Source organism: Xenopus tropicalis, chromosome 5 (assembly GCF_000004195.4).
Source record: "Xenopus tropicalis strain Nigerian chromosome 5, UCB_Xtro_10.0, whole genome shotgun sequence".
Taxonomy (NCBI): domain Eukaryota; kingdom Metazoa; phylum Chordata; class Amphibia; order Anura; family Pipidae; genus Xenopus; species Xenopus tropicalis.
Genome location: NC_030681.2, coordinates 70734328 through 71022685, shown reverse-complemented (window position 1 = coordinate 71022685; position 288358 = coordinate 70734328). Strand labels below are relative to the sequence as shown.

The window sequence follows — 288358 nt, the reverse complement described above, 5'->3', positions numbered from 1 at the left end:
TTGGCACATAATACACTGACAGGGGGCTCTGTGTGCAAAAGCTGAGCTGGCAGGCGAGAAATCCTTATGCGCTATTTTCATTTTGGGTTCAGTACATACCGCAGACTTTGGTATATCTATGCATATTGGGCATCAAACTGTTCAGTAGGCCTCTGGTGTTCCTTTTTGGGGTGATTTGTCTTTATCTGATCTTTATCAAGAAATTGTGAGAGATAAATGCGGCAAATTGCAACATTTTTATGCGATTGCGGTGAGTGTACTTTTTTGTAGCTTTATCCCACATATAATGATGTAAATGTGTTGATTTTGCAGGAGCTGAAATGACAGAAATGTATGTTCACATTGGGGCCCCTACATGCCACATACACTGACAGGGGGCTCTGTGTGCAAAAGCTGAGCTGGCAGGCGAGAAAGCCTTATGCGCTATTTTCATTTTGGGTTCAGTACATACCGCAGACTTTGGTATATCTATACATATTGGGCATCAAACTGTTCAGTGGACCCCTGGTGTTCAAATTCAGGGTGTTTTATCTTGGTACCTAATGCTATGTGGGAGATAAGATGCTGCAAAGTGGAAGCTTTGAGGGGATTTTTGGAAATGTCATCAAAATTGCTAACTTTAGAAAAGCTGTGCGGCTTGGTACTTTGGAGTAGAAAGACATGGGTACCCATTTTAGATTCGGGGGAATGTGTACTTTTCAAAAATATATGACTTTCTGGGGTAAGCGTACTTTTTTGTAGCTTTATCCCACAAATAATGATGTAATGTGTTGATTTTGCAGGAGCTGAAATGACAGAAATGACAGTATATATGGGGTTATGTTCACATTCAGGCCCCTACATGCCATATATTGGGTAAACCTATACATATTGGGCATCAAACTGTTCAGTGGACCGCTGGTGTTCAAATTCAGGGTGTTTTATCTTGGTACCTAATGCTATGTGGGAGATAAGATGCTGCAAAGTGGAAGCTTTGAAGGGATTTTTGGAAATGCCATCAAAATTGCTAACTTTAGAAAAGCTGTGCGGCTTGGTACTTTGGAGTAGAAAGACATGGGTACCCATTTTAGATTCGGGGGAATGTGTACTTTCCAAAAATATATGACTTTCTGGGGGGAGCGTACTTTTTTGTAGCTTTATCTCACATATAATGATGTAAATGTGTTGATTTTGCAGGAGCTGAAATGACAGAAATGACAGTACATATGGGGTTATGTTCCCATTGGGGCCCCTACATGCCACATACTTAGGTAAACCTATACATATTGGGCATCAAACTGTTCAGTGGACCCCTGGCGTTCAAATTCAGGGTGTTTTATCTTGGTACCTAATGCTATGTGGGAGATAAGATGCTGCATAGTTGAAGCTTTGAGGGGATTTTTGGAAATGTCTTCAAAATTGCTAACTTTAGAAAAGCTGTGCGGCTTGGTACTTTGGAGTAGAAAGACATGGGTACCCATTTTAGATTGGGGGGAATGTGTACTTTCCAAAAATATATGACTTTCTGGGGTGAGCGTACTTTTTTGTAGCTTTATCCCACATATAATGATGTAAATGTGTTGATTTTGCAGGAGCTGAAATGACAGAAATGACAGTTCATATGGGGGTATGTTCACATTGGGGCCCCTACATGCCACATACTTAGGTAAACCTATAAATATTGGGCATCAAACTGTTCAGTGGACCCCTGGTGTTCAAATTCAGGGTGTTTTATCTTGGTACCTAATGCCATGTGGGAGATAAGATGCTTCAAAGTGGAAGCTTTGAGGGGATTTTTGGAAATGTCATCAAAATTGCTAACTTTAGAAAAGCTGTGCGGCTTGGTACTTTGGAGTAGAAAGACATGGGTACCCATTTTAGATTCAGGGGAATGTGTACTTTTCAAAAATATATGACTTTCTGGGGTAAGCATACTTTTTTGTAGCTTTATCCCACATATAATGATGTAAATGTGTTGATTTTGCAGAAGCTGAAATGACAGAAATGACAGTTCATATGGGGTATGTTTACATTGGGGCCCCTACATGCCACATACTTAGGTAAACCTATACATATTGGGCATCAAACTGTTGAGTGGACCCCAGGCATTCATATTTAGGGTGTTTTATTTGGTTACTTTATGACCTGTAGGAGATAAGATACTATAGACTGGAAGCTTTGAAGCGATTTTTAAAAAAAATCACAAATTTTGATAAAAAACAATAACTTTAGGAAAGCATTGCGACTTGATAGTTTGAAGTAGACAGACAGTTGTGCCTATTCTGTATTCCCCAGAATCTGTTCTTTCCAAAAATGTACAATTTTCTGGGATAAACCTTCTGTTAGTGGAATTTTGGCCTTGAAATCCAAAGTATGCAGTTTTTTTGGAGCAGTGCTTTGGGAATTTGGTAATGTACTGCTGGGAGTTTTTGACCTATACAAGTGAGAAATCTCCATAAAACTATATATATTTGGTATTGGCACGTTCAGGAGACATGGGACTTTCCAAATCAGTTGTATATTCATGCATAAAATAATTTTTGTTTCTAGTATGTGTGATTATATTATGGAAAATTTGATTTTTTTTGCATTTTTAGACATTTAGAAGCCTATATCTTGTTACAGAATTGGAATTACACAAAAATTCTACCATATTTTGAAAGCTTAGGTTGTTCTGAAAAAAACAATATATTGTTTTCCTTGGTAAACTAAAAGTCCCCCCGAGGAAACACCCCTAAAGTGAAACAGTGCAAAATGTTCAAAAACTGTCTGGCAATACAAGTTCCGCTTTGACCAAAATGGCTGGCAGTAAAAGGGTTAAAGCAATGCACGATATTCATATAAAAAAAACTGTTCTTGTAAACTATAAAAAACACTTATCAACATTAAAAATATAGTTCCATTTTTTATTTGCAGATGTTTGTCTAAACTTTTCGGCTGTGAACTGTGTCATTATCTGGGCTTGGGGTAGAAAAGATCATAGTTCACATATGGGTAAATGCTCAAGTTCATAAATATATTTCTTTCTTATCTTGAAAAGTAATCGTTACATTTAAGACAAACCCACACAGCCACACACAAAGCTGCAACATACAGGGTTGCTTATCTTTCTTATGTCTGCTTTACAGTAGGACATTTATTCCTATGCAGCCAGATATGAACATTGTCTCCTCTGTGATCTTTTGTTGTTCTAAAATCAGTCAGAAAAAGCAACAAGAACAGTATTGATTTAGCAGACTGGATAGGGATCTCTAACATCATTTGCCAACATAATTCTATGGAGGGATTTTTGGAGGATGTTGAAATATTTTGTCATGAAACAAACTGACATGGGCAGCATCAAGATGGCAGATATACCCAAACTACACCTCTTCCCCACTTTCAGCCTGCTGATGAGATAAAGAATAACATCCAGTTTGGGACTGAAAAGGCCACAACTTTTATTAAAAGATAACATCACAAATGTAAATGAATACAAACTTAACTTGTAACCAATAAATGACCAAAATTACCTTAAGGAATGCTTGCCAAAGAATAATCATCCCAGTAATCTGGCCTTCCTAACTCCTAGGGAGCAGTTGGGCAAGGGAAGCCAGAAAACCAATTGTCACTTTTTATCAAAAATCATTGGCATAAGCCCCAAGCGACAAGCATACCACACCTGCCATCAACTCGTTTTTTTTTGGAAAAGGCTCCTTAGGGTAATAAACAGGGCAATGGTGTACAGGTAGATTTTTGGGGCACCCAGAATTTTTAGTTGCTCAGTGGCCCATATAACCCCACATTGCCTCCTATGGTAATTACCTGATAGCACTCGGGCACTTGGTACTTAGAAAGGAGTTACTGTTTGTGTCCACGTCACAGTCGCACTATGGCATTCAGGCAATTACCACAGCAAGCAATAAGGGGCATAACAGTTAAATAATCCCCTTCAATTTTTTTTAACACATGCCTTAATAGCCTGGTGGCTTTTTTCTGAAGTTTTCATATTTTGTCTTTATTATCTCTGTTTCCTGTCCTACTGAAATCTCTTGCCATGGGTGCTTTGAGCCTATTGCTCCAATTCTATAATGTAAAAGCAAACTATTCAAAAATGACCTTTTTGACAGGAAGGACTACCAAAAAATACACTGTCCCATGTACAAAAAATAACTTTTCAGGACAAGAAAATAATTTTCTTTCCAAAAATCTATACTTCTTTACATAAGATTACAAATTGTAGGCTCAGACAAAACTATTTTTATGACTGAATATCTTAAAACATTGTGTTCATTCTAATTCTAATGTGTTATCTGTATCTCTAAGATAAGCACATATCAGTTGCACTGCCATTATTTCCTGAAACGTAGTTGCTAAACTATGTAGGATTGACGCTACAATAAAAGCATGATAAGGTTAAAATTTAAAAAGCTTGTTTTTCTCGTTACAAAAAATGTATATGAATACGTGAGGCTGAAGATAGGAAAACAAAGAAATGAACTGAGCTTGTACAAGATGTATCTCCTTCCCTTGCATCCATATGTGCATAATTTATCAGAACGGGGTGCAGGGGCAATTACAAATTTTTGAAGGAAAATCAGATTTACATGAGGCTTGATAAGTTTACAATGCAATAAGATATAATTGTTTTCACACGTGACAATTTTTCCCTTTTCTTGCCTACTTGTCCTTCTTTTTGAACTTTGCCAAGGGGAAGAAGAGATCACATTAATTCAAACAATTTTCCAATTAATATGCAATAAGTCCAATCATATATGAGCTGGGAAGACTTTTTTTGGCCCCACTCAGGAGTCAAGAGTGGCTGGGTCGCTCTGGGCATGAATCATTTATTCTCTTTCCAGGTGAAAACAGAACAAGAATCCAATAAATAGAAGACAGGCCCATGTGTATAAGGATGGGGCAGGGACTTCCATCCTCTTGTCCCTTTGTGACTTAGCTCTGTGCAATCCTTAATGCAACTGTAATTTTTATTTATTTGTATTCATTGTTGTACTTTGTATTTATTGACCTACTATTGTAATGACCCCTTGTGTGTTTATTAGGTATGACTACATCAAGCCCCCCCCCCCCCCCCAGTATGGCCCACCAGATCAACAAGCGTGCCGAAAGGGGGTCTTAAAAGAAAACTAAACCCCCAAACTGAATACTTAACCAACAGATAGTTTATATCATGTTAAGTGAATCTTGTTAAAGAATGTTAAAACATCACATGACCAGAAATAATGCAGCACTAACTATAACAGAAAGTTGTGTGGAAGCAAAAGACAAAGCTCCATCCATTAATTGGCTGATGTGGCCCTGCATGTATGTGTGCCTTGGCTTGTTTGTGTGCACTGTGAATCCTATGATCTCAAGAGGTGGCCCTTAATTCTTAAAATTCTTAAAATTAAAAATAAATAAATAAAATTTTCTATTTAGGTTTATCTTATAGTACATACTTACTAAAAAGGTATATTTTTATAAAAATGGTTTATTTAGATGAATCAGGGTTTTGCATATGAATTTGTTTATGCAATATATTTTTATAGAGACCTACATTGTTGGGGGGTAACGTTTTCTTTTAAAGGAGCAGTTCAGTATAAAAATGAAACTAAGTAAAATAGATAGACTGCACAAAATAAAAAATGTTTTCAATTTAGTTAGGCAAAAATGTAATCTATAAAGGCTGGAGTGAGCAGATGTCTAGCTTAATGGCTAGAGCTCTACTTAATCCTTTACAGCTCTCTAAGCTGTTAGCAGTCAGTAACCAATCAGTGACTTGGTGGGGGGCATATGGGATATAACTGTTCAGTTAGTTTGCTATTGAATCTAACCTGCGTGCTTACAAACTAACTGAACAGTTTTGACCCATGTGGGCCCCCCTAAAGTCACTTACTAACTAAGAGGTTAAATGCAAGTGTGCAGCACATCCTTCGGCAAGGGAGCAGATGGGGGTGGGGGCAGGTTTTGTTTTTGCAGCAGAGCCTGTGGTCTCCAGTACGCCACTGTATCTGCATCAAACTTATGACTGTGCCTGGCTCTTTAGGTACAAGTTTGCTGGGTCAGTTGATAGAATGGGTATGGCAAAGGATGTTTGACCACAGGTGAAATTAAAGGTCATACGTGAGACTTTATGTGTTTTTTTCTGCACTTTTTAAAAATAAGGATTTCATAATAAACCCATTGAGTATCTGTTAGAAAGGCCCTTCTGTGATAAGTTTGCAGCACCTAATCCATCCCTTTGAAGAGGAATGTTATAAGGGACATACCATCAGCTTTTTAGCCTGGTGTAATAAGAATGCAGTATGACAAGACAAGAATGTGATTACAGAACATTCTAATTCTGATTTTTTGAGTCTCTGGGTTAGTATGTATTTTATTCATGCACAGATTGTGCTTCATTCTCTCTAGTGAATGTTACATCAGCAGCACCTTATTTATATATATATATATATATATATATATATATAGACAGATATAAGAAACTGATGCAAGCTTAGTAATTAACTTGCTGAATCTATCATTAGGGATTAAGGGAGAGAAAGTTACTGCAATATATTTGCTTCAGTTGGAATGGAGCACTTTCCATTCGGAAAAAATGCTCTTGCACTCCTGGAAATGTATCACAAAAACACTCTTTTTATTAATTGGTTATTAATTAAGCACCACCAGACCAAACCCATCTTGGGAACGAATGTATTAACTCTAATTAGACCTCATTTTCAGATGGTATCAAAAATTCACATATCCAGATAATCTGCAAAATAAAGTGCAATACATAGTAAAAAATATAAATATCATAAAACATAAAAATTTAAAGTAATTACACAGTGTTAAAAGATTAATTATAAAAAGATAAAAATACACTTCTTAAAGTTACCTAGAAAAGACTGGCAAGTATTTAGAGAAATGGAATCTGATCACTGCTAGATGGAAAACATGGGCATTATCTTGTATCTAAAAATGTGGCCAGGAACAATATTGTGGGGGGACATGGTATCAAGGATTCTATTCCAAAACATCTCCTTCTGTAACAACATATGGTCCCAATCACCGCCTCTATTGGGTCAATTCCCATAAATGTACAAGTTGGTAACCTATGTCCCCTTATCAAAAAATGCTTGGGTAGGGATAAATCAGTTTTACCAGTTTCAAAGGCCTTTTTAATTGAAGATCTATTATTTTCCATCCGCACACGTAAAGTATTTTGAGTTTTGCCCACATACGTTAGACCACATGGGTAAGCTGAAATATAAAAATCACATGGGTAGCTAAAAATGCAGAGTAGCACAGCTGTGTACCTCACCCACATCTTCTTACTGACTGAAGACTCTTCAGGTCTCACAACCGACACCTAACCTGCTTGCGCATGCACTGTTATATCGGATTTCCTGCTACCTCCAACTGCGCATGCGTAAGAAGGTTCGTATTGGCGGAGAGACCCAAAGTGTCTTCAGTCAGTAAGAGGATGTGGGCACGGTACACTGCGGCTACCTCTGCATTTTTAGCTAGCAGTTGGCAAAAGGGACAGAGTGTATACTTAAAAATTATGCGATAAGGGAGAGGTGAGGGGGGTCTGGGCAATGATAGTAAAGGGTGCTTTTGGCACCCGGGGTATAGTTCTCCTTTAAAAGATTTAGCTGATACCATGTATCTACGTGTAGTGCAGCCTGCACATTTATAACAGCCCTTGGCATTAAAATATCTCTCAAATTAGCTCCCTGTTTCTATCCCCACATAGGCTTCTAACTTTAGATCACTTTGTAAAACAAGCCAATGATACTGAAAGTCTGATGTATGTCTGGATGTTATACTAAACCTATTGTGTTGATCAGGAACATACTTCCGGCTTTGTTTAAATTCTTGTTTAATGTGTTTCCAAGCTCCACCTAATGTTCCAGTTAATGCTGAATGCTGGTAACCCCTCTGTTTAAACCCATCAAAGGTCTTCTGTAACTAAACCTCACAAATGTCCTTATCCAAATTATTGCGCATTGTGTGTTTTTTTATAACTAGGAGGGGGGAAACTGGTAGAATATAAAAGTGTATTCCTATTGATGGATTTCCTATATAGTTTGAACCCCAAAACATTACTTTTTTTTTAAAAGAATCTCAACATCCAAAAACTGGATATGTTGTATATTATAAGAAATTGTAAACTTAACTGGGTTATCCAAACCATTAAGATCATTCACCATATTCAACAACCTTGCTTCCTTACCCCTCCAAATAATAAACACATCATCAATAGAGCAAAGGTATAAAAAGAGTCCTTATATTTGGGGATAATGTTGTGTTGTTCATAAAGGGCCATATAGCAGTTTGCATAAGAAGTAGCCATTGATGTGCCCTCTCTTTGTTAATAAAATTGTTTTTCGAAAATAATTACATTTCAATGTTCCAATAATTGGCACAAAATGTCAATGGATAGACCTGTGTATACACAGAAATGTGTAATGCCCATTGCTCAATGCCTTCTTAAAGAGGTATTAAAGTATATAGACTTCATTTCAATGAAACTTGAATTCATTCATAAGAGCTTTGTTTGTTTCTGGGTTTGGTAGATACCAGGAGAAAACTACTTGCCAGAATGGACAATTCTGATTGCAAAGTTTGGAGGAGAAGGAATTGGCAAACCATGTTTTGCATGAAATAAACATCCCTGTTGTGTCAGTATTTTTGCAAATTTGGAGTTACTTTTGAGGATGCCGATCCCTCACTAAATACTGAGCACCAGGTGAAATATTAGTGGAAGGGCCAGGGTGTGTTGTGAGTTATAGTTCCTCAATATTAGTGCCCCAAGATATGTAGAGGCTATTATTAGCAGCAAATTGGGGTTCAAGTTCCTATTAATGGTTTTGGTTTAGGAATGGAATGCTAGACAGGCAGGCGTTGGGATATTTTCAGCTAAATTGTGAATATAATACCAAAAATACTATTGTTCACATTAAAAAGCCATGATGTTGGATTACATGGCTCACCAAGGTTTGGAAACTTAAAGACTGGTTGGGGGCATGAAGAAAATCTTAATCCTGCCCTGCAGTGAGAAGGTAAGCACAGACTTCATGATGACAGCAGGCGGATTGGTAACATGCCCATATGACTAATTTTTAAAGTACACACTAAAAGTACACACTAAAAGACATGCAAAACTTATTTTCTACTGAACCTTTTTAATAATATTCTCTTTTACACTAAAAATCATTATCGTTCTGAAAGTGAAGCAAATTCCTTTCATCTTAGTCAATTATATTTAGCAATGTTTTTAATCATGTCATATTTTCACTTAATGAGATAAGACTTTGTATCCAATTTCACAACTGGCTTTGCAAAGAGAAATGCCTTTTGGAAGGTCTATAAATCCTGGTTACAGAGACTGTCCAAGAGTATAGGGGTGATGACCAGCTATCTCTGTCAAGCAATAATTTTCGAAATACTGGCATACTTCTCTAAAATAAATGTATGCTCGAGAAGAATTGCCTCATTTTTGTAGAAAACAATTATATTTTAAAGCTGAGGCTCTCCTGAATATTTTGTTTTCAAAATACTCATGCTTAAAAAATAAGTAGGAAGTTACAATGTACGTATTACATCTGATTACATCTTTCCTTTTTTAAAAATCAAAAGACATGGTTTTAATTACTAATCACAATTTCTGTTCTGTTAGAGGGTATTATTAAGTACTTTGGATGTCAGTAAATACTGCCCTTTTACATCTATTACTTTGAGCCACCATTTTGTGATGTGCTCCCTCAGAGATCACCTGACAGGAAATAATGGAGCTCTAACTGTAATGGGAAGAAATGTGCGAGCAAATGACAGAACTCTGTCCATTAATTGGCTGATGTGGCTTGGCATGTATGTGTGCCTTGGCTTGTTTGTGTGCACCATGATCGTATGATCCCAGGAGGCGGTCCTTAATTCTTAAAATGGCAATTTTCTATTTAGGAGTACCCAATAGCACATACTACTAAAAAAGTATATTTTTGTGAAAATGGTTTATTTAGATGAAGCAGGGTTTTACATATGAGCTTGTTTATTTAATATATTTTAATAGAAACCTACATTGTTTAGGGGTATAGTTTTTCCTTTGAAGGGCTTCTTCACCTTTAAATTAACTTTTAATATGATGTAGACATTGACATTTTGAGACAATTTGCTTTTTTATTTTTTATTTTATTATGACTTTTCAGTTTTTTTGTTCAGCAGTTATCTGACTGCTAGAGCCTTATTTACCACAGCAGCCGGGCAGTTGTTTGAATGAGAGATGGGAATATGAATAGGAAAGTATCTGCATAGAAAGATAAGTAATAAAAAGCAACAACAGCAATAAAATTGTAGCCTCACGGTTTTTGGCTGCTGGGTCACTGACTCCCATTTGAAAGCTGCCAAGAGGCAGAATAGGATAGCAAATAATTTAGAAACTATAAAAAATAAATAATGAAAATCAGTATCAAAGTCGCTATGAATAAGCCATTCTACATTTTTTAAGTAAAAAAGCTATACTACCCTGCACCAATAACTGCCCTATCCTGCAAACCACTTAGTATTTTAAATGCTTTAATAGAAAATACCTGCTAAAACTTGGCATCCTGTCAATTGAACTGCGGTGATACGGCAAAGGAAGGAGCAGCAACCACTATTCGATGATCGATTGATCAAGCCTAGCCTTCTTTCTGTATAGGAAGGAGTCAGGCTAGGCTCGGTCAATCGATCGTCGCATAGTGGATGCTGCTCCTTCCTTTGCCGTATCGCCGTAGTTCAATTGACAGGAAGCCAAGTTTTAGCAGGTATTTTCTATTAAAGCATTTAAAATACTAAGTGGTTTGCAGAATAGGGCAGTTATTGGTGCAGGGTAGAATAGCTTTTTTACTTAAATTTAGTGTTACATTTCCTTTAAGAAAGAAGAACTATTGAAATACTTCTAATCTGGTGCATTTTGTAATTTCCTCTGCTCTATTCCTGGTTAGTGGTATCAACACTGAATATCTTTGTCATAAAAGGACAAATATCTTTAGCCTTTTGTTGTTCTTACAAGCTGCTCACAAAGGGTATGATCATTCTGTCTGCTTGTTCAATTTGCTGATAGTTCAATACGAATATCAACAAGATAAGTTTCTACAAATTGAATATTTCCAGCTGTTCTGTTCAGCTGCAGCAGCAGGTTCCTGTCAGTAGACAGCAGAACAAATCAGTGCACCCGCAAGCAATGGCAATGTCAGAGCGAGCATGTGGTCTCTGTACACAGTAGCAGTTGGGGCAGAAGACAGCAATTAGCGCCAATTGAATGAAGATGAACAGCCATATACATAACCTTAATAAAAATGTCAGGAGGAGTACTTTCTCACCATATGGATCTATTATGAGATTTTGCCGCAAGAGTGAAATGCCCATTTTCTCTTATACAGTACAGTATGTACTTTTCCTTTGAAGCAACTGGCCCTTAGAAGCAGTGTGCTACCGTGTTATAGATATATATGGTATGTCTGTGAAAAAATGCTTTCAATGCAGGAATACTCCCTGTGCCTTTGGTTTGTTAATGTGGATGGAGCTGGAAGAAAGTTAGTTAATCCTTTCAGACTTGGGATTTCATTGAGCAAAACTCAGCCTTCCAATTCTTATGCATGTGCACTATCAATTCCCATGCATATGTACTATGAAAGCCTTTTGCATAGACACTTTTGTTTCAAAGCCAGACCTCCACATTTAGGCACTAATTAGTGATCCAGTATAAATGTTTTATAAATTTAGTGGAATACAGGCATTCAATTAGTGTCTAGGCAGAGATTATTAGATATGAAAAATATATCCATATCTATATAGATAATGTTCTATAGATATTTGTTAAAGAAAAATGCCACCCACAAACTGATTTTACAGTTATTTATAGTGTAATTGCTACACTGAGAGCAGTTTCCCTCAGTTCTCTAACAATTCCCTTCTTTCTGATTATTTTTATGATATTTAACAAAATAATACCATTAAAGCATTGTATCAGTAGTCAGCTCTCTTCCAGACCAAACCAAATCCAACAATACCCTGCATATTTTGTGATTAACAGACCTTAAAATAAGGAGCATAACTGAAGTGTGAAAGGCATTTTTGGAACTGGCCAGAGGAGAGGTGATTTCTGATCCATTGTGGTTCGCTTATGAACAATGGGCAAATTTGCACTTTGGTAGTAGGCCATGGTAACAAGTCAATTTTTGCTATTCACTTTTCTACCAGCAGCTGGCTGAAAAGACCTATTCGCTGATTGGTTGCTATGGGTTACTTCCCAGATCCAAATTTGCCCAGTTTTCATAAATAAGTCCCATCTCTGTAGTTTCACAATAGCAAAGGACAGACTAAAACAGCTTTCAACTGCAGTTTCAATTACCAACTTTATCCACCACTGGAAACTGATATATATATATATACACACACATAAATATCCCTTTTAATATTCACATTTAAAATTAAAAATCGAAGCACTGATTCGAGTTGTTCAAAGTTCACATCTGTGTACTTTGGCATGAACAATCTTATTATTTCACAAACTGGGCCAAAGTCTAAAGAAGGGGAAACAGAGCAATTTGTCAGTTCTAATGGATTATGTCCAAAAAGAATTCACATTACAAAGGAAAGCTATATTCCACATCTGAATATGTTAACCTAAAATTATCACACTATTTAACTCAACAATGTTATCTCATAAATTTGCTGTCAGCTTATTGACATGTCATAAATGAATGCATTTATCTACTGAAATAAGCTCATTTCTATTCTCTTAACCTAAACACCTCTGTTGTACCATACAACGGGATTTTTGTTCTTTTCACTAAAACAAAATCTCTTAGAGGGATAAACCTTGATTTGTTAGCATCACTTGGTTTTGTTATTTTCTTCTATATCAAAAGTGTCGATTTTTGAGATATGACAGACATTCAACTCCTGTATCATCTTTCAAGTTTCAGTAGTTCTTTGAAAAAAGTGTTTAAGTGAGGAACATGATCAAACCCCCCCAAAAATGAAGTACTATTAACGGTTCATCCGTACAGAGTCTCCTGAGAGTTTCTTTTGCAGTGTTGTGGTTAAAAGGTTGTTTTTTCTTAACCTGTGTAAAGGGAAAAACCCTTACTGTGTTTCATTGTTAAGTAAGGGATTCTGGGACTTGAGGTCCCTTCCTATGCTTTATAGTCACAGGAGCATTAATTAGGTTGGGCATTGAGGTTGGCCTAGCTCACTTTGTTCCTTTGAAAAGTGATTGATTCTGGAACTTGAAGTTCCTTTATTTTATAGCCACAAAAGCATTCATTAGGTTTAGCATTGACATTGGGCTGGCTCAATTTGTTCCATTGTAAAGTACTGGATTCTGGACTTGACACCCCTCTGTTTTATAGCCACAAGAGCATTAATTAGGTTGGCCATTAAGTGTAGGTGGGTTGAGATCAGGGCAGGCCATTCAAGTAATTCCCCTTCCTATCTCAACAGATCTATTCTGTATGGACCTTGCTGGTCCATGGGGCCAATACATTTGAATTGTCAAGAATGTAGCCTCATGGTTTGCTTTCAATGAAACTAGAGATCTCAGTCCAACCAATGGAAAACAACTCCAGACCATTATTCCTTCACCACCAAACATTACAGTCAGCATCTGCCAAACCCAGACAATAGGGACCATTTATCAAAACTGGGCAGATTTGCCCATGGGCAGTAATCTATGGTAACCAATCAAATTATTGTATTCATTGTTATACCATATGTTGTTATCACCAATTGGTTGCTATGGGTTACTGGCCATGGCCAAATTTGCCCCATCGTATTTCCATTGCTCCAGATTCCAGATTTACCTGTGATCACCCATAAAAATCCAGTACTTTTTACAAACAATTTTTCGCTGACATTATTTCTAAAGACAGTTTAAACTCAGCAGTAAGTATTCCAACAGAGGACAAGTAATTTTAGACTTTTTTAAAAAAAAATTTAAAGACATTTTGGCTAAAAATATGTCCAGATTTATTTATTGCTTTATAATATATTTCTGGCAAATAGATGGTAAAAGCAATTTCATAATATCTATGCAGGAATATATGGGGGAATATGGTTCTAATTCTGCTTTCCCCTTGGGTTTAACAAGTAGAAAATATTGCAGAATGAGGACACACCCATCATCCATCAAGGGAAGTTTGGGGGTGCCACCACCCATGCTGTGCTTCTATTGGCCAATAGACAAATAAAAGAACTCAGTGGGTTTATCCTAAGTTCATTCATCACTTACAAAATAATACATATTAAGTTTAAAGTAATGTTTCCCACAGAAGTTGGTCCTAGCAGTTTTACACTAGAGCACTTCAGGTGACTGCAGACTGTCACTTAAAACAGAGTCTGTTTTATAAGTCTGGATCTGCATTCTAAATTGTACGTCCTGTATTTATATAAGAGTTCTGTTAAAAGTAAAATAGAACCATTATGTAGAAAAGAAATAAAGGTTGGCTTTATCAGCATCTTGTAGGCACAATCTTCCCTGCAAGTCTTCAAGTAAGACATTTTTAGTACCTTATTTATATTGCAGACATAACAAACTGGAAACCAAGAAAAAACTATTATGGGCACAAAAGAGTAATAAAAATGAGATTTGTTGAAGAATTCTCCTTAATGGCAACTGTAAAGAATTCTGATAAAAGCTAGCTTGGACCCGATTGCCTGGCAGCTTGCCATGGTTGTAATCACATCCATTTGGCTGCAGGTACTGTACAGAGTCTTCTCTTTTGTCTATATCATTCTCAGCCAAACACAAAGTGGTATATTGTATAGTGTTTGCTTGTGTAGTCTCATGTTATCTATAGAACCAGAGGTGCTTGGGACAATTAACCTCCTCCTTTTCCCCCCTTCTCTATTAAACACAATGCCCTTAAGAGATAAAATACAGCAGTGTCCTGGGATTTTCCCAGTTAAGGGAATTGTCAACACTGTTTCTGGCCTTTGTCCTCTTCCATTCCCTGCCTGGAACTGAATTATAATCAAAGCAAAATGTGCTAATCCATGGTTTAAAGTAAGATCTGCTAATTTTATTGGTCTAAATAAAACACCTCCCATTGAATACTGAGCAGGATATGAAGACATGGTAAAAGAAACTTAAATGAATATTTTATTTTCCAGAATTGGACAAGACTTACTTGAATATAAAACAGCATGGTTCTATATATATGTATAGCATTTATTATCTTTGTCACCAAAGTTATTTATTCCAGAGGTCCAAGATGTCCACAAAGACATCTTTTATAAATTGGTTAAAAGTTTTATCATTAGTCAGTGGGATAATTTAGCAATATTTTATATACCAAAAGTCTTTAGTTATGAGAGGACTACAATTTTCCCATCCTATTTCTAAAGAAGGAGTGATCAAATGATTCTTTTATAGAGATTCTTATAAAAGTTGCTGGGCCCCTAATCTGTATCAGTCCGCTTGGATTTGAACCAGTGACTTACAGATGTCTCTTATATCTCTATACTTCTAATCTATATGAGCAGAGAGCTAAGATTTTTGGTTCACTGCTTTGGTGTCTTTGATTTTTAGGTAGGCATGGTTTGGTTAGCTGTTGCCAATCTGGCCATAGGTGCTCAGAGTTAACCATCAACCTTCCTATAAAATCCCCAGCTTTCACCTTACTCACTGCCAATTATATATGGTCAAGCTTGCTTGTCCCTAGTTGCTCTGATTCCTGCTACTATTTGTCCCTCATCCTGCCCTATGTTGATTCCCTGGTTTTGACCTCAAGTTTGTCTTACAATTCTACGATTTCTACCTGGTTCTGACCCAACCAAGCCTTACTAGCTACTTCTCTGCTGTATATGTTTGGCTCTCTTACCCATCTCTGTGGGAGTCACTATATTCTTGTGTTGTAAGGTCTGGCAGCACCTGTGTAGCTGAGGGCAAGGTGTGTGGCTGTTATAGGCAGAACAGCATGCCTACACAGGAATCCAAAAACTCCCCATGGGTTTGGGTTTGCCATAGGTGACATAATTGCCAAGGTCTACTGGTAAATAATATTCTACTTTTAGAGCTACTTGCATTGAAAGGACTTACCTTACTGCCATGCCCTATATTTAAGTTACTGCTTTTCGTGTAGTGACTGAAACCTAATAAAAAATAGCTATAGGCATTGTCACACTATATATGACTATTGTTGTAGAGCAATTATGGGTCCTACATAAAAAATGAACTGCACTGGACAAACATTAATTAATTAAATGATTTCTGCCTTTATTCAGCTTTTCCTCCTTTATTAATTTTCATTGTAATATTTTCCCATTACTAGTCAAGCTCTTCATTTACCTCTAATTAACCTCAGTTATAGAGCTGTTATCAGGTGAGCCAAATGTAACATTCTGATAGGTAGATGAGTTAGAGCTTCATGTCTTCATATGAGGTGTTACACAGATGGAACAAGAAGCACAAAAGTACCAAGAGCTATTTTATTCAGATAGGCATCTGTGCTCTGAGCTTGGTGAAATATAAACATTTACTTTAGGGTTTGCAGAAAAGAGTTAAGATCTTATTCCTCAGGGTGAACTTTGGTTTGAAACAATATTCTTGTGAAGTTCCCATACTTTATGCCTCTCTTTGTCTCCTTTCTCACTGGAGTTTATAAATTCTCAATTAAAACCTTTAAGCATCCATAGCACAATAGAAAATGGTTAGACCCTAAATATAAACTGCTCATGCATTAAAAAGCATGTAACATATCTTACTTTTAATCTAGAGAAGGGTTCATGAATGAAACGTAAAATGATAGATAGAGCATTTTAATAGTGGTTAAGATCACTTTTTATTGACAACAAATGGATGTCATGTTGAATTCTTACACAAGTTTTAAACTATTTGGTCAATTTAAATTTTTTTTTTTAAGTTTTTTTTAGCTTATTGACTCATTAAAAATTATTTGAAGTTTTTTTCACATTTTTATTCAATGAATAGTTGCCATTTTCCCTGGAGTTTTAAGATCCTAAGCCTGTGAAGGAACAGAGATTTTGTATGGAGCCTATATATACAGTATATATGTGTAGAGATGTAGCGAACTGTTCGCCGGCGAACTAATTCGCGCGAACATCGGGTGTTCGCTTTCGCGTAAATTCGCAGATTTTTGCCGATGTTCGCCACTTTGGGTTCGCCGCGGTTTTTTTTGGCGCTGCGTTTTTTCGCCTTGGTTTTTCCGCCGCGTTTTATCGCCTATGCATATACATAGGAATAGCTTGCGGTTTTTTTTGGCGTTATTTTTTGGCGGTTTTTTTTGCGTTTTTTTGGCGTTTTTTTTTTGTGTTATTTTTTGGCGGTTTTTTTTTTTGGCGTTTTTTTGGCGTTTTTTTTACAAAGTATTTTTCAGATAAATTTTTGCTTGATCCCCCTCCTGCATGCCACTGTCCAGGTCGTGGCACCCTTTAAACAACTTTAAAATCAGTTTTCTGGCCAGAAATGGCTTTTCTAGGTTTTAAAGTTCGCCTTCCTATTGAAGTCTATGGGGTTCGCAAAGTTCGCGAATATTCGCGAGTTTTGGCGATTTTTGGCGATGTTCGCTACATCCCTATATATGTGTGTTGTTCCTCCAGTTGTTATTCTTTTTCTTACACTTTTTCTATATTAAATGTCTGTGCCCACACACACCCAAACTTTTGCAAATGCTTGCATTTAACTCTACAGTGGATGCTCTTGCTCTATAGAGAGCATGATAGGAAAGAAAAAGTGAGCAGTGATATAATGATATGAAAAAGAAAAAGGTGAGCAAAAAATATTTAAAAACAATACACAATAAGCATACCAAAGCAATGTTATGCCAAAAAATAGATAAATAAGAATGTATCTACAAATTGCACAGAAGAGCAGATTTCCTTACCAATGTAGGACCACAGTGTCCAGTGGTTTCTGTCTTATGGTGCCATACCAATTCCCATTAAGCTAAAGATGGAAGGTCAATACTGTACCAAGTGCAACTCCAGTTTTCCAGAATCAAATGCCTTCACATTAGCTTTGATTAGATAAACTATGTTTTGTTTTAACTACACAATATACAGTAAATAACACACGCAAACTATGATGTAAATAACATCAGTGTATGTGCAAGTTATACTTTTTTATGGGGAAATGTTGTGTGAATGATGGACCCCATTACCTATAACCATACTTATACATATTGTGCATCCTGCACACTTATAACAACCATTTCTAAATGAGGACAGTATTATAGAAGGCATTCTGTGGACATCCCAATGCTAAATGGAATTTTTGAAGTCCTAGAAAGTAATGATTAAGGCACTGTGTGGTTATAAATGACTCCTACTGTATGAAATATATGAGTTGTCAATTGCAGCTACAACATTGCAGTACAGTAATAAACACAAACTGTCACAGAGATGCACAGGACTGCAAATTAATAAATAATTAAATGCTTATGTAAAAAAATATTACAGCTGTTTCTATCCAACTCTGTTGTCCCTTAAGTATATTTGATGACCCTGGCCCAGTGGTAAAATGTATGTTAGATTTCTATTTTCTTTAATAATTCTGTGCCTATCTTTCTTAAAGGGGATCAAAACCCTCCATAAAAGTTTTTTATTCACTTCCTAGTCTAATGACCAAAAACATTGTAGTCTAATGACCAAAATCAAGGATGCAAGAGAATTCACCAATAAGAATTCTGCTGACCAGAAAATCCCATAGTTTTAATAGTACAATTTAATGATAATGTGTCTCCTCAAGACCCTGGGATACATTTCAAATCACAACAGTTATTAATTTTCCCAGTTCATTAAAACATGCACAATTTTCAGCCTCATTGAAAATTAATGGAAAATGCTAACTAAAGTTTTCTCTTAAGCAAGCAAGTGTTAAAGGAACAGTAACACCAAAAAATGAAAGCGTATAAAAGTAACTAAAATATAATGTGCTGCTGCCCTGCACTGGTAAAAGTTGTGTGTTTACTTCAGAAAGTCTACTATAATTTATATAAATAAGCTGCTATGTAGCCATGGAGGCAGCCATTCAAAGGAGAAAAGACACAGGCACATAGCAGATAACAGATAAAACACTATTGTATTCTACAGAACTTGTCTGTTATCTGCTATGTAACCTGTGCCTTTTCTCCTTTTTTCCAGCTTTAATGGCTGCCACCATGGCTACACAGCAGCTCATTATATAAATTATAGTAGTGTTACTGTAGCAAACACACCAGTTTTACCAGTGCAAGGCAACAGTGCATTATATTTTTTATTACTGTAAAGCTCTTTCATTTTTTGGTGTTACTGTTCCTTTAAAGGAAAAAAACAGGAAAAGTAATTTGATTTTTTTTTTCATGCCCATGTTTTTTTTCTTAATCTTGACTTTTAATAAATCAGCCTCCATGTGCCAGCATGGTTTTACTTGCAATAGATTTTACCAGACAAGTTGCATTTTATATGGAGGTGAGCAGAAGCCTGGGAGACACTGGGAGGGCAGAGGATATGATCCAATTGTATTTTTCTAAAGCATTTGATACCGTACCGTAATATTGGTCTTGAAAAATATTTAAACTTGGATAGAGAATCCAGGTTTTCCTGAGGATTCTGAATTGTACAAAACTATATTTTCCAGGCAGAAAGTTGACGAAGTGCTTGGGCAACAATAATATAAATGCTCATTTTACACTAAAGACTAACCTTTAGGATGTTAATATGTGCAATTTGTGAAATATATATACATGTTCTTTCTTATAGCTGTTATTGCAAACACTAGCTAACCAAGTATGGCAGTAGATTCTTATTATATAGCTTGACTGTATTTATTAGTAGGATGAACTGTATAATAACTATGGTCAAAGCTCCATGATAGCTGCTTAGAGTGACGAAAAGAAAACAGCAGTATCTCCTATATTATGACAGTGGGAAATTCATAGTAAAGGTCAGCTATGTGGTTCTTTCTTATGTAATTAAAGGAATACTGTCATGGGAAAACATGTTTTTTTTTTCAAAATGCATCAGCTAATAGAGCTTCTCCAGCAGAATCCTGCATTGAAATCTGTTTTTCAAAAACACAAACAGATTTTTTAATATTTAATATTGAAATTTCACATGGGGCTAGCCATATTCTTCATTTCCCGGGGTGCCACAGCCATGTGACCTGTGCTCTGATAGACTTCAGTCACACTTTACTGCTGAGCTGCAAATTAGAGTGATATCACCCTCTCCCAGCAGCCGATCAGCAGAACAATGGGAAGGTAGCAAGATAGCATCTCCCAGTAGATATCAGAATTGCACTCTATAGTAAGAAATCTATGTCCGGCTTGCTTTACATGGGAGTAGGAGAAACAATAGGTTACCTGAAAGCAGTTCTAATGTGTAGCACTGGCTCTTTCTGAAAGCTCAGACCCAGGCACAATGCACTGAGATGGCTGCCTACACACCAATATTACAGCTGGAAAAAAATACATTTGTTGGTTCAAGAATAAAATTTTAAATGATAGAGTGAATTATTTGCTATGTAAATATTTTTAATTTAGAAATAAAAAGTAAACTATAAAAATTATGACAGTATCCTTTTAAATAAATTATTTATAATGATTAGGCTCCCCTAACAAAAAGAAAAAAACAACATGTAGGGTAGGGAGGCGGGGCATGATGTCAAGCCGTGGGGCGTTAAGTTTAGGGGCGGGCCATGTTATCGTGAGGGTGGGGCTATCATGTGGCCAATCGCCACATCAATCATAGAGAATTTCTTCCCGGCTTTCAAAACTGGGAAAACTGAGCAGGTATTTTTGACCCGGACAGCCCTACCAAAAACCAGGCTGTCCGGGTCAAAGCCAGACAGGTGGCTTCCATACCATTATCAGTCTACTGATGAATTGTAGAACTAAAAAATTTCTGCCATATGAGCTGCTTTTTTCTTATGTAAGCAATTATACCAACACAATACCCGTAACAGCTACTACCCTGTCTGCAATACTATAGACTTTATCTCTAAATATTTATACTGTGTAATAAACACTGCTGATACCTGGCAGAACTAGTAGATGTTAAATCATTACAGGGTTCATTTTTGAAGGAGCAAATTATTGACAGCTAATACATAGCTAATTATTGAGAACTAATACATAGGTAATTTGTTGATAATGTAGTCTGTTTGTTGTTTTATTTAAAAGAAATCTGATTTGCATTTGTTTTACTAAACAGAGTAGAACAGTGAAACTGACAACACTTTGATATTACATTTGATCTCACCTCCATGGTTCTTCAGAGTAAGAGAAAATAAGGTAGTTCGACATCTTAAACTTCACTCTTTTTAAAGAACTTGTCATTATTAGAGATGTAGCGAACTGTTCGCCGGAGAACTAATTCGCACGAAAATCGGGTGTTCGCAAGTTCGCAAGTTCGCGAACTTTTAGCGAAGTTCGCAATTTTGGGTTCGCCTTAGCTGGAGCCAAATTTTGACCTCTCACCCCAGAGCCAGCAGATACATGGCAGCCAATCAGGCAGCTCTCCCTCCTGGACCACCCCCAGACCACTCCCTTCCATATATAAACCGAAGCCCAGCAGCCATTTTACATTCTGCCTGTGTGTGCTTGATGAGTTAGCATAGAGAGAGAGCTGTGCAGGGGTTTGAGGGACAGTTTAGGTAGCTTTGCTGACTAGTAATCTACTTTCTACTGCTCTGTATGTAGTTGCTGGGGACAGCTGTCCTGCTGATCTCATCTGCTGTAACCCAATACGTTACACATAGTTGTGACATTGCACTGCAATAAAATCACCTGAGCAACGTTTTTCCACCAGCAATAATATATTCCGTATCCACTACTGCGGCGTTTTGTCTTTGCGTGTGAACCGGCCGTAACCTTTATACGACTTGATTGGCATGTAGACGCCGGACGTTTTAAAGCAGTTTATTACACAAGTTTAGAAATGTAGTGTGATTTCTGCCCTTTACAGCACAAAACGCAACACTGTGTCAACAACGTATTTTTCAGAGAAATTTTTGCCCTTGATCCCCCTCCTGCATGCCACTGTCCAGGTCATGGCACCCTTTAAACAACTTTAAAATCAGTTTTCTTGCCAGAAATGGCTTTTCTAGGTTTTAAAGTTCGCCTTCTCATTGAAGTCTATGGGGTTCGCAAAGTTCGCAAAAGTTCGCACTTTTTGGCAGAAGTTCGCGAACGGGTTCGCGAACTTTTTTTGTGAGGTTCGCTACATCCCTAGTCATTATCTATAAAGCTCATTCACAGGCAGCAAGTAATTATATAGAGGGGATTACTACCAAGAGCTTATTATCTTCCTGTAAACTAACTTTGTGATAAATCGGGTTACTCATTCAGTGTGCCCTTTCTTAGATGTTATAGAAAGTATGCCAGTTTGTGCAGCCCATGAAGGTATCTAAAATGACAAGAATTTTTTTTGGATGTTGAACCTTCATGCCGTTGTTGAAATATACCTCCCAGAAGCCCTTTAGATCTGGCGGGCTGCAGTTTGGATGTCCATGCTCTTGAATATAAAAGCACAGGAAGGTTATGATATTATATTAAATGGACACATTCTTGCTTCAAATGTATGTTTGTCTTGGGAATTCATAGAAATAGAGCACAAATAGCAAAAAGTAGTAAATCAGTAGCAAAACGAATGCATTACCCTGCTTCGTAGCTATTACTTACTTTTATATTTGGTGTATGACAAATTTTTCCACATGGCTTAAGTTGTGAGTGAATTATTTACACTGGTAAGACATCAAAGGCACAATTTACAGAATCTTAATTTTATAAAATTCTCTTCCCTGAACTTTAGAGAAAGTTCAGTTCATCGTCACTAACTAATCATCTGTAACCCTGGTGTTCGACCAACCAAAACAGCAGGATATGAATAATGGACTTTATCTATGGACAATGTGTAAGATGTCTTAAAATATGACGGCAAACTTCAGTAAAATGGAACAGCAGCCTGGAGCATTTGTTGGCACACTTTACAGTTGGATTTATATTAACCGAATGCCACAAAACTGGAAACATAAGCATTTTTGAAGCATACAAATTAAAATGTAAAGGTTAGTTATTAAAGGGGCTGTCTACTTTAATATTAAATTCATTTTTACTATTAAGTAGACAGAGATAATCTAAAACAATTAGTGATTGGTCTTCAGAGTTTATATGTGTGTGTATATCTGTATGTATTTTTTTTACCTACTTTCCTTCTGTTTCTCTCCAGCCTGAAATTAGAATCTGTCTTCTTCAACCAAACAGTAGATTAATGATAAGACTGGTTTCTTTTCTTATTAATATTTTATTTTTATCATAAGACTATCTATTTGGCCCTCATTAAGTCATATTCCAGTTGCAATTTTAAACTCTACCTGGCTGATAGGGTCAGATAGAGAGAGAGGGCGTTTTTCCGTCTTTTTTTATAGCTGATGTTGTGCAGCTTCATTAATGGATAATAAGAAATCCCATATTTAAAAAGAGTAATTTTGCATCATATTCAGTACTAAAGACCTGTAAATCTGACATCTGCAATAATGAAGCTAAGTAGAAAGTTACTGTGAAATTATATAGGAATTATTTTATATTTTTAGCTCAATTGCGCAGGGCTCTTGTAGCAGTTATCAGTTGTATTTTGTTATTGCATCTGAGACAGCTGATTGAAGAATCAAGGGCTAATTGTAGTTATCATATAGAATTACAAAGGTATTATATTGGGTCGTGACTTTGCTTATTTATAACTTTGAATTCCAGCTATTTTATTATTAGCCCCTGCTGGCAGCTTTACTAATTACTACTGGAGCTAAATTTAAAATGAAATGAAAAATGTAAATTATAGTTTGAAGAGATTATGGAGTGATGGTTTTTATTCATAAGGAAAACTAAACACTGAGAATGAATACTTAACGAACACGTAGTTTACATCATATTAAGTGGCCTATTAAAGAATCGTACCAAACACATTTACATTAGTAAATACTGCCCTTTTGCATCTTCTACCTAGAGCCACTATTTAGGGATGGTTTGTGTCCCTCAGAGATCAGTAATGCAGCTCAAACTGTGGCAGTAGAAGTGTAAGAGTACAACACAGAACTCTGTCAATTAATTGGCTCATGTGACCTGACGTATGTGTGCCCTAGGTTTGTTTGTAGGCACCTTGAATCTTATGGTACCAGGGGACAACACTTAATACTTAAAATGGCAATTTTCTATTTAGGATTACCCAATGGCACATACCACTAAAAAAGTATATTTTTATGAAAATTGTTTATTTCGATGGGACAGGTTTTACGAGCTGTTTTATGCAATATATTTTTATATACACTGTTTAGGAGTAGTTTTCCTTTAATAAAGAGCATGCCATTTCTGAGGAAATATTTATTTACATTTCCAAAACATTTAGAAAAAAAAAACAAAAGAAAAAAATGAAATGTGAATTTTTTTCCAGCATTATCTTTAAAGGAATAATCTGCCCTGATATGTGTTTAGTAACTGTGAGTGATATATTGCATTATTATAAAGTACATGTTCCTTTCCTCTGGGGGCCAAGTTCAAAGAAATGGAGCTATCTTGTTGATATGCTTAATAACTTCCTTTGAGATTCCAAGCTTCAGTTAGAGCTGTCCAGACAAAGAGTTAATCATGTAATTTCACAGATTAGACCATGTAGGGGTTCTAATGAGAAATTTAAGTGTAATGGTTTTTTTGTTTTTTTTTTTGCAAGAATATTTTGAGAGGCATTATAACCTTTGGCTGACACCCAATAGCGCTATTAGTTTAACCAGGGGATGTGTAACAAAATGTTAAAGAGTCAGCATTTTTATGTCTGAGAATTGCTCATAACCTTTGAGGAAGACAATTTCAAGTACTCTGGACTTGAGACAATGAAAAAAAATATATTTTGGATCCCTGCACTCATAAAGCAACCAATGGCAGACAGTGGCACAGAAATGACCTCTGGAATCCTTAATCCTTCCAGCAAAGTGCACACTATGGTAACCATGGAAGCCATTTAAATGTCATGCTGCCCTCTGTTCTATAAACATGTATCATCCATCACTAAATATTTAGATCTAAATTGTTGGAGTTCAGTTATGTGCCAGGGATAGAGGGATTAATTCCTTCAAGGATTTCACATGATGGATTCTTTCACAGGGGTAAACATCCAAGAAGAGCTCACACTGCGGCCATAAAATATATAAAGAAAGTTTAAAGTTTAATTAAGTCAACATTATTTAAAGTAGATGTCATATTTTATAGTCAGCTCTTCAAGTTTATTTTGCATGGCTGCTTATAAACATTCTGTCTGTATTGCATACTAGGTTAAAAAACTACATGCATGAAGCTGAATGGGGATTCTTGTTGCTATGAACTCCAAAAGAAACAGTATCTTGTCTATTCCTATCTCTTTTTTTAATGAGCTGAGATATTATACAGACACAGGAAAAGAAGTGACATTGGGAAGTTTTGTGAAGAGTTTCAAAATTTTGGTTTTCTTCAAAGCAATTTGGATTCCAAGAAGCAAATACTTGCACTGTGTGGAAAGAAAGCACATTTTAACCTTTTAAATCTGGCTTGTACAGAATGTATGTTCACATAACATGAAAACATACCATATTTGAATTGTATTATTACAGTTCTATGTTTTTCAGTTAAGTGTAATATAGCACAAAATGATGTTTATACATATTAACATAATTTTACAGAAAAGGAAGATAGGAAGATAGGATACTCTATGAAAGGAGGAACCTGATCCTAAGGTACTAAAAATGTGCTATTCAGGCCCAATAAATGGCTCATGTATATTATGAATGTCTGGATAACATTATTTAAGGAGCACCAGATGGTGTTCCTTTCCTCTATGGCGCCGCATCCAAAATGGTGGAACCCATAGGTGTTACATGGGATGTGGTAACATCAGTCTTGTTTGCCGTGAAAATTAAAAATAAATAGACACCAAAGACCCAGGATGAATGCCTTAACATAAGTGTTTTTAACTTACAATTTTGACTTAAGCTTCTGGTTCCTGACTTTCTGCTTTATTTATTTGCTGCCTGCCCCAATCTTTTCAGTAAAAGATCACACAGCACCAGTGAAGACTGGTGTCATTAAAGGGGTGGTTCACCTTTAAATTAACTTTTGGTTTGTTATAGAACAGCCAGTGCTAAGCAACTTTGCAACTGGTATTCATTATTTCTTTTTTTACAGTTTTTCTAAATTATTTGTCTTTCTCTTCTGACTCTTTCCAGCTTTCAAAAAGAGGTCACTGACCCCTGCAGCCAAAAACAATTGTTCTGTTAGGCAACGATTTTAATGCTATTGTTACTTTTTATTACTCATCTTTCTACTTAGGCCATCTCCTATTCATATTCCTGACTCTCCTTCAAATCACTCCCTGGTTGCTAAGGTAAATAAGACCCTAGCATCCAGATAGCGGAAGAACTTCTAAACAAAAAGCGAAATAACTTAAAAACATTAACAAATAATAAATGAAGACCATCTGCAAATTGTTTAAGAATATCAATGTCTACATCATACTAAAAGTTAATTTAAAGGTTAACAAATCTACAGGTGTTGGGACTAGCCTTTGTCTTTCTCTTGCCATCTGCACTACTTCCTATCTATCATGCCTCTAGTAATCAGTACACCTAAGTCTAATCCTAGGCTTGCGACCAAATGTTCTTGCGAACAGGTTTAAGTGCTTGTACACGTAGGTGTTCCCCTTTGGTGGATTTCTCCTGCTACAAAACGCATTTCATTCTTTCTGCCTGTACTGACACAGGTGCAAGTGCCAAACTCTAGTGAATCACATCGGGGTAGATTTATCTGAATGGATGTTTAGTACAATTGGAAAAAATTTGGATTAAATAATTACAATAATTTCTGATGTGCGTTAATTGTATGAAAATTCGTATCGTGGTCGTACGAAAATATTGTGGTACAATCTGAAAGTTACAAAATTTTCGTATCCGAACGACGCAAAAACCTTTCTAAATTTGAACCTTCAGTGCATGATTTTGGAAGGCTCCCATAGGACTCAATGGCACTCTGCAGCTCCAACCTGGCCAAAGGAAAGTCATGATACCAAAGCTTGAATGAATAATGAAACTTTCGTAGTCGTTGTGACAAATGCAATTTGGTCACACAAATTGACGCTAAGCACAAAAAAGTTGCGTAAGTTATTGAAAATATTGTAGAAAATATGCAAAGCTCTATAAATCAGAAAAAATAAAAATTTTTGGTAATCGTATCCATTCGGACTTTGATAAATGTGCCCCATTATGTTGAAGTCCCACCTCTGTTCAGTGCTTCAATGCACCAGAGTCGGTACAGGCACATAAGAAAGAATGAATTGCATTTCGTCCTGAACTCCCCTGTGGTGGAATGCAGGAGAAATCATTGCAGGGGAACACAGTAAGAAAACCAATGTGTACAAGCCCTTATACTGAACAACTTCATTTAGCAAAGTCAACCAGTGCAGTAGTGTAGTTTAGAATTGTAGGTATACTGTGTAGAATAACAATTTATCTTTCAGTTTGATGCACTCTTCCTGTACACTTACATGCAACTCACACCAGTGAGTGCTTCACTACTGCCATGGGAGATGCTTCTTATGCTTTCCAAAAATGAATGAAGGATACATACTATGTTAAATTGTCAGTTGCTGTAAAATAATAAATAGATATCTCATACCTCCCAACATTTGAAAAATTAAAAGAGGGACAAAAAGACTTGGCGCGCGCAGCGCGGCAATTTGTTGACCATGCCCACTTCGGTGGCGACGCCCCAATTACCACACTCCATTTTTTTAATTCATTTTTTTTGCCCCAATGGCCCAATAGACAGTACCCTCCATAGACAGTGCCCCCCCATACACAGTGCCCCATTTACCCCCATAGACAATGCCCTCCATAGACAGTGCCCCCAGTAGACGCTGCTTCTTGAGACTCCTGCTCCTTATGCGGCTCCTTCTACGGCGGCGACAGGCCCTTTTATAAGGTTGCGCCCGTGCGTACGTGTGACGTCACATGTACGCACGGGCGCAACATTATAAAAGGGCCTGTCGCTGCAGTAAGAGGAGCCGAGTAAAGAAGCAGGAGCCATAGAACGAGCCGGAGCCTGAACGCTCGGCTCCAGTGAGCGCATCCCGCTGTCCTGGGTTGTTCAATGAATGTTCTGCATTTCCGTAATGCGGGACATTCATTGAACTATCCGGGACAGCGGGATGTGCTGTAAAAACCGGGACAGTTGGGGGGTATGATATCTCCTAACAAACTTTTGGGTTGTTCCGCTTTATCAGGTGTACATAGTATTTAAGTGGTGGATACTAGGATAACCTAGCTCCCATTTTATTATGAAGTTATATAGAGACTCTTATGTTATGCCACATGTGTCAAACACAAGGCCTGCGGGCTGAATACGGCCCTTCTGGCTTTTTAATGTGGCCCCCTGGTGACTGTGCCTAACTGTGCAGCACCAATTGCCTGACTGCACTGTGACTGTGTCTGACCGTACAGTATCTTAATAAAAAATTTGGCCTGTGTTAGATTTCAGCCCCCTTATGTGATTTAGTTTGTATAACACCCCTGTGTTATACAATGCCAATACAATATAATGTGTGGTGTAAGTACAATAAAACCAACAAAAACAAGCAGCAAGAATGCAAAGATTTAAACAACTGTTTATGAAACAATTAATTATGGCATTGAAACTGCACAGGATTGTAATACAAAATAATAGTTATGTGGTGTTCTGGTGGAACATAGTTACAGTCGGCCTGCTCTAGTAAGCCATATGCATTTTATTCTTTGTAAAAAACCAGTAGAGCAGAAGTCTAATTGATCACTATCACTTACTAGTCTGTGCACAACCTTGCAAGTGTTTCTGCATAGCTCTGATAATGTGTAATAAATGTTTCTAATCTCTGTAAAATGTACTGTCATTTCTTTAATAAATGAAAAGTAGTGATGCATGCTATACAGCTAAGGAGGGCTGTATATGATTTAAACTAAGCCAGTACTATACATGTAAATCAGTAACACAGACAATGTCAAGGCCATAAAGCAAAATGTTTGGCAACTAAAATCTTATGTTATTCTTTAACTTTCTCTTTCTTATGTTTCTGATCCTGTGTCAAGTTAAAAATCCTGATGCAACATTTATTCTCGTAAACGTTAACATGTGAAGGCCTGCTGGTCTGGCAGATATAGGCCAGACAGCAAGAACATGGAAGGATGTAAACAATCTTTAAACTGTTGTATGGGTGACTCCCTTACCATAGATTTATCTTATCACTGATGGGATGTGTAATGCTTGTTCCTTGTATAACTCCTCTAAAGCAGCACATTTTTCTACCTTTGTGAGGGCCAAAAAAATTAAACTGTTCATACCTTTTAGACATAAATTTAAAATGAATATATAATCAAATACAAATCATCAGTTAAAACTTTTCTAAGGTCTCCCAGTTGTAGCCTTTCCTCTACAAACCTAAAAAACATTTTTCAAACTTCCTTTACATACCTAACATAATTAGACACAATCCTCCTAATTGGTTCATCTGCCTATGAGGTAACACAGCAACATATACATGTTACATGGTGACATATACAGTACATACCTATGGATACACACACACACATATATAGATATATATAGATATACACAAATATGTATACATATATGAGACTTTTAAACCAGGATGCTTTGGATTTTTTTATTTTATTATGATAATTTGGATCGCCTACCTTAAGGGGCACATTCATCAAAGTACGAGTTTGAATCCCGAAATGGGTAAAATTCAGATTAAATACGATAATTTCTGATGATTGCAAATATCACGAAAATGCTTACGAGAAAATCGTATTAGTCACAATAATATCGTATTGGTGATCACAAAATTTTCGTATCCGAGCAATCGTAAACGATGGGGAAACCTTTCCGACTTTGATCCTTCTGTGCATGATTTTGGAAGCCTTGAGTAGGACTCAATGGCACTCTGCAGCTCCAACCTGGCTCAAGGAAAGTCACAATACCAAAGCTTGAATGAATCCGAAACTTTCGTACTCGGCGTGACAATATGATTTTGTCGCACAAATGTTGTCGCAATATACAAAAAAGTCACGGTAAGTATGAAAAAGTTGCGCAAATGTACGAAAAAGTCTCAGAAAATACACACAGTACAAACGAATATTAATTTTTTGTATTTCAGACCTGTTGTACTTTCATAAATGTGCCCCTAAGTCTACAAAAAAAACTTAAAACATTAAACCCTGTAAAATTATTTGCCTCCAATAACGATTATTTATATTTTAGGTAGGGTTAAGTACAAGGTACAGAGAAAAAAAAATATTATTTTTTCAGGTTTCAGGATAACCAATCCCATACCTGTACACATTCCTATAATAAACTACCCATGAATTGTGTAATCACTATAACCTTGGATATAATGCTTGTCCAAGAAGTCTCTTGACTATGAAGGCATCCCTTATTTAATGTACTTTATTGGTAACTCTAAATGGTGGTTATCACATTTCTCCATGCAGCAGTATTCCACTTGCAGTAGGAACTTGTTAGTATCTCTGAGCCATGATGTTGATCAGTTTGTTACAAACAAATGTTTTTCTGGGTATACTGAGAATTTCTCGATTGGCATTCAACGCACTGAAGCACATTGACTTGAGTGCCCCTATATCCCAGTTTGTCTCTTAATTGTGGCAACCTATTATTTAGTATTGATGCACCCCCTCATGTACTAGGGGACAGAAGATGACATTCTTATAATAATTTGTGCATTTCATTATGGATATTTTTACATTTTATTTCATCACAATAGAATGGACTGTCACTTTATTTCTATAAATAGTAATAAGCAAAATTTTCTGCGGCGAATTTCGGCAATTTGCAACTGACGTTTTTTTGCAATAAAGGCGCAGAAAAAAAATTTGAATTTTTTTTAAAAAAAAGTCACATGGGTAAAAAAGTCACCACACAACAAAAAAAAAAGTTGCATGTGAAATGCTGCATACATTTTTCAATGTTTTGCGAATCTTTCCATAGTTTTGTGTATTTTTTGTCGAACCGAAACGGGACAGATTCTCTGATCACTACTTATAAAGTGAAAATTTTTGTCTTTAAAAAGCTAAATACTATTGTAAATTTTTTTTTCAGTTAATGCTGAAAATGCTTTAAATTTAGATAAAAAGGATAAACCTCAGAGCAGGTATTTAAAAGGATATAGACAGTTTTTTAATCATTTTTTGCTTGGGTATAATTACACATATATACACCTGTAAAAAGGAAACGACTTACTGTATATACAGTTTGCTAGTTTGTAGCATTTTACATGTTAGTCAAGTTTACTATTTATTCCTCTTTCATCTGTAAGTTTGCCAGTCCTAATGCCCCTTCATAAAAGGCCAAACAGTAAGACTCTCTGAAAGTAGAAACATAATTATGAGTACAGCAGAGTAATTATCACTCAAGAAATTCAATGTATACTCGGCCGGTATGATGATGCTCAGATGACTTTGGCACATATTGGTATGAAAGACAAGACGATCAGTTTGTGTGAATTAGAATTTGTTATCCATGAATTAAAGACTAATGTGCCCAGTACAAAGCTGCAATAATGGGATGCAAATCAAATTCTTGTTCAACTTTAAGCTGGTATGAAAGGAGTATTTGCATTTGGCAAACTCTGAAGAATAATTAAGATTAAACCAGTACTGTTCAGTATAATGACCATTATGTTTGTTTAGGTTGGTCTCCAGAAATATTACGGACTGCAAATAAGCATTCACGCCTAATCTCTAATTAATTGGCCTTTGGGCTGGGTCCAACAAAGCATTGCTCTTGCCCAAAGTCTGCTCCACAGTTTTAAACATCAGAAACTGTTTTGATATTTCATTGCTTCCATAAACCCATAATTAATGATTGACATAAAACTAACACTTTTCTTTGTTAAAATCTAGAATATAGCAGGCAAATTATCAACAATTTATACTTACATCTACAATGAGAAATATTAGAAGCAATGCTGTTTCATGAAGGATATCGGAATGTGTCAATTTGTCTTTATAATTTTATGATGATTTCTAACATAACTTCCCCTATGAGTTTCTGATATTCACCTTTACTCCTTGCCCACACAAATCAGAGGTATATTAATTACTAGTATAAATTATATTAAAGTCTAGTAGTTTACAGTTCTTTATGCTTGTCTGGTGGGGAAGTGGTTGAACTTTTACAGTCCTCTGGTGGCCTTCATAAAGGCTAATATTAATCTTTATATATTTTTAAATATTTACAATTCCAGAGAACATTTCTGCTCTAGATTGCATGTCCTCCCTATACTGGTAATGTAAATATTAATAATAATTGTTTTATCAATCTCTTATTTTGACTTGACATAACCCAGTAACCAATGCCACACTATCTTGCTTGTGCAAATGTAATACACGCAAAACACTCATTTCCATGGTAGGTTTATTGAGAGTAACCATTTTTACAAAGCAAAAGTATCTTCCAGTATTTTGTTGCCCATCCATGATCTGGAAATCACGTAGACCATTATCTCTGTCCTTATGCTAGTTACTGCATGCTGTGACTTTAACAACCTCCCTGTACGTGATCCCAGCTAAGATACAATGAATCCTTATTGGAGGCAAAACAATCCTATTAGGTTTATTTTATGTTTAAATGATTTGTTAGTATATTTGGAGATTATGAAAAGATCTCTTATCTGAAAAAGGCATTCTGGATAACAGGTCCCATACATGTATCATTCAAGTATATTTTATTTTCTTTTTTTCAGAAAAAAAAATGTATGTTATTGAATGCTTAAATATATTACTATTTATATCCCACTATAACAAAAAAAAAACATGGGAATCATTTCTATAAACACCAATAGTTTCCCACATCTTTGTTTAGAGAATAGCCTTGGGATTTCTAAACTCCAAAAGTCTTTTTCATGCCAGAAGAATGGCTTCACTGATTAATACATAAATCTTCACTCTTCTGGATATCCATGTTACAACTCTCTAGACTTGCTGGAATTTGCAGGTGACTAATTGCAATGTAAATATTCATTTCACTCTGAGTAAAGAATATATTTTAGCAATAGGTTAAAAGCCACGCAGAAAAAATATAATTCAGAGTTTATATTGACTTAAAGAAAATTAAGCTAATGCAAAATAATGCACAATGAGATGGTGTACCCAGTGTTTATTGCATAGTGAAAACCCAACATCTTAGGGATTTACTGCTACTGCAGATGATTTGGTGAAGATGCTTGCACCTGAAACATTTTTCACTATACAATAAACACAGGAAACACTCTTCAATGTACAGTCCTGTGTTATTTTTTATTATTATCTTGGTAGCTGGACAGTAAAGAAAGGACCAATTACTTGACTACATTTGGATTGACTCTTCAAAAGTTGTGACATTTAATGGACTTATGGGCCTACCTCTATCCATACAAGTAGGAGTCATGTGTCATAATTTAAAGGAGAAATGTTTAAAAAGAGAATGAATTTATTGGGTGACCTGGGAAAATGTGTTTTTTATTAAAGGGCCCTCATCATGCATTGAGGCATAGGATATTTCCTCCCCTATGCCACCCAAAACCTACCTTTTATGTTTTGTATACGTCATTTCAGATATAACTTTTATTTATTTGCAGTATCTTAAAATGTTAAAGAAGACAGAACATACTACAAAGTGATTTCCCCCTTCCCAGTATAAAAGGCAGAGGTAGTAATCCAACTAAAGTACAGTATATATCTATTATATAAATACACTGCTCAAAAAAATAAAGGGAACACTTAAACAACACAATGTAACTCCAAGTCAATCACACTTCTGTGAAATCAAACTGTCCACTTAGGTAGCAACACTGATTGACAATCAATTTCACATGCTGTTGTGCAAATGGAATAGACAACAGGTGGAAATTATATGCAATTAGCAAGACATCCCCAATAAAGGAGTGGTTGTGCAGGTGGTGACCACAGACCACTTCAGTTCCTATGCTTTCTGGCTGATGTTTTGGTTACTTTGGAATGCTGGCGGTGCTTTCACTCTAGTGGTAGAATGAGACGGAGTTTACAACCCACACAAATGGCTCAGGTAGTGCAGCTCATCCAGGATGGCACATCAATGCGAGCTGGGCAAGAAGGTTTGCTGTGTCTGTCAGTGTAGTGTCCAGAGCATGGAGGCGCTACCAGGAGACAGGCCAAGTACATCAAGAGACGTGGAGGAGGCCATAGGAGGGCAACAACCCAGCAGCAGGACCACTACCTCCGCCTTTGTGCAAGGAGGAACAGGAGGAGCACTGCCAGAGCCCTGCAAAATGACCTCCAGCAGGCCACAAATGTGCATGTGTCTGATCAAACGGTCAGAAACAGACTCCATGAGGGTGGTATGAGGGCCCCACATCCACAGGTGGGGGTTGTGCTTACAGCCCAACACCGTGCAAGATGCTGTGGAGAACATTCTGCTGCCTGCAACATCCTCCAGCATCCTCCAGCATGACATGGTTTGGCAGTGGGTCAGTAATGGTGTGGGGTGGCATTTCTTTGGGGGGCCACACAGCCCTCCATGTGCTCGCCAGAGGTAACCTGACTGCCATTAGGTACCGAGATGAGATCATCAGACCCCTTGTGAGACTATATGCTGGTGCGGTTGGCCCTGGGTTCCTCCTAATGCAAGATAATGCTAGACCTCATGTGGCTGGAGTGCAGTTCCTGCAAGATGAAGGTGTTGTTGCTATGGACTGGCCCACCCGTTCCCCAGACCTGAATCCAATTGAGCACATCTGGGACATCATATCCCGCTCCATCCACCAACGCCACGTTGCACCACAGACTGTCCAGGAGTTGGTGGATGCTTAAGTCCAGGTCTGGGAGGAGATCCCTCAAGAGACCATCCGCCACCTCATCAGGAGCATGCCCAGGTGTTGTAGGGAGGTCATACAGGCACGTGGGGGGCACACACACTACTGAGCTTCATTTTGACTTGTTTTAAGGACATTACATCAAAGTTGGATCAGCCTGTAGTGTTTTTTTCCACTTTAGTTCTGAGACATAAAGTGGAGTCCAGACCTCCATGGGTTGATAAATTTGATTTCCATTGATAATTTTTGTGTGATTTTATTGTCAAAATTTTAAACAAATATAAGTTATTAAACAGTGCAGCAGGAAATACCTCTTTAATAATCACCTCATAGTGTAGAAACATATAGTTAGTCTGAATCAATATTTTTGGGATATATCAAATAACAGTTCTCACAAGATTCTAGCGTTCTCTCCAGAATGCTGGTAAACAACAATACATTTGCTTGCAGTTTCCAGCTGTTTGGAAATTTTAGTTACTGATGATGCAATGGAATAAATTAAGTCACATCCACAGTATCATTATTTCTGCATTTTGTCTCTTGGGGCTGGGTAAATTAAAAATACTAAAATGCCTTTTTAAGAAAAACTAGCCTTATACTCATTTGCAGAATAAAATGTACAAATGGCACCTCTATCTATCTACTGTATCTATCTATCTATCTATCTATCTATCTATCTATCTATCTATCTATCTATCTATCTATCTATCTATCTATCTATCTATCTATTCATGGATGGGCCAAGCCGACTGGGGCGCCCTAGTCATCCCAGGTTGGCCACCTTGCCCCTGCCCTCTCTCCCCCACATGTATGAACAATGCCATAGCGGGGAGGGGGGTCACAATGACAGGTGGTGGGGGCAATGACAAGGGAGCATTAACTAGGGGTAGGCAGGAGAGGTACCTGCCTGGCCATCATTGGGCCCTAAGCATGTACCTCTGCCCTGTATCTATCTATCTATCTATCTATCTATCTATCTATCTATCTATCTATCTATTTATCTATCTATCTGTCTATCTATCTGTCTTTCTTTCTAAACTAAAAGTTGTGCTTACCACCTAACATTTTCAAAATATTAAGCAGGGTTGTAATGAGGGTGTGACCACAACATTTATACAAAGACAAAAGATCCTCTGCACTCACACATATCAATATTTTAATATTAAGAAATGGTGTGCCTACAGCTTCTAAAGTGTGCCCTCCCCTTCAAACAAAACTGGACAAATGTGTCAAAGTCATTCCTGGTTTGGCCAGCCTACATTTACTTTAATTTGATTCATTAATACCTTTACTATTTCTTTAGGAATTTCCAATTGCTAAAGTTAACCTACTACTTGCTTTCTAAGGTTTAAATCTTCCAAATGATTGCCTTTTTTTTTTTTTTGGACTGAGGGTGTAGGGCAAATATAGGGCGCATTTACTTACCTTACCAAGCACAACTGCCATGATTTTTGGCATAATCTGGGATAATTGGATTGAAACAGAGTGAATCTCTTGATGCAATTGCACTACACCTAACGTAGTAGTATCTTTTTTTCCTAAATGGACTAAAATACATGTGTTGCAAATGGGGGACAGTTACACCAAATATTTTTCCAAGTCTGCCTGGTGTAATTTCTAGTATTCAGTGTGCCAGTGAGATGTGCACCTTCTATTTTTGGAGTAAGTGTGCTGCTCCTATTGACACAGGGTGCGGAGGGATCCCTGGAGCTACCTCCTGGTCAGCAGGTGACGGTAGCTCTATGGTTCCCATGCGTCAATAGGTTCAGTAGCACCTTTGGAGCGGAAGGCAGAAAGGAATGAGGGATGCTGAGTGCAACTATCGAAAGTGCTAGGAGCGCATTATGATACAACTACTTTTAATGAAAGTGATTTTATGTGCAACTGACTGTAGGGAAAAGCATATATTGCTAATTGTGCTTGCAGTTGTAAATGAGCCCTGATATTTCCCAATGTTTGATAGAGATACATTATGAGTGCAATATAAAATAGACATGAAAAAAACGTGCGATTCACTATAGTATTATTGCATGCGTTAAGTATAGAAAAGTACAGTTAATGAGCTTTTGGCAACACAAAATGGACTGTGCAGTGGGATTTATTAAAGTCTGTGTTGGCCCTAGAGTGATGCAGCCTCCAGTTTGCAGGGAAATGGTCATTTTCATAAAAGTAGTTTTACGAAAGTAATGCAGTGTAGGGCTAATATGGCGTGCGTTTTTTCGCACGCGGCGACTATTTGTGTGTGATGCGTTGATTAGCGCGTGTTCCGTCAAATACGGCACGAAAACAGTCTTCGCGACTTAAATAACGCAAGCAGCATCGCGTCTAAATTAACGCAAGTATGCTTTTAGTGAATCGTGCGTTAAGACGCGAAAAATTAGATGCAATAAAATTTTTAGTGCATGCTATAAATAGCGCTCGTTTTAGCGCACTTTAGTGAATCAACCCTAATGTCTTATACCTCCTCATCATCTCACTTTATCCTCCTGTTACCATTTGTTGCTATTTTCTGTGCTATATTTATTTCACCCTAATAAAAAGCCTTTCAGACACCTTTGTGGCTAGTATGTACTTATTTACCAGCTATGCTGCTTAAAAATCAGGTATTGTATTTGCTAGTTAGAAGTAGCCCAATAATGTTTGAATGGTTGTAATACTCAAAAGTGAAAAAGCATGCTAATGCAGTGTGTATTTGTAATATCTTTGTTTGCCACAAGATGGAGCACATCATTATTCAGCCAAACAAAACTGTTACTTTACACTCTCATAGGTCTAAACTTACTAAGAGACATTTTAACCTATGCCCACCTGAAATATTGGATTATAATAATACCATCTCTAATTCCAATGGAGTAAGCATATGAAACTCCACTTTGCTCTTTGGCCATTCACTGTTTAATCACAATGAGTCGATATGAACACTTTATTGAATAAATTTATAAACAACAAGCAACAGAAATGTGACAGTGGAGACAAAACAAGGATGTAAAGGGTTCTATGTATGGTTTGAACTGATCTCATTTCTTGTGCAAATGAGACATATGGCATATTTTACTTTGTTAATGAAATGTTTGTTTTGGTTCAGACTTTAAATGAGTATTCTACTGATTTTCTACCTGTAAGTTTTGATTTGGTTTTGGAAAACTGCACAGGTCTGACTGAATTGATCCAAGTATGGACAGCTTTATGCATATCCTCTCTTCAGCAGCTGCCAGTGATACCATTCTCAGTTCAGTACTTACACAGCAGTCCAGGTACTTCTACCCAGTCAGAGGCAGTAGATCCGATGCCAACCCACTGAATCCTTTTTACCCAGGTGAAGGGAGTAAGATTATTAGTCCAACTCTCTTCAAGTCTTGAAACTAAACAAACAAATCAAATGTGTCTGCTAAAGTTAACTGCTGTGGTTTTTATGACTCCCCACTACTGTTTCCTTTTCCATTCTGACAGAGTAGGGTTTAGGTTAGGGGTAAGGGGGGTTTCATTAGATTGTAAGCTTTATGTTTTTTCAACTGACACCATGATGCAGTGGGAATGCTTGCTGCATGGTAAGAGGCTGGTATTCCTCTGCTTAGTAGAGTTCAGTTCCTCTGGTTATGTGTCTCTGAACGCAGGGGTGCTCAGTGAGGCATTTCTTGCTTTCACTAGCAGGGCTGCACTGGTGGTCCAGTTTTGTGACAAACATTGATGCTGGTTACCGTTACTATTTAGTATTGCATTGTTTAAACCTGAATGATGTTCATTGTTTCTGTTTCACACCCAACCTAGATTCTACCCTGTGTTTTCACCTTGTGGTGAAGGGTGGGTGTCTATTAGGGTGGGTGCTACATGTAAACTATACAGTTACATAAATAGAAATGCAAAAAATAAAATGAGGCAATGTAATATCCATCACAAAGGGCTAATTACCTGCAGCAGCCACACTAGTTAATTCTAATTGCTGATTGCTTGCTAAGGATTAATATATCCAGAGCAAACTTTGTCTCTTCATAAAAAAAATGCCAGTATCTTCTAATATAAAGCTCTTCTCCTCTTCTATATGAACACCGTCATTCCTATGACATGTTCCTAGTGCAGACTGGCAGTTGCTACCATAAGATTTCCATCTTCAAAATATTTGCATTGCTTTTTACCTACTGAAGCTTTGTCATTGGCCAATTGTCCCTAGATTAAAGATCCAGAAACCGTTTTCCATGTTAACATTGTAGACAGCTGTACATTTTCCAGTGACATCTCACTTAAAATGTCTTGCTTGCTACTTGGTTGAAATTGTCAACACTCCGGCAAGCACAAACAATGCAGAAAGAGCAGATGTATTTTCTGTTTAGAATTATATAGTTTATCTCAACCACTGTCATTGTTATAAGGGAATAATAAATAAATATCCATGGTAATGTAAACTTCAAAAGGTACTTTCTGGCACAACTGTCGGATATCTCATCCAGTGTTCTGAGAAAGCTGGGATTTGACCAGTTTTTCCTATGATGTTGGCAGATTAGAGAGCCGTAAAAATGTGATTGGTCAATAAGATTGCTGGCCAGATATTGCATGCAATAACTCATGTCATTTAGACTTAATGGTCCAGAAAATTTAAGTAAACATCATAAATGTCGTTTGTTGTTAAACTTTCCACTCAAATGTTTTGTTTAACTCTTGACTAATGGACACACAGGCCTATATCCTCTTTTCTGCATTATGAGTCGCTGGACAGTGTTGACAAGATCATCACTCGTAGGCCATGGAACGATAACCATATACACTGGAGAACAGGAGGATCCTGTCTTTGCAGTGACTCACAAGCATCGGTAAACTCATTCATGGTTATGGGAATGTTTTCTTTTTGGAACATAAACGCAAGTTCTTCACATTCACACTATTAGTGAGTGCAACATTAGCAAAAATAGAGATGTTTGATGCATTATGCTTTGGATTACCTAAAATGTGTTGTTTTTATTTTGGGACCTTACATTGATTAAAGAAAGAAGCATAATAAAGTTGTATTTTATTGAAGTGCTCTGCATTTTGCAGCACTCTATCCCAGAGGGATGGGTAAACCCCCTCTTGCCCCCCCCCCCAGGGGCATTTGTATGACACACAATGAAAGTAGGGAGTAGCAGAAATGCAGGCCACAATGAAAGCCTGTCCTTGCCACTTTCCCTAAGGTCAGGGATTGTGTGTGTAGCATCCTAATGCTACAGTCTGCTTCTTGCAACTGATTGTCAATCACCACAACCCTTTAGCAGTGGAGATATAGGACCCCAAGATTCTACAATAGTTCTTCATCATATGCTCTTGACCGCTATCAGTTACCTGGACTTGGGAATGGATTTAAAACACAATTTATATACAATAGAATATTCACAATAACCACATAACAACCACACTTTCTGCTTATATTTTTTTAAAATATGTGCCTATTTTCTTAACAGTAGCCCAAACTGCATTTAGCATGTCAAGTGTCACTGACAAGATAACTTAATAAGGACAGAAGATGGTGAGCTCCTGTGGACAAATTTGACAGCACATGCTGTATGTGTTGCTATTAGTAACCTGAGCTTTGGGGCCAACTCACAAGATACTGCATATACACAATATAAAATTAATGATATGAGGTTGTTTAATAATCCATTTAGATTCATTCAGATTGACATGACATGGCAGCATAGAAACCAGTATGTTCTTCATCAGAATTGATTCATAATCAACCCTGTAGTGTAGAAGTGTAGTGTAACCTCACTTTCTGCTAATGTTTCCATAATTTTCAAAAAGATTGTTTAACAAAATTATAGATAGTAAGCTCCTATGGGCAACTTTGACAGTACAGGCCAGAAAGGGACACTGAACTTCTGGCCTGGAAAAGTAATTTCAGTATTTAAAATATAGCATTTCTAGCCATATTTTTTTAGTTCTTTCTTTAGTTCTTTAATGTGCAAGTTATATCCACAAATAATATACATTGTAATACTTATACTTTTTTAATCCTCTTATGGGTTACTAATTTTACCACATATAAAAAAAAAAAAGAAATCAGTGCTGATTTAAAATTTAGAAAAAAAAATAATTTTGCTGATTCATAAAGTCAGCCATCTACTGACATTGATTAATGCAATGCTTACTGTTTTGCTCCGGCTTTATGAATTTATGAGTAGATAGAATTCTCTACAGCCATAGGAAAAACTGGAATTCAACTTATGGCGAGAAAATACTCACATTGAGCAAAAGTGCCAGATTAATAAACTAATTTGTTAAAGGGGATGTTTATATATCATTGAGGCTAATCTTAGTGAGAAACAGCCCTGCTCTGCTTCCCTGCCCTTCGGAATGCAGCACAGTGCTGTCCGCTATTCTTTTCTGGCTGCCCAGGCGTGAAATAATTCCTGTGCATGGCTTCAGGAGGGAGAGGTGATGAATAGTAAATTCAACTGCATAGAATTGGTTATTTCAAGGAAACTGTAAAATTTCTAATGTTTAGGTATACAAGTAGTACATGCAATATTGGTTTTTGCCTTTACATCCCCTTTAAACAGTTTCCTGAGTAATTGGAACTGTGTGATTATTCCTTCTCTTACCTAGCTTTAAAGCAATAATTAGTGATTTGTGTAAATACTCTTGATCATGCCTAATGTCCTTCTATACAGACAGTCAAAACCCTATGAAATAAGCTACAATTAAATATATCTCCTTAATCTAAAGTAAACATTATATATAGTTTTTATGTGTAAATAAAGCATTTCTTGGAATATGTGTTTACATAGCTAGCCAAGCTAACTATTTTAAGTATGGTCCCCTTGGCCTAATGCTGTTTTCTTTGAGAGTCCATAACATATTAGACAAGGCCACATAAGTCAAGCCTTACTATATATAGCCGAGGCACAAAGCATATCTAGCTATATAATGACAGTACACATACACATAACACTTGTACAGCTATACAGAGTGTAAGATGCATATATATCCCTACATATGGGTTAGGATGTCTTCACTTGAATATTTTAGATCTGACAAAGTTCAGCTGCACTTATGTCTGGAGAAGCAAAGTTATATCTTACAGTGTGAATAGTCTACATACATAAGAATAGTAAGACATGTAGTACCAAATACCTCTATCCTTATAGTAAAACAAAACCCCAGTAGTGTTGTCTATAGCTCAGATATGGGATCTGTTATTTGTAAACTGTCCTGAATGGTACATGGACAGTATATTTTAAAACATTTTTCCCTTATTCTTTGTTTATTCGCATCAATCAGATGTATAACATATTTTTTTTAACTAGCCCAACATTAAATCCCTTAGAAACAATTCTATTTTTTTTTCTTTATGAGTTAATAGGGTTGAGTCACTAAAGTGCGATAAAACGAGCGCTATTTATAGCATGCGTCTTATTTTTATCTTAACGCACGATTCACTAAAAGGATATTTGCGTTAATTTAGATGTGATCCTGTTTGTGTTAATTAAGTTCCGAAGACTATTTTAGTGCGGTATTTGACGCACTAAAATGCGCACTAATTAACACAGCACGCTACTTGTCACGTGCTAATTAACGCACGTGCGCTACTTTTCGTGTGCACGCCATATTAGCCATACACACCAAAACTACTTTTTTTTAAAATGACCATTTCCCTGCAAACTGGAGGCTGCTTCACTCTAGGGCCAACACATACTTGAATAAATCCCACTGCAAAGTCCATATTGTGCTGCCAAAAGCTCATTAACTGTACTTTTCTATAATTACCGCCTGCTCCAAGTAGGTGTTCATTTTCGCACAGACTAATGCGATATTTAGCGTGTCTAAGTGTTTGTGAATCATGCGTTAGTATTACTTCTGCACGCTAATTAATGCAATGCGGTTGCGCGCTAATTAACGCACACAATATGCGACAACTACTTTAGCGAATCGCGTGTTTTTCGTGTCTATTTTAACGCAAAAAAACATGCGATAAGCGTTATCACACTTTAGTGAATCAACCCTAATGTGTTTTATGAGATTTTAGGTGTTCCGAATTTTACAAAAACCTCTCATCTGTAGATCCTTAGGTCCCATCTGCATCTTTTGGAGGCCAGGGTGCATATATCGTGCTGCCTCCCATACCTCACCTTACAAAAAGAGAAAGATTTTTTTGGTAAAGACTAAATCCAGGAAGTGCCGATCCTAAAGATCAAATGAGAGCTATGGTTGTAACTTATCATCAACATGTCACCAAGGGTGTACTGTAGGGCTGTTAGTGCAGAAGAAGAAAGAAAACCACTGTTAAAGAGACAGGGTGGAAGATCTAAATGGCACTCACTTCAGAAGATTTACGAGACAGCTAGAGGGATATGAATATTTAGACTGAAAGTGGACAGAGAGGTGGACTCCTACTTCCCCCACTGCTTTGAGCAGTCTGCATGATGTGTAAGAGAAAGGCAGACCACCATAAGAAACTGCAGACTCAGTGATAGTATCATTTTGGGAAAGCCAGGTTTCTGTTACTGCTAGAAGTTTAAAACATTTTTAGTAATACTTTGTGGAAGGGTTTCTGCTATTAGTGAACTAATTAATGCTACTTTTGTATGCTGCTCTCTCAAAGAGTAACCCGCCGCTTTGAATGAATATTTTCCCATCTATGTAAAAGACACAATCATAGCAGCAGATGTCCTCGACAGAGAGATTTTCTGTACCCTGGTGAGCAACTGGCATTGCAAACAGATTTTGGAACCAGGAAGTCAAAAAAGGTACACTCACAATTTGTTTCTTCTTGATGTACCCGGCCTTATTTAATGCAAGGAGAGAAATGTGTCTCACTGTTATTTCATGAAAAATCCATTGTTATATATGTAAAAATCTGCAACTGATTCTTGATATAAGATTTCTGCTTAATCTAATGGCGAGGGAAAGAAGAAATAACATTGCAGAAAACTTGTTAGTTTGGACAAGCCACTAACAAGCAGATCAGTGGGCTACATTTGGCTTATGCTTGATTTACAAAAGAAATCCAACAATACATTACATTTTGTGGGCACAACAGTGTTATTATTAGCTCAAAACAAATGCAAAAGTGCAAAAAATATTATGTTTTGAGCTTCTTAAAGGTATAAGACCCAGGAAAGCCAAAACATTGACCTATTTTCTATGCTTTTGGGCTAATAAAAATACTTTAGCTGCCGAATTTCTTTTTGTATGCTGTTCTGATCCAGTACCCAAAATATAATTATTATTTAATGTATATTCAAACCTCATTAGTAATAGAGTATAGAAGGGGTCACCAACCACTTGGATGTTGCTCCCAGTGGCCTCAATGTAGGTGCTTATTTTTGAATTCCTTGCTTGGAGGCAAGTTTTGGTTGCATAAAACCCAGTGTTAAGCCAGAGCCACATAGGGATTTTTATTAAATATGAAATGCTTACAATAAAGAAACAAAACATAATACAATTCTTATACTAACAAAACAAAACTAATGGTTTTGTTGAATTAACCATGAACAGTTCACTCGTGATTCCCACCACCAGCAGACTCCCTCCCCATTCCACCCATATGAGGACAGCCAACTATCAAAGTCCACCCCTTTGTCCATATTGACCGCCTCCCCTCTCCACACCATAACCAATCCCACAACACCCAGTGGATAGCCAGTTTCAAAGTCTTGTCTCTGTCCAATTTGGCTTCCCTCCACCAAACCAAAATGTCCACAGCCCACACCCACCCTGACCCCTTCCCCCACCCAAAAGAAGAAAAAGACCCCCAAACCCAAAACAAGGCATCCACAATAAAAATTAAGACAAAGGCTTGAGATCCATCGATCTCCATCAAAAATGCCTAAAAACAAACAAAAAGGCAGCATCATGTTACAAACTCAAAAACAAACAGTATCACATGGAAACTGCCTTGGTGCGAAGGCTACAGGGTAAAGCCCCTCCATAATGCAGAGGTAGAAGCGAGCTGACTCTAACGATCTAATGTACCATAGCTCTCCCATGATAGATTTGGCAATGCTCTCATGAGTCACATCTGAACCAAAAGTATAGCGACATCGCCCGTGCCATAGATGGTACCTATATACTGTAATGACCAGGTATAGCATCTCGTGGTCATGGCTGTGCTGTCTGGCCGACATATCATAGGCCAGTTCCACATAGCCCAGGGTGTCCAGGAGCGGAGCACATAGAGCTCAGGAGACATGAGAGTGCACAGTCTTTGCCAAGGGACAATTCTGCAGAAGGTGCTCCTGGGTCTCCTCCACACCACACCCCCAGGGGCAATTTTGGTTGACCCCCGACAAATACTTGACAAATTCTTGACATTGCTCCCCAACACTTTTTCCATTTCAATGTGACTCAGGGGTATAAAAGGTTGGGGATCCCTGCTATAGAATGTAGCAATAGAAACAGGGGACAAGTGCTTGCTATGTGAGCACTAAGGGGTGCACCCTTGTGCCCCTAAGTGCTCTAGGGTAATGTAGCAGAAACTTCTACTTGCCCTAGTTGCAAAGCCCCTGAGTCAAATGTTCTGCATATGTTATGGAACTGGAGAGTAGTAGTCAGCACCAAGCCTTGTGATTAGTTAGAAGTAGTGCAGGTTCCCCAATGGCCACTTTCCATCGGCACATCCAGGTACAGAAGAACAGGAACAGCACCTCTTGTCTTTGTAGATTGTATAAAACAGCAGTGTAGCATGTGTAGCTCATGTGTTGCTCATGTGTTACAATTAAGTGATCAATGTGTATCTTCAAGTGTTAGTTGAACTACAACACAATACCCTTATAAATTTAAAAAAACATGAAAATGAAATTAAAAACAAAGGCCAGGACAAGAGGAGAATAAGGGAGAAAGAGAGAAAAGATTTTTTTATCTAAAGATTGGTCTTAAGTCATATTCTTTATTCAGCCCTAAACGACTTAATGTTTCCAGTTTACGTATCCAGTAAGCCTCTCTATATAGTAATTCTTTTAATCTATTTCCTCCTCTCCTCTTTGGCTCAACTATTTCAACAACTTGAATTTTAAGCTGATTCACTCTGTGTCCGCATTCAATAAAATGGCCTGCAACAGCCTGATCTATTTTTCCTGTGTTAATTGCTGACTTATGTTCTCTTATCCGTTCGTGAACCGTTCTCGTCGTTTGCCCAACATATGCCAGCCCACACGGGCATTTGATGACATATACTGCATAGGTTGAGCAACACGAGAATCTCCCACGTAACCTGATTGTTATGGAACTGCCCTAACCTTTTGAAGATAACAACACTAAGGGGCTGATTTACTTACCCACGAACGGGTCGAATGGAGTCCGATTGCGTTTTTTTCGTAATGATCGGTACTTTGCGATTTTTTCGTATGTTTTGCGATTTTTTCGGATTCTTTACGAATTTTTCGGATCCAATACGATTTTTGCGTAAAAACGCGAGTTTTCCTATCCATTACGAAAGTTGCGTAAAAAGTTGCGCATTTTGCTTAGCGTTAAAACTTACGCGAAAAGTTGCGCATTTTTCGTAGCGTTAAGTTTTAACGCTACGAAAAATGCGCAACTTTTCGCGAAAGTTTTAACGCTACGCAAAATGCGCAACTTTTTACGCAACTTTCGTAATGGATACGAAAAACTCGCGTTTTTACGCAAAAATCGTATTGGTAACGAAAAATTCGTACGGAATCCGAAAAAATCGCAAAACATACGAAAAAGTCGCAAAATGTTTGTTTTCAAGTCGGAACTTTTCCAATTCGGGTCGGATTCGTGGGTTAGTAAATCAGCCCCTAATACTTGCCAGTAAATCTGCCACAGGTCCTTAACCCTATAACATGAGACTATCTTTTCTATGCAAAAAGCTTTCTCTACACTGGGTGGGTACATCTTCTCCAGTGCTTGCAAGATGATGTGACTCATAAGCTCACAACTGGAACAACTCTACAGATTGCTAGAAGCTGCCCAAACAAATTTGACAGAATATGGGAATCCCTGGCTAAAATCCACCTTCTCAATTACCCCTATCTTTTCCTTTTTATTTTTTTTACTATGTTTACTGCCTAACCACTGCAAATTTAAATAAAAATGTTTTTAAAAAAAATATAACACAAAAAAACCATAAGGTACCGAAAGGTTTGTGGAGGTCAAACATATCTGTTGCTACGTTCAGCTAGCCAGACCTCCAGGAGGGCTAGTTCATATTGGGTTTAGTGAAGGCCAAGAGCAGGTGGTTGGCAATTAAGAACATTTTATTAAAGCACAAGAAGGCTAAACAAGGCAGGGCAGAAAGTAGACACCGCAATACATAACGGTAAATTGACAAGCAAATAGCAATGTCCAGGGCAAGACATAACAGAGCTTATCATAATTAAGTGATATGCCATACATGGCTATTTTTAATAGGGATGCACCGAATCCAGGATTCAGTTTGGTGTTCGGCCAGGATTCGGCCTTTTTTGGCAGGGTTCGGATTTGGTCCAATCCACGGTCCTGGCCGAACTAAATCTGAATCCTATATCATGCTGCAATATAATTCTATAACTTGCTGCAATCTTTTGTTTAGCCTAATAACTTGATAAAGGATTGTATAGTGCTGTTTGAGCCATTTACACAATTGAGTATCCAATTAAATATGTACCTGTTATTAGAACTGTAAATGATTTATAGTGTTTATATACTGTTTTATGTACATTGCACAAGGAACTATCCTTTTTGATTTACTGTGTGGTGTGTTCAAATATGGAAGGGATTTATCTAGGAATGTCATTGGATTTTGCTCATATTAAGTTTTAGTTTTTCCCCTCGAGGAGCAGAGGAATCAAATGTTTCAACTTCAGCAAACGTCAAAGTCCAGTTTGGGAGTACCATCAAATTCCATATACAGGTATGGGATCCCTTATCTGGAAACCCGTTATACAGAAAGCTCTGAATTACAGAAAGCCTGTCTTCCATAGACTCCATTTTAATCAAATAATTTAGAATTTTAAAACTGATTTCCTTTTTCTCTGTAATAATAAAACAGTACCTTGTAATTGATCCCAACTAAGATATAATTAATCCTTATTGGATGCAAAACAATCCTATTGGGTTTAATTAATGTTTTATTGATTTTTTAGTAGACTTAAGGTATGGAGATCCAAATTACGGAAAGACCCCTTATCTGGAATACCTTTGGTCCCGAGCATTCTGGATAACAGGTCCTATACCTGTATCAAAATTACCAGGTATATTTCCCCTTTCATCAAAGTGTATTTCTGTATTTCCTTCTGAGGTTGTAAAATAGGTGATACAGATCAACTGAGAAGTATATATGGAATATATAGGTAAGAGAAAGAGGGCAAGAAAAGAAAGAAATTTATCACTGGATATTATTTAATTAACAAGGCACAGTAATAATACTTGATCTTTTGTTTAAAGATAAGCTGGACTTTAATGTCTGTGACAATTACATTGAATGTTTTAACAAATTAAATAAATGTTGCAGGTGTAGTGTATGCTATGTAGACAGATATTGTCTGCTTTTTGGTTTATTTTTCATAAATCTCCCGTAAAGACCCAAGATAATCAGTCAGAACAATCAAATTGTATTCCAGCCAGTTTAAAGTAATGTTATGATCAGGTGATCCCAAACCAGTATGGATGGTTGATGGACCCAGTAGACTGTCTTTATCCTGCACTGTGCGTTCAATATGTCTACTAGTTTATCAATCTGCCTTTTAAGCTCAATATTAACACATCTATAAGGGACCAATGCAATATGGCTGTGTCAAGTAATTGAATCATATTTGCTTGTTTGTGATTAGGGCCAAATAATTAGAATGCATTTTGCCTGTATAATCAACATGTATCCAAAGCCAGGTAAATTATCACATTTGTCATTTGTTGTATTTAGAAGATACCCCCTACATTCTATAAATTCAGTAAATATATGGGACATAGTTATGTGGTTATTAAGTTACAAAAGTGCCCAACAATCCCACTTGTTACACAGTGACGTTTACCATTTGATTAAAGGGGCAGTATACCGCCTTGTCCAACAAGAGTTCAATGAACTGGGTTTGTGCTGAACATACAGTACTTTTTGTCTGTTATTTAAATCATGCAAAACCAATGTTTTTTGTGGTTGAGCTAAATAAGGTAAACAGGGAAACTGAAGCTACTCCATGTTTGGTCCTTGCAAGGTAGATAGTTTGAGCCCATATGATCCCCCTATTTAATTATCCACCTCACAAGAACCATACATGGAGTAGCTTTAAATATGCACTAAATATGCAATATGCAACTGGAACTGGTAGTTTGAGAACAAACTTCATGTTAATTTGAAAAATGTGAAGTGGGACTGACAGCAGTCAAAGGGTGAAATTTGATTGGCTGTTGTTGGTTTCATTTGGGGTGACCCCATGATTATGTTATTCAAGTTGAGGGGGTGTAGCTTTAGAGCTGTAAGAGTGGCATCAGTTTGAAAATCTTCCCTGTCAAAGTCAATGGGAAAATTGGGGTGTTCAGAACGGCGCCACAAAAAGATGGGGGGCGGGATCACTTAGAAAAGCACAAGCAACCTGCTCCACTATAGGGCAAAGAAGTATGGAGAGTTTGGGTGTTGTACCCCTAAAACTGTAGGAGGAGTAGCATTTAGAAAATGGGGGGCGCTAAGAATAGTTATAAGAAAAAGCAGAAAAATAAGTCGAAGAACAGTATGTTGGTTTTTTTTAACTCAACATAATAAACATTGAGAAATTAGCTTTGATCAGTCTCAAAGTGACACAATGCTGTTGTACACTGACTTGTTGTAAACTCACCCAGTGTCAGTAAATTATTAACCACTTTATGTTATATTATTATTTATAGTATTGCGTCTATATAAGTCAGAAAAACATCCATGCTATATTTATCACCAAATCTGCTCCCCTTATTGTTACACCACTGGATAGAAATGGGATACAAAAAAGGCCTTATAACAATTTAACTGCTGCAACACAATGTTCCTCTGTACAAGGTCAAATGCTAACCATTTCACTTACAGTCTATCCTGTCTCACAGATGTTTGCAAAGCCATTATGTCAGTTGTCGGTAGATTAGCAAAAGTCCATCCACTGGCAGTTGTAGAATAGTTTGCAATCTTCATTTTGAAGCCAAAATATATATATTTAAAGGCATGTATGAATTACTTAATGCTAATGGAATGTAATGCTTGTAAATGTTTAAGTTATAAAGGGGTCAGAGTGGTAAAATGACATTTGTATGTGTGTGTGATTATAACCGATCTATATGTGTTAGTGTGTGTATAAATATGTGTGTGTGTGCGAAAAAATTAGAATTGTTTGTACATTAGTTGAGTAAGGTAAGGACTAATAAGTACATAGTTCAGTGTCAGAGGGTTATGTCCAAAAATATTAGATCAATTCAATAAATATGGAGATTTTTTTTTTACTGATGAATAAAACATGAGAGTGCCACTAAACATTAAATTAACTTATTGAAAACGTATTGAAAAGCCTATTGCAAGGGAATAGCCATGCTGTTAAGTTGTATTTCTCTTTACAATCTGTGGACAAACTTATGGGTTGCTCTTGCTAACTCTATACCTGAAATTTTTGGTGAGCCATAGTGATGAGCAACATTTTTCGGCAGGCATGGATTCACAGCGAATTTACAGGTTTCACCATTGGCGGATTATTTTGGGAAGCAGGCACAAAAATTTGCAGCTGAAAAAAACGCCACACATCAACAAAAAAGTCACATTTTCACTGTTTCTGAAATCTTTGCAAAGTTTTGCAAATTTTTGGGCGAAGCGAAAAGGGACATATTCGCCCATCACTAGTAAGCCACAGAAACTAGGTTGTCAAGCTTTGTCCTATGGTGTCACTACAGAAGAACCATAGTCTTATTAGAAATGCTGCTAATAGACATTTAAAAATAATTTTGGCCTGATCTAGACTAAAACAACAATAGCCTATAACACCCTCAATGAATTTAGGGGTCAATAGTAAGGAAAAGCTGGAGGCATTGCAACTAGTGATGAGCAAATCTGTCCAGTTTCGTTTCTTCGGACAATTCGCATAACGAAAGAAAAATTCGTAAAAAGGCAAAAATCTGTGAAACACCAATGGCGAAATGTTGAAATTTGCTGCAAATCCATGCCTGGTGAAAAAATATGCTCATCACTAATTGCAACCCTGTATTAAGGGAAAGTTACAGTTCCCAGCTCCTGGGATTATAACTTTAATATATCTGTAATAGAAGTGTATGGTATTGCACATGTAAAAGCAAAGGCAAGTGAAGATACAGTATCATTATTTTTATACTGTCTATAAATCCATCTATTGGTTGACGTACTCCATTAAAACACACTTTTGTGCCATCAGCCTAATTCTCAATTATGGTCAGCTGAAAGCTTCTGTACAACTGTGTACAACTCTAGCTGTCCTAAATACAACCCGCCACTGCAGACAGAACCACCAGCATCTCACACAGGTACTTGCTGAAAAATACCAGATACAGGGTCATTAAAATTATTTTTAGCAGACTTAAGTTATGGAGATATTACAGAAAGGTCTCTTATCCGGAAAACCTCAGGTCCCGAGCATTCTGGATAACGGGTCCCATACCTGTATTGACCCAGGCTGCAGCGGGAATCCTGTAATTGCTGCCAGCTTGAAGGTGATGGTAACTCCTGGGTCCCCCTGCGTCAATATGCACAATCATGAGTGATTTGGGACATGAGGTAGGGCAAATGCATCGGTGCTGAGTGCAACTATATGGAAGTGTCTTTGGATGCAAGTGCAGGTATAAGACCTGTAGTTGGGATCAAATACAAGGTACTGTTTTATTATTACAGAGAAAAAGGAAATACGTTGAATTATTTGATTAAAATGGAGTCTATGGGAGACAGTCATTCTGTTATTCTGAGCTTTCTGGATAGCGGTTTCTGGATAATGGATCCCATACCTGTACTTTTAATGAATGACTTCAATACACACAATAACAGTATTCATTTTTGCACCAATTAAACTGAAGTTGCGTCCCTAAATGAGCCCTCGTACCCACATTACACCAGCAGCTTATTTTAGAAACTCAAGCTCTTCCACTGACACTTCTGCACACTCTACTTTCTCCCTCTAATTACTCCCAGCAGAAAAATCATTAAATAGTGGGTGTAGGTTTTTCATAAAATATTAATGGTTACATTATATGTGTTTATCAGACTTTATGACAGTCTCAGGTATAAAAAATCTCTACCAATAAAACAGAAAACCTGAAAGAACTGAGCACATAATGGCGTTTCTGTGTGGGGTTTATACATCTCTTAGTGAACCAATAAGGCCAGGTAACAGATGCCGAGGTGATTATAAAGTAATATGATGTATATTGCCTAAGAAAAAGTTCTATAAAGCAATTTCAATGTATGAAAATGGTAACTGCTTGGAGAGACTTATAGTAGCCTGGAACCTTAGAGAACAGTAAACAAACAGAAAAGGTGATAGATGAAATGCAAAACAGCTCTAGAGACTTCAGAATATTGTATGGGCCAAAAATAATGTTGCCTGATGCACAGCCTAAAAAAAGGAAGAGCAGTGTAGAGTTTTCATGAAAAGGGAAGTAAAAGTTTATTGACAATCTTGACCACAGCATACCTCAGCATACAAAATAGTATAAGGGGGAAATTTTTCTTTTAAAATCCCAGTGCCAGAGAAAGGTTGCTTACTGTTATAGAAAACGGTGTCTAGATTATTTTATGTTGTCAAGTCTACTGGTAGGCAGTAGGTTAGATGCCAAAATAGAAGATGATTAGTTATGACATAAGAAGTAACAGTAATAATGTATCCTGACAGGGAAGTTGTGTTCTGGCTATTATGTTAGATACATTTTTGGTTAACTAACTGTATTAGAAGCATTTTTTTATTTTGCACAACCTATCTATTTAACCAAGCTGAGAACTTTCTCTTTGGCCTATGAAGATTTGATAGATAGACAAGAAGTAGAGCCAGACCACAAGGAGGGCTGTACTTAAACTAAGACCAGTATGAGCATGAGTATGAGCATGGTTGCCATCTTAGAGGTGATCAGGTAATTGTTAAGGTAGCAAAGGCAGTCTTTGGTCCTGACGAGCAGGTAATGATTAAGGGGATTTTGTGCCAGTTAAGGATTTTAGTGTTCAGGTGTAGGTTAGTGGAGAATTTATAGACTTCATTAAGACAACCAGGAGAAACTTGTGCACTGTATGTGGACACAACAGATAAAGGGAGGGAACAGTGAAAAGGAGAAGGAGCCCCCGGAACCTCCAGAATGAGTATTTAACCAACAGACAGTTTATATCATGTTGAGTGACCTATTAAAATCTCTTACCAAACTAGAATATAAATATCAGTAAATATTGCTCTTTTACATCCTTTCCCTTGATCGACCATTTAGTGATGGGCTGTGTGGTCCCTCAGAGATCATCTGACCATAATAATGCAGCTCTAACTGTAACAGGAAGTAGTGAGGGAGTAAAAGTCAAAGCAGAGTTTCTTTGAAAACCAGCAATGCAGTCTCACCATTGGCTGCTAGAATGAAGGGCGTGTTTAGTAATCTGAGTTGAGAAGAGCTGAGCATGCTCAATAGCCAACAGGCCAAGCTAATTCATAAAGGAGGGGGCTGAGTGGGTTAGAGTAGGAGAATGAATTCTAAGTGATTAAAGGGATGCTGCAGTCTTACTTTGCAGTTACAAGCACAATTTCTCCATGGGTACGCACTCCAGACACAGGTGAAGGTGGTTTAAGAAATTTGTCCTGATGCGTTTCGTGTTTTTCAATACGTAGTCATAGGTATAGGTCTAAGAAATAGCTTTATTCACATTTGTCCTGACGCGTTTCATGTTTTTCAACACATAGTCATAGGTATAGGTCATATACCTATGACTACGTGTTGAAAAACACGAAACGTGTCAGGAGAAATGTGAATAAAGCTATTTCTTAACCACTTTCACCCGTGTCTGGAGTGCGTACCCATCGAGAAATTGTGCTTGTGACTGCTGGGTCTCCCTTTGCTACGGGTCTGGGGTGCTGCACCCGGACCACTGGATCAGTGGGGTGAGTGTCCATGAAAAACTTTGATTTACATGATAATCTAATGAAGAAATAGTCGTGAAAATAATTTTCCCTGGGTGAAGGGTCCGGGGCACGGCACCCGGACCAACTTTGTGAAGGAGTGAGCAAATGCTAATTGAGACTGGCTGTTTCAAATTTTAAATTAGACTTGATGTGCTGAGTTGCTTCGAGCAAATTTTGGTGTTGTTGTATTTAATAGTCTTACTTTACATCCTAAACATTACAAGGTTGGGATGCTTGGAATAGGACTCCCTTCATATAATCGTCAGCAGTAACTTCATACTTAAAGGCTAACATAAAGATGCCAGAGAGAGAAACCTAATGGCAGCCAACAAATTCCTTACATTTCTAAAAATATAAACTTGCATATTTAATGTGTCCTTTAATAAAGAGCAAAAGAATATTTTGGGCTAAAAAATAGGCAATCAAATAAATGATTGCAGCTTCTCACTTGCAGATGTGCTTATAGGCACTGGTACAAAGATAGTCTTTAGCTATAAAGGGAATTTCTTTGTAGTTCAGGATCTTTTTGTGTGTTTAAAAGTTTAACATGTCATAGAATGTCCTGTTCCCAGCAACTTTGAAATTAACCTTCATTATTGTTATAGTTTTTTTTAAATTACTTTCTCTGTAAGTTAACAATTTTTTTTTATTATTATTATTACTATCATTGTTTCTTTCTTGTCAGGTCCCCTCCTTTTCATTTTCCAGTCTCTCATTCAAACCACTGCATAGTAAGGTTAACAAGACCCAAGCAACCAGATAGCTGCTGAACAAAAACAAAATAATTACATAGGGAGCAAATTAAAAAACAAATACAGAGTCTAATAACTGAGACTCTTCAATACAATAATTCTCCAGGGACTTCCTGGACAAGACCTTGGTAGGATTCGGTCTAGGCCCCTTATCCAGGCAAAGGATCCTGGCTTTATATCGGTCCCCGACTGCTAGAATAAGGGGCTGATTTACTAACCCACGAATCCGACCCGAATTGGAAAAGTTCCGACTTGAAAACGAACATTTTGCGACTTTTTCGTATGTTTTGCGATTTTTTCGGATTCTGTACGAATTTTTCGTTACCAATACGATTTTTGCGTAAAAACGCGAGTTTTTCGTATCCATTACGAAAGTTGCGTAAAAAGTTGCGCATTTTGCGTAGCGTTAAAACTTACGCGAAAAGTTGCGCATTTTTCGCGTAAGTTTTAACGCTACGCAAAATGCGCAACTTTTTACGCAACTTTCGTAATGGATAGGAAAACTCGCGTTTTTACGCAAAAATCGTATTGGATCCGAAAAATTCGTAAAGAATCCGAAAAAATCGCAAAACATACGAAAAAATCGCAAAGTACCGATCATTACGAAAAAAACGCAATCGGACTCCATTCGACCCGTTCGTGGGTAAGTAAATCAGCCCCTAAGAGTTAATGGTATATTATCCTCCAAAGTTGAGATATTCAAGGGAACTATAAAAGACAACAAAATGGTGTCATTAGCGGATATCCATAAACGCTGGGGCTCCCACCCGAGGGACAGGTGGAGATATAATCAATTGCATTATTTTATCCACTCCTCTAAACAGAAACAATGGGACAGGCCATTTACAGATTGAAAAGAATTACTTGACAAAAATCTTATAATAAATAAGCCTCTCTCAAAACTATACAAATTATTGATTAATACTCTGACATCATCCCCCAAATCCTTTTGCAAAGCATGGGAGAAATAGTTAAACAAAACAATACCAGATGACCTTTGGAATAGAATATTCAACCTGGTGCATAAAGCCTCTAGGGCATCCAGAACCCACAAAGCTACAAATTGTTTACAAGATGGCATTACACCCCAGCTAAACTTCATAAAATGTACCCAAACAACCCCGAGGTCTGCTGGAGGTGCAATACTGCAGAAGGTACTCACTTACAAATATGGCTTACTTTTCCAGTACTCCAACCCATCCGGCAAGAGGTAATGAATACCGTTAATTCTATTACCTTCATGTCACTCAAGCTAGAAAATCCCCCACTTATTCGGTTATATACAATACCTGAAAAAAACATTACCCTCTCTGATCCTTTAACCTTACACCTTCTACAAACGGCAAAAGCCTTAATACCCAAGAAATGGAAAACAACTCCCCCCCCTCTTACTCTGAATGGCTAGCAAATGTTGAGGAGATACGGAAAATTGAAGAGCTATCATTCATAAGAGCTCACAGTATTGGAATATATGGTCCCCTTGGGTAACACAACAAAACAAAACTGTACAAAATTGATTAGTTATACATTTATACTGGCATAAATATACTACTGAATATTGACAAATGTAAGTTTGTTATGATTCATAGCAATGACTTGTTGTGGAATCTTGCTGTTTGATACTTATAATCAAAGGATGTTATTCATGGACTACCCTTCCTCTAACCTGCCCCCTTCTCTTTTCTGTACCCCCTCCACCTTTTGGAAAATACAAAATAAATAAAGAATTGAAAAAAAAAAAAATTTGAAAAACCACAGATATAAAATATTAAAACCAATTGCAAGTTGTCTCTTGCCTTTAGGGGCCGATACATCTTTAAAATGTTGTTTTAAGGGTCCACAGATTCTCAGATGATCATGCAATTTAGTCACATATGAATTGATGAAAAATCTGTGCTTGTTTGGCTGCATTAATGTCAGTATTTCCAGCTCTGATTCTAATAAACCCCACAGTCACAATGTAACTTCACTTGGGTTTTCCTTCTTGAATACACCCCATAGTTTCTGTGTTATGTGCAAGTATGTGCCTCTTGTTTCAGATTTTATTGTGAAATGCTTAGTATTTAAATGTCACTTGCGTGAGTTGCTTTGGAAGGCATCCAAGCATGTAATCACTGTTTAAAGCCGAAATTGGAGATAAAGCCATTTGTCTACTATACTCTGTCATTAATTCATTGGCTTAAAGTCCCTGAAGATGTAATGATGGAACATTACCTAGAATATAGTGCCTGATCAACTGGGATATGAAGAGGAAATTTGAGCAAATAGTATTAAAATCCACCACATAAGCAATCGTGCTTGCCAACACCAAGAACAGGGTTGTTGTTTGTTTAAACTTGAATGTTGTCTGGGGAAAAGACATTTTGTATATATAAATATTATATTAGCTCTGTGTCAGGGATATGCAGGACTAACACATAAACAAATTGAATGAAGAAATGAGCAAGCTGTTGACCGTCAAAAGTGGATATCCACAGAGCTTCCAAAAGGACATAACATGAATATTTGCAGGTGAATGGAACAGAAAGAAGTTTATATAAAGTAACAAGTACCTCATTCTCATCCGTAACCCCACTAAACACCCATTGATTTCTGGCACAGTTAGGCCTCTCCCTAATCAGAATATGCGTGTCCACACACATTTCTAGCAAGTCCAAGAGCACTATACAAATATTAAATAAGTATGTTTCCTAAAGCTTCTATAAAGGTATTATTTGCTCAACTTGTAGTTTTAGCCTTTTTCCATTGCAAGTGTAGCTATCAGCAAATGGAGACCATGCATTCATCTGTCATATAACAATGCTATGGTTGTGACTAGTGATGAGTGAATTTTTTCGCCAGGCATGGATTTGCAGCGAATTTCCGCATTTCACCACTGGCGAATTGTTTCTCCAATCTTCTGCGAAAATTATGCACGGAAAAATTTGACGTGCAGGATTTTTTTTGTTGCGTGTCAAATTGGGTGTTGTCGCATCAAATCGGGCGCGGCCGCGTAAAAAAAAACACGGGTGACAAAAAAAAAATAGACGTGGGTGACAAAAAAGATGCGGGCAACAAAAAAAAAATGCGCGACAAATGCGTTTCGCAAATTTTTCGCAGTTTCACAAATTTTCTTACCGTTTCCCAAATTTTATGGCGAAGCAAAACAGGACAGATTCACTCATCACTAGATGTGAACTTAATAGATCTGAATTTTTTTCACTTTATATCTTACATGTGCTATTGAGTTTTTATGTTCTGTCTCTGGTACAATTTGGAATCTTTTTCTTTTGGTTACTTTTGTGGTGGTTGGTTCATCCATTGTCAATACTACTTAGTCTAAAAAGTAAAGGATACTTAGTATTATTAGAAAACAAAATGATGCCCGAAGTAGGCAATGTAAAGTTTTTGTCCTCTGATCCTTTGAACTCTGGTCCTCTGATCATTCATCTTGTATCCAGCCAGTCTTAACTTTATAGCAACTGTTATGGCAGATTGCAGATTATAAGGATTGATGGGTTCAGTCAGTCTGAGTAAATGGCATCTTAAGCAAGGTTAAAACTGCAAACTAAGCTAGTAACACCTCTAGGTGGTATGCCTTGATATAGTGTAAATGTGCTACTGACCAGCTGTGGAATAGCTTGTGTCATGTCAATTAACTGCAGCATCATGCCTAGATGTTAGGATTGTAATGTCCAGGGGCTAATTTTTCAAATGCAGGATATGGTGCATATTACAATAAATGGGTCACTTTGCACCCTGTCACATAGGTTGCATTTAAACACAACTCTTTTTGTTCCCAGAATAGAGCTGCTAATGCACTTGAAAAAAAGTATTGTCTGTAGTTATTGAGGTAGGCAGCACATGGGCAAAGCCCATACAAGCTGGGAAGCTTCATTAAGCACAAAGTGCAGGAGAACCCTATATTTAGCACCTTCCTAAGGCAGGTGTTAAATCAATGCTACCTTGCCCACAATGTGCTCTGTACATTTGACCAGATTAGTACAAAACCAGAATCAGGTACTACAGTACCAAGACCATAGCCAATTCATGGGCCCTAAAGGGTGACATTTCATAGCCCTTAGTACCATTAAACTTGCTCATGGGACATTGGCAAGACTTTTATGTTGGCGTCTAATTTCTATTTAAAGAGCATCAAAATATCCAACAGCACACAAAGGGCCTCAGATGTTAAAAAAATGGATTTCTAATTGTGGACCTGGTTGTATGTGTGTCTTGGTTGCTTTGCATTATATACTGTACATACTCAGAAATGATGATAGTTATGCTATAGTAAGGCTTGACATTGATTGGGAAATTTTCCTGGCAGTCAGAAAAATGTCAAATTCTTTTTGTATTTAATTTTTGGTCTGGCAATGCAACTCTTAGGGGGGCATTTGGTAATGCTTATTTATTTTTTTTTTTCACGATTTGTGTTTTTTTGCACTAAAACTTGAATGTTTAGTGTAAAAACATCAATAAATTTGTCATGATTTATTATGAGTAAAAACCACAAAAAACGGTCTGGGTGGTTAAACCACCAAGACTGGCCTTACCAATTAGAGTCAATGGGACAAATTCAGAAAGCAAAAAATAAATGTGCAAGATATGGCATCACTCAACTCTGATTTCTTTGCACCACTGTTTTATACTTGCCTATACCCTAAAATGAAATCATTACACAGCTTGATAAGTTCAAGTGATTTTTTTGAAGTTTTTTCGATGTTCTGCAAAGTTGCCTGCAGGAGGAAACTCTAAGGGGAAGATTTATCAATCCACAAATGCTTTTTTTTGTAATGGTCGGTATTTTTGCAACAATTTCGTCACCGTTGCGACTTTATTGTATCTTGCGCAAATGTTTCGTCGCCGTCGTGACTTTTTCGTACTTTGCGATAACATTTTGAGACAAATTCGTATTGTTGCACAGGGTACGTAAGTTTAGGATTCATTCAAGCTTCAGTATCGTGACTTCCCTTGGGCAAGGTTGGAGCTTCAGAGTGCCATTGAATCCTGTGGGAGGCTTCCAAAATCATGCTCAGAAGGATCAAAGTCGGAAAGGTTTTCCCACTGTTTACGATTGTTCAATACAAAAAAGTCGCGACGGCAACTAAAATTTGCACAAGATACGAAAAAGTCGCGACGGCGACGAAAAAGTCACATTCTTCAAAAATGATCGTATCCAATACGAATTTTTCCCATTCGGGATTCAAATTCGTGTCTTAATAAATCTACCCCTAAGTGTCTCCGGAAAGCGGAAGCCGATGCATAGACCGTTTCACCTGCGATTCCCTTTCCAGTGGAAAGGTTTTTTGGGGTGACTAATCTCCCCATGGGACATTACCCATAAGCTATCATTTAAAATAGACAATCATAAAGGATAATTTGTTGCCGTCTCCTATCCAAACCCAATCCCAACCTTGCCTTTACTTCTGTACTCTTCCTAACAGGTTACACGCCTATGATCCCACAATGTATATGTGTCTCTCTGCCTCCCTCCCTCTCTCTCCTTTTTTACCTAAGAACCTGACCGAAAAGCTGATTAAGTGATACTAGGGTATAACATGGACAAAAACCCAGTGGGGCTTAGTTAAATGATTTTGTAATATACTAATACAAGTGGTTATGTAAGGTTGTAAACCACTGTTATTTTTACAGGAAAAGGCTGCACCCCAAAAACTTTTTTTAATGCAAAATATACAGCCACAGCAAATTATACAACCACAATTAGTTTAAATATTCACACTGAAATCAGATAAAACCAGTAAAAATGTATGAAAATATAGTTACTATAGTTGCATTCGATGAGTGCAAAGGGCTGCACCTCAGGACACAAAGAATGGGCCAACATGCAAATTCAAAAAGTGCTTTACATGTTGGCCTATCTTATAGAAATGAGAGATCTCTTAAAATTCGGGCAGAGGTGTGCTCATTGCAAACATAATATAAATGTTGTATCTGCATATGATGCACTTGCCAAGTACCTCATAGCCCATTAACACCTTATCCACTTGTGTCCCAACTTAAAAAAGATAGTACTGCCACTTGGCCAATGCTTGAGATGGGTATGGAGACACTGCACAGTGCACGCAGGTAAAAGTGCTTTATAGTTATCATGTGTCCACATGCTCATGAGCTACACTCAGAGTTGTTTATCATTGCTTTGTGGGTCTATCAGCTAAAACTCCTTCTAATGTCACATTGATTTTCAACTCAGGCATGGAAAACATCTGGAAATCTATGTTCACATGGCAAAACACAACCACAGAAGCAGTAAGTTTATTTAAACACAGTGAAACTACTTCACAAGAAACCACCAGCCTTGCATGTGTTATTACTTGAGTTGAAAATAAACTAGGAAGTCTGGGAGGCTGGGATGCGAGCTCAGCAAAGCTTCTGTTAACCCGACAAGATAAGATTTCCACATTAAAAGTACAATGTTTACTTAGTTTTCTTAACAAACACATTCTCTTTTTTTCTTGTTGGCTTCAACTTGGAATACTGATGATCCCACAATGTTTAGAAAATTTCACAACGTCTACCGCTCAAATACTGAACACATAAAGGCCATTATATTTTCTTAGAAGTGATGAGATTGTTACTGCTATTTTGTTCCCTGGTGCAATTTAGCTATGCTTTCATGCCTTATAGGAAACATAGTTAAAGGAAAACTATAGCTAAAGAATACACTGTTCCCATGTGTGAGATTATTTTGTAAATAATGAAATATTTGTTTCAAAGGAATATTGTTTCGATTTGGATTATTAACAATAGTTCTTCTAACAAATGTAGGAAGACTGCTGCCTGTGATGAGCCAACAATATAATGCATTAACCTGCCTTGCAATTGGAAGAGCTATGTAAACATAGAGGACCCATGGGTAAGGGGGGGGGTTGGGTTATCAGTAAATAGATTTCCGTGGGATAGCTTATATCTTTATACTAAAATAAGTCAGTGTATTTTTGGGATGTTAAAGGACATATAATCAGCCTCTTTGAAATATTTAAATACCTGACACTCCGGTTGTTCAAAGGTTTAGCCCCTTAATCTCTTGGGATTCATTCTCCTCCTCTAACCCACTCGACCCCCAACCTCAGGAATTTACCTTGGCTATTGGCTACTGAGCATGCTCAGTTCTTCTCAGCTCCGAATACTAAACACACTCCCCAGTCTAGAAGCCAACGAAGAGATGGCATTGCTGGTTCCCACAGAAACTCTGCTTTAGTTATCTGCTCCTATTTTTTTCTCCTAACCTCAGCTCAACTTAACTATTACATTGTTTAATCAAAGCAGGACTTTTTCGTATCAAAGTAAGTTCTGCCTGTGTAAGCCTGCATTCTTGATTGCATAAACTTTACAGTTGTTTCCAGTTGTAAATGTCACTGATGTTGTTGTAAAATGGGCCCAGGGTAAAAACTGCTTTTTGGTTTAGGAAAATGTGATGGCGGATGTGATGGAACTGTGGCCACTCCCCCTACTTCAATGAGAACGATAAGGTATGCAGTGCACGCACAAGGGGGGGGGGGTTGCATCAGCTTTGATGCTTGGAAGAGCTCTCGACTGGGGTGGAGGGCCCCTGAGGCGGCAGCCTTGCTGGGTCCTGGAAACCCTACTCCAACACTGCCAGTGGACACCTCATTGTATAATAACACAGTAATGCTTCCATTTCATATCAAAGTAAAATATAGGAGTAAAGCTGGCTGTACATATAACGATTTTGCTGTGCTTAACGGCCAATTTCAGTGCAATCTGACAAAACCATCAAATTATCATAAGGATAGTGTGCACTGAACAATTGTACATCTAGTGATCTTTCAACCGACATAGGTCAGAAAATCGAGAGGAGGGCTTTGAAAATATTGATCTTTTGCAATGAAATTTATCCATTGTCCAATAGTTTGCAGGGCCAATCAGATAGTTACCACAGTTTTTCCTAGCTTCAACTTGATGATATTGCTTGAAATGGTCATTTTTGTACTTTGTATTTTTAAATGATCGTTTTTAGCATAAGCTTGGTCCCACAATAATGAAAAGACCTTTTAAAAAGAAAAAAATGACTAGATTTATGACCCAATCTGGTAACCTTAGAATAAAAAATATAAAATGTTTAAAGATGCTCATGTATGAAAATTTTGTGACTTTCGGATCGCCAATACGGTATTATCCTAACTGATACATTTTCGTTTCATATTCGTGATATTTGCGATCTTAAGAAATTATTCTATCCAATTCAATTTTATCCCATTCGGGATTCGAACTCTTGATTTCATGAATCGGCCCCTAGGATATAGTATTATTTGAAATGCTTGGGACACACAAGGTACTGTTTTATTATTACAAGAAAGGAGAAAAAGGAAATGATTTATAAACACATGAAAAAATATTTATTTGTAATATGCATAAATTATTTGTGAAACTGTTAGGCATCTTCTTCTAAGCTGCAAGAAGTGATCCAGCCTATCTGAACCTGAAGTTAGATCCCTTTTTTTTTTCTTTTTGAGGCGCAACATTTTCCCTGTTTTGCAAATCTTTTGAAAGATTCGCAAATTTTTTCGGTGAAGCGAAACAGGACAGATTCGCTCACCACTACTCACTAGCCATGAAGGATGTGGATTCAATATGTGGTTGTTAAGGCTGGTAAGGGGCAAGGTGGCAACCCTACCTATAGTATAAAATATATAATTATAGTATAATATATATAAGTCCCTCTTAAGTCTCTCTTTTTTTTATTTGTGCGTTTTTATTTGTGCATTTATTTTGCAGTTAAGACAGGCCTGAAGGCATCAGCTAATTGAACTCATTATACATTAGTCTGTTTGAATATGTGTGCGTTCAGGTTTTTGTTACCATTTTTTTTACGCACCTTCATAATGCAATAAAAGAGACATGCTCATTGAAAAAAATGCGTAGTTGCTTTAAACAAAACATATGAATGCAATATATGAGTCTTCACATGCTCAGCATGAATTTTTAGATGCGCAAAAATGCCTCTTTCTCAAAACTATGGAAAAATTTGTGAAACAGCAGAAAATTCATGAAACGCAGGTGCTGCGTGACTTTTTTGGGGAGTGTGCCTTTTTTTACACAACTGTGCCCTTTTTACTCGACCAAGCCCCTTGGACCTGGAAAATTTGCATTGCAAATTATAAAGTAAAGGCTAAAAGGAAAACTTCACCCACAGTTTTTTTTAAATTGTTTTAAAGTTATTTGTAAATGTAATTTCAATTGAAAGCATTTTTCCCCCTTTCTACACTACTACTAAAACAATAGACTGAAAGTACGTTCTACTGGGACAGACAAATCTTACATTCAGTTGCAATTACTTTATTTTAGTTTTAGCCTGTGTGATGGTAGAACCAACTGTTAAAAGCATTAGAAATGGTATCAATGCAAGCTACCAACCCCAATTATACACACAATCTGGAGTCATTTCTAAACACTGGGCAAATCCCGTGGAAACCAATCCAGATGTTTGCTTTCACTGTTCTACCTGCAGCTGTCTGAAAAAACATAATCACTGATTGGTTGCTATGGGTTACTGCCCAGGAGAACATTTGCTCAGTTACCTTACCTTACAGAGCTACATACCAGTTATTCAGTGCTTGATCCACTACTGCCTAGAAATTCATGATGCTCCTTGTTCAGAGTTGACCAGTTAACACTGGGTTAACCACAGTGTAAACTATATATTACATAATAAACAAGCTATATAGATGCAGATCAGTAGCAGATTACTTAATATCAGTAGTAGTCACAATCAAGACACTGCTTTATACTTGGTGGCACAAAGAATTGGCAACCGGCTGGTATATTACCTGTGCAAATTATTTTCATGAATTTTTCACTGAAGCGAAATGGGACAGATCCACTCATCACTACATCTTGGAAACAAAGCTTGTTCATATATGTTTTCTCTTTTTATAGCGTTATGTTTACTTAATGTAACCGATGGTAAATACAATGTTATAAGGTAGGCAGGCTAGCTGAGGCAAGATTTCCTAGAGGTCTTTGCTGTATTTTCAGCCAAAATCCTAATACAAATTAAATCAGCCTGTTAATACATTGAGTCGTAGAAAATCAGACAAAGGGTGCCCTCTGCTGATTTCAAAAGTTATAGTTATATATGGTTTCTGAAAGCATTGCATTTTCTTTTATAACTTTCATAATTTTTATAAACGTGCAATAAAGTGCAATAGACCGTAGCCCTTCCCCACCTAAAAGTATCTCCCCATACTTTCAAGCTTCCCAATTTGCTTTATATAAGTTAAGCAAACATCTGCTTACATCCTTTAGACACATCAGAAGTCTTTTATCAGGATCTTTCCATTCCAGTTCCATAATTTATTTTTTAAGAAATCGTCAGAAAAGAAGTGTCTTTTTGCGCATCTTGTTTTTCCCTATGTCTTTATTGACCATTTTAATCTGCTGTTGTCTTTTTTTAGGGAGAAATAAAAAAATCTCCCCAGAATCTAATGAACTCTTTCAAGTTGTTGGAAGGTGCCTGCTATCATTTCCCAAAGCTTTGTGACATCATTGTATTGAACAACTAAATAACACATTTTGAGTTTTTGACTTCATTTAATCCTTATCAGAGGTAGCTTTCATGCAGGACATACACATATTCTGTGGAGGCTGCTCACATGCAGCATAGAGTCTGCCTGTGTTTCTTATTCTGAATATTCTTAGAAGGAGATCTAGATAATAAACAGATAGTGGATGCATTTATAGATGCGTATAGAGTGCACTGGGTAAAAGTATAATAATAGTAAAAATTGTTTTTCTGTGTAATTTTCCGCTATAGCGGGGTCCCACAATGTAGTCAGTAATACATCCTGCACTCACAGTCAAACATAAACCACCATAGGTTGTTAACTATATATTTAAAGGGACAGTATACCCTCTTGTTTAACATAAGTGATTAAATAGGGCTTGTGACAAACATACTTTTTGCCTATTGTTTTAATCCCAAAAAATCTATGGCTTTTATTATTTGAGCTAAACTGAACAATCAGGGAAACTCAATGTTTGGCCCTTATGAGGAAAATAATTATAATGATTCCCAGTGTACAGATAAGCCTCCTGCATAATGGACTCAAGCTAACAAAACAGTCACAACAAAGGGGATTGTGGACTAGTAATCCAATTATCTACCTCGCAAGGTCCATGTTGAACAAGAGAGTATACTACTATCTTTACACCTTCTGTGGAAATATGGATCCTCCTAATTCCTGGAAGGATGCGTAAGCCAAAGTGATGTCATTCCAACCATGTCTATCATCTTCCACAGCTCTGTCAATATGTGTCAGTAGAAAAAAACAAATAAATAAGGTTGAGGAGACTGCCTCATACAGACAAAAGCAAACAAAAGGAATTCTGGGAATGAATTCCAAACTCTTAAAAAAAAATCCTTATTTATTTGTTTGTAGAACCACATGGTGACTCTACCTAAGCTGATCAGAAAACCCTACACTACACTGATGAGCCCCAAGAAGGGCGAAACCGGTCTGTAGTTGGGAATCTGATCAGCTATTGTCCTGGCTTCAGCTTCAAACCCAGTGGGTGAGCTGTAGCCTATAGGATAAACCCATGTAAATGGGATTTTTTTTAAGAGTTTGTAATTCATTCCCAGAATTCCTTTTGTTTGTCAGTAGAATAGACATCATCTAGCTCCACCTGGCATTTGCCTGGAGGGAAAGTTGCTGAGCCACAAAGAAGAAACAGATAGCACTAATCTAAAAAATACATGGAGAATATCCTACAGAATATCCTCCAGCCATTCTACTTCGCTTAGGGATACTCCCCTCAGGGTTTCACCTTTAAGTAACTCTCTAGTGGACTAGCAAGCTCCTGGGAGCCTAAATGCAGCCTAAATGGGAGGGAATGCTACACTGAAAAAGGGAACGAGAGGTTCCCGCAACGTCTGTATCCTTCTCACTGATTGCTCCAATAAACCTGAATGGAGGCAGTTTTTTTGCACCTACTGAATCGTGAGTGACTTCCTTTTTTGTATTTTGCATTCCTGGGAGCCCAGGGCAGGCTGTGCAAGTGGGGGATTGGACAGACCAAGTCAGGGGTCATGGGGGTACAAAAGGAGTGGGCAAGGGGAGGGATTGCCACTCAGCGCGGGAAGCAGGCACTTAACCCGTCAGGCGGCAGCCCCAAGAGGCCCACCCACCCTCCCTATGTTAAAATAAGGAGAAGCAATTATCTAGAGTTGGACTGGGAAAGTAAGGGGATCTCATAGGGCAAGCAGTAAGCAAGCATTACTTAGCAGTCACAGCATTGGCGGGTCCTTTGCCAGTCTGCCGGGCATGGTGTTGGACAGTACTGGAACGTTGGGGCAACCCCTAAGGTGGGTACCCACGGTGAGGTTGGATATGGTCAGTTAATTACCCAGGGGCGTGGTCCCTTGTGGATGGTTGGTGTGGATATTAATGCTATGCGTACCCACTGAGCTAGGTACAAGCGGCTAGTGGGTATTGCTGACATCTGGAAGGGCAGACTGGCAGAGGGCCTTAGAAAAAGTTATCAACTGTTATAATTGTAGGGTTCCCCAAAATTTGGGTCCCCTAGGATGGTTGCCCCAGGATAGACCCCAAGGGAGGGTAGTACTTTAGTAGTGGGACACCTTGGGTGGTTGGCAGGGTTAACAGGGAGTTAGCTTCCCTGCAGTTCAATAGTTAGGCCACAAGGTGCACACAGTATATAAGGCTGTGCAGCCATGTGCCTGCAGGTCTTTCAGCCTGGGACCCCTCTTGGAGAAGAGGTTAACAACAGGTCAGAGTTAGACAGTGAGTGATTGTTATAGACCGCTCTAGGAGTGGTAGGCAGGTTATTTAGCTGGGCAGCTTGGCCCCGACAGGAGGATTACTGGATTAAGATCCACCAGCACTCATAGCTGGAGTCAGGGTATAAAGTGCTAAGTATAGGAGATTTTCCTAATCCAGGGGTATCTAAGTGGAAGTACCGGGGTGAGGTCTGCTGAGGTGGTGTCCGCTTGGCGTGTAGTACCGGGAAGTGCCCTAGAGAGGGGCTTCTGGCGTGAAGTACCGGAGGGAACCCCTAAAGGGAATCATCTGGCGTGTAGTACTGCTAATATCCCGTGGAGAGAGGGTCTCTTAAGGAAGAGGGAGTATACCCTGACTGTCTCATTGCTCCTGTGTGTAACCTGCCTGTCTGATACATCTGTGACAATAAATAAGTTCCACTGGTTAAACATCCATCCAGTGTCCTGTCTCTGCATATCTGGAGGATCCACCTGCCTGGTAAGCAACTACCCCAGGTAGGGGGCAAGGTGCCAGGAGTGCTGGGAGTCCCCACACTGCAGTACAGTATCAAGGTCCCAGGAGGGGAGTTATAGTTTATTCTATCCCTATCTTGGGTGGAGGCACGCCAAAGTATAAAGAAATAGCTGTTCCCCAAAGTAAGCGGGGCTCAGGACTCCTGAAAGCGCCAAGTATAGTGAAAGATCAGCAGGTAGTGCCACATCTAATCATAAAGTGGGCTACATTTGGAGGCACTGCTGAGATGCCAGAAACAGCAGCAAAAGAACAGCAAGTACAGTGAAGGGCCATAACAGCATTTGGGCCTAGTGTGAATTTGGAAGCCTGACCTCCGTATGGGTTAAATTTTGGGCACCCTGAATCTGTATCCAGAGAGGAAAAATTGGCGCCAAAAGAGCAGAGGAGTAGCTCTGGGCCAATCAGATTGCAGGCTAGTGGCGCCAAACAGACCCGGGAAATTCCGTGGGAGGCCCCGTGAGGAGGAGGAGGCAGAACATTCCTGATTGTCGGTGCCGCCCCAGTGAGCAAGCAGCCTACAGAATCCCAAGGAAAGTGCGCCAAAGTGAGTGGGCGTGACTGTGGCCGGTGACATCACCGCGGCCATTTTGGGGACAGCGCAGAGCGTTGGATCCACTAATGAGAGAGGTGGAGTGTATGCTACCAGCAAAGCACATAATAGAGGAAAAGAAGATGGCCACCAGTGAGGAAAGGTCTCTTTGCCCAACACCATCTCCCGACCCAGTGGGAACTGGGGAGTCGGGGTTAATGCTGAGGGACACTGGCCGACGGTTCATGTGGTCCGGAACCTTCTACGAGAAGAGGGTGAACGGAAACATTCCCCAGATGATACCCCTGTGTGGGGGATGTGATAGTGAGGTGGTCGGGGGTATGATGCAACCCGGGGCGAGGTGCCCACAGTGCGACCGAACCTACTGGTATGGGCCGGCGGATATGGATCCCCCGGTGGAGAGAACCGAGGAGGGGGAGACCCTCTCTGAGGTCTTAGAGGAAATGTCCTTGGACGTGGACGAGCCTGACAAGGAGACTGATGACCCAGAGGGTGTCAGCGACAGTGGGGCCGGGGACCCGAGCCCCACGCAAGATGTCCCAGAGGACGCCTGCGCTCCCACTGAACCAGTTGCAGTGGTGGAAGCGGCGGCGGATGAGGAGATAGGCGCTCCCGCCATTCCCGTGCTGGCGGTGGCAGCGGCCGGGGACATGGAGGGTCTGGAAGAACCAAGGCCTCTAATCGTAAAGGAGGCCCGGGTGAGTCTCCGTAAACCCTGGCCAAAGTGGGGGGGCAAAGCAAAGTTTCACCGGTGCTATTCGGGGTCCCGCGACCTAGATTGGGAGGAGTTTATGGGTCCCCCATCCCCTGCTTTTGATGAGTCGGGACGGGAAGAAGTGTTACCCCCCAAGTCCTATCTACAGACCCTTAAAGGGGCAATGGCCAACATAGAGACCCGTCGCCATTACGGGGACAGCCCCAACCAGTCTTCTAGTGAGACCCCTCCAAGTTGGAGCGATCAAGGGGAAGGAGACGGAGAGCGTGCTCTTAGCCCGCCGATGGGGGCCCCCACAGGTTTCCTAGCCCCTCCTAAGATAAGCAAGGAGGAGGAGAAGTTTTTTTGGGTACTCCCCGGGGATGCCAACCCTGATGTATTTAAGTCGGTGTCTTGAGTACAGCGCACCATCAATTTTCGGGTGTACCGCATGTGGGGATACTATATGCCCTACGCCCCCCTCTGGGTCTTTGAGAGAGTGGAAAGCATGCTGGAGGAGTGGGTGGTGGAAGACATCAAACGTAGGGAAAAGATGCCCCCCAATATCCTCAGTCACCCTGAGAGGGCCAGGCGGATGCAGGCTTGGCAGTATATCCGTAAGACGGAGAAGGAATGGTGGTGGGGCCGCACTATCATGAAGCACGCAGTGCACAGTTGTGGTAAACGGAACCCAGGGCCCCGGTTGTTCAGCACTGAGGCATATCTGGAAGATGGCCGGATGGTGGAGAAGCCACATCCACGGTACTACACTTCCTATGAAGACGTGCAGCAACGCTTCACATACCTCGTGTAAGGAGGCTACTGTCAAGGGTGAATCCCTTTGAGTTTAAAGTTGATGGTGAGTGACAGACTGCTCAGCCATCCCTCCCAAGATGGGGAGAATCTGCAGTTGTGGGGTAAAGGCCCCGAAGTTCTGGCCCTAAAGGAGGGTAATGCAGCTGCTGGCTGGTGCTGCTCAGTTGTGTGCACATACCCACCCGTTGGTGGAAGACTCCCTGCAGGTGCTGATCGCCTGGGGAGTAGGACTCCCTCAAGGAGGAGTGGGGAGGAGGAATCCGGAGGGATTTATTTAATAAAGTTTTAAAGTCTGCCTTTGAAATACATTGTCTTGTGCTTTCTGAGTGTAAGTGTGATACTTCTTGGAGGGACAAAGACTCTTTGGGACTTATACCAAGACTTTGGGGGTTGGTGGTAAAAGGTAAAATGTGTTTACTGTTTCCTTCCCAGGTAATACAGGTTTCTGCGCAGACACCGCGAGGAACTGTGGAAGAAGTAATTTTGGTATAAGTAATATGTGGGTAAAATGTATATGGTTTGGTAAAAGGTATGTCAGCCGGGAGGTGACATTTTTCTTGTGGGGGGAGAATGTAGGGTTCCCCAAAATTTGGGTCCCCTAGGATGGTTGCCCCAGGATAGACCCCAAGGGAGGGTAGTACTTTAGTAGTGGGACACCTTGGGTGGTTGGCACTATAAGGGTTAACAGGGAGTTAGCTTCCCTGCAGTTCAATAGTTAGGCCACAAGGTGCACACAGTATATAAGGCTGTGCAGCCATGTGCCTGCAGGTCTTTCAGCCTGGGACCCCTCTTGGAGAAGAGGTTAACAACAGGTCAGAGTTAGACAGTGAGTGATTGTTATAGACCGCTCTAGGAGTGGTAGGCAGGTTATTTAGCTGGGCAGCTTGGCCCCGACAGGAGGATTACTGGATTAAGATCCACCAGCACTCATAGCTGGAGTCAGGGTATAAAGTGCTAAGTATAGGAGATTTTCCTAATCCAGGGGTATCTAAGTGGAAGTACCGGGGTGAGGTCTGCTGAGGGGGTGTCCGCTTGGCGTGTAGCACCGGGAAGTGCCCTAGAGAGGGGCTTCTGGCGTGAAGTACCGGAGGGAACCCCTAAAGGGAATCATCTGGCGTGTAGTACTGCTAATATCCCGTGGAGAGAGGGTCTCTTAAGGAAGAGGGAGTATACCCTGACTGTCTCATTGCTCCTGTGTGTAACCTGCCTGTCTGATACATCTGTGACAATAAATAAGTTCCACTGGTTAAACATCCATCCAGTGTCCTGTCTCTGCATATCTGGAGGATCCACCTGCCTGGTAAGCAACTACCCCAGGTAGGGGGCAAGGTGCCAGGAGTGCTGGGAGTCCCCACACTGCAGTACAGTATCAAGGTCTCAGGAGGGGAGTTATAGTTTATTCTATCCCTATCTTGGGTGGAGGCACGCCAAAGTATAAAGAAATAGCTGTTCCCCAAAGTAAGCGGGGCTCAGGACTCCTGAAAGCGCCAAGTATAGTGAAAGATCAGCAGGTAGTGCCACATCTAATCATAAAGTGGGCTACATAATGTTATTGTATATTAATAATTGTACTAACATATAATGTTTACTTATGATTGTTTCAAGTAATAAATCTGTGGCCATATCATCCAATCAAGGTGATGTCACACATTTTTATTTAAGGGGAAAAAGGGGTGGTTGAGAGGGAGCGAGAGATAAGCCATGCACCTGGTCATGTATAATATCATTAACAATGCACCCCAAGTCATCATGCTGGGTTGATGAGCAGAGCCTTTTTAATGTATTTTTGGTATGAAAAGGCAGTTGTAATTATGATCATAAAATCCAGTGGAGAGAAATTGACACAGGGGGTCAGGAAGAGCTAAGGGCTGATCAGCTGGAGAGCTTTTGCCAACCTGAAACAACAAATGAGGACATTCTGAATTTCATGTATGTTTTGTTTTTTTTTACTTTTTTTGGCCTGTACTTTGCACTGCTTTAAATTATTTCATACACAAAAATGAATATTAGCAAATCTAATCTCTGGCACATAAATGTGTGAATATGTATTTTGTATCATGTATAATTTATACTATTAGGTAGGGGGCTCAGATTTTTTATCTCCCGATGTTATTTTTTAGCGCTAAAAGTTGCAGGAAAAACAACTTACATTTTACTAAGCGTAAAAATGGCTAAAAATACAAATCCGACAATTCGCCATCTAAAGTTTTCCAAGATCATGTAGAAGTCAATGGCAGATGTCCCTTCCCTTCATGGAGGATGTTTTTTTGCTTCGAAACATTTGTGAGAGTTTTGTGTTTTTTTTGTGACTTTTTTACACGTGTTCTATTTCAGTTCAGACTTTTTAGTAAATTCATGGAAACAAGTTTATTCAAATTGCCCCTTAAAGTCTTATATTTACAATCGTATTTATTAGTACACATCACCATGAAGTACCAGCAGCTGATATTGTACATTCCTATAGTGCAGCTAGTTAACATGCTAACTGATATCTGGTTGACATTGCTTACTAGTCAACCAAACAAAGAGCCTCTGTCAGCAGAAAGTTTTACCAGCCAATTCTACTGCATATTAGATGTTTTAGAGCAGTGCTGTCCAACTGGCGGCCCGCGGGCTCTGTGTGGCCCCCCACCTGTCTGGCTGCTTTGATGGTTTACCTTTGTGTAAACTTTAAATGGTATCAGTACTGAGATTAACTGGCCCCCTGCACGGTTCTCAACTCAGATTCAGGCTGTAATCCCCCTGTATTGTTTAAACATGTAATCCCCCGTGTTTTTCACACCTTTTAGTTTCTGCATTGTTTACCCCCTGCAGTGTTCACACCTCAGGCTGTAATCACCCACATTGTTTACCTGTTCACACCTCAGACATTGTATGTACTGCCTGGCCTATGCTGCCTCTGTGTATATGGCACACACAGACAGCATAGAGTAGGCATAGTATGGCACATAGGCAGCATAGGGCAGGGAGGGTATGGAACACACAGGCAGCATAGGGTAGGCAGAGTATGGCACACACAGGCAGTATAGGGCAGGCAGAGTATGGCACACACAGGCAGCATAAGGCAGGCAGAGTATGGCACATACAGGCAGCTAAGGGCAGGCAGAGTATGTCACACACAGGCAGCTAAGGGCAGGCAGAGTATGACACACACAGGTAGGGCAGGCAGAGTATGGCACACAGGCAGCACAGGGCAGGCAGAGTATGGCACACATAGACAGCTAAGGGCAGACAGAGTATGGCACGCACAGGCAGCATAGAGCAGGCAGAGTATGATACACACAGGCAGCAGAGGGCAGGCAGAGTATGATACACACAGGCAGCATAGGGCAGGCAGAGTATGGCACACATAGGCAGCTAAGGGCAGGTAGAGTATGGCACACACAGGTAGGGCAGGCAGAGTATGGCACACACAGGCAGCATAGGGCAGGCAGAATATGGCACACACAGGCAGCATAGGGCAGGCAGAGTATGGCACACACAGGCAGCATAGGGCAGGCAGATTATGGCACACACAGGCAGCATAGGGCAGGCAGAGTATGGCACACACAGGCAGCATAAGGGAGGCAGTGAGAGGTGAACCTGGCAGGGGTTTGTTCTGGGAGTTTGTTAGCAGTTGGAAATAGCCATTAAATGGTCCCTAAGGTGTGTAATTATGTGCTGGGGGTTGCTGTGCTATCCACAGGGATTTAAGGGTGTGTCTTAATATGACATAATATAATTCTTTCATATAAGAATAATTGTTGATATCCCTGCAGGGAGGACCAATCATTTGGGTTTTTGCTGTGCTACCACCATTGTGATAAAAAAGGGGAGTGGTCAAAACCAGCTTCCATTAGCGGCCCTCCACCATGTATGCTATAGAAATTCCGGCACCTCGGCACCACAGAAGTTGGACAGCACTGTTTTAGAGCAAGGCCAGGATCCTTTATAGACTAAAATAAACACTGCAAACTCTATCATTACTTTACATAGCTAATGTTCTAAAAGTATGTCATTTATCATTTTAGAATTCCCTTCACTTCGTACAGTATATATATATGTATATCTTAGAACCCCCATTTAATATATGCATTATATATTGGCAGGGCCACAAAAAAGGGTGTAAATAATAATATAAAAATTAAAATCAGGGTATGTCAAATTGAGGTGTATCACTCTTTAACAAATTCATTTCATGCTGTAGTCTATTAAATTGTACAAGGCTGCTGTTCTTATTCCTAGGAACTGCACCCCTGTGCAGACAATCTACCTATTTACAGACTTTCAGGACTCTGCCAGGTTATCTGTTGTCATTTGCATGTTTACACAGATAAATGTGCATGTGCTCTAGGGGCTAAACCAAGGTGCAACACATAGTTGAGAAGGTGGTCCCCGAAAGGAAAGAGGGAAATGAGGGATATGTTAATCTGCACAGGACTGTAGTTCCTGGAAATTGACAGCCCACAGCCTCTTCTATACCCAACACAATTATGTCCTTGGGGTGGGGGTCCTAGTCACGGAAAAAGGTCCCCAGTCTGAGCTTAAAGGGTCTCTTTGAGCCCTTTTCAATTACCTAACTCAATACAGTACAGTAGAATATAGAGCAGGGTCGCTTTCACAGTCCCCTGTTGGGTAAGTGCTTACTTACCTTAGACTTTAGAAAGAGCAGTAGCCCCCCCTAGTTGTATCTTAGACAGCAATGAAACAGAGGTATTTTTGTTTTCTTTCGGTAATTATTAAGTGAATTTTGTGAATCCTTATTTTTGATAAAGATATTTGTATTGAGGGCTTCATGGTTATCAATCCCAATGCTCTGTGGGGATAGCATATTGTATGCTTGAAGACACTACAGTACCTCTGTGGGTCTTAGATACATATGGGGCATTGGGGGGGGCCTACATTTTTATTTTAGTTACTGCCAATTGATGAAGGTAGCCATAGAGGTAGGAGAGCCTTCATCCAAAGAATGTGAAAGATAGGGCAATTTCTTGTGTAATAATACCTCTGTCCATTTGGTGTATGTGTATGATGGTACAGGTGGGGCAGTATTTTTTATTACCACCCAAACCCTAGTGGCAAGGCATGATGTATGATTATCAACCATGGTAATGACACACGAGGGTTGATTCACTAAAGTGCGATAACGCAAATCACATGCTTTTTTGCATTAAAATTGACAAAAAACCTTGATTCGCTAAAGTATTATTGCATGCGTTAAGTCGCATATCGCATGTGTTAAATAGCGCGCAACCGCATGAGTTAATTTTACCGCATTGGGTTAATTCTCACGCAGAAATAATACTAACGCATGATTCACAAACACTTAGATGCGCTAAATATCGCATTAGTCTGTGTGAAAATAAACACCTACTTGGGGCAGGCGGTAATTATAGAAAAGTACAGTTCATGAGCTTTTGGCAACACAATATGGACTTTGCAGTGTGATTTATTCAAGTATGCGTTGGCCCTAGAGTGATGTAGCCTCCAGTTTGCAGGGAAATTGTCATTTTAAAAAAAAGTAGTTTTACGAACGTAATGGTGTGTATGGCTAATATGTCATGCACACGAAAAAATTAGACGCAATAAAAAATTTTTTCCTACTCTTACTGCTATTTCTAATGCATGTACAATAGGACAGTTGCACTCTACGTATAAGGACAAGCCACAGTCACAGATAAACATAGGACAAACCTTCTATTAATTGCATTTAATGAAGGTGGAAGTGGAATGAATCGATTGACATGGGGCTCCATTCATTTTAATGAACCATGGTTTCTGCTTAGCTCCTCCTACTTTTTAGGTTACAAGCAGAACTTTTGCTTGGTGTTACCTATTTATTAATTGGATACAAACCAGGAACAAACAAATGGGATGAAAATATAGAAATGAAAATACTGTAAGCACGGCAGGAAATACAAGACATGAAAAATTAACACTCAGTACTCCACAGTATACCAAGGTTTTTTTTTTTTTATTGTAATTTTTTTAATAGTTTCCTTTTAATGATTAGTCCCTTACATCTTGTGTAGGACCCTATGGGGTGAAAATGACCAACCAAATGAATGCAATCATTAAGATGACTTCATAGAAATGAAAAGAAAAATAATTTATCAGCCTGAATATTATAAGACAAGTTGATTGCCAACAAAAGAAGCTTTTGATTTACCATTTGTGCGCAAAACAGAAAATGACTTTATAAATGATGAAATCTCCAATCAATTGCTTAAATGAAGAGCTGGCCACATTAGAAAATACTGAAAATATTGACAGTTCTCTTTTTTAAAAAGCCTACAACCCATGTTGTGCACTGCTGATGCGTAAATTGTTTTGTTTTTAGCATGTTAATGTATTAATAGAGGTAGGAAAAGAAACAAGCCACATACTGGTAACACACTGAGCATTGGATGTAGCCAATTATCTCTCAGCGCACTTACTATATATGAGTTAGAGGTGCATTTAACATAAATGGCAAGAATTTCAGGTGCAGAAAATTGCCATGAGGTTTAGCCTACAATAATGCATATTAAGAGCTTTATTAACATTTGAGTTTGATTTTTTTTTTCACAATTCAAGGTTTTTTTGTGCTAAAAAAACTTGAATTCTAATTATGTCTGGTATTTATTAAGTGCAAAAAAAACGGAAAACTTGAATGTAAAAATTTGCCATCTAAAAACTTATGAGTTTCTATATAGGTCAACGGGAGTTATCCTATGCAAAGTCAAGCCATATTTGCAAACTCAAATTTTTCGAGGTTGTAAACTCAAATGCAGATATTTGAAAATTGATAAATAGGCCCATGAATATGCTGTTGGTACAGGAACATTTGAATCTGTGTTATTGCTTTTAGGTGGCTGGTGTTCTGTTCCTGTTAGTTATGTACATTCCATGTAAGATAATATGGCTGAATTAAATCTTCAACATTGCAGCCATTTTTACCTTTTTTTCGTATGTGCTTTTTCCTCCATGGGATATAAGTTGGATGAACAATTCCTTGATTACATTTATATTCTATTGTATACATTGTTATGGATATGGTTCTTGATCTTAAATATACACCAGAGAGTAACTGCCTAAAACATTAATTGTGGTGACAAACTGGTTTATAGCAGAGCTGTTCAGAGGATTTGAGAGAGATCCCCCCAGAGATCCCCCCAGTGCTTCTCCAGACCCACAAAGATTACCATCATGGTTGCAGCCACTGAGGTTCAGCAGAGAATGTATCTACTAGCATGAAACTACTGATACCTGAAGTTAACATTTTTAGATGTGCTTTTCTAAGCCTTTAAATAATAGTTATTCAAACAAAAAAAAAATCTATTTTGTTATTTTACAAATTATAACTGTTAAGGGCTCAGTTTTTCCTATTTTTGATTTTAATTTGGTCATAACTGAAGATTGCATGTAATTTGTTTCAACCAAAATTACATTATAACACACAAAAACACTGTCTCGTTTTTAAGGCACAACACATCATTATGCACATTCTGAGTGCCAAACTTATAAAAGAGACAGCATAATAATCTTTTCAGACCTCACCACCCTATTCCCCCCCCCCCAGAAAAAAAAGAAACGTTACATCCACTTTTAAAATCAGCTGCTAATAAAGTCACAGTTAATTATTATTATTTTATCATCAATAATTTACACAAAATTACAGGTCTAGACTTGATTGTCATCTTATAGTTGGAGTGCGTTCTAAATTCAGATTTTCCGGGCTAGGTAGGTTTTTGTCTGATTCACACCTCAGTGCTGAGAATGAGATCCCATGTTGAGGAATGTTGAACACCACCTCTTCATTCAGAAAGCACATGCCAATCTTTGTCAAAGTCCTGTACATATGCTCTTACTGATTACCTAGGTTTACCCTGGTTCAGAAGCCACTGGTCTTCCATTAACCAGATGCTTTATACTGCCTCCATTGTAAGACCACAAAGTATCCATGTGCAGCACTTAAGCTTTAAATCTTTGCTCGCTTGTAGCAGTCTGAATTCTTTGTTATTTCCATTTATTTGTTCCAAATATTTCTTCATTTACTTAAGACAATCCCTGTGTGTAAAAAGCCGGAGGCATTTGATCACACATTAAAAATTCAGTGTGTACTTAAAATATATATTTATATACATATAAAAAAGCCTGTCCACGTTGCAATTTGTTACAAATATTCTAGTTCCAGTGCTTGATGTAGAGCCAAAAGATCTGAATGACTTGATATCCTCCAAAAAGGCATGTTATTCTGAAAAGAGAAGGCAGATTTTAGGCACAGTGAGATAATACAATATGTATTATTATTATTATTATTATTATAGATGTACTAATAATAGTACAGGTATGGGATCTATTATTTAAACATTCATTAGCCAGAAAGCTCTGAAAGGGCACCTCACATAGAGTTCTTTTTGAGCAAATAATTTTAATTTTTAAAAAATGATTTCCCTTTTCTGTGTTATAAAAAATACCTTGTGTGTTATACTTGATCCTAACTAAGCTGAATTAATCAACATTGGTTGCAAAACAGTTTTTTAATAGTTAAAAGTTTGTAAGAAAAGGTACTACCTTTGCCCAGAAGCAGTAACCTATACCAACCAATAAAATGGTGACCAGTATCTTCTGATTGGTTGCTATAGTATAGGTCAGGGGTCGGGAACCTTTTTGGCTGAGAGAGCCATAAACACCACATATTTTAAAATGTAATTCCGTGAGAGCCATACAATATGTTTGGCCGCGGATGCTGCGGGGCAAGGTAGGGTGGGTCCCAAGGATGCCGGATGCGATGCGGAGAAGGGCGTGTCCTGCGCTCGGCGGATAGAAGACGTGTTCTAAGGCTTAGAACACGTCTTCTATCCGCCGAGCGCAGGGGCAACGTAGGGTGGGTCCCAAGGATGCCGGATGCGATGCAGAGGAGGGCGTGGCCTGTGCTCGGCAGAGAGAAGATGTGTTCTAAGGCTTAGAACACGTCTTCTATCCGCCGAGTTCAGGGGCAAGGTAGGGTGTGTGCCAAGAATGCCAGATGCGGAGGAGGGCATGGCCTGCGCTCGGTGGATAGAAGACATGTTCTAAGGCAGTGCTGTCTAACTGGCGGCCCGCGACCCCCCTCTGTGTGGCCCCCCACCTGTCTGGCTGCTTTTATGGCTTACTCTTGTGTAAGCTTTAAATGGTATCAGTACTGTGATTAACTGCCCCCCCCCTGCATGGTTCTCACCTCAGATTCAGGCTGTAATCAGGCTGTATTGTTTAAATATGTAATTCCCTGTGTTGTTCACACCTTTTAATCTCTGCATTGTTCACCCCCTACAGTGTTCACACCTCAGGCTCAGGCTGTAATCACTCATATTGTTCCCCTGTTCACACCTCAGGAGCAGTAGAAACCCACAAATAATCCCTGCACTCAACAAAAAGAACATATACTGAGGTAGTACTGCAATTAAAAAGTTTTTTAATATATAGTTATTGTGCAGACTGTAGGAGCAGTGCCAGCATTGTGTCACTGTAGGCTGCCTGTGTGTGCCATACACACAGGCATCATAGGGCAAGCAGAGTATGGCACACACAGGCAGGGTAGGGAAGGCAGAGTATGGCACACACAGGCAGGGTAGGGAAGGCAGAGTATGGCACACACAGGCCAAGTATGGCACAAACCAGCCAAGAATGGCAAACACAGTGAAAGTATGGCACATGCAGGCAGGGTAGGGAAGGCAGAGTATAGCACACACAGGCAGGGTAGGGCAGGCAGAGTATGGCACACACAGGCCAAGTATGGCACAAACCAGCCAAGTATGGCACACAGGCAGGGTAGGGAAGGCAGAGTATGGCACACACAGGCAGGGTAGGGAAGGCAGAGTATGGCACACACAGGCAGGGTAGGGCAGGCAGAGTATGGCAGGTTTTTGCTGTACTACAACCATTAATATGGGTATGGTCATGTGATAGCATGGGTGTGGTTTCAAGTGGGTGCGGTTTCAAAAAGGGGAGTAGTCAAAACTGGCTTCCATTATCGGCCCTCCACCACGTAGGTCGGAAAAATTCCGGCCCTCGGTACCACAGAAGTTGGACAGCACTGTTCTAAGGCTTAGAACACGTCTACTATCCGCCAAGTGCAGGCCACGCCTCCCGTTATTTTTTTACTAAAGATTTGGCAGAGAGCCAGATGCAGCCATCAAAAGAGCCACATCTGGCTCCCGAGCCATAGGTTCCCTACCCCTGGTATAGGTGATAAGAAGCATAGCAAACTCTGCTCCTGATATTACATAACCCTTCAAAATTTCAAGATCTAAACAATGGAAAAAGACCAAAAAAAAACAGGACCCAGGCATTTTGGACAATAATTCCCATACTTGTATTAATAATAAGAATAATAATACAAGAGTTGTAATTTACCCAATATGATTTAATTATAAAGGCATAAATATTGATTTGCTGAAATACAATTGCAAAACAAACACATCTGAATAAGGTAAATGTCTTCTGGCAAAATTTTAAAACCGGTTTCAAATAAATAGAACACCTTCAGAATTTCCTAATCACCTAAAGTATACAGACACCTGACTGTTCAATATTTCATACGGAAACCAAGGGTATTACTATGGGTATTACTATTTGGACTTCAGACTTTGATGCTATAGCAGCCTCTACTCTTCTGAGAAGGCTTTCCACTTGCTGAACATTTTTGGTAGGCTTTCCATCCATTCACCCACAAATGCATTAGTGAGGCCGGGCACTAATGTTAGGGATCAGGCCTTCCTAGCAGTTAACATTTCAGTTTAACATACAGGTATTAAGTTGGGTTGAGGTCAGGGCTTTGTGCAGACAAATCATTCTGAATGGACCTTGCTTATTCATGGGAGCAATATTATACTTAAATAGGAGAGGGACTTGATTTGTTGTTTAAAAGAAGGCAGATATCAAGAATTTCATTGTATGATGTAGTGGTCAGGAGATCTAAACCCAAAAATAAAATACTTAATTCTAAACAAACGTCCAATATACATTAATGCCCCATGTAGAATTTCCATGGTTTTAATGTTATTATTAGTAAATGTGATTGCAGTTGAAAGCAGTATTTGTTTGTCCAAACACAGCATCATTTACACCACTTTATTTGACCCTTGGCAATTCCCAAAGTGATACTGCGATTGTGTGCAACTTCACCCACAAATAACCCAAATAACCCTACTAACAATATACTGTATTGAGTAGCAAGACATTGCTTCCAGAGATAGTTTGTAATACGGCAGCAAGCATTCCAGCTAGATATTTCCAATGTGTATAAAATACTCACTACTGCAACATTCAAATAGGGAAACCGGCTGGTTTCTTATTCTTTCAGTATTCTAAGTAATTTTAACTGAATAACTTCAATGATCTAAATATAGAGTAATACTACTGATATGCAACAAGCTATACAGCAAATATCAAAGAGCTGTAAAAAGCTACAGCACTGGCAACCCTTGATAGCTGGCACTGTACTTTCATTTTTTTTTTAATTTGCTGCGGGTCTGATGGCTACAAAAGACCAGGGGGCTCGTTTACTTACTGTATATACTCGAATATAAGCCTAGTTTTTCAGCACCCAAAATTAGAGATGTAGCGAACATCGCCGAAAATGTTCGCGAACCCGTTCGCGGACTTTCGCCAAAACTCGCGAATATTCGTGAACTTTGCGAACCCCATAGACTTCAATGGGAAGGCGAACTTTAAAACCTAGAAAAGCCATTTCTGGCCAGAAAACTGATTTTAAAGTTGTTTAAAGGGTGCCACGACCTGGGCAGTGGCATGCAGGAGGGGGATCAAGCAAAAATTTCTCTGAAAAATATTTTGTAAAAAAAACACCAAAAAAAACGCAAAAAAAAAAAAAACGCCAAAAAATAACGCCAAAAAAAAAACGCCAAAAAATAACGCCAAAAAAAAAAACGCAAGCTATTCCTATGTATATGCATAGGCGATAAAACGCGGTGGAAAAACGCGGCGGAAAAACCACGGCGAACCCAAAGTGGCGAACATCGGCAAAAGTCCGCGATGTTCGCGCGAATTAGTTCGCCGGCGAACAGTTCGCTACATCTCTACCCAAAATGTGCTGAAAAAGTCAACCTCGGCTTATACTCAAGACGGGTGCCATGGGTCCCTCCAGACTAGCACCCTCTGTCCTTTTGTGTGCAAATTAGGCTACCCGCAACCAGACCCTCCAGTGCCCTCACCCGCTCCTTGTAGCAATACTTATTTCCCTTTACATCTCCCCCGGGACCGGGTCTGCTTCCAGTTTGCCAATGCGCATTGAGCGTGGGGTAGCACTCATTGTTTTTGTTGACCCTCTTCTCTTCTTACAGAGCTAATTTACTGTTTTTCTTTGAAATAAATATTTAAAAACGTATACCCCACTGATGCCTCATTTGATGTAATTTTATTGGTATTTATTTTGATTATAGAAACTTAGCAGTAGCTGCTGCATTTCCCACCCTAGGCTTATACTTGAGTCAATAAGTTTTTCCAGTTTTCTTAGGTAAAATTAGGTACCTCAGCTTATATTCGGATCGGCTTATACTCGAGTATATACGGGTATGTCCAAGACATACAGTAAGTGCAAGTGCAATAAAAAGCACAAAAATCAGAAAGACACACAAGGGGACAGATAGGGGACCCCTTATGTGCTGCCCAGCTCACTCCTAATTAATTCAAGTTTGTGAGGGCTAGTAAGCTGATTATCAAATGGTAAACACTAACTTTTTAAATATGCTTTTAAAAATTCCATAGGAATGACTAGAAAGTGGGTATTTATCTGCAGTGATCTGTAATCTCACTTTTTGATAAATCTGCCCCTAAGGGGGGCATTTACTAACATGTAAAACATTTTTTTTTTAATGGAAAAAAAGAAGTCAGTAACTGGTGTCCTTTTTACAAATGAAAGACTTTTCTTTGCTTCAAGGCTTTAGAGGTTTTGGGGTTTTTTACGCTTTCAATTGTGCGTCAATATGAAAAAGTTTTTTTCATTCTTGCTTTTTTTTTAAAAGCTGTTTTAATCAATCACTAGGCCTTTGTAGTTTTAGATATATTTATATATATTCTAGGTAAATAAAATATTTTGTCTTTATCAAGACCTGCTGAGTGAGTGATGGATCTAATGATTTGTACAAAACACCAACAGCGTTTACCTATATGTGGTGGGCCCCCTTTTGCAAATTATATATATGTTATATTGGTACCGCCCCTGTGATACCATGGGGTATAGCATATCTATAAAAAAAATTATGATACATATATACAAAGGGGAAGATTTATTAAAATGTAAGTTTAGTGCTTAATACATAAAAACCTACATTCTATTCATTCCTATGGGATTTTAATAAGCGTATTTATTAGTTGGCCAACTCTTTCACTGATTGGCAAATATAGTACTAAAAATCCCATAGGAATGAACAAAATGTGGGTGATTTTTTATAAATTAAGCTGTAAACTCACATTTTGATAAATGTGCCCCATAATATATTATTCCCTCAATAAAGCAATGCTTAATAATTTATGTCAGTATAACTGCAAACAAAATATAAAACCTTGCCTTTCTTTCCCCTGCATTAGAAAATGAAGGCTTTTGAGAAACAAATATAAAGAGCCATAAGAGGTAAATCCAAGAGATACTTGCAAGACCCAACTGCTTTGTTTAGTCTCTGTTCTCCTCTAGTCTGTCCAATTTTTTTTTTAAGAACACGGACATGCACCATATTCTTCAAAGGTTCAGCAGAACAATCAGTCACACCACTTTTGCCATTCTGGGTGCTTCAAAAGTCATCAAAGCCATTTGGTAAAAGTGATTGTGAAATGTTGTTGATGGTTTGGCATTTTTACAATCAGAGCAAAGCTGTGGAGAAGGCCTTTGAAATCAAGGCGTTCTGCAATGTCTCTTGTAGTGAAACATTTACAAGCACATTCTAAGAGATTCCAGTCTTTATTCTTTAAGCAGTCTGCTTGCAAACTGTAGTACCATTAAATATATGACACTAAAAGTCTGTTACAAATGCCTACACTTAACAGTTCTTATCAGAAACCCATTCACAGGCCCCTAGGAAGACCAGGTTTTAAGCATCCAATGAAAATATAATTATGTATATCATTATACATCCTTACTAGGTTTTATGCAGGGAATAAAAAGAGTGTTATTTCTGGTTTCATGTGAAAAGCTGTATAATACAACTTTTTTCAAGTTGTAATTGACACTAACATGTTTCTTATGTTAGAAATTGCAGAAACATCATATGTTTTAACCATTTCAGTGCCTGCTGCAGCAGCTGGCCCTGGTGCCATAAATTGTCTATAAGTGTACTTTTTTCCAACCAGTGCCACTTTTATAAAGAGCCAAAATCTGCATTAGCCCTGGGCCAATCAATTCTGGGGCTTCACAATGGTTCTATTAACTTTTCCCTGTCTGTCACTCTGTGGTTCAATAATGATAGCTTTCTCTCCTCTTGTTTGCATTGATGTAATGAACTGCCCCAACGCGAGTCTTCAACAGACTAACAGGAGGAGAGCGAGGGATGTTGGTCACTTCTCTTTATATTAATGTACGTGCATGATTTTACCTAGTGTGAGCCGAGAGGTTGCCACATTACCAACAAGCGTACCTCAGGCCTAGCATCTTTAGCTCTGCACCTCTTCCTACATAGGATAAACTCACCCATGTTCTATTCATTCCTATGGGATTTTTAGAATTGTATTTATCAATGGGTGAAAGTTAGAACTAAAAATTTGATAAATACGCTTCTAAAAATCCCATAGGAATGAATAGAATGTTTAGGTATTAGGATCTAAACTCTTAGATCAATCTGCCTCTCTCTATATATAATATAATTATTCTTATTATTATTTGTGTATTGATACAGCAATTGCTTGAGGTTGATGATGCAATTTGTTCAATGTGATGTTATCACTGGGAATACTGCACAATATATCTATATGTATATAAACACAAATAAATCAAGTTTTAATCTACCCAAACTCTACTATAAGTTTAGGCAATTAGAGAAATGACAGCAGTAGAAATTATCTAGTAAATGGCACACCAGTATTTTATTCGTTGCTTTACCTTTTTTGCTGCCTGTTCTTCTTCTACACCATCCCCAATTACAACATATACTACTTTTCTGCCAAACCTTTGTATTATTCGTTCAAAGCAACTTTCTTTTCCTGGAAGATAAATAAGACCAGAATTCAGAGGCAAGTTACCTGCTTAGCAGTATGCTCCTCATCTTGGGCATCTCCAATCACAACATAAGTTACATGAGAGCCAAATCTTGAAACTATACGCTGAAAACAGCTTCCTTTGCCTGAAAAACAATGCACTGCTTATTCTTGGGCTAGCTTTTCTCAAAAAGATACTGGGGGGATTGAATGGTTTCCATAGTTTTATGCTGCTCAGCTCAGACACATACAGAGGGACAATATGCTAGAAGTCGAGGACTATTTTTGTTGACAATTTTCTTTGCATAAAGCTACTATCATCTGTAAAGTCACATTAGTTTTGGTTAATGTTTATGGCAATAGTTTTAGGCCTTTTTGGTTTCAGGACCCTCTTTGAGATTCAACTTATGGTTAGGACACAATTAGCTCATAACCAGATAACTGAACATTGAAGGCTAGGCCACGTCGGCAAATTAATGGACAAAGTTCTGCCTTTTGCTTCCACATTTCTTCCTGTTACAGTTAGAGCTGCATTATTTCTGGTCATATGATCTCAGAGGGAGCACACAGCCCATCACTAAATGGTGGCTCAAGGGAAAGGATATAAAAGGACAATATTTACTGATATATATATTCCAGTTTGGTGAGATTCTTTTATAGGTCACTTAACATAATATAAACTATCTGTTGGTTAAGTATTCATTCTGGGGGTATAGTTTTCCTTTAGATTGATCTTTTGGTTTAAAAAATTGAAAGATTACTTTTTAAAACTCAACCCTGAAGTCAAAAATGCCCAAATGTAGAGAAAGGCAAATTGCCACTGGTTTTCCCTATACCAACATGTCTCCAGTTTGCATTACATTATTCTTATTAAAAGGTTTTTTAAACAATTTGTCGGTTGAGTGCTTATCCTGTTAACATTTTCAATTGCATGACTTAATTTTAACATTTTTTAAGTTATTTTACATAATTTGGTAACTGATCATGCTCCTTTATTGCTGAAAGTAAATGGCTAGAGGCATGACATTGTTGGTTTGCTTAATTTAAAAATCTCATAATATAATATGAGGGGTCTCTAAATACCCACCCTCACTGCAGCAAAAAAGAGTATGCTTTTTCTTTGTTTTTTATAATTATATGTGTGTGGTTTATTATAGTATGCTACACCATATATGTTTCCCTTTTTTTTGGCCTCTGCATAGCCAGTGCCTTTGATTATTAAACTTGTCGACCTGTGAGACATTTTTTAGAATCTTGTAATTTGGCATTTCCATCAACTAAATTATCAAGGTGCCTCAAAGAAATAAACAATACTACTTTATTTATTATTATTTAATAAATAGGGTCCTTGATGAAAGTTTGAAGGACATTATTAATAAATAAATATTTAATTGTGGCAGCGTCTATTTAAAATAGTTTAATGACTTTTAGTTATAAACAATAGTTGCTACTCGACATGATCACCTTTGCCATGGTTCAACCTCAATTAACTACATAACTATATGTTATCGCACATACTCTTTTACTTGAAGATAATTTGATATCTCAAATAATATATGCACTTCTTACCTACTTTAGTAGCACTGTATATATTCTCAATAGGAAATACACCTCCTAAACTATAAAGCAAGACCTTTGAAAGTGCTGGGATGAGCTGTGTTGTTGTTACCAAGACATTCACACTATTACTCCTGCAAAACAAAACACAGATATCAAACACTACATTCAAATTATTGGCGTTTATATTAATTTGCTTTTACTGTAAATCAAACTATAAGATTTAAAGTTATGCTATTTAGAATGAAAAACTACTGTTAATTCAGATTCATATGGATATTTGTTAAAAAGAGAAAAAAAGATCAGCCAGATTGTGAAATAACTCTTAGCAGTGGTAGCCCAGTCTAAAACTGTAATGGTATTCATTAAATGCTTGGGATAAACATAGTACTGCCAGTGGTATAGCAGAAGGCCAAATATGGTCTGAGGCATTAAAGTCAAAGTGCTTCTAACATCAGTTACTCTGAAAACCAAACGTTTCATATTACAATTATCCTTATAAAAGCCTGACACTTTTCTGAAATGACAATAAACTTACACAAATTACAGTTTGTGTTAATGATTTAGAATGAATAATTGTTTTACCATTACAAGTAATATATTTATATATGTCAGCGTGTCAGGGTCAGTATGCAACATAACACTTTAGAGATACAGTATACTTAAAGTACAATAAGAACAGAAACCAGCATTGCTTAATAAGACACTATGTGGCAGACAAAGCTGACAGCCATTATTGCAGTATTAGTTGGTGTCTGTGGATGTGATGAAAGGAATTGAGCTTAGTGTCTATATTTAGTTGCATTTTATATCCTACCTGTTTCTAAAATGAATATGAAAGACTATTATAATTAAGAATAGCACCTAATATCTCCTCCACTGAAAATGTGCTAAAAAATAGTTTTAAGTCAAAGGCACTTTTTTGTGCATAGAATTGCAATATTCTGTGTCATTATTTTGGACACATAGAGATGTACAGGACATGAAATTTATATATTATACAACATAGGCACAGGCATACATAATTTCTTCAGCACATCTTAGAAACATTCAAGCATGCCTTGCTTTCTTAGGTGCCATGGTTACGCTCATATCTGTTTTACGTTAGTCAAGCAAAAGGAATAAATAAAATATGAAAATGAGCCTTATGTGACATTGTAATGGCATATTTAGTGATGAAATATAAGCTTACATTTAGACTTACCTTGTGCTAATGAGTGATAGTGATTTAAGTGCATTTGAAAGCCAGGAGTCTGTCAAAACTTCAAGGTCTGCTCGCAATTGAAGCCAGGCTTCTCTCTTAGCTGGGCCAAAAAGTCCTTCAGCGCAAACAGACAGGGAAACATGTATTAAATGCCAAGTTTGTGGAAATGTGAAATATTTTCTTACCTTGAATTTTCCAAATATTCAGACAAAAATTAACCACTCAATTATTCACTTGCTCAAAGAAACGTTTGTTCTTCTTTGTAATTGGGCCTAGCCCAGGGATCTTTTTATACATTGCAATAAAGACATCCCAGCTAGAAATATAGAAATGTTCTTTTTATCATTAATATTTATGTTTAAACAAACTATGTATACATAATTACAAGCCATATAAAAGTACTGCTTTTAGTAAATGTGCAAAGGCTATTAAGTCACTGAAATATTGAATATTATACAGGAAGCTTAATGTAAAAGACAATCGCTTTATAGACAACACACAGAAAGAAATCGCCAGCGCTCGGTCTAACCATGCTGTAGTGTTGACCAGCAGCTGGTCAACTCCAGATTGTGGGTAAGACCGAGCGCTGGCACAATAGTGTGTTTCTAGCAGCTGGTCAACACTACAGCATGGGTTAGACCGAGCGCTGGTGATTTCTTTCTGTGTGTTGTGTACAAATTGTAGCCAAATTTTGCTTCTAGCTGCTATGTAGCCTTTAAACCAATGAATCACTTTCATGTGTGTGCTAATGAGCTGGGGCTTAAAAGCTCCCTGCTTTTCCACTAGAGCCTTTTTGAGCTAAAGGTAGGTGCAATAGGTCTTACTACTCAGTCACATTGTTTGCTGGGGGACTTTATTTTAATTGCATCACAGACTCAAAGTCATTAGACAGTGTAGGACTCACGTACAATGAGGGGCCTTGACATGGCACGTGAGCTTACATATTTTGGCCAAAGTGTAGTACTAACACCTCATTTTTTGTAAAAATTATTTTTAAAGGCAAACTAAGCGCTGGCAAACTTTCTTTCTCTTTGTGTATAATCACTTTATAGAAAATGATAAGATTGTTTGAAAACATACAATTTTATAAATTACTGTTATCTTTTCTTGATTTACAGGTAAATTGAGAAGCTATTCCTAGATTTTAGTTTAGTTTTAATTTAATTGTATAGCAATAGGGATCACAATGCTTTCAAAAGGCTTTTAAAATTTTTTTTAATTCTTTTACTTTTGTCTGTAAGGAGGATCCTCTATAGTTGATAAAAATGGATAGCCCAACCTGTATCAACTGCAGCCAGTGTTTATCAATTAGCAATTACTAGTCTAATCTGCAGGTTTAATTATGAAAAATTGCTATAGGTTACGAGACCTGGAGCAAAATGTACCATTGTTAAGACATTGTTAAGACACCTAGAATTAAGTATGCATTGTAAGCATTTTGGCTAGACTTCTCAGTGTTTTACAGCAAATGTAATTACATGAGCTCTTTCATACTGTGCAACATATACTGTGTATAACATGCTTTCTGAAAAGTGTATTGACAGAAAGGAAAAGAAAAAAAAAATGCACATGTTTTTAACCCAAGGAATAAAGGCCTTTTTTTAGAGAAGGATTGTGTTTTTTTCTTTTCCTTTTTTTGGTATCATAGCAGCGGTGAAGCACTGCGTGAACTTGGCCAGCACCTATCTCTAGCCTTTGCCCAGGGTATCGTGAAGGCACCTAAGAAAGGGTGAGTTTTGTGCAGAGACACAATGTTTTTTTGGCTTTTTCAATGCATATTGACCGTATCCCATCCAAAGCATAGAATAGCAGTAAAAGAGAATACCTCCTACATTGTTCTTGTAAGTATTGTACAGCTCTTTTACTCGTCTATAACGGAATGCCAGCTTCCTCATCCAGTCAACACCTCCCCGGACACCAGTTGGTAAACAGAGAGTAGTGCTACTTGCAGCTGCCCGGAATCCATCAGTTGCGAAACTGTAAGAACTTTGGAACACAGAATTATAAGATGCCTTTCCAATTTTTGCCAAGAGAACCATGAAAGTACAAAATGTATCACTTTCATAATTATGACACCAGAAATATTTAAATGGTCTTCATCATGCTTTATGCCAAGTAATGCCAAGTAAAACCAGTCTACTTATATTACTTATTGTACCCCAATCTCATTACTCATTATAGTCATTAGCTAGATTGTGAATAAGTTTTTGAGAGATTGAAAACATAACATTAAGTAACTTTGCCTTCTCATGTGTCTCTCATTTGTTAGAAAAATACTAAATAAATAATGTTAGCTGGAATGCTAAATTATACATGCTGAGGCTACACCACTAAGCAGAAAGGAAAGGAAAACAAGCTAGTCAACCAGTACATTAATAATAGCATGACATGGGCAGTTTGTGGTTGTCTTACACTGAGGAAACTGATTGTGACTCTTTCTACACTGCTCATTGGAATTGTGATCGATGGTCATTTCATTTTTGGGTTAAAGCTCTGTCCAGCTCATTATCTCAGCTTACAGCACAAGCAAAAAAACCCCAAACATATGCAAAGGAAGTGCAAGTTATCTAGAATCCAGATCCAGAATGCTCACGGCCTGGGGTTGTTCAAATAAGGGGGTCTTCTCCTTACCTAGAGACTACTAAAAAAATGTAAGCATGAAATAAACCCAATAGCATTGTTTTACCATCAATATGGATTCATGCAGTTTAGTTGGGATCAAGTACAAGTTACTGTACAGGTATATTATGTCAAAAAAAAAAGAAGCTTGATTTAAAAAAAAAAAAAAAAAAAGTTTGATTAAAATAGTCTATAAGAGATGGCCTTCCCATTATTTGAAGCTTCTGGATAACAGGTTTCTGGCTAACAGATCCCATACCTGTATTTATAAATCCTACAGAGAGTAGTAGTTCACATGTTGGCATGTGGTTGGAGTACATAAGAGAATATGGTATGCAGAACCTTATTTACCTTAGATCTTGCCCATTATCATCTGAAGAGACATCATCTACATGGACCTGATCACACTCCTGGAATGAAAGGTGCACATTGTCATATACTGATGGCTTGATCACATTCTCAAAGCATGGATAGTTTAGTTTAAATTTATTTATCCTTTTGCTTTAATAGATTCTGCCAAAGTCCTAATTTATCCAGAGAAAGGTTTAACTAGAGTCAGTTTGAAGCAAAAGGGTAAAAAAATCCATCCTGACTCCAAAATGTCAATCAGACCAGTCCCCGGATCAACTGCGTATTAATAGCAGTAGCTAGCTATGTATTTACTCACTCACTAAAAAGGCATCTAACCCTTTCTTGAAATAACCTGATGTATCTGCCTGTACAGCAGCTACACGTCGGACCTTAAGATGTTTTAAGAGATTATTAACTAGCGATTAAGGAAATTATGATAATAATTAGACAAGTACATCTACCAGAAAGTACTTGACAACACAGAGCTCATTCACAGAACACATTTGTAGAAAAACAAAGCTTTTCCCAGTACAACAGCAGCCCCGTGTATCGTTTGGATCCAAATGTACAGACTTCGATTACATTTTCTTTCACTATAGGCATTTACTAAAATGTTAAATCAGGTGTCAGATTCAAGTTCAGAACCAAACTGCTCTCACAATTCACGTAACACAAATGTTCATCTTAATTGCAAAATTGTCTGAACAAAATTATTACCAAGATTTCACATAAATATCACTTACTGAATTGTGCTTTAACAACAATACTTGTGCAAAGTCACACAGAGAGATCCATGATGTTTTAGGAATAAGAAATAAGGTGACTTTGTATGTGTGTAATTGGCCAGTAGATGGCAGTGTTGCTTTACATTTGCATTTATATTACTGTTTTTGTCCAATAAAATCTGAAAATACTGTTATTCGGAAACTGCACAATTGGTATAAAACTGGCTTGAAATTGCTGTTTTACTTCCGAAGCACATTACACAAATAATATAATTATACTAAGATGCCTTAAAAAAAGGCTGTTTAAATTTGACACACGTCATTATCTGATCGCCAGGGATAAGTGTAAAAAACGCTGTGTATTTCTTTTCCTTTTTTATTGTAACATTTTGGCATGATTAAAAACAGCAGCCTATTGAGAATGCAGTGTAAAAAAACAACAATCATCTAACACTGTATTTTTTCTCAACTAATACTGCCGAAATTATGTTGCTGCTGGAATTTTTCTCATTGACTAAAAGTAATGGTTTTAAATTAGGTGTTCGGGTGGCGTAAAGACCATTTGCTATTTATTTTACACTGTTGTTCATACTGTTTTTTCCAAATTAAATGATTTTTCACATTGGGATAAATAGAAGCATAGACGCTTAAATAACTATCATAACATGAAAAGATCAGCGCTTCACAGCTTAACCTGCTATAATCTGAAATGTTTTGACAATAAATCTGTTTTTCATTGGTTACCTTGGACCATTAGGAGACTCTTTAAGAAAAAAACGGAAAGATAAATACACCTGCACAACAGGCTAAATAATTCTGAGTGCATTCTTGGCTGGAACATTTAGTCAGCTTAAAAAATTCTAAAGGATCTAAAAATCCTGATATATTTCATGGACCTGGCAGTTTGGACACAAAACAATGGTTTGTATATTTTGATTAATTAATGTGAATGTGCTAAGTATGGAAGTGAAAGTACATTCTAAAAGTTAAATTGATACTATTAACATAAAATATTCCAATCCAAATTTTTGTCTGGAAACACCACCCTGCGTGTCACGGCTGACACTCGCCCATCTGGAGGCGGCATTGCAGAACAGTAAAGGCTACTTCAACTGCCACTTAAGTACTGTTTAAAATTGGCCACCTGACACTGGCCTAAAGTGATAAAAAGATAAAGAATAGCATAGAAAACATGATACGACTGCTGCCTCTTAAAGAAAGGAAGACCCTTCAGGAGAGGACTGGATCATTTAACTTGATTTTCCAAATTTGCAGACTGATATCTAATCAGATAAGTTGGGGAGGCTGCTGTTTTCTCCCCATACGTAAAGTGGCCCACTGGCGTTCAATTTGGACCATGAAAGGCCAGCTATACAGGAATAATTTAGCTATACCTTCTGCAAACTTTTAGTTAATCCCCTTTGCAACACTTCTGGTCCAAAGCATTATTCCTCAGCATGGGGCAAGCCATAGGTTAACACACAGTAGCTACTGTTATTGTTAGAAATGAAAATCATCTTTTAATAAATGTTTTGCATTCTTTAGGTTACAGTTACTAGTCTCCAGATGCTTCACTCTATCTTAAACCGCTGGCTGCAATAAGTGCCAGACCTGACATATACAAAGAAGAGACTTCCTGTTCAAGGAAGCTCAGGCTTTTTGCTATTGTAGAGAAAGCAAAAACAAAACAAAACAAAAAATATAGTACAAATGATATCATTTTGCACAAATGTATATAAAAAAATTAGTACTTCTTCTGTTATCTGAATTTCACCTTTGCAGAATTTCCCCCCGCCCCCACAAAAAAAAATGCCCTGCCCCCCCATTCTCATCCACCCATTCCCACCCCCCCCCCACCCACCCTGCACAGGAAATTGCTGGGACTATTTCCTTCATAGTTATGCCACTGCCGATTTACAAATTACATTTTTTCTTTTTCACTTTTATTTGAATTGTACCTGTGCGACATTGCTGGGTCTGCTGTTTTTATGGTTATGCTACTGCCCATTTACAAAAATCCCTTTGCAAAATGGAAGGTTTGCGGAACTACAACTCTCCACTGCCACAGATTGTATATAATGTAAATATGAATGCCAGAGGTTCTTTTGTACTGAACTAGAACCTGGTTTATGATGAGCCTTGGGTGTACTAAACTCAATAAATTCTCCTTTGTTGGAGCAAATGGCTGCTCTTTCTAAATAGCCTTGAACTAAGTCACACTCCGAGAGTATAACGTGCAGATAACTTCACCTCATTCACGGGGTCCCTGATCCCCGACTTATGATCACTATATGGATTGGCTTCCTCTAGGGCACAGGCTTCTGGGCCTAGTTGAGGTCCCAGGCTCAATGTGCAACCTTCTATGGATGATAGGAATGCCAAAGAGGAAGTGCCCACACCCAGCATAACACTATATCACAGTGTGCAGGAAGTGGTCGTCCTAACTAAGGGCCAATAAGTGCATAGATGCAAATAGCAAACGTTGAAACATTACATTCCGCTCAGTAACAGCAGATAATGAAGTGTAGGGCTAAGACTATAGGGAGCTTTAACCCTATGGGTCCCTACAATTTTTTTCACTTTTATTTTCTTCTTTAATTTTTAATGGGACCTGTTATCCAGAATGCTCAGGATCTGGGGTTTTCCAGATAAGGGATCTTTCTGTAATTCAGATCTCCATACCTTAAGTCTACTAAATGATTTAAACAGTAATTAAATCCAATAGGGTTGTTTTGCCACCAATAAGGATTAATTACATCTTAATTGGGATCAAGTACAAGATACTGTCTTATTATAACAGAGAAAAAGGAAATAATTCTTTAAAATGTGAATAATTGTATTCATTCAGAACTTTTTGGATAACAGGTTTACAGATAACTGGTCCTATACCTGTATAGATGAATACATATTGTTCATATTTGTGGTTATATATGTCCTTTGCCAAGAAAGAAATGGAATATTCCAATTCTGATTAACCCTTTGAAGTATAAGGGGCAGATTTACTAAAATTCTAAAAATTATTCTAATTTGTTTTTTCTGTTTAAAAATTCGAATAAACTCATTTCCACAAATGTCTAAAACTTACTTAAAAGTCTGAACTGAAAAGGTATGCACTTAGAAAGCTGAATGCATATTCAGCTTTCTTAAAATCTCTGACCAATCAGATTTTCAGGGCTCAGCTTAAAAACTACCTCCAGAGTGGTACAGGCCAATTCAGATTAGCAAATATATATGTATACAGGCTGCAAATCTTTTTGCCAAGTATGCAAAACAAGCATCAATGCATGGTACTATGGTACTGAGAACTCCAGTGTCAAATATGGCCACCAACATTGTCAAATATAACTGTCATGGGAAAACATGTTTTTTTCAAAACACATCAGTTAATAGAGCTTCTCCAGCAGAATCCTGCATTGAAATCTGTTTTTTATATTTAATTTTGAAATTTCACATGGGGCTTGCCATATTCTTCATTTCCCAGAGTGCTACAGCAATGTGACCTGTGCTCTGATAGACTTCAGTCACACTTTACTGCTGAGCTGCAAGTTGGGGTGATATCACCCCCCTCCATTTCCCCCCCCCCCAGCAGCCCATCAGCAGAACAATTGGAAGGTAGCTCCCAGTATATATCAGAATTACACTCAATAGTAAGAAATCCAAGTCCGACTTGGGACTCCTCCAGTTACATGGGAGAAACACTAGGTTACCTGAAAGCAGTTCTAATGTGTAGTGCTGGCTCTTTCTGAAAGCTCAGACTCATGCACAATGCACTGAGATGGCTGCCTACACACCAATATTATAACTAAAAAAAATACAAAAAAGTACATACGAATAACAAGTATCTGGGGATGAGTGCTTTTATACAGGGCTTGTGTTTTCTTTGCATGTTGACTCATACAAGCATTAACCACATTTTTTATGAAAACTCTCTGCTTCCAGGTAGAAGAAATTTAAAATATTGAAATATTATGACCTGCCCTCTACCCAGGACTATTTGTGTAATTTATAAAACAGCAAGTGAGAACAGAGGGGTTATATGCACATGTCTGTAGCTGCTTAGAATACACACAATACAGTAAGTTAAAAATCTTTACAGAAAATACATTTTAGACAATGTGGGTAAATGCCACCTCATGTACAAGGGTAAGAAAAATACATAGACAACAAATGATGGGGATTTATGTCTTTATATGTCAGTCAGGAAAGACTGCCTGACAGAAGACACAGTATGCCTTACTAACAATTATATTCTTGACAAATATACATGATTATTTTACCAAAAAAAAACCCCTCTAATCTATGTTCTAAAAGTCAGTTTTGCTTGAAACAAGGCAATGGCATTATAATTATAAAGCTAGACACAAGACATATGCATTTTAAGGTCTCAGCTAGGGTGTTCAGATGATGCAGTCTTTATGAAACCATGTATATCAAAAACACAAAGACTGTATTAAGTGAGACGATTAAGGCCTCTTTCTAAAAAAACCTGTTATTTTATATTATTATAGGGTTATAAATGCTAAATGTGCATTTATAGAAAGAAGAAGCAATTCGGCACCACCTTTAGACACATCTCCACTTCCTGCAATTACATTAGAATTGTAGGAAGAAACTATGCATTGTGGGCAAAAAACATGGTGTCTAGAAATTGCACTTTGCACACTGGTTGTGGTTGTAAATGATCCATATAATGTTCATTACATATCAATAATTTATGTGTATTAGTAATCTGTACCTGAACAGGAGCAGTAAAATGTTGATTGGCTGTTTTGGGTTACATAACTGAAATTCCTCTGTGACTTCTAACAGTGTTATTTTTTACATATACGTTTTTACAATGTAAAATGTATGGTACTTAGCAATTATTCACCAGGCATGTAGCCCAGGAAAAGCTCTCAAAATAGTCACAAAACACTAAAATGTTCACTGTAGCTCCATTGTTTTATATTTTATGACTGCAGGGGTCATTTACATCTGCTACCATACTTGCGTTTGCACAACAAATTTCCCCACAGTCAGTTGTGCATAAAACCCCATTCGTTAAAGGTACTTTTGTCAAAATACATTTGCATTTTTCTATAGTTATGCTCAGTGTTACTCAGTCCTTCCTGCCTCTCATTCCAAATGTAGAGCAATTCTACCTATTGACACAGAGGAACCCTGGAGCTACCACCTGGTTCCCTCAGCGTTTTGCACAGCACACCTGCGTCTAAAGAATTAGGCACACACATCATTCTCATGCCAAACACCGGAATTGACGCCAACTGAACTTGGGAAGCTTTCAGCACAATCACAACCCATTTACAGTGAAGTGAAAGTGTAACAATTGTCTCTATTGCAGTAGGAAAAAAAAAAAATATATATATATATAGGTCCTATATATATTGATAATGGGTGAGTGCAGAGGATCTCTTGTTGTTGTCTATATGTATTTTGTGGTCACAACCTCATTGCACCCCCGCCTAATGGTTTAAAATTTTAGTGGTTGAGCACAACTTTCCCCTTTTTTGCTATAGTTTATACAGGAGCAGTGGCCAGCTCCATGTTGTAGCTCCCACCCTTCCCAGCCACAGTCAGGTGATCCCAGTGGAGCCAATAAAAGGGCAACCATATGGGGGTTTTAACCTTGAAAGCAAGTAAGTTGCAGGTAAAACTTAGTCCCTTTGCTAAACATATATTGAAGCAGTAGAATTCTTAATGAATCGCATAAGTCAGTGTAGGACTGGCCAGAAGGGATGACTTTGACGTAGTTGGCCAGCTTGAAGTATATTGCAATGTATGGACAAACAATCCCTGTTTTGTTTAAAGGGGAGGGCATTTCTTAGTAGCTTAATGCACAGCATGTCTTAATGTCCTATATATATTGATAATGGGTGAGTGCAGAGGATCTCTTGTTGTTGTCTATATCTATTGCAGTAGGGTTGCAGATACTCACAACTGTGCATAGGAATGGGTGATTCCAAGCTCATGGTAAATGAGAACAGAGTATTGTGGAGTTGTAACTTTCCAAAACAACAGAAGGCTGTTCCACACAGCACAGAGGCCCAACAAGGTGACCTTAACTTTAATGGTCATTCTGATTTCAAGTATAGTAATTGAACGAACTGGCCATGCAATGTGTTTTCTTGAGCCAGAGATTTGCAACTTCAAGGGCAGTAAGTGTTTATAATACCCCTTCATTAGCCTTAAAGCCTGATGATACATGGATAAATTATCCTCTGCAGGCTTAACTAGCTCTGAATGGTTACTCTGACAAGCATTCTAATACTAATTTATCATATACATCTGTTCCATGGCAAATGTCTTAGCTTTGATTACATGAACTGGGGACAAAAATAAAGTGTGTGCTAAATGCAAGGGCTGTTAAGAACATTTAGCAATCTTAAAGTACACAGTAAAATAAACAGTCACACGTTCCACAACAAGCACAATTCTTTATAAAGAGAGCCCAATGCACACTACCAAAAGTGTTTTCTTGTAGTGTTTAAATTACAAGTTTGGAAGTGGGAAAAAGTGGCATAGGAATTTGTTTTTCTGTGTCAGCTTTAAAGATTTAGAGGTACAAACCAAGTAATAACATGTAATAACTGAGCACCAAACTGTAGGTTCATTAAAAATGCAAGTATGGTGTGCAATGTGCAATTTTTGAGTGGAGGTTACCATGTTATACTGGCAGGCATACTTATGTTATTTTCACTTAACAGAATAAATGTAGGGCACACATAAAAACAGCATGAATGAGCTCTTACACTTGCGCTTGGTTTCACGAAACATCTGCGTCAGCCTCACTTATATCTTATCCAAAAATAAGAGGCTATTCCCACTGAGATTGGGGTGAACTCACCAGGAAAAAGTAAAGAGCCCAGGTGCACAGCCCTCACACCCTTCAACTTACAGAAAAATTTCATACCAAATAACCTCAGAAATTGAGAATGGACTGGCACAAAATTGGACCAAAAAAAAGAATAGTGGTGCAGTTAAAACGTTTAGACTTATTTAAAGAAAAATCATCTCAAACACGAAAGCCTGACGCCTTTGTGCCTAAAAAGGGCACTTAATCATAAGCAATTAGCGGAGGTTACTATGTTATACTTGCAGGCACACTTATGCTGTTTTCATAAAATAAATGTAGGGCACACATAAAAAAACAGCATGAATGAGCTCTTACGATAGTTAAAGAGATTGCACTTGCACTTGGTTTCATGAAACATCTGTGGTCGGCCTCACTTATACTTGTTTGGTAAACACACTAGCATAAAATCTCTCTCAGAGGCGAAAGACAGCTGTTCAGAAGAGTGCTTACAGACCAAATATAGTAACATGGCTTACCTCCAAATCATTAAAAAATAAGTGTGCATCGGCGAGGTTGAAAATCATTTCTTCCATTCGCAGTCCAAGAGTCACAGCTGTTGGTGAATCCTTTAAAATATAAAGTATTTGAAAATCTCAATAAGAAACAAGGCTAGAAATAAATTAAAGGGTTTTGGGAACCTACTGCATAGATTTTTCTAAACGCAATACTAAGCTGTTTAAAGTGTTTCAATTGATTACATAATGTATTCCAGACCATGGCTAGGTATCTCTAATGTTACAAAACTAAAACTACTGGTATTTCCCCAGCAGCTGCAAAGAATGTTGAGAGCCATAGTTTTGCAACATCTGGTGTCCTGTCCTGAATGATTCTAATACAGCTATGGGATCCCAGAAACATGGTATCCAGATAACTCTGAATTACGGAAGGTCAGATTCCATTTTAATCAATCAAATTCACATTATTTAAACATTATTTTCCTTTTTCTCTGTAATAATAAAACAGTACCTTGTACTTCATGCCAACTAAGATATAAATAATCCTTATTGGGGGCAAAAAATTCTATTTGGGTTTATTTCATGTTAAAATGTCTTTAGTAGACTTAGGGGCACATTCATCAAAGTATGACAGGTCCGAATACAAAAAAATTAGTATTTTTTTTTTGAAGGTTAAAACTTTTGTGTATTTTCTGCGACTTTTTCGTATTTTGCGACAAAAAGCGCGACAAAAGTAGTACAAAAGTTTCGGTTTCATTCAAGCTTCGGTATGGTGACTTTCCTTGGGCCAGGTTGGAACTGCAGAGTGCCATTGAGCCCTATGGGAGACTTTCCTTGGGCCGGGTTGGAGCTGCAGAGTGCCATTGAGCCCTATGGGAGACTTTCCTTGGGCCGGGTTGGAGCTGCAGAGTGCCATTGAGTCCTATGGGAGACTTTCCTTGGGCCGGGTTGGAGCTGCAGAGTACCATTGAGCCCTATGGGAGACTTTCCTTGGGCCAGGTTGGAACTGCAGAGTGCCATTGAGCCCTATGGGAGACTTTCCTTGGGCCAGGTTGGAGCTGCAGAGTGCTATTAAGTCCTATGGGAGGCTTTCAGAAGGATCAAAGTCAGAAAGGTTTTCCTGCAGTTTACGATTAGATACGATTTATGATTTTTTCGTATTTGAAGATTTAATACGATTTTTTTGTATTGTGCTTTTTTAAAGGTACGAAAATCATACTTTGATAAATCTGCCCTGAAAGGGATAATGATCCAAATTAGAGAAAGACCCCTTATCCAGAAACATTCTGGACAACAGATCCCATACCTGTACCTATGTATATATAAATATATAACTGCAGCATTATATGTACTCTCTTTTGCTGGAACATGATATTGTCTCATTTTTGTTTTTTAGTCTATTTTATATGTTGTTGACATAAAAAAAACACTTACATTAACACAACGTTAAAGTAAGGTTTAAACCAAATTTACAGTGCTCTAAACATACAACATACAACAAACATATTTTCCACTTTCCAGATTTCTCTGTTTCTGCAACTTTTTTACATTACATTTGACCAGATGTTTTTGTTAGATCTAGTAGATTTATGGGAAGATGGGTAGATTTATGGGAAAAAATGACACCAGGTTGTTTTTATGTGATTTCATAGGTGTGAAGCACAATGAAATGCATGGCATATCTATGAAAACAGAATTGCTTCATTGGAAATAACTGGATGCACCACTGTTGAGATGAAATGACTGCAGCTAACACTGTAGATTTTGGTCAAAGTCTCTCATTACTGTGCAGGATTTTGACACATCCCTCCTAGGTTACCAATAATTGCTGTTTTCATGCATAATCATCTCTCAAAGTGTTCTGAAAACAATTCTGTCAAATTTAGGAAGTTATGTAATAAAAGGTGCTAAGTTAGCTACAGGTCTAAATACCTAAAGTGACCAATCAGCCAATTTACTGGTCACCACTAGTGATGAGCAAAATTTTTCAGCAAGCATGTATTTGCAGCGAATTTCCATGTTTTGCAGATTGGCGGATATTTTTGCAAAACTAGCACAAACACTTTTTAAAAATTGCGTTGCGTGTGTCAAAAAAATTACATTGCGGCGCGCATCAATTTTTTCATTTTATTTTTTGCACTTCACAAATTTTTCAGTTTCACACATTTTTTTAAAGTTTTAAAGAATTTAAAGAAAAGCTAAATCAGACAGATTCTCTCATCACTAGTCACCACTTTAAACGCATCTTATTGGTTGCTAAGGGTTACGGAACCCAGTCAAACAATGTGGCTTTTATTACATACAGGGTATGTGTGGTTTTTTTTTGTTTTTTCACAAGTCATTCAGCTGTTCACTTGCTTGTATGTTTAGGATCATTATCTTGCTGTATGAGCAATAACAGTTCAGCTTCAGCTTACAGATTAATGGCCTAACATTCTCCTTTCTAAAATGATATTAGAATTCTCCAATTTAAAAGGGAATTCATATTTATATTTGCTCCATATCCTGTGGCAAACACATTCCTACACCATGACACTGGACTATAATGTATTTGGTTTTCAGCAGGTATAATTGGCATGTCATTGATACATTTTTTACTTTTCATGTACTGGTCAGCAAAACATTCTAGAAGTTTTGAGAGACATACCTTCGAATGCTGTTTTACTTAGCAGTGCTTTTCTCTTTACCACTCTGTATTTTATACCCATGTATCTTATACTTTTCCTATTGTATAATCATGAACAATCACTTGAGCTGAGACATGAGAGGCCAGCTATTCCCTAGAGAAGTTTTATCCCTTTAATAAATTTTTATTAAATTTAGGACAAAATGCATTTTTCATACCCACAATCACCCATTTGATTATCTTTTACATCAATGGCATTAATGATGGTGTAATTTTTTTTCCTCTTAGGCTCCATTTACATGTTACTAGAACTGAATAAAAAAAGAAAGTATAAAAGAAAGTATAAAACTGGTTGCTATTAGTTACTGCACTTCAGCAAACTTATAATTTATTAGATATATAGGTGTAAAAACGTATTTTAAAAGCAAAACCATTACAATTATGAGATAAAACAGGATATTGATGCTGCTCCATCATGATGGATATATTGAGTGTAGATGTTCCATTTCAATTCAGTTTTTGGATTAAAGCTCAAATAATCACACTCTTATGATACAATAGCATTTATGTGAAATGTTTTTAATCTTTGTATAGAATAAAAACATTTATGGTTTGAGAAAATAAGCAGTGAAAAAGCTAAGCCAATTGTTTCTCTAAAAATAGAAACTAGAATTAATGGGATGCTTTCATGTTAACAGTATAATACTGTGCACAGGACCTGCTGCCCAGACCAAATATTACTAAGAAAGATTTTTGTGCACTTATGGAACATAACCTTTAATATTAGTATATCTAAAATAACAACAGAGCGATGACCATTAAAACCAAGTAAAATCACTGAATCATGGTGTATTCAGATAAATTATTTGCAGAGTATTATGTGGATAGATAGTCACTAAGCGCAAATGTTGCTTCCAATATAGTTTTCACCAAAAACTACCACCGCAAAAGTCATGAGTTGATATAAATATAAAGTATTACCAAAATCAGTCAATCATTTTGGATATCTCGTAAAGTTATTAAAATGATATTCAGAGTGGTGATCCTAATGTAAGGTCAAATATGGTTATACAAAGTGGGAGATCCCTATCCCCAATTCACTGCCCTACAGCTTTCTAACGCACCCCCACTTAAACTCCCAGTAGCCAAGTTCAGCCTTCAGTCAGATCAACACAATTGCTTTAATACAGATAATAAGAAGTAAAGTAAAAGTTAGGTCAGTGAGTAAGGGAACCTTTTCATGGATACCAACACTAGGGGGCTGATTTACTAATCCACGAATCCGAATCCCGAATGGGAAAAAATGGGATTGGAAACGAACATTTTGCGATTTTTCGTAAATTGTCGCAACTTTTTCGTAGCCATTTCGACTTGCTAATAAATTGTCGCGACTTTTTCGTAGCCATTACGACTTGCTCGTAAATTGTCACGACTTTTTCATAGCCATTACGACTTGCTTGTATATTGTTGCGACTTTTTCGTATTGAGCGCTCGTAAACGGCGGGCAAACCTTTGCGACTTTGCATGATTTTGGAAGCCTCCCATAGGACTCAATGGCACTCTGCAGCTCCAACCTGGCCCAAGGTCACGATACTGAAGCTTGAATGAATCCGAAACTTTCGTACTTGGCACGATGGCTACGAAAAAGTCCCTACAATTTACGAGCACGTAGTAATGGCTACGAAAAAGTCGCGACAATTTACGAGCAAGTCGTAATGGCTACTAAAAAGTCACGACAATTTACGAGCAAGTCGTAATGGCTCCGAAAAAGTCACGACAATTTACGAAAAAATCGCAAAATACCGACCATTACGAAAAAAATGCATTCGGACGCTTTTCGGACGTTCATGGATTAGTAAATGTGCCCCTAGGAGTGTTTGGCGTGCACAGATGCATAGTTTCGCCCTAAGCATTTGTCACCCAATGTGACTTTGTCAGCAGTTAGGTTAAGTGTTTTGTTAGTCAACTTGACTCTGTCAAGGGTGCACTACACATCTATGCACGATGAACGCATGCATAAAAATCTTTCTCAGTAATAATTGTGTATATTAATTTGTTGCCTATACTATACTAGCTTTGTACAACATTCACAAATCTAACAGTTCACATTAACAGAACAATCTTTGCCATATACATAGTTAATAAAAAATGTGCAGCTGAATGGGGGGTGGGGGTCAGTGACCCCTATAAACAGTACAGTTGCTTCTTTACTTCCTTATAAGATGTCTCACATACTACTGGCAGCAGACTTAGGAGAAGAAGGAAAGGTAAAAACTAAGTAAGCTTTATCAGAAAGGGTATAAATACAACCATAAGCATTCACAGAAAAGCTGCACTGAGTCCTCTATCAAAAGAAACACAGGATTTCTTGTCTCCTTTTTTGTAAACATGTTGGTTTTTCTCTCAGAAAAATCCTTAATTCCGGTGGCCAGAGTCTGCACAATTCTCTCTTCCCTCCCCTCTGCTGCTTCCCCTCCCATAAGAATGCTAAGAACTCCCTCCTCCCTCCCTTAGGAATGTGTGATCTGAGCTATAACGGCTAGACTGCAAACAGGAAGCTATTTAAAATGGCAGCTGCTGTCTTAAGCAAATGGAGAAAGCTTCTAGGGCTCTTTACTCAGGTATGGCAATGCTTTCTGCAGAAAAAATATATTGTTCTAGGTGGCAATAATGTGGCAAATCTATTGGCAGTAAAATGCCAAAATTACTTTTCTTCTCCTATAACTCCTAGGGGTATATTTTTCATGCTAAAGTGCAGTTAAAGATTATTGGTGATGTTGCTCATAGTAGCCAAGCAGATGATTTGCTTTTTATTTCTAACTGTCGAAATCTAATTGCTGATTGGTTGCCCTGGGCAACATCACGGATAATACTCCACTTTTTACATAGCATTATAAATATACCCTTTATTGTTTGTGTCTGTGTCTCCTGTCAGTCTGACATTGCTTCCTTTGCCTGTGACAGAGTGCTGCACTTCATACATGTATGTTAGATATGCTGAGTCTGTTTGCCTATGCCATTGCAAGCAAGAAATTAACCAATGACCTTTAAATTTATGCAGCTGGTTAGAGTACAGAAGCAAACAATGAACTGGCCCAATAGAAAAAAAAGAAAGGGCAACGCCTGGATGTGATAATGTAATCATATCAGTTCTCAGTGTGTTAAGTTCAAAATAGGCCTCTCCCATCCCTTTAGAAAACTGATCAGAGAGACAGAAAAAGGACTGATTTAACAGGTATTAAAAGTAGATTTTACTTTTTTATGGAAAATGGATTTTCCAACAAGGTGAGAGCATTGCTGATGGTTTAAAATAATTTGGACATTGAAGGTGAACAACCCCTTTATACCTTCATACCCATGCCAATGTGAATTCATGTCATGAACTATTTTTTTTATTGATGAAAATATTGGTTAAAAAAAAGTGTAGTACACACTTCAGGTACACAAAATCTATTTAATGTAAAATATTAAAACGCAGATTAACAAGCAAAAGACAGTGGGGGTCATTTATCAACACTGGGCACATTTGACAATGGGCAATAACCCATGGCAACCAATCAAATTGTTGCATTCATTGTACTACCTGCAGCTGGCTGAGAAAAGTCAATCTCTGAAGGGTTGCTATAGGTTACTGCCCATGGGCAAGTTTCCCCAGTGTTGATAAATTAGCCCCACTGAGAGATCAGTGTCACAGAATGGTAGCAAAAACACTTAACACTTAAGTGAATAGGAATGCAATATATAGACTCAACAAATGATGATAGATTTCTCTATCAAAAAAATCCTATTGCCAACTAAGAGAGGATGGATGCTCAATCTTGTATTACAGCCATTATTTGTGGTGCAGTGAATACCTCTGTAAAGAAGGTATGGTCCTGTATGAGCTAAGTGATAACATGGACAAAATAAATATCATAGCATGTACTACATTATTAGTTATGAACTTCATTCCAAAAGGGGGGCCCTGCTATACCAAGAAACCTTAAAATATTGCAATTAATATATATGACAAATTTTGTTAAGGCAAGTCAATAGCTGATGGCAACATAACATACAGACACATGAAAATACTGTATGCAGCAACTATGTCCTGTGTGCAAGTATATATTTCATTTAATTAGCATTGACATAAGATTCAACATTTCAGATCTAAACTTATGGCTTCTTTTAAATGCATTTACTATGGCAGATGTAACATAGCATCAGATGTAACATAGCATCAGCATCAGGGGTTTGATGACTCAATACTATATTTCAGGAAGGGGGTAACCCCCCTGTGCTATGAAACTGCCATAATAAATAAAGTAAAGGCAAAGGGTGTGATTCTTCCCTTATATGATCTTTTAGCCACAACTAGTGACAAAAAAACATGACACAACAAATACAGTAGTAACTCTAATTGATCTATTTATATGTAAACTTAAATAGAACTCTTTGGACCTGTGCTTTCCCCATTACAATGAAACAACAGATCTGCCATGTTTGAGGAAATGTTAATTCTGTAAAATCATTCATTTGCTGTGAGATCGCCTCAGTAAAAATTGTTCTAAATAAATTCATGTGGTATGTAGCCTTGTTTAATGCTGCCTTTTTTGTGTATGTGACAGTAATATTCCCTTACAGCAGGAGGTCCTCATTGGCAGTTTTAGTTCATTAGCATTGGATATTTATATCAAGTCAGTATGTGTTAAAAGTGACATGATGTTATTCTTTGATCATGATGCCTTCTACAGAATATGTTAAATTTTTATATTTTGTAGTTTAATCAAGTTTTCATCAGATGAGAAACAGAGCACAGCAACTTCTCAACAATTACAAGACAGTACATTGACTGACTAGGTTATACATTCAATGAGAAGAAAAAAACCAACATACCATCCCATATTTCTTAAATGCCATAAAGTTGTGCTTTTTTAAAAGCTCTTGGGTACCTTTACTTTCCAAGCTAAAAAGCAGTTTGACGGGCCTTTTACTTTATTGATGCCAAAAAGCAGAAGAAAATTATTTTTACAGAATTTTACAGGTTAGCAATTAGAATGGAAATTAAAGCACCAGAGCATTTGTCTAGTTTGTGTGCCCAACTAAAATCATAGATCAACTGTGCAGTCTTCTTAATCTCTCAAGAATGTTCCATCTTAATGACAGGTCAGTTAATTCTGCACATAAAAAACACCTTTTACACATCTGCACAAAAAAACTGAATTTTCAGACCAGTATTTCCATATTTGGTTGCACTTTTTCTGGCAGCCTTCAACATTTTACCACAAATTTATGAAATGAATTCATAAAACCGAATAAGTTAAAAATCACAACATAACAGGCAATTTGTACAAATAGATACATCAGTTCAATCAAATGCTTATCAGTGTTATGCAGTATATAGTTTTATAGATTGTAACAAAAATTGTATTATCATGTCAGAAAACAGAAGGGGATAGGTTTAAAGGTTTAGCAATAAGTAAAACTGAATCTGCCAACTGGTGTTCAGCTGCAAAAACCATCATCAGCCATAGGTCAGAATGGGTCACATACCAGCATTCATGATTCGTTACTGCAGGGATGGCTAAAAATAGTCGTGTAAAAGACTTATACTGTCATCACAGTCAATATATCAGTCTTTACATTTATATTAATGTATTTTTAAATACCAATGCTTTTAAAAAGGCATTCATTCCTGCAGTATGAAGAGCATACTTATAAAATAACCAAGATTGCATGCATGGTCATATTGCTGCATATGGATACCCTTAAATAATCATGAGAGAAAACCTAGACGTTATCAGGCGCTCACAGAGGCAAAATATTCTTTGTAAGCATATGAAAAGTCATATGTACAACAGTGTAGAGCTATATGAATCCTCTCTCATCCTTGGATTAATAGGAAAGTATATATATATATATATTTATCCTTCATGTGTGCAAAGTTTTAAAGCAGTTGTCAAGCAGTTATCATCCACATAATTTATTTATATAGCGCCAGCAAGTTAAGCAGCACTTTACATAATTTATTACAAACAGGGGGCTTACCATAATTTAACAAACAAGGGTTACAGAATACAAATGGGACCAGAGGGCTCTGCTCACCAGAGCTTACAATCTAAAAGAGGGATTTTTTTAAAACAGATAATATATTTTGTCATTTCCTTTCTAGAGACCTCCTTTACCGGTGTAAAACTCAGAATACCACTATTCTACACCTATTTCATATTATGCTATAGTGCCAAGCCTTTTGTGGAAGCTCTGATTTCAACCCAAGCCTCCATTTCAAAAGGGGCGGTACATTAGGTATTCAATGTGGCCTAAAAATAGACACCTTTATACAAGAAAGGCAGCTATTAGACAGTTTTATGATGTGTTCAGTTAGGATGACCACCATTGTGCTTCTTCAGCCAGCTCAGCCTGAATAATGTGCAAGTTCCCACACTGAGGAAAGGGAAGCTTGTAACTATCAGCCTGAGCCTGCCTGTAATTCCAGGGTTCCCTTAGTTGGCTGAATCAATAGACAACTAACATAGGCCATGTGATTTAGTTCCAATTTCTATAATAACTGTGTAATTATTTAAGTGACAAGCAGACCATAAAAAATGAAGAAATGCTTATGCTCTGTGAAAAACTGCAATGCTGTAAAACTAACTATAAAAAAATGGGGCCGAAAGGTAGAGAGAACACTAGTTATCCCCATCGTTAATATGTATTTTTGGACAAAATACAGCATTTCATGACTAATCCACCCCTCAGACTAAGGAAGAGAAGGTGCTTTTACAAAATTAATATAAAAAGACTTCCAAATATAAACATTATTAACTGTTCCTAGTACTACCAATATTCGGGGGGGGGGGGGGGTCTTAACATATGACCATCACCCCTTAGAGGCTTGCATACTTTATTTCTTGACTGGTGGTTGTAGGTTTTATAGTAACTTTAAATGAATCTTGGCAAAGAAGGAAATATGAACAGAGATATACACATACACAAAGGACAACTAGGAAACAACAGCAGGTGTCTGAATTCTGAAGAGCGCTTAGAGGAGTGTCTCAGGGGTTCTGAGGGCCATCATTCCTGAAGCATACCACATTTGCCATGCCAAGAGCAGTGTATTCAGGAATACCATCATAGCATAGATGTCACTGGATAAAGTATCATTTGGAGTGTTCATCAAACATTACCAGGGGTTTAGTACTGGATAGTCATGTTCCTGAACGGCTTAAGTGACAGTTACGATGATATAAAAATAAAACAGTTTGTGACTTCGAGCATAGCTCAAAAATGACATCTGCAGCACTGTATCTTCATACCAAGACATGTCATGTACCAATTAGAGGTAATAAAAGTACTATTACCCTTTTCCCAAAAGATCCACCTATTGTTGGCCAGGTAGCATAGTTGCCGCTGTACTGTTGTTTAAGGAATGAATACAAGAATGTTTGTTATAAAAGTAACTTTTAGGGGCATATTTATTAAATATCAACTTGGGAATCCAGAGGGTTACCTAACAGTTCCAAATGTTCCCAGTTATTAACATTATAGACTGTCAGTAAAGCGGTTGAATTATAATTGACACCTTTATAAAATGAAAGTATCAGTTTGTTAGAATGTGATCAACTGAGCAAACTGCAAGCAGAGGTTAATGACTGGACAAATCTTTTCCATGTTGGAACAAATCCTTTCAGCATGGACAAGAAATTGTTAGGTCTGTAAAGATCAGCATCTTTTACTGAGCCGCAATTAGTAAAAAATGCAGTCCTGTCATTCAATCCCAACACTGGGATTGGTATACAGTAGAGATGTGGTGATTTTGCAGACTGTATGTTCTGTTTGTTATATACAGTATAATTGGCAGTTTACTTACATCGCTTTCTGCTGTTGATTCTTTTCATAGAATTCTTTATCTGCTATGTGTTGAAGATTCTTATTTAACCAGCAAAGAAATAAATGTTTACATGTTTTTCGCCATATACATTGATGCACATGATGTATTTTTAACTCACAGGCTTTTTTGAATGTTCAGGAGTAAATAAATGGCAGCTGTTTGATCTGGCAATTAAATCATATACATCTTGAGAAAATTGATTTGTTATGTATAGTTGGAATTATGTAAACATCAGTTACACAGGCACCAAAGCATTAGCAGGTTACTTGGCCAAAAACTGTAATGTGCCATGTATAATGAAATCATTCTGACTGTGCAAAGTGTGCATTTTGATTTGTAAAGGACTCATTTTTTTTTTTCTTGCATTTAGCCATAAAAGGCTACATTTTTGCAATGTATGTTAATTTGCTATTTTAAGTGTTTTTTAGCACAGTTTTAGACAGTGTTATACCGCAGGCAGGCTGCAGCTCAACAGTTTTTTGAAGCCCCAAAGTGTCAGGGAATGTAAATTGCAAAAGTGTTAAGAAGTAGGTTTGCATCAGTTCATTTTTCAGTTTAGATTCCCTTTAAAATGTACAAATCTTAAAGATTGCTAAACACATAATTTTTATAGCAAAGTCCTGAGTATAAGTGTATAGAGGTCCCAGCAATCCACTGACCTAAGAGGGTCAGCACAATTCAGCCACCCTTGTTTGGATAAGTTATGTAATATCCTGTTGAACAGCCAGTGGTACAGCTGGTTGGATAAGCATAAAAGCTTTCATTAGCTATCTTTAATGTAATTCTCCAATGATATCCTAAAAAATACTATCAATAGAGCTTTTTAATAAAAATAAGACAAACAAGGGCTAAAGTTGAAATCTGGCAATTTTTTCATACTGGCAAACCACCTTTATAAAGATAGGGCAGCTACTTTTGCATCTCATTATCTATTTCACCTCCATCCTGTTAATGTCCCGCATGTCACTTCTTCATGGTAAATTCTCTAAAGAGTTTTTCTTACTACATAGAATTTCAGCAGGAGAAAACTCAGCACATTTATTTCACAGAAGCATACTCATGGTCTTTAGTAAATGTAAAAATATGCCCGACAAATCGAAGTGAACTTTGGTGAGGTTAGACTAGTACAAAATTCACACATTAGTATGCATCATGATCTGTATCTGAACATCTACACATAAGGAAAAACTCAAGACTAAAGTAAAACTGCCCACAAAAGAAGGGTCTTGTCAATTGTAGAGCCCAATTTTGAACCATTTTTTGACCCCCCCCTAGACTTAAGGGTAAAAACTGGCAAACATGTCTGACACAAGAGATCTGTCATGAGGCAATTTTTTTCAAGTTAATATATAGATAGTTGACGGATCAGAGTGTACAGGTGTTGTTCTTTGTGAACTAGAGTGAATAAATCACCTCCTTTTTGCATAAATGCTGTTGCTGATGTGCAGCTTCCAGTAGCAATCAATAAGGTCTTTGCTTTCATTTTCTAAATTGCTGTAGACTGTTCAAAATGAATTGCTGATTGGTTGCTATTGGCATCTTGTGAAATGTACCATCATGTTAGTACATCAGCTCTACAAGGTACAGTTTTAGTGATGGAAAGGGTTAGGAAGGGTAGTCACAGACAACCTTACTGGGGTTTGCTTATTATATACAGGTCTCTTGCCTACACTTGATAGGGTATGATAACCCATGAAATATTATAAGATACTACAGCAGTGGGCACCCTAATGCAATGACATTATGCCAAATATTGAGAAATCTTAACAGAGAAACACTATTCTGTACAACTTGAATAGAGAAATAGTGATGAGCGAATCTGTTCTGTTTCGTTTTGACGGAAAATTAGTGAACCTTTGAAAATTCGTAAAACGCCAGAAATAAGGCACATCAAAAAAAATTGTTGTACGCATGAAAAAAAATTGTTTGGATGTGGGACATTCTTTTTATGCATGTGACAATATTTTTTTGACTCCTGTATCAATTATTGGTCATGCGGCAAATTTTTCTGTGGCGAAAAATCTCACTCATCACAATATTTTGACACTTTTAGTACAAGCTGGATGTCACTCAAAGAGTATATAGGGCATTTAATCACAGTCATCATCAGCTTTCATAAGAAAGAGAATATTGTATGGAATACAGTATCTGGCTACTTACAATGTAAAAATATTTTGCATAAAATAACTGTGTTAATGAAAGATTCCAAGATAATTATACATTCGTATTTAACATGTTTTACAATTAGTGGATTAAATAGTAGATTAAGACATCTGGGTATATTTTGTACACTTTCTGTATTTAAAAAAAAAAAAAACCCTCACCTTGCCATACTTTTGTGCAAACGTTCCAGTTAGTAGCGAATGAAAGATGATGATTGTTTCATCCAAGTCCCATATAAACACTCGCTGAAACATAGGTAAGATAAGGACAGAAGAATAAATATATCAGTGGTGACATCTGAAAAATATGAACACATGCAAATACAGTCTTAAAGGATACAGTACTATTTTATATAATTTTCCATGAAGTCACAATTTTCCGTAAGTTACTTTCTAACTTTACTAATGAACTAGTAAACATAATTACTCGTAAGGGCTGTCTCTTTCTGGTTCAGATTTTGCAGATGTGTAGAATTTTCTGCGCTAAGCCTTGCACTGACACAGTGATCCGCATCATTAAGCCAAGCAGGTTTCCTTGTAAGACACACATGTTTAAACAGCAAGAGAAGCCTGGCCAAAATCCAATACATTGTCTGTAAGGTAACAGCTGGTTTTTGTATGTGTATGTTTGCCTTCTCTTGACTTATAGAAACACATTTTGTTAATTTCTCTTTCTAAGAGAAAAGCCATTGTTATCAACTGAGATCTAATCTACATTCAATTTTAATTGCTAATAACCTGCAGTTCCTTCAATTTTGCAAACAGAAAAAAATGTTTAGCTTTGGAATATGATATTTTACAACTTGATTATTAAACTATAGTTACTATAACTAGTTCCTAGATGGTTTTTATATCAGTTAAATGCTCAGATTAGAAATTAAGTTTATCTACAGACAAGCAAAAATTCAATTTTAAAATTAAATAAATATATCAACTGTATTTATCACATTTTTATATACAAAGTAATATTTTAATATATATATTTTAATTTGTCGTCAATAATTGTTTGAATAATTTTGTGTTTTGAAAAGATTCGGGTACCTACATGAGCTGAAGGGAATGTTTTGACTTCTAGATATATTTATTTTTTATTTAAGAATAATACATACATATATAGAGCAATTATGTTATATGTTGCCATTATACTGCTTATAATGAACTGCATGTCTAAACTTAATGGAAAAGTGATAGAACATTTTTTTGTTTGAATGTGTCTATATATATATACAGTATATATATATATATATATATATATATATAAAATAATCATCTGTGGCCAGCACACCCTTCAATGTTTCATCAAAAATTTTTTATTTTAAATATATTGTAAAAGGTTTTAACAATATATTTAACATATATGAAACATTGAAGGGTGTGCTGGCCACAGATGATTATTTTCTATACAGACATAATTTTGGCTAGCACCCCGCAGAACATTGAGCCTTGGAGTGCGGACACCATTTGGATTGATATATATATATATATGTGTGTGTGTATGTTAACTATTTAGGAGCATCCTGATGGGTTTAAATACTTGGTTCAAATGGTATTTTCATATCCAAGTGGTAAAGTTATTCAGACCTGTTAATAGACCTGTGTTCAACATTTGTCAATGAATCTATCTATCTACCTATCTATCTATCTATTAATTTATCATCTATCTCTCTTGATCACTGAACTCTTCTGTACCATAATGGAACTTTCCCCTGTAAACACAGACAGATTTGCATTGGTTTGAGAAAGAGTTTCAAGAGTGTTAACAAAGCATTGCTTCCAGCTCTTTAGGCTTAAGGAGGTAGTAATTAGAGTAAAAAACTGGTTAGTGTGCTTCATTAAATAACATTAATAGTCTCTCAGAAAAGACTCCATTTGGAAGACCGGAGAAAAGCTGCCCCTAGAATTGCACCTAGCATACAAATACCATAGTAAGAGTTTGGAGTTTTGGTTAAATTATTTTTCATGTAGGATGTTTGTCTTGCACAAGCAACATATATTTACATACACATATAGAACCTACAAAAAGTAGGAGGCAGATTTAGCAGAATACGTATTTGTGTAGTTTTTAGGGTTTTTTTTCAACCTTTACATTTTTAAAAAGCACAAATGCCTCCTTATGTATTGAAAAATGTATTATGTATTTGAAAAAAGTGATAGCAAAAATGAGTAAAAGAATGCAAATACTTTGAATCTTGAACTTTATGTCACGTTAATAACTCAAATACAGTTAAATATAACTTGAAGTGAAAGGACTACCAAAAAAATAGCTTAGGACAGCTCCCTTGACTTCTATATGATCTTCCAAGCTTTTTGTATTTTTACATTAGCATTTTTCATGGTTTTGCCATATAAGAAATCTTGATTATTAGCACAATTAATAGCTCAGTTAATATATATTTATAGGTGTTTATGTGAATTCAATTGTGTCAGTTTAAGGGGCTAAACAAGGTGGTTTTATGAAATTTGGTGTCCTGTTTTTTGATGCGTAACACACATTCGTTTTGCCACTATAGTTTTCACTTTCAAACTGCTTCTTTAAAAATGAGAAGATATTAATGCTAATACTTATGCAATACATTTTCATGTAGGAAGGTTTGTGCTGAATTTTAGCTTTGTTGGAAGATCTATACATGTGAACTAGTCAGGATTCTTTTTCTTTTTTAATTTGGCAAAAGCCCTTCTAATGCTTATTAAACTGAAGTGTGAATCTGAAGTATTTAACTCAAAATGAAACACATTCAGAGCACTGGCAGATGTAGGAGAGCCAAAGGCCCTGGCCTATAGCAGGTCAGAGAAAATTTACTAGGTGGAGCATGAGATGAGCTTCTCACTGGAAAACATTCGTCTGCTCCCCAATCTCTTAGTGTCACCTAACTTTTTTTTTTTTTTTTAACATTCATTAGAACCCTTTACCTTCACTCCTTTTACACAATTTTCATTTTCCTTTCCTCCCCATTTTTTTTGTTTTCCCAAACCAGTCTGTAGGAAAGGTTGACTTCACAAGGTTTATAAGCAGAATTCATTGGTTTCTATCCTGAATTCCAGTTTAAGCATTATTATCAATACATTCTTAACTGTTATTTTACATGTCACTGATAGAATTTTAGATTTTTAGGATCCTCTTTTATTGCTGTGCTTAAGTTTGTATCACTTTCAGAAATGTGTGGTAAATACATTACAAAGGGGAATGGCAATTTGTCCTTAAGACAGTTTCTCTACTTTTTAAGGTAATTAGGAAGCAATTTGGGCATCCTTTCTCACAGATTCCTAATAAGTGGAACAGTTTCGGGAATGTTGTCTCTGTTTACTTAGTTACCATATGGGTATGCCTGTTAGCTAAGCCTTTTTTTGTCCTTGCGTATTAGTGATAAGAGCACGCAGCTGTACAAGATCACACTCAGTGCTTCTTGATTTGTTAGCTCACTGACAGTGTTCTTAATCAAAAATGTTTTATTTAAGAGATTGAATATCTTTTTATGGCTACCAACAATTTGTATAGTTAGAAATAATCTTCAATTATATATGCTCTGCATAATACACTATATATAAACAAGTTCAGCAGCCACACTAATGGTTCTTGTTTTTAGCTTCCTAAAACTCTTCAGTCAAGTTTATATAATGATTGCCCAACTGTATGCCAAAGAAACTTGCACATAGAAAAGAGAATGGAAATGAAACCAGAGCTGCACTGTGTATTGTATGTGCCAGGCAACACAGGTTTAACAGTGCTGCGAAAAACAAAATGCGGATGTTGAACTACAGTCTAAGACTATTAAAATGTTGCCCAAAGGATATCAAGACTTTAAATTAGAGGCACCCTTTAGCCATGTGGTATATCTAGTGTATACATTATGTATACATGTGTGGAGTGGGGAGCAATATCAAACACTATAGACAGCAAAGCTTTAATGCAAAAAATCACTGATTCTTCTTTGGTGTATGTTTCATTAAGCATCTTCGGAGACGTTTGATAAATGGCTCAGAAAAACAGATAGTAACTAAATGACTGCACTGTCACTGAAGCCAACAACCAGGGATGTCTGGCCTCTACACTGGTTCTATGGAAGCTTCATGTGGGCTGGCTAATGGTGGATAGCAGAAGTTGCTTTATGACTCTAGCCTATGAAATGATTTCTGTTTAAATAAGTTAAGATACAGCTTAAGTGATTGTAGGACATCACTTAAATAGGGGCTTGGGTACCCTTGGGATAAAATTAGAAAGCGCTAGAACATTTTAAAAAAAGGTGCATTCCTAACAGTTAAGTGGCAATACTTATTAGTTACTTTAAATGTCAGAACAATCACATTTGTGTTATAAAAATGACTCTGCTATAAAAGCAAGCTACACTAATACAATAATAAATACATATTCAGTAACACCTTGGAAAGTGGCCAATTTTGATTCCTACTAGTTGAAACTAGGATTGTAAATATTGGCAAAATATCAGTCTATAAAAACAAATATCTACAACCAAGAAACGAATTTTCCCATTATATGGTGCCTGTAGAACAAATAAACTTTCAGCAGACTTAAACAACACTTTATATCAGAGATGGATACGTGAAAATGTTGTATATAGACTTCTGTTCACACAATACCCGGGGTCATATTTATAAGGGTGTGTAAAATATTTAGATAAAAAAAGGAATAAAATATGTTGCATATTTCTAAAGCTGCATTGTTTGCACACAGAAATAATCCAATCCTCATATTTAGTTAGATTTAATCTGATGCATCAACACCCAGCACAAGAGTTTGTAAGATCTGATCTGACCTCAGTAGGGCAGTGATCTCCAACCAGTGGCTCGTGAACAACATGTCTCTCACCAACCCCTTGGATGTTGCTCTCAGTGCCCCCAAACCCGGTAGTTATTTTTGAATTCATGACTTGGTGGCAAGTTTAGTTTGAATAAAAACAAAACATTTTCTACTAAATAAAGCCCCCTGTAAGCTGATAGAGTGCATAGAGGCTGCCTAATAGCCAATCACAGCCCTTATTTGGCACCTCCATGAACTTTTATGATGCTTGTGTTGCTCTCCAAGTCTGTTTACATTTGACTGTGGCTCACGAGGTTGGGGACCCCTACGGCGTAGGGTGTAATATAAAGTTGGATCAGATAAAGTCTGATGGTATGTTTTGTTCATGCATCTCCATCTGACAGTCAATGTATTTCAATAAGAAATACACCACCTCAGACCTGGCATAGCCCTTTTTAAACAAATTTAGGTGGGAAAACTTCTGGCATGAAAAAATGGTTTAAAAAACTGTCAAAATGAGGAAGAGCTCAATGCCAGAATTTTACAAATTTCATAAAATCAGTACATAGAATTATAAATACCATATGTTATAACAAGTAATAAGATGTTAAAGTTGCAAACTTTGGTGTAGTTTAAACATTGTTTCTTACACACTTGTATAAATATACCACATAAAATCCTCAGTGATAAAGAATTAAAATTTCTGGTTGTACCTCCAGATCACTGTCAGGTGGAGGTGATGGATTATTTTTTCGTCCCCTGCCTCGCGATTTTGACCCAGCAGTCCTACAAGTTCTGTCATCAAGGTCTTTGATGGGTGTTGAGGGACTCTGGACCGCATCAAACTCCCCTATTTATTTAATTGAAAAAGGCACACATAAATTTCACATAAATCTCACATTAAATGAGTTAGCGATAAATAAGATGGACTGTTAAACTAAAATTGTAAGTCAACTTTTATTTGTTCTATTTTTTTTTAATGTTTTGGCCAGCAGCTCCCTAGTTTAGACTTTAAATTCTTCCATCAGCCCAAGGAATCAGGCGCTGGTCTGAATGAAAGACTAAAAGATACAACATTTAGGTTCCAAATTAGTCTATTTTTAAGTTGCTGCTCTTTTTCTGGAATCCAGATGGCATTTAAAAGTTCAAACAGAATAGAAATAATTCAAAAACTGCAAAAAATACCCCAACTGCAAATGCACTTAGAATGTTAGTGCTGGCATTATACTAAAGTTTATACTAAGATGCACTTCCCCCTTCAGGTTTAAAAGAATGCATGTAATATATAAACAAATAGCAATTAACCTACACTTACAGGAACTACTGAAAGAGCAATGGATGTGATTAAATAGAAATAAACCTGTTCTTACTGTTTTGTTATTGTTTTCTTCAAAAATGAGTTCCTGTCAGTACAACTAATAAGTATCTTGGTGCAAATCAAACTGCACCATATAGCATACATTATAAAGATACATTTAACTTAATATGTCATAGGATTACTTTACCAGAATGCATCATTTATACATGTTTTCTCTCATTATAAAATGCAGGTTTGGTCCTATTCTGCAATCCAAACCTGCTTTATTGCTACACAGTGAATGTTAAAACTGCAGCAGTGACCATGGTGGAAACATTGTACAGCATCCTATTTAAAAAAATCATTACGTAGTTGTGTGCAAACCCCAATTTAACATTTAAAACACCACGTGGGAATATGAATAAGACCATTCTCATGTATACAAACAGAAAGAACCCAGAAGCAATGTGTTCATATATATTTAATGACTTTTTGTTTGCAAAGTATATATACCCACTGACTTTCCACATTTACAATAACCTTTGTGTTTTCTTGAATAGCAGAATCTCCCATTTTTGCATTCCCCAGCTGTCCATAAATCCATTTCCTCTCCTATAATCAAGACTCCAAGACTTTTACAATCCCTTTGACCACTTCTGGCATCATTTTTTTTATTCTTTTCAAACTTATACTTATCACACTTCACCACATCTGCTACTTGGGCTGTTGGAAAGAAATCAAATCATTACAAGCCAAAAGGGCACTATAGTAAAGGCAGCTGTTCTGTGCCATTCCAAGGACTTTCACTGCATTGGAAACCACAGACTTTTACAAACAGTTGAGTGAAAGTAAAATATTGGAAGGACAATAATAAACAAAATGTGTGTTGAGTGAACAGGGGTTTATTGTTATTTTCTTGCAATATTTCTAAAAATATAATCTGGTTAAATAAAATATTTTTGAGGAATGTATAAATTGTGTATAGCATTAATAACAAATCTTTTAGCCTGCTCTAGTTATTTTCTTTCAGTTTTTCTCAAGTACTGTTAGAATGTATACAGGCCATGGTTACTCCACAAAAGTTTGGAACACTAGTATATGTCAGAATGTGCTTTGATAATGTCCAAAGGGTGAAGGACACCCAAAATCCTCAGCACTTCTTGGTGAGAATCAATGTATATTATTATCCTCAATAAAATATAGCCATACGTGCAGAAATGCTGCCTCCTCTTGATAAAAGCTCCCCTTTTAGATGAGCCTCGAAATATGTGTATAAGAATGTTGATGGAAGCGCATGTAAAACAAAACAAAAATATATGGTGCAAATCAAATGAGAAATAATATATATAATGGCCACTGCCGTGAATGCTTTAATTAAACACCACTATAGTGTAAAACCAAGACTATATATATATTATAGCTGCTCACCAGAACGATTCATAAGTAAACATGTAGACAAAACCCAGCCGGACATTGATTGGAGCAGGGATCCAGGGCTCCGTTCAACAATGTATACAAGGCAAAAGAAGCAGATATAGTGTAAAACTGTTTAATGAAAGTAAAAAGCCCTGCGCACTGCAGGCTACTTACAAAGTAGTAGTGATGTAAAAGCAGATAACAATCTTTTGCCTTGTATACATTGTTGAACGGAGCCCTGGATCCCTGCTCCAATCAATGTCCGGCTGGGTTTTGTCTACATGTTTACTTATGAATCGTTCTGGTGAGCAGCTATAATATATATATAGTCTTGGTTTTACACTATAGTGGTGTTTAATGAAAGCATTCACGGCAGTGGCCATTATATATATTATTTCTCATTTGATTTGCACCATATATTTTTGTTTTGTTTTACATGCGCTTCCATCAACATTCTTATACTCAGAATGTGCTTTGAGCACAGTAAATTCCTTGGGCTCTGGCAATAGGTTTAAGAGAAATGATATCAATTATAAGTGCTCTCACCAAATAGTAAGACTTAAACATGCTGGCTAGCAGACTGTACAAGCGTTCAAAAAATATATCACTTAGGTGATGGTGAAAGCATTCAGCAAAGTCTATACGAAAACTTTAAAGAGTGCCCTTCCTACACAGAATTAAAAACAGCCTCATTTAGAAACCCATTTTCTATAAAGCAGGAGAATCTTTGCATAACAGGCTTTCGTATCAAAACCACAAACACAGAATGCTGGTAATACCTCTGCAAATGCTACAGACATTGAAGCACAACAAGCCCCATAAGGGTGCATTAGACTGGGAGTCAATGGTGTATATTAAAGGACATGTAAAGCCTACATTTGCCTACAGTGTATATCAGTTTTGCACCTCTCCCCCACCCAAATGGCGTTATTTGTACTGCATATATCCCCTCTGTTTGCTAGCACCATCACATTTTCCTAAAGCAAATAGCAGCTTTCACCCAGTGGCTATTTTTCCTCTGATACATAATCAGATTCATTTAAATCTGCAAGCAGCACACACACACACAGACCCTTATTCAGCATACATTTCATCAAGAATATAGGCTCACACAGGCACAACTGTCTCTGATAAAAGTTCTGCTTTGTTTGAGCTGAGCTAAGGAGAAATTGAAGCAGACAGCTAGAGCTGAGTTTCTATGGGAACCAGCAATGCCATCTCTTCACTGGCTGCTAGACTGGGGGGCATGTTTAGTAATCTGAGCTTAGAACAACTGAGCATGTCTGGCAAGCCAGAAATCAAAGCTAATTCCTGAGGGGGGGGGGCTGAGTGGGTTACTGGAGGAGAAGGAAATCTAAGCGATTAAGGAGATGTTGCAGCCTTACTATTAACCTCTGGACAGTCAGAATGGCAGGTATTAAAAGGTTTCAACGAGGCTGTTCACTGATTAAATTTTTGTGTCTGGGGTTTACATGTCCTTTAAGGGAGGGAAGGGCTTTTCCATTCTAGTTGGAGAAAAAAGTCCTCAGTCAGCCATAAATGTAGTTTAGGCCTGGTTTCAGGTGCAGACTGCTCAAAAAGAGTCAATGCCTATGCCCAGGTGCATATTACAAAGAATTTAAAGCACAAAATTTGTTAGAGTTTTAAAAGCATCTAAAATATTTTTTTAAAATAGGTGTGATACCAAGTTTCGGTCACATACTATAACCTTTCTAAATAACTGTACAAATATTTATTGAGAGAAAATAATTTACAACCCAACCATTATTAAAAGAGATGGCATTGTGACTGAACCCTTTGCAAGGAATACTGCATTGCCCTTCCCTTTACTATCTGTACCTTCAGAACCAAGTTTATTTCATTAAGCTAATCTCTAATTCAGAATGAGCAGCTGTCCAACTGAACGCAAGGTATGCATCTATTTTAGAATTGCATAAGTCAGCACTGAATGGTTTTTGAACAACTGTAGGTTTAACTGTCTGATTCTCTTCATACCAATGTTGTATTAACCTCTTGGAAAAAAATCTTATAAGGGCTAATTGCAAAAAGAAAACATAAAGTTAGATAACTTCATTTGGTTATGAGTATTTCCCCTAGGATGCTTTAAAAGCATATAAATAGCTGGATTTATACTGAATATATATAGGTAAAATGTCCCCCTGCTGTAAATTATCAGGATATGTGGCTATAAAGCAGTGCTGTCCAACTTCCTTCCTTACGTTAACCCATAGTCTTGCATTAAAAACATTGCCACGTCAAAAGTCAATGGATAGCTTAAGAAAGCTGTAGGCTATACATGTCCCTTTAAAGGCAGCATCAATTCTTGGGGTAATTGGTTAGTCAGTCCTGGTATGAACACACCTAGCCATATAAAACATTTTTCTTTTAGATTAAATATCTTTCAGGTAATTTCTAATATTATCCAATAGTTCAGAGGCAAAACAAGGGGACATCTTATTAAGGGAACCAAGGCTAAATATACATCTCTTGGTGACATTTACTTGTGAGGCCATGATTAAATGTTTCCATAATGTGTTTCCGTTATTTGGGGTATTTCCATTAAACTGATTTTTCTCTTTTTGTTTGTTCTCTTTTTAGGAATACATTTTTGAAAAGTGAAGCTGTGTCATTTCTACATTTAGCAGCAGCTCTGCAAGGAGTGTATCAATGGAAATTGTTCTTGGAGTTGTTTCCCTATTCTTTAGTGAGGCTTTAAATATCCAGTATTGAAGGGTATATTTTCTCTTATAAATTTTAATGATCATTCTATAGACATTGAAAAAATAAGCCAATGTCTACAAGCACAGAGCAAAGAAGAAAGGTGTTATCTGTCAGGGGCATTCCATCTGCTCATAATAGCCTGATCGATATATACTAAGATACTAAACATACATTTGTTATTTTTAACAGCATACTGGCATCATTGTTATAGGAGATAAGGTATTGACTGCAGTTGTACAAGCCTTTTTCTGTAGCATTGACAGAGATTTTGTATGATAGGTCAGCCTTACTCAGTGCAAGGGACTAAGCAGTTTGTGAAGTTTATGACAGCAGCTGCTTGGGGCCCACCATCTAAACAAAGTACTGGTTTACTTTACAGTGTTAGGGCTCTGGTACACGGGGAGATTAGTCGCCCGCGGCAAAACTCCCTGCTCGCGGGCGACTAATCTCCCCGAGTTGCCTTCCCTCTGCCATCCCACCGGCGAACATGTAAGTCGCCGGCGGGATGGCAGACGCGGCGGCGCGATTTCGCGCAAATCGCCGAAAAAGACTCGCGAGGCTTTTTCGGCGATTTCCCGAAATCGCCTCGCCGCGTCTGCCATCCCGCCGGCGACTTACATGTTCGCCGGTGGGATGGCAGAGGGAAGGCAACTCGGGGAGATTAGTCGCCCGCGAGCAGGGAGTTTTGCCGCGGGCGACTAATCTCCCCGTGTACCAGAGCCCTTATAACAGGGACAACATACCTCAAATTGAGGCTAATTAAAACACAAACAGACACAGAAATAAAAGGTGGCCTGCCAAAAAAGTGTACTGGGGAAACAAAGTAAAAAGCAATACGAAAAAAACAAGTACATTTGCCAGACCAAATTGATGATAAAAACTATGCAGGGTACATAGTATTATCAAACATTGTTTTGAGGCAGGACGTGATATTAGTAATTTAAAATACATTCACACACACCATTCAACTGAAAAAGCAACTTAGCATTGTAAAACAAACAAAAAAAATCTACCTGTTTGAAGATCTGTACCTGGTTGGGTAGTTAGGCCTGAAAGAGAATCCTGCAACTGATACGTTGATGATGAGGATGACGTACCATCCACGGTGTTATTTTGGGTCATATACGTTCCATAAGTTGATGCTGAGTAATACTGTGGATATTGGTTTTGGCCAAAAGCTGTATAAGAAGGATAATCCTGGAACAGTAGGAGCAATTTATGAAGTGAAGTAGTAAAATGATTATATGATATTTTGGCAGAAGAAAGGCTTAATTAGCATTTCACACAGAGTAAAAGCCCATATCCTGTTACTTCAGGTAGATTTAACACTGAGTTAACACTCTACCAGAGAAAATCTCTTTTAGAATTCATAGTCTTAATGTCTTAATCATGTCAAAAGCACTGTTATAGGGCATATCATTACAATAAATTCCAGAAATGCAGTTCCCCAGGTGGATAGAAAGAAACTGACAAGTGCTTGTTCCTTTTTACAATATGTACAACATAGCTTTTACCACTATGTTTTCAGAGAAAATTTGAAAATTTTTCAGTTGTAATAATAAAATAATTATGGGGAACTGAATGTTAGTTAAAGGTAACTATATTTATCTAGAGAGGGAATTTGCTTAAAGAATAAATGCTGCGCTGAACTAGAAACAGTTTCAAATGAAACAATATTTATTTCTTTGCACACAATTTTAGATCTTTCTTGATAAGAAGATTTTAATCATGCCATAACATCATTTTATGCTGGGGAAAGACAACATTTTTACCCTGACATAATAGTGTATGAACAGATGAATCAGATGCAATACAATAAGAAAAACATCTTACAGTTTATATCAAAATTTCACTCTGCACCAGAACTTAATGCTTATTTATATTAACGCTTTAGCAAAGCCACCTGAATGGTCTGGATATTCTGGCTGTATACAGCAATAAACTAAAATAAACTGTAGAGTTGAATATAATAGTTAGTGTCAAATACGAGAAAATGTTAGTCAGCTGAAAAGTTTTCCAGTGCAAACCCAAAAAATTCTCCCCTTATGATTTTTTTATTTTCATTTTAGGATAAATACACTACATTACAGCAGATTAAAATATAATAAAATTCACTTTAGTTTAATCTCTCAAAAATGTAAGCTTCGCAATAAATGTCTAACTCTGAAATATGATCAGAATCTTTGGTTTGTTAATCTGTTTCATCAATATTATCTTAACAATGGGAGCTTTCATACCTGTTGAGCATTTGTAAAGTTGGTTGAATTTGAGACGGAGTTGTTTGCATAAATGCTAGACGAGGGGGGGAAACTAGAACCTGCAAATGGAAATAGAAGATTAAGAAAACTGTTTACTTGATGGTGATAGATATAAATATCTACCCAAATAGCATTTGTAGATTTTTTTAACTGGAGCATTGCATTGTTAACACACTAAAACAAAGTAAGCATCAACTTATTTCCTTTTAAGTAACCATTATATACAGCTTGTACTGTTTTGGTGCAAGTATTCTACAAAAAAATAATACTTGAGGTACCTGGCATTTGGTAAGAGTATGGAGTTTGGCCTGGCTGTGGTGGTGAAAATCCGGGGCTGTAGCTTAAGCATGCACTTTGCAATGGAGATTGTGTTTGTGACAGCCCACTCTCTGTCTTAATCCCTGGCAACATTACACCTAAATCTGTAGGGAAAATAATTAGTGAGAAGACAATTTGTGAGCATTAGTCACTTACAAGGTACAGTAGCAACATTGGGGGCAAGTAAAACAAAATTCTAACCATCTCCTAGTTGTTAAGTTTATTAAACCTTTATACTTGTACTTATCCAATCATCCATTTTATGAGGTAAGCTAATGAAAGTATGCTTTTTTAAATAAACAATTTGAAAGGGATATTTTTTTAAATACAGGTATGGGACCTGTTAACCAGAATGCTTAGGACCTTGGATTTTTAGATAAGGGATCTTTCCGTAATTTGGATCTTCATAACTTGTCTGCTAAAAATCATTTAAACATTAAATAAACCCAATAGGCTTGTTTTGCCACCAATATGGATTAATTATATCTTAGTTGAGATCAAGTACAAGGTACTGTTGTATAATTACAGAGAAAAGGAATTAGAATTATTTGATCATAATGGAGTCTATGGGAGATGGCCTTTCTGTAATTTCGGAACTTTCAGGATAACGGGTTTCCAGATAAGGGATCCCATACCTGTACTGCATACTTATTCTGGCATAATAAATTATTTACATCCATATTCATTCTGTATTCTCAATCTTCAAAAACACATCATCAACTTAAGATGTCCTTTTAACAGTATTGTGACATGTGGCCTCTTTGCAGATTCCTGCTACCATCATAAATATTAAGAAGCAGCACTAGTTAAATATAAACTTAGGTAAATCTCCACTTATTTTCAGGGGGTTCTCAATATCAACCCTTCTCCTTTCCTAGGTAGAAGTGCTTATGTTGTGCTCAAAGGAACAAAGGAAGAGCAGGGCCTTTCTAGAGAAACTGCAGGTTAAGCAAGGATTGAATAAGCATCTGTTTTCTGAGAGACATAGGAGAGTTCATCGTGGAAAGTGCAGAATCACAGCACCCCATATCATAATATTGTGGTTGATTAGATGTTTCACTCAAACTGAATACTGATGTATTTTCAAAGAGGATTAAAGAAAGTATCCTACACACTGAAGGGTAGAAAAGGTTTAAAGTTTATATTTTGAAGACCTTTAAATCAAAAATATTTCACCAAATACATATCTTTTCTAGTAGCAGTACCCTAACATAATAGTTTATTAGCAGGCCTTTCTATGCAGCACTATATACTGTAAGAAAATTCTGAAACTTACCATATGTTGGTAAACTGTAAGGCTGTCCCGTTTGAGAGTAAGCTGTGTAAACTGTAGGTTGCTGCATTCCAGAATATTGACTCTGTCCACCATAGGCTGACATTGTTTGTGCTGCTGGAGTTGATAGAATGTGTGGATAGGGTCTACATATAAAAAAAGAAAAAGGAGATCAGCTCAATTGCGGAAACTACACAGAATCTTTAATCAAATTATCAGGTAGATGCTTTGGAATCAGAGGGGCAGAGTTAACATTGCACTTTATCAATATGATTAGATCAATATGATCTAAAATGAATCAGATCACAATGCTTCCCCGCTGATTGACAGTGACCCTCTAAATCAGTGCTGTCCAACTTCTGTTGTACCGAGGGCCAGAATTTTTCCGACCTACGTGGTGGAGGGCCGATAATGGATGCCAGTTTTGACCACTCCCCTTTTTGAAACCACACCCACTTGAAACCACACCCATGTTATCACATGACCATACCCATATTAATGGTTGTAGTACAGCAAAAACCTGCCATACTCTGCCTGCCCTACCCTGCCTGTGTGTGCCATACTCTGCCTGCCCTACCCTGCCTGTGGCCATACTCTGCCTACCCTACCCTGCCTTTGTGTGTGCCATACCCTGCCTTCCCTACCCTGCCTGTGTGTGCCATACTCTGCCTGCCCTACCCTGCCTGTGTGCCATACTCTGCCTACCCTACCCTGCCTGTGTGCCATACTCTGCCTGCCCTACCCTGCCTGTGTGCCATACTCTGCCTGCCCTACCCTGCCTGTGTGCCATACTCTGCCTACCCTACCCTGCCTTTGTGTGTGCCATACTCTGCCTGCCCTACCCTGCCTGTGTGTGCCATACTCTGCCTTCCCTACCCTGCCTGTGTGTGCCATACTCTGCCTACCCTACCCTGCCTGTGTGCCATACTCTGCCTACCCTACCCTGCCTTTGTGTGTGCCATACTCTGCCTTCCCTACCCTGCCTGTGTGTGCCATACTCTGCCTTCCCTACACTGCCTGTGTGTGCCATACTCTGCTTGCCCTATGCTGCCTGTGTGTATGGCACACACAGGCAGCCTACAGTGACACAATGCTGGCACTGCTCCTACAGTCTGCACAATAACTATATATTAAAAACTTTTTAATTGCAGTACCACCTCAGTATATGTTCTTTTTGTAGTATGCAGGGATTATTTGTGGGTTTCTACTGCTCCTGAGGTGTGAACAGGGGAACAATGGGGGGAACAGCCTGAGCCTGAGGTGTGAACACTGCAGGGGGTGAACAATGCAGAGATTAAAAGGTGTGAACAACACAGGGGATCACATATTTAAACAATACAGCCTGATTACAGCCTGAATCTGAGGTGAGAACCATGCAGGGGGCCAGTTAATCACAGTACTGATACCATTTAAAGTTTACACAAGAGTAAGCCATCAAAGCAGCCAGACAGGTGGGGGGCCACACAGAGGGCCGCCAGTTGGACAGCACTGCTCTAAATGAACAACACCTTTCAAAACAATGATGTTCTAAAGCACTCAATGCAACAACTTTAACATAATTTGGTGCTATATCACACTTGCAGTTTATTTTAAGGTTGTGCCATCTTTATATAAATTATCTTGCTGCCAGGTTTTATCTTTCTGGTTAAGTAATATTGGTTTAGGCAATATCTGTATCTAAAAAATGTATGCCAATGTCACACTTATGTCAATGCCTAACCATCTCACAACTCATTGGATTAGTTTTTAAAACAAAACTACCAAAAAGGCAAGGGTGATTACAAGGATACAGCACTGTATTTTATACATAAAGCCATAAAAACAAGTAATCCCTTTCTCATAAAAAAAAACTATTCTGTGGTGCTATCTTACTTCAGTGCTGATGAATAAGATGAGCATAGTTCAAACCCACTGTGCTAAAGTGCAAGCTTCCTCCCATAACAGCTTTCCTATACAAAGCGTGCAGAAAACTCGTGGATGTGGGTGCCAGTGATGGCATTTTAGCACAAATAAGAACTTGGGATCAAATACTCTCTTTTATTTCCAGATAACCTATACCATTTTCATTTACAATGAAACAAAATGTTGTATGAACTCACTCTAATTCAAGCATGCATAGCTCTCCATACAGTTATGATTTTGCTATAACAGGGATTTTCACTTCTATAAAAACTGGCAGCAATAAAAAATATATGTTAACAGTTGCTGGGCACATAGTATAAGTGTAGAGGTACTACATTGTCTATAGCATACAGCAAAGACTTTAAAACAGAAGTCCACATTCTCTTGTGATCTTACTTCCTTACTGTGTGTCCAGGCAGTTTATCTTTCCATGCACTATGTGAAATATTGGCCACCAGCATTTTAATTGCTGTAGTTTTCCAAGTGATTATGGTTTATGCAATTTGATGTATCCAATGCATGCAATTTAATTGTGGCAGGTCAACATAAATATACCAACAAAATATTTATTGAGGTCTGACCCAGAATTTCACACCTTAAATGACACTTAATTAATAATTCCAGTGCCTTAACATAGATGGAACTAATCAATTTAGGGGGACTATAAGTTTATCTTTATACACTACATATTAGTCATACACTTTTACACCCATGCATACAGTGATTTGTATTTAGCTGACAGTTCGTGGCACACTAATATGTTTTTTTTCTTAGATAAGCTGCACACAGAGCACATAGGCGCACTCAAGGCTAGCACCAAAACAGCAGACCTATCCCTTGACACAAGTGAGGCAATGTAAAGTTATGGAAAGTAAAAGACCATTTGCTGCATTTCAGTGTCACATGACACTGTGGCTCCATTATTCTGAGAATATGACACTAGCATGTAATCACTTTCAGAACTCTCAGTTCTGTAATTGGAATAAGAAGCAGAAAGGTATGCTGAAGGGCGCGGCAGGTTGCAGCAAACAATTAGCTCATTAAAAGATGATATTTATATGACCAGTAACACAAAAATGAAATTATATATATATATATATATATATATATATATATATATATATATATATATAAATGTTGGTTGTACATGCAATTATAAAACACTAATATTTATTTGAGCCACAAGACCCTTGGTGCTAGTTGTGTTTGATTCGGTATATATATATATATATATATATATATTATTTTTCAGTGTTTCATGACTGCATTAATAGGTCTGGTCCAAAGTAAATTATATTTATTTTAGCAATATGTCTATGAAGATTCTCATTCATCCAGGTCATGATATACAGTATCTAGTAGAATTAAGTCTAAAACAACTGGACTTTTCTGAGTTTTTCTTGAAAACGTTTCGCCACTCACCCGAGTGGCTTCTTCAGTTCAAATGACTGGTAGGGAATTCCCCGGAAACCATCCCTGAACAGAGGAGGGGGCCTGAGACACCGCTTGCCACCAACATACAATGGCGCGTTGACATCCTTACCCCGGCAGTTTCACAACAGTTCACACTTCCAGTCATGTACTTTGAAGGATTATGTATATTGTGGAGAACCTCGCACTACAGTAATCTAGTTTGGGTGCTCAGTATTTAAAGTTTTGACATATACTATATCGTGTTATAGACACAAAAAGGCAAGACTGGCACACCTATTAGGATTAAAATATAACTTTTACTTCTTGGTATTAAAATACTTAAAATAGATAGAAAGAAAAAGAAAGGAAATTTTAAAATGTACACTATCACACCTTGAATCTGTTGCAGTTCTAGCTCTTTCACTCCTAGAAATTGTTACTTAATAAGGTATCTTTAGTGTCGTAATTGTTTAGTTACATTTGTAACAATTCTATAGTTTGGTCTGCACAGAAGTATCCTGTATGGCTTCTAAAGGAGAGTCGTGGCTTTATATCCAGGTAAGTAAACTAATCTCAACCTTTATAATTCGCAGTTTTATTACCCAGGTAAGTTTTTGATCTGCACAGAGCGCTTTGTGAAGTTTACAGAAAAACTCGTGATTAAATGACTTCGGTAAATATTAGTAGGAGGAAATTCCTTACAGAGAGTTGAAAATAATCTCACCTTCCGTGTAATAAATTTATTCCACAGTCATGTGTTGTGTCTTTATTTAATCCACATTTACTTTATACTGAGGATCAATTGGAGTGTTCACTGTATAAGCTGGTAAGTATCATTGTGGTACTCATTACGCAGGAGCAGTGAATCACCTGGCTAAATGCCCAGTACTCCACCAAATAATGCAATATTTCTGAATAGCGTTCGAATAACAAGTTATCAGAAAATTCCCTATCTCAGGGCGCTTGAAAAATTCACTGCTCTTACTAAGAGGGACAGAACCTTAATATTTATTTATTAAATAGAATAACTTGTATATTTTTAACAATTCGCTCTGTTATTGGCTATTACGCCAGTGATTTTTTCGTCCTCCTTAATAAGTGGACGGAAGCTGCAATTGTAATTGTTTTCCCATTAGATCCCGCATATACACCAATGGTATTCCCACTTACTCAATCAAAATGACTTAGCAAATTAGTATAGCACTTGACATCAAGCCGGCAAGAGTAATAATAGCAGGCAGATTCACTGCTCCTGCGTAATGAGTACCACAATGATACTTACCAGCTTATACAGTGAACACTCCAATTGATCCTCAGTATAAAGTAAATGTGGATTAAATAAAGACACAACACATGACTGTGGAATAAATTTATTACACGGAAGGTGAGATTATTTTCAACTCTCTGTAAGGAATTTCCTCCTACTAATATTTACCGAAGTCATTTAATCACGAGTTTTTCTGTAAACTTCACAAAGCGCTCTGTGCAGATCAAAAACTTACCTGGGTAATAAAACTGCGAATTATAAAGGTTGAGATTAGTTTACTTACCTGGATATAAAGCCACGACTCTCCTTTAGAAGCCATACAGGATACTTCTGTGCAGACCAAACTATAGAATTGTTACAAATGTAACTAAACAATTACGACACTAAAGATACCTTATTAAGTAACAATTTCTAGGAGTGAAAGAGCTAGAACTGCAACAGATTCAAGGTGTGATAGTGTACATTTTAAAATTTCCTTTCTTTTTCTTTCTATCTATTTTAAGTATTTTAATACCAAGAAGTAAAAGTTATATTTTAATCCTAATAGGTGTGCCAGTCTTGCCTTTTTGTGTCTATAACACGATATAGTATATGTCAGTACTTTGAAGGATTAACACCTTCATCAATGAGAATCTTGGTACCATTGTGATTGGATCATACCTTCTTACACCTGTCAGTTTCAGCTAACACCTAACTGAACAAGTTCAATGGAACCATTGTGATTGGATGTCTGTGACTCTACTACCATCAAGAGTTTAAATACCGGGGAATTCCCTACCAGTCATTTGAACTGAAGAAGCCACTCGGATGAGTGGCAAAACGTTTTCAAGAAAAACTCAGAAAAGTCCAGTTGTTTTAGACTTAATTCTACTAGATACTGTATATTTATTTTAGCATTTTCGAGACCCAATGTACTGTACATACTTATTCCATGGCCTGTAATAACACAGTCTTTTCATTGGATGTACACAACAGAATTGGTTTATGTAGAAGCCGGCATGTTTTTGCATGTTATATTCTTTTCAGAAGTGGGAAAGTATTTAAATTCCTAAATATAATGTATCCCTTCCATTTTATTTAAGCTGTTCTTTTAATGATTTATCATAAATTTTATAACCTGCAAGTCAGAAAGTGGTTTGTATTGTAATTGTTCATAAAATAAACAGATAATAGCTGGGTTTATAAGACATCTTGATCCACCCAGCAGCACTCCAGTAATATTTGAATTTGTCATATATTTTATTTTTTTATTTAAACATGATTATTGTAACTGGTAATGGAATTCTTGAATTTAGAAAGTGTAGGGATAGGCAAGACCTACTGTAATATCAAAACTAATGGCTAATTAGAGACAATTGTAGAGAAAGAAATGCCTACTGGGAAGTAACAACATTTAATGGCCATAAAATTTAACTGGATAACCACCTTTTAATGCATGTAGTCTGTAAAGCAAAACGTTGGTTGTACATGCAATTATAAAACACTAATATTTATTTGAACCACAAGAGTTTGCATAACAAAAGTTTTTGGTACAGTAGTGACTAAACTAATAAAGAGGGTCAAGTCAATTGCATTATTTAATCACTGTTGGAAAAGAGTTTAAGTGCTAGAGGATATAAGTAGTTTCCACTCAACAACATCGAGTTACATTATCTCTCTATGGGGCCGATTCACTAAAGGCCGAAAAAACGAGTGCTATTTATAGCATGCATTAAAAATATTATCACTTCTTATATTTTGAGAATTAACAATTGATTCACTAAAAGGACACTTGTCTGAATTAAGAAGCAACGTTATTGTCGTTATTTATCTGGCAATGACATATTTTTAAGCGTTATTTTAAAGCATGCAATATATTTATGCTTTATTTCCTAGCATGCAATATTAGCGTACGCTATTACGCACGTAAACGTTACTTTCTGAAAACTACCATTCTGAAAATTACCATTTCCCTGAAAACTGGAGGATGCATCACTCTAGGACGATCACATACTTGAAAAAATCCGACTACAAACTTCACACCACAGACAATCACCAGCTGCAATTTTGTTTAGTAATGTCTATTACTGGGAGGCGTTAAGTTTCATAGTAATTATCGCCACATTTTATGCTTTTAACACTTCAGATATGTCTGTGAATTATCGGTTAGTATTATTTCTATTAGATAATTACCTCAATGCAATGGAAACAATGTTTTGTGATAATCAGGATTTTTGCGCATGCGATATGAGTAGTAATGCATGTGAAATGACTTTGATGAATCGGTACTTAATTATCGAACACTTTTTAACGCATAAAACTATGCGTTAAGCGTTAATGACCTTTAGTGGATCGGCCCCTATGTCTCTGCAAAAGCCACGGGTTGACACATCCTCAGAAAAAATATCAGATCAATATTAAACCAAAATATAGAGTTGTAAAACAAAAAAGCATTAGCATAGCAACAAATATATGAAGAGAAAAAAGTCAAGAAATGGAAAGATAAGGAAATGTTTAAAATGTAACAATTTTAGGGGTTATTTACTTACTAAATTGCATTTGCAGCTGATAAATTTAAATTGAGGCACATGCACTTAACGTAAATCAGACTCAATTGCACTGAAAATTGTGGTTGGTATCATTTTTATCATTCAGTGAGAGTGATGTGTGCACCTGATTCTTCTGCTGCGCTGGCAGTAGCTCCAGGGTTCCCATAGGGGCCTGCATCAATAAGACGCAATAGTGTTTGATTTGGAAAAGGAGGCAGGAGGAAGCAAACTATATGGAAGTGCAAGGAGCACATGTTGACGCAAGTACTTTAAATATATTGGATTTTTTGCGTGACTGTGGGAACATTTTGCAATCCTGCTACTGCGGGTTTCTTTTAAGGTACTGTGTAAAGGTAACTGACAACACAAAGGTTAGATTTTTAAGTTCAACAGCAGGAAAAATAAAGGAGACCAAAAAACACAAAAGATGGAATTCTTTTTAGAACAAGATGTATAATAAGAACAAAGGAAGGAACTGGACAGTAGAGGGGCGAATTTTTGAAAACAAGGATTATAATAAAAGAATTGTAAGTAGCAGAGACAAATGAACAGAGAAACCATGTAGTGGAAGACAACAAGGCAAACAGCTGGGATACATACAACAGAAAAACAGAGGATAATAAGTTAATCACGAGAAAATGAAACATGAGCAAAATAGAAGGAAGGAAAAGTATTTGACTAGACATGAATGACCTTAGTAGTGTGGGAAGCAATGAAAATAAAAAGTAGAAGATAATGTACAGTTACAATGGACATGATTTAAAAAATGCATAAAGCTATAACAAAAGGGTTCTAATAGTGATGAGCAAATTGTTTCGCAAGGCATGGGTTTGCAGCGAAATTCCACATTTTGTCATGGGAGAATTTTTTTGCAAAATGCCAACAAAAGTTGAAGCTTAGAGATTTCTTGCTGTTACTGTACTGTACTGTACTGTTTTGAAGCTTAGAAATCTCTAGTTGGTAAGGCCTTGGATGATGGAATATAGGAATATTGAAATGCATCCGACTAGGGGAGTTTTATCATGAATTGAAATGTTAATTCAAAATATATCTTCTTTATTCTACATTCATATCATATTTACATATTTACGTGGTGCTTATTAGCTTACATTTAAGCTCTCTTTTGTTTTGTCTTCCTTTGTTTATTACTTTTGCACTCAGTGGGACAGTGGTGCACATTAACAGCTCAAGCTTTTGGAAGGCCTTTGCTTTGGAAGGCCTACAGTACATTTGTTCCATCAAATGGGGTTTCTAAATGAATTAAGGGATTTTTAACAGTGGATCTTTTTCATGGAAATTTGATTAAATGGAACATCCTATACTATACCTACTTGTTTCTTTCATTGGTAGATATACTGCACACCACTGCTGATCTGATACTGAATGGATAGGTACCTAGGAGAATATTAATTTCCATCGTGGTCACTTCCTGGTTAGTTTCCTTATAAGCTAAGGTTTCAATGTCTGCAACAGCATAGTGATAACTTTATTTCAATAAAGCCAAATCCCATAATCTAGAATGGAGGGGAGTCTGTTGATATGGCCTACTCATTCATTCTGTCATAAATATCCACAACAGGGGTAATGACAGACTAAGAACCACTAGATGACCTTTGAATAATGTAAGCATACATTAACAAAAACTTCATATTGAGCAAGATATTTGAAGGCATCTATCGGTCTTCACAGGCCTGGATTTTTAGGAAGGCCATAAAAGCCCAGGCCTAGGGCGGCGTGACTTTAGGGGAAGCATGCTGCCCAGCCGTATTTGTTTTTCCCAGAGCACTGGGGGAATAGGTGAGCAGGAGATTTGTTTAACATCTCTGCATGCCAATTCCTCAGTGCTCCGGAACCAGATGAGTAGAGTGAGGGACGAGGGGCAGTGGGGGAGCTGTGGGGAGAAGATGAGTAGAGGAGCTACTGCGCATGCACAGGGGGCAGGGATCAATATAAGGTGACTAGGTGTGCACCAACTATAAATCCAGGGCTTCAAAGACACAGTACTTTTTCTACAACAAACTGAGATGTTTTTATCTCCCTGATTTCCTCCGGAGAGAATCCTCCCCCAGTCTTTTTAAAACTAAGGTTAAAGACTACCTTTTGGAGCACTCGCCCATCACCTGATCTGGGAACTGGCACTTATATTGTAATGTCACCCACTGTGACCTACAGCACTTATACTGTATTTGCCTATTTGTGTCTGTTAGTTACCCCTCCCATATAAATTGTAAGCTCTACGGGGCAGGGACCTCCTTCCTCTTGTGTCCTCGACTCTTAACTTATTGCTGCTGTATTTATCTGTATTTATTATTATACTTTGTATTTATCTATTATCTTATTAACACCCTGTTTGTATTAATGTATTCTACTGTACAGCGCTGCGTACATAAGTAGCGCTTTATAAATAAAGATATACATACATACATACAACAAACTCTGTAAACCTACAGTCTATTATATAAATTACTTTATGCCTTACTTCATCATTTAAATAGTAAATCACTCCCCAACTCACACTAAGGGCATTGTCATTAATACTCAATGGTTTAACTTTGATGAGTGCAGAGAGGTGGTTCTTTTACTTATACAGGCCTAGGGCAGAGTGAATCATCAGTAGTAACCTCAGAGTAATGCATCTATATGTACACCGGCAGCAGTTCCCGCAATTAAAGGAACATGTCATTATCACTTTAACTAATCTTAGTAGTAGCAATACAAGTGCATTTCTTTAAAAAATGTATATTTTATGTATGGTGTTCCATATGTGTATATAGCCTTAGATGGAAGAACATCAGTTATTTAGTTAAGCTGCTAATGGCAGATTAAGAGATGGCTGATACCAAAAATTCTTTCAGTGCTCAATCTTAGGATGCAATTAAAAGAAGCCTAGCCAAGCTATTGGTGAATGACACCCCCCAGAATCCTCTGGCAATCTTTGGTAGCTTAGCAACATCATAAGAGTCAGCGAGGGTCACAGCTTATATAGAGCTACAGCTTGACTAGCACGGGTTTACAGTTTTCCTCATAAGTTAAATAACTTGTCACTTACTTAGAAGGATATAGCTGAGGCGAGTACTGGTGTGCTGATCTTGGACTGTAGCCACTGCTTGTTATTACTGTAAAACATGAAACATGCTTACAAAACTCAGTTCCATAAATATCCTGTTTTTATGCACTAACAGCTCTATCATAGTTCATAAATGCTGGAAAAATGGGTTACTTTAGTGTAAAATAGGACTACATAGTATGAAACTATTTGTACAAAACTAAATCTACACATCGGCAACAGCAAAAGCTTTCAGGCCTTTAATTAAGGCAAATGTCTCATATCATATGGGCTAAAAATAAATATGCTCTGGATAGTTAATGTCTCACCACATGAATTTACTAGAACCACTAGGCAGTTTTATTTAAGCAAAAACACATACTTGATCTATTTTCCTATGGCAATTTTTAAAGAATGTAAACTAACATGCAGACTGCCCATATACGGTACAATCCAAGGTGTAGTGGCTTCTTTAAAGTGGCACTTTACCTTTTAATTTCTACTATGATGCAAACTCTGCATTTTGGAATTTAAATGCTTGTTGCAAGGTTACCACTTACCATAAAACTACACAGCAGTTGGCATGACATATTGGAATAGTAGAGGGTATATATAATAGATAGATAGTAATACAACATAGTAACAATATTAAAAATGTGGCATGGTAATCTGCAGAGCTTTTCAAACTGCAGGCTAAAGACCTAGAAACTAAGGCCAATATCACTATCTATATTATAAGCAAAGTTAATTTTCAGATAGGCTGCCTTTTAAGGTGCATACTGTAGCTTGGATTTCTACCCTACTGTTTTCTGCCTGTTGTTGTACCTTTTCTCCCCAGCATCTCCAGACAACTGAATGCATAAACTAAATGTAAAGCTGTCTTAATAGGTGTCTAAGTAGATGGAAGCACCCTGGGCCCTCTAGATTGCAGTTGTAGGTAGGACACTTAATAAAACAACATAAAACCACCATCTCTAGACTGTTGTTAAATTAGATATATCTGATATTTCTTAAATTGGGGCCCTTCTTTTTTTGCTCCAGGCATGGAGGTGCAAAATATGGCCCTTGCCAAAAGTTGTATTTTAACATCTAAAGGCCCATAGTTCAGGCATCCCTGAGCAAATATTGCCTGTCTTTTTTTATTACCTCTACTACCCAACACAGGCAGTGCTCAGCTCAGAAATGTATCTTTTGCATTTTTGAGGTCCACCTGTCACCACTACTTTTACTTTAAACACCAGGTTATCCAACAACTTGCTATGGAATGCAGTGACATTTAAACATGGGTGCTTTTCACCTGATGGCAGAGGCATAATGCCCAGGGTGATGTAAGCCATAAAGGCCAACTGAACAAAGCCTTAAAGGTATCTCCTATCCAATGTAACTGTCACTGGACCTGTATAGAAACCTGCTGGTATAGAAGGTTCTTACTGAACATTTCAGAACTGCAAATGTGTAGCAACCAAAGCCTGTTTGCGTTTCTTTTGTGTAAATCAATTGGGGACATCATCTTTAAATTATGTTTTTGTGTATAATTGATGGACCTATTCAAGAAAATTTGCTACTGGAAGTGTGTTTTTTTGTAGGGTTTTTGAATTATTCAGCTTTCTATTTCACCTCTTTCCAGACTGTAACTTGATTATCCTTTTTAGTGCCATTCATTTAAATATGTTGGTTCATGGCCTGGTCTTTTAAAAATTAAGCTTATTGTTCTTATTATAATGCATACATCTCAAGAACAGTTAGTAAAGGTGAAATAGTGATCAATTAAATATTTTTATCATTGTATCACATGTAAATTTTATTTGCCCAAGCCCCAGTCAGCTCATTTTTTTTCTGTAAACAACAAAAAACTTACATAAAAAAAGTAGCATACAAGTATCAGGTCTCTTATAAAAAAAAAATATTCAGAAAGCTCCAAATTATGGGAAAGATATATCCATTTAAGCAAAGAATTGTGTTTCAAATTATGGAAAATAAAACATAAATTTTTCAAGCATTTTATTTAACAGATCCAATACATGTTTTAGATTCCATATCATTCATTTCTCAATATCAGGGCTATCCTTACTTTCCCTTTACTTGGAGCATTTTTGGAGATTGTTAAGAATTTTCTCTTCACCTTTTCATAGGTATGGCCCTAATGGGCTTATCACTGCCCTGCTCTAGCATATGAATCATTTTAACATAAATGTTTTCTATTCTGGATATATTCTTTAACTCCTTAACTATAAGGTGATTGTTTTGCTTTACCTGACCCAGTGAAAGTGTCAAGTGATCCATCTCCTGTTGTTGTAGCTGTTTCACTGTTGTTCATGGGCTCTGTTTTGACTGCAAGAAGAGACACTACATAGAAGAATAAGCAGACATGAGATTCCTCTCTACATTTACAATAAAACCTCATGCCTTTTTCACTAGTAATACCAAAGTCTCAATGCAAACACGCAAACATCCCAAGAAGGGCAAACAGTATAGCACACATAAAAGCCAGACTGATTTCAGCTATTATAAGAACCAGAAGAGCCACCGTGGTTTTACTCATACTGGGACAGGAGAAATCCTTGAACCTAAAAATCATTGCCAAAAGATGTGATATGTGGTATTCACCAAAATAACTGGCTTATAGTGTATATTTAACAGGAAATAAAGTATTTCTTCATTAAGGAGGCTTTTTATGTTTTATGACGGATGTTTGCTAAATGCAACTGTCAATCATATATTGGCAGAAAAGTACTTTAACTTTCAATTCAGCTCTCACTTTCCCCCTCCCTCCTAACCATCTAATTGTGTAGCCAGTGCATGGGCCTGGGTATCTGGTCCCCCATTCTGGCACATACACAAGATTTGGGGTGATACAAAGCTTGCCTTAAAGGAGAATGCAAGTCAAAATTTAAAAAGAATACTGCCCAATAGTCCTCCTATTGTTTAGTAAAAACGCCACACTTTGGCTCACCTAATCAAATATTTACTCAGTCACACTTACTTCACATTTTCTAGAACAGGCAGCCATCTCTAAAAAGGTATTCTCCCTTCCTTTCCCTCCTTGCTTCATACTGCACATGTGTTTCATTCCCTCCCCCCCTCCCCTCTGTCAGATCCGCTTCTGATTGGCTGGTGGGCATGTGTAGCTCAGAACAGGAGACAGGATCAAGTTACACACATGCTCAGAGAATAGGAAGGCTGCCGCTGGCAGCCTACAGGAAGGACAGAGAGATTTCAGTGATGTCACTGTAGGCTGCCAGCACCATATCTCAGAGAAGCAAGCAGGGATCTGGGAATTTAGATATGCAGTAAGTACTTAAAAAGAATGCCTTTAGACTTACATTTAATTTATATTAACCTTTCCTTGTCCTTTAATAACAGTGTCCACAAAATGGTGGCTGTCTATGCTGTATTTATGTCATTCCAGGACTTAAGGAAACAAGATTTATATTACTTATATAGTGTAAGTGAAGTTAATTTTGCTTAACAAACACAATAGAAAAGAATTTCAAATTATTTCTTAGGGTGACAGGTCCCCTTTAAAAGGAAAGTATGTTTAGTGAGCAGACAGCTTCATGATGTGCTGGGTTAATGATAGGCTGCTGTACTAATGTATATAGTATCTCATTGCAGACTCACACCAAGCACCTGATGTTTATGCAGTTCAGCCTATAGACCAGCAGTTCAGGTGTCTGACAACCACAGGTATTCACTGCTTGTGTTCTATTTTGTGCAAATTCACTATGCATACTTCAGGCATGTTATAATGCAGCAACTAAATGATCATTACAATTAGACAAACTGACACAGGGCAAAAAACTGTCATCTAATGCGTGTTTGTAAAATCCATTCCCATACAGATATTGATCAACTTTCCTCAGCTAAGAGCCCTCTGCAGGAGTTAACATAATTAACACCTAGTTGTTAGTTGAAATATAGTAGTGTTGGTTCAGTTTTAGGCACATATAACCCTGCAATTAGACATTTCACATATAGGATAAAGTAGACCACATTAGATGACTTGCATGAGAATGATTTTGTAGAAAGGTTGGGAGTGACTGTGATAACCACATAAAGAACAAAATAACATCCCATGGCACTGTCCATCTGTTGCAAGTTTATCTCTTTACCAAATAAAATGCATAGTGTGTTAGGGTGAAGTTTATAATCTGTATAATTCTTGTTCTTGTAAACAGATTTGACAGGCCAAGCTTTGGAAAACACATAGAACTGTAGTTTTTAACTGTGCTGTGATACAACCCTAACTGTGAAGCCCAGGTGTGGTGAGGGATATGGAGTTATGTTGTGTTTATGTTCAAAACAATACCTTTTTGTATTGTAATTGTATTACCCCAGACATGAGGGTGCTGTAGGTATAACATTTACTTAAACTTTGAACATTGTCCTGACAAAGTTGACTCCTGACCTTAGCCCAAAAAAACACCTTGCTTGCAAATGTGAACTAGGTGTGATCGCCCAACATCAGTGCCCAACCTCTTACATGTAAAAGAAAGCTAATCCCACCATCAATGTCCTACCATCTGGTAAAGAGCCTTCCCCGAAGTAATGGCTGTTTAAGCAGGAAATATAGTACCCACTTCATGTTAATACCTTTGGTCTTCAAATAAGCTGTTGAACTGGTATGTGTCCAAATACTTTTGGTTACACAGTGTAAATAATCACAGGATCCTTCTTATATAAGCTTGGAATCTAGGCATCAGGTAGTGTTGTAGTAGAAGATACATTTAGCTATAAGTTGTGCTAATTAAAGAAGGTCTCATCTTAATCCTGACTTACTCCAACACATCTGTTTATTTCTTACTCATTTTATAAGTCCCTGCTCAAACATGCTTAAACTGGAGAAGAAGGTTCATAGGCCATCCTCCAGCTGATCCAATTCCTGTGCTGAACAGGGGCTTAAGGGGGAAGCACACCTCCTTGTTCAACATTAGTTTAATGAATATGACGTGTGTTGAGTATACCTTATGCCTGTTATTTTATTTACCAAAAATCAATGTTTTTTGTTATTACTTGAGCTACAGGGCAAACAGTTGAAGATGTAGTTTGTCCCTTGTGAGATAGATATTTATATTACCAATGCACAGAAAATACCCATGCATAATGAGCCCCTGCTAACAAAATGGTCACAACAGAGTTGGAAGGGAGGGGTTGTATAAAGTTAATAAACTAAACAGTACACTTTCCAATGCAATTCATTTGGAGTGATTCACACACTGGAGTAGTTGGGGAAAAGATGAAAGTTGTTTCCGTTTCAGCCTTAAAAGGGGTCAGCAGAAAAGAAGCTATTTCTACTACCTCATTTTTCGCGTGTGCGCAGGAGAGTGAAAAGCTACTTTTTCACTCAAATGCGCATGTGTTGGCCCCGGGATTCTGAATAAAGAAGACAGAAGGAAGAGGAACGCTCACTCACATATACCCTGGGTCAGTGCAGTTATCTTCTAATAGGAGCACCAGCCAGGGGTATCAGGTAAGAGATTACAACCACTGGGGGGTGCCTAACATTTGGCATCCCACAGTGATTTAGCCTTTCCTTCTCCTTTAATGTACAGGTATGGGACATTTTATCTGGAAAGCTTGGATAACCATAATTTTTATATTGACAATCTTGACTTGTATGTATATTACCCTACCTACAGAGGCATAGTACCATTTATAAATGCCTAACCTGCAGCACACATAATATGAAAAGTGTTTTCTTGGTGCTTGGCTCCAGTTCTCAGTTGGATCTAATTGACTATTTTTTAAGTTCACTGAATACTGAATAAAGTCTTTATTTACACATTGTATTTGAAAAGATTTCTCTTTCTTATATTCTATACTTTTGAAAATGTTTATAATTTTGACCGTGTCCCACCAAGATCTTATAATCTGCAGTCTGTATATCATATATTTAGAGACAGACTAGAGGAGTGAGTTATCAACGGTCGAGTTTGATTTTTTTTTTTCGCTTGAAAAGCTCGAATTCAAGTTATGGCTCAATAAGTTGAATGTCCGGTCTTTATTAAGTACAAAAACCCTGAAAACTTCCTGAATGTAAAAATTGACCATGCAAAAGCTTGCGAGGTTTCTATAGAAGTCAATGGCAGTTGTCATAGGCAAAGTTAAGTCATATTTTAAAACTCAAATTTTTTCTTGTAAACTCGAAAAATTCAAGACATTCCTGTTTTTTTTATTCTAGTGAGCTTTCCTTATTAATAAATAAGCGCCAAAATAAACTCAAATTCACAAACTCGAAAATTGACCCATAAAAGACAAGAGGGCTTATTTACAAATAGGGCAAAGTGCAGGGTGCAAAAACAGGTACAGATACATTTTAATCCTAGAATGCAACTGGAACTTGTACCTGCCTTTCCCTTGCACAATGCTTTGTGATGCCAGTATGGTGTATTGACAGTAATTGCTTTCATGTATAAGGGAAAACATTAAAATAATTGAAGTTATGTATTTTGGAAGTAGATATACAGGTATGGGATCTGTTATCCGGAAACCCATTATCCAGAAAGATCCGAATGACGGAAAGCCTGACTCCCATAGACTTCATTTTAATCAAATAATTCAGATTTTTAAAATTGATTTCCTTTTTCTGTGTAATATAACAGACATATAATAATAAAATAGTACCTTGTATTTGATCCCAACTACGCTATAATTAATCCTTATTAGATGCAAAAAAAATCCTATTGGGTTTAATTAATGTTTTATTGATTTTTTAATAGACTTAGAATATGGAGATCCAAATTACAGAAAGACCCCTTATCCGGAATACCCTTGGATTTCGGATAACGGGTCCTATACCTGAACTTGCAGAGTATGTTGGGCATTGCTCTCTCTAAACTGTGTGCGTGTGTGCACCCCCACAAATTTTGAGGCCAGTGCACACAACAAATTGTGGTGCACACAAGGAATTTTGTATATTTATTCTGACCTGAGCACATAGTTTTTAAAAATGTGCACACAAGTTTAAAATGTGCACACAAAATATATTTTTTTGCGCACATAGCTGAGAAGGAATTAGAGCGAACATTAATGATGGGGTAAAAGTACCTTGCTTGGCAGAACTACATATTAAACAATCAGCAAGTAACTTGCAAATTTACAGCCATACCTTGTACATGAAGTGGCAGTTGCAGATTTTCATTTAATTTGTTTTACTAGTAATGGAGAGATTCATAAGAAAGCAGAGTTTTTGTGGGGCCATATGGTTCTGAATTATTAGACTGTATCTGTGCCACTAAACTAGCAGCTCTGGATGCATTGTTGGCCACAGGGACATTAAGGTTGATTTGCATGTCTCCATCCATAATTCCTTATGTTAAAACAGGTAATTTTTGATTTTGAGGCAGTTCTATGTGTATACCTTCTGTTTCTGAGCTTTACACTGTATTTTTATTGTCAAATTCTCCTTTTGCATCGTGTCTGTATTTATATTTTAGAAAAAAAGAATAAAAGCAATCTGAGGAGGGGAGGCCCATTTAGCAAATTTCAAGGTCAAGAATAAAAAACATATTTTTCTTAAATAATTTTTTCAAATTAATTTTTGAACATTTTGAATGTTTTAATAAACTAGAATATTAATAGTTATTTCTCATTGCTTCCTATAGAACCTCAACAACTTTTACTTACTTACTGAGGATTATTTCTTTTTATGCAACTTTTTGTATTTTTTTTTTTTATAAAGAGTGACGGTTTGAAAAATAGTATTCTGGGATATATTCACTAGTTTTCCATGCCCCCTATTGTATACATTTTTGCCAGATTAACCAGGAAATATGGTAAAAAATACTTTATATCTCAATACTCAGCCAAATGAGGGCTTTCACTAACAATAATAATTTAGTCAGCAAATAAACTTGTTCTATAAATGAAACTCGAAATATCAAAAACTGTGTTTATATTTCACCTACAATTCAAGAGAAAAGAAAATCAGCTTGTGTTAAAAAAAAAAAAAAGAAATTACCCTTTTATTCAGGTTTTCCAACTGAAAAACAACTATTTAACTTAACGAGTGCTAAGGGCATGAAATAGTTGCCAACAAGCTGACAAATTTGTGTAATCCTGAAACTGAAAGGATTATGATCACATAAAATGTTGTGGCCATGCAACATAAAAAGGTTAGGTAAGCATGATGGGAGTTATAGTGCAGCATCAGCTGGAGGGTCCAGTAAATTTGAAGCTTAAAGTTGTGTCTCTTGAGTTTCAATTGCCTCTGAGATATTTTCCTGTCCTGAGCAAATTCAAATTATGTTTAAGTGAATGAACCTTAGATCTGTTCAAGCATGGAGAAGCTTCCATAGGCTACAAAAGGGGTTATTTAAAATAACTGTGGCAGGGCACAAAGGGAGTTACTGTTCACTATGTCTCAATTGGTCCTATTGTATTTTAATATATTAAGCCATAGAGTTTAGACGTGTGGGAAAATGCCTCACAACCTCACAGCCACAGAAGCTGAAATTGTTTTAAAAGTTGAAATTGCGCGATTTAGGCAAGTAGTGAACTGAAAAGTGCACTAGTTCCATATTCAGATGGCATCAATGAAGCATGTTTGGAAGTGAAATGTTCCACTGAGATAAATTAAATAGTTGAAAACAGTTAAATGGACAAAGGCTAATCAATTATTTACTGCTCTTGGCTAGAATAATTTATCAGCATAACAGCGGGATACTGTTACACTTTACTTCCCAGCTTCTGGATTGCCCAAGACTGCTTTTTAGATGATACTGAGTTCATACAAATTGTACAAAAATATACGCCTGATTTATGATCACTTGAAACTAACTATTTTAAAATATAAAAAAAGGACTAGTCAAAATTTTAGTTTGCTTATTTTTAGCATATGGTAAATAATATACTATTTTAAGCAAAAATATTGTAATTATATTTGTGTATTAAAATAGCAAATTAAATTTTCAGGAAAAATAAAAAAGGTTAAAACAATGAAACAAAATACACAGAAATGAAGCACCCACAGCAAACCAAAGCAGTCAGATATATGAAACACAACCAACACAGCTGTATTATTACACACCATGCAATGTACTGTAGGAATCCATACTTGTAGCAGCAGAGGGTGTGCCGCAGCTAAGCAGCCAGTCAGCGGTATTTAGAACAGTCATGTTCTCCCCTGAGAAGGGCAATTATACAATGGTTTATTAATGTATCAGTAAGTATTTATTTAAAATATTTGAAAGTGTTGAATTTTTGTACAAATATACCCATTTTTATAGAATAAATTTAGTATTTGCCTTACCTACCTATGAACTGGACAAGTGTTTCTTTCCGCTGGTCTAAATATCTGTGGGAAATCACTGTAATTACAGGGCACTTAATGTTTTGGCTATTGCCCAGCATTTAGTTAGGAACAAGCTTGTTGCATGCCACATGTCTAAATAAGATGAATTGCCACGGGGCAGCAGCTGAGATGTTCTCAGAACTTCAGATAAATTTGGTTCTAATTCCAATAACTAATATATAGGTCTTGCCCCACTGACAGATAAGGGCAAAGAGGACAACAGAGTGCAGTACATCTGAGACTATTTATAAGAATGGAAATTGTAAAAGCCTTTGCACAGGATTATATGGTTGTGATGGACTGTCAAATTTCAAGCCAATGTGGGCCAGATTTTTTTCTCTTTGTTTTAACATATATTTTTTCTACAGGTCTATTTTTGCTGCACATTTGCACAATCATATGTTTGCTCACTCTATATACTGTCTATTATTATATTATTAGATAGGGGTACAATTAATTTTTTTGTTTAAATGGACCAAAACCTTTTTTTTCATTCAGTGCCATGGAGAGCCCCTTAGCTTAAACATTTTAGGATCCCATCATTGGTTACATATGTATAACAAGTTTTACTATACATCAGGTATTTGGCTCTCTATGATAGCAATTTTTTTAAAGAATCTATATTTCACTAATAAAAATAAAAAAATCCATACAATCGATAACAGAGGTTATTTATTGCAATGTGGCATATAAAAAGAGCCTACCTCCTGTCCCATTTGTTGTAATGGAGGTGCTGTTAATATTAGCCTTATCCAGTTTGGAGGCTCCAGATGTATCTCCACTACTAACACGATTGTGTGGACTTGCTAAGTCCTGCATTTCCATAGACCTAGAAAAATATTAAAATAAACACCAATGTTTATGAAGTTTCTGAGATCAGTTCTACACAAGTAGGTGCAACATTATTGTGGAAACTCAAGACAATTCATTTATACAAATACCTATTAGACAATTTAACAATATATAATACAGGTAATACCCGAGTCAGTCGGCTTTCTGGCTAACAGATCGCATACCTGTACATTAATTTGTTAATATCTCTCAGAGTATTACTTAGTACTACTAATGGCATGATCTCATGTGCATGTAACTCAATTTTGTTTTTTACTCATTTTTGGGTTGTGTACCCTAAAAGTAGATGTCAATTAAGAGGCCAATTTAACATGCCCTGTAAAATAATTATGCAAGAAAATTGGTGTAAAAAATGAATGGCAGATTTATAAAGCTGTGTATTTTCTTTAACACCATCTGATCACTGTATTTTACATGGTTATCTTACACCATTATAATCATAAATTATAAGTAAAAAAAAAAAAAATATATATATATATAAAAAATAACAATGTAAAGCATTTACTGAATAAATGGCAGTCTATGCAATTCAGAAAATGTCAGCCAGATTGTCATCATACAGGTTTCCATCTAACTGAATATACTGAATATAGCATTTCACATTTTTACGTTGTAAAAGGATGTAATACGTATCTCTTTGCTATGCTAGGGTGTCCCTAAAGGCTTCCTCTAATGATCCCTATCAGTTTAATTACTTTAAATGACTTTTTGTGAGATTGTATTGTATGCTAAGAAGCCATAGGAATATATATATCTATATATATATATATATATATATATATATACATTATACTAGTATTTTATTATTACAGGATGCCATTCCAGGTAATCAAAAGGTTGTCTGAGAAAAAAAATAATGATATACTGCACCACTCCTTGTGAAGTGCAGCCTGTTAATAAATATATCCTACAAATGTACCAGCAAATATGCAGCCATTAAGGTTCAAGTACTGCAGCTTGCACTGCATGATATGCCTTGTCAAATTGCCATCCGCATGCAAGCTACACAAACATAGCAACAGGGAAGAAATGTAAGTACCGATACTGAACTATACTGAAATATAAAACATGCTGACTTGTAAGGAACCCCCATGACCCCTAACCTGGTCATTCTCTGCAAATCTATTATAAAGAAAATGCACCCCTACAAAAAAAGCACCCATGCTATTGCTCTGGATTGATCCTCAGAGGTGGCAGGTTCTGCATACTGCTCTTGGTTCAGCTCATGTGCAAAATATCTCTGCCACTAGCTGAGGGCAGCACATAGTTGGCCCATCTGCAGCTTAATTTAGAACAATGGGGAGGGTGCACTTTTTAAAGGATAGGCTCACTGCTCAGGAAGACAGGACTAGTGAATGGGGTGGCAGGGGGATCCTTGCACATTGACACTCCCATGATTTCTCCTCAGAAGGAGGAAGGTCTAATGCTCCATAGAGCATACAGTAAAAGTGGATCCTGCATGTCCCTTCAGTTTGTAGAATAAGAGAACACCATTCAGCAAAAACATAAATATTCATTGTTATCTTAATAAAGATAATACTGAGGCATGCTTTGAACTGTAAAAAAATAACCTAGTTTACTCAAGAAATAAACAATTTTTCATAATTGTATTACAAAGTATATTACTCTATTAAAGGGGTAGTTCACCTTTAAATTCACTTTTAATGTAGACATATTCTGAGATAATTTGCAACTGGCATTCATTTTATATTTTTGATGGTTTTTAGTTATTTAGCTTTTTGTTCAGCAGCTCTCCATTCTGTATTTTAGCAGCTATCTGGTTGCTAGGGTCTTTTTTTTACTGTAGTAACCAGGCAGTGGTTTAACCAAGAGATTGGAATATGAATAGCAGAGGGCCTGCACAGAAAGATAGATAATAAAACTTAACAATAATAATAAAATTGTAGCCTCACAGAGAAATAGTTTTTGGCTGCTGGGGTCAGTGACCCCCATTTGAAACCTGGAAAGAGGCAGAAGAGAAAGGCAAATAATTCAAAATTAAAATTCATTCCTTTAAATAGAAACATGTAAAAAATTAACTTTAGAATTGTATATAGACTATTTTACATGTAAAATTGTATCTGTTTTTGCGTTTTTGATTTATATTTGACATATTTATGGTTTTTTAACTATTCAGAATATTTTTGTTTTGTTCAGATTAATAGGTAATGTTTGGTAAACACAACATTTTTCCATGAAGAGCACTTACTGACTAAAAATAACAGTTTTATTAGAATATTTGAATAATGGAAATTCTTCAGAGCAATGCTGGTTAATAGTTATAAACTATGACAACTCTGCATTATGAATGAGGCTCACTGGACCTAGTCAGATTAACATATGCCAATATATTCTAACAAATGACCTATTGCCCAATAACCATAAATCACCATAGTGTCTAAATTATTAATGTGCTATCTGTTTGAAACAAGAAACTCATGGCAAGCTTATGCATCTCAGTGGTCAGATACAGAGTAATTAAAATAAAACAAATGCATTAAGAAAAAGCTTTGCTAAACAGAAGTTTGATTGATCTGGGAAGAATCAGACATTTAGCCCAAATACATTGCAAACAGCCTCAACAGCCTCACCATCTCAACACCTAGGGGCTGAACCAGGTGCAACTGTGATTAGGTGAGAAGGAAAGAGTTAAGGAAAAAGAAAACTGGGCTGGGGGGTGGAGAAAGAGATAGATGTGATGTCAGAAAAAGAAGCACTCACTTCCTTATTTTCTGAGCAGGTAGAAACATCCCACCAACCCTCCCCCTTTTTGCATATTTTGCAAAATGATAGGAGTTTCTCTTCTTTTTGTTTTCATATTATCTATTAATAACTGAATGTGGATGTTTTCCTGAATGCATTGTTATATTGTGGTCTCTGTATCTTTGTACGGTATAAACTTGAGAGTCAGCATTGTATTTAATTCATGTTAACTACTATTGCTTGATCCAGGAAATGTTTCCTATCACCATGGGGGTCAGGAAGGAATTTTTTCCCTCTTGAGGCATAATTGGCACCAGCTTCAGGTTGTTTTTTTTTTTACCTTCCTCTGGATCAAAACAGTGGATATATGGTAATGTATTTTAATGACATCTTATCATAATAGAATAGTTCCAAAGGCAGACAGGTTTTAAGAACCAGCCCTTGGTTCTTCCATTAGTATCAGTTTGGTAATTTTCCTATGGGACCAAACTGTAAATTATATCCTTATAAACAGCATGATCCTATGTCAGAACATGCACTTTATAAGTTAAAGAGACAGCAGTTGCCACTGCTGCACTCTCCCCACAGTGTTTCCTCCAGCTTCTGCCCCTCCTGCTTGACTTCTCCACTTCCTAATTTAAAACAGAACAAATGCTTGCTCCTCCTTCTCCAGTCTGGCTCCCCTGGAGTTATGTGACCTGTATAAAAGCACTCGGCCTGCGGCCTTGTATTTTATATGGTCAGAGAACTCCTTGGTAACATATAATATCTATATAAATTACAGTAGGGGATGCATTATCCACTGTATTTAACACACCTGTAGTCTTACAGGTAGTTACAGGGATAAGTAAATTGTTCTGCTGAAGGTATACTGCATTGTTTTGGAGTCAACTTAAACACCCTCACTGACTTTTGAATTTCTGGTGGCTGGACCTGTACCTAGTGCTGTGCATCATTATAAAAGAATCTTATCAATAATGTTTGGAGGCACACACATATATATATATATATATATATATATATATATATATATATATATATATATATATATATAATACATTTGCATAAAACATCAAAGATGCTAATGAAAATGTAAATTTTTACAAAAATGAATTTAAAAATGTGTAATTGGATCACTTATGTAGATAAATGACACACAAATTCAGCATTTTGAGACCCCCCCCTTAAAATACTTTTTATGGATGAAATGAGCTACACAATAAAGGAGAGAGTTCCACACAATATTTAATCTCACACTACCAAGGCTTCAACATGCCAATAACAGTATGCTTTATCTAGTGCATCTGAAGAATTAACAGAATATCAAACACAAATAGTCATCGCAAGTATAACTTAACCAAGCTATAGGCATAAATGAAATTGTCTGTAGCCTAATAATTGTATAGATGCACATACATATAAATAACCATTGTTTTATATTATAGTATTTAACCTGCTTGTATTCGCTACATTGTATATTAATGCTAGAATGCAAACCAGAACATATTCAGAACACAACTTTCTGTTTCCACTTTCATTTCTGTCATTTCATATTCTCATTATATATTCTAATCTTTCCATTATATGTTACATTATAATATCATAATGACACAGCAAGCAGCCTATGGATAGTAAAAATCCTAAGGGATCCATTCAGTACAGTGATCTGGTCACAGGTACTAGAAAAGTAAAACCCTGCCATTGCATTATTAGCGAAAATGCTAAATTTCACAGACACCCCATTAAATGCCTAATTTTATCACTTCACAGCTTTAGATTTGAATTGAGGGCCACATGTGTTTGCTTTCAAAGCAACCTTTAGAAGACTCTTAGAAAGTAAAAGCTATCGGTATAGGGCAATGAAAGATTTTATTCTGTTTTTTTTTTTTTTTAAAGAAATGGCATGTTTTCCTAAAATGAGCAAGGAGCAAAACATAAAGTACAAGAACAAGGCAGTACAGACAGCCCATCTGCAATTTAACCACATGAAAGACCTATTGGCAAAGTCAAACCCATTAACTGAAGTGCCAGGAAAATCTGCCAAAGAACCAGATGCGGCAAAGCATTGAGGCATATCTTCCACAGGTTGTCATCTGAATCCTCTAATTATTAGTTAAAGGTAGAAGAATCATTTAATTCATGTTATAGGAATGACCCAGATAGATCCCCAAAGGTGAAGTCAGAATTTGTATTTATTAATTGCTGACTGAAATATTAATAATGTGGCGGTTTGTATGCCCAAAGGTTTACTGAATCTGAACATGGATGGGAATAATGATATTAGACCGAAAGCACCAGCAAAAATGAAGCAGCGATTATTAATTTTCCATGCCTACAAAATGCCTACTCTAAATAAAACAAAAAGGTTATTACTGAGAACATGGAATATCCCTCCTAAATGGCAGTAAACAGCTCATCCTATTGTATTATTAAGTTGAAATGCATAAAGTAATGTATTATTAGTGCCATACAATAACTAAACAATGATTCAACATTAATCAATAAAATAGGTTTACTTTGTCCTCTCTTCTGCTATGAATTTTACACAGTTGGACCTATTGACGCAGTGGAACACAGGCAGTAGCTCACTGTGGACTGTGTCAATCATCACAGCATAGCTGTGCCGAAAGAATAGGGTGCCAAACACCAAACACCAAAAATTATGCCAACTTGGGTTGAAGTGCAAACGCAACTTTAATAATTGTTACTCATTGGTGGCAAATGCATCAGGCACAACTCCAGAAATAACACTGGAATTATGGAAAAAAATTCTGCATTGTGGCCAACTAGAAGGGATAAAGCTAATTATTTTTGAGTAAAAAAAAGAATTCCCTAGAAGTTAATGCTGGTTATTTTTGAGCATATCATGTCATACATACAAATTTCAGTCGGTTCAGTATATCTTGGTGTCTTTAATGTAATAATTAGCAATGAGTGAATCTTGTTTCGCTTTGCGTATAAATCGTGAATCTGCTAAAAAAATTTGTGAAATGCGGCTACCGCATGACTTTTTTGAGGCACCCACATTTTTTTTTACATTTTTGTCGCAATGTGAATCTTTGCAGCAGTTTTGTGAAAAAAATGCGTAATTTTGCTGTAAATCCATGCCTGCCAAAAAACGTTACTCATCACTATTGATATTATTAAAGCAATGATTGTACTTATTTCTTCACTAAAACTAAAAATGTAAGGATTTTGGATTTGTTGACATACAACCATTACAGGAGAAGCAGGTGCTCAGTCAGGTTCACAATTAGTTTATTTTACTATTGCAATGGTTAGGTATCCTTTCACTCTGTAAAGTGCGGCACTGAAGGAGGGAACTATATGAGTAATAATATTAAGAAAAACATCCTTATTTGTTGGAGATTGGTTGAAAAATCACAACATATTTGGAATTTGCTCCCACAAACTATCAGACTTTCTCCCAATATCTCTGCCTTCAAGAGATCTCTAAAAACGCATTTATCTAGAGAAGTTTACCCTAATCTAGTTTAGCAATACTCTGTGCCACACCTCTCACAACTCTGGTCATGCCCATTCCCACACCTTGTGTCTCAACCCCTTCTCCTTGTAGATTGTAAGCTCTTTTGGGCAGGGCCCTCTTCACCTCTTGTATTGGTTATTGGTTGCTTTATATGTTACTCTGTATGTCCAATGTATAAAACCCACTTATTGTGTACAGCGCTGCGGAAAATGTTGGCGCTTTATAAATAAATGTTAATAATAATAATAATAATAATATTTAAAGGTAATAAATCAAAGATGCTTAAAAAGGATTTTTCTATCTATAAATATTCAATAAAACAAAAAAGCTTATTCTATTTTTTATAAAATCCTAGGTTTAGAGGAATTGTAGTTATGTTAAAATGTAATAAAATATGAGAGAACAGCAATATAACAGATTAAATCACTCCTTTAATTAAAACCAGAGTAAAAAAGGTGCTGAACAGTGAGTGAATAAGGTTGAGCTAAACTGGAAACTGCAACATTTTGTTGAGATGGATTGGTGTCAAATGAAGGGCAAAATTACATTACGGATAAGGCATTTTTAGCTCTGTAATAAAATATACATTGCTCTACATTGTTAGAAAAACTCTTTTTCACTATGCTACAACTGTTCTGCATAGAAGAAAATGGTTCCTGTGTTGCTGGGAGGGCTGGGGAGAGCTTTGATCCCATTGGTTGATGTAAAAGGCAAGGACAGATAATGATGACATCGTTTTGGAGCAACTGACCACAGATTCTCAAAAATTTTCACTGCTGGCTCACTAGTTATTAATTGTACAGTGGAGTTAAGGCCTTATTTATCATGTATAAAATTACCTATGCCAGAAAAATGGTGTCGAAAGCAGTGTAAAAATAATTGGCGACTTTAAGATATACTGTCTTTTGTCAGTGAAGTATGTAACACCATTATTTTTATGGCATAAGTCACTGTTCAATATTAATGTATAAGTTAATATTCAGACACCACAAATGAATACAAAGTGTGATAAGGAAGCCATATTAATACACAGGTGTACTTCTCAGCATCTGGTTATAGCGGATTAGGATGCAAGTATAAATAATGCCAGAAACATTGATCATAGTATCTTTACTGTATGGGCACATACAGTATGTAATTAACTAAAGATTTTAAATTGGAGACTATTTGTCTTTATTCAGTGCAAAATCGGTGCCTTCCTTCAACACCCTATACATTCACTTTGTAGGTGTCATCTCTAAAAGGCAATATGACTTCATGACCATTATGAAAAGTCTTAATTATGATAATTGGTATTTCTGGTTTACTTTTAGGTTTAAAGGTACAGGTATGGGACCTCTTATCCAGAATGCTCGGGACGTGGGGTTTTCTGGATAAGGGATCTTTCTGTAATTTGGATCTCTGTAACTTAAGTCTGCAAAAAAACATTTAAATATTGAATAAACCCAATAGCCTTTGTTTGCCTCCAATAAGGATTAATTATATCTTAGTTGGGATCAAGTACAAGGTACTGGTTTCTAATTATAGAGAAAAAGGAAATGTGTTTTAAAAATGTGAATTATTTGCTTATAATGGAGTCTATGGCAGATGGCCTTTCTGTAATTTGGAACTTTCTGGATAATGGGTTTCTGGATAAGGGATCCCATACCAGTACTGTTCACCTATAGATTAATGTTTTGCATGATGTAGAGAGTGCTATTTTGAGGTAGTTTATCATTATTATTGTTTATTATTATTTGCAGTTTTTGGATAATTATTTAGTTTTTTGTTCAGCAGCTCGCCAGTTTGGAATTTCAGCAGCCATCTGCTTGCTAGGGTCCAATTTAACCTAGCAACAAGGCAGTGGTTTAAAAGAGAGACAGGAATGTGAATAGGAGAGGCCTATCTAAAAAGATAAGGAATAAAAAGTAAAAATAAAATTGTAGCCTCGCAGAACAATAGTTTTTTTGGTTGCTAGGGTCAGTGACCCCAATTTGAAAACAGTAAAGCGTCAGAAGAGGAAGGCAAATAATTCAAAAACTTTAAAACATTTATAAAAGAAGACTAAATTCAAATTTGCTAAGAATAGGCCATTCTATAACATACTAAAAGGTATCCTGCATTTTCCAGCTTTCTGTTAGACTTGCATTGGCAGCACTTATCATTGAGCAACACTTAAACAGGCACCCTGAAAATAACATGTTTAAATGTTTTGTTGCCCTGGCTAAAGGCAATTTAGAATGTGATTAAGTAAGGGAAACAACAAGTCCCAACTGTCACTAACCTTAGACATTTTATCAACTACTTTAACCAAGGGGACTTCAGGAGAGCATGTCATTTGGATAGGGGACCCATTATCTAGAATGCTTGGGACCTGGGGTTTTCCAGATAAGGGGTCTTTCCGTAATTTGGATTTTCTACCTTCTAGTAAAATTATTTTAACAGTAATTAAACCCAACAGGATTGTTTAGGCTCCAGTAGGGATTAATTATATCTTAGTTGGGATCAAGTACAAGGTGCTGTTTTATTATTACAGAGAAAAATGTAATCATTTTTAAAAATGTGAATTATTTGATTACAATGGAGTCTATGGGAGATGGCCTTTCTGTAATTCCGAACTTTCTGGATAATGGGTTTCTGGATAAGCGGTCTGATACCTGTACTTGCAAGAAAGCCTCCTATATATTATAAACTTTACCACTATATAGAATAAAGAGCTGGGTGCTTTCATTTAAATCATCGAGAAAAAACTCTCTGTCTTAATAATGACCACAAATTATGTATTAATTATGTTAGTTTGCTAGAGAGTTGTTTTTAAGAGTCAGTCAAACTTTGTTACTTATGTTTATATCTCCATCTCCAGACTAAAAGGTTATGAACACAAGTACAGAGCACTAAAGCTGAGCGTGCATGGGCATTATTCAGAAAGGTACTTACATACTTGCTCCTTTGCAACTTGGCCAATACACTACTCCAACTTGTTCTGATAAATTAGGCAAATATGTGCATATTAACATATGGTAACCCTGGGGATTACCATTCATTTTTGACCTGGTGTACACTGCTGTATGCAAGGTGCTGAATGGACACTGATTAAACCTGGTAGAATGATAAAGCCCCGTACATGGTTACTTTTATTTATTTTAAAATATTATATTCAGCCAAATGTTGCTTACTTAGAATGATTGATTAGTAACATGATCAGTGCCCAGTGTGACCCATTTGGTCACTCATGACAACTTAAGTGACCATATGTAAAACTAGTGTACCTGCTCAATGACTTTTGGGGCAAGAGATGCTTTCGCATTAATCCTGGATGGAGAGCATACCAAGAGCATATAGGAGGCAGACTGGCATGTGACATCCCCTGTCAGAAATTCATGGCAAAGTCCTCTCAAATAAATATATTTTTTATGAAGTACATATAGTTATGTACATTTATTGTTGATATGTCATATGTCAAGCACTGTCAACAAAGCGCTTTGTATTTCTTTGCTAAAGAGAATAAGAGTTAGCTCCGGTTTCCAAAAGATATACATATACCTCAGAAATCTCATATAGGAATTTAATGTAACTTTCACAAGTTTCTACAATACATTTCTACAAAAAATGTACCTCCTTATCCAGAATTAATATGTTATATATGGATAATAACGCATATTTTTTTTGCAAGGCAGGCTAGCAAACATGCATCTGCATGTCAGCAGTGAAAAAAAACTCTGAACTGTGTTCATTCTGCACACACTTTTACAGGTTTTTTTCCCCTACAAAGACTGTGAATTAAAACAGGTGATGAAATTAATAGAACTAATAATTCTGGAGAACCCAGCAGGAGAAAGGGAAAAACAACTTCTCATGAAATGTAACAGGTGACAAGTTGGCAGTACGGCCCCAGCAAAGTGTTTTTGCTTTTATCTCCTCCCCGTCGTCTCTATTCCATTCCAGCATTAATTGTAACAGCCATTAACACCATTAGCATGCCTGGTGTGAGTTACATTTCAAAGCACATTCGCATGACCCATATGCCACAAAACCAGGTCTTTTCTGCCTCTGTTTTCTTTCACACTTGGGGTCTTTGGATATGCGTCTGCTATGAAAGTAGAACCCAGTTTCTTACAAATTACTTATACACTCCATCTAAAAAAACGGTGAGACATTTCAATGCTGGTTACCTGGTGTTCTGAGGCTCTGTAACATCTGATTCTGTGCACGGTTTCTTTACCTGCAAGAGGAAAATGACTGCCAGTTATTTTTATTTATTTATCTTTAATTTGACACGTTTCCTTATTTTTATTTCACATAGATGTGCATCTTGAAAGGTATAAAATTCCATTCTCACTGAAAATGGCATCCAAGGATTCATTTTGACATACTGTTCTGTTTAGTACATTTTACTGACTTGAGAACAGCTGTTAATTGTTTAATTAGAATGTTTTATCAAAAGTAAAATACCAAAAGCATATCAATTTTGGTTACGATCAACGTTTACAAAACAAAATATAGCCTATATTACAAAACAAAATTCATGTGCCACAGATAACTTGTCTTAGATGTTTTTCTTGTACACACTTAGCAATGCATAGTTTTGTATGTATGTATATCTTTATTTTTTTTTCTGTTTATCATCTGACTCACTTCTCATAAAAAAGAATCATTTTGGAACTTGGAATGGAATGAATTAGATTCTTGTTGTTCTGTTAATGAATGTTAATATCTCATTTACTCTGACCCTTAGGTTAGAGCCATATGGGCAGCAATGACAACCCATATGGCTGCGGAATAGCAAATAACATTTTACACTCAACAAACATGGACCGAAGCAGACCAAGGGGTATATTTATCATGTTGTGTAAAAAGTGGAGTAAAACATCACCAGTGATGTTGTTTATAGCTGCCAATCAGATGCTTTGCTTTGATTTGCTAACTGTTGAAATCTAATTGCTGATTGGTTGCCCTGGGCAACATCACCAGTAATGCGTCACTCCACTTTTTACACAGCATGATAAATATACCCCTTATGTCTTGAACATTTACAAAAGAATAACTTACATATAGGGGCCCATTTACTTACTCACGAACGGGCCGAATGCGTCCGATTGCGTTTTTTTCGTAATGATCGGTATTTTGCGATTTTTTCGGAAAATTATCGCGACTTTTTCGTTACCAATACGATTTTTGTGGAAAAACGCAAGTTTTTCGTAGCCATTCCGAAAGTTGCGATTGTTTCGTAGCGTTAAAACTTGCGCAAAAAGTTGCGATTTTTTCGTAGTGTTAAAACTTGGGCAAAACGTTGCGCCTTTTAAGTTTTAACGCTACGAAAAAAGCGCAATTTTTAGCGCAACTTTTAACGCTACGAAAAAATCGCAACTTTCGGAATGGCTACGAAAAACTCGCGTTTTTTCACGCAAATCGTATTGGTAACGAAAAAGTCGCGATAATTTCCGAAAAGTCGTAAAGGCGCCGAAAAAATCGCAAAAAATGTTCGTTTTCCAATAGGAATTTTTCCAATTCGGTCGGAATTCGTGTCTTAGTAAATCAGCCCCATATTGTATGTTCTTCCAGGTTAGCAGTGTTTAAGTGTTTGAACCTCACAAACTTCCCATTAAATATTCAGATATATTAAATATAATTATATATATATTAAATGTCTTCATATTAGAAATCATGTGCTCTTATTCTTGAAGTTGTAATGATATATATAGCACATCCATGTTTGTTATATATTATAACATGCTATATATAACATAATGTTTTTAAATACATTATTGCTACTTAAACAATAAAAGAGTGAGCCTGATTGCTTATATACTGATTACATTGGTTCTGTCCTTGATTATGAGGCAATGTATCATGTGGGTAACATGCTTATGGGCATATTTATTAATTTATTTTTGAAACAAAATAAACTTGCATATCGAATGCTTGCTGATTTATCAATAAGAAAAACTTGTTCAAGTAAAAAACTCAAATACCTCAAATTTTTCACATTTACAAACTCAAAACACTTGAAAATAAGGCTTGACTTTGCTTAGGACAACTCCCAACGCCCAGTGTACCAGCTGCACCAATATTAGCTCATACCTCTGCTGCCCCATAATATAACAAAATCCCCTCATGTTCAACAGTGTGGATTATGCAGATCTAAATCCATTTAAGTACGATGATTTGGATAACTAAATGGTGATTCTGATCTTGACACAGTGCTACTTTCTTTCACTTATTGTTTTTCTTATTACACAAGGGCATGTGTTTTTGGGATAGTCCCTGATTTAACACATGGATAACAAGCGTTTTCTTTTAACTTAATTTACAAAGCCATCACTATAACTATTACTAAATTTAAGTGGTGTTTATTTAAATTTTTTAATTTTAGAAGTAAGGCAGCAATAACAAGCAAGATGGATTAGAGTGTACATATCTTATGAAACCATAATATGATACATAATATTTAGATTTAACAAAACATCCTTTAGCTTTTGTTTCTCCAGGTGCTACATTGTTGCTGGTATCCATAACAACATGCTGGGTGTGGAACCATGGGGTGGTTCACTTGACACATTATTTTTTGTCATTTCTGTAACTACGTACCAGGAACGTCTTGTGAGCCTAGGAGATAATGTTACATTGGATACAAACTTGTTTGTAGCATTAAGAGACAATATTAAAGATGTACATTTTTGGGTGAGATCAAGTACAATACAATTGTACATTGTCATTGTTATTTCATGACCACTACAAGCAGTAAGAAAGAAAGAAATATACGTTCAATACATTCTTTGGCACCCAAACACCATGCCTCAAGGTAACATTAGACATCTTAATGCCACCCTCACCTCTTGTACACAGCATTATATGTTGGCCCTTTTGCACCAGTTTCTTTTTGTACTCTTGGGTAGGGTCACCAGATCACTTGAAAATTCAGGGCCATGTCTAAGAAATCCATCTACTCTTGGGACCCATTGAGGTCTTAGGGCCGAATACTGATCTCTGTTGTCTTTACACCCACGGTTAAAGAATATATACAGAGAGTTAATTACACTGCAAAAATGTGTACAGAGCTTACAACAATCCAAGGATTGGGTCCCTGTTAAAGTTAAAATTAAACTAAAAAACCTTACTGCATAAGAGCTCAGTTGCCTGGCTTCTGAACAGTTCTTTCTCTATAAGACATAGAAAAGGGTATCTCTAAGCTCAAGTGCCCTTTAACTTATGCATATTCCAAATATCATCATTTTCAATCATTAAACCATTTCTATGATAAATGACATGCAATGTATGAATCAACTAATAGTTTTTTCTTTAAATTAGTATAGGTTTACAAATTGAATCACAGAAGACATTGCTTCTATTTTTGCACTAATGCTTCCTGGCAATGACTGCATATTATCACTGTCTTGGGCATGTACTCAAGTGCTGTAAAGGGGATTTGTTTTTCTAGTTTTGGATGAACATAACATTAGGCTGCTCCGCTGTCTAGCCTGTACTGTGTTAAAGTGGAAGACTGCATAAATCTTACTGTTAGGAACAAACACTCTTGATGTTTATGATGTCTGAATGAAATATGTAACAAAGTGATGTTGGAATATGTTGTCTTACATATAAAAGGAACACAAATATATGATTTGCCTAAATTGTTTAGGATTTGTCTTTTTGAAGTTTAGAATTGTAAATTAACTATTTAGTAAATTATAACTATAATCTTTTTTGCCAGTACTGGTAAGAATAAAATAGTAATGCAAAACGTGTCTCCCACATGCTGCTGTTAAGAATAATCACTACCAGTGCCTGACCAGGGTTACAGTTACAGTTCATATACCAACTAGATTGACACACTTTTTGAACCATGTATTGCAAAAACAATCTGTCTTATGTAACTGTCAGCTGTAAGTGATTTATAATATATACTCACAGAACTGTACACTTACAATTTAAATACAGTAATACCATATCCTATATATACCATACACATTTGACCCCAGAAGCTTGAGCACCTTTACTGGGTCATAAACATATGGCACCAGAGTCAATCTCAGAAACTGAATCCTTGAGTCCTTCCTCTGGTCAGCTTTCTCAAATTTGGTGAAAATGGCTGTTTGCGTTAAATATACACTGAATATAAGCACCTTGGTCTTACCATTAAATATGTAAACAAATGTGATAAATTTGTATACAGAAACAATCAATTACAATATTTAAAGAAAAAATGAAAACATTCTGTTTTGATGCTTTTGATTATAGTAGGAATGTAGAATTGCCACTGTCACTTCAATATTACATTTATATAAATAACATAATCAAACTTTGACTGCTTTAGAAAAACATTTAGAAAAATTATTATTATAATACTGAGCTCTAATTGGTTGCATTGCATTTCAATGATCTGAATAATACGCAGATAGGAGGAAGATCGTTATCTCACAAGTCCCAAAAAAATCCAATATTTTCGGGTTTGAGATGAAGAAAAGCATGTTGAATTTTAAACTAAAAAGGGGAAACAGTGTCAGACTGTGACCCAAGGGGCCCACCAGAAAACCTTAGACCTAAGGACCGCTCTCCAAACTATTTTTCCTCCTTTCCTCACCAAACCTCTTTATTCTCCTAGTCTCTTTTATTTACATGCAAGCATCTATTCTTCCATCTATTTCTCCTTCGTGCTACACTCCTCTTTCTTCCTATTCAGAAATAGGGAATGACCATGAAACAGGCCAAACGGTCAAGAGAAGGAGGGCCCACTGACACCTGAGCCCACCAGGAGTTTTCCTGGTATCCTGGTGGGCCAGTATGACACTGGGGGGAAATTGAAAGAAATAAAATTCCTCAAAACATGTTTGTCATTTAAGGAGAAGTTGAAAAAATTGGTTAAAATCCCTAGATTCAACCGATATTAAAGTTCTGGTTTATAAAAAATAGTCCTGAATAATAATACTGTTTTGCACATGTAAATAAAAATGATTAGAAAATACACAAACTCAGTATATTGCAACAAAACTATAATAAATCATAATAACATTTGAATAGAATATCAACTGGTTTACAGCAACCAATATTCTGGGAAGTTTGGGGTCACTATTGTACTAAGCAATTGTCTTGTGCTTTCCTAAAGTAAATAGAAAAGGATGTGTAAGTACAGGAAATGGCATATATGGAGCACATAGAGTAAAAAAAAACAACATATCCCATGCTATAACATAGATATGTAATGTGTGTGTGTGTGTGTTTTTGTTAATGTGCTTAATTAGTAGTTTCCTTTAAAATCTGTGCAGTTCAGATGTTTACAACAGCTATAAGAATACAATAAAATCTCATTCATGAAGCTAGACAGGTTCACGTAACTTGAGTCTTACTGTTCTATGACATCAACACCAAACAGCACATTATGCCATATCCACTGCCACAACGGCAAGAAATGTATTCCATTTACTTATACTATGTTTGCAATAGAAATAATTTAAGAGGACTTTTCCTAGTCACCAAACCTTTGTGGTTTCATCTAATAAAAAGCCACTGCGAAACAGCGATACAGACAAAAAATGTCAGTTTGGTAGGAAAGGTGTACAACAAATGTAAAAAAATTAGTTCTAATATAATTTAAAATACAAAAGCCGTATAAAATCTGAGCCCTGCAATTTGCAACATTATATTAATGGCATATGGACAAAATGTACCTGTATTTACAGCATCATGAGTGAACTTTGACATCAAACAATAGGTTTATAACTTAAAGGGACCAAGGCCTCTCTTATTTCTGTACTCCTTGACCAACAGAACTTTAGAATATTACATCTAGACATTGCATCTACATCTCATTGCTGCCCCCACTAAGTGAAGACCTCATAGTGCACAACTGTATTTATACATGTATTGTCTCAAAATGAAATGCCAGTAATAAAAAAATGCCTTAACCAAGAAACAGAGCAGCATTAACAAGAATTAATTATTCATTTGCTGCCACTACTGCCCTTTTGTGTTTATACCAAAGTGCACCATAGGCTTTGTCCTTTCTCTGCAGGTGTCAAGACTAGAGTTTAGGGCTAGAAATGTGCGTCCTTTCAGAAAGGCTAAAATGTTGGAGAACTGCAATTATAGCAGTTATCTGACCTGATACTGGTGGCATTGGCATTGCTAGCTTTACTGCGTTTTTATTAGAAACATGTCTATACACTGTTAAGTTTAACCATGCAATAGACCTATATTTAACAAATGAGAAGTAGAATTATACACCTGCTGTATTTTGCACTAAAGTGCCCTTTTATGCTTAAAAGTGTTTTGCCAGCAGCTTTGTGCTTATACGTAACAGTACACTTTGGCAACTTTAAAAGACCTTATGAGTAACAGAAGGGGTATATTTACAACTGTTAAAATTTGCAGTAGGTTATTTAGGAGGTTATTCCTTGTGTGAAAAGCAGTATATTAAGAGATATAGTAACTATAAGTTATTAAGAATATATTTCTAGTTTGCACTTCTATATTACATTTATTCTATGAATTACAAAAGAGAGTATAATAGTTTTTATAGCAACTAAATGAATTAACAGAAGTAAATAAAATACAATTAAACCTTCTCTTCAACATGTGACTCACATGATCCAAGTGATACTGATGAGCACAAATTATAATTAAAATCAGGTTTGCAGTGTGGTCAACTTAAGGCAAAACTATGCACAATAGCACATTTAAATCTACACTGTGTACATTATGCAGATTATGCATAATGACTATGTGCATGTCAGAAAAAAATATCACAGTGTTCACCTGCTTAAAGAACAATGGCCACACCAATTTAACAGACAGCACATCAGAGCATGTGGACTTACAAAGTCTTAACTGGGCCACAGGGGTTAGAAAAAAATTTAAACCGTTTGAAGAAAAAATACCAGAAAAGACACACACCATTGCTATTTATATGCCCTGTAGCCCAATAAATGCATTTTAATTACATTTACTATGGAGTGCTGCCCATGATGTTTATGTATGTGTCATTAAAGGGGCAAATCACCTTGCATTTAACTTTTAGTAAGATATAAACAGTGTTCAACTCATTCTTGCATTGCATCATTTGCGTGTTTTTAAATTGGTTAACTTTTAGTTCTGCATTTCTTCAGTTTGGAACATATATTTTGTGGTTGCTAGGTATGCACATCCTAGCAACCAACCAGTGGTTTGAATTACTACATTAAAGATTAATAGTAGAGGGTTAGAATAGATAAGACATACATAATAATTCAATTAATAACAATACAAAACTTGCCTCTGGATTAGTGTTCTGTCATTGCCCAAAGAGCTGACAGTTAAATGAAAGTGAGAAATACTCCCAAATGTATCTATTAAAATTTACACATAAAAAAACTCATATATGCTTTGGTAAGCCTTTCTCATCTAAACCTGATCTTCTAGAATTGAACTCTGATAAAGTTCATTTCTAGATGCCCAGGATTAGAGGAGAAAAATACATTATTTATGGATTTAAACTTGGTCTAAGTAATACATTCTTGAAAATGTACTATTATTTACACAGCAGATACGAAACCCAAATCCCCTCATCCACACAAAAGAAAGGGCTGATATTTAAATCAAGTTCAATATTTTCTTACACAAATAGGCACTGGGTTGGTCATAAGAAGTAAGAATAAAAGCAAAAGGGACTTGGGTAAGTTAAAAAAAAAAGTTTTTATAATGAACAGGTAAAGGAAACAAAATGTTTTAAAAATAGCACATATCAATTTCAAAATGAATTTGTTTTCTGATTACTTCAGCAGATGAAAATAAATCAGGTTTTGCTGTAATTACACATTTTCAGAAAATGATGTCTGCAAAGTGGAAAGGTGTCCACATACAGAAAAAGTTCCTTAACAAAGCATACTTGATTATATTATTACATTTTAAGCCCTATAACAGTCTGAAAGAGTTGAAAAATCTATGTGCCTGTGTGTAGTATACAATTCTTATACTAAGAATAAAGTGTGCATAAACTATTTTATTTCTCTTTTGTGCATATTTAGAAAAGCATTTTAAGAAAGCAAAGTTCCAGTTGCCACAAAAGGCAAAAGGATCTGCATTAATTCCATGATTTTGGGACTAAGAACATGTAATTTTTCCTTTTAAATAATAAAAGCTTCTGTAAATAATTGCGCTCTTTGTATGTAGAAGGTATGTTTGGAATTAGCATGAAAGGATAGGTGTTCTGTTCAGCAGGGAATGTTTCTAAATTTCTCTAAGCCACAATAACTACATAGTAAATGAATGATATTAAATATTTTAAAAAACTGTAGTTATGAATAGTCTATGTTAGCAAGCAAAATTGTTTGTTATTGTATTGTATATATGTATATACATAATATAATATATATAAGTTTTGTAGAAAACATTGACTTTTAACCTTTCACTGAATGTATAATGCAATGTATGTGCGAATAAAATAATTCCATTCAAGCATGCAAAAGGCATGATGCTAGTAAGTTAATACCATGTAATATAATATTAGTTTTGCATTGTATAGAAAAGGATTTTATTGAGGCATTTTGATTTACTTGCCACAGATCTTATCTTTCACAGCTAGCCACAGAGGCTCCTGGTATTAATAGAACTATTCTTAACCCTTGCATGAGCTTGATGCTAGAACTGTAGTGCCAAGCAAGCATGTTACACGTATATGCACTAACAAACATGCACATAAATACTTTGTTCTTATTTTTGCTCAAATATTTTTTATAGTACAGTTGGGATATTTGCAGAACTGAGAAACAATCTAAAACTATAATACATATAAGTGTTAGGAACAAATTAGCTTTTCTAATAAATAAATTATTTGTTCATATAACATTATGTTGCATTTAATGCTGATCAGTGGAACTGTTATTTTATAAATAAGTGTTTTTTTACATCTCATTCACTGATGTTCAACACAATAAGGACAATTAAGGTAAACTAAATACAGGCTTGTGCTAAGTATATAGCACTATAGTAGTGCAAATAAAATTAAGCATTATTATTTGAATGTAAACATAGTAAACAGATAATTACATGAACACTACAAACACCGTCCAACCCTCTCACAGGCAGTAAACAGATACACATTTCTCTATATATTTTAAAAACATGCACATCAGATATATCAGGATAAATAATTACAATTAGTGAAAAATAAGTAAGTTAGCCAAGGACACTTTAGGTAACTGCTAGTGTGCGACCCAGGGAAAAGCATGTAACATAATCCTGCTGCTTGCTGCTCATCAGACCCTACAAACTAAACTGAAGAAGTTATTGGCTGTAATAATTTAGCATGCCTTTCTTCCAAATCCGTTCCCCGAACAATGCAATCCTCAAGGGAATTAAATCGATTTTCACAGATGAACACTACACGATTTTACAGCTTTTTTTACCTTAATAATATGACCTCAGGTTTCCAAAACTGACCAGCTGCATTACAAATTAATGTCTGCAAGCAATATGAATGATAGTAATTAAATGTTTCGCACTACATACAATTTTTGTTGATTTAACAGACAAGAAAATCCTAATCTAACAACAGAGGAGATTAAATATATTTAACATACTTCATGCCTGAAGATTTTGATAAATGGCTCCAGTCTGTTCACTGGCAAGTTACACTGAACTCCCTTGAATTAAAAACTCAGTCATTCACAAGTGTTAGTGTTATTTTAACTGAAGAACAAGCTAATTTTTACTAATTCAGTTGTCTAAATCCTACAGCACCTATGTTAAGTCTCTGCTGTGAAACCAGAATCCCGGAAAGAGTGCCATACCAACCATTTCAAAAGTATGTGTATAAATGTTAATTCTAGATTATGTTTCACACAAAAATGTGCACAAATAAATTTGCGGGTATGGTGTGAATTGTATTTTAGGTGTCAGAAATTAGGCATGTGATCAAGCCAAACAGCTGCCTGAGGATTCTAATACCTGCTACACAACGCTGAAATGCAGGGCAGATGGAAGCTAATTTATAGAGCAGTAATAAAGAGAAAGAGAATTTAGGCTGAATTGGAACTAAAACAATTTAGCATGTTGCCACATGAGTGAAATCTACGATTTTATTCAAAAATATATATTTTTAATAAATAAATGTTCTTTTTGCATGAGACATGCACTATATCACCAAGGGCTATTAAAAGAAAATACTAACATATAAGCAAGTAAAACTATTCATGTTCACAAGTGAAATGCAAGTTGCTATAAAACTGTTCCAGCATACAAAAATTAAAACTGCTTACCTTCTAAATACAGATGCAGTCATCGAAGCTTGAATTATTTAAATATATATATTAAAAAAAAGGGAAAAAAGCAGAAAAAGGATGCTCATGTCCGGCGTGCCATTAACAAAAACAATCCAGTTGTGAGGTGCCAGTAATAGAGAAAGTGCTGGATTTCAGTATCACAGGGCAGTGTGTTAGCTGTCAGTATTGTCTTGATTCAAGTAGTGCTAAGACACTTTGTCCTCCCTTGAGCTGTCACTGTGCTCCCAGCTTCTTGCAGTTATTTAAGTTAACTAAAGAGGCGAACTGCATAGTAAACAAGTCGTGCTCAAACCAATGGCTTTCCACACCCTTCTGTTTATAGTAAGATGACTTGCTCTCAGAGGTCACCACCATCAACAGCTCCTGTCTTTCAATGGGTATCTGGTGTGCTGTATGTATCCCAAGGCTCTTTTTATCAAGTCACCTTTTTCAGAGTCTGCTCACCGGCTGTCACAATGACGCATCTGCTCCTTATTGTTTTAGATCTCCATGAACTGTTTGTTTCTGTGTATTCATTTGTGTATAAATAATATTTAATAAAATTCTCTTGTTTGTGTGAATGTTGCATGTATTGTAACAACCTTTCATGTGTGCATTTATAGCCCAGCAGGTCTAACTTCAATTAATTTAATCCTATATTTCTGGATATCATTTTTTTTTACTCATCTTTGTTACCTCTACTTTAAATATTATTACCAAAATGATCACCAGTTCTCAGTTTTTTCTAAAATGCTTATTACTTTATAGGAATAAATATATTTTTATATATGTTAAAATAAAATAAATATATGATAGAAAAGATTCCCTTAAGCATATGAGACACATATTTCATATTTTACATATATTTAATATATCCTGGACAAGTACCTAACATGTAAAAGATATACACAATACATATATTAATTTATTAAAGACTGATTAAATATTGTAAAGAAGATCTTTTTCTTCCTGTGCTACCATTTTTTAATCAATATTAAATTTCAATATATGCAGGCAATATGAAAATGCAATTTGTCTTTTCTAAGAAAATGTTCTTGCAACATTAGATCTTAATTATTCCAAGCAGCTTTTGTCAGTCGGACAATTGCACCTGTGGTACGCCCCCATCACAGGCCACCAAAGTGGCGAGGTGAATAAAAAGTGCTTTTGTCTGCTACCTTAGATCATAATACATCTTTAGCTGAGTTCATAAGATAAGAGATGAAAACATTACATTAAAATGTTGGTTTTGAGCATGTATAGCTACATTAAATAATACATTTTGCTGGTCGTGTACTACCTTCAGTGCTCTATTATACATCATTTGTGTAGGAGAATGCAAAATAGCACAGTGATTGCACTTTGGCCACTTATGTAAAAATTGTTAATTAATTGGGTAAAATGCAGTAATAAGAAGAGTTAAATGTTTTGTCTAATTTTCTAACAATCACGTTTATGTTTCTCTGATGTCTTTTATAATGTTAGAATCTACTTGTCATACAATATTTACTAGTATATGAAAAATGTATGGTCATTGGCTGAAACATGATATACATATCTTTAGGTTTTACTGTGACAGGGATAGGAAAGTAGAAGCAAGACATATGTCAGAGAGCAGAAGAGACCCCTTTTGTGTTCAGCAGCCAGTGTGTTAGGATGATTAACCCATACATACCCATAGGGGCGTATTTATGATCTTTTTTAGCAACAATGTTTTTCTCACTGTAAAAATGAGTCTCTCTAAAAGAAAAAGAGTGACCTGAATTGTCAATCCCTGCGTGCGAGTTGCATTGGGTATTAACTATTCAGAAGGGTTAGTATTCAGTGCTATGGTTGAGGTTTAACACCCATGGAATAGAATGGTGCTTGACTGCTCCAAACAGTCATACACATTCTACCAAATGTCAGTTTGTTAAAATATTCTCCTGCCAGGTAAACTCCCAATCAAAAAAATGTTAATAATTGGGCTATACGTATGAATATATGTCCAACATTTATCACACATTGCTGATCAAAATCCTAGGCATGTACCATTATAACACACGTTTTAAACAGTAGTTTAGGAATAAAAAGCAAGGATTATTGGTTAAATAAACACACAGGAAGATCTTAATAAAACCCCAACTCAGTCTGATAGAGAGAGTACCATCCATTCCATAGTTTAGAAACCCCCCCACAATAAAGCAGTAATATTATCAGCATAACATATGACTAACTCAACTTGTCAGCAACTGGATAACACACATTTCATTTTCTGGCTTTGCTGCAGCTATGATAATTGTTAGCCTCGGTCTAGATGGCTTAGAAACTTCCCTCAGTGAAAGATTCACTGTATGTATGGTTACTATGGCACAAACTGCACAAGCAGAATTTGAAATATAACAGTGCACTAAGGTCAAAGTTCTTTTCTATTTTGAGAAGATTGATCTCAGGCAGTAAAACATTTACATCATACAGTTCAGAAGTGTCAGAAGTGCAGCCTGAAGAGCTGTGTTGTTGTGTGTCTTATAACCTGTTATTAAGTTTAAGATTGGCTGCAAAAATGTTCTTAATAAACTAATGCAAAAAATATGCATTGTGATTTAGATTTACAATCAAATCAGAACCTGTAAATTGAAATATTACTTTGCTAAAATTATGGACTTAAAATTATGAGTTTAAAATTATGGACTTAAACTCATCTTAAATTTGTTAAGTTGAGTTGCTTCATATAGAATTTTTTAAATGTGTGTTGTTTATTTGTATTTGTCAGTTTACAGTAAATTTCATGTTGTTACAGGGCAGTTTTTTTAGTAAGTCTCTAGCTTTGTGTAAGTTAAAACAGGTAATAAGACAGATCATGAAACAGATCTGTGGGGGTTTGTTCTGCCACTTCTGTTAGTGTGAAATGTATTTGGCTGGCAGGTAGCCTTATTTACACACTCACATTATGAGCTTATTAGACTTATTTTCTTCATAAAAAGTAACAAAATTAAGTTTTGAGGGTAAGCTCTACAGGATAGAAACCTACTACCTCCTGTAGGTTTTGCCACTTAATGTTAATATCATTTTAAACTTGTATAGTTATTGTTAATTTGTCATTTTAAGTATTTTTAATATTTTTTCAAGAAATCCTACAGATGACATCAAGCAGTCATTTAGCCCCAAATAATTTCAATACATAAAAATAAGTAATTGACTTTTAAATTAAAAATAAATCATTATTGAGTGAATTGAAGAACTGCCTGTACGAAAGATTGTTATTTAAAGACTCAAGATGGCGCTGTTTCTCCAGATGAATACACGCACACACAAATGTCTCTGGCAGGCCAGAAATAGTTTGAGTGAAAGTTACACCTGCAACACATTTTCGGCACCAGTTTTTGTCACCACTACAATGCTCAAATGACAGATAGTCGTCTGACTTGGGTTAAAACTCATAAAACATGATTGATGGATTCAGTAAGACAGCATTGGCAGTTCAGATTAGGAAGTGGGAGCCATCTTTTCACAAGGCCAGAGCTTTGCCTCTTTATTATTAGAAATGTCTCCCAGGCCTGAAGGAGTCATTAATAAATATTTATGTCCAAGCATCCTATTCTGGGTGATTTTAAAATCTTTAATGACAGCTTGCTGAGATAAATGGTATGTTTAAAATTAGCAGCAATGTATGTAATGGGATACCAAGCATAACTGTTTAACATAATGTTCAGTAAGGGGATGTTTAAATTTAATTCTTATTGTCCTTCAATGCAAAAATGGAGCAGCATGAACACATGCAGTTTTTATCCTGTAGAAGGGATATATTAATACATTAATCCCATAAATTTCCTTTCAGCAAAGTTGAAATATATGCACTCTCACATGTCAAAAGTATAATAGAGGGCACCGTACCGCTTGGCACCGAATATATGTGTTAGAAAAATCCAAGAAAAGGAGGAATAAAGTAAAGAAATACTCTCACAAAAAATAGGATTTATGAAATAATAATTAATATTCAAAATGTAGGACATAACACAGATAGTAACTGTGCCATAGTATGTTTTAACATCTAGTATCCTCTACTTACTGGCAGGGGAGTGATAAGAACTGTAGTTCTGCAACAGCTGTAGCAACAAAAGCTGTCTATCCAGCATTATATATTAAAATACAATATAAACATAAATAATAACAGTTTGCCTAAACAGCTGCAATTATTTCTGAATGTACATCAGCACCAAGGATAGCAGCTATTGGCTAAAGAATAGGTGGGCAAAGCCTGTGTTGGTGGTACATATTGAAAAATATGGACTAAAGTGAAAATATGTTTACTAGACATTGCTGAATATGATTCTCAAATACTTCATGTTATGTAAGTCCCTAACAGTGCCCGCATCTTGCACACATGAGAAATGCCATGCCATGCAATGGTTTAATATTCATAACTCTATGTTAGCCTTTATTCTGAAACCAATCACTGCTGTAGACACCTTTTTAACTCAGAATAATTGTTCACTCAGTAGAGTAATCTGATCAGGATACACATCTCAAGAATACACATCTCATATCTGTGTAACCAAAAGCATGATACAAGCTGTACCACAAGGATGATAAAAGTGCATGCTATAACTGTCAAAAAGTAGCTATAGTGTAACAGATCATTTTTAGCCTCAGCAAATTATATCCTCTGTATATGTATAAACAACTCACTTCTCCAGTGTGGTCCATTGGTTGAAAGGGCAACTCACACCACTTCCTGTAACACACCACTCAGTCTACAAATAGACCTATAAACAACCTCCTAGTACTGTTAACCTTAACACATGCAGTTTCCAAGGTAACCCTCATAACTTATTACACTGCTTTGAAAGAGCCCATTACAGGTTCTCATTGGCCCCAAGACTCCGATTAGTTGCAAAGTATTCCAACTACACTGTGAACAAACCAAAAAGCAAGGAAGCCACACAATGTGATCATATTAGTTGTAGTTTTCTCCTATTTAATATACTGTGTAATATATTTACTACGGTAATATGTCAAATGTACTAGAAATTTGGCTTATCTGCTCCTTGGAGTTGCTGCAGCTGCACAATAAGAAACCCGATTTAGAACACTGAAATCAGCTTTTTTTCAGGCAACTTTGTCCTAACAAGTACTGGTAAAAGCATTTGTCAGGTGATTGCAATATAAGTCTAGACAAGGTTATTTCAGACACCTTAGGGCTTGTACTCACAAGTGTCTGTTCCTGCATTTCACCGCAGGGAGATGCAGGAACAGATGCAACCAATTCTTACCTATCCCATTGTAGTTAAAGAGGTGCATGTAAACATGTTGTGTTCCACCTGCGTTCAGCACTTACATGCACCTGTGTGAGTACAGCCACATACCAAAGAATGGAATGCATTTTTATCTGGAGAATGCCACCGCAGGGGAGTGCAGATAAAAACATTTATCAGCACGAGCCATTAATACAATGTTTTTGAGCTACTTAAAAGAATAATTAACCTAAAGGGCCTGGCTAGTGATGAACGAATCTTTTGAATTTCGCTTCGCCAAAACACTTGCATAACTGCTGAAAAATTCACAAAAGGGCAAAAATTTTGTGAAATGCATTGTAGTCAATAGGAATTTTTTTTCAGCTACCATGCAACATTTTTTTATGCGTGCAAGTTTTTTTGTCACTCCAAATGTATTAACGTTAATGGGTAATGGGCTTTTTTTTTTGTCTGCAAATTTTTTGTGCATCAAATTTTGTCACAAATCTGCCATGATTCTTTTATCGCTTTTTTTCACTCTATCAGCCTCTTTGTGCAGACAATAACTTGATCCCCTTCACCCCTTTCCTGTGTATAGTGGAGAAGAAAAAATTCAAAACAAATATGTAATTTTTGAGGTGAACCTTGATACTAGTAAATAAACACAATACACATTCTGAGCTCTCTATAATGTCTTTTCAAGGCATAGCTAATTAAGGACTTTCAGATAACCTGTCTATATTACATAAACCCCTGGTGGCAATAGCTCTTATATTGCAAATTTTCATTTTCATAGCAATGAAGGGTTAAAGTGAGCCCTTATAATGTATTTCTGTATAACACATGAAATCTTTGCATTAAAAGCCTTGCTAGGCTTAGCAATATTTTGATAATCATTTGTGCTTAGTCGCATGGCTGCATCCCAAGGTCAGGAGAAGAAAATTACCAAGGGGATATCATATAACTTTTTTTTTTTTTTTTAATGTGTTAACCCTTTGGTTAATAAAGAACCAGATGCCTAGGGGGCTATATGACATTGTTTTCTATACTAAGGATATATATTTGAATATACCCCTACAGCCCTAGGTGAAAGTAGGGAAGTTCTTATTGAGAGGCCAATTGAGCTGCTTTTCCCACAACGAAAAGATATTCAAGACAACTTCAAAAGAACCATGGCTATTGTTTAGCTTGCTTCAGCTGAAGGGGATGTCACTGGGGGTGGGAAGAAAATGTTATGCTATGATACCCAGCAAGAGCACATCTAATAAACCTGCCTGAGACTGAATTGCATCTATTATGTACAGAATTAATATGCTGTTGTATATAAAGAAAAGTAAAATTCCTCTGTAACTTACTACTTACTATAACTAGATATGTAACTAGCCCTAGGATAATACCACAGGAGGGTTTTTGATTGCAACAGACCTTTCATAGAGCCTCTGAAGGTACTTTTTATGGAACAAACAGCTGCCCTATAGTACATTGCGTTGTCATGCGCAAGTAACACTTATTTGTGGTTAATGACAATTAATATAATAAGTCATGTATGCCATTCTTCAGAAAGGTATGCAGCTGCTGCCTGAAAGCAAGTGTATTTTGTTGCCAGGGCATCTGAGGATAATAATGGGCTAAATTACTGCTGCAAACTATATATATATATATATATATATATATATATATATATATATATATATATATGGAGGGAGAGAGAGAGAGAGAGAAAGAGTGAATAAGAATTTTGGTGGCATTGTGTGATAAACAATCAGATTTTGGAAATTTTCTCTAGATAAAAGTCACATGAATTAGTTATTGATTGCATATGAGGAGTGAGGCTAACCCCCAAGGCACCGGATGAATGGATTGATAGTTAAGTCAGTAACATTAATAGACATTTCTCATACTTTAAATTAAATTTAGTGTTTTATATAATGTGTCTTGAGCTTCCCATAGAGTAAATCAGGAAAACAAGCAGATATAGTAAACACTGGTTAAAAAGATTTGATGGGAAAAGTATAAATCTACATATAATTGGTAATGTATTTTTACTGGTATAGTTAAACCAGAATATATAGAGAATATTCCTCTGCTAATTTATTAACTCTTTCTCAGTCACACTGAAACTACATACAAAAAGAATATGTGGTGGTGGTAGCCAAGTGGTTGCTGTGAAACAAAAACGGACTCTTGTTTGGTTCCAACCTGCACATAGCAGATAATGCCTTGGTTTGCATGCGTGTGTCCTAAGTTGGTCCTACAGTCGAAAAATGCACATGGCGGTTAGCTGGTGTTTAATGTATCCTTAGCACCTACAGTGATGGAATTATGATGTGTTGTAAGGACACTTTAGGGTTAATTTACTAACATCAGTTTTAAGCTGCAGTACTATACTGTAATTACCTGGAGATTTTTGTTTTTATTGACATATTAGTAATTGAGTCCCATTCTCTGTTGAAACTGGGCAATGGTGAAGTGCTCTACCTCTTTTAATCCATTTGGAACAGGTGGCAAGTAGTAAATGTATGCAAAACAGAGTCCTTTTCCGCACACCCTTTGGCTCTCCAAAATAATTAAGCGCCCGGTGCACACTGCTGGAGGAATGGGCACCCTCCCAAAACCAAACTAGCAACAAACGCAAATGGCACTCAGAGGAGGTGCAACGTTTCGGGGTAAAGTACTTGACAAATGCTTGACAAAGGGGTCACTTTGCCCCGAAACGTTGCACCTCCGCAATAAAGTTGTTTAAGGGCTTGTTCCCTTATTTGCAGCTCTGAGTGCCATTTGCGTTTGTTGCAAGTAGTAAATGTATCCCAAAATGCATACATAGTCCAAGAAACTGCCGCACACTGTGGAGTTTGTTATGATGCTTCAAAGTGAATTTATTAGCTCATTTATAAGTATACATCAAACAAGGCAACGTTTCAGGCCTCGCTGGGCCCTTTATCAAGCCCTATCAAGCATTCTCTGTTGAAAACTGTGTACATTAATACAATGAGATACTATGTATAATGTATTTATGTTTAAGCAGTTTGTCCCCCAATATTTATGTATCAAGCCATTTTCTGTTATAGCCATAACCATATTCTTAATTTCCCAGGCTGCCACAACCATATGACTTGTGCTTTGATACACTTCAGTAACACTTTACTGCAGCTGATCAGCATAACAATAGAAAGGTAGCAAGATAGCAGCTCCCAGTAGATATCAGAATAGCACTCAATAGTAAGAAATCCAAGTCCAGCTTGTGACTCCTCCAGTTACATGGGAGAAGGAGAAACAATCCCTGAAAGCAGGGCTGCCTACACACTAATATTACAACTGAAAAAATACATTTGTTGGTTCAAGAATAAAATTTTAAATGGTAGAGTAAATGATTTGCTTTGTAAACAGGAAATCGAAATGAAAAGTATACCATAAGTGCAATCACATTTTTTTCCTGAGTTTTGCTTTATTTGCACTAAGATAAAATGCATCACTATTAACACCAGGACAACTTTTCCCATTGAGCTTTAAATACTCAAACTTCTGCTGGGCTATAATGTGGCCCAAATGAATTTGATTTCTTGCCAGTAACACAGTTAGTTATTAACTGTAAAGGGAAACTGCTCATAATAAAACAATAGTTCCACTGTGGTGAGAGTTACACAAAGGAGCTCTAAGTGAGACAGTTGGATGAATCCTTTATGCACTTAAGCCTCCTCTACATGCTTGGAAATTTCAAATATCTGGTCACTTTTATCATACAGCATGCACTAAGCATTCACTTTCCTAACCTGTTGCCAAAGGCACCACCACCATTAGGAGGTCCAGCAAAAGGTACAGTACCTATCATTTGGTGATGATGTTCTGAAATCTTCTGTTTAACAGGATGATTAAAAATAAAGTCAATTGAATTTCACCGATTATGCAGGATATCATACATGTCTTGTGAAAGGCAAAGCAAAAAAGCATCAAAAGACTATTTAACTAGTGATGAGCGAATCTGTTCCGTTTCACTTTGGCGAAAAATTTGTGAATGTTTCACAAGATTCACGAAACGGCGAAAAGTTTGCGAAACGCTGAAAATGACGTGTGTCAAAAAAAATTGTCGCCCGCAACAATTCTTTTGATGTGCGACTTTTCTTTTGTCTTTTGTAGCCTGCGACTATTATTTTGATGCGCGACTATCCTTTTGTCGACCGTGACTAATCTTTTGACGCACGACTATTCTTCTGACGCATGACTATTCTTCTGACGCACGACTATTCTTTTGACACCCGCGACTATTCTTTTGACATTGGTGACAATTTTTGGCCGCGCAGCAAATTTTTCCACAGCTAATTTTTTCATCTGTTTTGCGAAACAATCTGCCAATGGTGAAACACAGAAATTCGCGAATACATGCCTCGCCTATCACTATATTTAACATAAAAATTCTCCTGGTTTTTAAAGAAGGTCTTATTTTAGGTTTGTGTGAGTCAGAAGACTACTCTACCATTTCTGCTTCTGAATAATGAGTTTTGGGAACGAAGGTGGAAGGGGAACAAACAAGCTTTAAAACAAATAAAGGTAAATCCTTCTCTGTGTGCAGTAACAGCAATGTATTTGCATCTATATACACAATGATAATATATTCTGTAAAGCATTAGAATGTATGTATCTGGTAAATTATGTTCAAATAGACACAACTTGCAAATGCTAGATAAGAGGTACATGTTACCGGGACTTGAGTGTACAATTTCTTTCATTATAGTTTTGTGCATATTAAATGGTGCAGCAATAGGCATAAAGAGAACCCTGTACCTACCACCTGGTTGAGCTGGTGTTAGATACAGGGCTTCTTTGTACTGAAGTGTATATCAAAATGCAAAAATTTAGGTTAGACTGCTTCATGGTGCTAGTATGGTATGGTTTAACTTGCTCTTAGTGCTGCAGCTAAACATTAGAAAATGAGCCTGATATTTTTATATTTCCTTCCTTTATCTGATTTTATGAAATATGCACTCATTTTTTTGTTGTCATTATAGAGCGGACAGATTTTACAAGACTTTGGGGGGAATTCACAAAAGTGCTTTTTTGGAGTAAAAAAAACTTTTTTGGAGTAAAAAAAAAACAAAAATCCGACTAAATTCCAACTCAACACCCTCTTTTCAGTTTTTGGTGAAATAAAGACAGTTTAAAAACACTTATGTGAATCTGTCTTTTAAACAACATTTTAACCACTTTTTAATGACTTTTTAAAGCTCAGCATAACTCTACAATTCTGTTTTGCTTTGCTTCACTCAGTATCACTGTCAGGGGACAAGTTTCTGTCTAACACTAGAACAATGGGTACAAATATTTTCAACAACATTTTATAAACAAGTAAAACATTAATTAACAAAAAAGTGTAATGTATACAATCTTATACATAAAAAGTGTTTAACTCACATTTGCATTAAATTGCTAGTTATGGCTTAATGAAGAGGCAATAATAACATTGAGTGAATATACTGTATAGTATATATTGTTATTTCAAGGAAAAGTAAAGCCCATACAAGGGCCGATAAGCTGCGGAATCGCTCAAAAGGACCAATATTGGCAGCTAGAATCGGCCCTGTTATGGCCACCTCAAGCTCTTCTGTTTTACTTTTGTCTTCATTTCACACCTCTGGTAGGGGCACTATTGGGGGGGTCATTAGCAGATTAATGGAAATTAGCAACCTATTGTCAGGGGACAAGTTTCTGTCTAACCCTAGAACAATACGTGCTAGTTTTAGCTTAATGAATAGTGCAATGATAACATTAGAGAGAATATATTGTATACATTTTTATTTCAAGGAAAAGTAAAACCTCCCAGGCAAATTGTTAGTTTTAGCAGCAGAGCACCCTCTTTAATCACTTTACTGAGTCTTGCCCCAACTTATCTGTGCCCCCATAGAATGTTCAGAACTACAGAGCTGATTGACAGTATTGGTCCCCACCTTTAGCTATGCTCTTTCTGGTCCTAGCAGCCATCCTGGTGATCAACAAACTGCACATGCACGCTGGCATCCATACTGGGATATTGGGGTACAAGGTTGGACTGGCCCAACAGGGTAAGGGGTAAAAACCTTGTGGGTCCCTTTTCACGGGGAATTTTGGTGTGTGGGCTGCATTGCTGTCGACCGGTAATCAGGGGAGGGTTGAGAAGTAGTGCGGTAGAAGCGTAGTGCCAGCACGTTTACCCATCTACATGAGACCTTTAATAATGATTTTACCACAGGATTTTGCCTTTCAGTTGCCATTTGTCATTTCACTTTAGGGGCATTTTCTGAAGGGTAATTTTAGTTTGCCCAGGGAAACTATACACTATTTTTTCGAGGCAAACTGGGCTTTCTAATGTTTTCTATATTTCTGTGTAATTCCACTTATGTAAGATTTAAGATTTAGGATCCAAATACCTTCTTCATGGGAAAAATTTAATCAAGGGCTTTATTCTCCATCACCCACTGATTACCAGTCGACAGCAATGCAGCCCACCCACCAACATGATCGGTGAAAAGGGGCCCATGAGGTTTTTATGCAGTGACCTGTTTGGACCAGTCCAACCTTCTACCCCGATATTTGGGTGCCAGCGTGCATGTGCTGTTTGCTGATCACCCAGATGGCTGCTGGGAACAAGTAAGATGGGGTGTCAATGAAGTAATTAAAGAGGGGGCACTGCTGCTAAAACTAAAAATTTGCCTGGGAGGTTTTACTTTTTCTTTAAATAAAAATTTAATTACTGGTAATATATTCTATCAAACATTATCATTGCATTATTCATTCAGCTAAAACTAGCATAATGATGAAAATGTGAGGTAAAAGCTTCTTATATGTAAGATTGTTAAAATTACAGTTTTTGTTTAATCTGTGTTTTTCTTGTTTATAAAAATGTTAATGAGGCTTTCTGCACCTATTGTTCTAGGGCAGTGCTGTCCAACTGTGTGGCCCCCCACCTGTCTGGCTGCTTTGATGGCTTACTCTTGTGTAAGCTTTAAATGGTATCAGTACTGTGATTAACTGGCCCCCCTGCATGGTTCTCACCTCAGATTCAGGCTGTAATCCCCCTGTATTGTTTAAATATGTAATCCCCTGTGTTGTTCACACCTTTTAATCTATGCATTGTTCACCCCCTGCAGTGTTCACACCTCAGGCTCAGGCTGTAATCACCCCCATTGTTCCCCTGTTCACACCTCAGGAGCAGTAAAAACCCACAAATAATCCCTGCATACTACAAAAAGAACATATACTGAGGTGGTACTGCAATTAAAAAGTTTTTTAATATATAGTTAGTTATTGTGCAGACTGTATGAGCAGTGCCAGCATTGTGTCACTGTAGGCTGCCTGTGTGTGCCATACACACAGGCAGCATAGGGCAAGCAGAGTATGGCACACACAGGCAGGGTAGGGAAGGCAGAGTATGGCACACACAGGCAGGGTAGGGCAGGCAGAGTATGGCACACACAGGCAGGGTAGGGCAGGCAGAGTATGGCACACACAGGCCAAGTATGCCACAAACCAGCCAAGAATGGCACACACAGTGAAAGTATGGCACGCAGGCAGGGTAGGGCAGGCAGAGTATGGCACACACAGGCAGGGTATGGAAGGCAGAGTATGGCACACACAAAGGCAGGGTAGGGCGGGCAGAGTATGGCACACAGGCAGGGTAGGGCAGGCAGAGTATGGCAGGTTTTTGCTGTACTACAACCATTAATATGGGTATGGTCATGTGATAACATGAGTGTGGTTTCAAGTGGGTGCGGTTTCAAAAAGGGTAGTGGTCAAAACTGGCTTCCATTATCGGCCCTCCACCACGTAGGTCAGAAAAATTCCGGCCCTCGGTGCCACAGAAGTTGGACAGCACTGTTCTAGGGTTAGACAGAAACTTGTCCCCTGACAATAGGTTGCTAATCCCCATTAATCTGCTAATAACCCCCAATGGTGCCCCTACCAGAAGTGTGAAATAAAGACTGAATGAAACAAAGCAAAATAGAAGAGTTTAAGGTGGCCATACACGGACCAATTCTAGCTGCAAATATCAGTCCTTTAGATTGGGCAGGTCTGATTTTTTGCCGATTGGAGACCACATCGACTTGTTGAAGCGGTTCCCAAACCAACGTGTGCCTATACCCACCATTCTAATTCGATCATTTGGCCCCAAGGCCGAATGACCAAATTAGCCCAATAACGCCCACCCATAGGTGGGAATATTGGGAAAAGATCCACTCGCTTGGCAACCTCGTCAAGTGAGCAGATCTTACCTTTACTCCATTTTGAAAATGTTGGCAAAAATATCATTAAAATGTTAAATGTTAAAATTCACAAAAGTGTCTGTAAACTGTCTTTCTTTTACCAAAATCTGAAAAGTAGCAATTGAGTCGGAATTTAGGCAGATTTCTGGAGAAAATATGGATATGGAAAATGGATAAAGTGTTTTACACCAGTTTTACCACAACATTTACTCAAAAAAGGTCTATCTCCCCTTTCTTGAATTTCCCCCAGTAAGTCCTTAATATGTATGAAAATGTAAGTTATGCTCCACTACAAAGTTCATTATTTTCAGTTAAGAGACAATTATTTGAGGTCTACATGAATGTAAGTTTTCAAGTATTTAAAGCTATTGATTCACTTAAAGCGGGACGGGAAGGACCTGATCTGGTTATTGGAAGGGTTAGTGAGACAGACTTTGCCTAGATTAATTTTATCCCTGTGAATTTATTAAAAGCTCCCATCAACCCTACAGTCACCTGCAGATACAGTCTGTTCTTGCCTGTCAAAGGAACACTTCATTTGAGAAGAGTACATTTTCTTCTAGAGTTGTACAAAAGCTTAGACCCTGGTCTATCACATGCTTAAAAATCCTCAAGGTTTGCTAAGTTCAATAAACATGTCACACATTAAAATAAAGCATATTGGAGCAGTCTTAACTTCATCCTACAGAGCTCTATGGAATGGGAGAAATTCAGTTTTATGGCAAAGGGATGTAAACACAAAGTGTAACCATTCTAATGATTAGTACATTAAATCAATTTTAAAAGAAATTGTTTGGTTCGAAAATAGACAAAATAAATGAGACATAAATGATAAGTAAGAGTATTTCTAATGGCCTTTATGGCTATGCGAAAAATTATACACAAACTATATATAGTATTGTTATTCTGGCTGTGTGCTAAATGCAACATTCAATTACTGATAAATTTGAGCATAATTCACAATTTCTTCTACCAATTTCACATATGCAGGGCATTTTTACTAGAGTTTTGGTGAGGTGAGGTTCTCCGAGCTAATCCTAACTGCTCCAGTTTATATACAGTAAGTAAGCAAAAATAGGCAGAATAATAAAGCACCCTGTGTACATTGCTATATTTTATAATAAAAATTCTTAGGAAACTAAAGACAAACTAAACCTAGCCCTGAAAAATCGTATACTGTTCCTTTAACAATGGTTTCTTGGAGGGCCGCGTGTGTTCTTAATTTAGAGAAGCTGTTCTTAGCTTGGTGTCAAGTTTTCATTCTTCTCATTATAAAAAGCTAATAATTATTTATTACTGATAGTGCCTTTCTTGAATCTGCCCTTCTTTATCCTAACTGTAGCTTGTCGCTCAGGCTTACAGATAATTAAGAGTTTAATATAAAAAAAAGATCAACTGAAAAGCACTATGGATTAAATACCTTGTTTTTACAAAATTCTCTTAAGAACCACAAAGTAGGATCAAGTTTAAAAGAAGCTCTAGTTTACATCTTAGCACTTCAAACTCAAAAACTACCGATCTCCAAGAAAACATCCCCAATGCGTATAGGGTTTGAACCTTTAGCATAGAAAAAAAATCAGCCTGGGTGGACATAATACAGTAACTGCATTCTAAATAATCCTTCGGGACTCATACATAATCACCAACTACAAAAAAATACACATCTGCTAAGTATTTTACACATCAATAATGCTTCAATAAAGCATAAGAAAGATGTCTTTACTAATTTACCTACTCATATCTTCTTCCTAGTCATATAAAATATCAGATCCTGAAAACAGCTCTTACAGCTGCTTTAAATAACCAAACTTGTTTCTAAAGCAAAGTGCCTGCAATTTTCCTTTTTCCTTACATACTGCTGTCTCATTGTAAAAAAGGTATTGATACTGTACCTGTAACCTTGACTTAACTGGCTAGTCTACTCTAATTTTATTAAAAACAGACTCAGTTTCTGTTGTTTTCCCCTCCCAGACATTGCAAAGAAACAATATGAACAATAAAGCTATAAAACTTCATGCACCATTTGGGGAAAGTGTGCTATATACTGCAGCATATTTTTGCTAAAGGATAAGTTTATAGAAGTTAGCTTGATTTGAAGTTTCCTAGATACCCCTAGAAATAGTATACCTGGGCTGTCAAAATGGAGACAGGTCTCCTAGGAATTGAATGGACTTAATCAAGACACACAAGAATAAAACATGGAAAGAAAACAATATACCTTGAAAATATATAACAATAGATTTTATGAAGTGGATATACACTTATATACAAATATATATAGTACAAAAAAGACCAGCAATACCGGGATTTCTTGTGAAAAAATGAAAAAGTGTATTTAAAGTAGCATGAACATAATGTTTCGGTCCCCATTGGGACCTTTCTCAAGGCCTTGAAAGTGACAGCACTCAAAAGGATTTGCACATCCATGTATTAAGGCTCCCCAACCAAAACACTGAATGTAACAAAACTCTTATTAGTCAAATTATTTTGTTTAATACTTAGTTGTGCAAATCTGTGTGATAGCAATCATTTTGGCTAGTTTATCCACTGCACTGGCAGTAAGTAGTGATGAGCAAATCTGTCTCATTATGATTTGTGAAAATTAGCGACACGGTGAAAAATTCACAAAGAGCGTTTGTCGTGCAACTTTTTTTGACATGATCACACACATTTTGAAGTGACCATGCCTAATTTGACGCAACCTTGCCAATTTGATGCAACTGCGCCTAATTTGCCACGCCCGCAACTTTTTTTGTCACACGACAAATGTTTTCGCAGCTAATTTTCGCTGAAGTTTCGTGAAACAATTAGCCAATGGCGAAATGTGGAAATTCTCTGCTAATCCATGCCTGCCAAAAAAAATCTCTCATCACTAGCACTAAGCTCAAGAGCTGAACTTTGCTTTTGGGGGGAAAACCAAAATGTTGAATCTAATAAACCTTATTATGTTGTTTAATATTTGGTTGTGCAAATCCTTGTGAGTGCCATCACTTTGGTGCACACAGACCTGCAGCATGCCCCTTAGATCAAGCACTGTCTGCAAATAAGCAGGCCCCCTAAATCGTGTATCATTTAGTTAGTTAAAAAGTGTCCCTTGGTGCTCTAGTAGAGCCACTAAAGCTTCTTAATGGTGCAGCTTAATCAGTTGCTTACTATATAAGGATTTAAATAGTGGAGTGCACTTAAGTACTGATTCATGTTTCAAAATTTTGGGAAATAATCTGCAAATAAACATTTTTCTATTGCTATTTCAAGAACTATTCCATTATAAATTCATGTTTTTTGTCCAGATGCGTTTTTTTCCTACTACTATTCCCACCTAAATAACCCCCTTCATCTTTATGCTCTCTTTATTTGACTGTATTACACAAAGAGGTGTCATCTAAATTTTTGTGTTTTCTTAAAAAGCCCACAAATCAGAAAGTTGCATTTCAGTTTCAAGTATTTTTTTTTAAATATTCTAGTTTAAAACAAAATTCCAAAAATTAATTTTTTTTTTTTTTTGACCAAGAAGTTGAAGGCCAATTTGGTCACCTATTTATTGTGGAAAAAAAAAAAACCTGACTGAATAAAATGTGTGATTTAAAATTTATCCCTGCTCAACAGGCCCACAGATTTCCAATTACTAGTGATGAGCAAATGTTTTCACTAGGCATGGATTCATAGGGAGATTCGGCCATCGGCTAATTCCCCATCGGCTAATTGTTTTGCGGAAAATTCTCCAAAATGTTGTTGCCGAGACAAAAAAGTTGCTGCAAAAAGAAGACCTATTGACTTTAATGCATTCGGAGTAAGAAAAAACGCCCATTGACTTTAATGCATTTGGAGTAAGAAAAAAAGTTGCACATAAAATTGTTGCAAGTAAAAAAAGTCAGCTATTTACTTCAATAGCTTATGCAATTCTTAACTGGAGAGTTGCTGAACAAAAGCTAAATATCTGTGAAGGTTCTCATTTATCCAGGTCATGGTATATCTGCAGTAGAGTCAAATCAACTTGCTGTGTTTTTCTTGAAGATCTTTTGCTAGTCATCTGCCAAATAAAAAGCTAAATGATTAAAAAACCACTCATAAAAAATGAAGATCAATAGCAAATTGTTTTAGAAAAGTTGATTTAAAAATGCAAAACCCCTTTCAAGTGATATCAGACATGGCTGCCATCGGGGGGGGGGGGGGGTGGAGAGGGGGTACAATTGTGCCAGGCAAACAAACTTTTTTAAGGGGGTCCGGTTGTATTGCGAAAGTTACGCAAATCAAGTTACACATAAAGTTAAGCCAAAACATACGCAATTTACTTAACTTCCAAAAAAACTGCTTAAAAACTCTGTAACTTGTGTATCAAGTGAAAAACAATGCATAGAAGCTTTGCAGGGACATACTCCACTGATCACCAATGAAAAAACTTAAAGTAAATTCCACTGCCCCCAATGAACTGACTGATTTATTGACACATTAATGATTGCTCTAAAGAAATACCATTGGGCCGCTGTGCTTATGCAATTTACATGTAACTTATGCAAAAACGTAGATTATTTTTGTTATTTTCAAAGAAACGTACATAACTTACATATATACTCCACTGACCCCCCCCCCCAATTAAAATACTGACCTATTAGCACATTATTTTTATAAACTACTACTGACTAGTTATTGGGCCTCACAGCAATATCTTTGGGCCCCTAAACTTACACAATTTAAGTAACTTATGCAAAAACTTACATAACTTCTATATCAAGCAATGACAGCACAGAGCAGGGGCAGGTAGATAGGAAGGGGTTAAACTTAGGGCAAACTTCACTGACCCCCTATAAAATGAATGACTTATTAACACATTAATCAATGGAACTCTTGATATGAACTGCTTTTTATAGAGTAACATTAGCTTCTTATATTGCACAAACAAGGGGCTTGGCCAAAATTTGGTACCGTATACTTGTGTTCATGGGGGGCCCCATATAAATAACTAAGTTTCTGATAGTAGCCCTGATGATGAATATGAAAACAGTTTTCAATCAAGTATATTTGGTTATTTGAATATAAATACAGTTAAATTAAAGAAAGTGAGTACTACAGGTATGTGATGTTGAAAAAAATATGATTACTGTAAAATTACAAGACAAATTGAATTTACAGTGGTCTACTTTATATGTTTACAATATATATCGGCAAACATTGCAACACATGGAAGTTGTAATATGCAATGCCCTGGCCTTTGAAGGTCCTTTTCATTCACATTTGAACTCTATGCTTACAAAAAAGTAAATATAAACATTGCACTTGACAAGTCCATTGTATGCATTCCATCATAATATCCTTCCAAGAACTTATTGAAATTTCTGCTTGATGTTATTAGATTTTTAACTGTAAAATGTGGCTTCATATTTCTTTGCTGCTTTATTTTTATTGAGCAAGAAATGAAAAATGTAAATAATATAGACCACAAAATTAAAAGTTTTTTTTTTTTTTAAACTCACCCTTAAACTTACCATATTTTAAGATTATGTTATTTATTATACATAGCTGTATTATGTTACTGGTAAAACAGGTAAAAAATGCAATAGTTTCCCAATTATTTTGTCATGCGGTTTAACTATTGCCTTTCTCTCAGCTTAAATGAGGGAAACACCAAAAAGGCTGCTATTCCCAAGCACAATAGAAAAGTATATCAAGGCTTTAACAAGACTAATAAATAAAAGTCATTAAGCTCTATATAAAATACAAAAATGGAATAATATTTATATAAAAAATATATAAAACATATTAACTATAAGCGAAAATTATTCACAAAGAGGAAAAATTGTTCACAATATTTCCCTATTTGATATTATTCAGATGTCAAAGAAATAGGAAAATACTATCCTATTTAAACAGAACTTCAACTTGCAAACATCTTCAAATAAAGATTAAAAAGTCCTGCTGTAGCTTCCACTGTTCACAGTGGGTACTCATCAACAGGTAAGAGGCCCCGTGCTGGCTGTACATTCGTACTTGAATTCAACTTGCAAACCTTGGAATCAGCACTCAACTACTTATGTAGCATTAAAGGGGGCCTGTCTAAAATAATTTATATAGTGTATGTGAAGTTTATTATGCTTGACTAACCCAATAGAAGAGAATTTTGAATTCTTAGGGAGACAGGACCCTTTTAAGAGAAAGGTAGATTCTAGACATCATCATTTATTTATAAAGCATAAGCAAGTTATGCAGTGCTTTAAATTAATTTAGAACAAACAAAGGTCTTGAATAATTTAACAAACAAATGTTTCAGATAAAAATATGATCAGGGGCCTTACTGACAAAAGATTACACTCTGAAGGACATTAACAGTTAACACTGCCTAAAAAAAATACCTGCGCCTTAAAACCTGCCCTCCTCTTTAGAATATACTTCTTTCACTCAGGATTAACATGAGGACAATGCATTGAAGGGGTGTGGTCACTTGAGCAGCAAGTCTAGTGAGTTGACTTTTCTCTTAAACCTTTATAGATTTCTGTACGCTAAGGCAACATGTATGAATGTAAATATATATATATATATATATATATATATATATACACACACACAATAAAATTATAATGCACTCTAAAGGCATTTTCTCTTCATCTTTGCTGTGCACAAAATCAATCAATGATGATAAAGAAGCAAATACGAAGGACTTATGTGCTTATAGACTTTTTCACTGTAATTGTGTAGCGTTCTATTTAGTTATTTTTTCTTTTGTGGCTGCTTCTTGAGTTTGTGGGTTGAAATCCATATTAAAATCCACATGAGAGTCTGCGGAAAGCAAGCAAGGAATTTGGACAGTAAAAAGAGGGCTGAATTTTATGTGATCTATTGCACAGGAACACAGGGCAGAGTAAACACAATAATTGGAGATATCTTGAAAAATAAACCACTGATGTACTTAGCAATCATGACCAGGTCAGCTGAGGAAACACTTGCAGCTGATCATTGTGAAGAGTAAAATGCTAAAACACTGAAAACAAAATAATCACTAGACTCCACTGTGCAAGGATGGAATCTACTGTTTACAAAAGACTTTTGAGGGTTCCACTCAGGTTTGCAGGTTGGTCATGTGCTACCATGCACCCTACGACTGCACCCCAACTTCACAGATCAGGGCCTGGGCAGTACAGTCTGCTGGGTACTTTAAAGCTTTTTTTATACATAGGCACTGAGAGCAGTCCTTACTAAAGCCTTTATACAAAAATCAAACTATTTATTGGTATCAAAACTAAGCAATATTACAATTTGCTTAATAGTAGACAAAAAAATAAACCTGAACCAGTAAAGGCAAGGATCTTAAATTAGAAAAAAAAGTGTTAACTGATCTGATTGTAAAATGCAATCATTTGCTATGACCTACTTAATTAAATACATGCAAACAGCATTGCCTTGAAAATTTATAAATATATAATACATATAATATCTGAATTCTTATTGCTTTTGTTGTTCACGTGATTTGACAACAAATCTACCTTTAAACAATGTGTAGTCAATTGTTAAGAAGTGGTATCATATCACCACAGAAATGCCTTGATCAGGTTATCAATCCAAGCTGAGAGGAAGAGAACAAAGCACAAAGAGCAACAGAGTTCATTCTGAAGACAGAGAATGGACATACAATGGGTTAACAATATCAGTTGAAAAAAATGTCTATTTTTAAAGTGCATACTTAGAGGGGGAACTGTCTGCACACTAGAGAAATAAACCAAAGCACCAGTCCTATATTGATATGGATTTGAAGTACATACCTAATGGCACTAATGATAGAATGCTGGAGAAACTCTACATCGAGGTGTAAACCTCAAGGAATATTAGCATGACTTAAAAGTATACGTCCAAGCAAGAATGTAACCAAAGAGTTGCTGCTTGCCATCTTTTTGGTTACCCAGTGTTTCAGCTTTGTGGATACTAGCAGAAGTGGCACTGAGTGATACTTTGAAGTGAGAGAAACATGGAGGCAGATTCATCAACATTCAGATTTTTATTGGTTTTACAGTTTTTTGAAACCACAAATAAACTAATTTCCACTAAAACAACAAATGTCTACTCATTCATAAAAAGATACAAATTGAAAAAGCAGAAATGAATTAAAATGCAAAATGAAAAAAACCCACACACTTTTGTGGTTTTTTTTACGTTTTTATAAGAATATTCTGATTCTCCAAGTGAAAAAAAACTTGAAAAAACTAGAAAACCCCGAATTAAAGATTATTACAATATGCCTAGGATAGCTTACATTGACTTCTATGACCTTAACAGCTTTTAGATGGCATATTTACATTTTGTCTTTTTTTATGATTTTGAAGCAAAAAATTAATGTTTCTTTTACACACAAAAAATTCCACCTTACCACAAAAAAAAACAAAAAATATGGGAAAATAATATGACAGTTAGTAAACAGGGCCCCAGGAATCTCGCTTTTATTTCTTTTTAAATTGAAAAAGTGGAATTATTTAAATGGTATGTAAATATTTAAAATTTAAAATAACTCCTCATATCCTGATTATATAACAGTATGGCAAAATACAACATTTAAATCAATCTGGCAAGTTTCTGATATTGAAACATTTATGCCAGAAGCCCATACTTTATGCTGGTAATCTTTTGGTCTGAAATGCAACCTCTGGCTATAGCAGTGCCAGCACTTGTTGATTGCAAAATATGAACCACCTTCCTGAAACATTAGGAAACTGAGGAGTAGATCCAGCTGTTCCCTTTGGCCCTCTGAGCCTTGAGAGAGAATGGTAACTGAGCATGTCAGCTTACGTGTACCACAACCAAACCCCAAAGAGTGGTGCTGTTTCCTGCTGAACCTGTTCAGAAAGGCAAGATTATAAATTATTTAGACAAGAGTCAATCATTTGGCAGGGTGGATTTTTTTGTCAGATGAACCAAAACTAAAGGTGGCCATACACGCACCGATATTATCGTATGAAACCTCGTTTCGTACGATAATCGGTGCGTGTATGGCATGTCGGCGAGTCGACCGATATCGCAGGAAGCTGCCGATATCGGACGACTCGCCGATCGGACAAGTTTGAAAATTTTGATCGGGCGCCATAGAAGGCGCCTGACCAAAATTCTCCCTTCAGAGCTGAATCGGCAGAACGAAGTAGAAATCCTATTGTTTCTACCTCCTTACCTGCCGATTCAGCCCTGAATGGTGTGTGGCGGATCTTACGATGTTTCGTGCGACCGATGGTCGTACGAAACATCGTCGGATCGCCACGTGTATGGCCACCTTAAGATGATTTTGTTCCCCTTAACATACAACTTGAAACCTGATTCTTTCCACCTCTATAGAAGTCTTCTGTTGATCCCTCCCTGTAAAAGCACAAGCTAGAGTTGTGGGGAAGGGCTAAGACAGCCATTAATATGTGATCCTCATGGCTTGGAGAAGCTACAGGGGGTTTTGTTTACCTGATTGCAAATGTAGTTCAGTACTAATATTTACCTTGTGTGGAAAAACTCCAGTAGGATATAGTTATGTTGATGAGATAATTTTAAATGTCATCAGCCAATTACAGCATGATCATATCTCCTTATTTAGGACAAGCTCTGTGCCACGATAATGATTAAAACTGAGTAAAGTCTGAATGTCTGGGTTAGATGTCTATTTTGTATGTTTTGTGAAGTGTGTGCATTCTGTAAACTGTGCAAGGGGATTAATAAAACAATCAGTATTATGTAAGTAAATTTAATAATGATTTCTCTCTACTATAATGGTTTGATTTTAGATTTGTTTTCAAATTCTTTTTGGACCTTTTGTATCCTAGTCAAGTATTTTAAAGGCTAATGGGCAAAATGGCACCAGTGCAATGTGTATTGGGTTTTATTGCAAAGTTTTGTAACCTGATACTGTAATTGATTTTGACACAAAACTCTGCAATTGCAGAAGCTGCTACCGGACACTCCCACTGAGGCCAGAGAAGTAGTCTTATAAGCACGGGATATTAATAGGGAAATTGTGCAACACATAATTTTCCCCTGAATTCCAGTCTTATTACAGGTGCCACATGGTATTAAAAAATACTCAAGTTGAATATTTCTAAAATTTGGAAGGCTTTGCTGGGATTTGAGTGAGCCAGGAACCTTCTAGTTACTGGCTGTTCTGCTTTAACTACTGGGTGAGGAAAATAGCCAGCAGGTTTTATGACTCTGCTTTTTTCACCTGGCTATCCCACCACACCCCAGCAGCTGTTTTGGTCATGTAGGGTCAGCCAACCAGAGGTGGTTGTGCCTTTTTTAAATACTTGTTCTACCTTGCTCTTGCCTGAGTCCTGTCTTTTTGCCACTCTGTTTCACCTCCTTCCTGTCCTCACCTACTTTGTCGATTCCTGTATCTATGCCCGCTCTGTTTTTTGGTCATGATAACTGCTCCATGCCAGAAGAATTCCTTATTTCTCTTTTAGATTTCCTTACAATATCATTGTGTGAGTTAATTCCTTCATTTCCAGTCTAGAGATGTCATAGCACCCAAAATGGTGTTAATCTGTAGTACACTAGATGTCAGTTGCTTGTGCAGGTGGAACAGACAAAAGGAGCCCTGGAAGTAAGACCTCCTTAAGTTCATATAAGGGGTCCCTGTGTCGTGTACTTTGCACTATGTGCTTTATTCAGCAAAGCACAATTAACCACAGTTTAAAGAAGCATTTGTTGGCATAAACACATTTGGATATACTATTTAAATGCATGCAATTTTGTGTGATCTGTGAGATCACATTGTTTTTCTGGCTTGCTTGTATCATTGTTAAGATAGGCCCTTAACAATGCACTGCAGTAACTGGGACTTGGCCCAATTAATGTAACCAATTTCATAGAATTTAAGTAATACTGGCATTGATACTTCGGTCTAGCTTGTTTTACAGAGCCTGAGGTGTTACTTTAATGTAGTGTTGCTTTCTTTGGAGTAGAGCCACACTCACTACATTCATTGTTGGCTATAGTCAGTACCGCAAATAGTGGCAGAGAAGTGACTAGAACATCATGATACAATTTCAGAGATCCTCTAGCGTGCATTAGCTTGAAACCAAATGAGCTCACAGTCAGGTGCATTCCCTGCAAATCAAATATTGCATCTGTAGTCTTGATCAGTGCTATCTTCAACATATACAGTCAATTTGGTGATGTCCCAATATGGTCCTGACCTTAAAAAGGGGATATATGATAAAAATATAATTTCCTGCTTCCCTAAACTGTGAGACTGGTTCGGCCATGCAATTAACGAAGCACCAGAAAAAATATGCTGGTCAACAGTAATTTGGTTGTTTTTCCCCTGGTAAATTAGTTCTAGAACAAAGCTCTTTACTAGTAAACACTTAGAAATGCAGTGCTAATTCCATCTAACTTTTGACATCATTGATTATCTCCTACAAAATAACTGTGTGGTTTCGTAAAATGAATTGTTGCAGCCGAGTACTGTAAAGTCCTTCCTTACAGAGCAGACAATGCCCTCATTTATTATGTATAATGTCTTGTGCCCATGTCAGCTCCTGATTAATAATTAAAATTAATCTCATTATAGAAGATTTCATTACAGGATAATTTAATTAAATGATGCATTGGCTCCCAGATGCCATCTTTTAAATAATGCTGATGATGACACAGGGATTTGCAAGGTTTCAACCCAGACTGGTGAAGGTACATTATTTAGCAGCTCCTTTAATGCTATCAACAAGGGAAGTAATAGTTCTTTAAGGTCACTTACTATAGTGAATGATACTGAAGGGTCAAAAAATAGGATAGTACTACATTTTTAAAATTTAGTACATTTCTTAGTACACAATTAACAAAATCTGTTTTTTCTCAGTAAGCTATTTTTCATTTTCAGAACATGTCAGCATTGTGCTAAGACAATACAGATGCTGTCCTAATTGTTTAAAATGAAACTTAGCTCCCTGTTACTTACAAGTCCAGTGTTCCTTACGCCATTGCTGCTGCACTGAGCATTCAGCTGTGACACTGTCCTGGGGGCACAGTTTACACAGGTGTTGCTTTCTTTTGGGCCATTGTACCGCCACCAAACTTGATATTATGGCTGCACATTCATTGCAACTAACTACCATGGGAAAAGGGATAGCAGAATCTGTCACTTGCATGCTATATAGGCTTTGGAAGGCAGACTAACATTTTACATTTCTGTAACACATTAAAATGTTTCAGTATCTCTGCCATTACAAATGAATCTAGTTCATAGGTAATAATTTCTCATTTTCCAGTTATTACTGTTTTAACTCCATTTTTTGTAGATTTGTCCTTAGTGGCTGAAAATAATTTGTCATTAACTCAAAATAATGCCAGATTAGGTCCTGCAGCCACCCTGACAAACAAAGTACAATTGACATTTGTATGGCAGTTCATTTGTGTACACTTTAGTGCAGGGCAGCTGCAAGGGCAAACAAGGTTTTAAGCTGTATTAAAAGGTAATATATTAATGGGAGGAGGGGGTCCTTCTTTCACTTTACAGAGCACTAGTCACACCCCATCTAGAATATGCCATGTAGCGCTGGTCTCCAATGTTTAAACTGGATATTAGAGAATTAGAAAGGGTTCAAAAATGGCCAACTTAGCAGTGTTTGCAGATGACATAAAACTCTGCAGCCAAATTAATTCTATCCAGGATGTGTCAATATGGGCCCATCTAGAATATACCATGCAGTTTTGGCCTCCATTACTCAAATGGGATATTATTGAGTTAGTGAAGGTCCAGAGGTGGAAACTCTCAGTTATGAAGAAAGACTGGCCAAGTCAGGTCTGTTTACACTGGAGAAGAGGAGCTAAAGGGGGGATATGTTAATTAAGTATAAAAATCTAAGTGATCATATAACAAGCTCTCAAATGCTTTATTTACCATTAGGTGCTTCCAGCAGACATAAAGGCATCCATTCCGATTAGGAGAAAGGAGGTACCATCTTAATATTCGAAAAAGGTTTTTTTACAGTAAGAGCTGTGAAGTTGTGGAATTCTCTTCCCTAATCAGAATAGCTCTTAGTACATGTCGATGGACTGGTCCGATTGCCATTTTATATCGGGAAGGAGTTTTTCCCCCTCTGAGGGTGATCAATTAGCAGTTAGGCAGATTTCATATAGACTTAAAAGGCTGAACTTATTTGACACATTTTTTTTTCAACCTAACTTACTTTGTTACATCTTTCACAGTCTGAGGCATCTTTTTATACTCTCATGGCCCCATTGATCTTTCTCACTCTTCTCTCATGGACAAATCTATCTAACTCAAACCTAACTCGCAACACTGGTATCTCACTCACAGTGGTAAATTTCTACCTTACATTGTGACCTCATTCCCAGCTGCAAGAATACTATTCAAACCTTAGTCATAATAACCAGCATTTCACACATGTCATACTCGCAGTGGAAAGAAACTCATAATTTACTCAAAGCAGCAGGAATCTCAACCCAGGCAGAAATTATCTTAGAAGAAAAAGCATCAACCTAACAGTCCACCAGCTGTTGCAAGTTACATTTTGCAGTGTAATCCAGCACATGAAAGCTGTTGGGAAATACCCAAAACTGAAGCTTACAAAAACATATGTAAAACTCTGATTTGCATGATAGTTCTGTGAGCGATAACCACTGGGCAACATTAAACCGTTTTAACCAGCACATTGATCATAACATCCAAAACATAAATTTCAGCCAGAATTTAGTAGATCAAATGATGGTGAGAACAATAAAACACAAAATGAAGGGAGAGTGACAATTTAAAGCCAATCAACTTACAATATAATGGTTAGAACTATCAATCCCACTCTGATGATTAAAGAGATACTGTGATTCCATCCTTTCAAATCACTAAGTATTACTACTTTTGCGTTCTTGCAACAAAGAGTCAATGAGATATCATGCTTTTTTTTATTAATCTAAGTATTAAACAGTGATTTTTTTTGTCTAATGATCCATAACTTATTCATTTCCATCTTTAAATTACGCAGCAGCAGCAGCACATTTACATGATACCTTGGCCCATAGTCTTGTCAGATACTGTGAGAATTTCATGTAAAGGCAAATCAGCTAATCTTTAGCCCTTTGCAAACATGACTGTAACATTTTCATAGACTAAAGACTTTTAAGGACAATATAATAAAAATAATATTTTTTTCTCTCTTTTATAGCTGATAGAAATCAGCAATTCAATAAGTACTATCTAATAAGCACTTCTAGCATGTAACATAGTAACACGGTAACATAGTAAGTTAGGTTAAAAAAGACACAAGTTTAACCTTTTATTCTTCAATTTGCCACTGAGGAGAAAAAAAGTCCTTCCCGGCTCCAAGATGGCAATCCACCAGTCCCTGGATCAACTTGTACTAAGAGCTATCTCCCATAACCCTGTATTTCCTCACTTCCTTAAAAGCCATCCAACCCCTTCTTGAAGCTATATAATGTATCAGCCAAAAAATCCCTTTCTGAATATTAGAAGTAAACAAAATTCTCGGGATGAATTCCAGAGAACTCCAAGAAAATCCCATTTACTTGGTTTTACCCTATAGGCTAAAGCTCACCCACTGGGTTTTTTAAAGCTCTTTGGAATTCATTCCCAGAATTCCTTTTGTTTATTTGTATCTGTATGAGGCAGTTTGTTTGTGAATATTAGAAGGAATCTCTGTTCTTTTCAGAAGTTTCCCTGTGTCCTGACGTGCCAAAAATTTGCAGACTTGCGCAGTGGACTTCAAAGGGACCATCTTCCCCTGTCTTCTGATCCTCTTCTATTAGAGTACCGTCACGGATCCATGTCTTTCTTTCTACTACACTTATACAAATTTTTTGTAGTTTTGTCTTTCACTATTACTTTATGGTGCTACAAGAACACAAAGGAGATTTATTTTCACAGGATTCACTCAGATGAACGAGAGTCACTTCAAAAGATTGGTCACGCATTTAAAGAGACAATTGAGCTACTGTATAGGCACAAAACACAGGGGACTCAAGTCATGGTGGAGCATAAACTCGGTTATTCTACCTTATTTGCCTACAAAGACTGTCTTATAGGTATTAGTTATCATGCTGGCTAATACTTGATCATTGTGGAATCCACAAATCCCAATTGTCTTCTACGTGACTATTTGAGCACCACAATAAAATTTCATTCCACTTTCTGCCTCTTCTAATAAGAGGAAAAATCTGGAAATCATCATCTAATCCTGCATGCCATTTAGAGTTTCCTGATCACTTTCACGCAGTATGTGCATTGCCAATAAAATTACATTATTCATTTTATTCCTGCATCATCCCCTAGCAGAGAGTGCACAATCTCTTCTTAGGTGTGTGTATGTGAGTTATAGTTGTTAGCATTGCTACTTTTGCAACACTTGGGCGCTGTGTTAAATTCCAGCCATGACAATCAGCTCTTAACCATACATGTGTGTGTTTCCTCTTACTTTCGTTTCTGTGACTCAGTTCAAGGTTCTTAACATCTCCTTGTTCCTATACTTGCTGGCTTAAAAAAAAAACTGCTCTTCATTAGATCTAAAGGTGGCCATACACGTAAAGATCCACTTGCCTGGTGAGGTGGCCAAGCGAGCGAATCTTCTTCTGAAGAATTTAGGCTAATTCAGTTTATAACCACTGGAAAAGGTGCAGTCAGTTCGGGGACCGCATCAACGAGCCGATACGGTCCCCGATCTGACTGAATATTTTAACCTGCCGATCGATATCTGGCCGATTTCAGGTCAGATATCGGTCGGGCAGGGCAGTCGTTGTTTTCCCTACACGGGCCGATAAGCTGCCAAATCGGTCCAAGGGATCGATATCGGCAGCTACAATGTATGGCCACCTTTACTCTCACTCCTTCAAGTGAAAAACAGCGCCCCGCAGCTCAGGAGCAAACAAACAACAGTAAAAGAGATTTTTTAAAATATAATATAGTGTAGTAATTCTTATTGCAAAATTACACCCTTCGTGAACAGTAAAATACAAAGTGTACCCTGCCTTTTACCTTAGAGTCAGGTAATCCTTTTTATAACACCAAGTGCAATCTGTATTAGGCTCAGAAAAAAAAAAACAAGACAATTGTATACCACAAAAAACACATATGTAAATCTGGGGGAAAAAGAAACATACATTTTTTTTTTAACATTTACCAAAAAAATCTTAGTAAATGGGCCCCTTAATACATTGATTCATTTCATAATTTTTGTGTTACTGAGGAGGAAAATGTTTTTCTCTTTTTTCCAAATTTACATGCCTTGGATAGAGAGCATGGGTAAAAACCCTTTAAAAACCATTAAACCTTCTCTACTTTTACTTTTATTATTATTCACTTTTTCTATTGAACAGTAATCTTAACTATTTTCCACACCTTTTTTGCTAAGGGCTTATAGTGGAAAATACTATGTCATTATTAATTTTCCTTTCTTTTTCTTTTTTTTTTTTTCATTTATTTTTAAAAAAGGGTCTCTCTATATTCTTTATTTTTGATGTTTCTATAGTTTTCACTATGCCTTCTTTTTCTAAACCGACTACTAATAAGATCACTTTGTTGTGTTAATATTTTGTGTCCAAAAGGGATATGTTGAATCCATTGCGGTAGCAATTACTTGCAGGCATTACATAATTATTCACATCTCCCTTTTTGAAGAAAGTTTTAAAATTTAATTTTGCATTGTTTATATATATATTTCTAAGTCAAGAAAATGTACCCTTTCTATACTATGGGGCCCATTTACTTACTCACGAACCGGCCGAATGTGTCCGATTGCGTTTTTTTCATAATGATCGGTATTTGGCGATTTTTTCGGAATATTATCGCGACTTTTTCGTTGCCATCCCGAATGTTGCGCAAAATCTGGCGATTTTTTCGTAGCGTTAAAACTTGCGCGAAAAGTCGCGCCTTTTTCGTAGCCATTCCGAAAGTTGCGCAAAATGTTGCGATTTTTTCGTAGCGTTCGGATTCATTCAAGCTTCAGTATGGTGACTTTTCTTGGGCCAGGTTGGAGCTTCAGGGTGCCATTGAGTCCTATGGGAGGCTTCCAAAATCATGCTAAGTCTGAAAGTTTCGCCCGCCGCTTACGAGCGTTCAATTCGAAAAAGTCACGACAAGATACAAGCGAATCGTAATGGCTACGAAAAACTTGTGTTTTTTCGTGAAAATCGTATTGGTAACGAAAAAGTCGCGACAATTTCCGAAAAGTCGTAAAAGCGCCGAAAAAATTGAAAAAAATACGAAAAAGCCGCAAAATGTTCGTTTTCCAATCGGAATTTTTCCAATTCGGATTCGAATTCGTGTCTTAGTAAATCAGCCCCTAAGTGTCAAATACAAATTCTAAATTTAAATAATTTTGGTTAAGGGAATTTACAAAGTTTAATACATCTATTTCAGGTCCCTTACATATGAATATGATATAATCTACATAGAGGTGCCATAGGGACAGGCCCACCCCCAGCTTGATCTTAAGGTGAATATGGTATAACTTCCAATAGCCCATACGTAAATTATCATAGGCAGGGGTGAACCTAGTCCCCATGAAGATATTTATCTTGCAACCAGAAAAAATTATGGTCCAGTGTAAACTCACATTTAGAATAAATTATTTTTGGAGTAGTGGTACTGAGTCATCATCATTTAGGTAATTTGTTCTAGCTTTAAGGCCTTGATTGTGCCTGATTGATGTATAAAGTGATTTTACATCAAAAGTTGCAAGTATCATGCCCGGTTCCAATTTAGAATCTTGTAATATTTGTATTAAAGGTTGTTTTACACTATTGGAGCACATTTGTCCTTTAGCTCTTCTGGGATACTGACTGGGAGAGGAGGGTGATGCATTATTCAAGGCTATTAATACCACCATTGTCTGTAAGTACCCACCTTCTTTAATAAGGATTACCTCGCAAAAATGATTTTGATGATGCGTGCTCATGAAGAGTGTAATTTTGCAGTAAAAATTACTACACTATATCGTGCTTCTTTAATTTCTACATGTGGTTCAAGAACACACAGGAAGATTAAGTGCCATGTTTTTCATACTTTTGCACCCTGTGCTACATTTCATAATGGAGAAAAAGTCCTGCTTCCACCCCATGAATACAGCTCTGCCTGTGTTTGGCAATGCTGTATTCAGAAAGCAGAATGTACACAGGTATCCCACTGCCTGCTCCTACCTGCCCCCTAACTTTCATACAGTTTAGACAAGAAAGTTAAGTATGACAAGAGCAGGGTGCAAATTAACTGTGTATTGACTGCCTGCCCTATTGATAAGGACAAAGCTGCCTTGCACCCACTGGCACTGTGTTTTGCACCTCACACAAGATTTTTATTCCAGTGCTATGTGCAGAGCACAGCAGTGCCCCTTCGACATGTCAGATTTGAATAAGAGCTAAAGGGCATGATTTTGCGCCCCTTAGTGTTCCTGGTCAACCTTCTAAGTTCTAACCTTCTAAGTACTTTCAAGGGTCCCTCTCCAGAATATGGCAAATCCACCTGCTTCTTCCATATGCAATTTATAAAGTATACAGTAGAATGTAAAAAATTATTTTTTCTACTACACTGACAGAATATCAGTAGTAGAAAAATTTTGAGGATTTTGTCTCTAAAAATGGTTTCATTCCTTTTGAATTATGGTTTGTGGTATGATATGCTGTAATATATGCATAGCAATTTGAGATGGTGTATTTTTGGAGCAGTTTTTTCGAACAGTGAAAAGTTTTTCACTTCATAATTTTATGAAACAATTCAGAGGATAGTTGAAACTCTGATTGTGCCATATTTCAGTAGATTAGTAGTGTCAGTAGATTAGGTTGACTTTGATTACCCACAAGCTGCAGGTTGGGTAAGTTATCAGGTGGCATTCCCAAATTTAGGGGAATATTTTAGGGGTATATTTATTATGCAGTGTTAATCCAAATTCGCCAAAAAAACTGTGTAAAAAGCTGTGTAAAATAAATGGAGAAGTTTGCTGTCTGAATGCCAGATTTTACACCATTATTTTACATAAGGTCTGGCAGAAGAAAATATGTGCAAAAAATTACGCAGTTTTTACGCAGCAAAGCCTGGTGATGTGTGGTGAATTGTGTTGCCATTTTTTATACTACATAATAAATCTGCCCCCATATTTACATTTCAGTAGTTTGTGTACTAATTTATTGTACCCAACAAACTATAGTAGCTGCAATCAATTATACACCACAGGGGTAATTTACTATGTGCAGTGTAGGTTGCAGTGCGTAAAATTTGCCATGTTTTTGGCACTTTGCATCCTGCTTTGCATGTAGTAAACTGCTACAGGTTACTTTAAAATGGGTACAGAGGCATGTATTCTCTCCATAAATACAGGACTGTTTCTGTTCTGTTTCAGCACTGTACTTTTGAGAGCCAGGTGGGGGAGTCTAATGAAACATTGATATTTGCAGATGGTTGCTAAATAATGAAACTTTCTTTTGTCAGAAGCTGCTAGTCCACATATTTCTACTGAACTTTTCTGAAAGTGTAGTTTTGTTATTACAATTGGACATGTTTCACTGTTGTTTTGCATACTGGATAGGCAAATATATACAATGTATAAATGCATGCTCTTTTTTTCCATAGAGAAAAATACAGATATTATAGTGTAGAAAAAGTCTGTTTATTTAGTCACTGCATCAACGCGTTTTGATCCCCACAGGATCGTCATGAGGATACACGCACTTTATATATATACTGTATATATACTGTATATATATATTTATATATTTATATCATCTAATGATACTAGTAATCCTTCCTTTTGCCTCAGTAACTTGCTTGTAATTTCACTGTGGACCTGTGGTTTCACACAAAATATTTTGGCCCTGGCAGACCTGCCTCCTGCAATTCTCTATAATAGAGATGTTATCTTCCCTTGTGCACATGGTTTGTGAATTGGTCCCTTCATAATACAGTTTATTTGTATCCGCTATAGACAAACATCCATTCTCTAGGGGGCATAAGCCCCAGAATGCCCTTCTGCTCATTACTCTTCTCTTGAAGTGATAAGAGTGGTGACCCTAATTTATTAATCAGTAAAAAAGGGCAAATCTAAACAAAATAGCAATATAGGAGATACCCTTAGTGAAGTTATTATTGCCCAAGTTATCAAGGAAGATTGGTCTTTTTGTGCCAGAATTCCTTCTGCTGCATTTTATCCCAAAATCTTTCCTGTGTTCCTTGGTTCCTGCGAAACACAATACAATGTTCTTTTCACTGTGTGCCCTTTTACTGAAAATTTGCAAGTCTGCTATACAGACACCTATGCAAGCTTTGTCAATAACTTAAGAACTGTATATGGAACAAAAGGAGAAAAAAAATGACCACTGCTCTACAATGTTGCTAGGTTTAGTATTTTTTAAAGGGTTTTACACAATGCAAATAATGACACCTGTATGTTGTATGTTAGCCTGCAGGTGCTGTACATAACCAGAAATATCCTATTTCATCTGAAAAGGCTGGACCACAATTACCACTAAGACTATAATATGCAGTATCAGGTTTCAAGGTGAAACAAAGAAGCCTGAATCATCACTGAACTGAACAATTCCCAACACTAACACATGACAGGATATATACTTGTAAAAACGAACCCTATGTATTGAATAAGTAATGGACACTAACATCACTGCAAGCTATTAGTCAGGAAAATATGTTGCAGTAGTAAATATCAAATTTAGTATTAATTTATCATGTGTCCGTTTGAACACATTTTTTAAATGTATAAATAGAAATGTTTTTAAAACTACTCAGTTATGGCAATAAACATAAAAATATGGAATTTATTTAATCAATTGTTCCAAGTTTGCTAGGTTTTCCAAAGAGTCAACTTTGTTTTCTGCCCTAGTAACAAATATGTATGGTGAGTAGGAAGGAAAAGTATCACCCCTAGAGCATGAAAACTATTGAATGTGTTTTTTTTTTTCACTCATACACTCCTCATGCCCCAAATCTTCTGAATCCCCTGAAATGTAGATTTCAGGCTGATCATTGATATGTGACACATGAAGGGTTGTCAAAAAACGCTTTTAGGTTGATGATACATGTGGTGTTTTGTCTTCGGGATAAACACTCAGTTTGCGTAGTTGCATGAAAATGCCTCAATATGTTTTGCGTGATTATTTGATCTAAGTGTTTTGCCCACAGTGTTTGGCTCCCACAATGGCAAGGAATTTTTTCTGCGACAAAATGCTGGAAACAAAACACTGGAGACAAAATACCACATGTAATTGCCATTAGGTTCTTCTTAGTTTCTGTACTGCTTTGTTCCTTATCAGTGATCCCTCCCTTCTCCCATTACCTTTTAATTAGGGGTACCACAAATATATGTTCCAGTTGCTACATAACATTACTTACATAATGCACCTGTAGGAGTTTAAAGTATCACAAAGTACACAGGTGATAACCAATCTACACATTCATTCCTTCACAATATCTGAACTTTTGTTTAAATTTTCTGACCATTTCTAGTTTTCTCTCTGTCACCAACCCACTCAATATAAACTGAGAATAGGATAATGAAGTAAATGATCAGAATATTAAAATGATCAGTAGATCCAAAGAGATTGAGGGCCATTTATCATGTCCATATAAACCATACCCAAGAGAAGCACCTTCACTTACTCACAAGCCTCAGCAATTTGCATTTCCCTTCAAATCTTAATCAACTACTCTAAAGCATCACCTCTAACTTTTTCTGCACTACTCACCCTGTGTACTTGATACCCAGCTTCCTTACTCTTCTTCCACCCTGTCGATGCAGATAAAATGCCAAAGCTGGTCTCTTCCACCACTTTCCTGTGTTTTCCTGACTCCATCACATTGCACGGCTCTTGTGTACTACTATATTGTGTACAATGAGGATGACAATTTGCCATGCCTACAAAAGTGCTGCTTGACCTAAGGTACTCAGTTCACCAAACGGAACCAGCACCCTGGCAACTATTCATTTTTGTGTCTGGTACTTGAGGGCTCAGGTACAATTACAAGATGAATCTCTAGGTGCAAGTATGTGCAGAGATTTGTACAACTCAAACAGCTTTTCAATAATGTTCTTGTCTACTTTTGTGCCATGCACCAATGTGCCAGTCATGCCTGTTTTAAAAAATATAGAGCAATGCACAAGGTGTAGTGCACTCATTTGTTAGAGAGACTTGTAGTTTATATCTTAAGCCAGCATTAATTACAATGTTCCTTTGGTTTTGCACCTACTGCTTATTTACATCTATAAAAAAGAATTTGAAAAACAAAAGCAAACGGTATCAAAACAGAATTGTACATGAAAGTGTCTGTTGTGCTTACAAATGTCCCAGTTTTATGTTGCCTAAAAAGCCCCTGTAACTTATTTAAGATGCATAAACAGGTACAAATAGGGTTCAAAATACATGCAATGCAATGCAGGATGCTGAATTGTTGGATTATGCTTGTAACTCTATTCCCAAATGAACAAAAACACATTATTTTTTTTATTAGACGAATATGAAACCACTACTTATCCACTCTTTTCTGATTTGTGCTACACTGCAACATGCTGTGCCATAAAACTGCTTTAAACATCTGGCCTGCTATTGGACAAAAAGCAATACAATACAATAATATACACATACTAACAATTAACTCTCAGGAACATAAGAGAATTATGCTCAAACCAGCAAATAAATTGGCTTTTTGAAAACACAAGGCAACCTATGCAACTATTGATATCAATATTTAAAGACACATGTGATAATGTGTTTAGGAATCTATATGTAGGTAATTGGCCATTCCCAATCCCCCTTTCCTTTGAAACACAAGTCTAGATTTGCTGGGATGTATGCCAAAGATCTTTGTCTAGACATGGAAGCCTATTTCATTGCTTTGTTTTGTCTATAATCCTTCAAGAGACAACATACAGGGTCTAAAAATTTCAACAAATGTTCTAAACTCATTAATTTCATTTAAAATATGTAAAACAATTACATTTGGGTAATGATAGTTTATTCAACATTTACAGTTTATGTCAGATGTATCTAATCATTTAAAATAGATAAGTAGACATGCTACATATGTATGAGCTGTATAAATGCACACGTGGGTTATCTGCCATCATTAAAAACTCAGAAATCAGAAATAAGCCATTAACGTGTTTCTCCCTGTGTTTTAATGCTAGGTATTGTTGGTGTTGGTGAACAACAGCTGTACTTTGCCCTGTTAAATGTGTTGGGAGTGTAAATATAAGGTGTTCCCTTGAACACCAGTGAATAATTTTTTATCAATGGCTTACCTTAAATATACATAGATTAATGTGATGAAGATTGTTATACATCTTAACTGTGGGATACCACTTGTCACCATTTAATTTTGTGTTACTGACTTATTAGCACACTAATTTAAGTGTTAATTACAGAATAACTATGACCTATTTAAACTCTAACCTGATTACTTATTTATATGGTCTAGTTAAGAAAAGACACACTTCCCTCAGTTTCAAACTTTTGCCCAAGTAAAGTTTTGCACACATTTGCAATTTCAAAAAAAGTTAATTGTAGTGCAGCACACTGTTTCACTGGCTTGTCATTAGACCAGCTCCTTATCATTCATCTCAATTTAGCAATTTCAAACTACATACTTCCATACATCATCTGTAATTTCAGGAAATACATACAAAATGTACTTTTTGTTATTTGTCCTGCATGTAAATGTAAATGTAGACGTACTGTTGAAGCCATCTGATGTAACTTTCTATGAGGAATTGACAAATCAATGCAATCCTTATCGAATTATCAACCACTGTAAGTCCCTGGTTTGCAGATCAGAGTACACTTAAGTGAATATAAACCAGAGACAGCTCATTTACAGCCACCATTCATGTTGCTTTGATTGGTGCCTGAAGCCACCCTTTCTTCATAATCTATCTACTCCTTTACAGCATGGGCACTCTGCCAAATCTGCCCATTCATTTACAATACACAAGTAATCCAAGGGAGAGCCAGCGATATAGTATGCACTGGAAATGATGGCAGAATTACAGCTTCAGAGAATTACAAAATCAACCACTTATGGAGACTGACAATATTTTTCCAAAATATTGTATTCCCTTATGCATTGCAGAAGTCTTATTGAAGCAAGTGTGGGTACATCTATGACAGCGTATTACTGATAGTGATGAGAGTAATTTTTTTGTCAGGTTTCACCACAAAACAAATGCCCATAGACTCCATAGGCTGCAAAAAAAAAAAGTTGTGTGGTACAAAAAAAGTTACCAAAAAACGCCCGTGGACTTTTTGCCGTTTTGCAAATTTTTCAGCAAAGTGAAACAAGTAGTATGTCATGTCTAAGAAAATGTCTCATAAATTGAAAATATTCAAAGTGTCAGTATCAGATTTCTTGTTCATCAGGAGAAAACTAAAATGCAAAGTGGTTGTAATTATGTTCTACATAAAAGCAAGTCAGTATTACACTCACTGACATATTTTCATATAAACAATGTGGAAACTGTCTGCTGCAAAAACATCACCTCTGTGCAATTTAAAATTAAAAGGAATTTTTAACAGTGTATTTATCAATGGGTGAAAGTTCACCATATGATAAATATGCTTCTAAATATCCCATAGGAATGAATAGAGAAAGTGTGAATTTTTTCATGGTAACCTCTAACCACATTTTCATAAATCTGCCCCTTAGTGAATTCAGCCTTCATTTTGGGCCGGGCTGATCTGCAAGGTTCTGAAAAAGTACATTTAGTTTATCCCAGCAAGAGCATAAAGGCTAACATACAGTGCATTCTTGGAAGAAAAGGTGCTCAGGACCTTAAGGTGATGATGGATTGAGGAGAGAGACTAAAAATTTCTTAGAAGTTATTCCTCTATCCATTGCATAACCAACCAGCAAAAACATTTATTTTTTAACCTGTGAGCCACATTCAAATGTCAAGTTGGATAGCAGCACAATCATTCAAAAAGCTTCAAGGGGTGCCTAATAGTTGGCTATTGATAGCCCTTGTGTAGCCTGGCAGCTTACAGTATGCTGTGTTTTGCAGTACACATGTTTTTATTTCGAAACTAAAGCTTGCCTTCAAGCCAGGAATTAAAAAAATAACCAGCTGTTTGTGTCCGCTGGGAGCAAAATCCAATGTGTTGTTGCTTGCGAACCACTGCATGGGGATCACTGCTGTAGATGGATTGGTCCTTATTACTAATCATCATACTGTGTTCTCTGTTTCCAGACATGACATATACATTTTAGAAAAAGGAGAACTGAATTGTTTGGATTACAATCACAAAGTGCTATAGCTACTGTGCAAGTTAAATGAAGACAAGTTTAAAAAATATAAGAACAAATTAAGTTAAAATTGTTTTGTAATTTTGTCACGATGATGCCATCCATACACTGTGACAGATGTAATGCAAACAGTGTGCCAAAGAGCAAGTATGTTTTGGTGCAAACTTTTCCAAAAAGGAAAGGCTAAGTCACTTGGGGTTGCTAAAATGTTAAGCACCCCCAAGTGACTTTAATCGCTTACTTCGTACCCCGGGCTGGTGCCCCTGTTAGGAGAAAACAGCACCAGCCCGGGGTAGCTGGAGCGATGCGCTTCCTCCTTCCGGCTTCGTTTCGCTAAGACTAACACATAGGCGCATGCACAGTAGAGTGAAAAGCCAACTTCTCTATTAAAGTGCATAATTTTAGAAGCCTACCATAGGAATCAATGGCACTCTACAGCTCCAACCTGGCCCAAGGAAAGTCATAATAACGAAGCTTGAATGAATCCGAAACTTTCATATTGTCGGTTCGACAATACGATTTTGTCAGACAAATTTTGTTGCAAAGTATGAAAAAGTCGCGCAAGGTACAAAATTTTCGCAGAAAATATTCTCAGTAAGAAAAACTCAGATTCGGACAGATCGTGCATTAATAAATGTGCCCCAGTGTGTAGGTGTGCAGCCTGTTTGAAACATAAACAAAAAAGAGCAAATTCATGTGATGGTTTTGTGTCTTCTATGAGTATTATAGGTGGGTACCGATCCCACTCATTACTGGGTACTGGAATATAACTACATGGAGAGGATGGGTGTGCCTGTGGATTCTCTACATTAGCTCTATTAGTTTCTATGGCACTGGCATATCAATCACTTCCCATAATGCACTTCCCTTACATATCCACACTGCACAATTTACTGTCTATAATATAGCCTAGCTTGTGCTTAGGCACATGAATCAAATCCTACTTTATGGATACACCAGATTTAGGGATGATGCATGGTTTTCCATGACAATTTTTACAAAATGGCACCTGTCTGCCTGCTGAAATAGTGGATTGCAAAAGAAATATGAAAAGAAAGTTTGACTAGTTTGATACATAAAAACTCACATTTTATTTATTCCTAAGGGATTTTAGAAGTGTATTTATCAAATGGTGGACTCTAACTTTCACTAATTAATAAATACACTTAGGGGCACATTTACTAACCCACGAACGGGTCGAAATGAGTCCGATTGCGTTTTTTTCGTAAAGATCGGTATTTTGCGATTTTTTCGGCGTCTTTACGAATTTTTCGTTACCAATACGATTTTTGCGTAAAAACGCGAGTTTTTCGTAGCCATTACGAAAGTTGCGTAAAATCTTGCGATTTTTTCGTAGCGTTAAAACTTGCGCAACTTTTCGCGTAAGTTTTAACGATACGGAAAAATCGCAAGATTTTACGCAACTTTCGTAAAGGATACGAAAAACTCGCGTTTTTACGCAAAAATCGTATTGGTAACGAAAAATTCGTAAAGACGCCGAAAAAATCGCAAAACATACGAAAAAGTCGCAAAATGTTCGTTTTCAAGTCGGAACTTTTCCAATTCGGGTCGGATTCGTGGGTTAGTAAATCAGCCCCTTAATCTAATAATAATGAATAGAACATGGGTGAGTTTTATACATTAAAGGAAAAGTAACACTAACATTTTTTAAGTAAAAAAGCTATTCTACCCTGCACCAATAACTGCCCTATCCTGCAAACCACTTAGTATTTTAAATGCTTTAATAGAAAATACCTACTAAAACTTGGCTTCCTGTCAATTGAACTACGGCGATATGGTGAAGGAAGGAGCAGCAACCACTATGCGACGATCGATTGATTGAGCCTAGCCTTCTTTCTGTATAGGAAGGAGGCAGGCTAGGCTCCATCAATCGATCGTCGCAGGATGGTTTGCAGGATAGGGCAGTTATTGTTGTAGGGCAGAATAGTTTTTTTACTAAAAAAATTTAGTGTTACATTTCCTTTAAGGCAATGATTTCTAACCAGTGGCTCATGAGCAACTTGTGAGCCTTTGGTGTTGCTCCCAATGGCCTCAAATAAGGTCTTCATTCTTGAATTTCTAACTAGGAGGCAAGTTTTGGAGGCATATAGACCATGGGTACTACCAAACAGAGATTTCTTTAGTCTGCCAATCCATAAAGGGGCTACAAAATAACCACTTATAGCCTTTTTTGGTCAACCCCAGGAACTTCATGCTTGTGTTGCTCCCCAATATATATATTTAAATGTTTCACACGGGTTAAAATGGTTGGGGACCCCTGCATTAAGCTGTAAACTCACATTTTGATAAATCTGACCCTTAAAGTCATCCTTTTTTTTGTTGAAAGATGATTTGGAATTATTGAAATTCATAGAGTGACAGGTCATGTGCAATAACACAATGTTTTTTACTTTTTTTGTATATAGTACATAATATAACTTTATGTCACACTGCCAATATATAGAGATTTTTAAGATATAGCAGATTTATCAAAATGAACTATAAATATGCTCCTCTACTTATGGTGCACATTTATCAAAATGTGATTTTACAGCTTAATACATAAAAACTCACCCACATTTTATTCATTCCTATGGGTTTTTAGAAGCATGTTTATCAATGGGTGAAAGTTACAATTCACCATTTGATAAAGATGCTTCTAAAAATCTCGTAATAATGAATAGAGCCTAGGAGAGTTTTTATGTCTTAAGCTATAAAGTCACATTTCGATAAGAAGAGAAGCATATTTATAGTTCATTATAGTATAAAGTGCATTAGTACATAAAGTACATTATACAGGTATGGGACCCATTATCCAGAATGCTCGGGACCTGGGGGTTTCCGAATAAGGGATCTTTCTGTAATTTGGATGTCAATAGTCTACTAAAAGATTATTCAAACATTAAATAAACCTAATAGGATTGTTTTGCTTCCAATAAGGATTAATTATATCTTAGTTGGGATCAAGTACAAGGTACCTTTTTATTATTACATAGAGAAGAAAGAAATCATTTTTAAAAATTTGAATTATTTGCTAATAATGGAGTCTATGGAAGATGGCCTTCCCATAATTTGAAACTTTCTGGATAACAGGTTTCCAGATAACGGATCCCATACCCATAGAATAAAGATCAATTTCACTGCTCTGCTCAGTTGGATACAGCAGGGCTAAGAGAGAATATAAGATAATATCCTCTCCAAAGCCTGCTAAGATACTACTAAAAAACAATACATCTAGTTTAGTTTACGTTCAAAGAGGTATAATAACAGGTGCCATTTGTTGATGGCAAATTTGAACTATGAAAATGTTGGATCTTTGCAATACAGCAATTTGTATATATGAAGAACTAAATATTGCAAGGTCTAAACAATGATTCAGAGGTGTTAAAAGCATTAGTATTATTTAATGAATGTGAAAATAATACCCTTTCAGGTATCATACAAAACACCTTTACAAGCTAAACCACATATTTTTGTACCATCTGTTTAGTTCATTGTTAAGTTCTTTCTTAACACCATAACAAACAAAAAACAGGCTTGTTAAGTACAAGAGTTCCAGGAGATGAAATTACACCAGGAAACTGCACTATAACAACCTGTCAGCTCATCACATAATGGGAAGGAGGAAGGATTTATTAAATATTTCTTCTTTCACTATAGGGAAGTGGCCTACTTTGGTAAAATATTTTGGACAAGTGCAAAAAGGAAAGATGCTCAAAGCTCATGTACATATTCGCCAGAGGCAAAAATAACAAATAATGAAACTATACACTAACTTTGATATGTTATTCTACTTTAGACAATAAAGCAACGCATAGCATTACAATATTGCACCGACAGTATTCTTTTGAAAAACCATCTTTAAGCTTGATATGTGATATGAGTTCAGTCAGTCTTGGATATTTATCAATGATTAGCTTAATGCCTTAATGCCCCCTTCCCTTGTAACTAAAAGTAGAAAGATAAGGGGTCCATAATTTGGATCACCATACCAAAACCTTAACTTATAATAAACTCAATAGGATTGTTTTGCCACTAATAAGGATTATTATATCTTAGGAGCAAATACAAGGTACTGTCTAAATGACAAAATAAAGGAAACATTTTAAAAACTTGTAATGGAACCAATGGGAGATGACCTTGTGGAATGGAGTTTTCTGGGTACCAGGTTTCCAGATACCACACCAATATATACTGTATATATATATATATGCACTCCTTGTCCAAAGCCTTTCACTGGGTGCAAATCAGATGGGGAATCTCAGTACTCCCCTTCCTTTACCACAGAAAATATTTTGATGCAATTTTGTCAAATTACAAAATCAAAATTGTAAAAACGTTTTCTTTATTATATCAACGTTTCAACACCACAGAGGGGTGTCTTCCTCAGGACAAAAACACATCACAAGTGTTGAAACAAACATTTATATCATAACATTAATAGGCTGGTCCAATGAACGACCCTTCCCTAAGTCTATAACATATCCATCATCTGACATTTAAAAAGCATTTAAAGGACAAGTATGAATTTAGACCTTTTGGTTGTACTGTTTCCAAACTTTGAATCCAAAGGGATTCTCAACACAATAATTTCTTTGCTCTGTCTCCACACCTATTAAGCTGTGGCACTTGTTCAATCACCATATTTCTTAAAGAGCTCACAGGATGGTTATTATGGGCAAAATGTAAAGCTACAGGGTTCTCATCCCCTTTAAGTTCCCCTTTAATCATTCTTTCACATACAGTTTTAATATGAGATTTATGTACCAAGAATCTCTTTTTAAAGGGCAAAACAGTCTTCCCTATGTATACCAGGGAACATGGAAACTTCAATAAGTATACACAAAAATCTTTACAACAAGTATACCTGCCTTTAATTTTAAAATATTCTCCCATATACGGGAGTGCAAATCTTCTTCAATAATGGAATTACAAGTAGTGCAATTATAACACCGGAAGCAACCATGCCTCACTGTGCCAGATTTTGGGTTACCATAATTATTTATAGGATCTGCTTATATTAAAATATCCCTAAGATTTCTTGGTCTCTTGTAAATTACCATCGGTTTCTGTCTCACTGTTGCATCCAGAGTTTTGTCACTTTCTATAATATTCCAATTAGTCATAACTTGATTCTTAATGTAATTTGAGTGAACATTATAGGTCTGCACAAAAGGTACCCCAGTCTATCTCCCAATTCCTATGGGTGCTACGTATTTGCAAGGGTCCTGAGGACTGTGAGAATAAACTGCAACACATGTATGATTGCTTTTTGGAACAGGGTTACACAAATAAAATGTTGGATGGATCTCTATCGAGAGCTAAAATAATATATATTAAAGGTGGTAAGAATAAAAAAAACCCCGGCTGGGGTACCTTATGTGCAGACCTATAATGTTCACTTGAATTACATTAGGAATCAAGTTGCTTCCTCTATTGTTGCTTATAAATCCCTGCTCCCGGCCAGTTCTCAGATAGGAGAGCAAAGATTTATACACACAGTATAGCAGACAGTAGTTATGCCACTGCACATGTGCAACAAACAACTCTCATAAAACTGGTTTTTCTCATAATTGGCAAGGATTTGCATAATGACTGCTGCCATCTTTGCACGACTGCAACTGTGATTGCACTTTGCAAATGTGCCCTTTAGTGTCTCTTTAAACTGTTCATTGTAGTCTATAGTTGTAGTGCAGACTAAAATTAGTTACATTAATATCAAAACAAGCTGCCATAAGATTAGTCTCTGACTCCCATAGGACTTTTCTATTCTGTACAAAATTTTAGGAGATTTTTAGGAGATTGTTAAGACCATCCATATTTTTTAAAAATCTTGGTTTACCTCCCAAATCTAGTGAATGTCTAATAAGAGAATCCATACAAAAAAGTAATCTCATTTTGTGTCTTCTCATGTTAACATATCATGATATATGATGATATTTTGCCCTGACTTCATCCCATTTGCATCAGCTTATGATTTATGAAATGTCACAACAGGGTCCAGGGATTAGTTATCTGAGGCATGTTAATATGTTCCGCAGCATAAAGGGCAGAGGCATTAAGGAACTGTGTGTGCATCCCAAACTGATCTTGGCTGTGCTAGCTTGGAACTCAAGGTTCAGGGGAGAAATGATCAGGTTTAGATGAGGTCATTTAGCTACACAGTATAAGCTTCCTACCATACAGTGTGGAACAGGGAAATCTGAGAACTTTTTTATTTCTCTTCTTCTTAGGAGATGTACTAGACGATTTCACAGGGGAAAGCTGAACGACTTAGGTTTTTTTTTTTTTTGCAACATTTAAACCTTTGTATGAGCTTTACCATTTTATTCATTATTAAGTGAATCTAATTATTTAGTTCATTTAATATGCCACTACTATAATAAAATATAATATTAATTTGCCATGATATAAGGCAATATATAATAATAACAAATTACAACTTCACTTAACATCTGTAATCTAAAAGGAGAAATAATGACTGCAGAAACATCATGTCCTATCCCACTCCCGAACTTTAGCACTGCGCTCACCAATACTGCCTGTTTTATTATCTGTTTAGGAAAAAGTAAATTATTCAATCAGCGTTGGCAAGCGCTATCATGTGTCTCTTAATCTTCTCTTTCAAGTGATCTCCAACATGAAGAATACGCAGTTGAAGCCAGGTGCAGATTGACTCAAACAACCATTGCTTCTAGTGCAAGATCAATGGGAAGAAAATATTAAGCAGGGCAAATTGCCACCTGTAAACTCTACTGTCTACTGTCTACTGTGTAGGGCAATATTGGTGCAGTTTGTAAAGGGTTCAGCTGCATTGATATTAATAAAGAAAAATAAAATAGAAAGATATAAAATAAATCAGTTAATGGGGAAAATGGCTTGAAAAACCACAAACATGGTGCAAACTGAATGAGGAAAGACGTAAGGGCTTGGTTGGTGCAGAAAGTGTACTGGGACCAAAGCACATGTAGGTGCCAAACTACAGAATAAAAACAAAAATATATGTCACAAACAATTCTTTGCGCACACCACAATTTGTGAACAGGAATATAAATCTGTGTGCACAAGCATGCAGCTTAGAGGTGACATTTGGGTCAACCAAGGTCCAAATAATAATTTATTAGTGCATAGAAGAAATATGGAGAAACTAAAGAGTCTTCATAAAATTAAATCTAGCTACACTATTGCTAACCCAGAGGCAAATAAGGGAAATAATCCCTTTTGTGTAAGACACAAGACAGTACTTAATTTGTAACTTTGCACATACATCTAGATAAGAATTGCAACTATTTTTCAATGCAATAGCAAATGATGACTGTAATTCTTGTTGATTAAAAGGCAGCACCAGAACATATAATGCTAGAGGAATAGAATGTTTAAAATAGGCAACAATTTCTATTGCACAGGACCAAGCAATATATTGGTGGTGATACTGCATCAGCAGAAAAATTATCAACGAAAAAAAAAGTTATTGTAAGCATAGACAGCGCTGAAATACCTCATGAAAGCGCTGAGGGACTGTGGAGCCAGCCGGGGCTCAATTCCCTCCAGCACATCAGGCGTTAATCTGCTCAGCTATTGGGCGGGAAAGAAAGACTCCTTACTCACCCCCTCCCCTTTTGCCTGCAAGCTCTCTCAGCAGCATCTCACCCCTGCAACACAGAGCGGCATCTCCCCCCCCCCCCGTTCAAGCGAATGTAGCTAGGGAATTATAGGCCTGTATTTTCGCTCAATTTACATGTTTTATGTTTTCTTTTCAGGTTCTGTTTATTAAAAAAAAAATTAAAAGATTTATATATGTGTATATATATTTGGTCTGTCACGGCAAAGTCCTTGGCCATTTAATTTCTGGTGTTGTTTGGTGGTTTCCACATGCCCACTGCGTTCGCAATGGCCGCCATTCGTTATAAAACAGCGAAAAAATTTTTTGTGATGTTTGGTAAAGTTTGAAATACATGGCAAGGACTATTTCTGATGTTGGACTCTTTAATAAAGCTGTGGCCGAACTCCACCCACAAAACGGTGTCAGTGTGTTTTTCTTGTGTCATGTGGTTATATTGGGGGGATAAGGTTGGAAGGAAGGGGAGGGAGGGAATAAGTCTCCACAGTCAAACTCTGCAACTTCCATGGTACATAAAAAGTGTTTCTGAGCCAAATACCTTACTTTGTTTACCTTGATACATCATTGCATCAGAAGTAAATGCCACAAATTTATTAAAAGGATTTTTTTTTGGAAGAATTAAGACCACAGGAATAAGCCCTGCTGAAAACTTTGTCCCAAATTATAACGACATGAGAAAAACATGATCTCCTGGGATAAACTGCCAAGAATAATAATAAGTGCGTGTCCCCAGAAACTAAAAAGTCTTGAGCAATCAAGGAACAAATAATCTGACATGATGTAAAGATCATGTACTAAGGGTAGAGTGCCTGGGTGACCACCCCACTGTTAATCCTAAAGGATCACTACTCTGATATTTGATATACTGAATATAACAACAGTGCAATGGATGCAAAAGCTATAAGGGTTGATTCACTAAAGCGATAAAACGAGCGCTATTTATAGCATGTAGGTGTTAATTTTCGCACAGACTAATGCGATATTTAGTGCATCTAAGTGTTTGTGAATCATGCGTTAGTATTATTTCTGCACGCTAATTAACGCAATGCGTTAAAATTAACGCATTCAGTTGTGCGCTATTTAACAAATGCGATATGCAACTTAACACATGCGATAATACTTTAGCGAATCGTGTTTTTTTTGCGTCAATTTTAATGCAAAAAGCATGCGATAAGCGTTATCGCACTTTAGTGAATCAACCCTATAATCTCTTTAAATATGTTTACAGGCCCGGATTTGCGGAGAGGCCACAAAGGCCTGGGCCTAGGGCGGCAGAAGTTTAGGGGCGGCATGCCGCCCCGCCGCAAGAACATTTTTTAATTTTGCTCCCATACGGAGCAGTCGGGACCTCTCCCCACTGCTCCGTATGGGAGTTAAAAAGAGCGTTCGCGCATGCGCTGGCGCTTTGCGCATGCGCAATGGGGAGCTGGCGCTTTGCGCATGCGCACTGGGGGCGCTTTGCGCATGCGCACTGGGGGCGCGCTTGCGCATGCGCAACGGGAGCGCGTTTGCGCATGCGCACTGGGGTGCGCGTTCGCGCATGCGCATGGGGGACTCCCACAGGGGCGGCCTCGGGGCGCACCAAAGAGAAATCCGGCCCTGTATGTTTACAGTTCTTAGCAATATATTTGCATTAAATCAGTCCATATATGATGAACTGCACGCACCAAAATATTATATTTTTTCCTTAACCAAGACTAAATATGACTCGTACTGCACAGGCATAGAGCTCTACATAAAGGTAATACAAGAGACTGACAAAAAGGTAAGCAGCTGACTTAGTACTTACTGGTTGCTCATTCAGGTCCTGGGAGTCGTCCATGGAGGTTTTTCAAAAATACTGGTGGTTTTTTTTTTCTTCTTTTTTTGACCAAGAAGGGTTACTTTAATTACCTAAATGGATGAAGAACATGCAAAACATGTTAAGTACATAAAATAAAATTCAGCTACTTTTTGGGGCACATTTACAAAAATTCTACTTTTTATTTTTAAAAATTTGCATAAACTCATTTACACGAATGTCTGACATTTACTAAAAAAGTATGAACTGAAAAAGTCTGTTCAGGGAAAAAGTTGCAGAAAAGTCATAAAACTGTGACTTCTTTTGAATTGTTGAACAAAAACACAGTGTTGAATACGTAATCTGAAGTTACAAAGCAAAAGAAGGATCCTCCAGGGATGGGACCTCTGCTATTGACTTCAACATCTCAGCAAGTTTTAGCTGTCAAATTAGCAGATTCGAATTTTTAGTTGTTTTGTAGCTCAGTAAATCTCAAAAAATTCTCTACTTTTTTTCTGTGGCTTTTAGTGCTAAAAAAATCCTTATTGGAAAGAAAGCATTAGTAAACAGCCCCTGTAGGGGCAGTAAGTAGTAAAAAAAATGAAGCAAGAACTGTCCCTTATAATCATAAGGGAGTCAGTTGGTTGATGAGAACAGGGAAAAAGTAGAAATTCTGAACTCTTATTTTTCATCTGTCTACACAACTGAGGAGCCAGCTAATGAAGGTTTCCTTTTACATACACCCAGCACACCAGAGGCCACCCCATTTAGATTAGAGGAAAAGAACTTTCATTTGAAGCAATTTAGAGCAATCTCCACAAGGATTTAACACAACAGATATTTCTCTTCTGAAATACCTTCATCGCAAGTTCATCCACAGCAGCCAATCCTGCTGGCCATAACATATACACTGTGTGTTGATCAGTGCTACTTTCTTTTGTGCAACTCTGTAATGTATTAGGGCTAGTGATGAGCGAATCTGTTCCGTTTCGTTTCGCCGAAAAATTTGCGAATCTTTCCAAAGATCCGCGAAACGGCGAAAAATTAGTGAAACGGCGAAAATGTCGTGCGACAAAAAAAAATTGTCGCCCACGGCTATTATTTTGTCGCGCGGCTATTGTTTTGTCGCATGGCTATTGTTTCGTCACACGCGGCTATTGTTTCGTCGCACGCGGCTATTATTTCGTCGCCCGCGGCTATTGTTTTGTCGCACGGCTATTGTTTCGTCGCACGCAGCTATTATTTCGTCGCCCACGGCTTTTATTTTGTCGCACGCCTATTGTTTCGTCGCCCGCGGCTATTGTTTTGTCGCACGCCTATTGTTTCGTCGCACGCGGCTATTATTTTGTCGCCCGCGGCTATTATTTTGTCGCCCGCGACTATTCTTTTTTGACACCGGCGACAATTTTTGGACATGCGGCGAATTTTTCCGCGGCGAAATTTTTCATCGAAAACAATCCGCCAATGGCGAAACGCGGAAATTCGCCGCGAATCTATGCCTGGCGAAACTTTACGCCCATCACTAATTAGGGCAAGAATAAGGGGCTCATATAGTATAGAAAAAAAACAAAACTTGTTCGCTCTGCCAATTTGCACATAATTATTTATTAGTATTTCGGGTGCCGATATCAATGTTTCACAAAGATTCCTTTTTTATTTTTAAGTAGGCAAACAGTACAAACATTACCATACATATTTATTTTAAGTAAAGAAGGGGAAAACCATGCATTAGTGCTTGTGCCTCTAAGTCTGCTGACAAGCTATAAAACATGGCCTAAATACATACTTTGCAGTCTCAGTAGCTCACACAGCAATCAGAACTGCTGAGGATATACTATTATACATGCTTCCTCAGCACTTTAGACAAAGTATGCAGAGAACATGGACATGAATTCTCAACCAATTTACCCATTTTGAAAATACAGAAATCCAGCAGTATTATGATGGTTTATATTAAACAGCCAAATGCATCAAAACTTGTGCAAAAAGGCCTCAATAATTTATTAATGTCAATATATGGTGCAGTTACATAAATTAACCTTTAACCTTGATAGGTGACCTATGGAAATTAATTAAGCCTAAACACTGACCATGACAGTTTATCACAGTTCAACAAAGAAGCCAGTCACCAGCTGCCACCACACTGATACAGCAGGCACTACCCCACCAAGTCTGGTCATACATCCAAGATCCACTTGAGTACCACACCCAAAAGGAGCCCAGTATCACACCTCAACAGACATCCAGTACTTTAAAGGAAAACTATACCCCCAAACAATGTAGGTCTCTATAAAAAATATATTGCTTTGATGAACTCATTTGTAAAACCCTGCTTTATCTGAATAAATTATTTTCATAAAAATATACTTTTTTGTAGTATGTGCTATTGGGTACTCTTAAATAGGAAATAGTTATTTTAAGAATCAAGGGCCGCCTCCTCGGATAAGAGGATTTACAGTGCACACAAACAAGCCAAGGCACACATACATGCTAGGCCACATCAGCCAATTAATGGGTAGAGTTATGTCTTTTGCTTCCATGCTTCTTCCAGTTAAAGCATCATTATTTCAGGTCATGTGATCTCTGAGGGAGCACACAGCCCATCACTAAATGACGGGGCAAGGGAAATTATGTAAAAGGACAATATATTTACTGATATATACTGTATATATTACAGTTTGGAGAGATTCTTGTAACAGGTCACTTAACATAATATAAACTCTGTTGGTTAAGTATTCATTCTAGGGGTATAGTTTTCCTTTAAGAACATATTCCCATCCTAACATTTTGCTGTGAAAATTAATGAACACTTAAACCCCATAAACTTAAAACACAAACAAATAACCATTTTTCTTGTAAAACTTTTATCCTATTTTTGGAAAGTCTGGAGAAGGTAGGTGCTGTCTGCTTTAAAAAAGGAGCCTGTTGACTTATTGCCTCCCTACCAAGGTGCCCCTGGATACAAGGGCAACCAAACTTTGTGTGCCTAGAGACCAAGGGGTGTCCTTTCTTATTCTCAAAACTAAGTGCCACAGGTAGAATGCAGCATCCAAATATCCCAGAAGCAGTTTTTTATGTCAAAGTTATGTATACTCAGGAGTTTTCCCAGAATTTGCAAGACATATTTATGTCTGTGGCTGTGTCTATAAATCTGATATTTGTGGCGTCCTGTATATACACAAATATAGGGATTTGTAAATAGCTGTCATGTGCTGCCTTCCATTGTAAAGCAATTAATCAAACTGCATCTTAGCTAGGGATGAACAGTCATTTGAATGAATTAAATGTTTTCATCTATTTATTGTTGAACAATGCTTGTAGGACATAAGCTGAAAAGAAAAAAGACACACAATAGATGATGATAGATAGATAGATAGATAGATAGAGCTTGATTCAGCTAAGCAAACACATATGAGAGAACATAATCAATGAGTAGATCCTGTTTGTTGCATATTTTTTAAACATTAACTAGAACTATGCACAAAAGACCAATTAGATGTTTTCCAGCTGCTTCAGGGAGGGGGGGCGGGTGAGTTTTCTATTCTGCGCTTTTTTGCGGGGGGCCCAACGCAGAGTAGTTTGCTACTGATTAACAGATTGGATTCCTCTGTCAATGAATAAAAATACACAATGTGATTAAAAACAGGCATTTTTATACATCAAATTTTTGCACTACCACATTTATCTGTGGTTTCTTTGCACACTTCAGTGCCTTTATCAACAGCAGACCAGAAAATTAACTCCCCAAACTGAAAAGAAAAAACATATCACGCATATTTGTGGTTTGGTCTACTTGGGAATTTCATAGCACCCTCACCGTAACCAGTGAGAAATCAAGCACCATAACATATAATAAATAAAATATAATGCAAAACATGTGTAAGGTTAAATGCAGCCTATTCATGTAAAATAGCTTTCGTTCACGTGTCTTAGAAGGTTATATACTTTTGAACCAAACTGTGGAAAAAAATGAATAAACTCTGAAAATATTTTAGAACTGACTGTAGTAGAGTCTGAGGTGAAAATAAATATAAGCTATGACGATTTATTATTTGGGTTAGCATATTCTTCATTAAAATATGTTCTACATGTGTTTTGCAAATCTTGAGTCTTTGCTCCTTAATATTTCTGTTATTCTTCTATGTTTATGAGCAAGTAAAAACACTGAGTAATTGTTTTGTGTGATAAGGGCAGATTTTGGGATACCAGCAGACTTGCTTCCTTGAAGCTGGCAAATAAGTTGTGTGTATTGTGTTTTGAGATTATTTACAAGTCCAGTGCAACTACAGCCCTTTAACATTGAAGATCTGTGAATCCAAAGATGTCCCCAGTAACTCCCCAGCTTCTTTTCTGCTGGTTCACAACTCATCCTCTGCGTTAATGTCAGTTACCTGAGCTTAGGCACCCACTCATAAGCTACAGTATTTAGAATATAAAAGCCATGATTCAAGGCTGATTAGTAATTAATTCAGATTTTCATTGCATGGCAGCTCAGGATAAAGTTACCATCCATCCCTGTTCCACGGGGACAGGCACCATTTCAGGACTTCGGTCCCCATAGAGAATTGCCCCATTCCTGCCTGGTAAAATAACTTCTTAAAGTCCCAGTGCTGAAATATATCAGAGTCAGTACTGAATTTGTTACAGGTAGGGGGCACAGAAGAGCAAGCAGGTGGCCATATTCAGCAGAAAAGCCTGAAGCAGAAAACCGATGGGCTGCATCAGGGGGGCAGATTGTACTTGTACAGAGAATGCCAGGCACCCCCAAGTGACTTTAATCGCTTACCTTGTACCCCGGGCTGGTGCCCCTGTTAGGGTAGCTGCGAACGCTTCCTTCGTTGGTTCGCTTGCGCATTAGAGTGAAAGGCCAAACTTTAACAACAAAGTCGGCTTTTCACTCTACTGCACATGCGCCGGCCCAGGGATTTTGCTGCAGAAGAAACGCGGAAGAAGGAAGCGCTCACTACAGGTACTGGTGCGGTTTTCTCCTAACAGGGGCACCAGCGCAGGGTACAAGGTAAGCGCTTAAAGTCACTTGGAGGTGCCTAACATTTTGGCACCCCCAAATGACTTAGCCTTTCCTTCTCCTTTAAACATTGAACCTCATTTGCCAGTTTGATGCACAGTTTTCCAATTTAGCTAAATCACTCTGCAAAGTGGCAGTATCCTCCATGGAACTTACAGTTTTGCATGATTTAGTATTATTAGCAAAGATAAAGAAAGGGACAGTGCATTCAATGCCACTTCAAGGTCATTAATAAACGAGTTAGAAAGCAAAGGGCCAAGGACACATTTCTTCATTTACCACCAATCTTTGTAATCTATTCTTTAACCAGTTCTCTATCCAAGTACAAAATATTAGTTTCCAGGCCAATATTCATTAATGTAACCATTAACCTCCTGTGTGTTACTGTATTAATTGTTTTAGCAAAATATAAGCAGGTCACATTAATTTCACATCCATCAATAGTTATAATATTAGAATTGGGTCTCTTAAAAAGGAAACCTGCATTCACTGGTTCCTCAGTTGTGTAGACAGATGAAAAATAACAGCTTTATCCCTGCTCTCATAACTTTTTAAATATTTTAAAAGGTATTTATTTTACTCCTTGCTGCAATACACTTCTCCGTTTGTATTTTAGCTTTTTTTGCAGGTTTTATTGGCCACATTGTACCTTAAATACGTTTCTGCTGCCCCAGCTAATTTGAATGACTTAAAAGCACATTTTAATTACCAACCTCAACACCAACACTTCTATCAAATCATAAAGGTTTTGCTTTGCTACAGCATTTCTTGCTTACAAGGGAAATCTACTGACTGTATTTTTATTAAGTGGTATTTTAAAGACATTCCATTTCCTTTTGTATTTAACCCTGTGAAAAGCCTTTCCCACTTATTTTCCAGTATATTGCAGATATGCTCTTATATGGTCAAAGTTTGCTCTCCCTTATAGAGTTGTCTCTGCAACATAATCTTAAGGAGACCATGTTATGATCACTATTTACTAAATGCTTACCAATGCAAATGCAGATACATTTTGTACTATTACTTATTACCAGATCCAAAAGAGAATCATTCCTAGTAGGTTCTTGAATTACCTGGAATAAAAGTTGTCAAATTCCCTAGTATTTTTTTTACTTGTCCCCCTATTAATCCAGTGGATGTCTGGATAATAGAATTCACCCATAATAACAACTTGACCTGGGCCTCATTCTCCTCACTTTATATGGGGTGGTTTGTAGGACAATTTTCTTTCTCTCTACCCAAAGGGATTCCACACCCTCGCCAGTGTTATCCCTGGTAATATCTTTAATTCTGGCTGAACATAAAGACAATCTCAGATGCCCTTTTAAACCCCTCTGTTTCTTCTTAAAGGGTTTAATCATATAAATTCACAGCCCACACATACTGTATGTTTCATCCCATGTTACCTGACAAGCTCTGTGCATTTGCCAGCAGATAACAGAGGTTACTGCTTTTCCCTGATATTTATATTATGCAATGGAGAATTAGATCTAAGGTTACTGTTTGACAGTTGTTTTTTTGTAACAGTGAGATTTTCTTGGTATATTATGTGCCATCCTTAATCCTCCCCATGACCCCTTACTAATCTTACTGCCCATCCTACACTTGTTTCCCCCGTAATACTCTCATAGCCATTCTTTCCCCTTGCACAGTGCACCCCCTTTTTGAGGTACAATTAACCACTGCTACAGATTGTACCCCCAAAAAAACCCAGTGCTATATGAACCTAAACCAAGAGTTACATCCTGCGGCACAAGTGTTACTTATAATTAAGGGCTGATTCATCAAAGTACGAGATACAATAATTTCTGATGATCCGAAATATCATGAAAATGCTTACGAAAAAATCGTACAAAAAGTCACAAAATTTTCGTATCCGAACGATCATAAACAGCAGGAAAAACTTTCTGACTTTGATCCTCCTGTGAATGTTTTTGGAAGCCTCCCATAGGACTCAATGGCACTCTGCAGCTCGATTTTGTCACACAAATTATTGCGCTTTTTGTCGCAAAAAATATGCACAGTATGATTTTTTTTGTGTTCGGAAGCGATCGTACTTTCATAAATGGGCCCCTTAGTGTTTAGTGATGTAATATATGTCATACATAATAAAAAAAATAATCCTGTTGGAAATCAAGATATTTGAAGTTACAATTCCTTCTAGAGACATAACTAGTGATGAGCGAATCTGTTCCGTTTCGCTTCGCCGGAAAATTTGCGAATTTTTAAAAAGATCCGTGAAATGGCGAAAAATTAGCGAAACAGCGAAAATTTTGTGCGGCAAAAAAAATTGTCGCCCGCGGCTATTATTTTGTCACCCGGCTATTATTTCGACGCACGGCTATTCTTTTGTCGCCCGCGACTATTCTTTTTTGACACCGGCGACAATTTTTGGACGCGCGGCGAATTTTTCTGTGGCAATTTTTTTCATCCGTTTCGCGAAACAATCCGCCAATGGCGAAACGCGAAAATTCGCCGTGAATCCATGCCTGGTGAAACATTTCGCTCATCACTAGACATAACCAGTATAAAAGCTCTCAGTCTTGTGTCTTTATATGATCATGGAGATCTAATACCTTATACTTTACATAGGGGTACATTATTCACTATATACTTATAGGTGATATTTATATTTTCTGCTTCCCTTTTTATGTGGCATTTTTTTGTAAAAAAAAACTTTCCAAGACATAATAGAGGTTGGTTAGTAGAATTTATAGTCTGAGCATATATTGGAGCAAAACAGATCCCCAGGCACTATGGTTCCTAAAACTGACTGCCTAATGGAACTTTAAGACACCTCAGAACTATGTTATACTTATTAAAAAGAATAAGTTACAAAGAACGAATGCCTATAATAAAATCTGCTGTATTGGTTTGTATTATCCTAAATACAAAAAACTGATCAAAGCAAATTGATCAATAAGTTGATTGGTTATTGCACTCAGGGAAATGTGGCCATGGTTAGTAAATTACCCCCCCCCCACACACGCACAAACACATTAAACTGTCTGTTTCTCATGTCATCTACCTTAATTGTACACTATTTTTTAATATTATGCAACACAAAGGCAAAGTGCTGTACAATCAGTATATGCAGTTTGCATATATAAATACTCCTTTTAAAGTCAAGGCTGTGTTATCCATTAATAGTGATGAGTGAATATGTCCCATTTCACTGAAAAATTCCTGAAACTGCTGAAAAATTTGCAAAACTCAGATGCCACACCTCTTTTTTTAACATGCGCAACTTTTTTTGACATAACCACGTTTTTTTTTTTTTTACATGGCTGCTCCCTTTTTCAACGCAGACACGCTCTTTCGCGGAAGTTTCACAAAACAATTCGCCAATGGTGAAATGCAGAATTTCGCTGTGAATCTATGCCTGGAAAAAAATTCGCCCATCACTATCCACTAATATATAAATATGTAATTCCAAAGTAACAAATATAAAAATAGCTGTAGAGTAAAAGAGTTTGTTTTTTTATCTAGTTAGCTGCAGCATACTGAACTTAATTTTTACTTAGGTAACGTACCACCTATAAATCTTTATAGAAACCTAATTTCTTCCTTCCTATAAAAGTTATTTGTATCATAAAAACAATCTCCTCTTCAGAAAATTCATTTCTTAAGTGGGCCTCCAAAGCTGTTTTTATAAGAGCAATCCATTAAAACAACAACCATTACTGTAAGACTTTTACAATAATTCATGGTATTTTAATAATGAGCACTATATTGTACATGGAGTGCAGAAATATTTTCATGCAGAACTGAAATAAACTAGCCGCAATTTCACATTTCTTTCTATAACTGACCGCAGACTGCTGTAAAATTCTACATGGGAGTTAATAGGTGCTAAACTGAGGAGGTCTTGTGAGACATTTATACTAAGTATATAGAATCTTTGAAATAAAAAGACATAAATAAAGCAGATTTACCATACAGAGAGAGAAATCTCTGCTATTTAGAAAAAAAATAAAGTGTGTAAATTATTTCATACATTTGAGACAAAAATTATAGACAGCTAATACATAAACATGGTTTACTTTTCCATTAAGATCATGTTCAATTGTAACTTTTAAGGCTGAGGCAGGGAGTGGAGGTCCACAGTGCAGGCCTGGGGTTGGCAGAGAGACAGGATGGGGGCAACAACCAGAAGCCCTGAGCCAGGAGGGAAGAGAGGCTGGTGCACAAGCCAGACAGAGGGGAATCACGGCCAAGGTATGGCAAGCAATGAGGTGGGGCCCAGGTGGCTACAGAACCCTGGGCAGCCAGGTCCAATAGGGGGCAATGCTTCCAGTATGGTGGAGGGGGTACCCTCACATTCCAGGGTTCAGGGGGAGGGTGGCCTCACAGCTAATATGGAGGTGCAGTGGAACTGAGATGCTAGGGACACTGACCCATCTACTGGCAGAGGTTTGGGACAGCAGGAGAGCAGTTGCAGTGTGGGAGCCACTCAGGGGCAGTAGGTAAATAGGATGCCTCAGAAAGTGGGCCAGTAGTTCTGCAGTGGAAATATTGAGCAGGTCATGGTGGACAGTGACAAGGGGGTAGCAAGCAAGCCGAAAGCAGCTATCACTGTTCAGGAGACCTCAGAAGGGAGATAAGGAACGGGAGACCATAGTAAGTGGCATAGCAGAGTAGGGGCTAAAAACAGGAGGTGAATTAAAGCATTTGGAAAGAGAACTTTGTGGAGTAATTTTCTCTACTGCTCCTAGATGAAGTCATGTTATAGATAAAATGTTATAGATAGATGCCCAAAACCTTTGACCTTTTAGTAATTTGATCATGCATACCTCCTAATGGGCAATTATTGATAGGTGTTGGTGTTTTCCCTCTGTGTGTATTTAATTTTTAAGACTAATTGTCTATCCCTTTTGTATCTTTGCCAGCATAATTGGCAAGAATAACACCTTAAAAGTGGTTGGTGTGGTGATATTTAGTGATGGGCGAAAAGTTTCGCCAGGCATGGATTCGCGGCAAATTTCCACGTTTCGCCATTGGGGGATTGTTTCGTGAAACGGATGAAAAATTTCGCCGCGGAAAAATTCGCCGCACGTCCAAAAATTGTCGCCGGCGTCAAAAAAGAATAGTCGCGGCTGACAAAATAATAGCCACACAACAAAATAATAGCCGCGCGACAAAATAATAGCCGCGGGCGACAAAACAATAGCCGCGCGACAAAATAATAGCCGCGGGCGACGAAATAATAGGCGCGTGCGACAAAACAATAGCCGTGCGACAAAACAATAGCCGCGGGCGACGAAACAATAGCCGCGCGACAAAATAATAGCCGCGTGCGACAAAACAATAGCCGTGCGACAAAACAATAGCCGCGTGTGACGAAACAATAGCCGTGCGACAAAACAATAGCCGCGGGCGACGAAACAATTGCCGCGCGACAAAATAATAGCCGCGGGCGACGAAACAATAGCCGCGGGCGACAATTTTTTTTTGTCGCACGACATTTTCGCCGTTTTGCGAATTTTTCGCCGTCCGCAGATCTTTTGAAAGATTAGCGAATTTTTCGGCGAAGCAAAACGGAACAGATTCGCTCATCACTGGTGATATTTTCTTAAGTGGTTTCATCAGGGGCTGGACACAACCGTTCCATGAGATGGAAACAGATGAATATTACCCTCTGATGGCACAGAAAGCTAACCCCTTTTATGAAGGGGCTGGGGGTCTCAGCAGGGTCCTGCCTTGGATATTGCTGGCTTTTATATAAGGGCCAATCCAAATATGTCACCTCAGGCAAGTTTAAGCTCAAATGTTCTGGATGTCGTGGTGCACATTCCTATGCACAATGCTTTAAATGAATAGTAATCTTGTCTAATCTTGTTGGGTGTTAAGTCAGGAGTGTTGCCTGTTACAGCTATTGTACATTTATATGTGCTCTTTCCTTGCTTTCTGTTGTTTTTTTAATAGGAGATAACTGCATTAACTGCAAGCCACAGCTAAGAAGTTGAACCTTTGCTTTCCAGAAGGCCAAGTGGTATGAGGTTGTCTGGTGTGTGTGGTTAACGCTGGTGTGGAATGTCAGGGCAGACATTTAGACATTTTAGTAATACGTGCTGGGTGTTTTTATATGGTTCCAGTTCATCAAAAGGAGTTGGTGGCTAGGATGAAACAATACCTAGAGCAATTCAGATCATCATTTTGTGGTGTGGTAATGGTATTGTTCTAGATGGTTCCTTGATTGGTATGGAGATATGCAAGAGATTTAGTAAAGATTAAGAAGATCAGGAGTAAGATGAATAAATTGGTTGCCATCATTGTCAGGAGGATGGAGGGGATAGTGGTCAGGCTTAGGGTGGAGGATAAATTACCAGGTTATTATCTAAAAGATGGGGTTCACAGTGTGCAGAGGTGGGGTTGGACTTGGAGGAAGGGATAGAGAAGGCCCTGTTGTTCCTTAGTGGTGGCTCGTGTCACACTTGTGGTAGTCAAGCAGCCAAGCTTGTGGGGGATGGGGGGGGGGGGGTTGACTCTAAACCCTAAGGGGACTGAAATTGGTAGTTGGAAAGGTGACGGAGTAACTGGGTAGACCTGGGATGCTAGAAAAGGCGGTTAACCTCAAATGGGGGTTTGAGAAAGAACGCAATAGCAATTATATATGCAAATAACCATTACAAATATGTAATGAATGCATATTGCAAAGTTGTTTAGAATTATGTTTTCTTTTATTAGTTTTGGGGTTGACATGTCCTCTAATACTAGAAAAATAAAAAATATACATTCTAAATTAACAAATATTTATTATTTTATACTGCCATAGTCTTCCACAGTACTTAACAAAGTAACTGGATAAAGACATAACAACTTACATATATGACACCACTTTTTGACTGTAAAATAGACAAGTCCAGCTAGTTAGCATGGGGTACAGTTGACCCTAGCACCCAGGATGGGCCTTCACTATATGGAAAGATCAAGGGAGAGGTAGTGCAACTACAACTCACTTATGCTGTGTGCAGAAGTACAAGAAATGAGGGACACCAGAAGGTTCTTGAAGCAAACTCAAACAGAACTGAATGTATTTGTCCAAGACAAATGGTCCACAGGGTTAACAATACTCACAAAGTTGAGGTAGAGTAAATAGAAAGGCAGTTTCAATAGAATCAAAAGCAGAGCAGTGCACCACTGTGGAGAGTGGTTGGTAAGCAATTCTCTGTCCTTAATGGACCCAACAAAAGACGTGGATCAGGGAGAAGACTATTCCTGATACCATTGTCACTAATGCAGTCCCTACACTGAGGCAGCAGAGCCTGTAAAGGAGAAATACTACAATGCATTAATTTTAATGCATGTGTTAATTTGCGCATAGAAATAATACTAACGCATGATTCACAAGCATTAAACACGCTAAATATCGCATTAGTCTGTACGAAGATTAACACCTACTTGGGGCAGGAGGTACTTAAAGAAAATTGTGGTTCGTGAGCTTTTGCCAACACAACGTGGACTTTGCAGTGGGATTTTTTCAAGTATGTGTGGGCCCTAGAGTGATGCATCCTCCAGTTTTCAGGGAAATGGTCATTTTCAGAAAAGTAGTTTTATGAACGTATTGGTTACGTGCGTTAAATCTTGCGCTAATATAGCAAGCAGCAAAATATATTGCGCGCAGCGGGAATTAACGCACACGCAGAAAATAATGCAAGAAAAATGCTCATCGCGACTTAAATAACGCAAAGAAGATCGCGTCTAAATTTGGCCGCCTGTCCTTTTAGTGAATCGTACGTTACGTCGCAAAAAATAAGAAGCGATAACATTTTTAATGAATGCTATAAATAGCGCTCGTTTTAACGCACTTAAGTGAATCAACCCCTATATTACAGTGGTAATAGAGGTCATAATTCTTGTGGGCAATTATACATAATATGCATAGGCGGATTTTCAATAAGGCTAGGGGAGGCTAAGCCTCCCCAAACCTGCTTTGGCACCTTAAAAAAAAACTAAAAAAAAACCTCCATTTCTGCACTGTCCTGGAAATCCACTGTCCTCCGGTTCTGCTGTAATCAGTTTTGCTCTGATTGGATCTTTTTTCTTGGGATTCTCCAATCAGAGCACAGCTTTTTTAACAGACAGTAAAATTGACCAATCAAGGCACAGATGCAGACAGGGCTTAGTTGATCTTACAAACTGAAGGCAGTGCAGAAATGAAGTCTGAAAAGAAGAATCTGCAGCTGTAACTTTACCTAAGAACCAACTTTGAACGTTTGCTGCAGATTTCATCCCACAGGTACTATACTGTATATGTTCTAAAGGCTGAATCACTAGCTGAAATCACCTGACATCTATAATATCCCTATCACCTATCCTAACAGATGGATTGTAAGTTAACTCTTTCCCCCTGAAAAAGCTCATTGTGCTTTTATATATTTGTTGTTGTTGTTTTTTTTTTTTACTTTTGTCATTGTTTTGTTAATTTCTAGTTAGTAACTATCCAGTTAGGATCCAGTGTATCAGTGCCAGTGTTATAGTGCCAGGGCCTGAATATCTGCCATCTGTACCCACTGCCTCTCACTGCATATCATGTGCTGGTTTTGTAAATACAGACTGCAACTCACTGCATATAATTATTATTATTATTAACATTTATTTATAAAGCGCCAACATATTCCGCAGCGCTGTACAATAAGTGGGATTCATACATTGGACATACAGAGTAACATATAAAGCAATCAATAACCAATAAAAGAAGTGAAGAGAGCCCTGCCCAAAAGAGCTTACAATCTACAAGGAGAAAGGGTTGAGACACAAGGTGTGGGAATGGACATGAACAGTTGTGAGAGGTGCGGCACAGGGTATTGCTTTTAGCAGCACACTAAGGTTATGTTAAACTAGATTAGGGTAATGTGCCTGGGATGTCAGTACCCACTGCCTTTCTCTCTATGAAACTAACTTAACACATCTAAAGGGAAGGTTCACTTTTAAGTTAACTTTTAGTATGTTATAGAATGGCCTATTCCTAGCAACTTTGCAATTGGTCTTCCTAATTAATGTTTTTATAGTTTTTAAATAATTTGCCTTTCTCTTCTGCCTCTTTCCAGCTTTCAAATGAGGGTCACTGACCACGGCAGCCAAAAAGTATTGCTCTCTGAGGCTCTCCATGCAGGCCCCTTAACTATTCATAGTCCCATCTCTTGTTTAAACCACTACCTGGTTGCTAGGGTAAATAAGACCCTAGCAAACAGATAGCTGCTGAACTACCAAGTGGAGAGCTGCTGAACAAAAAGCTAAATAACTGAAAAACCATTAAAAATAAAAGAGGACCAACTGCAAATTGTCTCAGAATATCAATGTCTACATCATATTAAAAGTTATTTTAAAGGTGAACTACCCCTTTAAGTTAACTGATCACAAACACAAATGTATGGAGAACCCCTCACATAAGTGCACGTATGAATACTTTTACATTCTAAGCATTTTAGGGTGAAAAAAGCCCTTCCATCCGCAGTATTCCTGGAAGTCAGTGGGAACCACAAGAGGTAGTTGGGAGGTTAATTATTTACACCAGCAGCGAATCCACTAAGTCTCACATTAGCTGTAGGTCAGACTCTGTAGGGCCCATCTTTAGCCTCCCCAAACAAAAAAGTCACCCTCCACCTATGATAATATGCTATTAGCAAAATAGATACATGGGCATCTGCCCAGTAACAGTAAAATAAGGAAGTGTAGGTTTACAGAAGGAAGGCATTTAAAATACTTAGTGGTTTGCAGGATAGGGCAGTTATTGATGCAGGGTAGAATAGCTTTTTTACTTACAAAATGTTAGTGTTACTTTTCATTTAAAGCTATAGGGATTGATAACCCTATAGGTCCCTGAGAGACATTTCAAACAATGCTCATTTGTTATCTTCTATGTGCTCTATGGACCCTTTTCAAGTTGAATAGCATTTCCTAACGCTACACAGCAACTTCTTCATTTAAAATATACACATTTCTAAAGGCAACTGCACAGTTTTTACCAAAGGGTAACCGTTGACTTTTTCGGAGTTGCTGCTCATTTGAAAATGATTGTTTTAACACAGGGCATTTAGTAGGAAAGTTATTGTGAGTTACATTATTCCCAAAAATAGCTAATGGAAGCATAGTATACAGAAAATGGACAAATGGAAATTATGTGCCCCATTATGAAAATGGGGCGCACTCAAATTAATAACCCCTGGGCATTTATAGTTTCATACATAGTTATTAATAGCCCACAGTCTTACGTTATCTTCTTTGTTTTACTTGGCTCAGTATAGAGCAATCTTTTGTGTTACATTCCTGTAGTGCAGCATGTTTAACTTGCTAGCTGACACTCGACTCATGTCATTGGTTACTAGTGATCATAAGTTAGGACAGCCCTTTACATTCTATTACAGGGTGGGCTATCTTATATCCCATTCTCCTTTGTCCAGTCTAGGGTGTTAAACTATTCTGTTTTTACCTCAAGGAAACATCTTTTGGATTAAGATTTATTGGATCAGTCTTCCAATAAAGATCAAAGAATTAAAACTCAACTCAATACTATACCATATAGTAAATGTGAATGACAGAGACCCATATTAAACAACATTAAAACCCACATTCCCCAGTCATACTGTAAGTTAAGAATCCATTTCAAGGCTGAGCAAAGAAGCTAAAATGAACATTAAGGGATAAAGAGGCATAAGGGGTAAAGACTTATTTTTAGTTGCTTAGAAGCTAATAAGACAAAATAACTAATTTTTCACAGTAGTGCAATTTTAAGAGTATTATTTTCATGCACTATACTATTATTAATTATATGGAGTATATTTACTGCCATATTGACTGGGTCAGAGTGGCCCAACGGGAAACCAGGAGAGATCTCGGTGGGCCTCAGTTCTGTTGGACCTGAATTTGTGGGTCAGAGTTGGCTGACGGGGCACCGTGAAAAAACCCTATGGGCCCTGGCCCTAGTGGGGGGGCGGTTCTTGGGGATTGGGTTGGCATAGGGTCCTGGGGGGGGGGTGTGGGTGTCATGGCAGGGGTCCTTTGGGGGGGTGGTTGGGCCCCTGGGATGGCAGCCTTGGGCCCTGCACCACCCAGGCTGGAGATGTGCGGTGGGGGGGATTCCTGGGGGATTGGATTTAGCATTGAGTGATTAATGTGTATCAGGGGGATGATGTGCATCAGGGGGATGGAGAGGTGGAGTATGCATGTGGTATGTGGTAAGGAGGGGTGTGGGGGGGGTTGCCCTGAAAGCAAAGGCCGTTGGGGGTCAGGTTTATGGGTTGGCCTCACATACCCCAGTCTGATGCTGAATATATAGAAGTTCACTATGCAAGGACCTGCAGCCTTAAAGTGATACTGACACTAAAAAACTACTCTTCAAAATATCAATGTACTGATAGAGCTGCTTTTTGTAAGTAATTGTTACTTGAAGTCCTGACACCTGACTGTTTTGCCAACCTGACTGTCCCTTCTCAACCTGTAAGTTATACCTTCTAATGCGAATGGACTACTGCTGCACAAATATGGCAGCTCTCATAGATTAAGATAGGGGAATAGATGTAAACATTATGGAACTTTAATAGCAAAACTATAAACAGCATGCAATGATATGTGTTATAACAGTTGTAAAAAAAAAAAGTTTAATTTCTGGTGTCAGTATCTCTTTAAAACGTACCCATATTCCTTAGCCAGCAACTAACTGTCAAACATAAAGCGTGTTTTGTCAAAGTGCCTTTCCTCAGTAAATCTGGATAATGATGGACACATTAATATATATCCTGCCCTGACTGTGTTTTTCTCTGTGTAACTATGACTGACCATTCCTTCAGTTCAATGCCAAAATACTAATTATAAAAATTACAATTCTGTGCTAACTTTGGCCCTGCTGACAGTATATGCACAGGGGAAGAATGTAAAGTGTCTGCCAGTTCAGTTAGAAACTTTCTTTTAGCTGAACATTTTTAAAATTCAATACAAAGTACAAACGGGGGGCAAGCACTGCAATAAAATAAAATGAGTATACACAGTAACACAAAGAAACACACAGTAACAAAGATTAAGTGGCACATAAGAAGAATTACCACCTAGCCAGTATTTTATTGGCTTAGCTGATAAAACTGATTATTTAAGTAAAAAGGTACTGTAAACTAGCGGGATCCAGGACAGACACTTTCTTGGCTTTAAGGCAGTTTATTTACACAGGGGTGCCCATTTCAGCACACAAAACAAATCATAAAAATAAATCCTGCTCTCTGGGCACTCACTTCACACATTAGATTAGTTCCCTCACTAACCTGGGCCCCTTGTGGACTACCAGTGGGAAAACACAAATGTTAGGGTCACCCCTGTACTCACAACACTTCTGGGGGATTAGCTCAGCCTCCTGGCTTTCCTTTCAGCTCCTTAGACCCTCAGTCTCTTGGCAGCTTTCTCAAGTCTGGGCTCCCTCTGCTTCTGGCAGTGGCAGGCAGCACCCCCAGCCCCTCTGGGAGTCCTAACACAGAGAGGTGTCCTTCCTGCTCTGTGCCCTGCTCTGAGAGACCCTCTCACACCTGCCTATACAATTATATACCTTTCCACAGGACAGCCTTCCTGTGAAAAGTAAGCTCCAATAGGTGAGCTGGACTACTGGAATGGATCACCTGATCCGCTTGTTCTATCCAGAACCCTATAGCTTCCAGGGCCATTCTACCACATATCCCTCCCCTCTGCTTCAGCCCGTAGGGGTGAGCACAATAAGCCATCCCACTGCTTTCTTGCTCTAGGGACTTAGGGGCTTTTCCTTCAGGACCATCACCAGTTTTAGCTTGTCTCTGACTTTTCAAGCTCAGTTCCACACACTCTTGCTCCTTTAACAAAGTGGAACTTGGAGTGAGACCATTTTTACTCACCATGATCTCAACATCCCTTTCACCACATCGTTGTGGACCTAAATGCATTTTTGGAATTCCTACAGCTTGGGACATCTGTCCTAGGGGTACATTTTTCCTACCTAGTGACCCCCACAGCAATTTAAAGTCTCCTTTCAAAAGCATCATTGGCATCACATTTACAATACTTCTCTGTTGTAACACAACCGGGTCTGGAACCTGTGGAGAAAACTGGTTAGACAATAAAACATCACTTTTAGAGTCTTTAAACTGTTCCTTTGCGTAAGGCACCTCCTTATCACTACTTGGCATCACAGTTCTAGAGCACGAACATTTGTCATATATTTGTGCAACAGTCCTGCCACAGTTCTGTCTTGTTCCCAGTCCTTCTTGATCTTTCACATCAGAAAGTTCAATGTCATTAGCACGCTTTACTTTTGGTTGCAAGTCACAAACTGGACTTTCTAGCTCAAAGTCACTCAGTTCTTTACCTTGAGGTATACTTACCACAACTGGAAACTTACCATCAAGGTTCTCTTCCTGGTCTGTACGGGACCCACCCCCAGATAACTTTGTTGGCACGTTTAAGGCTTGGGGCTCCGTTCCTGGCAGAACCACAACACTTACTTCATCCAAATGTAAGACTTTACAATTTAACCCTCCTGCCTCCTCAGGCCTAGGAGATGGTGCAACTAGATTCTTCCTTGGAAGGTCCTCTTCCAGCTTTTCCTGTCGCTGTGGCAACGGCTCCTTCAGCAGCTGGATTTCAGCATCCTTCTTACCAACACACTGTTTTAAAGATTCCATCTCTTGCAGAATGGTGGTTCTGTGTTGCTCCTCCAGTAACACTTGATCCTGTAACATGCAAAGTCTTTGCTGCAGGGAACCTCTCTCAACTTTTAAATCAAAGTTCTGATCCCTCAGAAACTTTTCCTCAGTCTGATGGACTGTTAGTTGGGCCTGAAGCTGCTCCATAGCTTTAGCCTGTACCTGTTTGCACTGCTCCAGATCCTCTTTCTGGGCTTTGCAATCACACAGCCGAGTCTCCAGCAATCTGTGGGACTTGAAAAGGTTATTTAACTGTAACTCCAATGTTGCTCTTTCTGCAGTGTCTTTCCTCAACTGTTCCTGCAGACTCTTTCCTCCCTCAGCCAATATGACCTTGGCATCAGCCAGCTCTGTACATTGTCTTTGCAAATTTACTACGTGTGTCTGTCACTTTTCCTCATATTTTTGCTGTCTCTCAGCAGTATCTTTGTGAAGGTTTAAGGCCTCAGCAAGCCTCTTGTTCAGGTCAGCGACCTCCGTCTGTAGCTCCCTCTGCTTCTGGCAGTGGCAGGCAGCACCCCCAGCCCCTCTGGGAGTCCTAACACAGAGAGGTGTCCTTCCTGCTCTGTGCCCTGCTCTGAGAGACCCTCTCACACCTGCCTATACAATTATATACCTTTCCACAGGACAGCCTTCCTGTGAAAAGTAAGCTCCAATAGGTGAGCTGGACTACTGGAATGGATCACCTGATCCGCTTGTTCTATCCAGAACCCTATAGCTTCCAGGGCCATTCTACCACAGTACCAAATATAAGACCAGAATGCTATTTTTTATTTTCAAAAAAGATGGCAACCCTAGGAAAAGTCACAGGACATGTTCACACTGGCCTTTATATGTCAGTAATACATTGTACTAGAAAGGGTTTTCTAATATTTCTACTCAAACTGGTCTTCACAAGTCAGTAATACACTGTACTAGAAAGGGTTTTCAAAATGTTCTGTGCAGCTGATCAGTTTTACAAAACTTGGGACATTATCCCAGACTGCCAGTTGATTTGAAACAGTTGACAATTAAACTAATGGCTTTATCAGCATTTTGTGGCCTTCTGGCTAGTGGGTAATAATTAGTAAGTATATAACTGTGAACCAATATTATAAGCATTCTGGATCACAGCCATTAGTGGTGCATGATGTCCAAAGCTTTACAGAAGCTTAATGTCCTACAGAGGTTTTCCCAATACATTGCAATAGGTCTTAATACCAAAACTCTAATTGCATTTAGATAAAGCTTAAATGAAGCCACAGGGAATAGTGTGCAGTCAAGAAAAGTTAGCACTATATGATTCAGTAGCTATGTGTGTGTGCATTTGTTTATATAATTTTGCATGTACATACATATATTTATTCTGGATTAGTCACTTGTTAGCCAAAGAAGAGCCCATTGAAATGAATTGTGAGTGAGAGGCAATACACAATTAGTATAAAACATGAAACTGGAAAAATCTACAGTGACTGTAAGTCAAGTCACTACAGGCACTATAGATTTTAAACTCTATGACAGCAAAAGTACTAGTATAATCTTAATTTTATCTTTGTTTATAATGGTCCTCAACCAAATGATTTTTCATGCAAGTGCTACTAAGTCTAGCAATTTTAGTCTTGCCACGGCTGTTTTCTGACACCAGGTTAACAGGTAGGCTATCTAATTGTCCCCTCTCTTAGTGATAGTTAACCCGGTGTTTCAGATTTCTTAAATTGCCCACTACATTATTTTTAGAGAATTGTTAACATCTCAGTATATTATATAGGGAGAAAAATAAAGATAATAAGAATTCACTGAAACCTTTCATAACAATAGTAAAAAATGAAGCAAGAAGGGGTGGGAACCTTATTATCACGGAGGGGTAAGTTGGTTGATGAGAATGGGGAAAAAGCAGACATTTTGAACTCTTATTTTCCATCTGTCTATACATCTGAGGAGCCAGATAATGAAGGCTTCCCTTTTAATATGCCCAGTTCTAGTAATTTAGCTACTCACGCATGGGTCACTCGGGAGGAAATTCAAAAGGGACTTGAACATGTAAAGGTAAACAAAGGTCCAGGACTGGATGGGATTCATCCAAGGATATTAAATGAGCTGAGTGCTGTGATTGCCAAACCTCTTCACTTAATTTTTCAGGATTCGTTGAGGTCTGGCATGGTGCTGAGAGACTGGCGGATTGCTAATGTGGTGCCGTTATTTAAAAAGGGTTCCCGTTCTGAAAACTATAGGCCTGTTAGTCTGACATCAGTAGTAGAAAAACATTTGGAAGGGGTAATAAGGGATAGGGTACTTGAATACATTGTGGGAATGGCAGTTGATGTCATCTACTTAGACTTTGCTAAAGCCTTTGATACAGTACCTCACAGAAGGTTAATGATCAAATTGAGGAATATTGGCCTAGAACATAATATTTGTAATTGGATAGAGAACTGGCTGAAGGATAGATTACAAAGAGTGGTGGTAAATGGAACATTTTCTAATTGGGCCAGTGTGGTTAGTGGAGTACCGCAGGGGTCAGTCCTTGGACCTTTGCTTTTTAACTTGTTTATTAATGACCTGGAGGTGGGCATAGAGAGTACTGTTTCTATTTTTGCTGATGACAATAAATTGTGCAAAACTATAAGTTCCATGCAGGATGCTGCTGCTTTGCAGAGTGATTTTGAAAAAATTGGAAAACTGGGCAGCAAACTGGAAAATGAGGTTCAAGTTGATAAGTTATGCACTTTGGTAGAAATAATATAAACGCGAACTATCTACTGAATGGTGGTTTGTTGGGGGTATCCTTAATGGAGAAGGATCTAGGGGTTTTTGTAGATAACAAGTTGTCTAATTCCAGGCAGTGTCATTCTGTGGCGACTAAAGCAAATAAAGTGCTGTCTTATATAAAAAAGGGCATTGACTCAAGGGATGAAAACATAATTTTGCCCCTTTATAGGTCCCTGGTAAGGCCTCACCTTGAGTATGCGGTGCAGTTTTGGGCTCCAGTCCTTAAGAAGGATATTAATGAGCTGGAGAGAGTGCAGAGACGTGCCACTAAACTGGTAAAGGGGATGAAAGATTTAAGCTATGAGGTTAGACTGTCGAGGTTGGGGTTGTTTTCTCTGGAAAAAAGACGCGTTTGCGAGGGGACATGATCACTCTGTACAAGTACATTAGAGGGGATTATAGGCAGATAGGGGATGTTCTTTTTTCCCATAAAAACGATCAACGCACCAGAGGCCACCCCTTTAGATTAGAGGAACGGAGCTTCCATTTGAAGCAGCGTAGGTGGTTTTTCCCGGTGAGGGCAGTGAGGTTGTGGAATGCCCTTCCTAGAGATGTGGTAATGGCAGATTCTGTTAATGCCTTTAAAAAGGGCCTGGATGAGTTCTTGAACAATCAGAATATCCAAGGCTATTGTGATACTAATATCTACAGTTAGTATTAGTGGTTGTATATATAGTTTATGTATGTGAGTGTATAGATTGGTAGGTGTGGGTTGTGTGTGCTGGGTTTACTTGGATGGGTTGAACTTGATGGACTCTGGTCTTTTTTTAACCCTATGTAGCTATGTAACTATGTAACAATAGTTACAGGGCTCAGGGTGAGTTAATAGGATACTGAATATAGCTTATTTCCAATACATTCCTACAGTATAACATGAGGTTAAATGTTTTTTGAATACACAACTTGCAGTTAGTCATGTTATACATGTGACATTTCTAAGTTTTAATTTGAACCAATGGCATCACTACAGGTACGTATCTTTATATAGTGAATAATGTACCCTATTGTAAAATATAAGTATACTGTATTATAAGTCACCTCAGAGTTCCATGAGCATATAAAAGCATTTGGCCAAGGTCCAAATACTTTCAAACAGGACATGGAACAACAAAGTAACTACATTGCTGATAACTGATCACATCACTAAGCACTCTTTATATGGATATAATTTATAGGATATTCATGACTCTTTTGAATTATAAGAAAATATTTTACAGGTTATTCATAGCTGAGTGTACACAAAGAGACTCCACAAAGGCCTTGTTGGCTGTAAATTACCTCTCTACTATGTAAACTAGTTTATATAATATATAACTATATTTTACCACAAGCATGCAATACTACTGATTATGCTTTGCACCAGTAAAAATGTACACTGTTAGAATACAGAATAAGTAATCTGCATTCTGTCACTGCTAATGGCAATTCCATGAGTTTTGTTCCTTTCTGTTTTATTGATTAATGGTTATTAAAATTAAAATATGTTTCCAATAGATTTTTGCCACCAATAAAAATCTTTGAACAGACAAAGTACTGTTATAGGAGAAGGTATTGTGTGTAATTTTTTAATTACTAATATTTATGTATTTTCTCTTTACTATGCAAATACTGTTAACTACATAGTACCTCATCATTACATTAAAATCTCATCTACCTTGACACTAATATATGTATATTATAAGCCATGATGCCTAGAAAAACAGTTTGAGGTAGATTATTTATCCTGGGGAAAAGTGCCAAACTGCAGTTAAATTAAAAAGTTTATAAGCAATCAGTACAACACATACTAAAGAGACTTTGTACCCTGGTTGCACTGTGTTCCAAAATGACCTGTGACCTCCCCCCACCCCATTAATGAAGCACTGCTTGTATTCAGCAGCACTGTATTCACAAGAGGCAGGCAGATGAAGGCACACAGGTTTACCCCCTACAGGGCTCCTAGCCTGTTACTTGCAGTCTTGCACATCATTCAAGAAGTACTGAAGACTGAAGGGTGGAAAGAGCCCATAGAACAGGCAGTAAGGACAGGGAAGTCTAAAACTGATCAGTGCTTTAGTCTACCTCATTGTAAATTTTAAATTCAGCATAAGGTGAATCAAGACTGTGAATGCAAGTGCCTCTTATATGAACACTATCGAGCAAGATTTTGGATCCCTCTAGCACTAAGAGACTAATAAATGGTTCCTAAATTACAGGTACATTGATCACAAAACACCATATTCAGGGCCGGCCTTAGGGCAATTGGACCTATCGGGCCCAATACAGCCCAGCACCCATGGGGTCCCCATAACAGTGGAATAAAGCACATAAAGCTGTCCGACCCACCAACAACAACGAATGCCTAATAATGCTGCTATGTTTTTTGAGACATTAAACACAAAGTGGGCACTGCATTCATACTGCTACCCCAGGGTAAGCACTGTCTTTCACTGTGTATAGTGTGCTTAAGAGGCCAAAAATCAGGCCCGGATTTGTTGAGAGGCCGCAAAGGCCTGGACTTAGGGCGGCAGAAATTTAGGGGCGGCATGCAACGAAATTTAGAAGTTTTGCCCCCATACGGAGCAATGGGGACCTCTCCCCACTGCTCCGTATGGGAGTTTGGTATGTCAGTGCCCAGTGCTTGGGGGCCACGTTATGCCATAAAATGTTGGGGGCCAAAAGAACAAGAAAAAGAAAGGCAAAAAGGCAGAGTTACAGCATCAGTCACATGGAGAGAGTGAAAGCCTGGGATTATTTGCCCACCCAGCCCTGGAACCCTGTGCCAGCTGGCAACACCTTGAGTAGGGGCCCCCGCTAAAATGGTCCTAATTGGGCCCCGCAGTTTATAAAACCAGCCCTGACCATATTATTTAATGTGTAAACCATAGCTTGAAAATCATAAGAACATATGGGGAAACTGTATTGGAGAAGCAGTGACCACAAGTCAAAGTTCACTGACAAAGACAGATGGACAGGAAAGTTGCTAAACACCACAATACGTCTTCCTTGAAAATTACCACAGAATTGAATTAGCTCTATGACCTATTCCCAACACAAAATGGAATTTATGTCACAGTTAATTCAAAAACCACTTGCCCTAGGTAAATACAGAGATACATTTCTATTTTCAAAAGCACAAGATTTGAACCCCTAAGAAATTAAAAGAGTGATATGGTCTGCTAAGACTTTTTTAACTTTATTTGAACTTGTTTATAGTTTTAGAACTAAAAAAATCACATTTTCTTTTGCCTATTGTCATTTATTTAGATTGTACGTTCTACAAGGCAGGGATCCCTTTCTAATATGTCTTTTACAATGTGGCACTTAATCCCTGTATATTTATATATTTATTTTAAAAGTTGTACAGCACTGCATAACCTAGTAGTGCTTTATAAACAAATTTATACATACATAAAATCATTAAACATGATGTAGGATACGCAATGGCATAAGCAGTCAGCTTTTTATGAACAGCCTGTTGTTTTCATTAAGAAAGGAAGAAACATTCAGGATGAACTCATAAATGCAGGTATCTAAGCCTGTAATAAAGAAAAGAGCAAGAAACACATCTGTGTATACAGTAATTGCAGAAATTGATCAGCTATTATTACAGGAGATGTCTATATATATCGCAATAAGATTATTCCAATCAAGTTTAAAGCTAAAGTTAAAATGCCCCTGCAGGTTAACATAAGTTGGCCAAAACATCCAGAAAATGCAGGATTAGCCTGAACAAAAACAAATGTGTTATTAAAATCGCAAATCTGAAAAGACAAAAAAGGAGTAAAACCAAAGTAAAGGAAAAAAAAGAAATTATCTTGACCAAATATATTTAAATATTGACCCTCATTTGCACTAAAAGACACAATGCCTGCCCAGTAGCAGTAACCCATAGCAACTGATAAAATGATAAGACACTGCTGATTGGTTGCTTTAGGTTACTGCACCTGGCCAAATTTGGTGCATTTATTTACATTACATCCTATGTGTGCAAAACTAGATGGCAGATTTTGGAAAAGGTAGTTATTAAATCAGGGTTGGTTATGAAAATACAATTGTTTTGCAGAGATGCTTACTTAATATGGGAATTTGATACCCAAGGTTCCAGTTCTCAATTAATCAATATGCATATAGGGATATGCAGATTGATTAATTGAGAACTGGAACTTGGCATGTTTGCTGAAACAGTATTGGTTTTTAATATCCTCTCTTCTTATTTTCCTTATCTTCCTGTTATTGTAAATGGAACTGTATTTACATTAACAGCCCACATCTTGTAAGTATGGCTATTACTTTTATAAATATGATAATGTTCATGGACTCCAACTATAATAATAAATACCTTTTTTTTAATATTCAAGTCTTAAGATGGACTTAAGCATTACTCTGAATACTAAGCCCCATTTTGGGACCTATCCAGTAGACATTTTGTCCTCTTGATGAGATTGGAGGTTGTATTTATGTTAACTTTACATTTTGTTCCACATGATTGTGATCCTGATATTTTGATAAAGGGAAGGAATACCCCCTACCTTAAAGAATGATAGCAATTAGGTGGTTATAATAAATTGGGTTAACTTAAATCCATGGAGTAAATCTAGCACTACTGGCATTCACACTGTTTGGAGCCGCAACTATTTTCTGTGAGCAGCCATCCTGTCATTAAGTTGACTGTTCTTAACTGTTGTGTAACAGCCAAGAAGTAAATAGATATTTTACAGGCACACACTATTGTGAAAACAAAGTTTCTTCTATATATTTCTATATTCCAAAATGCTAAGATTCCCATACACAATGATACAATGATTTCAAGAAAACCAGTCAGCAAAACTTTATGGGAAGTCTATGGGGTGCATAGTACAAAGTACATTTAAAACTCTTTAATCCCTCAAAGAACTTCTAGTTCTAGAAAAACAGAGTCATAAATACAGAAATCAATTTTCAAGAAGTTGTTCTGAAAAAAGGGTTATAATTAATTTTAAAATTGCACCAAAGCCATTATTTTTGATCTGGACATATAATGAATTGAGAAAAGATTTTGCCAAATACTGAAACTTACTTTGCATATCAAAAATGCATCATTGAAAATAAAGAATTGTCACCTAAAGTATTGACAATTCAGGCTTCAAGTTAGGTTCAGCCAAGCATTCGTTATTTGGCAAAAATTGCTAGGATTCCGCCAACAATGTTTTATTCTCCAATGACAACAAACCTAAAATTATGAAGAGATGCTGGTGCTTCCCCAGTCATCACACACATTTATCTTTAGGAGCAAGAAATTCATCTTTATCTCAACTTCAGATGTTTTTTTCTTGCAAAATATAAAGGTAATAGCCAGATACAGACCCTAAGACTCAAGATACATTTTAACATATTTCACTTTTATGTAAATAAATTATAATAAAAACATACATTGACTGCATATTATATAAGTACATTTACTGCATTATTTAAATGCCAAAGTTTTTTACAAACCCTTAAAAATTAAGCTGTTTGTACTGTTACATAATTGAGACTATTTTTGCATTCTTTGTAATATCAAAAGAACTTATTTCTGAATAGAACTCTTTGCTCATAAATTTAAGGCAACTCAAAAAAACCTTCCTCTTTCAAAGAGAGGTACATGCCAATCACAACACATAGCTGTCTGCAAATAGTATGAGAATATGTTCACCTACATTAATAATGTTTATTTTTCATAAGCCCTTTTCCTTTGCACTTCAACAGTAGTAAAATATTTTACTTCATCGGCAAAACCGTGCCCTGAAATCTCTGGGGTAACTGGGCCATGCCAAAGCCGAAAGCTGAAAGGTTTCAAATATCATGCTATGCTATTCTGTCAGGGTCTCTGCGATCAATTAGCACTTTTCAATGACATGAAAGGTTACAGTCAGACTCATTTATATCACATCCCTTGTGACAAAATAAGATTTCGAAACTGCCCTAAATCCATGAGAACAGATAGGGATGATTGTAATTTTCCTTAACAATTGTTAAAAATGTTAATTTTGCTTTTTATTTATTTTACACCTATTCAATTAAAACATTGTTGCTTCTGAAACACGCCACGGACCAATTAGACAGAGGACTTCAAAGCTCTGTTGTAAATGATCATTTAAAAACTAGCTTAGTTTGCCAAGTTTTTTGCAGCAACAAAGCAATGGATTTTGTTTCACTGATAAAACTTATCATATTATTTGTAATAGTCCTGGTCTTAAAAAAAAAAAAAGAAAAGTATTGACTAGCTTTTGCATATCAGTAATCCATATCCAGCACTTGTAAAAATATTCTCTTTGAAGCACGTGCCCTTTTTATTGTTTTGGGCAGTTTTGTACATTGATTTACTTCCTAACTTCAGGCATATTTGTTCAGTTGCACGTGCAAGCCCCCACCCATTCAGTTTCACGCTCAAAAGACTTCTTTCTATAACATAAGCATTTTGATATATTCTTGTCTAGCAACACTGGCACATTGCATAACCGTCTCAATACATGCAAAAAAGTTATACAGCTTTACTTTATAATATATATGCAGGTTCAATAGTCAAGAATCTTAAAGAATTTCAGGCAGTTTTTTATGCAGCTACAATATATTTTCTTGAGAAAGCGTTTAACCAATTGACAAAAGTATCAAAGCTTTTAACTACTTTGAGCAGCTGAATACCGTTCTGCTCTATAGGGTGTTAAAACCCCAGTGGCAGCTCTGACCTCTTACAACCCTACAAACTGTTAATCTTTAAAGCAAGTTAATGTGGGGTTTAATGATTAAGACAAAATCTTTTCTTTCAGAGCATAAACAGAGATAGGTAAATCTGGCAAGATGATTTCATTTCTTACCTAGTGGTAACTATTAGCTTGGTAAAGAAAATTATGTATCATAAATCATCTCTATAATATATATAATCTGAGGCTAACAGTTATAACTGATGGAAACAAATTATGTTTAAATACTTATATATATATATAAGTATGAAGAATATTCATTCTGCTATGTGGCTGGCCTATTAATAATGACAGGCAGTAACAGCCTATGTGCTGAACAGCTACACTTAAATTGCTGATTTATCTTTATCAGATTAAAATGTTACTCGCTTGTAGAAATGAAATTACAATAACACAATGGCCTTAAAAAGACTATGAACCAGCGCTATGCTTAAAAATGACCCAGTCTGTTATAATACATAACATCTAAGTATTAAAGGTTACTTAACCTTAATGAAATTAGAAAGCGTATAATTATTTGTGCACCTAAAAGGCATTTACTTTAAGCCATCATTTTTAGTTTTTGACAGTTCACTTTCAGTTTGTCAGAGCAAACACTAAAAACTGAAATCCATATGGATATTTTCATCACAATGAATGTTTTTATACAGCCAGAAACATATTATTATTACTAATTATGGTGATTAAATTAAGCCTTTTTTAAGGGACCCTTTTATCTTAAATCATAAGCATGGCTTAGTTTGAAACTAATGCTATTGGTTATGGGCTCCTCTAAATCATTTGTTGCAGAGATTCTTGTATCACTAATATTAGACACAACAAATTTTAATAAACATATATTTCAAAACCAACATTATTGGCTGGAGAATACTGCTCTGCCTGAATAATGCGTGTATGCTATATCAATCTAAAATTTATTTAGGATGAAAAATAGAATAGGGAGCTTGACAGGCCCATACAGGTGGCCCTGAATCCTTGTTCAAACCTTTAGATATATTCCAAGCCACTGGGTTCAAGATGAAGTATATTGTTGGAGATCACAGCAACCATAATAGTTCATAATAGAACACCAGATTTATGTTAAATTATTATGTTGTTGATGTTCGTTGATTCCGCTGCTTTCTTAAGTGAATGCTAAAACATGCACAAAGTCAGATGTGCTGTGATCAATAAATTTTGATTTTCAAGCGCATAAATAGCGATCTCCTACCAGTACCTTACCAGTTATTCCTAAAATACAACACCCAACATGTGTTTATTAGTGGATGGGAATTGTGCATCAACAACAATAATAAGAAAGCAGATCATTTAAAAAAAATACTTTTTATACAGTGCGAAGACCACCACACCCCCACCAAAGCAGTGGGCCCTGACAAATTCATTTTGTTCTTTCTCAGATGTATTCTGTATGTGTTTGGATGCCATTATTTTATACAGAACTCTTTTTTTCAATGCATTTCAAGGCTGAACATAGGATGGTTTGGTTACAAACTGCAGCAAAACTGATTAAAAAATTGCACATTCTTACCCAAAGCATGCATATCACATTAGAATAACTTAAGAAAACAATTTTTTAAAAAATAGTTTTTTTTAGCCATTGTAATAATGTTATAATAGTAGTAATAAAGTATGTGTTGTTATAGCTGTATACCCAAGGGCAGTTCGTTATACACACAAGCAGTTTCAATCACCTTGCTAGCAGCAGTAAATAGGTAAAAAGAAAATGCACTACTAAATTGTCTTGTTTGAATCTGCGCACATACAAAATCCTTTATATCCCATTATAAGCAGGCTGTCAGAGGGTGTACTGGGAGCTGTAGTTAAAAAACATCTGGAGAGACCCAGCTTGCCATCAATGGATTTAAAGAAGCATATTAATTTGGCTACAACATTCAGCCATAATGGCACTAATTGGCTTCATTGGGCAAAATTGTGTGTTTCGTTCTTCAAGTTGCAATTTGAAATATTTACAACCAGACAGTGCCTAAGTTTAGTTTTTAAGTGCTTTAACAGTTCTATGAAATATGATCAGCAGCTGCAACACTGAGGTATGCTGAATGCATCAGAGCTATTCGGGCAACAGGCGGAATGAGACAATCTCTGATGAACAGGCTATTCTATTCCTCACCCTGAGACTTGCACATTTACAACATTTACAACATTTACATCTTACAGGTACTCTGAAGGTACTAACTAAAAGTATTATTTTATTTTTTATTTCTATGCCAAACACTTGTTGCTTGCTCATTTCATTATTTTCTAAAAATAAATGCAAGCTACACCCTTGTCCTGAGGAAGGTGTCATTCCTACCCGTTTACCACTGATTTAATAAAGATTTATTCCCTAAGTAGGGTATTATCTAAAGTTTTCCCTTTTTGTTATATCTAATAGCAAGTAGCACCCAAGTAAAAATAAATATTTTACATTGTATAAACTCATCTGAGCAAAATTGATGAAACGTTACACCCCGCTGTGGCAGTTAATGCTTTTATGATTGCTGTAATATATCTTGTATAGGGCGTATAATACAGACAGAAAGCACTGTGCTGGATTCTATCTCCCAATGAAAGTGAAGATGCAGTGAAATTAATATGGTGTAAATATACAGCTGGCACAAAGTGCTGATTGTAAAATCTTTCAATTACTCCCATATTCTCAAAGTAACAGATATTTGTGAACTTTAGATGATTTAATTAACATTTATATGCAAAAGCTTATGTGTATAAATTTTGTCAATGTCAATACATAATTGAAGGCAATAAAAAAGTATCTTTTTATATGTGTATATTTGTGTATATATATGTGCGCATGTGTTTTCAAACATTTACAGGGCAAAAACACATTCCACAGCATGCCTGAATCATATACAGAGATACATACAAATACAGACTGCCATGGGAATAAACATGCTTTTTTTGAATAATTGCTTTTGGTTTATATCACAATGCAGTGCTTGCAACTTTTACAAAAGGGAAACTTTTAATAAAGTTAAGTGAATATTATGGCTGCATCCTCAAAAATCATTAAAATTTTCTTACATATGTTGTATTTAAAATTATAATGTGCATGATTCTATTTTAATTATGCCTAGCATTTTCAAAACAAACATAACAGTGCAGGCAATTTTCACTGATCCTATCAGTCATCGGGCATTTCAGATTTTGCCATTGAGAGATCACATTACCATCCTACTCCTATGCTATACATCATTATTTACTTTGGATATCCGGCACTAGTGCAGTATAAACCAATGCATATTTGTGGGCATATATTGCACAATATTTATATCTTTATTATATTTAGTTCTATATTAAAAAGACATTTGATCTGCACAAGCATATTTAGATATTTAGAAACAGAGTTTGATTGTAAGTTACTAAAATACACAATTTCACACCCCCTTCTGATCTACAGCGGTGAATTCTGATTAACTTTAACATTACAAGTTGAAATATACTTATCATAGGGGTGAGTGAAGCTTAAGTGATTTTGTTTTGTTTAAATTTTAGATATGGAGAGAAAGAATGACCAACAAATTGTAAAGCTCTCATTTAGTCTAGATTCCTGTTCCCCTTTCACTCATCAGATGCAAACACATCCCCACACAAGCTCCACGTGGAACTGTCTTCTGACCAAAACACTGAAACCCATTAACTCTGAAAGGTGTCACTATCAAAAGAAAACAAATTAGGGGAGTAAAGGAAATAAGGAAAAAGCAGAATTCCGCACACAGCTTCTGTCTAGCACATGTGGCTGGCTTAGGGAAAACAATTTAAACTGATACAGAATAAAATTATTCCAAAATCACAGTGTGCATATATTTTTATAAATAATCCTATATGCACCTTTAAAACTCACAACTTAAAAAAGCACCATGTTAACAACTTTCTTTTCTATATGGTGTTAGCATGCAAGTAGCATCTAAGAAGTAAAGGATATACATATAGAAATAAGATATTTATTTTTTGATTGAATTATTATTTTAACTTGATTTGTAATCATTTGCCTTTTAGTTCAGATTTTTTTTTTCAATTAGCTTGTAAACCAAGTAAATCTTTTCTCCTTAAAAATAATACCGGTAGTTATTTAATATTTATATATATATGCACATTTATAAATACACAAACACATGCTGACTAATGTACTCATATTTTCATAAACAATTTTACATTAATATATATATGAGTATATATATATATATATATATATATATATATATATATATATATATATGTGTGTGTGTATGTGTGTGTGTATTTGCAACATCTGTGAGTTCTTTATTGGGCAAAAGGTACTGTGTAAGTGCACTGAATGCGTCTGAATATCTTTATTAAATTATTATATGCACATGATCACCAGACAGCCTGCTCTCCTAAAGTACAGTATAAGTGCACTGAATGAATATGAACAGTTCCTTTATTAAATTAATACATGTACAGGATGACGAGCACAGTCTGCTTTCCAACAGTGGGAAAGTTTACCCAGAAGTGCAGTGCTGCAATCTAAAAACACTGCAGGCAATGAATGTATGACCCCAAACAAACAGGACACCTCCCCACTGGACTAGAAAACTGTTTTGTTTCTCTCTTGACATAATAAGGTTCTGTCCCAACCTTCTGTCACTGTTTGATCTCCACACACCATCCCAAAGTGATCTGACAGCAAAAATACTGAATTTTTTTTCCTCATAGTAAAAAGAGGCTGAGAGAGGCTTGGTTCAGGAAGAATAACTCACCTTCTGTTGATCTCCAGCTACCTTATCTTTGCTCCTCCTGCTGGCTCCTAGGCTTTTCTCACTCAGGTCCCCTTCCTGATAGTGGCGTTACTGTTCCCTCACCCTTACAGGCAGGATCACTCACAAAGTCAGAGAAGTAACATTGATCCGTCCTTTTTGTTTTGTTTCCCAATACTTTTTGCTTCCTCTCAAAATGAGAAATCAAGATAAACGATGAAGAGAATGGGAGAGAGAACCCCAGGCTTGGGCAGTTTCTATCCCACGTGCGATGCGTTATTTAGCAGAGCAGTTCCCCTAGTTGAGGTGAAGGATTTCTGATCATGTTTATTTCAGAGTGGATAGCTGCATGTTGTCATTGGTTCCTTCCCGCGTGGGTTTTCACTGAGGTCACTGTACAGATGCAGCATGTGCTTGGCTCGGTTAGATTCCCCTGCTCTGCTCTACAGACCTGTTTCTCCCATACGCACACACACACACACATACTCACACATACACAGGCTGTGCACAAACAGAAGTGCTTAGAAATTCTCTCACACTCCTTCCCCCTTTCTGTCTCTCCCTTACTCTTTCCTATTTGTCTCTCGTGTTACAAGCCTGTGAGACAGTGCACGACTCAGCTCCCTATCCTTGTTACACTGGGAAAAGCAGTATAATAATTACAGCACACTGGCACTTTTCAGAGAAAACTTGTCTCCATCTGATTCCCCTCACAGAAATGTATTTAAAAAAATAACGAACTCGGTTTTCTTCCTCCACTAGGTGTCAGTACTTTCTCTGCTCATATACAATAGTTATAACATTGCATAGACTGGTTTACAAGTTGCCCTTAATAAAATAATATTACAGTAGAACCCCTATTTTACATCTTTTTAGGGGACCAGGAAAATATAGTGTTAAAAATTACATTCACAGAGGACTAACAGCCATTTCTGGGAAGATTAGAACAAAATATTGGTGTAAAACATGGAAAAACAATATGAAAATCAAGAAAAAGCACCCGTTGAAATGCATTACAAACTGGTGGAACCACAAAAAACAAAACAACGTAAAATGCGTGAAAATTAAAACCAGGGTAAAACTGAGGTTTCACGGTATTACATAGTTACATAGTTACATAGTTACATAGGGTTGAAAAAAGACCAGAGTCCATCAAGTTCAACCCATCCAAGTAAACCCAGCACACACAACCCACACCTACCAATCTATACACTCACATACATAAACTATATATACAACCACTAATACTAACTCTAGATATTAGTATCACAATAGCCTTGGATATTCTGATTGTTCAAGAACTCATCCAGGCCCCTCTTAAAGGCATTAACCGAATCTGCCATTACCACATCTCTAGGAAGGGCATTCCACAGCCTCACTGCCCTCACTGTGAAAAACCACCTACGCTGCTTCAAATGGAAGCTCCATTCCTCTAATCTAAAGGGGTGACCTCTGGTGCGTTGATTGTTTTTATGGGAAAAAAGAACATCACCCATCTGCCTATAATCCCCTTTAATGTACTTGTACAGAGTAATCATGTCCCCTCGCAAGCGCCTCTTTTCCAGAGAAAACAACCCCAACCTCGACAGTCTCACCTCATAGCTTAAATCTTCCATCCCCTTTACCAGTTTAGTTGCACGTCTCTGCACTCTCTCCAGCTCATTAATATCTTTCTTAAGGACTGGAGCCCAAAACTGCACCGCATACTCAAGGTGAGGCCTTACCAGGGACCTATAAAGGGGCAAAATTATGTTTTCATCCCTTGAGTCAATGCCCTTTTTTATACAAGACAGCGCTTTATTTGCTGTAGTAGCCACAGAATGACACTGCCTGGAATTAGACAACTTGTTATCAACAAAAACCCCTAGATCCTTCTCCATTAAGGATACCCCCAACACACTACCATTCAGTAGACAGTTCGCGTTTATATTATTTCTACCAAAATGCATAACTTTGCACTTATCAACATTAAACCTCATTTTCCAGTTTGCTGCCCAGTTTTCCAATTTTGTCAAATCGCTCTGCAAAGCGGCAGCATCCTGCATGGAACTTATAGTTTTGCATAATTTTGTGTCATCAGCAAAAATAGAAACAGTATTGTCTATGCCCCCCTCCAGGTCATAAAGTATCTATATACCTCTACTTGTATGAATTATAAATGCCCATGGGGATAATTACTAAATAGTTGCAAAAGCACTGATACTGCATACACCACACATTTTAAAAACATATCACTGTTCCCCCTTTGATTATTTGATGTGACAGTTTGATGGAAAATTTGTATAATGGATACTAGTGAACGCAGCTAAAGGCATTGCATGAAAAACCTTGTTCTTGCAGCTAGTCCTTAAACAGACCTTAGTTCATCTCAGGGCTTATGTTTCCAAGATGCCATGATGTGGCTAAATTATTATTTTTTATTATACTTTATGTATATTTTTATAGCACTACTTTTGTATGCAGCACTGTACAGAAGTACAATAAATGAGTCTAAAAACGGAGGTCATTATAGTAATAAATACAAATAAATATGAACAGTGTCGGACTGAGATGGCAGGGGCCCACCAGAAAATCCTGGACCATGGGCCCACTTTTATTCCTCCTCTCCTCCCTCAAACTCTTTATCATCCTACTCTCTTTTCTCCTCTAAATACTATACTCTTTTCTTCCATCTATCAAGTTTCCATGTTCACATACAGAATTGGGGAATGACCATGAAATAGGCTAAATAGTTAGAAGCAAGAGGGCCCACTGGGAGTTTTCCTGGTATTGTGGTGGGCCAGTCCGACACTGAATACGAAAAGTTACATCAAAGATTAAGATCTTAAGGGGCTGATTTACTAATCCACGAATCCGAATCCCGAATGGGAAAAAATCGGATTGGAGACGAACATTTTGCGACTTTTTCGTATTTTTTGCTATTTTTTTCATCGCCGTCGCAACTTTTTCGTGAATTGTCGCGACTTTGTCAGAGCCATTACGACTTTTTTTTTCATAGCCGTTACGACTTGCGCAAATTGTAGCGACTTTTTCGTATTGAGCGCTAGTAAACGGCGGGCAAACCTTTACGAAAAAGTTGCGAGGAAAAAAATTGCAAAATACCAATCATTACGAAAAAAACACATTCGGACGCTTTCAATCCGTTCGTGGATTAGTAAATCGGCCCCTAAGTGTCAAAGAGACAAGAGGAAGGAGATCCCTGCACCATGGAGCTTACAATCCTGCAAATTCCTCAGCACTTTACAGTCCCTGGCCCAGCAGAACTAACCTTACAGTAAAAGGGGTATTGTAATAAAAACAGTAGCATTTGCACCAGGTTTGTAACCCACTACAACCAGAATGTAGCTTTTACTAGTCACCTACTTGAAAGCAAACATTAGACTAGTTTCTATGGGTTTCTAGACTTTTTACATACTTTTCAAGTGGAGTACCTGAAGGAAAGAAGGAAAATACTAGCCCATTCTAAATTGCATGCCCTATACACCCATTACCATGTTCATTTATAATCCTTTTAGCTGAGTTTAACATACACCCACAGCACCTAAGAGCAAATACAAATGTAAATTAAATTGGAAAATAAGCATTAGAAAAAAGAGGCAATAACAATCAAGAATTCCACGCACAGACCAACCTCTGGACAAAATGGTCAGATACAGTTAGAATTTGGCCCTTACTTAACTGATTTAAGAGGATCTAAAAGGAAATAAGAAGCTGTGAAATATTTGATCCAGGCAGACCAGAGCAAATAGACAGGCAGCAAGCTCAAAAAAAGCCAAAACTGACTGATGAAATCTGTTTATGTTCGGCTAGCATAAGAATATTTGTTTTCACTATAGTGTGAGTGTGTGAGATAAAAAACAGATAGACAGATAGATAGATACAGTAGATATAGATAGATACAGTAGATGATAGATAGATAGATAGATAGATAGATGATAGATAGATAGATAGATAGATGATAGATAGATAGATAGATAGATAGATAGATAGATAGATAGATAGATAGATAGATAGATAGATGATATAGATAGATAGATAGATAGATAGATAGATAGATAGATAGATAGATAGATAGATAGATAGATAGATAGATAGATAGATACAGTAGATGATAGATAGATAGATAGATAGATAGATGATAGATAGATGATAGATGGATAGATAGATAGATAGATAGATAGATAGATAGATGATAGATAGATAGATAGATAGATAGATAGATAGATACACTAGATAGATAGATAGATAGATGATAGATAGATAGATAGATAGATAGATACACTAGATAGATAGATAGATAGATAGATGATAGCTGATGAAAGATAGATGATAGATAGATAGATGATAGATAGATGATAGATAGATGATAGATAGATGATAGATAGATAGATAGATAGACGGATGGGTAGATAGATGATAGATAATAGATAGATAGATGATAGCTGATGAAAGATAGATGATAGATAGATAGATGATAGATAGATAGATAGATAGATAGATGATAGCTGATGAAAGATAGATGATAGATAGATAGATGATAGATAGATAGATAGATAGATAGATAGATAGACGGATGGGTAGATAGATGATAGATAATAGATAGATAGATGATAGACAGATAGATACATATACAGATAGACCCAAATTAACCGACAGGACTGAATCAAATACATAGATTTGATGTGCATATTACCTTCAGTAACAAGAGACAGGACATGGGATTCTGAACAGCAGAGGATTTTCTCTAGAGGAGTGAATGGGATTATGCCTGGGAAATTGAGGTGATTAGCTACAATTACTGATAATTTCCTACAATGCTGTCTCGCTTTCCATTGTGAAGGTAGAACTAGGCCAATGTAATTTTAAGACATTCCTACTCTATTATGTTATTACTGTCAGTATCAGCTTTAGAGCTAGTCACAAATCCGGCATTACAGCAAAAGAACTATATGCAGAGAGCTTTATGTTTTAGAATGCCTTCATTAGAAACCCATCATTCTCTAAATGGCAAAGGTTTCCAGTGTCCTGTAAGATTCTCCTCTTACTTTTGCTCACTGTTATGTTTACCACACTTTTTTTTTACTTTTCATCAGTATCATCAATATATCACAATAACTCTAACTTTATTCAATATAAACTAATAATAAACTTATTTTATGTATGTAGTATTACTGTTTGGACTAAGTTTTAATTACCGTTGAAGTCATTTGTTAAAGGGTTACAAGAGTTAGACATGGCATTCCCATCCTATTGAGATTTCGAGTCCATCTAAGATCCCAGTGCTTCAGTAAAACCCCGCTACCCAATACTTGTCTCTAAATGTTAAACACCTGTGTCTGTACTTTTAGCTTCAGAGTTGGACACAGCCCATATCTGCAGCTGATTTGTGGAATATAGATTTCCAAAACAACAATACACATTAATGCAATATTTGAATTGTTAAAAACAAAAAGCAATCAATGCATGAAGATGCAGTGCTAGTTAAGTTTGCCCCCTTGAAAATAAGTCCCACTGTGTAAAAACACTAGTAAAGCCAATATAATTGTGCAATGGTGTACATAACCTAGGTTTATGAATTTTTTCAGCAGGCATGGATTTGCTAAAAACAAATTGACATGAAAAAAATGGGCATTAACTTGTATGTATTGTATAAATGTGTTTGGAGAAAAAAAATCACAGATGTAACGCCCATGAGGGCTGATTCACTAAAGGTCGATAAGTTTTATTGCACGCTTTATTGCGCTAAAATTGACACAAAAAACGTGCAATTCGCTAAAGTATTAACGCAGGCGTTAAGTTGCATATCGCGTGCGTTAATTTACGCGCTACCGCATGCGTTAATTTTAACTCATGCGTTAATTTGTGAGCCAAAATAACGCATGATTCACAAACACTTAGACGCGCTAAATAATGCATTTGTCTGTGCGAAAATTAACACCTACTTGAGACAGGCGGTAATTACTTTTATGAGTTACAGTTAATGAGCTTTTGGCAATAAAATATTTACTTTGCAGTGTTATTTATTCAACTATGTGTTGGCCCTAGAGTGATGCAGGGAAATGGTCATTTTCGGTACAGTAATTTTTCCGAAAGTAATGGCATGTATGGCTAACATGGCGTGCGTTTTTTCGCACGCGGTGATTATTTGTACATGGTGCATTGATTAGCGCGCGTTCCGTCAAATACAGCATGAAAATAGTCTTTGCGACTAAAATAACACAAGCAGCATCACGTGTAAATTAATGCAAGTATGCTTTTAGTGAATCGTGCGTTAATTTGCAAAAAATTAGACGCGATAAAATTTTTAGCGCACGCTATAAATAACGCACGTTTTATCGACCTGAGGAAAAAAGTTGCACTCGTATAAAAAAGTAGCGTGCATAAAAAAGTTATATATTTCGTGAATAGTTTGCCGTTTGAGTATTTCACAATTTTTTTGATGAAGCAAAATGGGACGGATTCACTCATCACTATTCTGGCATTCGGATGGCAAATTTCTCCATTTATTTTACAAAGCTTGAAAAAATGGGCCCCTTAGTCAGGCCCTTAGAGGGGAGCAGGTGTCCATGGGATCCTCCAAATGTATTCCCTCCAGGGTAACCACGTAGCTGTGTAGTCCAGATATTTATTATGTATTGATGCTGTTTGTTCTTCCATGAGACATACTGTATTTCATTTACAATCTGGAACCAACTGTCTATTGTGGGTGAAATATCTCTCCTTAAGCTGCCAATAAGAATTGGAGTAAGAGATCACTTTTAGTAGTGTCAACAGGTTCATATTTGTGAATTAACAGTACTGAAGGGGTATTTAGTTTTGTATGACAACCTACTATGTCTGCACATATGGCAGATATCTGAAACCAATAATTTTACATTTTTGGGCATGAATACCAAATGTGGGCTAAGGCACCCTTTCCTATATTACATCTCCTACAGAGAGTAGTGAGTATTAAGTTCAACTTATTAAGTAACACAGTTGTTTGGTACCATCATGCCAACAGTTTGTTGGAATCTATTTCTTAAACATTTAAAGTTTATTCAAAATATTTGGTCCCATTTTTTCTCTGTAACAGTAATTATAAGTAAAACCTTAATGTGTTAGTTCTTGTGGATGTGGATTAGACACTATTAATTATCCGTTTATCAATACCAATAATTTGTCCTCAAAAGTGGCTGCTTAGTTTACAGTAAAAGTGCAAAAGAATGTTTGTGTACTATGTTTGAATCCCATGTAGGGTTGTCACCTGTCCTATTTTGACCTGGGCAGCCCGGTTTTCGGTAGAGCTGTCCACATCAAAACTACCTACCCGAGGAACAGAAACTCTTTGAGTAATCATCATAAAAAGTGGTCCCCTTGGAAACATTTTAATGAAGTGTAGATAAAGAAACAACTATTTCTTGCTAAGAGCGATGTACAGTCTAATTATAATTCTAATAATGTCTGTTTTCCCTCCTCTTTCCCCCCCTTTTTTTTTTTTCCTTCTACTTTCCCCCTCTTAGCCTCACTTCTCACTTCTTCCTTTCTTCTCTCATTTATTTTCTTTTATGACTCTGTTAAGTGTCCCTTATGTGACACAAGGAATAACTAATGTAAATTTAAGGCCTAAACTAAAAGTTATGAAACTAATAACTTGTACTAAGGCCAGTATGTGTGTGCTATATGTTGTTTTGATATTATTTTATTATGAAAATTAAAAACTGTTAATGAAAAAAAAAAAAAAAAACTACCTGCCCGGTTTTCCCAATTTGGAAACCTGGGCAGGATTCTTGATGATTGATGTGGTGATTGGCCAATTGGAGATCGCCGTGCCACAGCCCCACCCCTGTGATCTCACGCCCAGTCCCCATGATGCCACGCCCAGCCTCCCTGCCTGGGGTTGTTGGGCAGGCAAGGTGGCAATGCTAATCCCATCTTTATTAGTATTGTGGGTGATATCCTAGTATTATATCAGAATCTTGTGTTTTCAACAGCATAAACTGTCTCTTTTTTTCAACCTGGCACTTTGTTCTCCAGTCTTTGGCAAACTCTCTACTGCATTACTATACAATACATACATATTGTGGATGTTCACTCAAATGGTAGATGAGTCAACACCATTTTTAAAGGAGGAGACATTGATACCCAATGTAGTTTTCATGCTGCTATGTTCCACAGCAGGGTTTTATACAAAATAGGGCACTTTTCAATTCACACAACATAAGCAAACATTGTAAACCTGTGCACCTTTTGTTACATTCTACCACATAATTGGGGTGCAGCAGGAAGAGCACATCTAGAAATGCCATGTTATACTGCCTGTAATGTAGTTGATGTTTTATAGAGCAACGTGACCATCTTTGACTGAACAGCCATTGTTGACATTTTAAATGAAGAACGATATAGTTCTCTGATTTAGAGACAGAAAATATTTGGAAAATTATAAATAAACATGCTTTCAACACTTAGACCTGAGGCCAAACAAACCATTAGTCACTCACGTGTTCCAAAACATTGCTGATTTATTGCACATTCAGGTTAGCATTGAAGTCTATTCTCAGAATAACACTGAATGTCCCTCTGGGTCATTCCCCAAATGGAAAATGCAAAAATGCATATATGTCATTAACAGAATTATTTAGCATTGCTCTGGATGGTTCCAGAACTCAGTGTTTACAAATGGAAATAACACTCATTAGCAACTCTTGAGAAGCACTATACACATGTATTTTAATTAAGATCTACTTTAGCACATTGTTGACCTATTGGTTTATGTTGAAGAATGTCATTGACAAACAGTTTTGTAAAAAAGTGGCAGAAAAGACTTTCAAATATTAATTATGGAAGTGTTTTAAGTTAAAAGGCCTTGCAGCAAAATTATTTTAGGGCCCCCAGTTCATCAGGAAGGTGGTCTGTTTTACAAATGTATGCTACAATGCACAGTAGTGAGTGCCCCACTGGATTCTTAACATCAGGCAAAGTCTCTTGCTGGCAGTGATATTTTTAGTAATAAGAGCTCTCAGTTGTTCACAAGTAGAGATGTAGCGAACTGTTCGCCGGAGAACTAATTCGCACGAAAATCGGGTGTTCGCAAGTTCGCAAGTTCGCGAACTTTTAGCGAAGTTCGCAATTTTGGGTTCGCCTTAGCTGGAGACAAATTTTGACCTCTCACCCCAGAGCCAGCAGATACATGGCAGCCAATCAGGCAGCTCTCCCTCCTGGACCACCCCCGGACCACTCCCTTCCATATATAAACCGAAGCCCAGCAGCCATTTTACATTCTGCCTGTGTGTACTTGATGAGTTAGCATAGGGAGAGAGCTGTGCAGGGGTTTGAGGGACAGTTTAGGTAGCTTTGCTGACTAGTAATCTACTTTCTACTGCTCTGTATGTAGCTGCTGTGGGCAGCTGTCCTGCTGATCTCATCTGCTGTAACCCAATAGTCCTTGTAAGGACTGCTTTTATTTTCTGATTACTGTTACTCTTCTTTCATTGTGTACTGCAGCTCCGTCTGTGTGTGTTGGAGACAGGTGTGCTGCTCATAGTAGTTCACCCCCAGCACCAACCAGAGATCACTTTTTTTTTTATTATTAATTTTTTTTTGTAATTTAAGTTACTGTTCTTTAACGTGTCCAGTGCTGTTTGCTGTTATTCATAGTAGTGCACCAAACACGTTACACATAGTAGTGACATTGCATTGCAATAAAATCACCTGAGCGATGTTTTTCCACCAGCAATAATATATTCCGTATCCACTACTGCGGCGTTTTGTCTTTGCGTGTGAACCGGCCGTAACCTTTATACGACTTGATTGGCATGTAGACGCCGGACGTTTTAAAGCAGTTTATTACACAAGTTTAGAAATGTAGTGTGATTTCTGCCCTTTACAGCACAAAACGCAACGCTGTGTCAACAAAGTATTTTTCAGAGAAATTTTTGCCCTTGATCCCCCTCCTGCATGCCACTGTCCAGGTCGTGGCACCCTTTAAACAACTTTAAAATCAGTTTTCTGGCCAGAAATGGCTTTTCTAGGTTTTAAAGTTCGCCTTCCCATTGAAGTCTATGGGGTTCGCAAAGTTCGCAAAAGTTCGCACTTTTTGGCAGAAGTTCGCAAACGGATTCGCGAACTTTTTTTGTGAGGTTCGCTACATCTCTATTCACAAGCCATGGATTGACACCCAAAACATAAAGCCCTGTTCTACAACACACAGGTGATATTAAAAGAGCCATATACACCAAAAAATATGGCTTTGCATTGTAAATAGCCCTAGGAAAAAACTCCCACCGTTCACCTTATGGATGCTGGCCTAAATGACGTACATGCTTATTTGAATTGGCACATATGCACATTAATGTGCTTTGGTAACCTGTAGTCTTTAGTGTGTGATTTACCTTAGACTTACTGGACAAAGTTAACAACAACACAGTAGTAGTTTGGAGTTAAGAGTTTGGCATTGCTTCTGCTGTTTGTATGTTTGTAACTTTAGCATTATATCTATTAATATACATAAATTAATCCCTTACTTTGCCTCACATGCAGAATGCTTTGAGGGTTCTGTAACATAAGTTTTTGGGTTACATTCCAATTGCAGTTGCTCTACTACCTACAGTATAAGTACTTTTATAGGTGCATAAATGGTTGCATCCTTTATTGTCACACACACAACAAAATGAGCATTCATGGTTCCCATCAAATGTAAACCTCATTTGTAGGTTTACATACTTGGTGTGAGCATCATTTACTATTTATTGTATCACTTGTTTAGGGAGCTTTAAAATGCCAGATTGTCTCTGTAGCATGGTTACCTAGAGTTGTTCTTGTCTCTGAAGCCATACTTTTTTGGTTCAGAACCTTGGTCTGTTCATCTGAGATTGTTTGCTGTCTGGCTAGATTTCTTGAATCCACTGATGACAATGAATCTAACATGTCATAGTGGCCAAAGTTCAAGTTCTTGGGCATATCACTGCACAACTGCATATACTGCCTTCATATTATTGCCACTACTTCCAAGTGCTGAGGGCTTACACATTTACAAAAACACATATATCACATATTCACAAACCAGCACATACACTTAGATATACAGAGACCAGCACATAAACATTTATATACACAGCCTAGCAATCCACATTTTTACCCTCCTAGACCTGCTTCTCAATCCAACCTGCACTGTAGAACATGTTGGAGCTATCTAAATAAATAATATAAGTAACATTTATCTGCAACAAACCCACTACCCCCTAACCATGCTGAAACCTGGAAATTACTTCATTACAGACCAGAAGCAACATTGTATATTGGAAGTTATATAATTCAAAGACAGAACACTTAGAAGAGAAAGTGAAAAAAGGAGTAAAAGAAACTTATACTGAGACCTGAAAATGCACTGACTGGCATCCAACACCTATACATGCTATACATGCACCTATACATGCCTCTCTGTGGGAGGCTAATACAAGGTTATTCTGTATATATTTTAAAAGCTAATTCTGGGAATTCTCAATTATTTTATTGCCACACTGTACTTTGCTCAATAGAAAAGGAATTATCATCAAGGTACCAAAACCTTCTTTTTATCCACAGTTCTACTGCAGTAGAATATAAGAGGAAAAAAGTAACTGCTCACATCTGCTAACTGAGCCTTGACCGGAGTACCATAAGTGCTTATTCATTTCTAATATACTGCATATATATAAATAGTATGTTGATGTAATAAAACATTTGCTATTGTTGCTGCCTCAGCGGAAATTATATTTCATTGATAATTTACCTTTCAGAAAAGCCTTTTCATTAGAAAAGTTTAGATTTGTTAGCTGGAAATAACACACAGTCTTAAAAAACAGCTCAAACAATTACAGCTATTTATTAAGCAGGTGGTTTTTTCCATTGTTTTAGAATGATAGAAATTTGATATTTAACCAATTCATGCATTTTCTTTAGTCTGAATGTGTATATTAGTTTTATTATAAAGTAATAAGTATAAAGTTATAAAGTAATACTTGCACAGGCCATTCTTCATTTAACCCATTTGCTTAGTTTTGGAACAGTAGATATTCCATTATTGTTTTAAAGTGCTGAACAGAGAAATAATTTTCATATCTCTTTAAAGCGGTATGCATCTCATATTCACAACAATATCAATCATTACTTTGCTATCTAATATATTGGTATTACATTACAAATGGATTTATTAAAATTACACTGTAATCAAACTTTAAAAGAGCCTATATATATATATATGTAAAGATACAAAAGGATTCTCCAAAGTGAATTATCTACATCTGTCATTTTGCTATTATCTAAAACTGTAAGATTTCAGGGTTTTGCCATCTGATATTATAATGTAAACAAAGATCAGAAATGCAACTGTAATGTTTCAGTAAATGAGTCATCAAGTTATCAGCTAGTGTTTCTTTAAGAACAGTTCCGCTGTAACTATTGATAATATGTTTCTAGTCGAAGGCTGGTTAACGGGGAAACCATGACTGAGCAACAGGGGCATATTTATAATATGTTAATTATATGTTGCCCATAGCAACCAATCAGATCTTTGCTTTTGTCTTTAAATTGTAGGTTACTGTTAAATTCTAATTGCTGATTGGTTGCTATGGGCAACATCACTAGTGATGTTGGCTTACACACTATACTAAATATGCCCCAGGCCTATGGGGAGATAAGTCACCCATGAATAAATCTCTGTTACCACAGCCAACTTATCTCTACCGCTGGTGGAAGGGCATATGCATTGCTCTGTTGCACAATATGTCCTCCTGCAGGCAATGTCGTACTTTGGAAAACTAAGCAACGTGCATGATTACTCTGTACAAGTACATTAGAGGGGATTATAGGCAGATGGGGGATGTTCTTTTTTCCCATAAAAACAATCAACGCACAAGAGGTCACCCCTTTAGATTAGAGGAACGGAGCTTCCATTTGAAGCAGCGTAGGTGGTTTTTCCCGGTGAGGGCAGTGAGGTTGTGGAATGCCCTTCCTAGTGATGTGGTAATGGCAGATTCTGTTAATGCCTTTAAGAGGGGCCTAGATGAGTTCTTGAACAATCAGAATATCCAAGGCTATTGTGATACTAATATCTACAGTTAGTACTAGTGGTTGTATTTATAGTTTATGTATGTGAGTGTATAGATTGGTAGGTGTGGGTTAGGTGTGCTGGGTTTACTTGGATGGGTTGAACTTGATGGACACTGGTCTTTTTTCAACCCTATGTAACTATGTAACTATGTAACTATGCCTTCTACGATTCACTTTCCATCAGCAATTCACTTTATTGCCCGTGGAATGGCATTAAACCAAGATTAACAGCAGGTGACTTATCTCCCTGTGGGCCATGAGCCTTATGGGACATTCAAAAAAATTATTTTACATTTGATTAAAATATGAAGACTGTAAGCAATGCAATATACAATTAAAGCAGAGCTTATCTTCTGAGCAGGTAGAAACATCCCATCCTCCCTCCCTCTTTATGCATATTTTGAAAAAAATGTCAGAAGTTTTCTTCTCTATACTGTCATATTATTTATTAATAACTGAATGTAGGTGTTTTCCTGAATGTACTGTTATATGTTGGTTTTGGTATCTTTAAACAGTATAAGCTTGAGAGTCAGCATTGTATTAATTCATGTTAATTCCAAATGCTTGGTCAATCGCCATTGGGGCATAATTGGCACTGGCTTTAAAGGAGAAGGAAAGCCAAAATGTTAGGCACCCCCAAGTGACTTAAATCGCCTACCTTGTATCCCGGGCTGGTGCCCCTGTTCAGAAAGAACAGCACCAGCCCAGGGTAGCTGCAGCGCTTCCTGCTTCGCTCGCGCGCGCATGCGCAATAGAGTAAAAAGCCGAACTTTAACAGAAAAGTCGGCTTTTCACTCTACTGCGCATGCGCCGGCCACTGGAATTTGCCGGAAAACAAAGCAGGAAGGAGGAAGCGCTTGCTACAGGTGCCCCGGGCTGGTGCTGTTTTCTCCTAACAGGGGCACCAGCCCAGGGTACAAGGTAGGCGATTAAAGTCACTTTAAAAACAGTTTTAAAACAGTGGATATATGATAATGTATTTTAAATTTTATTTGTTACAGCAGCAGTAGGACCTTTCCAGAGTACTGCACAGATAATTTTAGCAGAGGGAGAAAGGATGATCTCTCCTGTGTCTGCACAGTGGGTTGATTGATACAAACGCTACTACTGCTTGTGCTAGGTGACAGCCTGCTTGGATTTCCTATCATAGAGACACTGCAGATTCAGAACCGGAAGCAGGGCTGCTGAACTTCTCTCATGGTGACACATTCAGCTCCTGGTGGTAAGGGAGTTTGAGGCCATCCTCTCTGTAGGTAGAGGCAGCCTAATAGTCAGTGGTGAATATAATGATATAGATCTCAAATGGCAACTATGTAAGTGAAAGTCTAGTCTTTAGTTAGGAACGGCAGAGCTAAGTAGTGATCTATTATGGAAGTCGGGCTTTCGAATATTGCTTTGAGATAGGCTGGTCCTATTTGTTTGACAAAAATGTGAGTAAATGCTGTGGCCAATTTACCCATTTCTGTCGCCTGGTGTTTTATTAAGGTATATAACAATGGGGGTTCAATGGATGGCTCAAAGCAAAGGGTCAATTGGGTTCCTTTGTCATGTTATTGGTAAATGTAATTTCAGTTCAAAGCAGTCTCTGTCAATTTCTGCATTGTTGGTTCTGACTCTTGAAACAATGTAGCAGTTCAGCCCAGTAGCAGCATAATCAAATGATCCAGAGATCCCTAACCTGTGCTTAGTGCATGGGTAGGGATATGAAACTTTTACTAAATATGATACCCTATCCCCCATTTTTTTACTATGTCGTGCACATTCTGCTCTGGCTGACTTAGCCTATTGAGGCTTCCATGGGCCACATGCAAGGGCAAAAAAATAGTGGTAGCAGACTCTGAAATTGTATGGAAGTACTGCCGGACCCTAACAGATACAAATTAAATGATTAAGGTATTCAATTATAATATAGGCCTATAACTAATTTGCACTTCCCGCTATACCACTGCCCAACCAGATTTTACACCAAGCATCCAAGAGCTCAATAATGTGCTACTGCAGATCAGTTATGCTGGAAGGATAGAGGTATTTTAATTGCTTTATTGAGTACAAGGATTTGGAAAAAAGTGTATGTATATATGCATTTTGTGTACAGTATGAATTTGATCTTTTAATATACCTTTTGCACTTTAAAGTGTGTGCTGTCCATTCTTGAACTTATTGTATGTATATATATATATATATATATATATATATATATAAAGTAGTTAACAGTTATATTTAGTACTAAATATATGTATTATTTTTTCAAAATGCAGCTTCTGTCTCTGAGTAGCGTAGACAAAGTAAATGTGTTATGTATGGTGCTGTGTAAAATATATGTGTATTGATAATTAATAATTCATAGTAAGCTTGACAGATGAAATTCTTGTAAAACATTATCAGGTGTCAAGTTTACATAGCGTGACAGTTTTGTTTCCATTTATGCTTTGTTAATTGCTTCAGTATGTTACAGTTACAGTCTGCATTCTGCAAATGAACTTGCATCTAGTTTTCTGTTTTGTGTATATTATTTTTGCCATTAAAAACACATACAACAGTATCACAAGACCACTTTAAACTAGTGTATCCTCAATAATGCAAATAAAAAAGTTATAACCTCCTATATTAAAAATAACCTGCCCTGAAGAGAAATATACCAATTGTACTTTTATTGTAAACAATGAAAATTCAGTATACATTTATTTGCAGCGTACAGATAGGGGCTGATTTACTTACCCACGAACGGGTCGAATGGAGTCCGATTGCGTTTTTTTCGTAATGATCGGTATTTTGCAATTTTTTCGTATGTTTTGCGATTTTTTCGGATTCTTTACGAATTTTTCGTTACCAATACGATTTTTGCGTAAAAACGCGAGTTTTTTGTATCCATTCCGAAAGTTGCGTAAAAAGTTGCGCATTTTTCGTAGCGTTAAAACTTACGCGAAAAGTTGCGCATTTTTCGCGTAAGTTTTAACGCTACGAAAAATGCGCAACTTTTTACGCAACTTTCGGAATGGATACAAAAAACTCGCGTTTTTACGCAAAAATCGTATTGGTAACGAAAAATTCGTACAGAATCCGAAAAAATCGCAAAACATACGAAAAAGTCGCAAAATGTTCGTTTTCAAGTCGGAACTTTTCCAATTCGGGTCGGATTCGTGGGTTAGTAAATCAGCCCCATAGTGTTACTACGTAAGTTGGAAAAATGCTGGAGCAGCCTGCAAAGTCTACCCAGCTATACCCCTTTAAAATTTGCAGCCAAGTTACTTGGGTTTATTCAGGCACAGATTTATTCAGGAACCTTATGGTGCTTAGTACTTGACACATAATTACTAGTTCACCTGCTTCAATATCAGGCAAATATGGGGTGTCACTTGCTCTATTTCGGATTTCTGGACTGGCCTGTAAGGTCTAAGTTAAGACAGGAATTTTACCTACTAAAAGATTTTTGGCATGTCCCTAGTACTTCCTTGTGCGGGGGCATAACTAGAGAGGAAGGGCCCAGGATCTCTTGTACAGTAGGTCAACTTACCAATATTTTGGGGCTCCTAAATCATATTTGCTGTGGGGCCTAGTCACACCTTTTTATGCTACTGTTGTTGTGCCAATATTTCTTACACTAAAATGCTTTCTGTGAGTGGTACAGTGTACTAAGAGCAGTAACTCCCAAGCATGCTGGGGCATATTATGTAACTAGAAATTAAGAAAACAATGACAAAAGTAAGAAAAAACACATGCAAAACACATATATAAATATAAAAAAGCACAATTAGCTTTTTCAGGGGAAAAGAGTTAATGCAGGACTGGAGGGTGATAGGGATATTATATACATGCTATAGCACCTGTGGGAGTGGGATGAAATCTGCAGCAAAAGTTGGTGAGGCTCTTAAGGTCCCCATACACGGGCAGCTTATCTGCCCGTGTAGGGGCTGAAACGAGGGGCCTGGCCAACCGATATCTGGCCTGAAATCGGCCAGATATCGATCGGCCAGGTTAGAAAATTCAGTCTGATCGGGGACCGCATCGGCTCCTTGATGCGGTCCCTGAACCAACTGCACCTTTCCGCCAATATAATTATTATTTTTTTTAACTACACGCTCCCCGATATCGCCCACCTGTAGGTGGGGATATCGGGTGCAGATCCGCTCGCTTGGCGATCTCGCCAAGCGAGCGGATCTTAGCGTGTATGGGGACATTTAGGTAAAGTTTACAGCCTGCAGATCCTTCTTATCAGTATGCATTTCTACAGTACCTTTAGTTTGTAATATCTCCCCAGTCCTCTGTGCCTTGATTGGAGAAGCCCAGAGAAAAAAAAATCCAATCAGAGCACAGCTGTTTACAACAGAACCAGAACTTGCATGAATGCAGGATGATTTCCCAATGTTATAGGTTCCAGAGCAGTGCAGAAATGGAGTGAGTTTTTTTTTTTTTTTTTTTTTAAGCCTTATTAAAAATATGTCACCAGGCATGGACTCACAGTAATTCCGCATTTTAGCATCTAAAAAAAATTGTAGCAAAGAAATTTTGCAAAACAAAAACGTCGTCAAGACAAAAATGTTGCCAAGACAAAACGTCACCAAGATAAAAATGTTGCAGAGACTAAAAAGTTGCCACAAAAAAGCCCACTGAGTAAGAACAAATGCCCGTTTACTGTAATACATTTGAAGTAAGAAAAAAAGTTGCACATAAAAAATGTTGCCTATTGACTTTAATGTGTTTTGCAAATTTTAGAGCAGTTTCACAATTTTTTTAGCAAAGCAAAATGGGATAGATTCACTCATCATTAATCATCATTTATTCAAATTTTTTAAAAAAGACTAATATTTTCACAGTGGCTTATACAGTGTTTTCTAGATTTCCTTTACGAGAGGCGTTTTTTTCACAAAATGTTCCTTTAGAACTTGAGGGGTTTTTTTTACTCAAGTTTAGTTAATAATTCTCGTCTCAGTCTGCTATATTAATTTTTAACAAAAGAAAATACACTCACATGATTGCTCACTGTGCAAGACACCAAAATGTTAAATTTTTATGACAGTGTCACTTTAAAAGTTATAATATACGTATTTAATAGCTCTGATTGGATACTTTTCCAGAAAATTAGGCCCACCTCCAGGACCAGAAATAACTGTCATAGAAAAATAATCTAATTTGCTACCAGTGCAATAAGAAAAATATGTTACCCCATTTAACTGATACATCTCTGGATATACTAGACATGTGCTCTCTATCTTTTAAACTGTGACATATTTGTTTGACATATTGTTTGTGGCATTTCTAATTAAATAATTTTGTAGCTTGTTATAGTAATTCATATGGAATGGTTTGATTGTGACAGAAAAAGTGTTACAGTGATCTGACAACACGTACTGTATGATAGAATGCAATAAAAGTCAATAACGGAAAAACTGTTAGCAATTGGAAAATGTATTCCTCTGTGTAAACAATTTCTTTAAATGAATTTAATATAGCTTTTGTTAACCCGGAACAACCACTTCCATCAGTGGAGGAAAGCGTGTGAATTTTATAGTTTTCACCAGTGTGCAGTGTATGTAATAAAACTTTTTTCTTTTTGTTATTTTTACTCGGGGAGAGTACCCAGCACTCAAGCTTTAAAACTGTGCTCTGCACAATTGAAATTCACAGTGTGATAAAGAGGAAAAATAATGAGTCGCAATAAGTCGTAAACAGAAAAAAATGTGCTCAAATAAGAATAAAAATGCATACTTCAAAATGTAATATTCTTCTTTAGGAAGTTATTGCACTGCAAGCTTTAATTTGCATATAGCATATCTCTCTTTCACTGGCGGAAGTGGTTGTTAAACACTCTCCAGGTTTGCAAAAGATATAATAAATAGATCCAATGTAAAAAAATTTAAAATAGTTTTTCCAATTAACGACTTCTATTCCATTGCCCCAAAACTGTCTAATGAAGAATGCTACATTGCGAAATGTACATTTGTATTCTTATTTGTGTACATTATTTGTTCCATTTACAAAAATTATTTCCCCCATAATGCACTGAATGACCTCAAATTGTACATACCTTTATTTCTCGACCAGGGCATTTTTTGTCTGTAACATTGTCAATGGCTTCTAGTGGTGGAAGGTAAAATAACTCATCTGAAGCTGGCCTCAGTTGGCCTCAAAGAGGGTGGAAAATGTACTTTTCTTAATTCAAGAGGGCAAACAGGCCAGTTCCTGCATCTTATTTATACTAAAAGTTAATTTCTCCCTTGCTAAATGCATCTAACCCTTTGAAATCCTTAAAACTGAATGAACCTGAAGTAGTCAGAACTAGTGAACTGCTTTGAGGAAAGAATTCTATTTTATGTGTCTCACTGTAAAAATCCTGTTTGCACCCTTTGTTGAAACTTCATTCCTTCTATTCTTAATGGATGTCATTGCATCCCCTGTAAGGATCTCAGATCCTTTGTGTGGAGACTATATAATATGAAAACTTTGTGTGTACACCCAACCAAAAAATATCCCTGTTGTTTATATTTAACTATATGGTGAATTTACTAAAAGGCACCCAGATATTACTTCCCACCACAAAGTATCATCCAAATGGACTGTCCATGGGCCTGTAACCATTATGTGTCAGTAATAAAATAATATAAGTTTCAGCAATGCATTTATTTTATTTTTTCTTTATTTAAAAATACTATTTTTGATATCTATCTTTCCAGAATATTTAATATATATTAAGCATGTAAGCACTGTATGCATAATTTTTAAGAAATTATTAAGGAAACTATTGAATATTCAAAAAATGTTTTGTTTTCTCAGGGGCCACTTCATATGAACAGAAAACTAGGTGCTTGATTTTTATTTTCACCATGGCATTATAAATATATCTCGCTAGAAACATCCAAAAGTACATTTTAATGGCTTTTAATAAGTTATTTTATAACAACAATAGAAGCAAAAATTATTAAAGCTCATGAACCATTATGTTTGACCATGCACAGAGATTAAGTAACATTTTCGTTGAAAGACAAAAGCAAAGGTCTTGATGCCAAGAGGAAATGATCTCTCGGAAAGGAAATGATATGCTGAATAGCTTTAGCTGTACTTTCACCTTTGGGAACTTGGTTTAAAGCCATCGTTGCTCTACTTGACAAGTAAAAGAATCCATTGAGACTGTAAACTACCACGAGTCTGTGGTAGTATTAGCTCATATCCGTCAGGGTAACAAGACACATAAAGACATGCACAGCAGAGGCACTGGGAAACTAGCATTTATAACTAGGATATGTGCATCAGCTGCTGTTCTGAGTATGGATAATTGTTAACTATTTGCAGTGGTTTGTACAGACCTTAAAAAAGTCAATGTAAATGGTGAAATTTCAATACCATTTCTAATGTATTATTCATTTAATGTAAAATAGATTTAAAAAGTACATGTAAATACAGACTGCATTTATTTATGATTGCAAAGTGGGATTCTAATTTAACATATTACAAGCCAACATATTAAGTGTGTATGTGTAGTGGGCAACTTGTGCTTTTACGTGTCAAAATGTACTTCATGTACTTCTTCTTTTCATTTTAATTTGGTGCCCATCCAGTTCATCATACATCATGGCAACTGTTTGTAGCACCTAACAGAGAAACCTCCAATCAATTGCTGCCCATACTTCAAAGAAAACAGAAGAGTGACTTTTTGTTGTTGTTAATTTTAATAAGGATGGCAATGTGCATTAGTATATAGGAGGGGGAGGGGGCATGTTTTTTTCCATGCATCATGGAGGAATGTCTGCTTGGAACGCCAAATAACTTGCCTCTATAGGAAAATGAAACCTAACTGCCAAGTAGGCATGCTTCCCTGAATACTTGTGCAAAAACAATTCTTAATGAAATGACATGTTCTCTCTGTGCTTTATTAATATTAGGGGTAATTTATGAGTGCTGTTCTCTGCACTGAGAGTTGAATAAAAAAGGCAGTATGAAAATGGCCCAATGTGGGCTGTGCATCCTGCTGCTCCTACCTTGTGCTTCAGAATAACGCATACGATAGGGTGTAGGAAGCAGGAGTAGAGGATGATTCAAAGTGCAGTTGACAGGTCTGACACCCAATGGACCGGAGTGCAACTTATTGAGGCAAGACATGACAGCGCTAGGAGGCAGCAACCCCCCCATGTGTTCAGGAATGTGGTCTGATTGGTTGGAGGGACTGAGGCACAGGCACAAAGGGTATTGACCAGAAGCACATTCACCAGCTCCTTTGCAGGCACAGGAGCAGGACACAGCAGTGTCGATCCCACCCCCCTCTGATGGTTGTAGGGGTCAAGTTGCAGTAGCGGGAATGGCTCAATGCTGAGCCGCAGGGGTAACAAAAGTCCTGAGTGTCCTGGGGGAGGGGAATAACTTTGGATAGGGACTTGGACAGTAAGTTGGACAGGCTCCAGGCCTGCACTCAAGTTGGTTATCTAGGAGGTTGTGATAGTTGATTACTGCTGTTAATGTTTGTATTTAAAACAGATGTTATGATGGTATATACATAAGTTATAAGTGTTAAAGAGGTTTTAGTTAATATTTTAATTAATGCAGCATTTTCTTCCCAATCTGTCGTCTGGTATTGGTTCTGTTTGGGTGGGCTGGGGAAGGGGCTGTGTTCTGCAAACTTGGCACTGCACTCGTTATGTGCACTTTGAAATGGAGTGAAAGGCCTTTGACTTTGCCTGGGGCATTGTGCATAGTGCAAAAAAATGCCCGATTGGGTCTGTTTTTGCACTTTGCCCACACGTTGCCCCTGCATTTCTTATATATATTTGTATATATTATGTATCTGTATATGATCTGAATTCTTAGCATTAATTGCCCTGCAGGTTGTTCAATAATTGTTTAAACTTTGTTGGCTCTGATTTACTAATAGCAAGTCCACTACACTGTTCTACTGTTCTACTCTTCATCACTAATTTTATGGTTACCAGATGATCTGACAGATCAGGGCCAATTCTCAAAATGTAATTAACAAAGCTAAACTGATTGCACATAAATCACATTTCATTTAAATCCAATCAATCTGCAATCAGCACTGCCATTCTAACCTAATTTTTTTAAAGTTTCCTCAGCTTTTCAGATGACCTTCTTGCAATATACAATTAATCTCTAAATGGTGGCTCCACAAATTCTACCCTGTCTAGTATCAAGGTTTCCTAAAATTTATTCCTGAATTATTGGAAGCATTCTTACTCAACTTTATTTAAAAGGATTTGATTATTGTTTATTGGTCTAGTTTTCTAGATAGTTTTCTAATTCTTTTACAAACTAAGAATACCAAGCTCACACGTATGCAGTCTTGCACAGAAGTAAAGGTACACAATGCAAGGCATACAGTTTTCACAATGCTACAGAGAAAGCAGCTGTTTCAGTACTGTATTGTACTGTACCTCAGTTTTTAGAGAAATATTTACCACTTCAGAGCATAGCAGAAACTAGGAGGAGCTCTATTTGATCATTATGTGAATAAGTAACAAATAACTGCAAGAAACAGTAAGGATCAGCTTTGACCCTTTTTGTTTTCCACTGAATTAGAATCAAACAATGTGGTTTAGAGTAACTGCAATATTGAAGATCTTGTGGCAGTCCCATGTGACAAGAATAATCACCCACAGTGACATAATGGTATCACTTATGCGGGACAATGTTATGGTCATTCATCAGCACTGGGGACATTTGCACATGGGCAGTAACCCATAGCAACCAACCAGTGATTAGCTTTTTCTAGCCAACTGCAGGTAAAAAAATTACACTTATAAAGACGATCAGGCGTAGTAACCACCAGCAACCATAAACCTGTATGATGTGAGGTGGAGTAGGATCCAAATGAGACCAAAGTCAGGGAATGTTTTACTGTAGCTAGAGCAGCTACTTTGATATACTGACAACAAAACAGTTAGGGCTAGTGTGTTATCAAAAGGGGTCAGTATCCCAGACACAGTCCTAGTACCTAAATGCATAAGAAGTTTTTATTGTCCCGTCCACCACCACAATGTTGTTAATCCAAGGCAGTCTTAGAGATATTGTTTTTCTAGTACTAGCAAGTACATTATCAGTAATAAGCCTTTCTTTGCTACAATTTTTCAAAGTAACTGTAAGTCTAGTTTCCCCATATATACAAAGGTATTTTTTTTCCCCTTATCCTTGGCATTCTGCTTCCTCAAACAAAGTAAGAAAAGAAAAAGGTCAGCACACAAAGGAGGTTTTGCTTAAGACATAACAGTTCAATATAAATGGAATTTAACTATAAGGAGTATTTAAAAAGAGTATGTATATTTAAAGGAGAAGGAAAGGCTAATAAAGAGTTAATCTCAAGCTGCAGGCATACCTTCAGTTGTCTCAATAGTGCCCTTAAGTCTCCCCATACTTCACCTGTTCAGAAGATCAGAAGCCAAACAGGAAAAAAAAACTGCTGAGCACTGTAGAGAAGATTCCCATAATGCATCGCTCCTTCCAGACTTGGCGACTTGTTACTGTAGGCGGCGCATGCACGCACAGCAGGAGCATCCGGTTGCCATGGCGATGCAGCATTGGAGAACTCTGTGACATGCAGGTGGGGGGGCAGGTGCGGCGAGCAGCGGAGAGTTTGTGGCAGGAGCGGGGAGCGGGGGGGGTTTGTGGCAGGAGCGGGGAGCTTGGGGGGTTTGTGGCAGGAGCGGGGAGCGGCGGAGGGTTTGTGGCAGGAGCGGCAGAGGCTTTGTGGCAGGAGCGGGGAGCGGAGGGGGGGCTGGCTTGTGCTTTTCAGCCCATACAGACATGCTGGACAAGATGGCGGCACCATTCACTGAAACAAGTATGTTGGTTCTAGTATGTGTATCTCTGTAAATCTTTCTCTAGGCAAGCCAGAAATATAGCGTTTTTACACAGCAATAGTAGTACTATTTAATAGTGTGCTTAATAGGTTTTGACTTTCCTTCTCCTTTAAGCAGAAAAAAATAGATCTCAAATAGCAATAAATTTAAGCTAAATCAAAGTAATATCTAGCGTGGGCACTCCTACACCCAGTTTTGCATCACTCAGTTACCAACTACCAATTCAAATATTGTTTTTTTATAAATTCAAATCATAATTATTTGTCTCTTGTTGAGTTAATGTGGATATAACCTCTTTTAAAATTGAAGATTAACATTTCCTAGCATTGAACCAAAAAATATATTCAAACAAATAGTTTAAGGTACAGTACAGGTACAAGGCCAATAAATAATTCTGTTTACAGTCTGACAAATTACTGATATTTATTTGAAAGATTTAAACAAATGAAACAGAAACAAATTTCATTTAGAAATAGGTAAATGAAGAAGTCTAATTTTGCAAAGTTAAAACAGAATCCTAGGCAGAATGAAAATGTTATTTTTAAACAATTTTGTAATTGCTCTCATACAAGAACTATACATAGATTAATGAAGCATTTGCCCCTTTGGAACCTATCTTTAGACGCTGATGGTTAGCAGCTGAGAGGATCGAAAGAACCTTTCATCAAATACTCCATCAAGCAATGGGATCTTATTCTTTGGTAATGATAAAGCGAAGGCTATGTCAAAGACTTTGCTGAAACTAATTAGACAGTCTAGTTTTGACTCCTTTTCCTCTGTTGTTACAGTTACACATTTCCTAACATGAACAACTTTATATCCACTGAGCACATAGCATTTGCTATATGAAATATAGCACTTTTCCCATCTGTGAATACGTTATACTAACTATATACTAATTATAGTCGGTAAGTATTAAGACGTAACATAGTGTTGTGAAATTCTGGGAAAATCTTTGTCTTCAAACATATTCACTAACTGAAGGCAATAGCCAAGCAAACAGTTGTATGATAAGTATGGATTTTTTTTGTATTTGTATAGTAATTAAATTATGGAAGAACAGCATTTTTTATATGATTTCGAGTGTTCCCTCCACTTTTAACGGAAAAATGTTCACTAAACACTGCCCATTTTTAAAACATGGTTTTATATAAATAAAGCCTTTTCATGAAAAATACACTTTGCTAGTATGTTTTGCTATTGAATGATCCTGTATAGATAAACTGCCATTATAAGTACCAATGTTCACCCTCTGGCTCATATGAGGCATTGTGCTCACACACAAAGCAAGTGCAGTCAAAAAGTCTGCAATGTAATATCCATGGATATATGCCCTCAGAAAAGGGGGAAAATGTAAACAAACCCACATACCCAGAGGTAAAATGGTGAGTACTTTGCCTGAGAAAGCAAGATTAGGGGAAAGCAGATTAAAGTCATCCCACAAACATTGCACACAGTTTAATAGATCAAACATCTCATTAAGCCTCTGGCATGTCGATAAAGAGATAGAGTGGAACATGTTAGTGGTTTTAAACAAAAACTAAATCTACACAGAATATGTAATAGAAGATGAAAAGTCTAGTCAATTCTAGTCAGCAGGTAGCAGGTAGATTATATTGGGTGCTATGGGTGGCTAGCCCTGGGCAAACTGTGCCTTTTATGATATTTCCTATTGAATTTTCTAACTGAAACAATGTCTGCTATAGGTCTGATTATAGATCGTGGTATTTCTTTGTACAAGTTGTGAGAAAACTTGGGGTGTTTTATGCTGCCATGCAAATTCACTTTAGGCTATCCTTTACAACAGTGATATCACCTAGTTCTAGGCCAGCCTTTTTGTTCATTGGAATAAGGTTATTGACAGAGAGATAATGACACTTTACAAAACGTCAGAATCTTCAAACAGAAATGTTCTTGAAAAGCATATTCCTTAAAAAATGTTCATTGGCAAAAAGGAAAATAATAAAAACATGAGAGTAATTATTTATACGTAGGATGAAAGCTTTTATATCAGTGGAATGTATTGCTTATTATAAGTTTTCTACCCCTATTATAAAATTTGTGGTACCATTTGGAGGGGTAAATAAGAAATCTGATCAGGAATATTATATCATTATTTATGTATTGATTTATCATAAATACAAAAATGCATTATTATTTTATAATTATAGTTTAGAAGTCATTCCCAAATGTTATCATTGATGTTAGATGGAGACCCATTAAAAAGAGTTCTAGTAATTTTTCATCTTTGTATAGGCTTCAATAATATAGTAATATACTGCATACAGTATATCGCTAGGGGTAAAAAAGATTACGTTTATTTGACACATACATACTTACAAAGCCAGAACCCTGAAAACATGAAATGAGTTTAATTAGTATTTTCTTGGTCACAGCTCACAAAAACAAGCCTATAAGAATCTGTTCTCGGGATGTGACATTTTAGCTCTGAACTTAAGGACATGACTGAACTGACCACATAAGTCCTGAAACAGCACTAACCAATTAAGGGGGGCCTAAATCTGCAGGCTATCTCTAGCTATACAGATTCAGCCATTACACTTTTACAGCTTCAGCCACTGTATATATAGTCAGTATTAGTTTAGGACAATAACACAATATTCAGCACAGTATGATGCAAGGAACAGGACAGGAAGAAGCCCCACGTGCCATCTATATATCTTCTACCCTAAAATGTTTCACTACATGCCTGCTTTTTCCCTGACATTGCCAACTATTGCCAACACAAAAATATTTTACTTCTTACAGAAGAATTGAATTCTAGTGGCTAGAATTCTTAGGCACCATATTTCAAAAGGTCAAGTCTCCTGCAGGCAATATATATGGTTCCTCAGAAATCTACTGTTTTGACTTTCATACATAAACTCAGAACTTCAAATCAAAGGGACTGCACTAAAGAAATAACTATATCATAACCATATACATGACATGTATATAACTGCTCCTTTGACATGTATTTAAACAATCAAACATTGATATGTGCATATCCCCTTTCTGCTTTAACACAGTCAACATCATTTTATCCAGTAGCATAAGCCTGCTGCCTAGGTGTTATGCTAAACTCTGATCTCATATTCTAAGCTCATATTCATTCTGTCATCAAGACTTCTCCATTTTTTCCTTTGCCAGAATACTGTACACACCTTTGTCAGTCTACTGCTTAAAGTAAATCTAACCATTTCTTTTTTTGTCTTGCTTACAGTAATGGTTAATCTAAGGGGTTCCCTGCAATAAAACTCCAATATATGTATGTTTATCTTAGCAAAATCTTTGCATGAATCCAGAGGGCTACACAAGTCACAGCCTTGGATGTTCAGATTATTTATGCATAAGTTTCTTTTAACTCACATTCATTCTATAGACTATGGAGACTGAGATGTATTCCATTATCCTGCAAGGTTGGTGGATTTAGAAACAATATGAAATAGTTCAAAATGTAGTTAATAATTATTCTGATAACATGCTGTGGTTGTAGGATAGACCCTTTTTCTTCTCTGTCTTTGAATGGCTCTGACTTAATCATTTAAAATGGTAAATATAATACAGAGAAATGTATTGTTCTGCTTGTCTCCTTTAAAGAGTCTTCTGTGTGTTAGATAGTGTTCTAATATTTGTGTTGTATTATGTCTTACATTTATAAACACAATGCACTTCTTGCTTAATAAGCAAATGTTGCAATTTAAAAAATGTGTGCATAAAAACATTTTACAATCAACAATAGTTTTCAAATACACAGCTATTTCAAAAACATCCTTCCCATTTATTGGCATTAGGAGTTCTGACAGAAGATCAAATTCAAAACAGCAACTTTTAAAACACCAAGATTTCAAACTAGGGCAGAAGAAGTTGCCTTCTTTATTTCTGAAGATATGACACTGAATGCTAAATTTCTGAATAACATGCCAAAGGGTTTATTTCTTGTTGCTAAATTACATGTCTGGAATAAGAAGGTCACTTGATACCGTTTTTTACTGATCGGCTATTGTCAGAGTAGAAAGACACAATGTAAAACAGAAAGTTTGTGTGAATAGGCAGCCTTATCCAATGTGCATAAATTAGCCTGGGGGTGTTGAACATCTCTTGTGCAAGTTTCATATTTCTCTATCACAGGCACACAGACTCATACACCCACTGGGGTCAGTTTCATAAATCAACTAATCTAGCAGTACGTATTTAGGTGAGGTGATTGTGACAAACGCTACCTGGTGATTATCATCTAGTATAAAAGGATTAGGGGCACATTTACTAATCCACGAACGTCCGAAAAGCGTCCGAATGCGGTTTTTTCGTAATGATCTGTATTTTTTTGTAAATTGTTGTGACTTTTTCGTAGCCGTTACGACTTTTTCGTTAATTGTCGCGACTTTTTCGTAGCGTTCGCGCCGAGTACGAAAGTTTCGGATTCATTCAAGCTTTAGTATCGTGACTTTCCTTGGGCCAGGTTGGAGCTGCAGAGTGCCTTTGAGTCCTATGGGAGGCTCCCAAAATCATGCAAAGTCTGAAAGGTTTGCCCGCCGTTTACTAGCGCTCAATACGAAAAATAACAATATACAAGCAAGTCGTAACGGCTATTAAAAAGTCGCGACAATTTATGAAAAAGTCGTAACGGCAACGAAAAAATCGCAAAAAATACGAAAAAGTCGCAAAATGTTCGTTTCCAATCCGAATTTTTCCCATTCGGATTCGTGGATTAGTAAATGTGCCCTTAGTGTTTGATTAGGATTTAAAGCTATGAGTAAGCAAAATCAAACAGTAGCTTCTCTATGGGGCCCACCATTTATCAAAGTACGATTGAGTCCGAATTAAAAAAAAAATCGTATTTTTTCCAAGTTTTAGAACTGTGCTTACTTTTTTTGTTTTTTTCATTAATTTGCGTGACTTTTTCGTACTTTGCAACAATTTGCGCAAAAATTTGTGTGACAAAATCGTATTGTCGCAATGAGTACGAAAGTTTCGTATTCATTCAAGCTTCAGTATCGTGACTTTCTTTGGGCCAGATTGGAGCTGCAGAGTGCCATTGAGTCCTTTGGGAGGCTTCCAAAATCATGCACTGAAGGTTCAAAGTCAGAAAGATTTTCCTGCCGTTTACAATCGTTCGGATACGATAATTTCATGACTTTCGGATCGCCAATTGTAAACGATCATTTCAAAACGAAAATTTTGGAACTTTCGGATCGTGAGTACGAAATCTTTGTATTCAAACGAACGGAATTTTTGTGACTTTTGCAATCATCAGAAATGATCAGATTTCGTGATTCAGATTCGTACTTTAATGAATGTGCCCCTAAGTGTGAATGGCCTCTAAAAGGATGTCTTGGACTAATAATATCTGCAGACTAGACTGCCATCAAAATCTGCACTCCTGTGTCTTGGTAGTTATAAGTAACTATTGTTACTTATAAATATTGTTAGTCCAAATATGAAAGAGGTTCTTTACGATTTTACTACTAGTATTTTCATTTACATACTGCAGCCATGATATTTGCTATGGGACCCTATTTCCCATTTTATAGCTTATATATTGCAGTCTATAAGCATCAAGTGTTTAAATAAAAAGGGCTTCAATTAAAATAAAAACCAGAACTGAACTCATAATGCAAATTTCTTTAGCTTTTCTGCTGCCTTTAAAGAAAGAAATGCAGCTTTAGTATTTCCATTACATTTACTGCCATACCATCATATGCATTCACAGCTATTGATGAGATAACACAGATTGTATTTAAAGGACAAGGAAAGCCAAAATGTTAGGCACCCTCAAGTGACTCTAATCGCTTACCTTGTACCCCGGGCTGGTGCCCCTGTTAGGAGAAAACAGCACCAGCCCGGGGTACCTGTAGCGATGCGCTTCCTCCTTCCTGCTTCGTTTAGCTGCGACTATACTAGGCGCATGCACAGTAGAGTGAAAAGCCGACTTCTCTGTTAAAGGAACAGTAACACCAAAAAATGAAAGTGTATTAAAGTAATTACAATATAATGTACTGTTGCCCTGCATTGCTACAACTGGAGTGTTTGCCTCAGAAAGACTGCTATAGTTTATATAAGTAAGCTGCTGTGTAGCCATGCGGGCAGCCATTTAAAGGAGAAAAGGCACAGGTTACTTAGCAGATAACAGATAAACCCCCATTATATGGGGCTTATCTACTATGTAACCTGTGCCTTTTCTCCTTTTTTCCAGCTTGAATGGCTGCCCCCATGGCTACACAGCAGCTTATTTATATAGTAGCTTTTCTGTAGCAAAAACACCAGTTTTTTGCAGAGCAACAGCACATTATATTTTAATTACTTTAAAGCACTTTAATTTTTTGATGTTACTGTTCCTTTAAAGTTCGGCTTTTTCACTCTTCTGCGCATGCGGGCGCATGGAAGCAGGAAGCGCTGCAGCTACCCCGGGCTGGTGCTGTTCTCTCCGAACAGGGGCACCAGCCTGGGGTAATAGGTAGGCGATTTAAGTCACTTGGGGGTGCCTAACATTTTGGCACCCCCAAGTGATTTTGCCTTTCCATGTCCTTTAAGGCTCTTTGCTTACTGTAACAGCAAGCACACCATATGTTTCTGGTTATAGGCATTAGAAAAGGATGCCACAGATTAACATTATTAAGTGTATTGCAATGACCCTTTTTTTACATTTTACCTTCAATTTAACTACAACTTCCAAGATACACAGCCAGTGTAAAAATAATTTTTAAACATTAAATACTTTTACTACATATTTGTATAACTTTGAACATAGCTATGTCAGATTTGCACAAATTCTGTCTGAGCTACACCAAGGGGCATAAACTCTGCCCCCAAATATATAACAGTGTTCTATGGTCAGGAGTAACCCTTGTGATTTATTATGGGTATCTCTTCTCTCTAGTTGCTTTGCCGCAATGCCTGGAATGCACAATCAATTTGCAGCTGCAAATTATAGTACCTTTTATGTGGAAGCAGCAGATAATTTATATACAGAGACACATCCGAATTTTGCATGCTCTGTAGTGAAACTACTGGAACACTTGAGCTACACAGCGGTCTCCAAGTGATCTAGTTAAACTGGAAATGCCTCCTCCATATTCACTGCTCCAAAAGGTAAGGAACAGTGTGTGTGAATAAAAACAATATATATATATATATATATATAAAGCAAGAAAAAAGAGCTGCACTCACCAGGACTTGGCAAAAATATAATAAGTTTATTTAAGCAAAGAGATCCAACGTTTCGAGCACTAACTGTGCTCTTCCTCAGGGAAAAAAAAAAATATATATATATATAATGACATACAAATTTAGACCGTATGCATCAAATTGTTTAATTAGTTTAATTTATAGTGTAGTGCAGTGTAGAGCTTGTGTATATTGTATATACATTGCCTAATTATCCTGTAAATATCAGAATCTAGGTCTAGATATTTAGTCAATTGATGTAGTCATTATAAGGTTTCTCCTTATATTTCATGCTGAGATAGGAGTGTCTGGAATTCTTTTAGTTGGTTTATCAATGCAGACCATGGTTAGCAAACCTCAAAAATATTTTCTCAATAATAGAAGTCATTTTTTCCATTATCAAAATTCTTAATCCATTATTCAGTTGATGGTGGTTCTTTATCTTTCCATTTCCTGTGGATCAGCATTCATGCTGCTTGTAGGGGAATGTATGGTAGCACATCTCCATTGTTTTTTTATCATAGTTTTGATATGGAATTATCAATAAATTTTTTTATTACTGCCTTGATGACCCAAAATGGGCCAGAGCAGATCACAGTTGAACCGGACATGGCTATGGGGTTCTTTTTTTGTCTCCTATCTTTAGCACATGCTGATAACCTGATGGATACATAGCATGTAACTTGTTGGTGTATAGTACCTCTTTCATCAAACTTAAAAGACATTCCTTGGACTCTGAATAAAATACTAGTTTTAGGAATAACCTGATAGATTGTTATCCATGTATTTTTCATTTTGACATTGTAAGGCAAATTTGATGTTAGGTATTCTTGTTTGCTATATACATATATAGTTTGAAATGAGTTCCATTTGAATATTTGAGGTGTTTTCCCTCTTTTTCATGGGATATCTGCCAGTGATTAGTTTTGTCATTTGATATTTAATATTTATCTTTTTCACAAGTTCCCTTATTAAATCTCTGAAATCTAGGCCTAGGTGGGAAACCAGTCTTCCCTTGGCGAGGAGTTAACTTATATTTAACATTGTGCTTTCAGGAGTTTGTCCCCCTTAATACTGTTAAAATATTGTGGCTTTCTTGAATAAAATAATGATTAATTTTAATAATTTTATGTTCTGTTCCCTATAGTAACTGTGCACAAAAAAGATATCCTAAGCATATTTATTTATTTATTTATTTTTTAAATGAACTAAAGCACCTGTATGGTTCTTATGTATGACCACTAAATGAGAATAAAACAATAAATCTTCTTCAGAGAAAGTGATAACATGCGCTGTGTCTTCTTTCCACTGAAAGATTCATTACAGCATAATGTTTTGACACCACTAGATCTTCTGTGATTTCCTCTGTACGAAAATGTTCTTAAGCAGGGTCATATCGAGAAACAAGAACTCCTGCAATCTGATTGACAGGATCGTCAAAATAAATTGAAACTTCAAGCTGTGTCACTGCCTAAAATAGCCTGAGATGTTGTTGATCCAAAAAACACTTGCAGCACATCCAAGTGAGAATTTGGCAGAGAGCATATGCAGCTTAAAAAAGAACATAACTCTTAGGAGCATGTAAGCAAGTAAACTCATTGTGTAAACACCAGTGCCCAAATTTGAAGGCACTTTCTTATTTGCAGATCAAAATATGACTAAAAGTTATGAACTGAGGCATGTTCCCCCCCATTATTAGTATTTCTAAAGTATGAAGGGTTGAGGTCAGCTGTTCTATAAAAATAAAATACCTGTCCCTGCCAAGGCAGAACCTATGATTCTTATACAGAGGGGGAGAGTAAATGCCAATCAGCTTAGCAGTATTTAAAGATACGTAAGGAACTTTGCCTGCGAGCTTTGCTGACGATGTAAAACAAGAAGACATTTCCAGAAGTGTCTGTCAAACAAAGTACAAAAATAATCAGAGTCCATCAGTCCAAACCCGCCACTGTGGAGCCTGGTATAGTTTCACACCAATGTACACATTTTTATAGCAGCTTTGACAGTGCTACCATATATTTATGGACACTATGCAGTTCACTGATGTGGTTATTCCCAGTAATAAACACATTTGATACATAATATTACATTTTGTTATCATAAGTTTTTCCCTGTGTTTATTTTGTGTCTCTGTATTTTTTAATCCAATCCTTCAATGGAATGGTTTTCATTTACTTGGCAGGCTGCTGCATGTATCTGTATTACTAAGGTCAACCTAGGCATATGATTTTAAATTCTAAATTTTTAGTCATCTCTACACCTCCTTGAAGGGGAAATTCACCTTATATTTATATTCTGAGACAAACTGCAATAGGTCCTTATTACATTTGCTAGGTTTAACTTTTTTTTCTTTACTTTTCTGCCTCTCTTCAATCTTACCCAAAATGTACAGTATGTAACTACATAAAAACAAAAACATTGTATTTTTTTGTATTGCCAAACCCATGTAAACAATGGCAGGTTAAAAATACACGAAGAAATGTGTTCTGTGTTTCTGTCCTTCTACAGATATAGATGAACCTGCCCTAGAAAACAGCCACAGTTTTGGTAAGATTATCCCTTAGTGTTAACTTATTGGTTAATGGACAGTGTATATGTTCTATGTATGTACATGCTTGGCTTAAGGGTCACAACCTTTGGAAGACCCATTAGGGTAATTCTGGGGCCTCAAGGTTATCTTGTACAATGTTGTTGAGCTACTTAATTAGGGTCAGTCTTAAAATGAGCCCTGAGCAGTGACCTTTCAATGGACAATGGATGGTTAATTCACAACCCCACCTTTGGACTTGGATTGCACCAATGGACTATGTTTGAGGGAGGGGTTTTACAGGTACTTATTCATGTTATGCACTGTGTTAATTTGAGAAAGGGCTGTTTGCCAGAAACACGTAGTGGCACTTTTTAAGGCTTCCTCCTTTTACTTTTTCTTCAAGTTTGGGTAAATGACCTTTTGCTGCCAAGACAGGAGTATGCGGTGGAGCCAGCCTATTAACTGCTAGCCAGATTGGAACATTGGATATACCCGCATCGTACCAACAGGTTAAAAATACAAGGTTTTTCCCCTTCTATCACATTTATAAAGGCAAACAAAGATTTTTTTTCTATAATCGTTGCTTTTTGTTTTTCAGTCACTAGCATATTAATGAAAAATTCAAGCTAGAAAAACTTGTGTTAAATCACAGAAAAGCTCAATTGCAACAAAAATCACAGTGTACTATTTGTTTTTACTTTAATAGCTTCCCATATTGAAAATACAGCTCCTACTGACTTATAAAAGCTTGCTGGGTATTAGCTGCCAAATTGTTTTGAAATTCAAGCTTAATGAATAGACTTCTTATTGTAAGGTGCTTAATTCACATCTACCATTGTAAATAGGGACCTCATACTTAGAGATGTAGCGAACTGTTCGCCGGTGAACTAATTTGCGCGAACATTTTGGGTTCGCCGCGTTTTTTTTGCCTCGGTTTTTTCTGCCGCGTTTTTTTGCTTTGGTTTTTCGCCTTTGCGTATACATAGGAATAGCTTGTGTTTTTTTTTTGGCATTATTTTTTGGCGTTTTTTTTTGGGCGTTTTTTTTACAAAGTATTTTTCAGAGAAATTTTTGCCGTTGATCCCCCTCCTGCATGCCACTGTCCAGGTCGTGGCACCCTTTAAACAACTTTAAAATCAGTTTTCTGGCCAGAAATGGCTTTTCTAGGTTTTAAAGTTCGCCTTCCCATTGAAGTCTATGGGGTTCGCATAGTTCGCGAATATTCGCGAGTTTTGGCGAAAGTCCGCGAACGGGTTCACGAACATTTTTGGCGATGTTCGCTACATCTCTACTCATACTTGGAAAAATGCTGCCCTTGTATATTCATACATATTCACACTCTTTCTCCACTATAAATTTGGAAAAGAATCCTATTAGAAACTATTTGAGCATAGTCCCCCACTTAACATGATGAACATAGTGAGTGCTAGCATATACTAGGATGCCCTTGGCATTAACATGAGCCTTTTCTATAAGTCTATATCTGATGATGTGCTAAGCCAAATTATAAGCCCTGTTTGGTTGACATGTCCCAGCTTCACCTAAGATCGCTAGACAAATCAAATGGAGTCATTGAGCAGAGGGTTTCCCAATAAAGTATATTTTTAGCCCACTCTGGGTGCTCAAGCTGGTCTGTGCCAGTAGTATACAAGCTTAAACTAGATATTTCACAAAGATAAGGGAGCTAGCCTTTACTTCTTATTTATTGATTACCAGCAGTGAGTAAGCAAAAGCCAATATACCAGTCATGTCTAGCAACCAGACACCTAGCAGAGCTTCCAAAGCTAGCAAGCTGTTTCATGACACCTGACAAAGATGTAACAGTTTCTTAGTGCAAGAACCATCATCTGCTGGGATATATTAATTGGGTGCTTACAAGGTTTTAGAGTTATAGTAATGGAATCTGTCTTTACTTTGATCAGACACACATGGGCATGTGTGAGGCATAAAGTGACCTAACCTTTTGAATCTGTTTCCCTGCTCACCAGCAGACAGAAGACAAACACAAAAACCATGGCTGGTTGGGCTGGTAAGCAGAAGTATTTTTATGACATGAAAAAAATGTTTGTTACATCAAAAGTTTTCACTAATTTCCAGTGACAAAGTTCTTTAAAGACAACCAACTGTAGATACATTCTTACCAAATGTGGTTAAAACTGAACTAACTAACTAAGTATTTATTCCTCATTCATTGGGTATGCTAGGAATCATTGGCCAACTAGAACTCAGAAAAATCAAGCTCTTCATTAGTGATGAGTAAATCTGTTCCATTTTGCTTCGCTGAAAAATTTGCAAAACTTTCTTGTGGCAACACTTTTTTACAGATACTTTTTCCGTGCACAGTAAATTGCATGTGTATCCTCCATAAAGATATTTTTTCTGTGCAAAATACATTGGAGTGTATCCTCCATATATAATAAAAGGCACTAAATTTGCCCAGTAGCAATAACCCATAGCAACCAATAAGATGCCTTTAAACAGGTGACCAGCAAATGCTGCCTACTTATTGGTTGCTATGGGTTACTTCTTCTGGGCAAACTTAGTGCCTTTTATTACATAATTTATTACATAATTTTACCCCCATAAGAGCAGCGCTTCAGGGCATAGATTGGGGCATTATGTTTTCTGATAAAAACACAGAGCAGAAATGGTTCTCATTTAAAATGATATTAAATTATTACTGTTCTCAATTTATTCTATTAATAATAAAAAGTAGAATCACCCTATGTGGCTTAACTCTGAGGTAAAGAAGTTAATAGGGGAAAAAAAGGAAAGCTTTAAAGAAATATCAGTCAGAGGGGACAGTAGCTGCGTTTAATGAATATAAACACCATAACAAGTGTTGTAAAACAGCAATCCGGAAGGCAAAGATAGAAAATGAGGAGCGCATCGCGGCAGAGGCCAAAACTAACCCCAAAAAGTTTTTTAAGTATATTAATAGTAAAAAGATGCAGGTTGAGGGTGTGGCCCCATTGACTTATAGTAACAATATGGTTACAGCGGATACAGAAAAGGCAGATGTGCTTAACCAGTTCTTTTCTTCTGTGTATACAGTAGAGGAGCCAGAGTGCCAAGTCCCACCCAATAGCTGCACTGTTGCCTCAGCTCCAACTACACAGTGGTTGGCACAGGATATGGTGCTTAAAGGGTTACACAAGATAAATGTGAACAAGGCACCTGGGCCAGATGAAATACACCATCGGGTACTGAGAGAGCTAGAGTCAGATTTACAGTGGCCTTTGTCAGACTCTCTTTCATCAGGTATGGTACCTAGGGATTGGAAGAAGGCAAATGTCATTCCTATATTTAAAAAGGGAGTAAGATCTCAGCCTGGCAATTATAGGCCTCTAAGTTTGACATCCATTGTGGTCAAGTTATTTGAAGGCTTGTTAAGGGATCACATACAAAATTATGTAATGGTGAATGGCATTATGAGCAGTAATCAGCATGGCTTTATGAAGGACAGGTCTTGTCAGACCAATTTAATTGCTTTTTATGATGAGGTAAGTAAGAAGCTGGGCAGTGGGGGTGCAGTAGGTTTAATCTATTTGGATTTTGCCAAAGCATTTGATTCCGTTCCTCACAAATGACTGCTTTCTAAACAAAGGTCTATTGGTCTTAGTGAAGTCGTTTGTACATGTATAGAAAACTGGCTACAGGATCGGGTACAGAGGGTGGTTGTTAATGGTACATTCTATACTTGGAGTAAGGTTCTCAGTGGGGTCCCTCAGGGTTCTGTACTGGGTCCACTTCTGTTTAACTTGTTAATAAATGACTTAGAGGAGGGTATTACAAGCAATGTATCATTGTTTGCAGATGACACAAAACTCTGCAGACCAGTCAATTCTATGCAGGATGTGGCATCCTTGCAGCAGGATCTTGACCAACTGGCAATCTGGGCAGCTAAATGGCAGATGAGATTTAATGCACCTGGGATGTAAAAATATGCAAGCCACTTATACCCTTAATGGGACTGCACTAGGCAAATCCATAATGGAGAAGGACCTTGGAGTCCTTGTAGATAATAAACTTGGCTGTAGCAAGCAATGCCAGGCAGCAGCTGCAAGGGCAAACAGGGCATTGAGCTGTATTAAAAGGGGTATAGATTCACGGGAGGAGGGGGTTATTCTTCCCCTTTACAGAGCGCTGGTAAGGCCCCATCTAGAATATGCTGTTCAGTTTTGGTCTCCAGTGCTTAAACCGGACATTATTGAATTAGAGAGGGTCTAGAGAAGGGCAACTAAGCTGGTAAAGGGTATGGAAAGTCTCAGTCATGACGAAATACTGGCCAAGTTTGGTCTGTTTACACTGGAGAAGAGGCGCTTAAGAGGTGACATCATAACTATGTATATACTGTATAAGAGGATCATATAATAACCTCTCTAATGCTTAATTTACCAGTAGGTCCTTCCAATGGACACGAGGGCACCCACTCCTAGAAGAAGGGAGGTTCCGTTTAAATATTCAGAAAGGATTGTTTACTCTGCGGTCTGTGAAGTTGTGGAATTCCCTCCCCGAATCAGTCGTGCTGGCTGATACATTATATAGCTTTAAGAAGGGGTTGGATGGATTCTTAGCAAATGAGGGAATACAGGGTTATGGGAGATAGCTCTTAGTACAAGTTGATCCAGGGACTGGTCCGATTGCCATCTTGGAGTCAGGAAGGAATTTTTTCCCCTCTGCAGCAAATTAGAGAGGCTTCAGATGGGGTTTTCTGCCTTCCTCTGGATCAACTAGAAGTTAGGCAGGTTATATACTGTATAGGCATTATGGTTGAACGTGATGGACGTACGTCTTTTTCCAACCTAACTTACTATGTTACTAGGTATAGCCCCCTATGAGTGTTTTTCTTGCCCACTATTTTATACGGTGACTTGCAGTGACGTTTTTTTTATAGTGGTGACTTTTTCTGTACAGAATAAATGGGAGTCTATCTATGTCGTTTTGCTGTGACTTTTTTGTACGGAAAATTTTTGTGGCAATTTTTTTCAGCAGTTTTGCTAAATATTCACAAATGGCAAAATGTCGAATTTCTCTACGAATCTGGTGTAAAATTTTCTTTCATCACTACTAGCAAAAATTAAAGGTAATATTTATATGGAAAGATCCATACCTTACCTTTTCTCAGGCTCTTTGTATGTTTGTTTTTTTAACAAATGGTTATAATGTAATTATATGATTTTAATATATACTGTATATATTTTAATTTAATTATTACTATATATATAATCAAAAATAGTGACAGCACTCACAGGAATTTTGCACAAAAACGTAATGAGGTAAAAAATTGAAGTTTATTGGATCCGACGTTTCAGTTCCCGACTGGAACTTTCATCAGAGATAACAACATGCAGACGCTTTAAATAACAAAGTTGGCGCCAATATTGTTCTGCAGAAGCGCCTTTACAGTGCGCGGTCTTGGTGTGCACACACTGATCAGAGGTACGGGACCTGCGACTGCAGGAGGGACGCAACGTCCGCTCACCAATGCCCGCTGACCTACCAATGTTTGAAGCCTCACCTGTGGCCACCAGCAAAGCTAGTTCTCTGAGCTATGGCGATCTATTCCTACCCATAAGGACGGGGCGCCCGTGAAAGGTACTGGCATGTCCACAAATCGGTCCTGTGGTATACGCTTATTTTATATTTATGTTTTGTGCACCAGGTCATACTTTCCTTATTGTCTCCCCAAATTATAGATATTTGTGTTATTGTATCCTATTCTCTCACTGCTATCTGTTGGCATCCTGGTTGCCTTGCAACAATATTGTGCCAACTTTGTTATCTAAAACGTCTGCATGCACTGTGTTGTTATCCCTGATGAAAGTTCCAGTCGGGAACTGAAACGTCGGACCCAATAAACTTACCTCATTACATTTTTGTGCAAAATTCCTGTGAGTGCTGTCACTATTTTTGATTATGTCCATGACACTACTGCACTGGCACCCAGGTATTATCCCATATTAGTGGTGTGCTGCCTACTGGCTACTTATATATATATATATATATATATATACATATACCTGGTACCTTTTTATTCTAGATTTATACAAATGCTTTTCCTTTTTTAAAAAGCAAATCTAGTATTCTCCCATTTTCTCCAACAATCTAGCCCCAGAGGGCAGCTCTTGCTCTGGACTCCACACTAGAACTGAACATTGTTCTCTAACAAAGTTTGCAAAACGTTTTTATCGTATGTATTCATCTAAGTTGTCTTGGTAAAACCTTCATAAATGGGTGGAGGTAGGCAAGAAAAGAAAATGTACCATATACATTTAAAAATATGGGGAAAACATGTTATTGCTATAGGGCTTCTATTTATTTGCAGTCATGGCCTAATACGTTTTGCTTCAGATCAGCTCTATTTATTGACTCAAAGCCAAAAGCGTATAACATCCTGCTCTCTAGTTTTTTATGAAAAACAAATGTAACAGTGGCTTTACCACTTGGATTTAATCCAAGCAGTCTGTGACACCTTTAAATTCAATAGGAATGATTGGCCATAAATTAAACCATAAATAGGCTTTGCAAATACATATAGTCTGATTAGCATCCTTCCAAGTAGCGTAGTCCATAACTTACCCTTATTTAAAGTTACAGTTCTAGTGCTCTCTGTGGGCTCTATGCTCAAATCCTTAACATATGAAAAATAACTGATTTGCTCTGTTTGTAACATAAATCAGAGACAAAGTGCAATTTCCCTTTGGTCTACATATTCATGCCAGTTATTAGGCCGTCAGCTGCACACCTGTGGATTTGAAATATTAGCATTGTGTTGAGAAGATTTCTGGGTCTGGGATAGTGCTTTGTGCACATAACTGCCATATACTGTACATGTTTACCACAGGCATTTCATTTTCTGTGCCAAAGTTTTGCTCTTCAGTCATAAGCTAATGTTCCTATAGCATAATTGGAAAAACCAAATGTGCAGAAACTCTCCGAGTTTAACATGAAATATTGTGGGGGGCAGAATCAATCAATAATATTGGATGACCCAACAATCCACAAATCTAGATTCTCATGGAACAAAATTGGGCACGTAATGTTCATTTCACATACTAAACTATTTTTGATGTCATTCCCCTGCCAACAGCACCTTCACTATTCTATTATCCTCAGTGGTAGGTCTGAAGTAAACAGATATCATAAAGAACTTGCAGGGAACCATATCTGGCATGCATTAATATATATATATATAATAAAGATACACAGCAGAAGAGCCTCTAGCCTCAGAATAAAGTCTGTTAGAATATGATTTACAAAATGTCCAAGTGGCATTTACCTCCATCTAAATCATATTTACCTTTCATATTCAAGCACAGTAAAGTATTTACAAATGCTATATAATAGGAATGCACATAACCAAATCTACCCTGCATGTTCTTATGTGACTAATCAGGACTCAGGAACTTTTTCAACATTAACAGAAGAGGCACTTTAACTGCAAATGTAATGTAATGAGATACAATAGAAACACAAGGTGTCAGTCAGTTGGTATGTAGTCTTATGGTGCCCCAAGACTCATTTCTTGTATTTGCAACAATGCAGCCTGCTCCTTTGGGATGCACATCCCAAATGTCACTTTAATGAATGCAAACTTTATTTGCCCTGTAACTTT

General features: G+C 37.0%; 1 protein-coding gene across 15 annotated transcripts; it reads right to left on the bottom strand.

The window, feature by feature from the left end:
* Window positions 1–75863: 75863 nt before the first annotated feature.
* eya4 (EYA transcriptional coactivator and phosphatase 4) lies at window positions 75864–247821 on the bottom strand. Of its 15 annotated transcripts, none has more exons than XM_031902413.1 (20): window positions 247180–247821; window positions 214320–214423; window positions 156185–156234; window positions 145696–145820; window positions 144728–144823; window positions 137953–138045; window positions 135703–135769; window positions 125547–125689; window positions 124231–124374; window positions 123932–124011; window positions 122708–122891; window positions 116974–117110; window positions 111667–111750; window positions 98868–98957; window positions 90814–90872; window positions 89669–89829; window positions 87844–87958; window positions 86652–86773; window positions 85128–85228; window positions 75864–78153 (listed from the first exon to the last, which is right to left on the bottom strand). In XM_031902413.1, exons 2-20 carry the CDS (start codon window positions 214350–214352, stop codon window positions 78073–78075), a joined length of 1965 nt encoding a protein of 654 aa, XP_031758273.1. In that variant the 5' UTR covers window positions 214353–214423; window positions 247180–247821; the 3' UTR covers window positions 75864–78072. The 15 variants fall into 15 exon arrangements, with proteins under 15 accessions (XP_031758273.1, XP_004914650.1, XP_031758274.1 ...); XM_004914593.4 differs by having other exon boundaries at window positions 122726–122891; window positions 144755–144823; XM_031902414.1 differs by lacking the exon at window positions 85128–85228 and adding an exon at window positions 84988–85088 and having other exon boundaries at window positions 122726–122891; window positions 247180–247820.
* Between the last annotated feature and the right edge of the window lie 40537 nt (window positions 247822–288358).

Coding starts and splice junctions, on each gene's coding strand:
- eya4 (XM_031902413.1), bottom strand. CDS start 214,352: ATGGACGACTCCCAGGACCTGAATGAGCAACCA. Junction 135,770..137,952: donor TGACACTTTCACTGGGTCAG/GTAAAGCAAAAC, acceptor CATGTTTTACAG/TAATAACAAGCAGTGGCTAC. Junction 85,229..86,651: donor ATACAGTGCTACTAAAGTAG/GTAAGAAGTGCA, acceptor ATTGTTTTTCAG/GCAAAGGAAGCTGTTTTCAG.